Below are 288,358 nucleotides of genomic sequence, written 5' to 3' on the forward strand. Positions count from 1 at the left end.
CCTGTATGTAATTCTGAGTACAAAGTTGACATTTCTGATAATAATGAATAACAAAATGAAATAAAATTCTCAAACTATCATAAATACTGAAACAAAGTCTTTTAAAAATACAGATGGTAGGGGCAGTCCTCCGTTTGCATCATGTACACTTTTAATTCACCATAAATTGTAACACAAAATAATACACATGGCAAAAATGAATTTTCTATTCCAGTTGATATTAAGTAATTGAAAACATTTGGATGGTTAACATTTAACAAATTTCAAGAAAAGTCAGATATTTTATATGTACATCATATGAAAAGATTATATTCTTTTACAAATATGCAATGTTATAAAATTTTGGACTAAGATTTTAAATAATTTGTCGCAAGAAGTTTGTTATGAAATTTTGTTGGAAACTGTAACTACATATTAAACAAAGAAGAAATGTGATCAAATTTCTAATCTTTCAACAATCAACAGAGCTGTGATTGCACGTCTCAGTACTGGCTTGGCATCTCTCAGTCTATGGATTTTGGTTACATAGTCATTGCTATTACAGCTGCTGTGAATCATTTGACAAATCATAATAAAATTGTGAATTGGTCTGAAGCAGAATTATGTTTACATCTTTAGTCAGGCATGAGGATCCAACTCATCTCCCAGCCTGAGTTAAGCTAATTAACTTATTTTCAGAGTGGCACATTTACGAAAGCAAAAGCTAGAGCTCTACTTTAGTACTTCCATTAACATAGCTAGAAAGTGCCCAGCTTTGAAATTGGCACCCCACACTTTGGATCACACCACAGCCCTAAACACTTGTTTTAGAATGCTAAAGTCAGGTTGGCACCTCACAACGAAACCACACAAAGTACAGTCACTGCATGCCACACCGATGAATAAGCAGTGCTGGTGTAGCCTGTGTATTAAAATTTGTCTATATCAAGTGATACTTGAATCTTCTGAGTACTTACAACTGTCTCTGAATAGTACTGTGCAAATGGATTGCACCAAGTTTATTACCATATAGATATGAAGATTTACTTAAGTGAACCAAGCTCCACTCGATCTGCTCCTGGAGAAAACCAAGGATCCACCATTGCACCAGTGGATGTATTTCCATCTGGCACAACACAAGGCGATGACGATGCCGGTCATAAACTAAACTAGACTCGCCTCACGCCTGCACGGTTACTGTCTGCGCGTGTGTACACACTTTCACCACCTGTTGTTGCCAGCTGCTGTTCTTGAAATTTGTGTAACATATCCAGTGTTCCACCATAGCTGATGAACCACAGGGAACGTCTCTCACCATAATTTTTCAGTTTCAACCACAAGAGACCGAACACCTGCTGCACAACATTCGGCAACTGATGTCGCTAATCTCTCGCCGGTCAGCACTGCCGCAAATTGCTGTGCCTGAACGTAGTAAGCAAGGGAATGGTCAGAATATCGGGCACAATCTGCAGAAGTGAAGGATTTGCAGCAGTGTAGAAATCTTCCGTGGCAATATGCAGGCAGATGAACAAACTATTCGTTTAGTTATGAGTGGAACAACACACAATTAGACTAAAACTGGATACTGGTGCTTCCATTTCCCTAATTAAAGACACATGTGGCAGCATTTGTAGCCCACTGCACAACAGCCCACTTCTATTACGTCTGCCTATAATGGACAAGCAATTCCAGTCCTCGGCATCTGCAGTTTGCGAGCAGTTTTCGGTGGAGTTGAGGCGTAGCGCCGTATACCGATCCTGCCTTGGAGGCGGTTAAGTGGGAGATGTGCCTCAGAGCTGGATAGTGACAGATGGTGACGCGAAACTGGACGCGCACGTAGTTCATGTATCAGCCGATAGAGGACAATATTGGATAGGGGATTGATTTAGTTTCGATTGTACCCACTAGAGTGCACTAAAGTAATAGAATGTTTTTCATAAACTGTTCTGGTATTTTCATAAAGTGTTATAATGTCTTTTTGTGTATGTAAAATGTTATAAATGTGTTTTAGCAGTATGAATGATGCGTGAATGTGGTTTAAGGTTAATATGAAGATAATTGTTTAACGAGTTACGTAGTAGGATTTAGTGTGGGAACATTTCGAAGAAGTATGGATATGGACAAAGGGGTTTTTTGTAGAATAGATTTGTAAAGTAAGTTTATGGTAAAGGGAAAGTTAATTCAGGTATTTACTATTGTTATTTATAACTTTATATGCTGAAGTTTGCTTATGCATAGATAATAACGACTGCACTTTTTACCGACGTAATGTTTACTATTTTGCGATTGGTTATTGATGAAAAGCGCAGATTGACGCGGGAGAATGTTGTTTTGTTATTGGTTGTTGAGTAAAATGATCAATGGCAAAGCGATATTCTTCGCGCGCCTTTCTCTGCTGGTAGAGAAGCATTAGAGTATTCTAGAGAAGAGTCGGAGCCTAACCCTGAAACGGTTCGGACGTGTGTAGTAGTTCCGATGGAAACGATAAGTTGCCGGATCTAGCAGTTTCATACATCGAAAGTGTGGTAAAGTGACGGCAATATTATTCCGATTTGCGTGTAGAAATTTCGGAATTTTTAAGTGAATTTTGTGACGAGAAAAGATATATATTCCGCGTGGCGTATTGAGCAGGTCGGTGGCTAAAAACTGTGACTGCATTAGGTACCGACAGATTTAATATTTGGCGAGCATTCTCAATCAAAAACAATGAGTATTTCTGTAGCTATTACGTTTTCGGGAAATGCAACACCATAATTTAGCTAACGTGAGTGAGAGGGATTGTGAGTGACAGGTGAACAAGTATCACTGCTAAGCCAGTGACTGTGTTAAGACTAAGTTCCAGAATATATTAATTGAGGACAAAATTTCCAACCTTTCATTTCGTGTGAAAACTTTCTCCCGAAACGTAGATTAGTGACTTTAATTGCAGCCTGGTTCACGTCGAAGTACAGTAGGTTTCGCTCGGCTTTCCTACTGATGATATGCTGAGACAATGTTCACAGGTAGATGCAGGTCCGTCGCCAATAGACGGAAAGAACGTCGCCGCCGCAGAGTGACAAAGTGTGTTTTGTTTCGTGTACTCAATTCTAGAAACAGTGCTAACATATTTGGGTCAGATTTACAAGGGGCATTCAAAAAGCAATGCAACACATTTATTTTCTGAAAGCAGGTCAGTTTTATTCAGAATTCCATATTATTCCCCATTCATTTGGCTACAAAACCCTATTTTTCAGCATAATCTCCATACACTGTGTTGATGTCACCTTACCGAAAAGGCCCGTACGCCCGTGTGGAGTGACTGTTTTAGTGGCCCCTGGAGCCGACGCCTCGCCCCGTCAGTAACCTCCCCGACATCCACTCCTGTGGAGTGCATCCTTCATTGGGCCAAACTGATAGAAGTCGGAAGGTGCGAGGACTGGCCTTTAGGTCAGGTGAGGAAGAACAGTCCGGTGAAAATTTGCGAGCTGCTCTCGGCGGCGCAGAATTGACAGGCTTTGTGTCGTCATGGAGAAGAAGTTGTTTGCATCTGTATTGACAAACTACACCGAAATCATTTCTTTAGTCTCCTGAGCATAGCAGAGCTGACTGCAGCCAGCCGGCTGCTAGTTGGCTCAGTTTGACGTCGTTGCAGTGATGACAGATGCTTCGTCCGGTGGCTCGGTACGGTTTTGCTCACTGCCAGGTCTTCGTATACATTCTGCAAATGCCTATGAATATTTGTGTTGCTCTCGTTTTCTGCCAAAAGCAAACCAATTACAGCTCTCTGTTTGGAACCCACCTCCTTATGTACACCATTTTGAATGCTACGTATAGTGCTACCACGTATTGGAACTTCATGAAACTATATGGGCTGAAGCAGGTCCACAACGTCCCACAACAAATTTCACATTTTTGCAACCAAAATTTGTTGAGAAAGAAATTTGTTCCATTACTTACCGAACAGCCCTCGCATTTGATTTGTCCGACCTCTATGTTTTCCATATCAGTGTTTCGATGCCTCACACTAGTATTACTGACTTTTGCAGTAAGTATGAAAAACTGAACCGGGCTTAGTGTAATGTGTGCTTCAATCATAGTCTTTAGCTCTTCCTGAGGGACACGCAGCCACGATTTTCTCGTGCAGTACTTGAGTAAGTTGCTCAGTAACTGCAAAGATGGAAACACAGAAACCGTTTCTGCAAGTTAATGGGCATAATCATTCATCACTCTAAAGAAGCCATCGGATGGTTTATATCTGTGTAAAGCAACAGTAAATCCACAAACTGTCAAGGATTCTTTTCCTCTTTCTCATATGGAGGAAGTGATAGACAGGGACAGAGCAGATACTCATTTCCCGCTGGACGAGCAGTCCAGGCAATACTATGGAACTGGAACAAAGCTAAGTGAGTGTTCATATATATACTTACTTACTTATCGCGAATGGACCCAGAAGGATCACGCAAAGCTTTCTGACGTCGTTTCTTCCATACTTCTTTCATTCGTTCTCCATGTTTTCTTTTTCTTTCTTCTGTCCATTTTGTTCCTGGTCTCTTTAGTGCTTCCTTCTCCGACAATACAATCCACTTTTCCACCTTATTTCTAAAAGTTTTTCTATCTTTGACATCTTTAAGTTCAATATTTGCTTTTTGTAAATCTAATTTTACTTGGCTAATCCATGGTGTTGTTGATTTGACGTTTTCTATGTAAGTGAGAATTCTGTTGGTGAGTCGTGTGGGGGGAAGTCTAGTGACATGTCCATAAAATTTTAATCTTCGCCTTCTTATGTCTGCTGCCAGGTTTGATATAGTTTCTGTGGTTCTTCTTGATTGTATCCGGTATCCTTCTTCTGTTAATTTTGGACCTAAAATCTTTCTCATAATTTTGCGTTCTTCTTTTAGTATTTTTTCTAAATCACATTTTGTGTGGAGTGTGAGCGTTTCACTAGCATATAGCGCTGCTGGCTTAATTACTGCGCAGTAGTGTCTGATTTTTGTGTTCGAGGAGATGCATTTTTTATTGTATATTTCATGTGTCATACCATATGCTCTCTTCATTTTCTGTTGTCTGATCTTCTGTGCAACTTTCTCTCCTCCGGTTGGCTCCAAAATTTCACCTAGGTATTTAAAATGTTTTACTCTATTTATTTTTCCATATTTTGTGTTCAAACTGTGTATATGGAATTTCGTACAGAAAAATTCTGTCTTTTGAAACGAAATTTGTAAACCTACTTTATCCGCGCATTCCTTAAGGATCTCTATTTGTTTGGTGGTGATTTCTTCATCATCTGCAAGTATGGCCAAGTCGTCCGCGAATGCTAAACAAGATATCTCCACGTTGTCTTTGGTTCTACCAAGATGGATTGGTTTCCAGTAGGATTGATTTTTTAATTCTTTTTCCCATTCCTTAATGACTTTATCCAGGACTATATTAAACAGAAGTGGAGATAGCCCGTCACCTTGACGTACTCCAGTTTTTATGAGAAAAGGTTCAGAGATTTCTCCCCTGAATTTAACTTTAGATACAGTGTCTGTCAGTGATTCTTTGATAAGCCTTAGTGTTTTGGAGTCAAGTCCAAGTTCCTCTAAAATGTTAAACAAAGATTGCCGGTCAATTGAGTCATAGGCTTTCTTAAAATCTACAAATGTACAAATTATGGGGGCATTTCTAATTGCTTTGTGCTTTAATATTGTCTTTAAATTAAATATTTGTCTATGCATGAGCGACCGGGGCGGAAGCCTGCTTGATAATCACCAATTTGGCGTTCCAGCTGCTCTTGTGTTCTTTTCAGCAGGCATGTTGAGAGAATTTTGTAGGTGACTTGTAAAAGTGAGATTCCCCTGTAGTTATTGACATTTGTTCTGTCTCCTTTTTTATGTAACGGGTGAATAAGGGCACATTTCCAATCCTCTGGTAATTTTTCTGTTTCCCATATTTTTGTTATTATTTTTGTGAGCTCTTGCAACGTCTTTGGTCCTAGGTTTTTTAATAGCTCTGCAACAATGCCATCTTCGCCAGATGTTCTATTATTTTTTAAGTTTTTAAAGTGACATTTGATTTCTTCCTGTGTTGGTGGTAATGAATCCGGTTGAGCGTTGGCACTGATTTCTTTGGGAAACCTTAAACTAGGTTCTGGGCAATTTAGTAGGTTAGAAAAATATTGAGCCAATACTTGACAGTTTTCCTGGTTTGTTAGGGCTAATTTACCATCTGGTTTTCTGAAACATAAATTTTGAGGGATATATCCTCGTATTTTATCTGCGAAAGTTCTATAGAAGTCTCTTGTATTATAGTTGTGGAAATTTTCTTCTATGGCATCCAGTTGTGCCTTTGTGTACTTCCTTTTTGCTTGCCTAATAGATTTTGAAATCTGTTTTCTAACCTCGTTAAATAAATGTAGACTTTCTCGTGATTTTTTACTGTTATATTCTTGAAATGCCTTTTTTCTCCTTTCCAATGCATTTTCACAGTCTGAATCCCACCAAGGGTGTTTGAATATCTTTTTCAAGGGAATAGTTTCCTTAGCTATTCGCGTGATTTTAGAATAAAATTCTTCCCATGTGTTTGCCTTTTCCTTCTCCCATTCTTCTTTTACTTTAGATTCTTTAATCTTCTTGGTGTCATATTTCTGTATTTCTGTTTTCTTCTGATGACTTCTTCGTGCTGTAAACTTGATTTTAATTCTAGTTAGGTAATGGTCTGAATCAATGTTTGCTCCTCTGCGTACTCGGACGTCGTAAATTTCTTTTTGTACTGGGTATGAAATCGCCACATGATCTATTTGAAACTCGCCAATTTGTTGTATAGGAGATCTCCATGTCTTTTGTTTTCTTGGACATTTTCTTAGAGATGTTGACATTATCTTCAGGTTATTCTGCTTACATAGTTCGACGAGCCTTGTACCATTTTTGTTGGTAAATTTTATGTGCAGGATATTTGCCTACGGTTTTTTGGTGGATTTTCTCTCTACCAAGTTGGGCATTAAAATCGCCGAGTAGAACTTTTGTATCATCTTTTGGAATCTTGGCCATTATATTCTCCAAATTTTCCCAGAACTTTTCTGTTTCTATGGGGTTTTTCTTGTTGTCTCCGTTTGTGGGAGCATGAACATTAACCATTGTGTATGTTTTGTTGGCACATTGTAAGCGCATCGTCATTATCCTATTATTTACGGGAGTAACTTCCTTGATGGAGCTGAGCACGCTCTTGTTTATGATAAACGCCATCCCGAGATGGGGGGCTCCTCTTCCGATTCGTTTATCCGTCTTGCTCTTAAAGATGCGATAGTTGCCATAATCTGATGTTTCTTCATCTCTAAAACGTGTCTCCTGTAAAGCTAGTATTACTATCTTTTGCTTTTCAAGTTCTGTTGTAAGGTTTAGAAGTTTTCCTGGTTGGAAAATGTATTTATGTTAAAGGTTCCAATGTATGTAGGTGTTTTAAGTGGAAGTTTGCCAGAGAGCTCCGACTTTCTCTGATGTAATTGTGTAAGTCCAGGTTCCCCAGAATCCCAATTCCTGGTTGCCATCTGTTGATGGGTGGATTGGTTACCACCTGGGGTAATGTTGTTATTACTTGCACTTGCTTGTAATCAAGTTGGTCCAGTGTTTCCACTGGGTGTTTGGAACCAGGGATTGTTAGTTCCTGGCGCATTATGACCAGCCGCACATTGTGTGAACAGACGCTGACCAGGATGCCGACGGTTCCCACTTCAGACGCGTCCTGGATTTGGGTGTTGACAGTGCTTATTGTAATGGCGGCACTTACTCGCCATGACACAGCAACGTCTTCGGGTTCTGTGGTTTTTGAATGAGCGTGACCCTTGCCAAAAGTCACCCTCCCACACCCTCGTGATGCTGCCGCCTCGGTCCGGGACTGCTTATTTGGGTTTCCCCTTATTCGCAGCTGTCCACCATATCTGATGGATCGTTCGCTATCCGCCACCTGCGACCCGCCCTGTACCTGAGGCTCGGCTAGGGGTTCATATATATATATATATATATATATATATATATATATATATATATAACAAAGATGCTGTAACTTACCAAACGAGGAAGTGCTGGTATGTTGAATAAAATGTTCTCGGGTTTCCAACCGCGTCAATTGGTTAAAACTACCCGAGCTTTTGGCCAAGCACTCCTCGGCCATCGTCAAGTATTATGACTGCCAGTGGGCTGTTGGTGCGCCCTTATATACGCTAGCTGCCGGCTATGACGTCACTGGTGCCCGTGACATTGCCATATATGGGCATGTTTTGAGTCGGCGTTCGATGTGCCATCTTCAACCGCGCGATCGCTGTATCCTACGCAGTGCTGAGATGCAAGTCACCGTCTCTATTCAGGGTGTTTGTGGTAATTTTTATTTCAATAGCTTCCTGTATTAAACTGTCCCAGAAGCCGTTAGTGCGAGCCACGACAGAGGTATCGTCAAATTTTATGTGGTGACCGTTTTCTAACGCATGCTCAGCTAACGCAGATTCCTCTGGATAGCGTAGGCGATAATACCTCTCATGTTCTTTCCTGCGTTGTTCCACAGTGCGCACTGTTTGTCCGATGTACTTCTGGACACACTCACAAGGTATTTCGTAAACTTCAGGTGTTCTGAGACCTACAGCGTCTTTAACTGGTCTCAGTAACTGACGGATTTTCGTTGGAGGCCTGAAGATCGATTTGATCTTGTGTCTTTTCAACAAGCGGCTTATCTTGCCCGACACAGAGCCACAGAATGGCAGCAAAGCAAGTTTCTTTTCCTGCTCTTCGTCGCTGGTCTTATTCTGATATTTCCCAGAAATCACTTCTTTGACTTGACGGGCGCTGTAGCCGTTATTCCTGAAAACCTTGTGTAGGTGGCTCAGTTCGTGGGGCAGGTTGTCGTCGTCTGATATTACTCTTGCACGGTGCACCAATGTTTGCAATACTGTGCGCTTCTGTGCTGGATGATGATGACTGGTGGCGTGCAGGTAAAGGTCTGTGTGGGTGGGTTTTCTGTAGACGCTGTGGCCAAGGCACCCATTTCGTTTACGGTGGACAAGGACGTCGAGGAAGTTCAATGCATTATCTTTTTCCACCTCCATGGTGAACTGGATATTACTGTTGATGCCATTGAGGTGTTCCAAAAACTCGTCTAATTTCTCGCGTCCGTGTAGCCAAATGACGAACGTGTCGTCAACGTATCGAAAGAAACACTTAGGCATCAATGGCGCTGTATCTATGGCAATATCCTCAAAATTCTCCATGAAGAGGTTTGCAACAGCTGCAGCCAATGGGCTGCCCATTGCTACGCCGTCTGTCTGATCGTAGTACAGGCCATTGTATGGCCAAGGAGTGCTTGGCCGAAAGCTGGTATAATTTTAACCAATTGATGCGGTTGGAAACCCGAGAACATTTTATTCAATGTTATCGCCGCGAGACTCTGCTGGTATGTTGATAGACAAAATAAAACATACAATGTATGAATGCACACACACACACACACACACACACACACACACACACACACACACACAAATATTCAAGCTTTCGCAACCCAAGGTTGCTTCATCAGGAAAGAGGGAAGGAGAGGGAAAGAGGAAAGGATGTGGGTTTTAAGGGAGAGGCAGGCAGACATATGTAAATGCATATGTTCCCCTTAAGGTAAGTCTTTCTGCGCCCGGGATTGGAATGACTCCTTACCCTCTCCCTTAAAACGCACATCCTTTCGTCTTTCCCTCTCCTTCCCTCTTTCCTGATGAAGCAACCTTGGGTTGCGAAAGCTTGAATATTTGTGTGTGTTTGTGTGTTTTTTATTGTGTCTATCAACATACCAGCACTTTCTCATTTGGAAAGTTACAGCATCTTTGTTTTGTATAAATATTTTTCCCACGTTGAATGTTTCCCTCTATTATTTATACATATTGTTACTGCTAACATTGTCCGTGGCTCGTGGTCTTGCAGTAGCATTCTCGCTTCCCATGCACGGGGTCCCGGGTCCGATTCCCGGGCGGGTCAGGGGTTTTCTCTGCCTCGGGATGACTGAGGATGAAATGATGATGAGAGACACAACACCCATTCACTCGCAAGTCGCCGTAGTGGCGTTAAAGAATTTGTGCAGCGGCGGCCGAACCACCCCGTGAGAGGTCTTTCAGCCACCAATGCCATACGCTCATTATTACACTCCTGGAAATGGAAAAAAGAACACATTGACACCGGTGTGTCAGACCCACCATACTTGCTCCGGACACTGCGAGAGGGCTGTACAAGCAATGATCACACGCACGGCACAGCGGACACACCAGGAACCGCGGTGTTGGCCGTCGAATGGCGCTAGCTGCGCAGCATTTGTGCACCGCCGCCGTCAGTGTCAGCCAGTTTGCCGTGGCATACGGAGCTCCATCGCAGTCTTTAACACTGGTAGCATGCCGCGACAGCGTGGAAGTGAACCGTATGTGCAGTTGACGGACTTTGAGCGAGGGCGTATAGTGGGCATGCGGGAGGCCGGGTGGACGTACCGCCGAATTGCTCAACACGTGGGGCGTGAGGTCTCCACAGTACATCGATGTTGTCGCCAGTGGTCGGCGGAAGGTGCACGTGCCCGTCGACCTGGGACCGGACCGCAGCGACGCACGGATGCACGCCAAGACCGTAGGATCCTACGCAGTGCCGTAGGGGACCGCACCGCCACTTCCCAGCAAATTAGGGACACTGTTGCTCCTGGGGTATCGGCGAGGACCATTCGCAACCGTCTCCATGAAGCTGGGCTACGGTCCCGCACACCGTTAGGCCGTCTTCCGCTCACGCCCCAACATCGTGCAGCCCGCCTCCAGTGGTGTCGCGACAGGCGTGAATGGAGGGACGAATGGAGACGTGTCGTCTTCAGCGATGAGAGTCGCTTCTGCCTTGGTGCCAATGATGGTCGTATGCGTGTTTGGCGCCGTGCAGGTGAGCGCCACAATCAGGACTGCATACGACCGAGGCACACAGGGCCAACACCTGGCATCATGGTGTGGGGAGCGATCTCCTACACTGGCCGTACACCACTGGTGATCGTCGAGGGGACACTGAATAGTGCACGGTACATCCAAACCGTCATCGAACCCATCGTTCTACCATTCCTAGACCGGCAAGGGAACTTGCTGTTCCAACAGGACAATGCACGTCCGCATGTATCCAGTGCCACCCAACGTGCTCTAGAAGGTGTAAGTCAACTACCCTGGCCAGCAAGATCTCCGGATCTGTCCCCCATTGAGCATGTTTGGGACTGGATGAAGCGTCGTCTCACGCGGTCTGCACGTCCAGCACGAACGCTGGTCCAACTGAGGCGCCAGGTGGAAATGGCATGGCAAGCCGTTCCACAGGACTACATCCAGCATCTCTACGATCGTCTCCATGGGAGAATAGCAGCCTGCATTGCTGCGAAAGGTGGATATACACTGTACTAGTGCCGACATTGTGCATGCTCTGTTGCCTGTGTCTATGTGCCTGTGGTTCTGTCAGTGTGATCATGTGATGTATCTGACCCCAGGAATGTGTCAATAAAGTTTCCCCTTCCTGGGACAATGAATTCACGGTGTTCTTATTTCAATTTCCAGGAGTGTATTATTGCTAACACTGAAAATTGCTGCACCACACAATGGTAGGCTGCAAAAATGTTCTTCTGTGTGCTGCAAAGAATGTCAGATGGATTTTCAGCAATTAAAGGATGCATCGTTAAGTTGTCAATGTTTGATTCATTTTGATCCAGCAAAGTCCATTGTGTTAGCTGTTGATGCATCTTCTTACGGACTGGAGTTCTGCTCTCCCGTAAAATTGGTTCTTCTGGTAGACCTATTGATTTTGCCTCGAAAACTGTTAACAGAGTGCAGTGTAACTACAGTCGGCTGGAAAAAGAGGCACTTGCCATTATCTACGGTGTTATAAAATACCACCGATATTTGTACAATCAGAAGTTCTATTTGCTGACAGATCGTCATTGTTCGATGGCCTCGTTCGACAGTGCCACGCTCGTCCCACCCCGGACAGCGCAGAAACTGCTGAGTTGGGCTCTGAGATTGTGTAATTATCAGTATGAGTTGTTGTACAGGCCGACTGTTCGATAAATGAGACAAGAAGTCAGCATTTGAGTGTCGGTCAGCTCTTCAGGTTGTTTCGCAATATGTGCACCATTTGTGGTCATGTAGCTTGAAAGAAATTCCCCACCCAGTGGCGTATCCTACTTTTCAAGTCGTCACATAGTATCCGTGCTACTGGATGTTCTGCTGTCACTTACATAGAATGACAAAGTGTGTGCGACGATTCCTCACTCCCTTCGGCAGGAAATTTTGTCTGTATAGCATCGAGGTCATTGGGGTGTAGTTCACAGAAATAAACTATCCAGACTTCATTGTACTCAGCAGAGAACAGGTGAAAAGGTTGCGCAAATGACAGCTCGTTGCGAGTCTTATGCAGAGCATCAGTCAGCTCCACCACGACACCTTTCAGGCAGTGCATTTGTATTGATCTCGTGGGCCTGTTCTGGAGCAAGCAGTGGTTATTAGTGGTAGATACTTAGAGTAAGTTTCCTTTTGTTATCATAGTACATCCACCACTACTGAAAGCATTGTATCGGTTTTGTCTTCCAGTTTTTGTCTTAAAGGTCTTCCAGAGATTACCTCGGAAAAGGACCACAATTCGCATCAGCTGATTTCTGAAAATTTTCTGCTGCCAATACGACTACTACTACTACTACTACTACTACTACTACTACTACTACTACTACGTGATCAGGCCCAGTGGACCACATGCATCTACAAGTTTCCTCCTCCACTGTATTCTGTCCATTGCTGCTATTCGCAATCCGTTCACATCTATTGACACTTGGTTTAAATCTTCATGGAGGCCATCTCTCCAGCGCTTCTCGGGTCTCCCTGGCGGTGTCTTTCCTGTAGGTGTGAAATCCAGGAGCTTCCGAGGCCATCTGTGATCCTCCATCTGGGACACATGGCCGGCGCACTGCATTCGTTTGGCTTTGACAGTTCCTGCTATGTTGGGCTGCCGGTATAGTTCCTCGAGCTCTCGGTTGCATGTGATCCTCCATTCCACTGTATCTGCATCCAGAACTGGACCGAAGATCTTCCGAAGCACTTTTCTCTCAAAAACGAGGAGCTCATGGAAGTCCTGTTTTCGGATAGTCCATATCTCACAGCCATATAGAACAACAGGCTGGATCAGGATTTTATACAGTCGAATCTTGAACTATCTGGAGAGATATTTGGACCGAAGCAGTTGTGCTAGGCTGTGGTACGATCGGTTTCCTGCTTGTATTCTGGCATTGATCTCTGCTTCCCATGACGAGTTCTCAGTGAAAAGTGCGACTAGGTATTTGAATTCTTGCACTCTCTTGTAGGAGTGGTCCCCAACCTGCAGTGATTGTAGATGATGAGCAGTCTGACAATGACCACACGTCATAACGAGGTACTCTGTCTTGGCTTCCTTTATGTTTTGCCCAAATTTGCTGGCAGCCTCCTTTAGTGCTTTGGCCATTTGCTCCAATTCCTCTTCCGACCTAGAGAGTAAACAGATGTCATCTGCAGAGGCTAAGTATGCCAGTCTCTTTCCTTCGATTTCAATCCCTTCGTTCTCTCGGAAAGTCCTGCGTACAATCTCCTCGAGGGCAAAGTTGAACAGGATAGGTGACATATGCTATGTGACAACTGCACCTTTTAACCCTCAGTCTAACAGTGATCAGAGCGGTTTGTTTAAACATTTAAAAGCTACACAAAGAAGCTGCATTCCTCTCGCACATGGGAGCAAGCTTCACGGGTTTTTTTGTCTTTCTAGCATTCCTTGCCACAAGATGGGACTTCACTGACAGAATTGTTATACGGTCATAGACCACTATTGCATCTAGCGTGGCGAATTTGTTTCACCAACAACAACAATTTCTTCCACCAAGCAAGACAAAGTTTCAGCCACAAGATGAACTCTTCTACAGAGTTTCTGTAAGGAAACAGCTCCGGGAGCATGGAGCCATTACAAAAGCTGTCAACATTTTTCTTAAATCGTCCGAGGTTCTGACGGCCTGTAGCAGCAAAGCCAACAAAATAAGCTGTGTTGTGCATACGAGTGAGTCAGTGATTCTGCTGCAGAATGCTTGAAGGTCTCTCGGGCATGCAGCCGGGTTGACTGGTCGTTGTAGAACGAATTTTCGACGGCGTAACGTGCCATCATCATCAGGTTACTCCTGTTGACAAACGTCCTAGGCCGGTGGGTGGTGTGGTATACAGGGTGTTACAAAAAGGTACATGGAAAGTAAGCGTTTCCGGACACATGTCCACATAACATATTTTTTTCTTTGTGTGTGAGGAATGTTTCCTGAAAGTTTGGCCGTACCCTTTTGTAACACCCTGTATATACCTGTCGTCTCTCCCCTCCACTGACTCCTCGTACGGACCGAGTGATGTGCAGGCCGTGGTGGTGGGGGTAGCTCGCATTGACGAGATGACTGATGGGCGTCAGTACGCATGCCGCCTTCGGCGGGTGTGGTGCCCCGTTTCCGCTGCTCCTGCAGAACTTTTATTGCTGGATTCCACGCTTGGCTGAGTTGAAACCTGTTGTCCTTGTTAATAAGGTTCTCGTGCAGCCGGATTTCAATTGCTTTCTTCTATACACAGTCCCAAAAGCGGGATGTGTTGTACTTTTGTGTTCTCGTATTTCGTACAATGATTTGTCTCGGCGCAATGTTCTGCGATTCCAGATTTTGTAGGCTGTCGGAGATCGGTGTGCCGTTTGTGTTCAGTACACCTTTCCTCGATGGTTTGCTCCACATATGCTTTCCCACACTCGCATGGTATGAAGTAAACTCCAGATTTCTGTAGTCCTAAATCGTCCTTCACTGTCCCTACAAGGGACTCGATCTTTGGCGGTGGGCGGTAGACGCTTTTGATGTTATGACTTCCTAGAATCCTGCCTATTTTTCCAGATACGTTGCCCGCGTACACTATGTAGGCTGTCGCTTTCAGTGGATCATCATCAGGTGTCGGCTGTGGTGTGGTCTTCTGCTTGAAGGCGCGTCGAATTTGGCAGTCACTGTAGCCGTTCTTGTGGAACACATCCTCGAGGTGGTCTAGTTCCGGTTTTAAGCTTTCTTCGTCGGAGATCACACGAGCTCTGTGAATCAATGTGTTTAGTACTCCTTCCCTTTGTGACGGGTGATGACAGGTGGAGGTGTAAAGGTACAGATCCGTTTGGGTTGTCTTCCGGTAGATGCTGTATCCCAGTGTTCCATCGGGCTTTTTCAGTATCAGAACATCTGAGAACGGTAGCTGCCCGTTTTTCTCCACCTCCGCGGTGTACTGAATTTGGGGGTGGATAGAGTACAGATGTTGTAAGAACAGCTGGAGCTTCTCTTCCCCGTGAGGCCAAATGACGAATGCTCAACCCATTCCCAAGTGACGGGAGAGAGCAGGGGCGCCAATCCTAGATGTAGGGTAAAAAATTGCGCCCTTCTGGTAATTCGGTTCGCCGCAGGTGTTTGGATATGACGTACGAATGTTCATTCACTGACGCAGCGTACTGCTTCAGTCCACACAGCCGTCTCTCTCTGCCCATTGCAGCCAACGCCACACACTGTGGTACACACGGAGGTCGACGCCCCACCACTGCCGCCATCACCACCTCCGATGTCATCTCTGTCGGCGCCTTTCCGGTATCCCGAACCGATGTCCGTAGATGTCCTGCACCCGGAAGGTCGTCACACCACTCCAGAAGATCACTTTGCCGCTCAACTGACCACAGTGTTTTCAACTCCGGACGCAGTTGTGCACGGTGTGACTGTGGGTGACTGCGAACACTGGCCGAAAAACCAAAGTGGATACGGGGGTGCAGGCAGGGATCTGTCATCGGCCGCCGTTCCACTCCCCGTCTCCACATTCGGTCCTCGCGAGCCCTCACCTGCCCCCCAGTTGTCACGTCCCACCGCCCTACATGGCGACGGTGTGGATGTTTGGGGGGGGGGGGGGGGGGGGGGGGAAGGAATGTGATCTCACCTGAAGCACGGGGTGTCGGAACGCGTTTGGCACCTCACTACGAAACCACAGAAAGCGACAGTCACTGCGTGCCAGACTAACGAGCAGGACGCGCCGGTGCAGCCACGTGTTGCACAGCTCCGCTACGCCACTGCGTTCACTGGTCTACTTCTGTCCGAGCAGAGAAACACTCGGCTGTGTCCGCAGTCACCACTCAGAGGGACAGCATTATCTGAGTTAGGATGCCAGCGTATGAAATGTCTTACAAGGGGAGGCCACGACGTTTGACACGCGGATTTACCGCAAACTTCGTACACTCGTAGGACAACAAAATGTGTAAGCAGTACCGCGTACTTCTCAAGCGTTACTCAGAAAATCGCAACATAATTTCGGTCGTCGAATAATATATTATATCTGTGCGTGGCCATTTTATCCATGAAGAGGCTGCAGCCAAGTGGTGGTGGCACGGTAGCTCAGCGTGTTCGGTCACAGCGTGAGCTCCCTCTGTAATAAAAAAACTGAGTTAATCGATCAACGACCAACTTAAACGGATGTCTTACGACGTCTGCCCCGAGCAGATGCAACGAACCAAATCGAACAAAATGAGTACGAAAAAAAAAAGAAAAAAAATTGTGTTCGGTCAGAGCGTTAGCTACCCTTTAGAATAAAAAAAAAAAAGAAAAACTGAGCGAACGGATCATCGACAAACTGAATAGGTGACATCGGACGTCCGCCCTGAACAAATTCAACGAACAAATTGTAAAAAAAAGAAAGTGTTTGGCTTTCAAGCCTCTGGATCGAGTTCCGTTCGTCAGTTTTTTTTAATTTTTAACACAGTCATTTTCTTTATTATTTATATTACAATTGATATAATGGGGAAAATACGTGTAATCGGATGAACTTTTATTAAATTTACAATGTTATTTGGCAGTCTACTAATTTTTATTATCACAAATAATGTAATATTCATGACTATCGACTAGTAGACGACCAAACCTATAAAGTGATACTAACAATGTACGCTTGTCCGTGATTTGAGAAATCCCTTATACCTAGAAGAAGCCGGAAATGACTTTGTTGCCTCTGAGTTTTGACCGGCACAGACGGCTTTCGAAAGATGTACAGCTAATCGTCGCTTTCGACATTACGAGCACAAGTTGCAGGATGGTATTTTTCGTAAAAACATGGAAAACATAAAGTTAAACTGCACCAGCTCCATTGAATAAATGCTGTGTTTCCGCATACGCAAGGTCTTTTAACGTTTTCCGTGGAAAAACAAACCTCGTCAGCATTTTCAAAGACCTCTCTTTCAGACGATAGTTTGGAAGTAAACCACGCATAACGCAGTATTTCCTTAAAAATCGGCGCTGATAATCGGTTATGCAGTATCGAGTGTATTTTAATAGCGTCTTCCGAGAAGCAATTTCTCGCTCTCTTTCGATTAAATACGAACAGTTTTGAAGACACGGACAAGCATACATTTTCAGTATCACTTTATGCGTTTGGTCGTTTACTAGTCGATAGCTATGAATATTATATTATTTGTGACAATAAAAATTAGTAGACTGCCAAATAACATTGTAAATTTAATAAAACTTCATCCGATTACACGTATTTTTCCGATGAACGGAACTCGATCCAGCGGCTTGAACGCCAACCACTCTTTTTTTTTTTTTTTTTTAAAAAAAAACAGTTTGTTCTATATTGTTCGCTGAATTAGTTCAGGGTGGACGTCCGATGATACCCGTTCAGTTTGTTAATTCGCCCGTTCGCTCTGTTTTTTTTTTTTTTTTTTTTTTTTTTTTTTTAATATAAAGTGAAGCTCAGGCTCTGACCGAACACGCTGAGCTACCATGCCGTCACCACTCGGCTGGAGCCTCTTCATGGATAAAATGGCCACGCACAGATATAATATATTATTCGACGACCGAAATTATGTTGCGATTTTCTGAGTAACGCTTGAGAAGTACGCGCTACTGCTTACACATGTTGTTGTCCTCATGGAGTACTACGAGTGTACGAAGTCTGCAGTAGATCCGCGTTCCAAAGGTCGCGGCCTCCCCTTGTTAGTTTGAATGAAGTCTCGTTACATTGAATATTTAAGTATCACTCGATACAGGCAGAGACAGTTGTAAATACTCACAACATTCCTCTCCAAATGGACTGTACACAGCTAAGTAAATCTTCATATCCGTATTGTAATACAGTGAACTAATGTTTTACGTGTTATAGTGTCACTCGATATCCTTCTGGAGAAAACCACAGAACCGACCGTTGCACGTGCATTTTCACCAAGCACACACAACAGCAACTCTGATACTTAATTACACACTGATTCTACAGTTGTGTTATGGTCATAAAGAATACTGTAATCTAGTTTGTAATTACGTTTCATAGTATCTGTTTTAGTATCATAGTTAAATATTAATAGTGTATTCATTTTATTGTGGCAATATTATTATAATCTTGACACCGACTGCGTCTGGCTAGGGAATGACATAAAACTGGTAATAAATGAATTGGTAATAATAAATGGAAAGTTTCCGAGCATGCTCTAAATTCTGCAGCATGGCACGAGGGACACGAGTGCCTGCTACCTTTACACCTACAGGCTGCTTCAGTTCTCCCACCCAATACCGATTTCTGCGCCCTCCAGAGATGAGAACTTGTCCTACACTTCCTCACAGCCTGATCCGCTCTGGGATGTGTCTCCAGTAACACATCTCCAACGTATCTTCCCCTCTCTTTTTTCAACAAAGTTTTTATTTGGCAGAGCGCTTATTAATGTTCCACCGCTAATGGTTCTGATCCTTTCCTCCTTCACCTCTGTCTCCCCTCACAGTCACTACGGATAGGTCTCTCTCGTCTCGGGGGTCGGAGTAACCTACCCTTCCCTTTGGACCTACCCCCTAACTATTCCTCTTCCCTCCCAGACGAAGGACCTGAAAGCTAGGTGATGTGTCCCATTTAGTTCGATAACTGTCTATTGGCAGAACCACACATTCGGCCTCCTGAAGTTAAGCACTGCCCAGCAATGGTGTGTCTGCTATTTTCTGCTTGCTCGTGTCCACAGTCTTGCAATATTTTATGAAGGACCACAATTTCTGCTAAGATGTTCTTAAATTTTATTCACCACAATCACAATTTCATCTTACTGTACCACCTCAAATGGACAGCTCACTATAAAACGCTTGATAGCATTGCTCCCTTTAAGAGAATACTGTCCTTGGGTCAAATATGTTTACATATACTGCCTGTACAGTAAGACCAGAATTTTTATAATTTATGTGGAAGAATTTAGCTGCCAAGTGTCACATCTCAAGGATGTAGGGTAATATGTTACCCCAGCCAAAATGCAACCCCACTGTGAATGCTATTCTTGGACATGCGACAAGTCAGTTGGCATTAGTAAGGAGTTGGAAATACCACTCACTACTGTCAAATGATTGGCAGCTGCAGCAAGTTGGTGTGCCGGGAGACCTCCCGAGAGTCGTGTACCTGTGACACCGGTACCAGAGGTACATCTAGTACCATCCTGTCTCTCCTGCACAAAGTACAGGATCTGCCACTACTCGTCCACTTGTGAGTGGTGTGTCAGTGGTAGATCTCGGTGCCACGCACGGAGTGGACTCGAGGCGTCGTACAGATCCCCCTGACCGACGAGTTCGAGGTGTTGCCTTTCACTGAAACTGAGCCAGTGGGAGTCACTAGATTTGTCGTGGGGAAACATCATTTGTCCAGTGTCAGGAGTTTAATGTACGGCGGGTGGTGGTACCCCTTACGGAAATGGCAGCAAGGGACAGGACGGGACACCAGGTGCTCTCAGTGTGAATGACTGGGGACCTCATTCGGCACATCGAAGAGGCTGTTCTGGCAGGGCAGCCACTGAGGGAACACGGTGCAATCAACTGCAGAGGGGTGTGGCACACATTGGAACAAATGACGCCCGACGTCTCAGCTCCGAGGCCATACTTGTGTCACTCCAGCAACTGGCAGAGCAGGTTGAGAAGACTAGCCTTGCGCATGGAGTTTCAGTGAAACCCAGAATTAGCAGCATTGGTTCAGTCCTTCCACTTGAATTCTGGGGACAGAGACTTGTGAAAGTTCTGTGATAAGCTAGGCTGTAACTTCCTGGACTTGTGTAATAGGAATGAGAACTGTAGGATTCCACTAAATTGGTCATGTGTGCACTACACAACAGAGACTGCTACTCAGGTAGCTGACTGTGTGTGGGATGCACACAAGGTTTTTTTTAAGTTTAGGTGACTCTTCATCCAGTCCAGATAACAATAGCTGCAGGAAACCCAGAAGTATCAGTGCAAGATCGAAACAAATTCCTCCCACACGCAAGGGTATTAAAATCCTAATGGTAAAATTTCATAGCATTCGCAGCCGATTCCCAGTTTCCCAACTGGAAGTGCTCGTGAAAAGCAGCGAAGCTCACACAATATTAGGTACATAAAGCTGGTTGAAACCTGAAATCTATAGCAGTGAGATTTTTGAGATAAAATTTAGTGTACCGGGTGATCAAAAAGTCAATATAAATTTGAAAACTTAATAAACCACGGAATAATGTAGATAGAGAGTTAAAAATTGACACACATGCTTGCAATGACATGGGGTTTTATTAGAACCAAAAAAATACAAAAGTTCAAAAAATGTCCGACAGATGGCGCTGGATAGCAAAACGTCAGTGACTCCGCATGACAATCGTGCATAAAAGGAGCTGTAATGAGAGAGAGAATCAGATGCGCCAGCAGTCGCAGCATGTTGACGTTACCTGAAAAGGCGCTTTTAGTGAAGCTGTATTATCAGAATGGGGAATGTGCTAGTTCAGCGTTACGATCTTATCGCCATAGGAAGGGGATTCGAACGGGTAAAGGTCCGTTGACAAATGCAGCTGTGGCGAGAATGATTTCGAAGTTCGAAGCCACGGATTGTTTAGACGATAGACCCCATATTGGCCGACCGAGCACAAGGCGTAATGCTGCTGAGACAGTTCAGTCTATGCACGGGGAAGTCAGCACTCGTGCAGTCGCACGTCGCACCGGCATTCCATACATTACTGTTTGGTTGGCACTTAGGCATACCCTCCGATGCTATCCGTACAAAATCCATCGGCATTATGAACTGTTACCTGGCGATTTAGTGAAACGGAGGGCATTTGCGGTGTGGGCGTTTCAAAAGATGGCGGAAGATGACGATTGGTTGAGTAACGTGTTGCGGACCGACGAAGCTCATTGCACGCTCCGAGGGTCTGTCAACGCCCACAACTGCAGAATTTGGGCTACCGAAAATTCTAGAACTGTCATGGAAACGCCATTGCACGACGAGAAAGTCACGGTATGGGTTGGATTTACCACATCTGCCGTTATCGGGCCGTTTTTCTTCGAGGAAATGCGTGACTCTGGTTTTGTAACTGCTACCGTGACGGGTGGGAGGTACGCCTATATGTTACAGAATCGCATCATCCCCAGCCTGGCTGATAAACACCTGCTGGAACGTACGATGTTTATGCAGGATGACGCTCAACCCCATACTGCTAGACGCATGAAAGATCTCTTGCGCGCGTCGTTTTGTGGTGATCGTGTGCTCAGCCGCCACTTTCGTCATACTTGGCCTCCCAGGTCCCCAAACCTCAGTCCGTGCGATTATTTGCTTTGGGGTTACCTGAAGTCGCAAGTGTATCGTGATCGACCGACATCTCTAGGGATGCTGAAAGACAACATCCAATGCCAAAGCCTCACCATAACTCCGGACATGCTTTACAGTGCTGTTCACAACATCATTCCTCAACAATAACTGTAGTCGAGGAATAATGGTGGACATATTGAGCATTTCCTGTAAAGATCATCTTTGCTTTGTCTTACTGTGTTATGCTAATTATTGCTATTCTGATCAGATGAAGCGCCATATGTCGGGCATTTTTCGAACTTCTGTATTTTTTTGGTTCTAATAAAACCTCATGTCATTCCAAGCATGTGTGTCAATTTGTACCTCTCTATCTAAATTTGAAACTGAATAAATCACGGAATAATGTATACCGAGTTTTTCATCAGCCAGTATATCGAAAGGATAAGCAAATAGCAAATGGAGGTGGTGTATTTGTTGCAGTAGACAAGAAACTCAAATCCACCAAGACAGAAGTCGAAGCTGCATGTGAGACTATTCTGGCGAGACTCGGTATCAGGGGTGGGCGTAAAAAGATAACTGTATCCTTCTGTCGGCCACCACACTCATCTCTTGACGTAACCAAAAATTTTAGAGAAAACCTCAGTTCACTTGTATGTAAGCTCCCAAATCTTACTAAAATCGTCAGCGGAGACTTTAATTGTCTGACAGATAATTGGAAAAATTACAGTTTTCTTAGTGGTGGGCATGATAACACATCCTCTGAAACATTACTACATGCCTTCTCTGAATATGGCCTAAAACAGATATTTAGGAACGCCATTGATTATGGAAATATATTTGATCTAATGGCAACAAATAGACCTGACCTCTTTGAGGACGTCCACATTGAAACTGGTAACCAGTGACTATGACATGCCTGTGGCAACAATGATTACCAAAGTACAACTACAACTACAGCCTCAGTGAGGAACTTGAAACTTTCAGCACAGGTCACGAGCGTGTAGAGGAACTATGGCTCAATTTAAAAGAATAATTGACCATGCACTGGATAGATATGTTCCCAGTAGAACAGTTCATAATGGGAGGAAACTTCAATGGTATACAGTCATTGTGAAGGAAATGGAGATCACTGCACTACAGGTGTAAAACAAATTATAGGGCTACAGATAAAGAGATTCTGAATGAAAAGCATTTGGCTGCCGAGAGAGCAATGACTACCGCAGCAGAACATAGTCAAGCGATCTTTCACAGAATCCAAAGAAACTCTGGTCATATGTAAAGACTGGACACTAACTTTGGTGCCACTAACAGTCACTAGCGAAGGAGACAGGACCTGAAATCGAGGGTAGCAATGCAAAAGTTGAAAAGCTTAACTCCATTTTCAAATGTTCCTTTACAAAGGAAAACTTGAGAGCATTGCCCCAGTATAATCCTTGTACCACTGGAAATTCAGCATTAGTGTCAGTATGGTTGACCAACAGCTGAAGTCATTAAAACTGAACAAAGCTGCGGGGCCCAATAGTGTCTCCGTCAGATTCTATATTGAATTTGAGGCTAAGTCAGTCCCTCTTCTAACTATAATCTATCGTAGATCCCTCAAACACAAAACTGTGTGCAGTTCTTGGGAAAAAGCACAGGTTACACCCGTGTACCAAAGGGTAATCCAATAGCCTCGAAAACGGTTTGTTGTAGAATTGTAGAACATATTCTGATCTCGAACATAATGAGGTATCTCGAATAGAATGACCACCACAATACCAACAGGCACAATTCCAGAAACATTGATCATGTGAAACCCAACTCGTACTTTTCTCTTGTGACATACTGAAAGCTTTGGATCAAGGCAAGCAGCTAGATGCAGTATGTCTTGATTTCTGAAAAAAACATTTAACTCACTACCAATCTTGCACTTATTCACAAAAGTATGATCATATGGTGTATCAAGTGAAATTTTTGACTGGATTGAAGACATTTTGGTAGGGAAGACACAGCATCTTATCGTGGTGGAGAACCGTTGACTGATGTAGAAGTAACTTCCAGTGTACCGCAGGGACGTATGTTGGGACCTGTGCTGTTTGTGTTGTATATTAATGGCCTTGCAGATAATATTAATAGTGAAATCAGGCTTCTTGTATATGATGCAGTTGTCTATACCATCTGAGAGAAGCTGCATAAATATTCAGTCACATCTTGAAAAGATTTTAAAGTGGTGTAAATATTGGTAACTTGCTTTAAATGTTCAGAAATGTGAAACTGTATATTCAAAAAACAAAAACATGTATCCTATGACTATAATATCAATGAGTCATTGTTGGAATCCGCCAACTCTTACAAATACCTGGGTGTAACGCTTTTTAGGGATATGAAATGGAATGATCATACGGGTTCAGTCTTGGGTAAAGCAGGTGGTAGCTTTTGGTTTATTGGTAGAACACTGGAGAAATGCAATCTATCTACAAAGGGGATCGCTTACAAATCACTCGTGTGACTGGTTCTAGAATATTTCACAAGTGTGTGGGAACTGAACCAAATAGGACAAATAGGGTATGTGAAGGTATACAGAGAAGGGCAGCACAAATGGTTAGAGCTTTGTTTGGTCGATGGGAGAGTGTCACAGAGATACTGAAGAAACTGAACTGGCTCTTGAAGACAGTAGTAAACAATCCTGAGGAAGTCTGCTGACACAGTTTCAAGAACCAGATTCAGATGGTGATTCTAGGAACATAATGAGACACCCTACGTATCATTCACATGGAGATCAGGAGTCTAAGATAGAATAGTTACTGCACACACAGAGGCATTCAAGCAGTCATTCTTCCTGTGCTCCAGACGTGAACAGAATGGGAAGAAACCACAGTAACTGGTACAGTGGGACATACCCTCTGTCACGCACCTGACGGTGGTTTGCCGAGTACACGTGTAGATGTAGAATTAAGATAACAAATCCACTACAATTATGGACAATCTGTAGTAGTCGGCGGTTCTGCTTCTATAACAAAACCTTTTTTACAAACCACAGGAAATTATCTATGAGCATTGTGGTTTGCCAATGACAGCCAACTCACGATTTGTCGTATTCATTTCCCATCGTTCAACGTGTGAGTTGTTACTGATATCGACATGTAACACGACAGCCACTGACGTCATACGTGTACTTTTTCCAAGTGTCACATTACGGACTCATTACTGTCAATATGCAAATGGTCGACGTACGCCTAATGTTGTTTGTCACAAATAAACTCGTGACTACAAGTTGTAAATAGTTAGGTAATTTGTTTGATAATGGAGTTACAATTTCTGTCATTAAAAAGAGTGCACTACTTTTGGGACACCCTATATAAACACGGTTTACACGAGGACAATATCCTCTCAAAAGAAACAATGCAGTTACTCAGGGTGGGGTGTTACCACATACAGCAGCAGTACAGGTCTGACAATGGCGGGGCACGTTGTGAATGATGTCACGAATCTCTTGCTGAGGGAATAACTGCCATTTTTCCCATGCTTCCTGCAGAGCTGCTAGCATGTCTTCGAGAGTGGTTGGTGGATGCTGACTCGATGCGAGTCGCCTTTCTAGTGCAGCCCAGACATGCTCTATGGGATTCAAATTAGAAGAGTGTGCAGGCCACACCATCTGTGCAGTATCTTCTGTCCCAAGAAAACTTCAAGCACCTGTACTCTATGAGATTGAGCATTATCATCCGTCAGCACAAAGTCTTGCCCCGCAATACCTAGCAGCAACTGCACGTGAAGTCCCGAGATCTTGTCACAATAACTGACAGCTGTTAAACCTTGCCAATTCACCAGTACAATTTCAAGAAGAAATGTTTGAGTGGTCAACATAATGCCTGCCAAAACAATTAGGAATCCTCTTCAACACTGATTTCTTTCCACAATGTTTGGATCCCGCTATCGTGTTCCACGTTTCCTCCAGATGATAATCTGTCGAAAGTAACTCTCCAGACAAAATCGGGTCTTGTCTGCGAAAATAACATTGGACCACTGTTCCACCATCTGAGTGGCACATTAAGGACTCCACTCTAACGCGTCTTCACGGAAGGAGACATTTAGAGTTACACATACAGTAGGTCTTCGACAATAAAGGCCCTTCTGCCGAAGCCTTCTGTACACCGTTTGCCACAATACCACACGTCCAGTGAATGTTACGAGGTCAGATGCCAGTAGTCGTGCAGTACTAAGGGGGTACTGTTGTGTCCTTACAGCCAAATAACGGAACCGTCTTTCTGACGTCACATGTGGTTGGCCCTGCACTGCTCTTTGGGATACAGTTTTGGTCTCTCTGAACTGTTGCCACACCTGAGAAACAACAGAATGATTCACATAAGCCAGCAAGCCACATTAGTTTGTGAATGTCCCGCTTTCATTCTTCCTAGGTCCTCGTCTAATGCAGAGAGTCGTGTGGGTGTCTTCTCCGTGCCACGCTGCACCATCTGTGGCTGTGTATACAGCGACTGTGGATTTGGGACTACCCGGTGAATGCTACTCCATTTGATAGGTCCTCTAATGTCATCACTGGAATGGTTGTCCATTCCCCCATAATGCCATGTTCCATGCAGAACATGATTGTACAGATGTCTTTGACAGTTTGTATGAGTCTATCACGAATGAGGACAGGGAAATAAAATCTTGTTGCTTTAATTTTGGATACCAGTGTATTAATGTATACATGTATCCTCCTCTGTTTTTCTTCTTACTTACATTTGATAATAGTAATAACTAAAGACTTCACCTAAATTTAAAGAAAAGAATTTTACGCCACTCGTAAGGTGATGTGAAATAAACTATTTACCTTGTACTCCAATTAAAGTAAGAGGGAGCACTTTAAAGAACATTAGGCAGGTGGACGACTGAACATTATGTACAGAAGGTAGCGAGTTGCATAGAGCAGGAAAACAGAAACTTTCTCGATTATTCTAGAAGGACATTCAAGTAGGTAGACATTTCTGCCAGCTTAAAAATGCACAGAACAGCTCTGCCAGAGGGGAATCCCTGTACTGCTCTGCTATGCGACAGATCGAGATATCGCACAAAGACATAAAATAGTCCCAGGAGCTATTAACCCTCGAGGTTAAGAACTATTTATTTTAACTGTTATCAGAAGAAGGTAATTTGGGAGATACGTAATGGATGACAATCCTCTCTTTCAGTTCAAATGTTTTCACTCGTTTTTAAAAGTGAATACATCTACTGTGTGTGGTATCGATAGCTACGATGCCGTGGTGTAGGTTGGCACTACGACACCAACACCGACGACAGCGCCCTCTAGCAGGTGCTGTGCAGATCTACGAGTTCCGCTCCAGATTCTCCCCATTTGATCAGGAGCAGACGGCTGGGACACTTCGCACTTCATTGCAAAGTTATGTATTCTTCTTGCTAGAGTAAAGGTGCTTTAACTGTATTTGCAGTACCGACGTGTTTACCTTTTCCTGCTCCTACTCACTTCCTACATTTGGCCAACCTTTCAGTTTCCAGGAGCAGACCCACGCGCCGTCTTCCAGGCAGGATACAAAACTGTGATTGACGAGTGCGTTTAGTGGAGCAGGGCACCAGCTAATCCACTGGCACAATCAGGAGATGAAGTCACTAGTGGGCTGCCAGAGAGGCATGTCACACAGATGAATGGTCGGGAAAAATTTTCATTTTATGATGTAATATGTTACTTTTTGGTACTATTGCTTTTTGGAGACTGCTCCGAGTGTCTGAAACGGCATCTGAATAGTAACAGATTATTCTGCAAAAAGTATATGCAGTAATATGCAGGAGAAGGAAGTAGCTTTGAATGTGTCTACAAGTATCATTTCCAACTATGATGATTATTACAACAATGGTAGGATCACACTCTCAAGTCATTGTCCTGTTTCAACATTACAAGTAAAAGATTTTAGCGCACGGTTCAGTGTTTGCGAGATTTCTGATGGTCGTGAATTTAACCACACGTATGGCAAGTTGGTTGTGTAATGGAAGTATTAAACAATCACTCTTTTATTCTCTTTATTATGTGCAAATGTGCAAGAATATAGTTTAGAATCATTATTGAAAGGTCTGCATGACTGTGTAAAGCTGATTAATGCAAATGAAAGTTCCTTTACATATTATTTTTCCATGTTGTAACTGTGTAAGTACAGAGAGTGTGACATAAATTTATGAGGTCCTAGAAATGACTAATGTGAGATAAATTCTCTCTGTAGCGAGTTCTCGCCGACCACTGTGGCCGAGCGGTTCTAGGCGCATCAGTCCAGAACTGCGATGCTGCTACGGTCACAGGTTCGAATCCTGCCTCTGGCACGGATGTGTGTGATTTCCTTAGGTTAGTTAGGTTTACGTAGTTATGTAGTTCTAAGTCTAGGGGACTGATGACCTCAGATGTTAAGTCCCATAGTGCTTAGAGTCATTTAAACCATTTTGTAGCTCAAAAATGGCTCTGAGCACTATGGGACACAACATCTTAGATCATAAGTCCCCTAGAACTTAGAACTACTTAAACCTAACTAACCTAAGGACATCACACACACCCATGCCTGAGGCAGGATTCGAACCTGCGACTGTAGCAGTCCCGCGGTTCCGGACTGCAGCGCCAGAACCGCACGGCCACCTCGGCCAGCCCATTTTGTAGCGAGTTCTCGATTAGCAAGAAGAATCGTGTTCAACACTACTGATGGAAGTATCGTATAAGGCACGTAAAGGAAGACGTTTGCCCGATACTGCTGTCTCTCGTGTGCTCTCATCTTGAACGACAGTTACAATAGCGAGGGATCGATAATTACAGTCGAGTTTGGCGACTGTCGTTTACTAGAGGACGAAGTGCTTCTCAATTACATTTGAATGTTATTGCAGTTCTGTTACTTTTATTTGTGGCTAACCAACCTTACTTCCCAGGCTACCTCACATAAGTACAATTTGGGTAATGACAGTGCGTATCTACGAGAGTCGGATTAGCACGGATCTCTTACTGGCGAGACGGTGAAATATCGGGGTTCGTGGCGCTCGCACCATTTCAGAAAAAGTGAGATGGCTCTCGTCATGCTGCCCACCATGGTAAATGAAGTGGATGACATGTGTGCACTCGACTAAGTTTTGACTGACATCCAACCGATATGTTTATGTTCTACCAGTTACCGAGATAGGAGGCACAATGGAGGATTATAAAATATATTATTCATTCCCCCCTGACTAAGTTCCAACTGGGATGAGAAATATCCCTTCCCCCATCTGGGACTGAACCCAGGACTTTCAGGGCTGGAGCCATGTGCTCCGCCAGCCAGATCAGCATGGCAACTAGACTGTGACGTATCTCAGTAAATGATGCAACAGTGTACAGGTGAGGGAGAAGTGGTGTGTCTGCTGCCACTGAAGCAGAGAGAATTACACTGAAGAGGTCATGCGTGCTAATGTCAAAACAAATTACGGTTTAATTACAAAGATCTCAGTGCTAGAAATCAATCCCTTTCAGAGATGAAAGGGAAAGCTGGAAAGCTGAAGGCACTGTCATCTAACTTCAGGTGTGTCTCAGGGAAGGGTGATATTCATGTTGAATATTCAATGGTTTGGCCGACAGCATTCATAGTAACCTCAGACCTTTTGCAGATGACGCATTTATCTATTATGAAGCACTGCCTCAACAAAGCTGCACAGAGTCACATATTTGTACAATTTTGATTTCTAAGTGGCACAGAGACTGGCAACTTGCTTTAAATGTACAGAAATGTGAAATACAGCACTTCACAAAACAAAATAAAGTACTAGTCCTATGACCACAATACCAATAACTCACAATTAGAATCAAATCACTTCGCACAGATACCTGGGTGTAACAATATGCAGGGTCATAAAATAGAATGATCACAAAGGCTCGGTCATCTAAAGTGGCTGGCAGGCTTTGGTTCGTCGGAAGAATGGTATGGAAATGTAATCTCATACCAAATAGGACTAACAGGGGATACTGAATGTATGCAAAGAAAAAAAAAAGAGTACAATGAAAAGTCACAAGTTTGTTTGACCCACAGGATAGCATCACAGAAATACTAAAAAGACAGAAGTGGCAGACACCTGTAGATAACGGAAGCTATCCCGAGAGAGCCTACTAGCATTAAGTGAGGGGAGTAGAAATATACTACAAACCTCCTATACATCTTTCTTATAGGAATTTGCACAAGATTAAACTTATTAAACTGTGTACAGGAACCGTACTTTCTGCACTCCACATTTGAATGGAATAGGAAAAGTGGTACAGTGGGTCTGTGGTAAGTACCCTGTGTCATGCAGTTCATTGTGGTTTGTGGAGTAAGGATGTAAGTGTAGGCTCATTGTTTTGGATAGTTAGACAGACGATAAAATGCTGAAGTACAAAATATATGATTGCCTGGACAAACACAATGTCCTCAACTCTTTAACTACAAAAATTTAGATGCTCTATGATACTTGTGTGTTGAGATTACAAAAGAAAAATGGAAATTAAAGTCGTTTAGAATAAAGAAAGGTGCACAACAGGCAAGTTCCCTTTCCCACTTACTCTTCACCACAGTCAGGTTCTGTACTGAAGGAAGAAATCTAAATGCTTTCATATTTGCAGGTGTGTCGCCATTTGGGGTTAAGCCAACACAGAGGTACAAGGAAACTGAATGTGTCAAATACTAAATTCGAGAAGTTGGGCTAAGTGGTAAATGGAAACAGAAACGAGACAGTGGCAATTCAGTAGTCTGCCGTGACAAGAGTGCCATTTCCATGTTCTGAACAGGCTACGCAAGGACTCCAATCCTTCAGTAATGTAAAAAGACTTACCTCCTCTAAGATCTAAACCTACTGTGTTCACGACTTTCCTTCTGCCCTTCGTATCCTACAGTTTTGAGAGCTGTGTCCTAATCGAAAGCTATAAAAATTAATCACAAGTTTATGAAATGAAATACCATAGGCCTGCTCCACAAAAGGCAAGGACACAGATCAGCAATGGGCGCAATATGCAGGACCTGCAGGTCAGAGCACCCACAGAAGATAGGCCGAGTGCAGCGAGACTGAAATGTCGGTGTCGTGTGAATGGGATGCGGGCTAACCCGACTGTCAGTTATTACACAGAAAGGGATGTGCCAGGATGAAGAGTACCAACTGTATTTGTTTAATCACAACTGCTGTGAAAGATTGTGCCTAGTGCTTCAAAAACATAAATGCCTGACTTCAATTACGAATCTTCCTGGCTTTGTGTGCTAGACTGGGACTCAAACCTGGAGCGAGTGCCTTTCACTGGCAAGTTCTCTACTGACTGAGCAATAGAATGACAAGATATGCAGAACAACTACTGTGAAGTTCGGGAGGTAGTGGCAGAAGTAAAGCTACAAGGGAAGGTCACGAGTTGTGTTCAGACAACTCAGTTAGCAGAGCACTGCTGTGAAAGGCAAGGTGTATGTGCTGGTCAGGCACACAGAGTTTTAGTCTGCCAGAAACTTTCAAACTAGCACACACACTGCTTCTGATTGATCCGTGTGCAAACGCAGAATGAACTTTCAAATAGTTTGAGAGACAGAGAGGGAGGGAGGGACTGGGGGAAAGAGGGAGGGAGGGAGAGAGAGGGGGGTTGGAGGGGGAGAGAGAGAGAGAGAGAGAGAGAGAGAGAGAGAGAGAGAGAGAGAGAGAGAGAGAGAGAGAGTGGGGTGGGTGGGGGAGGGTGGGAGGAGACAGGAATAATAACTAACCAACAAGCTCACAGTGAGCTTCAGTAACATTTCACCTTAGTGTGCCCTGACATAACATTACAAAAGGGTCACCACGTGGGTGTCAACTAGGTACTGCAGGACAACAGTGGCTAATATAATAATTTTACATGGCTCAACAGTTTGGTGCAACTCTTTCAATTGGATACCACTTTAGCGGCATGCGAGTCCCTAATCTACTCCAGTTGTCCAATCGGGGAAAGGGAACCTACAATTTAACGGGGAATCTGAACCGTGTCTCACGCCTTCTCGTCAGGGTGAGGTTAGGGCTGGGGTAAAGGCAGACTGAAATACCTCTGTGTTTCAACCAGGATTTGATACCGAGAACTCTCAGTTTCTGAGCACGTGCTTTAGCATTATACGAGGACTATTCAAAATGTATCCAATCTTATTTTTTATGTCGAAACCAATAGTGGCTTTGGGACACACATCTCCTCTATGTTGGTAAGCGTACATAGTGCAAACGTGTGATTTTTTTTCACAATAGCAGAAACAACCAGTCACTGCCTAGTTGTTGCCAGGTGAACACTTATAAGAGATAGTTATCGGATTTGGCCGTGAGGGCAAAATGACAGAAAAAGTGGGACAACATTATTGCATCAAATTTGTTTTAAGCTAGGCAATTCTCAGGTCGATAGAATCGACAAGATTTGAGAAGTGTTTGGGGACGAAGTGACGGGTACCACATATATAAAGGAGTGGCACGACCACTTCAAAGATGGCCACGCATCAGTGAAGAGTGAAGCACATTCAGGTAGGTCTTCACCATCCAGAGAGCTGATAACGTAAGGACACTGGTGATGCAGGGTAGATTAAACACGAGCAGAGAACTTGCACACAAGGTTAAAATTAGTGTTGAACCCATTCATGCCATCTCAGGAGAATTTATGCCAAAGTTTCTAACAACTGAGCATAAGCAACTTCATTTGGAGATCAGACAGGACGTGCTGGATACTGTCCGTAGTAATCCGAACTTTTGTAACGCAGTAATCACTGGTGATGAGTCCTGAGTTTACATGTACAACGGAGAAACAAAGTTCCTCTCATTGCAATGGAAGTATCTGTCATCCCTGAGACCCAAAAGAGTGAGGCAGGTCCGCATCAATGTGTAAGTCATGCTGACCATCTTTCCTGACTCCAATGGTGCAGTCTGTCACAAGTACGCCCCAGAAGGTACTAATGTCAACGAGGAGTACGACCGAAAGGTTACCTGCATGAATCGGTGAGATACAAACAGCTGGACTCGCAGGCAGTGGGCACCCTTCACCGTGACAATATGCGTCCTCTCATCGTTCTCCATTAATTCGGAGTTTTTTTTTAAAACAAAAAAAGACTGTGGTTTGTCAGCTTCCTGTTCCCCTGACCTAGCACTGAGTGACTTCTGGCTTTTCCGTACACAGGAAAAGGCTCTGAAAGGGATCAGATTTCAGAACAGGGAAGACAATGTGCAGAATTCGACGGAGCAGTTGAACGCCCTACCGAAAGAGGCTTTCTGGTGATGCTTCCAGCAGTGGCAGCAGTGTTGGGAGAGGTGTGTAGAAGCTGATGGGCACTGCTTTGAAGCTGAAACTATTGTATCTGAATAAAGATTGATTTTGTAGCTAAAAGTCAGATACTTTTTGAATGGACCAAGCCTGAAAATGAGGACTACACATTTTAGAATATCTGTATAGTAGATATCTGTATAGTAGACAAAACACTAGGCTTGTTCCAAGTGTGCCAGGTGTTTACTTTGGAAGATAAAAGTACTAGATTAGTTACATCAGGAGTTATACCAAAAATGGAGCCTTTTGTGATTTGATTAATTACTACAACTGTGAAATGCACAGTTAAATATGACTATTGAAAGACATTCTTTGTTTATTTACATGGTACTTGTATAATGTATGTAACCTTGATGAAAAATTATTTATAAGACACTGTGTACAATTACTGTATGCACTTGATACATATTTGTCCTCCTTTGGTACAGATGGTCTGAGCACCACCAGAGTGTGACCAAAGAGGGTGCACGATGACCACCCCTGCCCCCTCCACTCCCCTATGATGGATTAACTACGAGGGCAGTTCAATAAGTAATGCAACACATTTTTTTTCTCGGCCAATTTTGGTTGAAAAAACCGGAAATTTCTTGTGTAATATTTTCAAACATTCCCGCTTCGTCTCGTATAGTTTCATTGACTTCCAACAGGTGGCAGCGCTGTACGGAGCTGTTAAAATGGCGTCTGTAACGGATGTGCGTTGCAAACAACGGGCAGTGATCGAGTTTCTTTTGGCGGAAAACCAGGGCATCTCAGATATTCATAGGCGCTTGCAGAATGTCTACGGTGATCTGGCAGTGGACAAAAGCATGGTGAGTCGTTGGGCAAAGCGTGTGTCATCATCGCCGCAAGGTCAAGCGAGACTGTCTGATCTCCCGCGTGCGGGCCGGCCGTGCACAGCTGTGACTCCTGCAATGGCGGAGCGTGCGAACACACTCGTTCGAGATGATCGACGGATCACCGTCGAACAACTCAGTGCTCAACTTGACATCTCTGTTGGTAGTGCTGTCACAATTGTTCACCAGTTGGGATATTCAAAGGTTTGTTCCCGCTGGGTCCCTCGTTGTCTAACCGAACACCATAAAGAGCAAAGGAGAACCATCTGTGCGGAATTGCTTGCTCGTCATGTGGCTGAGGGTGACAACTTCTTGTCAAAGATTGTTACAGGCGATGAAACATGGGTTCATCACTTCGAACCTGAAACAAAACGGCAATCAATGGAGTGGCGCCACACCCACTCCCCTACCGAGAAAAAGTTTAAAGCCATACCCTCAGCCGGTAAAGTCATGCTTACAGTCTTCTGGGACGCTGAAGAGGTTATTCTGTTCGATGTCCTTCCCCATGGTCAAACGATCAACTCTGAAGTGTATTGTGCTACTCTTCAGAAATTGAAGAAACGACTTCAGTGTGTTTGTAGGCACAAAAATCTGAACGAACTTCTCCTTCTTCATGACAACGCGAGACCTCACACAAGTCTTCGCACCCGAGAGGAGCTCACAAAACTTCAGTGGACTGTTCTTCCTCATGCACCCTACAGCCCCGATCTCGCACCGTCGGATTTCCATATGTTTGGCCCAATGAAGGACGCAATCCGTGGGAGGCACTATGCGGATGATGAAGAAGTTATTGATGCAGTACGACATTGGCCCCGACATCGACCAGTGGAATGGTACCGTGCAGGCATACAGGCCCTCATTTCAAGGTGGTGTAAGGCCGTAGCATTGAATGGAGATTACGTTGAAAAATAGTGTTGTGTAGCTAAAAGATTGGGGAATAACCTGGTGTATTTCAATACTGAATAAAACAACCCCTGTTTCAGAAAAAAAATGTGTTGCATTACTTATTGAACTGCCCTCGTACTGTGCTGGATCTCAGGTGCAGACGTAAATCCACTCTAATAGTAGGTGCAGGAGATCATAGCACATGGTGGATAGGTTACACAACATGTAAGGTGTCCTTACCCAGAAAACCCATACTTCTTTGAAATTTAGAAAAGTGTACAACAAACCCTAAGAAGATCCATGTATAATTAAGCAAAAAGGTTGATGGAAAGGTCGTCTCAATAACAGTTGATTCACCAACGTAAAACCTTTGCTAGGTATAAAACACCTTTTATTTGCCTTTTACAACAGAAAATGAGTTACTGCAGATTTATTCTAGCCCCCAACATCATAGGCATTCTGGCAGATGACTAAGTTAAATTTCAAAATAACTGAAAAAGTTATTTCTAGCCAGCTCTGAACCCAATGTGTATTGCTCCTAGGACTTGCCTGTGTCATGGGCATATTCCGTAAGATACACTACAAGCTTACAACAACATTTCATTGCCAATAACCTTCAATTATTACTAGTCACAAGTTTACACAGTCATTTAACATTCTTATTTAAAGATTTCTTATACAATTGGTTAAATATACATATAATGCATAATATAAACAAACACAGGCACAAAAGTTTTATAGCTGAGTAACTCTCTTAACCAGTTCATAGGTCTTGATATTACCAAATGCAATTCACTGAGATCACCAGGAAAGTTTATAATAAATGTTCTTCGATCATATGTTGACAAGTCACTTTCACACAGTACGTGGACTACACCACAGGATTAACAAATTAGAATAATAATTCTAAAGTTTGTACTGCTCAAAATGGAGATACCTTTAAATTTTCATATCTTCACGGCTGCTGATATGTCGGACACTTCCATTTTATGTAACTCACATTTTATTAGTGCTAAATGCCTAGCTGCAGTAAATGACAGTTCTGGGGTCAGATGAGGAACTCGAGTAACCAATGAAGTGGTCCACACTCCAGAGAATGGCATGTACTGTTCATAGAACTGTTCCTCTAATGATGGAAGTCTGCAGGCACCTACAGCGTACAGTCAGCCTCTACATTAACAAATCCCCACGACACTTGCCTGAGTAAGCGCACACCGTGAGGGGCCTGCGATCGCAGTGCCGCCGACAGTGGCTCGTCAGACAAGTCGGTCAGACTCGGACTGTAGAGCTGAGAGCTTTTTCGTGTAGCTTCTGAAAATAAAAACATTTAGTTTAGAGAGTGTACAGTGCCTTCAAACATGCAATTTGGTATAGTAGGAAAGGGAAGAGAAGGAAAAATAGTAGAAAAACATGGACAGGGAAAGATATGAAAAAGAAATGTGCCTGATAAACCAGATGTTAGCAGTGATTTTATGTCCTGTGCAAAATTTTAAGATTTACTAAGAGGGTATCAGTTCTTTCGGACATGTCCGAAAGAACAGATACCATCGGTGACCGTGCAGCTCATTAGAATGAAATTACAATGAAATGAACACCCTTAGCTGCTTACAGGCGTTGACATACATCAACGGGAACAGATGAAAATGTGTGCCCCGACGAATGTAGTGCGGGACAATACGTTGAGAATGTGGGTTTCGCGGGAGACGTGCCAGAGATAAATCCCTGCAGTCGCGCTATCCTCTGTGTCCTCGGTGACTCAGATGGATAGAGCATCTGCCATGTAAGCAGGAGATCCCGGGTTCAGGTCCCGGTCGGGGCACACATTTTCATCTGTCCAAGTTGACGTATGTCAATGCCTGTAAGCAGCTAAGGGTGTTCATTTCATTGTAATCTGGTTTAAGAATCGTCTAAGAAGGTTGTATATGTGCAAGAGACCTGGAGACAATGGCAAGTTTCAGATTGATTGTACAGGGTGATCCGTCTAAGATGTCATAAGAGTATTGCATTATATTTATTAAGTTAGTGAATAAATCTCCAAGCGATTTTCTGCAATGTACATGAAAATGGGGCGAGTTAACAGTGAAAGACCATGCTTTGTGAGGCAAGCTGTCAGCACCTAGTTCACAGTGCAAACAGCAGATGTCAGAAGCACAGTGTACAACCTACAGAGGTGACAACAGTCAACACACGCTGAGTGTGCTACCTTGTAAGTGAAAATGGTTGTTACACCGCAACAATGAAGTCAATGTGGCATGTGGCCTAAAAAATTTTCGAGTGTTGTAGAGACCCAGGGAGTTTTCAGGTGTCAGTGCAGTGTTATCAGCCCATTCTTTCTTGTGGAGGAGACTGTTTGTGCTCTCAATTACCTGGAAATAATTGACCAGTATGTCATTTATCAATTACAGAAAGATGGGATACTGGACATCGATGTCTATCAACAGGATGGTGTTCCAGCACACTTGGATGTCATTGTGTGAGGACAATTAAACCAGATATTCAGATATTCAACGATCGCCAGTGCGGGTTTGGTAGACCCCTCCCACAGCCTTTAATATTCCGGCCTAACATCAACATTATTTCCATAAAAACCGCAGAATCTGACTGACCTACAGAGTCATGTTACAGTAGCCTTTTATCAAATGACTCCAGGAATGCTGCACACCCCCGAGGCACAATATGTGCCCCATTTGCAGTGACCGACATGTTGAGAGCTAATGTGCTGTGTGACAAATTTCAGACACAAAGTCCAGCCTCCCCTCCACATGTATGTGCTGCTAATAAGCAACAAGTTTGCACACTTTCTTGTATATAGTGCTTTATTTTTCCAACATCTCAAATGTGTCACCTAACATAATGGTAAGACACAAGATTTTGGAACCACATTTATACTGTAAGACATTTCCAGGGACAGATGTGGGCTCTGACCACAATTTATTTTTTATGAACTGTAGATTAAAACTCAATAAATCACAAAATGATAGGAAACTATGGAGATGGAACCTGGATAAGTTGAAAGAACCGAAGATTACTGAGAGTTTCAAAGGGAGAATTAGGCAACCTTTGACTGAAACAGCAGAAAATGAATGGGTAGCTTTGACAGATGAAATAGTCAAGGCAGCAGGGGATCAAATAGGCAAACAATGAAGGGCTAATAGGATCCTTGGATAACACAGCAGACACTGAATTTAAATGATGAAAGGAGAAAACATAAAATGCAGCAAATGAACTGGGTGCAATGGAATACAGATGTCTAAAGAATGAGATTGACAGAAAGTGCTAAATGACTAAGCAGGAATGGCTAGAGGACAATGCAAGCCGTTATAAGCCTGCATAACTGAGGGAAAGATAGATGCCACCTACAGGAAAATTAAAGAGACCTTTGGCAAAAAGAGAAGCAGCTCTCTGAATATTGAGAGGTCAGAAGGAAAAGCAGTACTAAACAAAGAAAGGAAAGCTGAAAGGTGGAGCCAATATATAGATGAGTTCTACAAAGGAAATGAACTTGAATACAGTATTGTACAAAGGGAAGGGGATGCTGATGAAGATGGGGTGGGAGACATTATACTGCGGGAAGACTGACAGAGCACTGAAAGAACTAAGGCGAAACACGGCCCCTGGAGTAGACAACATTCTGTCAGAACCGCTGATAGCTTTGGGAGACCCAGCCACAACAAAACTATTCCATCTGGCATGCATGATGTGTGAGACAGGCGAAATACCCTCAGACTTCATGAAGAATGTAATAATTCCAATTGCGAATAAAGCAGGTGCTGACAGGTGTGGATGTTACCAAACTATCAGGCTACTAAGTCATAGTTGCAAAATACTAACAAAAATTATTTACAGAAGAATGGAAAACTGGTAGATGCCTACCTTGGGGAAAATCAATTTGATTTCCAGAAAAATGTAGGGACAGGCAAGGCAATACTGACCCTGTGACTTATCTTAAAAGACTGCATAAGGAAAGGCGAACTTACACTTATATGATTTGTGAACCTACAGAAAGTTTTTGACATTGCTGACTGGAATACACTCTTTTAAATTCTGAAAGAAGCAAGGGTAAAATACAGGAAGTGAAATGCTATTCAGAATTTCTACAGGAACCAAATGGCAGTTATAAGAGTCATGGAGCACAAAAGGGAACCACTGGTTGGGAAGGGAGTGAGACAGGGTTGTGGCCTATACCCTATCATTTGGACTGTATGATGAACATGCAGTACAGGAAACCAAAGAAAAATTTTCTGAACAAATTAAAGTTTCGGGAAAAGAAATAAAAATTTTGAGGTTTGGTGATAAGAACTTAAAAAAATAAAAATAAAATAAGGTGATTTACTGTTTAATTGTGATCTAGAAAAAACTGTAAGGATCTGAAATTCGGAGCTAAACAAATCACAAAATTGAACCAACGAATCTGAGAAGGAAAACAAATGGAATTAAGGTAAACTGCTTGGCTTTTGTGGATGATTTTTCAATACTTTCAGAAAACCTGACAAAAGCTGTTCTTCAGATAAACCTTCTGGAATAAATAGCAAACAGAACTGGTTTCAAAATTTCAGCTGGAAAAAAACAAAATTCATGACAAGTATAAAAAATGTGCCAAAATTCACAGCAAAACAAATAGGTAAAATAGAGCGAGTAAATAAATATACATATCTTGGGAGACTATTCAACAGAATGGACTACAAAAATCTGCAATAGATGTAAGGATTAACAAAATGGAAAGAGCATAGGGTTTGACCAAAAATATTTACAACAAGAAATGTATATCTAGAAAAACAAAACTAAAACCCCACACCACACTGGTTCGACCAGAATGTTTATATGGATCTTAATGCCTAAAAATGAACTATAAGATGGACAGATTAGAGGTTCTCAAAAGAAGGATTATTAGAAAAATAACAACTGCAGTAAAAACTGCAGATGGTTGGAATATAAGAAGTAATGAGGAGATCTACAAAAATATAAAGAAAATATATGAAGTAATGGCCACACAAAGATTAACCTTTTTTGGACACCTCTACCGAATGGATGGAAATAAACTAACAAAGCAAATACTGCTATATTTCTGAAAGAAGAAATCGACAATAGCATGGATTACAGTAGTAAGGAAAGATCTAGAAAGAAACAACATTAAAGAACCAGAAATAGCAGAAAGAAACTGTTTTAAAAATAAAATACTAAATTTGGGAGGCATTCAAAGCAGAAGAAATAAAATACGGGGAACAACATGGACAGAAGAAATGAAGAGACTTTATGGAGAGAAAATGAGGGAATACTGGAAAAATAGAAAATAACAAAGGAAGATGAGGAACTGAAGTTGTTAACATGATCCTAGTTGGTCAATACGATTAAAAAAAGTTTCAGGGGACAAAATAGCTATGGTCATAAGCGCCCATTTGTGACTTAGTGAAGGATAAAACAGGAATTGAAATCAGCATCAATGAGAGCGAAACTTAATGAGGAGGAAAACTAAAAAAAACAAGGAAATCTTAGAAAAGTGCTATTGAAGAGGGGGTTATTTTCCCCAAAAAGAGTTTCAAATGACCAATGCCATCTCACTCACACTTATAAAGTCAAGGACACGATCAGCAGAGCACGAGTCATCTGCTAAAATGGAAGATATATCGGGAAACAGCTGTAAACGGGCACAAAGCGGTTTAAAATAGGGGCACTGAAGTAACAGGTGTCTCACCATCCACGACTGAGAGCAGTGGGGACAAAGCAGAGGAGGAGCGCCACTTAAAAGATCTCAATGGCTAAAAAGACAATGCCCAATCCAGAGTCAAGTTAAAGTTACCTCCTCCCAACAACAGGGCCAGACGGAAGAGGTCAAAGCACAGGGAAGAGGTTTTATGACCCACAATTTATTATCCTGAAGTGCAGACCAATGAGTGTGCCATAAAAGAGTAACACAACAATATAAAATGCTCTGTAGACCAGCAAACGGAACCGTGCAAACGGCGGGCTGAGGAATACAGAGAGCAACCTTCGCCACTATATGGGCTGCCTCTTTCCACATATACCAACATGCCCTCGGATCCAGAGGAATGCCACAGAGATGCCCCCCAAGTGGAGCATATGGAGGCAGGCCTGAATCTGGTGGACCATAGGGTGGACAGGATAAAGAGCTTGGAGATTGAGAAGAGAGCTCAGCGAATACTAGCATATAATATACTGTATCCGCTGACGGCAACAGATGTATTGGACAGCACGGAGAACAGCAGTAAAAACTGAACACTGGTCAGGAAACTGAAATTTAATAGGGGTGTCGTCAATAATATAGGCTTTCCTGACGCCAAAGGTGGTCTTGGAGCCGTCAGTTAAATAAATGTGGCATCCTCAATTTGTGTGCATAGAGCAGCTAATGCCCAACGATAAACTAGGGGGAGGGGTACTATCCTTGGGAAGCTGACAGAGGTCACAGAGAAGGCATGTCCAGGGGTGGGGCCAAGGTGGCAGCGTACTCCTATTTGTCAGGAAGGCTTTAGGAAATTGGAAGGAAAGTGAATGTAGCAGTTGACGGAAGTGGACTCCTGGTGGCAGCAGAGAGGAAGGGTTGCCTGCATACCCTAAATTCAAGGAGGCATCGGGGGGGGGGGGGGGGGGGGGGGGGGGGGGAACACGGGTCAGATTAGCAGGCATGGAAGACAGATGACTATCAAAATGACTCAGACAGCTCACTGATCGGACAGCGGAGGTTCAGCAGTTTCAGCGTAAAGGCTCTCCATGGGGCTGGTGTAAAAAGCTCCAGATGCTAAATGCAATCCACGGTGGTGGACAGAGTCGAGACACTGAAGAATAGACGGCTGTGCAGAGGAGTAAACTATGCTTCCACGGTCCAATTTTGAGCACAGTAAGGCGCAGCATAGGCGGAGGAGGATCACTCTGTCCGTTGCCCAGGAGCAGAGCACAGAGGGTGTTGAGGGATTGCAGACAGCGAGCCGAAAGATATGAAATGTGGGAAGACCAGCACAGTTTTCTGTCAAACATAAGTCCCAAAAAATTGGCGACATCTGTGAATGGAAGGTCAACAGGGCCTAGATGTAAAGATGGCAGATAAAACTCCATACCACGCCAAAAATTTACACAGACAGTCTTACTGGGAGAAAATTGGAAACTGGTTTTGATGCTCTACGAATGGAGGCAATCGAGGCGTCCTTGATGATGTCATTCAAGAAGGCTGGTCTGTTGAGAGGTGTAGTAGACTGCAAAGTCATCGAGAAAGAGGAAGCCCGAGACATCGGAAAGTAGACAATCCATAATTGGATTTATGGTGATGGCAAACAGTACAACGCTTAACACGGAGCCCTGGGGCACCCCTTTTTCTTGAGAGAAAGTACGGGATAGAGTAGTGTTCACCTGCACCTCAAATGTGTGCTCTGTCATAAATTCACGGATGAAACGGAGTAGCCGACCTTGAAAGCCCCAAGAGAACAGCGTGCAGAGGATGCCTGTCCTCCAACAGGTGTCGTATGCCCTCTCCGTATCAAAAAATATAGCTATCGTTTGGTGTTTGCTGAGAAAATTGTTCATGATATAAGTGGACAGAGCAACAAGATGGTCAACTGTCGAACGATGCTTTCAGAAACCGCATCGGGCTGTTGTTAAAAGGTTTTGGGACCACAGCCACCAGCCTAAATGGCTATTTACCATATGCTCCAAAACCTTACAAACACTACTCGTGAAAGAGATTGGGCGATAGTTGGAGGGGAGATGTTTGTCCTTTCCAGGTTTCGGAACAGGTATGACAATAGCTTCCCGCTATTTTCTGGGAAAGGTACTGTCAACACAAAAGTTGATTATGAAGGCGAAGGAGGTTGCACAGACAAGGGTATAGTAGATGCAGCAACATGTGGACGTGGATACCATCTGCTCCCAGAGCAGAAGAGCGAGAGGAGGAGAATGCATGTCTGAGTTCCCGCATAGAAAGAACGGCATTATACCTTTCACGATATTGAGAGGAAAAAGCAAGAGGTCGCTGGTCGCTCTTCCGCAACCCATTTCTTCAGGAGAAAGGCTGGTGGGTAATTCAAAGAGCTCAAAATTTCAGCAAAGTGTTGACCCAATGACTTAGAGATTGCGACTGGGTACACTAAGGTATCCTGCATGACAATTAGCCCAGAAGTTGGGGGAAAACTGGAAGTGACGGATATCTGTCGGATTGACTCCAAACAATTGATGAGGGAGTGAAGGTATTAAATGAGCTGCTAAAGAAATTCCAGCTTGCCTTCTCGCAGTCGTATATGATGTGAAGGCATCGCGCACGTAACTGCTTATAGCAGATACAGTTGGCCAACGTAGGATGATGGCGGCAAACACGAAGAGCACGTCTCCACTCGCGTATCGCGTCATGGCACACCTCGTTCCACCGAAGAACTGGGGGGCACTGGGGCAAAGGGGAACTGCAAGGTATCGAACATTCTGTGGCTGTAAGAAAAACTTCTGTAACACGAGTGACCTGATAATCGATGATAGGAAATTGACGGTCATCAAATGTTGCTAGATAGGAGAAAAGCATCCAATCGGCTTAAGAAAACTTCCAGTGTCTTGGGCGCATAGATGGCAGTTGTGGCTGTAATCGAAGGACACATGGAAAATGGTCACTCGAGTATTTATTGGCAAGAGGGAACCATTCAAAGTGCCGAGCTAGCTGAACAGTACTGACCGAAAGGTCCAAATGAGTAGGTTGACATGGAGGCACACAAAAATGTAGGTTCCCCAGCGTTGAGGCAAACAACATCCACTTGGTGGAAGAGGTCAATCAACAGGGAGACTCTCGGACAAGGACGCAGAGGTCCACAAAGTAGGTGGTGGGGATTGAAGTCCCCAACCAGCAAATAGGGGGGCGGAAGCTGACGAAGAAGATGAGGGAGATCAGCTCTTGCCATTGGTGTGGACGATGGAATGTATACAGCACAAAGAGAGAAGGTGTATCCAGAAAGGGAAAGATGGACAGCAACAGTTTGGAAGAAACATGGAGAAGAGTCACGAGTCCTCCATATGCTGGAGTGCCATCAACAGAGGGGAGATCAAATCAGATTCACTTAAAATGAGGAAAAACAATGTGATCGCAGGGACGCAGCTTTGTTTCCTGATGACAGAAGATGACTGGCGAGTAGGATCGTAAGAGGATCGACAATTCATCCCAACTGGCTCGAATGCCACGGATATTCCAATGGATAATGGACATCGGGTGGACAGAAAAGGGAAGAATGTGACCAAGGTTGCCGTCAACTCAACGACTGCTCAGAGCCAGTGGCCGACAGCGTGGAACAGCATTCAGCCGAAGGCAGAAGATCCCGATCAACAGGTTGTTCGGCAGCAGCTGCTGCCACCAGCAATCGGCCGGTTGATCGGCCGCCAGCAGTGCGCCTGGGCCACACAGAAGACGGCCAATCGCGGTGGCCACCAGGTGGTGCTGTAGATGAGACACGCCGTGGCGGAGAAGGAGAGGAACTGGGTTTCTAATTAGCCTTCTTGGAAACAGGACGTTGAGATGAGGGAGGGATCGACGGTTGTGAAGTCGGGGTACGTAAAAAATCTTCACGAGTAGGCTCTTTTTTGGAAGTCTGGGTGTCTGATTTTGGGGCTTGTGATTTAGCAGAGCCCGATGAAGGGTGAGCCATAGAGTGGGGAGGTTGAAGGGGTGATCTTTGCACTGGCCGATCTGACGACCGTGGCACTAAAGGTGAGATCACAAGTCTGCGTGGCCGCCTCCTTTATTGGCCGAGGAGAGGCAAGGACAGTGCTGTATTTACCTGCGTGAGGCACAGTGGGCTTTCGACTGGCGAATAACTTTCGAGCAGCAAAGATCGACACCTTTTCCTTTACTCTGATTTCCTGAAATAACCGTTTGTCTTTGAAAATGGGGCAATCTATAGAGGAAGCAGCATGGTCGCCCATACAGTTGATGCAACAAGGGGATGGAGGTGGACAAGCACCCTCATGGGCATCCCTGCCACAGGTTACACGTTTGGCCATATTGGAACATGACTGGCTGGTGTGATTAAACCTCTGACACCGATAGCAATGCATAGGGTCGGGGATGGTAAACATGAACTGAAAATATCCTGCTTTAATGTTCAATGGAAGTTGAACTCTGTCAAACATCAAAAAGAGAGTGCGGATCGGCACCAATTCCTTCTCAACCCTTTTCGTGACTCATTGTACGGCCATTACTCCCTGATCAGACAGGTAATTTTTAATGTTCTCATTTGATAATCCGTTGTGTGATCTTGTATAAACCACACCACGTGATGAGCTTAAAGTACGGTGCGCTCCCGCCTGGATAGGGGAGGTGTGTAGCAGCGTAGTTTGAAGCAATTTATGTGCCTGGAGGGCACTATCTGCTTCTAGCAACAAAGTGCCATTTCGTATCCAGGAACATGACTTTACAGGACCTGCAATTGCATTGACACCTTTCTGAATAATGAAAGGGTCGACTGTCGAGAAGTCTCGACCTTCGTCAGACTGAGAAATGACTAGGAACTTTTGCACTGACAGAAGAATTGTCCGTGGCTGAGACTCGTCTAGCTTTCTCTTGTGGGCAGAAGTTTTAGAATTAGAAGAAACCATTGCAAAAGTATCCACCACGATTACTGGCGTCTCTGATGGCGTGCTCCTTCCTAGTGGGAGCCCTCTCTGAGGGCACTCCCGCCTTAGGTGATTGTGTACACCTCAGGCCACACCTCCCGAGAAACGGACGGAAGGACCGATCGGCACATTCGGAAAGTACCAACTCGGGTAACCGCCCCTCCTCGGGCCTGGCCTTTACCAGGGGGTACGTACGTGTCCTACTTGTCTATCTGGGGTGGGGAATTACCCGTTACCCCGTCACCGGCTACGCGTGGGTTGGTCTTCAGACAGGCACAGGGAGGAAAGAAAGAAAAGGAAAGTAGAGAAGAATTCTCAAGCGCTGCAGCTGAGAAGAAGGGAAAGAGAAGAATTGAGAAAAGAGAAGGGCAAAGTAAGGGCAGATATGTTACATTGTAGAGATAAAAGAAGAGAAATCACTTCATTCATTCACAAGTGTCCATCTCTGGATGTAGGCGCAAAACAGACTCCCAAAGAGAAGGAGAAGGGGAAGGGGAAGGGGAAGGGGAAGGGGAAGGGAAAAGGGGGGAGGGGGGGGAGGAGGAGGATCGGGGACAGGAAGGGATGTGGAAAGGGAAAGCACGCAGCCCAGAAAGGAAAGAGAGTTGCACGAGCTCGGGGTCACGTGCCCACCACGCACAAAAGAGTTGTGGACGACAAGAAATTTGTGGCACAGTGTAACGAAAGGAATGGATCAGTTGATAGGACACATCCAGAGGCATTGTGGCAAATACAATTTGTTAATGGAGGGAAGTGGGGGGGGGGGGGGGGGAGTAAAAATTGTACAGGTAGTGCATGTCACGAACACAGTAAGCAGGTTCAAATTGATGTAGCTGCAGTATTTATACATAGATTAAGAGGTCTGCACATGATTGGCTAGTATCAAACCAGCTACATCAAACCATCCTTTGGACTGAAGGCCACAAAGTATGCCTACATTTAAAATACAACATAATAAAGAGTCACAAAAAAAGAAATGAATGTAAGTCTCATGAAAGGGCACCAGGTAACAGATTTTTCATTACAGATTCAAGTGCATACAGTGGTTAAATAGCAAAAGAGGCAACCTACAACTTCAATGTTCTGCATCGTTTGGTAAAAGCAACCACCCAATTCTGAAGTTTTCCTCTGGCAAATGAAGAATGTAAATTTTAAGTGTGCATTGTATCTGACTTCTTTTACTCTTGGTCTTTAGAAGTGTGTTGCCTTGACAACACATTTATGTACAATTCTCCAATACTGTTATTTTCGCAGTTAAGAATGTCAACGGAGAGTGCGTGGAATAAAAATTAACATTCACTGGTAGCAAATATATCTCCCTTATAATGCAACAGGACTTTAATGTTAAAGGTTCAAGCAACTAACTGTGGCTCCTCGTTTGTGCATTTCAAACAAAACCGATAAGATAAAAACACAAATTACTTTTTGATACTGAGTAGCACATTAGCCATCTATTAAGAAACTACACCTCAATATAAATAGCTACACAATGTGGACAATCTGTATACAGTAGGCCTATATGGTTCTTTAATGTGTTGTTAGCACAGTTAAGTGCTCCTTAACAGCTCCATTGCTAAACAGAGATATACAATCTGCCAACAGCAGCATGCAACTCAAGAGCCTGAAGTATACTGTAAGTGCACTTTAGGCCAACAGTTCAAATGTAGGTAGCATTACACATTATATGAACTACTCACCATCATCCTCAATTTATGACTTCAACTTCAGTCACTGCACAAGCATCCATTTTCATTTTCACTCTTTTCCAACTTAACCTTTTTTGCGGTAACTTTCATCTGACATCTGTGATCCTGCCTCTTCAGCCTTTATTTCTTTCTGTTATTTGAAGATGTCTCCATTTTCCACAATTTTGTCTTGGAATCCACCAGTTTCTTACATTTCAGGGGAGGTAATGCTGACAGGCTCGGGTTTCTTTTCCGTCCTCTCAAAAGGTTCTTCTGCCATTCTGTTTACAGCTGTCGCTAAATGCCTTATCGTGCAAAAATACAAACAACGGTAACACCAAAAATTCTGAAAACCAGTTTACTTACATACACATCTCAACACTACCTTTGATGATGAAGCCCTTCACTATCTGTGTCAGTTCCAAACACTAACATTTAGTCCAGTCAATGAAGGAAAATTAGGGGAAAAGTCACGTAGTCACAAAGTTTTACACAGTTCTAGGATATATTGTCACAAACATTGTACTAAAAACCCTGACCTGTGGAGTGTGAGCATTGGTGTGGGGGTAGGTTTAAAGGTAATTTTTTATTTTTGTTCTTGAATGACTCAAAAACAACGGATCCTGGGGAAATTCTTCCCCAATACAAAATTAACCTGCATTCACTTCCCTGCCAAAAAAGGTTCTAGTCACTTTTTCTCTAGGACTAATAGTTTGCAGAGGATGAAAAAAATTGCAAATTACGGCACTAAAAATATTGTTCAAATGGTAAAAAATTAATGTACTTCCCTCCTTCCTAGGTAAGCAAACTGAAGGTTAAGCAGTTGATCCCCCTCGCTACGTCACAAGAAGCGACTACAGGGTACATCACAAAGTTCTCCGTCCACAATACGCCACACGAATCGCTGGTGACACAGCACGCAGATGTCCGCGGGGAGGGTTTATTTTGCACAAAATGAGTTAACACTACACAGAATGCAGATACAAGTTACTAACAACACTAATGCAGGGAATGTACATGAACTGGACGTATGTAAATCTCTGCACAATGTTCTACACTGCAAGAGGAGAAACTGATTCTTAGTGATCCGTTACGGGAAAGGCAGCTTCCCCCACCACAGGTGCTGCTCCCCAGCATTTCCTGTCCATTTGTATTATGCAAATGGACAGAATAGCTTCACTGAGCTCATGTTTACACAGTGGAGTTATTTTCAGTTTACTGGGTACTTATTTGCAGTTGTTGAGTGCACTACTCATATCATGTAAAAAAGTTCAACAGCTGGAACTGTCAATTGTCTACCACACTGAAGAGACTCTTCCAAATAGGACACACTGTCAATATGTACAGGACATCATAGATTTCATTGTCACAAGCTGGAATACTTTTCACAGCACGAGGGTTATCAAATGCATCACCCTGCCTCAGTTCTCCAAAAATACGATGAGGCTCAGAGGCTTAATCCACTGCAACAAAAGTAGATCACCAAGACTATAACAGTTGTTCAGATATTTCAACATAAGTCAGGCAATGCGTTACAGCAGATAACTGTTATAGACTTCAATATTAACAGTCACATTCCATCAGACATAGCCACACCTATCTCGGAAGATGTACTGTGGATGTGCGTTAAGTGGTTCCACTCGGTGCAGCCCACTCTGCAAATGCAGCAATTCATGAATTACGAATGGAAAATATTTATGCAGTCTACCTGTAACACAATGAATGGGAGAGAAGTGCAGTAACATTTTTAGTCATCCATTAATTCACCACCAAGTGCCTAAAACACAATTACACGGTTTTACAATACACAGCAGCAGGGTGCCACTTTTTACAGTCCAGTCCCTTTCCCACCAACACCACATAAGTAACTGACAACATAATAGCTCACTTAACACCTTCAAATAAATAGGCCTACTCCCTTTCCAAACAGGAAATAACTTCACTATATAAACACAAGTTCTGGTTATCACTGTTAGCATTCAACCGCGATTCTTATACATATATTTTAACAATGCGTTTCAAGAGACAATGCTCTCATCATCATATCTTGAAACGCGTTGTTAAAATATATGTATAAGAATCGCGGTTGAATGTTAACAGTGATAACCAGTATAACGAAAACTGCTACCTCGACTCCATAATGGATTATATTAAACACAAGTTCATCAAAGCTATTTTGTCTAGCAGCAAAAGATAAGTGGACACGAAACACAAGGCAGTTACAGCCTGTCTGTAAACAGAGAAGTGAGCAGTACTCACAATGGTGGAAGTGATCTTTCTTAGAAGAACACTACGTCTTCTGAACAGAACCATAAAGAACCAATTTCTCCTGTAGCAGTGTAGCACAGTATGCAGAGATTAAAGTAGATTCTGTTCACATTCATTACCTGTATTAGTGTTATTAGTACATTATATTCGCATTCCATGTAGTGTTAATGCACGTTGTGCAAACTAAACCCTCCTCGAGCGTGTCTGTGCACTGTGTCGGCAGTGATTCATATAATGCACTACAGAGGGGCCATATAAGTTTGTGATATACTCTGTAGTTGCTTCTTGTGACGCAGTGGACGAGATAGAGTGGAGAATCACCAGCTCCACCTTCAGATTTGCAGACCTATGGAGGTGGGAAGTGCACAAACACAGTGCAGTGAGCTACCTTCACTCACACTCTACTCCACACATCTCCCACAGCCCAGCCTGTTTCACCCCTGGAACACAATTTATCCATTAGTATGCCTCTACTGCACTTAGATATGGTACACAATTTAATAGTTGTTTTTAACCCGTTCCAAATTATTGGTCCAAGAGGAAGAAAAGTACAGACCCTTTTTGTAGGAAATTGAATGTAGTGTAATTTTGCACTGGAGAACAATTTTGCCAGAAGCCGAGGTTTTCGATTCGTTGGAGAAAAAATAACACACAGGTAATGAATATGAAGGAAGGTGATCCGGAAATCTAAAAGTATGTATCTAAAAAAAGGAAATTGACAAATCAAATAACAAAATGAAAACCATATGGAAATATGTTAAAAGCGAGACAGGGAAAAGCCTGTCTGCCAAAGAAGTGATTAGCTTAAGAACTGGGAGCCTTTCGGTGGATGCTCCCGAAATGGTGGCTAATATCTTTAACAATCATTTCCTAACAGTCACCAACCAAATGGGATGCCAGGGTTCTGTAAAGAATGCTACAGAATACTTGCATAACACCTTAACTAATAAAATAGATGAGAAGCATCTTCGAAAAACTACAGTGATAGAATTAGAAAAAATGATTGTCTTTAAAATGTAAAAATTCTGCTGGAGTTGACAACACTTCCAGCAAGTTACTGAAATATTGTTGTAAAGAAATAAGTACAGTCCTCTGCCATATTAGTAATACATCATTGGAAGAAGGTGTTTTTCCCGACAGGCTAAAATATGGGCTTATAAGACCAATTTATAAAAAGGGAGAAAAGACTGAGGCTACAAACTATCAACCAATTTCATTACTCTCAGTTTTCTCCAAGGTACTAGAGAAATTGATGCATAGCAGAATGGTTGAGCATCTTAGTAAATATAATATCCTCAGCAGTAGCCAGTTTGGCTTTTGGAAAGGGGTATCAACCGTGGATGCAATACATGCCTTTGTTGACAATGTTATGGAAGCCATAAATAATAATATGACGACGGTTGGAATATTTTGTGACCTGTCAAAAGCTTTTGACAGTTTAAGTCACCATATTCTCTTGAGTAAAGCCAAGACCCTAGGAATGGGTGGAACCGTAGGCACGTGGCTTGAATCCTATCTGTGTGGTAGAAAGCAGAAAGTAATCGTGGAAGGACTGCATGGTGGCCAGGTATCTTCAGAATGGGGCTCCATTACTGCAGGCTCAGCAAAAGCTGATGCAGTGCCTATAACGAACTGTAATGAATCGGCCTTCTCCTTTAATGTACGTATACGCCGATGGGCAGAGCGTACGCAGTACATTGATTATACCGACCCTTTTTTGGTAATCAATTGGTCCCGTGTACGATTTATTGAAAAATATTTTGAATCTTTCCAGGCGAAGAAGTGCGTTGCAAGGTCCTTAACCGAGTGCCACCTTATGTATAATGGCTGGGCGGGCCGCGTGGTCCGCTATGACACTATGATATAACAGACGAATTTAAGTTTTTTGCTAACAAGTATGATGCTGTCATTATTAACAAAATTGTAACCTATGTGTATCGAGTTAATGTAAGGGTGGAACGACTGACATTAGATGATAGAGCTAACAAAAAAATATTTGAAGATCAAGGGGCATTGGAGAAAGTTAGAATAGCCTGTACGAATAAATTGGGACCGTTTAGTTTGAAACCGGATAGGTCATCTGGAGTACCATGGAGGAAGTATGGTAGGCGTAATGCCTTTAAGTTTGTTACCTATTCCAAACCTGAATGTAGTGCTGAAATTGGAAAAGTGAAGTCATGGGTAGATTTAGAGAATCAGTGTAAGTGTAAGAATAAGTTATTTCAAGGCATTAATCCATTCTATATTGGTGTAGAAATTGCAGGAGACGAACCTGCGAAAAACGATGTGGTTCAATCTGAAGTCAAATATGTAACATATATTGTACGTAATAGAGTGTATATGACGTTTTGTAAACGGAAGGGAACGGTCACGTTCTAAATAAAGATTATTGTTACAGCTCATGTCTGCGTTGGAGTTTTTTTATTCAAATTGGGAGCACATCCGTAATTATCCTGACGACCTGCGCTTGGCCTTCCTGGTACCTACCAATCAACAGCGTATCGACGATCTTGCCTTAACATTTTATGGCAATAAGATTAACTATTCAGCGGCTGTAATTGTTCTTGAAGAACTTTGGTATTACAAACCAAATTTGCAAGAATTAATAGAACAGTTTAGAGAAGCCTATAGAGAATTTGCATTTATGCCAAATGGTATAAGGTGTGCTCAGCGTTATTTTGACTTCCGACAGGGCAGATACAGACCTCTGTGGTACACATATTAGAGCCTCATTAGAATTCACACAGTCCTTCTCAGACACACAGCCGTAGGCCATCCTGGGCCCACTGCTCGTTCTAATATTTATAAATAACTTAGCACTATGTACAGAATATGGGAAAATACTCATGTTTGCTGACGACACCATGTTATCAGTTAATAATCTCTCAGGGAATATGTCAAATGAGGCTGCAAATAAAGCTTTTGCAGATTTGACAAACTGGTTTGAAACCAGTGGCCTTACAGTCAACCTAAAAATGACAAATTACATTCACTTCTCTTCTAACACAAATGTTACTAATGAAATGAACCTAAAAATGGGTGAGCACGAGATTTTGAAGGTTGAGTCCTCCAAATTCTTGGGTCTGCATATAGATAGCAAAGTGGCACCACCATATTCAAGATCTGTGCAAAAGGCTAAGCTCAGCAACATTTGCCTTAAAAATAATTTCAGACACTAGGGAAATGAGCACAATAAAAACTGCATATTTTAGCTATTTTCACCAACTTATGGCCTATGGTATAATATTTTGGGAAAATCAACCAATAGCAAAAAAAATGTTCCATGCACAGAAGCGACCAATCAGAATTATGTGTGGAGTACACCCTAGGCATTCGTGCAGGGATCTGTTTAGAGCTCTACAAATCCTTACAACACCTGCCCAATATATTTTTTCCCTGATGTGCTTTGTTTCAAAAAATAGCATCTTATTCAAAATCATACCACAGTTATAACACCCAAAGAAAACTGGATATCCATTATGAGCTAAAAACGAAAAGCATGGTCCAGAAGGGGGTTTTATACAGTGGCACCAAGATTTTTAATGCCCTCCCACCGCTCATTAAAGAACTGGTTGGAAACATGCCAACGTTTAAAGAAAATCTGAAGCAGTTCCTTTTAGATGAGTCTTGTTACAGTATTGATGAATTTCTTAGCAAAATCTCTTGTTTGTGCTTAAAACTTACTGTGTGACCTTTACAATTGATTAATCATACTCCGTAAGTACAGTGTAACTTAATACAATACCCAAATTTATGTATGTCTGTATATGATGCCTGTATAACTTAAGAACAATACCCAAATTTATGTATGACTGTATATTCTTTCAGATGTCTTGTATCTTAACTAATATTAAGGGTATATGGTAAACTTCACAGTTTCTTTAATCTAATGATAAGATCAATGTATATGTGCACAAAACAATAATCTGTAAAAACCTTGACTCGTTCTATATCCAGGGATATGTTCCCATATGGATCTATGGAACACGAAATAAATAAATAAATCCACATCCACCCCAATGCTCACACCGCACCGGCCACGATTTTTTGTGTTCAACACACTCCCTCCTAGCACTGTGCAACAATATGTGAATGCAAGATTTTTTGCCTTCACTTTGCTTGTGGATGGCTTAACGACGGGCGACAGGTAAAGGAACGCGATGTCATCACTAGCCCTGTGCAGGAGGGGGAATAACTGCCAGTAAGCGGAAATAAAAATGAGTAGATTGGCTGATTCACTCTGCAGTACATGATTGATAGCTTTTCAGGTGAGAATACTTCCGAACATATTACTTCTTGTTACGCATGGTTAAGGTCAATATATGGTCTGTAACTAAATTTAAGAATTACTAATATATTTTATGTAAAGGGTATGTAACATGATAATGCTCACAATGGCAGTTATCCGCTGATATCAGATGTTACAAACTTCAGTGATAAGGCCTCATTTGTAATAATCGGCAAAGTCCGAAACTACCTTCTGCTAGAGTGAAAATTCATAAATTTCAAATGCTTTCAGCGTTATTGTCCTGACAACGGAGTGTGAGAAAACATTTGAATACTAGCATTGCCAACACGATAAATGAACACACATGATGTATGTACTATACGATAGTTCTACATAAATTGCTTAACAACTCATGTTTGAATACCGATTAATTGAATTATTGTGTGCGTAGTTGACATGCTTTACAGAACTTTTTTCAAAAAGAAAGGTTTGCAAAGCGGTGTTTCACTTTCTAAAGCCCAGTCCACACGTAACAATCTGTCTGCGCAAACATCGGTGCAGATGTCTGTACATGCAAAAGATCGCTGCAAATGTGGCGTGTTCACACGACACAAACCCCAATCTACTACTCGCCCGCCATCTGTCGGTGTAGAAAAGAAATATCAGTGGCAAGCGACTACGCTCCCCATAAACGTCAAAAATTTAATTCAGTTATTTTGAAATACAGAAATGGAGGAAGTTCTTTTGTGGTCTGTGTTCGCAACTTGTGTCGCAAAAAACATTCAGACCAACCGCAGGAAACAGAGAAAGCGGTAAAAATGGTGTAGACAGTGGCTGCTAAAGCGAAAGCAGTTTTCTCACGTAAATTTACTGCGAGAGCTGTAGGGCGAACCTAACGACTGGCGAAATTATTTGCGGATGGATGTCGAAACTTATAATTATCTCTTAAAGCTTGTAATGCCTCACATTATGAGAAAAAATACTTGTATGAGAAGGGCAATTTCTCCTCATGAACGGCTGGCGGTAACATTAAGATTCCTAGCAACAGGAAGGAGCTACAAGGATTTGGAATTTTCAACTGCAATATCGAAACAAGTGTTGAGTGAAATAATACCCAACACATGTGAAGCTATTTACGCTGTCCTGAAGAATGAGTTCATGAAGGCAAGTCAAGTAAATTAAGTCTGCCAAGTTAAAGATGATATTTTTGGTGTTGTAGACGTGTTTGAAACACAGTAGGCCTATATTATTAGAGATTATGTACCTACATGGCCAATGAACTATGGTTTACTTTGTTTCTGAGTAGGCATTTTCAGTTCGATACTGTGTAGAAGCAACCTGTTACAAACTTTTGTTACACGATACAAAGCTCCACTCTGAATTCTAGACAGAGTTCGCAACGATTTTTTTTTTTATTATTGTTACTGTTTCTCTGTTTGCCGAGGCGTCAACTGCCCGCAATTTTTCAATTAGAGCATTGTATGCTGCTGTCTTTTTGTGTCGGTCACTATATTCTTTACTTTTAATCTCACACAAACATGGGTGGTTTCTATATATTTCAATGAATTCGCTTACAAACTCTCGAGAACACTGACGAGTATCAGCCATTTTAATGCCCTGTGCGTACAAATACTGAGCAAACAGCTGTTTCGCGCCAGATTTGCGGCGATCTCCTGTCCACACGCTCCAACTTGTCTGCGCAGATGTGGTTTGAACCCACAGATTTGAGAGGTTTCGCTCAAACCTCCAACTCCAACTTCCAGGTTTGCACACACCTCAGGTTGGTGCAAATCTTCTGTACACACGCAACGATCTGTCTGCGCAGATGTGATGTGCGCAGACATTTGCGCAGACAGATCGTTGCGTGTGGACGGGCCTTAACTCTCGCTCTGTTTCTCCGATAATATTGTATATACTATTCGTTACTGTCAAGGTGTGTTTACTAACTACTAAGGCAACTCACAGTTGCGGGATGTGGTGTGCATAACAAATTATCTTGTACGTTATTTGTTGAACCTCGCTATTTCTGCAACTATAACAAATATAGTACTCGCTCAAATTGCGGTGCTGCTGATGTACTGAAAATGGTCAACAACATGTTCCTGTAACATGCATAACTTTGTAACTGTAATAACGAAAACGATTCTCGTAGCAGGAGATTATTTCTTCCTTACAAACAAAAATATTTGGGAAGTTTTAAATTTTTGAGTTTTTAAAGCGTGTTGCCAATCCTTGCACCACTTCGAAATCTTATTAAGATGTGACAGAACATGGGATTATTTTTCAGATAGTAGACCTATTTCATAATTATTTATTCACCCATGGATTATTTAGTACAATAGTATAGAACCTGTCGAAAACATAACAGAAACAATATACTCTACATAAGGCATTAACAAAATACGATACTGCATAAAGTCGGCCAGGACCTGATCAAAGGAAGCATCACAGCATTCATGTTAGCAACAAGGGGAAAGATGAAAAAACAAGTCAGTATGGCCCGATGAGAAACAAATCCCAATGTTTTGAATGTCAGTCCGGTACAATAAGGGTAATCATAAAATACATCGCGTATATTGTGACTGCAACAGCTACAAAAAGTGAATCAATGAACACGAAATGTTGAAAATAAAAACACCGTCGAAAAATTGAAAATAAATGACCAAATTATATGAAAGAATGACGTATTGTGTATTTTGCATTTTTCTGCAATCAATGATGTAGGTAAATCATTAAACTTCTATTCAAAACAATGCTCAAAAAATTGAGCACATTATGTAACACTGCTAAAAGATGTAATGCATGAACACTCGAAAACCTGCCATTATAATCATCACAATTAGGTTAGTACCATATCTCTCCTCAGCAGAGGTGTATTACACAGCATCTGAAACAGAAAACCAACAGCAGAAACATCCTTGCAAAGAAAAACACAATATAGATGGTATATCATTAACACGATCAAAAGAACCCAACAATGAATGAGGGCCTAGGAATCCTATACACTAACATATTCATTTACAATGTAGAAACACTTCTCAGCAAGAAATAATTTTAACTCTGATCTAAAAGCAGTTTCTGTCTCCAATCTCTTTATGTATGTTGGTAGGGCATTATGAAGAGTAGCACCCAAGTGGTTCACATATCTTTGAGTGTTCAGCCATGTGTATTGTGCAAGACTCTAACATTTTCAGGCTTGGGTGTGAAAAACAATATGGCATTTCATTGTCATGCCAGGTATGGCCCTTGCTCAGATATGAAGATGGTAAGAGCTATGTTTCAATGTTTCCAATTAGATGTTACTTGCACAAATAATTTCAATCCCTTCGATGTGAATATTTTCAAAGGGTCTATCTTAGGGCAAGTATTTCTGAAAGACAGAGATACCAAATAACGACAGACACAGTTGTAACAATCACTAGGAAAAGAACTGCAGCTTGGACAGCAGAAATGGTGGCTACCATAATAAATTTGGAATTTTACATTAAAATATAAGACACATGTTAGATATAAAAGATGTACTGCTCCTACCAGTACAGTAAAGATATTTCTACAGATGTGCTATGCATAACGAACACCATGTGAAACTCGCAGAGCATGAACAGAGGTCTCTAAATTGATAGTTTAGTTTGTTATCAACCTTTGCAGAACTTACATGATAAAGGAATTACCATAATATGATGTATTGTATATGCACAGCCCAATTTTACAAACTAATATAATAAATATAAAATTAACATTTTACAATCCATTAAAAAATGTGATACAGTGAACTAATGCATTGGTCTTCTAGATGCTTTCTGAATAAGTAAATAATGCTTCCAGAATGACATTTTCACTCTGCAGCGGAGTGTGCGCTGATATGAAACTCCCTCGCAGATTAAAACTGTGTGCCAGACCAAGACTCAAACCCGGGACCTTTGCCTTTCCGAGGCAAGTGCTCTACCCAATGAGCTACCCAAGCTTGTGGGTAGAACACTTGCCTCGGAAAGGCAAAGGTCCCGGGTTTGAGTCTTGGTCTGGCACACAGTTTTAATCTGCGAGGGAGTTTCAAGTAAATAATGGTTTGAAATGCATGCAGTACACTTTGAGAAACACATTTATCACACCATTTGAAATTAAAAGAGTATAAAAACAAAGTATAAAATTTACAATGAGAACAGAATGATTCATATGACAATGAAGAAGATACAAGTATTTGCCAGTAATTTAGGGTTAAACACATTTATTTAAAAGGCAATTTTTGAATTCACTTTTAAATTTTCTGTCATCTTCCATTCCCTTGATGCAAACTGGAGGAGCATTGTCTTTCTACAAGCAGATTCTTACTGATATGTGTATTGTAATTATGAAAATCAGAATTTGTATGTGAACTACTCATATGTGTTCTTGTAAACAGTACACTTTTGAATATGTAAAAACATGGTACTGTAGGTATTTTTAACTACTGGTTTCTCAATTTGGACCAGCAGTGTTTGTGGAGAGCTGCATGTAATAATTCAAATGGCTCTTTTCTGTAATTTAAAAATGTTTTACAGATGAGATTTTGTTACACCCCAGAACATTATTCCACAAGATACAATAGAATGGAAATGAGCAAAATATACCGATCTTACACACTCCGTGCTACAGACTGCACAAATTATTCTCAATGCAAAACTTCCAGAATGGAATTTTTGAGCTGTGTATATGACATGGTCTTTCCAGCTCAAGTAATTATCAATGCACATGCCCAAAAATTTTGTAGACATTACTTTCTCTGTCTCTTGGTCGCTCAATAATAAACAGAGGTCATCCTTCTCTTTTATTTCACTGTACTGTATGCAGATTGTTTTATTTAAATGAAATGTTAACTTGTTAGCATGAAACCACTGCTGCACACACTTCAGAACATTTTCAGCTGTAGTGGATAAGGATTGCCTATCATTACTTATAATTATGCTTGTATCATTATCAAATAGTATAATTTTGGTCGAAGTGTTGGGGCTTTTAATGTTATTTATATAGATCGAGAATAATAGGGGGCCAAGTGAACTGTTGGGGCTTTCAATGTCATCTGTATGGATCAAGAATGATAGGAGGCCAAGAACGCTACCCTGGACTCCTGCTTCCACTTTCTTAGCATGTGAGATGCACTTTATTTTGTGCCTGTTTTGAGATGAGAGGAGTTCCACAACCTGACTTCTGCCTGGAGACGGGATTAAATCAATTTCCTCCCAGTTCATCTGATGTGTGTTGTCTCCAGTTTGTCAAGGATAATTTGGTGGTTTACTTTATCAAAGGCCTTAGAAAGATGTAGGGTAATTCCTGCCACCCTTTTGTTATTGCCCAAATTTCTAACAAGTTAGTATCACTTTACTGTAGGTGTAATATGAGGAAAGGAGGAATGGCCATATACACGAAAAGTGGAATATACTCCCAGGCCAGTGAACTCACTAAGTAATGCACTGAACAGCTGTTTGAAAGCTGTGCTTAACCTTGGAAACATACAAGATACCAGTCCTGGCTGTATATGTAGTGGCTCCCCAACAGCAAATGTTTTAAACTTCATTAAACAATTAGAGGGGCTGCTAAAGATAGTATTAATAACAGGGAAATGATTGTATGTGGGGACTTCAATATCAGTTTCATCACATATATTTTGTACTGAGGACACACAGAATTAATGATGTCCAGCTTTGCTTTGACACCCTCAGTAATATTCCCAACAAGAACAGACGGACATAGTGTGATAGCATTGATAATTTATTTCTTAAGGCAACTGTATTTTGTGAAATATATATAAGCCTCATTATTTACTTATTCCCCCGTCAACCACTTAGTGCAATAGTATCAGACATGTCAGAAACATTACAGAAATAATATACAGAGTGATTCTTATTAACATTTGAAAACTTCTGAAGCGACGTAGATGACACTGAGACAATTCATTTGATATAAGACGCACAGAGTTGCAAATGTCGGGAGACACCCCAAAAGTGGATGGCAGCCATGTGATGTGTCCAGATAACATAACTAACCACTTGTGCAGTCATTGGGCTTGTTGGTTCTACACTTGTTGGTCCAAGGGCTCTGTTACACACTACTCCGCTAGTGTACTCTGTATCATTCTCACATTACCAATGTGACACAGTAGTACTTGCAGTAGTGGTAATCCAATACGATGATTAATCATTTTACATTTACAAAAACAGAGTAGTCTGGCGGAGTGATGTATAGCAATGCCCCCTATGGGCGAGGGTGTGTCGTCTGGTGATGTCACATGTTCAACATTTGCCATTCCAATTTTGGAGTATTTCTCAACATTTGCGAGGACACACGTGTTGTATCAAATTACTTGTCTCTGTGTCATCTACGTCACTTTGAGGGTTTTAAAATGTTAATAATAATCACCCTGTATACAGATAAAATATTAACAAAATAGGATAATATAAAATGAGAATAGGGCAGGAAGTGGTTTATCTGGTAACCTTAATCAAATAGCAGCAATAAAGCATTAGTCCAGTTTGAAAAAAAAGGGGAAAGAAAAATTTCATAGATATGTATGTAAATGTCAACTCACAGTACTAATAGAGAATTCGTGTGATGAGAAATGGGGAGAAGTTTACTATGAACACACATTATATGAGAAATTTGTTTTCTAGAAATATGCCTACATCTTTATGAATCCAATAATCGTGTACACTGAGTTGGGGAAACATACGTTTGAAGCCCAGAGAAAGGCGGGCCTACATTTGGGATCAAAATATCCTCCAGTATGAAGATATAGCTTTATTTAATGGAAAGGACTAGCTCTAATAAAGACTTTAAAATGTATTACAAGAAGTATTGAAAAATTCTTCACTTTATCATGTTGTTGTTGTTGTTGTGGTCTTGAGCCCTGAGACTGGTTTGATGCAGCTCTCCATGCTACTCTATCCTGTGCAAGCTTGTTCATCTCCCAGTACCTACTGCAGCCTACATCCTTCTGAATCTGCTTAGTGTATTCATCTCTTGGTCTCTCTCTACGATTTTTACCCTCCACTCTGCCCTCCAATGCTAAATTTGTGATCCCTTGATGCCTCAGAACATGTCCTACCAACTGGTCCCATCTTCTTGTCAAGTTGTGCCACAAACTCCTCTTCTCCCCAATTCTATTCAATTCCTCATCATTAGTTATGTGATCTACCCATCTAATCTTCAGCATTCTTCTGTAGCACCACATTTTGAAAGCTTCTATTCTCTTCCTGTGCAAACTATTTATCGTCCATGTTTCACTTCCATACATGACTACACTCCATACAAATATTTTCAGAAACGACTTCCTGACACTTAAATCTATACTCGATGTTAACAAATTTCACTTCTTCAGAAACGCATTTCTTGCCATTGCCAGTCTACATTTTAAATCCTCTCTACTTCGACCATCATCAGTTATTTTGCTCCCCAAATAGCAAAACTGCTTTACTACTTTAAGTGTCTCATTTCCTAATCTAATTCCCTCAGCATCACCCGACTTCATTTGACTACATTCCATTATCCTCGTTTTGCTTTTGTTGATGTTCATCTTATACCCTCCTTTCAAGACACTGTCCATTCCGTTCAACTGCTCTTCCAAGTCCTTTGCTGTCTCTGACAGAATTACAATGTATTCAGCAAAACCTCCAAGTTTTTATTTCTTCTCCATGGATTTTAATACCTACTCCGAACTTCTCTTTTGTTTCCTTTATTGCTTGCTCAACATACAGATTGAATAACATCAGAGATAGGCTACAACCCTGTCTCACTCCCTTCCCAACCACTGCTTCCCTTTCATACCCCTCGACTCTTATAACTACCATCTGCTTTCTGTACAAATTGTAAATAGCCATTCGCTCCCTGTATTTTACCCCTGCCACCCTCAGAATTTGAAAGAGAGTATTCCAGTCAACATTGTCAAAAGCTTTCTCTAAATCTACAAATGCTAGAAACATAGGTTTGCCTTTCCTTAATCTTTCTTCTGAGATAAGTCTTAGGGTCACTCACATGTTCCAACATTTCTACAGAATCCAAACTGATCTTCCCCAAGGTTGGCTTCTATCAGTTTTTCCATTCGTCTGTAAAGAATTCGCATTAGTATTTTGCAGCTGTGACTTATTAAACTGATAGTTCAGTAATTTTCACATCTGTCAACACCTGCTTTCTGTGGGATTGGAATTATTATATTCTTCTTGAAGTCTGAGGGTATATCGCCTGTCTCACACATCTTGCTCACCAGATGGTCAGGACTGGCTCTCCCAAGGCTCTAATGGAATGTTGTCTACTCCGGGGGCCTTGCTTCGGTTTATGTCTTTCAGTGCTCTGTCAATCTCTTCACTCAGTGTCATATCTCCCATTTCATCTTCATCTACATCCTCTTCCACTTTCATAATATTGTCCTCAAGTACATTGCCCCTGTACAGACCCTCTATATACTACTTCCACCTTTCTGCTTTCCCTTCTTTGCTTAAAACTGGGTTTCCATCAAAGCTCTTGATATTCCTGCAAGTGGTTCTCCTTTCTTCAAAGGTTTCTTTAATTTTCCTGTAGGCTGTATCTATCTTACCCCTAGTGAGATAAGTCTCTACACCCTTACATTTGTCCCGTAGCCATTCCTGCTTAGCCATTTTGCACTTTCTGTCGATATCATTTTTGAGATGTTTGTATTCCTTTTTGCCTGCATCATTCACTGCATTTTTATATTTTCTCCTTTCATCAATTAAATTCAATATTTCTTCTGTTACCCAAGGGTTTCTACTGGTCCTCGTCTTTTTACCTATTTGATCCTCTGCTGCCTTCACTATTTCGTCCCTCAAAGCTACCCATTCCTCTTCTACTGTATTTCTTTCCCCCATTCCTGTCAATTGTTCTCACTTTATCATAAAAAATGCAAAACCCACATACTGTGCAGAAAAAAGAAGTTCAAAACTGTAGAAACAGGGTAAGGCCAAGCAAATGATATAAAACTTGAATCATTGGCTACTGAATTCAGTGAATTCCTCCTAACAGCAGCTGAAAACACAAGAGTGAGAAAATGATCCCTCAATTGCACACCCTCAGATTTACTTAGCCAGGCATTTGTAAATCACCTGTTAGAAGGACCACAGAAATCATTAAGTCACTAAAAGTAGTAACTCTTCTGGCTATTTCAATTGCTCAGGAAAATTATTAAAAACTTGGCAGTGCCGTCCTTGATTTATCTTTGTAACCAGTCAATGATTGAAAATGAATCACCTGAAATCCCTGGAGTATTCAGTAGTAATACCCATTTACAATCATGGAGATAAGTATCTAACCTTTAATTGTTGATCCCTCTTCCTCATTTCTGTGTTCTTACAATTTTTTTGAGAAAATGGCTAACAAGAGAATGTTTAACCTTCTTTGTAAGATTAACCTCTTAATAACAGCTGAGTTTGGCTTTCATAATGGGTTGTCTACTGAGAAAGCATTATATGATACCCAAAACTCAATTCTGGTCTAAGTAAACAACAAAAATTACACTTTTGAAATTTTCTGTGATCTTGTGGCAATTTTTGCTTGTGTTTTATCAGAAAACTCTACTAGGAAAACTAAAATGGTATGGTGTTAAAGGCCTTCCTGTTGCATACAAGGAGTCTTACCCTAACAATAGAAAACAGAAGGTTACATTTCCAAATGATACAACTAGAATAAGGAATCATGGAATGAATAATTCAGGGAAACATTAAATATAGTGTGCCACAAGGATCAGTGCTCGAACCCTTTCTATTCTCGATCCACGCAAATGATTTATGCGGGATACTGTAGGACTCTTCAAAAACTTTAGTGTCTCGTGATGACACAAGCATATTGATAAAGTACCAGACACAGCAAGAGAATAACTGTTTCACAGCCAACAGTACAAAAACTGATATTACACTGTTCCATTATAAAACTGACTTACAGGGACTGTGAGTATAGATCAGTGGCTGTACACTGGTTGAAGGTGGAAGTGTGAGGTGTGAAATTCCAAGGAACCGAGATGGATAACAACAGAGGTGGATTTGCTAACTGAAAAGCCCGCTGCTACCTGGATTATTCTGAGAATGACTTACATATCTACATCTATAATCCGCAAATCACCATGAGGTGCATAGCAGGGGTACGTCCCATTCTACCAGTTCTTAGGGTTTCTTCCTGTTCCATTCACGTACGGAGCACGGGAAGAGTGCCTCTGTGTGTGTGCAGTAATTGTTCTTATCATACCCTCAGGCCACCTCTGTGAGCAATACATAGGGTGTTGTAGTATATTCCTATAATAATTATCTAAAGCTAGCTCTTGAAACATTGTTAATAGACTTTCTCGGGATAGTTTACATCTATCTTAAAGAGTCTTCCGGTTCAGTTACTTCAGTATCTCTGTGACACTCTCCCCCGGATTAAACACACCTGTGATTGTTCATGCTGCCCTTCTCTGTATATGATCAATATCCCCTGTTAGTCCTATTTGATATGAGTCCCGCGCACTTGTGCAATATTCTAGAAGTGGTCGCACAAGCAATTTGTAAGGTATCTTCTTCAGAGACTAATGGCGCTTCCCCAGTATCCTAGCAATAAACCAAAGTTTACCCTCTGCTATACCCACAGCTGAACCTATGTGATCATTCCCAGGTATTTGTATGAGTTGTCTGATTCCAACAGTGACTCATTGATGTTATAGTCATAGGATACTATACCTTTTTGTTTAGTGAAGTGCACAATTTTACATTTCTGAACATTTAGAACAAGTTCCCAGTCTGTGCACTACATTGAAATCTTATCAAGATCTGACTCAGTATTTATGCAACTTTTCTCAGATAGTGCTTTGTTATAGATAACTGCATCAACTGTGAAAAGACTGATTTTACTGTTAATATTATCTGCAAGGTCACTAATATACACTGTGAACAGCAAGTGTCCCAACACACTTCCCTGGGTCACACCCAAAGTTGAAGTTACTTCTACATCTGACAATGACTCTCCATCCAAGATAACATGCTGCATTCTCCCTACCAAAATGCCCTCTGTCCAGATAAAAATTTCACTCGATATCCTATTTGACCGTACTTTTGACAATAAGCCTGGGTGTGGTACTGATCAAATGTTTTTGAGAAATCAAGAATAATGCATCTACCTGATTGCTTGATACAAAGCTTTTACTACATCATTTGAGAAAAGTGTGAGTTTGGTTTCACATGATTGATGTTTTCATGCTTTTTAGCATTGAGGAGGTCATAATGTTTGAGCTCAGAATATGTTGTACGTTTCTACAAAAATCGATGTCATGGATATTGGACAGTAGTTTCGTGGATCACTTCTACTACCCTTCTTGTTACATGGGTGTGACCTATGCCTTTTTCCAAGAACTGGGCATGGTTTTTTGGTCAAGGGATCTACAATAGATTGCGGTTAGAAGAGGGGCTAACTCAGCTGCAAATTCAGTATAGAATCTACAGGGACTCCATTGGGCCCTGGAGCTGTGTTCAGTTTTAACAATTTCAGCTGTGTGTCAACACCACTGTCACTAATACTTATTTCACTGACTCTTCTCAATGGCTTGAGGATTAAATTGGAGCAATTCTCCTTGGTTTTCCTTTGTAAAGGAACGTTTGGAAATGGAGTTAGTCTTTTCAACTTTCGCTTTGCTACCCTCAATTTCAGTCCCTGTCTCATTTGCATAACACCGGAATTTCTTTGGGTTGTGTAAAAGATCATTTGAAAGTATTCTGTGACAGGAGTCATTGAAGGCGTCACACATTGCTGTCTCGAGAGCCAAATGCGTCTCTCTAGCTATAGCACTATGTTTCACTTTACATCTGTTTTGCAGTGGTCTTGTACTTCCAATATGGTTTTATGATATGATCTTCTGGGACAAGGCACCTAATGTCTAATGTGAAAAAGTACTTATTCTGCAAAAGCATGCATTGATAAACATTGTTTGCACAGGAAGTAAGTCAGCAGTCAGCCACAATTCAGTCTGTACATTCTTGCAGATCTAGACTTCAGCTGCAGTGTAGCTTTCATCAGTGTATATGATATGAGTCAAGTAGACAAACTTTGAAATTTTGTTATTGTAGTTTGAGTGCATTCTCTATGAAAATATATTTGCAATCTATGTTTTCTCTGTTTTCCATTAGTATTGCTTTCTTTATACACAGTCTACTGACGTTAATCTGACCACTACCCACATTCGACATTGACACGCAATAAGCACTCGAGGACGGCACGTTGTGGTGTGCGTACTGTAAGACCTTCAGTACACACACCATCAAATTATTTGGCTTGTCGCTCTAACGAAGTAGGCGAGTGTCAGCAATATGTCTCGTGGTCTTATCGTGGTGTGTTTATCTTCTGCCGTTAGGTCAGACGATAGAAATGCCACTTGCACGCTTAGAGTAGCAGATTGACGGTGACCAACTTTAAACAGAACTTGATTAATTTTCACACACATTTATTAAAATGAGAACAAACATAAACATTATGTAACTTGATTCTGGATGCTATTTACAATTGACAATCTGAAGTTCCTTTGGTCTGAGTACGTTAATCTTATTCTCACATATCTCTGATACTTGACAAAGTGTCTATACATTTATATTCATGGCTATGTACAGGAATATGGTAATCTTATTAGGCGCAGACTGAAACTTGACTATAGACTGGTACAGACTAATGTAGACTGGTACAGACAGATGCAGATAAATGCAGACTGACTAATCAGAGGTCTGTACACTCGTTATAATACCTCACGCGTTCATGTAATCACTGTGCGAGTATGATCCGCGAGGAGAAAAGGTTCTACGTTAGCAGCAATCTCACTGGCTGCGTTACATATTAATACGCAGATCGGCGGAAGCAGAATTTGGTCCGTCTCTAAGGCAGCGCCATCTTGTAGTGCGGAGACGGACGAGCGCTGCGCCTGCGCTGTTGTGCTTAGCGGGGAGCGCTCTAGTGGGAAAGCTGTGTACGCGCTGACTACGCGGAACTATGTACACACACATAAAATGTTGGGGTGATACGAAAAATTGTGTATTCATTGTCGTAATGCAGAAATGGAGTGATCTATCTGGCATCCAGAAGTGCACGATCATAGGCTTTTGAGCCGAGGGTGGAAGCATTTTTGAAACAGATAAGTGTGTAAACTGTTTGTATGCTACCGCGATTAAAGTATACCATGTGCGGCAAAATGGCACTAACCAGAACTGGCGCCAAGGCAACTGTGTTGCACCACAGGTTGCCATAGGTGACAGGGGTGAAAAATAGCTGCAGAGATGTGTACATGTGAATAAACGTGTAAGTGTCGAGCAAATGACCACCCGGATGAACCCACGGGCTACCACCGGTGTCTCCTCGGCGATCGTTCAGCAAAAGTTGGTGTGTATGGGGCTCCACAGCAGGTGCCTGGTTCGTGCATCTATGCTGACTGCTGTTCATTGGATGAAGGCTGGAATTTGCACACCAATACCGCAACTGGATGTTCACCGGGTGACGTCAGGTGGCCTTCGTGTACAGTTTTGTAAGTGTGAAAGCAAACGAGGAGAAAGCATTACGGTCTTGTGGAATGTTTTTGCGTCATTCCCAGGGCGGTATTGTCGTGGAAGCCACAGTGAATCGATAGAATTGTGCACCTATCCTCGGGCCCGTGTTTAACTGTATATACAGCTCATTTACTCTGGGAGATATGATACTGCATGAAGAGTTTGACAGAGCACTGAAGGACCTGAGTCGAAACAAGGCCACCGAAGTAGACAACATTCCATTAGAACTACTGACGGCCTTGGGAGAGCCAGTCCTGACAAAACTCAACCATCTGGTGAGCAAGATGTATGAGACAGGCAAAATACCCTCAGACTTCAAGCAGAATATAATAATTCCAATCACAAAGAAAGCAGGTGTTGACAGATGTGAAAATTACCGAACTATCAGTGTAATAAACCACAGCTGCAAAATACTAACACGAACTCTTTACAGACGAATGGAAAAACTGGCAGAAGCCGACCTCAGGGAAGATCAGTTTGGATTCCATAGAAATGTTGGAACATGTGAGGCAATGCTGACCCTATGACTTGTCTTAGAAGCTAGATTAAGGAAAGGCAAACTTACATTTCTAGCATTTGTAGACTTAGAGAAAGCTTTTGACAATGTTGATTGGAATACTCTGTTTCAAATTCTAAAGGTGGCAGGGGTAAAATACAGGGAGCGAAAGGGTATTTACAATTTGTACAGAAACCAGATGGCAATTATAACAGTCGAGGGGCATGAGAGGGAAGCAGCGGTTGGGAAGGGAGGGAGACAGGGTTATAGCCTCTCCCCAATGTTATTCAATCTGCATATTGAGCAAGTAGTGAAGGAAACAAAAGAAAAATTTGGAGTAGGAATTAAAATCCATGGAGAAGAAATAAAAACTTTGAGGTTTTGCGATGACATTGTAATTCTGTCAGACAGCAAAGGACCTGGAAGAGCAGCTGAACGGAATGGACAGTGTCTTGAAAGGAGGGTATAAGATGAACATCAACAAAAGCAAAACGAGGATAATGGAATGTAGTCGAATTAAGTCGGGTGATGCTGAGGGAATTAGATTAGGAAATGAGACACTTAAAGTAGTAAAGCAGTTTTGCTATTTGGGGAGCAAGATAACTGATGATGGTCGAAGTAGAGAGGATATAAAATGTAGACTGGCAATGGCAAGGAAAGCGTTTCTGAAGAAGAGAAATTTATTAACATCGAGTATAGATTTAAGTGTCAGGAAGTTGTTTCTGAAGGTATTTGTAGGGAGTGTAGTCATGTATGGAAGTGAAACATGGACGATAAATAGTTTAGACAAGAAGAGAATAGAAGCTTTCAAAATGTGGTGCTACAGAAGAATGCTGAAGATTAGGTGCGTAGATCACATAACTAATGAGGAGGTATTGAATAGGATTGGGGAGAAGAGAAGTTTGTGGCACAACTTGACTAGAAGAAGGGATCGGTTGGTAGGACATGTTCTGAGGCATCAAGGGATCACCAATTTAGTATTGGAGGGCAGCGTGGAGGGTAAAAATCGTAGAGGGAGACCAAGAGATGAATACACTAAGCAGATTCAGAAGGATGTAGGTTGCAGTAGGTACTGGGAGATGAAGAAGCTTGCACAGGATAGAGAAGCATGGAGAGCTGCATCAAACCAGTCTCAGGACTGAAGACCACAACAACAATATTCTGGGCACAATGACATCTACCAGCAGGACAATGCGACATCTCACTGTGGTTCGAAGAGCCCCAGGATGAATTTGCCGTACTCGGTTGACCGCCGTACTACCTGAATTTAAACCCGATCGAGAATCTGTGGGACCACGTCAGTCGGGTTATTCCTGCTGAGAAACCCAGCGTAGCTGACCACAGCACGTGAATTGGCACAGTTCCACACCCCCATCGGTACCGTCAGAAACCTTACTGACTCTCTTTCTGCACATCTCACAGTGATTTGTGTCATAAAAGATGGTTACTCAGGTGTCAGACAGGTGGTCACATTAATGTATCTCTAACATAGTGTATAATAATGTCCTGTGTTTGATCATACAGTTAACAGAATAACTACTAGTCTCTGCACAACTGGATAGTGCTGCTGCTCTCAAAATGTGGACTGAATTGACAAGTAACTGCTACAGTTGCTAAAAAGTACTTACGTTTACTTCACGACCAACTTTGGCTCTTAGCCACACGGGATTAGCCGAGCGGTCTAGGGCGCTGCAGTCATGGACAGTGCGGCTGGTATCGGCGGAGGTTCGAGTCCTCCCTCGGGCGCGTGTGTGTGTGTGTGTGTGTGTGTGTGTGTGTGTGTGTGTGTGTGTGTGTCCCCATAAGATTTCACACACATTTGAACATTTTTTTTTTTTTTTTGGCTCTTACATTGAAACAATTTTCTAGTAGAATCTGAAAACTGTATTGTGGTGAAGTAAAATCAAGTTTGGAAATTGCGCTACATTGAAGCAAACTCAAAATCGTATGACTTCCCTTCAACGTAGCACAATTTTCTGGTTCCATTACAAAATGAGTTCAGTATAAACCCAAAACCAGTCCTCGAGTAAAATGTAGAACTTTTATCAACTGGAGTGATTACTCGTCAGTCAGAAATAATTGCTGCTAATGAGAAATTTGTGATCAGGCAGAGTAGAACATTTTTGTTTCAGCAGCCGGAAGCAGTCGCCGCTGACGGGTGGCGACGCACCATTGCGGCTGCAGAGGCGGAGCAGAGGTTCGCACCGGCCACGCGGCACGGCGAGGCTGCAGACCGACCGCATTACCGGAGGCTGCCGCGGCGAGGCGGAGAGAGACTGCCGGTCCGATACGCGCCGCTGTGCCGGAGCTCACCTTCGACAGTAGTAGGACAGCTCTGAGAATGGTTGCAGGAGATGGTCAGGGGAAGAATATTGATGAGCTCCCAGATGAAATAATACTAGATGTATTTTCATTCTTCAGTTTTAATGAGCTTATAGACATCTTGCAAAATGTGTGTGTGCGATGGAAGAGATTGGCACACGACCCGGTGCTCTGGCGTGACAAAGAGTATATCGTCAGGGGAAGGTAAGCAGTTATTGTTAATGTTCTGTTGTTGCTGATAGAGTCATCAGTCCAAAGAGTGGCTTCAGGTAGCTCGATTGCTAACCTATCCTGTGCTTAACTCCGTTTTCAAATGTTCCTTTACAAAGGAAAACAGAGGAGGATTGCCACAGTTTAATCCTCATACCGCTGAAAATGTGAATGAAATATTATTGGTGTCAGTGATGTTGAGAAACAGCTGCAATTGCCAAAATTAAACAAAGCTCCAGGGTCCGATGAAATCGCTGTCAGATTCTATACTGATTTTGCAGCTGAGTTAGCCCCTCTTTTAACTGTAATCTATCGTAGATCCCTCGAAACTGAGGTATCTTGAACGGAATGACATCCTCGATGCCAGCTAGCACAGATTTCAACACATTGATCGTGAGAAACGCAACTCGCACTTTTCTCACGTGACATACTGAAAACTTTGGATCGAGGCAACCAGGTAGGTGCAGTATTTCTCAGTTTCCACAATGCATTTGACTCGTACCACACCTACACTTATTGCCAAAAGGATGATCGTATGGGGTATCGAGTGAAATTTGTGAATGGATTGAGGACTTTTTGGTAGGTAGCACACAACGTGTTATTTTAGACGGAGAGGCTTCATCAGATGTAGAAGTAACTTCGGGTCTGCCCAGGGAAGTGTGTTGGGACCCTTGCTCTTGATGCTCTACATTAATGTCCTTGCAGATAATATTAATAGTAAAAATCAGGCTTTTTGAAGATGATGCAGTTATCTGTAATGAAGTACTATCCGATAAAAGCTACATAAATATTCAATCAGATCTCGATAAGATTTCAGTGTGGTGCAGAGACTGGGAACTTGCTCTAAATATTCAGATATGTAAAATTGTGCACTTCACAAAACGAAAAATGTAGTATGCTATGACTATAATATCAGTAAGTCACTGTCAGAATTGGCCAACTCGTAAAAATACCTGAATGTAACACTTTGTAGGGATATGAAATGGAATGCTGACATAGCTTCAGTGATAGGTAAAGCAGTTGATAGAATTGTGGTTTATTGGTTTCATAACATACATAACCATTTGATCCAGGTACAGGAGAGACATCAAAAGTTGGGTAAAATTTACTGTAAACATAGAAAGCTGATCTTTACATACAGAATCATAATAATAATACAATTTTGTTTTATATGCACAAAAGGCAGAGATAATAATGACAACAGTAATAAAAATAGTATCTAAAAATGTAACACTAAATTGCCCAAACTCAAATTATCATGTCATCCTCTAAAAATCCTTCTATCGAGTCACAGTAGCATTTCTCTCCCAGAATCTGATGTAGCATTATTTTTAGGATCTCTGGCTTAACATTAAATATATTTTTGCCCATTAATTTATTATATATTGTCATCCTCATATACTGTGGAGCATGTTCATATTATTTCAATTTGTGTTTAGGGAGCATAAAATTATTTTTATTTGTTGTGTTGTATGTGTGGTTAAAATGATTTTCCTCAAATAATTTTTGCCTGCTGTGTAGAAAGATAATAATTTCATAAATGTATATGGAGGGTAGAGTTAGGATTTGCAGTTGTCGAAATAATGGGTGACAAGATTCTGTTTTCTGTGTGGTACACATGTATCTGATATTCTTTTTCTGAAGTTTCAGTATATGAGAAATATTAAAAATAAATTATACCATACCTAACGACAGATTCAAAATAACTACTGTATGCTATTTTTCGTGTAGACGTGTCAGTAGAATTTGCAAGTATCTGCACTGCAAATGCAAAACTGCTTAGTTTATTTGATAAGGAGTCAATATGTGTGTTCCAGTTCAAGTTCTTGTCCACATTTAGTCCTTGGAATTTGACAGTGTCAACTTCTTCGTAAGTTGATTATTGTGTGTTATTTTAAGCTCTGTGCATTTTAAGTGTTTGGTTTGGAAATGTACCATATGGGTTTTTGCAATGTTCAGTTTCAACCCATTTAACTGGAACCAGTTTTCTAGAGTATCCAGTGTGCTCACAATGAGGCTTGGAATTTTTTCTGCATCGCCATGTTCAATTAAAACAGAAGTATTGTCTGCAAACAGAAGTGATGGGGAATTGATATTTGTGGAGAAGTCATTTACATAGAATAGGAACAAGATTGGCCCCTAAAATGGAGCCTTGAGGCACACCTTGTGATACAGTATTCCACTTCGGAAAATAACTCACCACATTTGAAGTGACAGTTACCCTTTGTTTTCTGTTCTGCAGGTAAAATGTAAGCCATTTGAGAATATTGCCCGTAATTCCATATTTATCTAATTTATAGATGTGCAAGGGATGTTTTACAGAGTCGAAAGTTTTAGTAAGATCACAGAAAATACTAGCAACTTTACTCCTCTGGTCCAGTGCTTTGCATATCTTTTCAGTAAAGTTATTTATTGCATCCAGGGTGTTTTTTCCTGGTTGGAATCCAAATTGATTATTTATAATAATATCATTTTTTACAATAAAATTTTGCATCTGATTTGCAACTACTTTCTCAAACACTTTCAATAAGATTGGAAGAATAGAAATAGGACAATAGTTTCCCATTTCTTCCCTCAACCCTTTCTCGAACAGAGGTGTGACTTCAGCATACTTCAACACATCAGGAAAGCATCCCTGTTCAAAATATTGCTTAATTATTTTAGTTAGTGGAGATGCTATTATGTGATACACTGCTTTTATCACTTTAGTCGGTATCCCATCCCACCCAACTGAATATTTTTAATGATAGTATAATATTTTCCACATGCTTTATTGAGACTTTTTTAAAATCTGTGAGATACTCAGCTCTTTGCTGGAGTCCAAAGGGGTTTACTTTGCTCTGATACTCTACTGTATCAACATCTGACTTTGTCATACTTATGAAGAATTCATTTAAACACTCCGATATTTGAGCTGGGTTTACAATAAGGCTATCATTTACTTTAATCCTAGATATTCCATTTCTATTAATTCTAACACGTAACTCTGATTTGACAACAGGCTACACTACCTTTGTTTCACTTTAATGTTGTGAAATGAACTTATTGTTTGCAATTTGTTTGGCTGCTTTCACAATTTTTTCGAACGTAGCTTTATAATGTCATACAGATTCAGTAAAATACCTGTTTTTATTATATCTCATTTCATTGCCTCTTCCTAACACTAGAAATTTTTATACCCAGAGTTATCCATTTAACTTTACCAGTGATTTTGTTACATGTGGTTCTAAGTGCGAACCATGGATGAAGGGTATCAGACGGATGCCATATTCCTTGACTTCTGGAAAGTGTTTGACTCGCTGCCCCACTGCAGACTCCTAACTAAAGGACGAGCGTATTGGATTGGTTCCCAAATATGTGAGTGGCTCGAAGACTTCTTAAGTAATAAAACCCAGTACGTTGTCCTCGATGGTGAGTGTTCATCGGAGGTGAGGGTATCATCTGGAGTGCCCCAGGGAAGTGTGGTAGGTCCGCTGGTTGTTTTCTATCTACATAAATGATCTTTTGGATACGGTGCATAGCAATGCTGTGGTGTACGGGAAGGTGTCGTCGTTGAGTGACTGTAGGAGGATACAAGATGACTTGGACAGGATTTGTGATTGGTGTAAAGAATGGCAGCTAACTCTAAATATAGATACATGTAAATTAATGAAGATGAATAGGAAAAAGAATTCTGTAATGTTTGAATACTCCATTCGTAGTGTAGTGCTTGACACAGTCACATCGATTAAATATTTGGGCGTAACGTTGCAGAGCGATATGAAGTGGGACAAGCATGTAATGGCAGTTGTGGGGAAGGCGTATAGTCATCTTCGGTTCATTGGTAGAATTTTTTGAAGATATGGTTCATCTGTAAAGGAGACCGCTTATAAAACACTAATACAACCTATTCTTGAGTACTGCTCGAGCGTTTTGGATCCCTATCAGGTCAGATTGAGGGAGGACATAGAAGCAATTCAGAGGCGGGCTGCTAGATTTGTTACTGGTAGGTTTGATCATCACACGAGTGTTACGAAAATGCTCCAGGAACTAGGGTGGGAGTCTCTGGAGGAAAGGAGGCATTCTTTTCGTGAATCGCTACTGAGGAAATTTAGAGAACCAGCATTTGAGGCTGACTGCAGTACAATTTTACTGCCGCCAACTTACATTTCGCGGAAAGACCACAAAGTTAAGATAAGAGAGATTAGGGCTCGTACAGAGGCATATCGACAGTCATTTTTCCCTCGTTTTGTTTGGGACTGGAACAGTGAGAGAAGATGATAGTTGTGGTGCGAGGTATCCTCCACCACGCACCATATGGTGCATTGCAGAGTATGTATGTAGATGTAGATGTGGAAAAGTTTCATTAAACACCACAAGAAAACTGCTTAAATATTTGTCAAAGTTACTACTACTTGAAATACAGTTGTCATAAAGTCATTCAACCTCTCTTAACTTATTTCTAAATACAATTAATTTTTTTCATTGGAGTTACTTTTCATAGAGCTTCTGTTGCATGGAATTTCTTTGTTAATTTTTGGTAATTCAATGAATAATGCAGAGTGGTCAGAGTTCCTTAGATCTAAGCAAAATTTATGGACATCTTCAAATACACAGTTGGTTAGGATATTATCAATACAAATGGCTGACTGTGCATTTACCCTAGTGGCTTGCTTAAAGTTTACTTTGAAGCCAAAAGTTTTTACTGTCAGTGAATTTGGACACATCATTGCTTTCACCTAGGATATTATTGTTGAAGTCAGCAGCTGTTACAACCTTTTTTCTTTTTATTTTTTTAGATTTTCAAGGAGGCACTGAAACTTGGACAGAAAAGTTTCAATTGCAGCTTTCTCTGATACTCTGTAAATAGAAACTACTATGATATTTAGGTCCCTTAACTCGATACAGCAGCTCTCAAATATACTGTCTTCATTCAAATGATTAAAATTATTTCTTATTGCATATTTTATTTCAGAATGTGTAAGTATGCAAGAGCTTCCACATGATTTCTCACATCTACAAAAGCTGTTTGCTACTTCAAAATTTTCGATTTTGTTAAGAATTTTGATATTGTCACATGTAAGCCAATGTTCATTGAGGCAAATAACTTTGATATTTTTATACTGCAAAAGAATAATTTGTAATTCGCCCATTTAATGACTTTTGTTTTGAAAGTCAGCACTTGGACCATTTATATTCAAGTGCATTATGTAGGAACATTCTTTCTTATTTATGGTTTCAAGCAGTATTTTCTTTCTTGGGTATCATTTCGGTTTTGTCATTTTTGTTACCAAACACTGTTTCTCATCCCCATCATTCCTTATAAGTTTCCCCCTTTATTCAGAATTTTACAAGTATTAGTGAACAATTTGCTGTGAATTTTTGATCCTAATCTGTTAAAATGAAGACCATCTTTACCCAAGCATTTATTGCTTAAGAACTTATTAGGATTTACATACACGGCTCCCATATCATTACAGCTTTCATTTATATCACTATTTATTCTCGCTATTTAACTATCACTCACAGATCTTCTGTAGACAATACCACTCACTACCATTCTAAACGTCTTGTAGACGTATCTGTCAGATCAAATTAAATTTTTTGTTTTGTTTACAATTTCCTCTTCAGTGTTGCTTGTAAGGGAATTTGTACCTACGTGGATGAATATCCCCTTGTAATTCTTCCGAGATGCCTCTGCTGAACCATCCTTCGAGTTATATATGTTGTTAAAACGTTTCTTCAGTTGATGGGTCTTGAAACCTGGGCGAATGTCTATTGTGGAATTTGGCACTGCCACATTTTTGAGCAGAGAATTGCCCATAACAAGGAAATCACTGTTTTCATTCTGTTTTACATTACTGAGGTGCTTTGAGTTCTTTTTTCTGCATGTTACACTTGCCCATTTACATTAAATTGGAGTTTTTGTGATTTCTGTGCTAGTTTCTTCTGTAGGTGTTGCAGGTGCATTGTTTTGAACAGATGTAATAGTCCGCGTATTTTTGATGTTATTTTCGTCAATTGCCACAGCTATTTCACAAAAACATTTTCTTCCCCTTTCAGGTCCCAATTTTTTTTGCTTCTGCACTGATAGTTCTGCTTTTAAAGTGTGAATGTTGCTCCGTAGGATTTTGATAATTTCTTCCTGTGAGCTCATGGGTTATTGGTAGAATAGTGGGGGAAGTGCAATCAGTTTAAAAAGGAGATCGCTTACAAGTCACTTGTGTGACTGATTCTAGAATATTCCTCAAGGGTGTGGGACCCATACCAAATAGGACTAACAGAGGATATTGAATGAATAGAGAGAAGAACAGCATGACTGGTCACAGGTTTGTTTGGTCAGTGGCAGAGTGTCACAGAGATACTGAAAAAACTTAACGGACTCTCTAAGACAGGCGTAAATTATCCCGAGAAAGTCTACTAACAAAGTTCAAGAACTGGCTTTAAATGATTACTCTAGCAAGAGACTACAACCCCTTATGTATCGCTCACATAGGGATGGTGAAGATAAAATTAGACTAATTACTGCATGCACAGAGGCCCTGAAACAATCATTCTTCCCGCATTCCATATGTGAATGGAACAGGAAGAAACCCTAATAACTGGTACACTGGAATGTACCCTCTGCCATGAACCTCACGGTGTTTTGTGGAGTGTAGATGTAGAGGTAGAAGTCTCTTCACATTTATATAAACACAAAAACCTACATACGAGGGTAATCCCAAAAGTAAGGTCTCCTATTTTTTTTATAAGTACATAGACCTGTTTATTTCTACAATGGTTTACACCAGTTTACAGCTTGAACATTTAGCTATTTTTCAACATAATCACCATTTCTGATGATGCATTTTTGTAGATGCTGTGGCAGTTTTTGTATGCCCACATCATACCAGCTCACTGCCATGCTTTTCAGAAAATTATGAACCTCTTCTTACACCTCACCATTGGAGCTGAATCACTTTTCGGCCAAATGTTCTTTTAACCTAGGGAACAGTTGATAGTCACTGGCCGCCAAGTCAGGACCACAGGGTGGGTGGGTGATTATGTTCCACTGAAACTGTTGCAGGAGAGCAAAGGTTTGCCGAGCAACGTGTGGGCGAGCATTGTCACGGAGAATGTGTACGCCCTTGCTTGACATTCCTCTTCTCCGGTTCTGAATTGCCCATTCAAGTTTTTTCAGAGTCTCACAGTACCTGTCAGTGCTAACTGTGGTCCCAGCTCTGACCACAAGGTGAAAGGAGTGGTTCATAACTTTCTGAACAGCACGGTGGTGAGCTGGTATGATGTGGGCATACAAAAACTGCCACAGCGTCTACAAAAATGCATTGACAGAAATGATGATTATGTCGAAAAATAGCTAAATGTTCAAGCTGTAAACTGATGTAAACGATTGTAGAAATAAACAGGTCTATGTACTTACAAAAAAAATAGGAGACCTTACTTTTGGGATTACCCTTGTACATTTGAATTTGCTCATTGTATTCGAGTTTGGTCTTCTGTATGACTTTTACCCATTCACCACACTTTCCTCCATTCCTTGATGCCTCAGAATGTCTTAACAACCTGTCCCTTCTTTTTGTCAGTTTGTCCCAATTAAATACAGTTAACTACTCTGACAAGGCTTTGACTTCCCTAAATTGTGCCCTGAAATGGGGTTCATTCTGTCTGACATTTTGCCTGCCACCCTCGCAATCTCTGCAATATCCTTTCAGACCTCATTCTCCTTCTGCACCTCTCTCCCTATGCTATTTCTCCTACCCCTGTGGTTGTCTTCACTGTAAGACTTGCACCCTCCTACCACCACCTGTACTAGCCCTGTAACTGACAGAACATGTACAGTCGAAGAGAGAGCCACCTGTGAAATGACACACATCATGCACCAGCTGTTATTTAAACACTGTTCCGCCTTTTACATTGGCACAACTACCACCAAGTTATCAGTTAAGGTGAATACGCATAGGCAGAGGGTGCACACCGGCAACATGCACTATCCTGTTCCAGAGAGTGCTCTACAGCGTCGAAGTGGTGACCTCGGTGTGGTTATCAGAGTGTATTTTTTTGTTATATTTTCAAAAACTGATTATTTTTGTTTATTAGTTTAAGTGTATTATCTGATGTACCCATTCCATTTTCATCATTCACCTGTAGAACCAGATTTCAAAAACTATTATCTTTGCCTCATCTATACTATTTATTATCCATGGAAGACTACTCTCCAAATGAATGCATAACAAAATGCTAGCTAACACATATACTTAGATTAGATGATAACATACTCACTTTTTCAGAGACACATTTCCTTCTTTTGGCAGTACTAATTTTATACCCTCTTTATTTCTGATGACTTAAATTACTTTCCAGTCCAGATAGTAAATGTATCTACAACATATAGAAACTAATTTTTTTAATCCAATTCCCTCCAGCATCACCTGACTTGATCAGATTGCACTTCATTACCTTTGTTTTATGTTGTAAGGATCAGTCCATATGAAAAGATCTAATGAGAGTTGCTTGACCATTTTTAAATATTTTGTTGTTTTTTTTCATGTGATTAACCTTAATTTAAAAGTTCAAAACAGTTTTTTAAAAAGATTTACCTTGCACCCTTACTGAATGGCACCCATTTTTATTTGTGAGTGCACAACGGTTTTTCAATGTGGAGACACTAGCATTAATTTTAATATCTCTGCACTAGACTAAGTTACAACATCGCAACTGACATGACTGTTTTTAGAAAAATGTCCTCTGCAACATCGTTTATTACCCAAAACACCCTAAATTAAAAAATAACCAGTCAAAATTACTTCCAAAGTTTGGTATTGAAAACTCAGAAAATCCACTTTTTAGACCCAAAAATAACAACCAAGGATTGATTATCAGAGTGTATTTTTTTTCTCTAGTTAGATATCATAAACTCCTAGCCTTAAATAGAGCAAGAACACTGACAAAAGTTTCCTTAAATTTTTATAAATTTTTGAAATTTGAAAATCATTATTTTTTTGTAAGGTTTGGAGCTATTTATCTCTGGTGAGACTGAATATAAAAATTTGTTTTGTTCACTTATTGTACACTTATATGATAGCAAAGTACTGTAAAAATTTCAACATTGATATTTGACTGTGAACAAAGATGTGAATTTTTGAATACGATGAAATAGTTGATATTGTGCCCGTTTAAATGGTTTATTGTTCCATTGTAATAAAATTTAGTTGCCACAGTGGTAACACCAGTTCCCATCAGATCACCGAAGTTAAGTGCTGTCGGACCGAGCTAGCACTCGGACGAGTGACCTTTCGGTCTGCCGAATGCTGTCGGACCGAGCTAGCACTCGTCCGAGTGCTGTCGGCAAGTGGGGTGCACTCGGCCCTCGCGAAGCAAACTGAGGAGCTACTCGATTGAGAAGTAGTGGCTCCGGTCTCGGAAACTGACATTCGGCCAGGAGAGCGGTGTGCCGACCGCGTGCCCCTCCGTATCCGCATCTGATGACGTTGCCTGTGAGCTGAGGATGACACGGCTCGCGGTCAGTACCCTCGGGCCTCCGTGGCCTGTTCGGGGTGGAGTTTAGTTTAATATATTAAGTTAACACCGTCATCCTATATTTAGTTATTATTATTTATTTTAATAACAAAATATTCAACAATAGGAGCTTTTGCTTTGGTTCTATGTTAAAAAAAAATTGCCCATTTACACCTAGGTAATCAGGCACATTATTACAAGTTCAAAATGATAAAAGTAAAATAATGAACATGAAAAATTTCCCTATTGTTGGTAAGTCTACTATTTTGTGCATGACAAGTGTGTACAGGGGCTTGGTAGCCAGAGTTACAAGTCTGTACTGCAGCCCAGTAGTCGGTGACATAAACTGTGTTCCCCCACTACATTTGCTGGGTATGGTATTGTTTTAGCCGGTCTGTCCAGAAACCTCTGTTAGTATGGATCTACATACTTCATTGAGAGCATAGAATATTTTACGTACTTTTGTTTTTAGTGTAATTTGAAATCAACTAAAATAATTTTAAAATTTAATAATAAATAAATTTGAAAGCCTAATTGGAATGCAATAAAATGGATGAACAGTGCTCTAAGTTAAGTGTGTCACAAAACAGTGTATGGTTCAGTTTCAAAAAATGTAAAATATGTTAGTGACTTTGACGAAGATAGACAAACTTTGTCTAAAATAACAAGTAGGGTCTTCTGTATCACCAGTTTCTGAGTATCTTAAGGGAAAATATGTTCTGACATACAATCACATTTCTGGAAAAAAAAATGCTCTGATCCATTCAAAGTTTATAAAAAGCCAGTTACTAAAGGTTCGAGGGAAATAAAATTTGAACATTTGTCCTTGCTAAGTGAGAGTAAAACAGCTACCCAAATGAAACTTAATGTAAATCCTGGAAATTCCCCATGCCCAAATTGTTATTCAAAAATATTTGTGATGAATCCAGGACCAAAACTGTGTAATCTTGTAAATGACATTTTGGTTCCTAATGAAAAAGCTATTAGCAAATTGGATTTTGTTTTTCCTGATGTAGAAATATCTTGTGCCTCAAAAATAAGAAAACTGAGTTGCAGAAAAATAAAAGCAGCTATTGAAAGCAAGGTACAATGAATTTCAGACAATATTAGAAAAGACTTAGAGCCATGTTTATGTCATCAAAACGTCAGACTGGTGAGTATGGGTGCAAAACCTAATGATGTTATCTACAAAAAGTTACTAGATTTAACAGGCTGTGACACTAACAATGATGACTGCATGATGATTTTGTATGATAAATGCTACAATAATGAAACTGCTCTCGAATTGTTTAGCGAATCTGAGGAGGAAATGCCCGACAGTGCTACCTTGAGACAGTGGGTCACAACTGCAGTGCTGAAATGCTTAAGTGATTAAATCTCAGGAAGAGTACTTTGAATCTTTAATCGATAACTTAGAGAATCACAAAGTCACCACTATGTTTCTAAATACCAAACTAAGTTTTTACTTTACGTTTGTGGTTCATGATGCAATACAAGGGTACCACTGGGTCAATGACCAGGTGACAGTGCATCCATTTGTTCTGTACTTTAAAAATGAGGACGAAATTTGCAGTTCATCAATTTGCATTCTAAGTAACTGCTTGGAGCACAGCACTTTGGTTTTCCATGTGTATGTAACAAATTACATAAAAGAAAAGTTGTCCAAGGCTGAGAAGCTCATACACTTTTGAGATAGAAGTGGTAGTCAATACAAGAACAAAAAGAATTTTCAAATCTTTGCAACTGCAAAGTAGATTTTGGGTTGGAGACCGAACATTGAAGTAGGAGGTACAACAAAATGTCAAGTGAGTAAATCCAGCATACAAAGAAAGACCACAGACAAATTTCTTACAGAAGAGGATATGTATGCCTTTTGCAAGCATAATATTAAAGATATCACCTATTTTCCCATCAAGAAAGAAGAGATAGTGCTTCATATAGAAACAACACTTCAAATCAGATCTGAAAACTGTATAGCAATTAAAGGAAGAATGCAATTCCACTGTCACTAATGAAATATTAAATGGCTGGGTAACTGGAAGTCACCCGTTAGGATTTTTTGTGACCTATCAAAGGCTTTTGATTGTGTAAATCACGGAATACTTCTAGATAAGCTCAAGTACTGTGGTATGAATGGGACAGTGCTCAAATGGTTTAAATCATACCCAACTGGAAGAGTGCAGAAAGTTGAAATAAACAGTTCACATAATATGCAAAAAACTGGCGATTCCTCAAACTGGGGAACAATCAAGAATGGGGTGCCGCAAGGTTCGGTCTTGGGTCCTCTGCTGTTCCTAATATATATTAATGACTTGCCATTCTATATTCACGAAGATGCAAAGCTGGTACGTTTTGCCGGTGATACAAGTATAGCTATCACACCCAACAGACAAGAATTAACTGGTGAAATTGTAAATGATGTTTTTTAGAAAATCATTAAGTGGTTCTCTGCAAATGGGCTCTCATTAAACTTTGACAAAACACAGTATGTACAGTTCCACACAGTAAATGGAATGACACCATTAATAAATATAGACTTCAATCAAAAATCGGTAGCTAAGGTGGAATATTCAAAATTTCTAGGTATATGCATTGATGAGGGGTTGAACTGGAAAAAACACACTGAGGATCTGCTGAAACGTTTGAGTTCAGCTACTTATGCTATTAGGGTCATTGCAAATTTTGGTGATATACATCTCAGTAAATTAGCTTAACGCACCTGTTTTCATTCTCTGCTTTTGTATGACATCATATTCTGGGGTAACTCATCATTGAGTAAAAGAGCGTTCATTGCACAAAAGCGTGTAATCAGAATAATTGCTGGAGCTGATCCAAGATCATCCTGCAGACACTTATTTAAAGAGCTAGGGATCTTCACTATAGCCTCACAATACATATATTCACTTATGAAATTTGTTATTAATAATCCGAATGAATTCAAATGGCCACAACACTAGGAGGAAGGATGATCTTCACTACTCAAGGTTAAATCTAACTTTGGCTCAGAAGGGGGCAAATTATGCTGCCACAAAAGTCTTTGGTCACTTACCTAATAGCATCAAAAGTCTGACAGATAGCCATATAGCATTTGAAAGGAAATTAAAAGAATTTCTTAATGGCAACTCCTTCTACTCATTAGATGAATTTTTGGATATAGTAAGTGGGTCATTCTCCCCCCGCCCCCTCCCCCCCCCCTAAAAAAAATTAAAAATATTGAGTGTCATGTAATATTTTATGTAATGTCATATCTATGACACATTCCACATTATTACGAAGTGTCATATTCACAATCTATGGAACAAGTACTAATCTAATTTAGATTCCTTGGAATTGCAGAATACTAAGTTCGATGTTACATAACATCAGATACCGAAATTTACCAGGATCATTGTGTCAGTAAAAGTACTTCTCTGTCTTTAACACTGAATGACACAGGAGCATGTGATAGACAATGGTGGCATGCAGAGGTTGAAAGTCATAAGTTTGGAAAATAATTATGTTTCTGTGCATTTTTACCACCCTGCTGGCCCAATAACACCATTCAAGAAATCGAATAGTGACAAAGTTTTTAAGGACTTCAGGAAGGCAGGAAGGCTGTGAGCGACACACGTGTATTCAGGGGATTCCTTGACGACACTGATCATTATTTAATCTGCAGTGAAATTGGGATTGCGAGGCCGAAAGTGCAGGAGTTCAGGTCCATATGTAGGAGGATAAGAGTGGAGAAACTTCAGGATAAGGAAATCAGGCACAAGTACATAACAGACATCTCAGAAAGGTATCAGTTAGTTGAATGTAGTCAATTACAGTCATTGGAAAAGGAATGGACAAGGTACAGGGACACAGTACTAGAAGCGGCTAAAGAATGTCTTGGAACAGTAGTGTGTAAAGGTAGGATGAAGCAAACAGCTTGGTGGAACGACACAGTCAAGGCAGCCTGTAAAAGGAAAAAGAAGGTGTATCAAAAATGGCTACATACTAGAACTCAGGTAGACAGAGAAAGTTATGTTGAAGAAAGAAACAAAGGCAAACAGATAATTGCAGAATCCAAGAAGAAATCTTGGGAAGACTTTGGAAACAGGTTGGAGACTTTGGGTCAAGCTACTGGAAAACCATTCTGGAGTGTAATTAGCAGTCTTCGAAAGGGAGGTAAGAAGGAAATGACAAGTATTTTGGACAGGTCAGGAAAACTGCTTGTGAATCCTGTGGATTCCTTGGGCAGATGGAGGAAATATTTTGGAGAGTTGCTCAATGTAGGTGAAAATACAATCAGTAATGTTTCAGATTTCGATGTACAATGGGATAGGAATGATGATGGAAATAGGATCACATTTCAGGAAGTGGTGAAAATGGTCAATAGATTGCAGTGCAATAAAGCAGCTGGGGTGGATGAATTTAAGTCGGAACTCGTCAAATTCAGTGGAATGTCAGGTCTTAAATGGCTACACAGGATAATTGAAATGGCCTGGGAGTCGGGACAGGTTCCATCAGACTGGACAAAAGCAGTAATCACACCAATCTTTAAACATGGAAACAGAAAAGATTGTAACAACTACAGAGGTATCTCTTTAATCAGCATTGTGGGTAAAATCTTCTCAGGTATTGTTGAAAGGAAAGTGCGACTAATAGTTGAGGACCAATTGGATGGAAATCAGTGTGGGTTTAGGCCTCTTAGAGGTTGTCAGGACCAGATCTTTAGCTTACGGCAAATAATGGAGAAGTGTTATGAGTGGAACAGGGAATTGTATCTATGCTTTATAGATCTAGAAAAGGCATATGACCAGGTTCCTAGGAGGAAGTTATTGTCTGTTCTACGAGATTATGGAATAGGAGGCAAACTTTTGCAAGCAATTAAAGGTCTTTACATGGATAGTCAGGCAGCAGTTAGAGTTGACGGTAAATTGAGTTCACGGTTCAGAGTAGTTTCAGGGGTAAGACAAGGCTGCAACCTGTCTCCACTGTTGTTCGTATTATATATGGATCATATGTTGAAAACAATAGACTGGCTGGGTGAGATTAAGATGTGTGAACACAAAATAAGCAGTCTTGCATATGCGGATGACTTAGTTGTGATGGCAGATTCGATTGAAAGTTTGCAAAGTAATATTTCAGAGCTAGATCAGAAATGTAAGGACTATGGTATGAAGATTAGCATCTCCGAAATGAAAGTAATGTCAGTGGGAAAGAGATATAAACGGATTGAGTGCCAAATAGGAGGAACAAAGCTAGAACAGGTGGACAGTTTCAAGTACTTGGGATGCATATTCTCACAGGATGGCAACACAGTGAAAGAACTGGAAGTGAGGTGTAGCAAAGCTAATGCAGTGAGCGCTCAGCTTCGATCTACTCTCTTCTGCAAGAAGGAAGTCAGTACCGAGACTAAGTTATCTGTGCACCGTTCAATCTTTCGACCGATTTTGTTGTATGGGAGCGAAAGCTGGGTGGATTCAGGTTACCTTATCACAAGGTTGAGGTTACAAACAGGCTTAGATGGTGGGGTCATGTTACACGCATGGGAGAAGCGAGGTTACCCAAGAGACTCGTGGATTCAGCCGTAGAGGGTAGGAGGAGTCGGGGCAGACCGAGGAGAAGGTACCTGGATTCGGTTACGAATGATTTTGAAGTAATAGGCTTAACATCAGAAGAGGCACCAATGTTAGCACGGAATAGGGGATCATGGAGGAATTTTATAAAGGGGGCTATGCTCCAGACTGAACGCTGAAAGGCATAATCAGTCTTAAATGATGATGATGATCATGATGATTTCAGTTCTTGAACTTGCCACAACAACTGGGAGGTCTTATTCTATATCCCTCAAGCTGTCTGAAGAAATAAGTGGTCTTAACAGAAACTACTAGGATTCAGAAGCACCACATCTTGAAAAATTACTGAACTCAACATTTGTATTATGTTGAAAAATTTTAAATAAATATTTTCAGTTAATGTACTTTAGAGTTTATGCATATAATTCAGTACCTTAACTTCAATTTGATTACGTCTAGCCAATATCACACATGAATTAGGCAACAGCCATAAGATCAATTGTAATGTGATGGGAATTATTTCCTCATTTTCAAAAATTCGTATCTATGTTCACAGTCAAATGTCAATGTTGAGTTTTTTACAGTACTTTGCTATCATATAGGTGCACAAAATGTGCAAAAATCAATCAGTCCCACCAAGGATAACTAGTCCCACACTTTACAAAAAATTAAGATTTTCAAATTTCAAATATTTATAAAAATTAAGGAAACATTTGTCAGTGTTCTTGTTCTGTATAAGGCTCTATATAAGGCTAGTAGTTTATGATGTCTAACTAGAAAAAAAATTGTTTCTTGGTTGTCATTTATGGGCCTAAAAAGTGGCTTTTCTAAATTTTCAATACCAAACTTTGGAGGTTATTTTGACTGGTTATTTTTGAATTTAGGATATTTTGGGTAATAAACAATGTTGTAGAGGAGACTTTTCTAAAAACAATCATGTCAGTTGCAGTGTTGTAACTTAACACAGTGCAGTGATATTAAAATTAACCTAATGTCTCCAAATTGAAAAACCACCATGTGCTTACAAACAAAAATGGCTGCCATTCGGTAATGGTGCAAGGTAAAATTTGTTTTAAAAACTATTTTGAACTTTTCAATTACAGGGTAATCACCCATAAAAAATCAAAATATTTAAAAATGGTCAAGCAACTGACTTAATTTTTATTGAATCACTTCATTAGGACTGGCCCTAAAGTAAGCTGCCAATTTGTGCAACAATTTGAAATCGTATATAGGTATCTGACTGGATATGTTTTTGGATAGCACTCAATTCGATGACTGCGTAATCTGCAAAAAGTCTGAGATTCTTGATGTAGCTGTTACTTCCTGGTCTCCAAATTGAAAAACCACCATGTGATTACAAATGAAAATGGCCACCATTCAGTATCAGTGCAAGGTAAAATTTTTTAAAAAACTATTATGAACTTCTCAATTACACCTGCATAGCATTAGTTCGTCCTTGTACTTCCCATGTTAATCTCCCAGACTTCATCAGTGATATTGTAATAATTACTTTAATTGTAAAATGTGATGTAGAACAGATAACATTTTTTAAATTTTAAACTTTTCACAAAATTTGCAACTGAAGATGCGATATATATTCCTATACTTTATGTACATTGATAACTTGTACTATTCAAATGTTTTTATCGTTGCTCATAAAAGATTGATATCAAATTCAGAAACGTATCTCCCTTCCAGTTCACCATTTTTATTATCGATATAACAGTTCTTGAGAACATTGCACATCTCCAGGGCAGGATGGCGACCCACGAAATGCTTACTGCCATGTCCGAGCAGCTGTTTCCTCTCACTAAGTTGCTGCAACTGCAGTCCCATGCCGAAGATGCATGTCATCTCTCAGTATCCACTACACAATTTGCACCACACAAGGAAACAGCTACTAAGGTAGCAGAGTAATTCTGGAGTGCACATGGGATTTTTTTGGCTAGGCAGTAGTTTGAGGTGCTCTGACGGACACTCACCATTCAATAAGCATCGAGGGGAGTCAAACGGCATTCAGAATAAAGACACTTTGCCTGTCAATTTTATGAGTAAACTGTCGAAGTCTTCGTAATAACGTACCTGAATGTACTGCCCTCCAGGAAAGTTCTCATGCTCAAATTATTCTTGGGCTGAGAGGTAGCTGAAACGTGAAGAGTAAAGTTAAGAGATATTTAGCTAACTGTGGAGTGTATATTGGAAAGACAGATTAGAGGCCATAGGAGGGGAAGTATTCGTTGCAGTTGACAAAAATGTTGTCTCTGAAGTCGAAGTGGGTGTGACAAAGAAGTCACATATAACAGGTGTAGGTGAAACCAAGTTAATTGTTGGATGTTTTTACTGTCCACCCAATTCTGCTGTGACACTTCTAAGAGTTATTAGAAGAAAATGTACCTTCATGCATAAATACTCAGATCGTGTAGTACTAACTGAAGGTGATTTTAACCTACCGAGAATAGACTGGGATGTCTGTCGATTCATTGTGGGAATATACAGACATCCAGTCATGCGAAACACTTGTGAACATGTTTTCTGAAAATTGTCTCGAGCAGCTAGCTCGGCAGCCCGCATGCAGTGGAAATATCTTAGACCTTGTAGCAATAAACAGTCTTGACCTTATTGACAGAGACAGTACAGAAACAAGGATTAGCGATCGTGATGTCATTGTAGCAATTATGAGTACGAAAGTTATTAATTCAGTCAAGAAGGCTAGGAGAGAGTTTCTGCTCGATAGAGCATATGGGCAGTTATTAACATCTCACTTAGACTGTTTATTGGCATCATTTACTTCCAGTACCATGGATGTTGAGGGATTATGGCCAAAGTATAAGCCTATTGTAAATCGTGGTCTGGAGAGTTACATGCCTAGTGAGCAGAAAACAATGGAAAAGACCCACCACGGTTTAATAACAAAATTCGTCGGATGCTGTGGAAGTAGAGGCTGTTGCACTCTTGGTTCAAAAGCGAGTGCATAATTGACGACAAGTGAAGGTCAGTAGAGATTCGTGTGTCTGTGAGATCTACACGCGAAGCATACAACAACTACCGACGTGATACTTTAGCGAGAGATCTGGCAGAGAACAGAGTAGAAAGATCGAACCCGTAGTGTTCGGATACAGTATTACTAGTGTCCTGGTCGACACAGTCGAGTCATTTAAATATCTGGGCGTGACATCGCATACCGGTACGAGCTGGAACGAGCGTGTGAGAACTGTGGTAAGGAAGGTGAACGGCTAACTTTGATTCATTGGGAGAATTTTAGGAAAGAGTGGTTCGAATGTAAAGGAGACTGCATATAGGACACCGGTGCGACCTCATCTCGAGTGCTGCTCTAGTGGTCGAGATCCGTACCGGGTCGGACCGAAGGAAGACGTCGGAGCAATTCAGAGGTGGGCCGCTAGATTTGTTGCCAGTAGGTTCAGACAATGTGCGAGTGTTATGGAGGTGCTTTTGGAACTCAAATGGGAATTCCTGGAGGAAAGCCAATGTCATTTTTGAGAAACACTATTGAGGAAATTTAGAGAACCTGCATTTGAAACTGACTGCCAAACGATTGTACTGCCGCCAACATACATTGTGCATAAGGGCCACGAAGATAAGATATCAGAAATTAGAGCTCATGAGGAGGGATATCGACAGTCGTTTTTCCCTCGCCCTATTTGTGAGTGGAGCAGGAAAGGAAATGACAAGTAGTGGTACACAGTGCCCTCCACCACATACTGTACAGTGGCTTGTGGAATATCTGTGTAGACATAGATGTAGATATGGCCCACCAAATGTGCAATAAAAATAAAACCAGCACACAATATGTGCCTGTTTATATTAGACTTACACTGGAATAGCAATATGCATGTATACAGGTGGGGTATAAAAGGGCAGTGCATCGGTGAGCTGTCATTAATACTCAGCCGATTCCTGCCGAAAGGTTTCCGACGTGATTATGGCCGTACGACAGAAGTTAACGGACTTTTAATGTGGAACAGTAGTCGGAGCTAGACGCGTCGAACATTCCGTTTCAGAAATCGTTAGGGAATTCAAAATTCTGAGATCGGTAGTGTCTGGAGTGTGGCGAGAATACCGGATTTAGGGCATTAACTCTCACCGTGGACAACACAGTGTCCGATAGCCTTCACTTAATGACTGAGAGCAGTGGCATTTGCTCAGAGTTGTCATTGCTTACTCATGATCGACACTTCGTGAAATAACTGGAGAAACGAATCGGGGACATACGACAGACGTGTCCGTTAGGGAAATTTGGCGTTAAGAGGCCATGGCAGCAGACGACCGATGCGGGTGCCTTTGCTAACAGTACGAGACTGTCTGCAGTGCCTCTCCTGGGCTCGTGAGCGTATCGGTCGAATGTTAGATTATTTGAAAACTGTGACCCGGCCAGACGAGTCCCGATTTAAGTCGGTAAGAGCTGACGGTAGGGTCTGAGTGTGGCACGTAGCCCATGTAGTCGCAGACCCGAGTTGTCAACAGTGTGTTGTGCGAGCTGGTGGTGGCTCCACAATGGTGTGGGCTGTCTTCACACGGAACCAAACTGGTCCATTGGAGCAGTTCTCTTTGGCTACTAGGAGACAATTTACAGCCATTCATTGACTTCTTTTTTGCAAACAGTGATGGAATTTTTATGGATGGCAATGTACCATATCACTGGACCGCATTCCGGACAACTCGAGTGAACAATTCGGCCACCCGGAATGCCTGAAATGCAAATCTCGTTGAACATTTGTGGGACGTAATCGAGAGGTCGGGCTGTGCATAGTACTGTGCTGTGGCAACGCTTTTGCAACTACTGTGTAAACAGCTACAGAGGCAGCGCGGCTCAGTACTTCCGCAGAGGAAATGTACGTAAAGACCTTGTGGGTGACATCGGAAGTCCACTGAGGCTTTTTGTGGATGATGCTGTGGTGTATCGAGAGGTTGTAACAATGGAAAATTGTACTGAAATGCAGGAGGATCTGCAGCGAATTGATGCACGGTGCAGGGAATTGCAATTGAATCTCAATGTAGACAAGTGTAATGTGCTGCGAATACATAGAAAGATAGATCCCTTATCATTTAGCTACAAAATAGCAGGTCAGCAACTGGAAGCAGTTAATTCCATAAATTATCTGGGAGTACGCATTAGGAGTGATTTAAAATGGAATGATCATATAAAGTTGATCGTCGGTAAAGCAGATGCCAGACTGAGATTCATTGGAAGAATCCTAAGGAAATGCAATCCGAAAGCAAAGGAAGTAGGTTACAGTATGCTTGTTCGCCCATTGCTTGAATACTGCTCAGCAGTGTGGGATCCGTATCAGTTAGGGTTGATAGAAGAGATAGAGAAGATCCAACGGAGAGCAGCGCGCTTCGTTACAGGATCATTTAGTAATCGCGAAAGCATTACGGAAATGATAGATAAACTCGAGTGGAAGACTCTGCAGGTGAGACGCTTAGTAGCTCGGTAGGGGCTGTTGTTGAAGTTTCGAGTACATACCTTAACTGAGGAGTCAAGCAGTATATTGCTCCCTCCTACGTTTATCATGCAAAGAGCCCCTGAGAATAAAATTAGAGCCCACACAAAGGCATACTGACACTCCTTCTTTCCACGAACAATACGAGACTGGAATAGAAGGGAGAACCGATAGAGGTACTCAGGGTACCCTCCACCACACACCGTCAGGTGGCTTGCGGAGTATGGATGTAGATGTAGATGTAGATGTAGAGGACTCCAGTGACTTGTCGAGTGCATGTCAACTTGCTGCACTGTGCCGGGTAAAAGAAGGTCCGTCAGCAATTTAAAGGGTATCCTATGACTTTCGTGGCCTCAGTGTATTATTGTATGTTCTGTTATTATAAATTACTTTTATTTAGAGTATCATTTGTTGGTAAGAAGACGTAGGGATATGTCTCACTTCTGTGTAGTGTTAAGCCCATTACAGGCTACTGTTACTGTTGTGTGCCAGTTCATTAACGCACTTCCCTCAGTCACACTTGAAGTTACTTCTACACCTGCCGACGGCACTCCATCTGAGATAAAATGCTGCATTCTCCTCACTGAGAAGTCCTCAGTGTGGTCACAAATTGTAGTTGCTCAGCAATCGAGCCTGCACTAAAGTTTGGGCCACAATTCTGATAGTATACAGTTATGAACTTCTGAATGTACAGCTTTTATACTTTGCATGCTTTGGTTGTTTCTCTCTCACACCGCCTATTGCCCGAGTGCAAAATACTGTGTAGCGAAGTAAGTAAGAAGTTCCTCTTCGTCATGCTTCTGAACCGACAAGTGATAGTCGTGTCGAGATGTCCTTCCCTAATATTGTTAACTCTGAAAGCATACTCTGGTTGGGATTTGTGGGGAAGATGCAGATGACAAGATGCCCAAATGAATAATGAAAGACAGGTTGTGTTCCACCAGATGGAAGGGCTGACCGAGAGCTAGATGGCGGGATACTGTATCCACTGACCTTACTGAGATAGAGATCTGATGGAGGAGAAAAACAGAGAACAGATACGTATGGAGGAAGAGTATTGAGGAGCTCGAGGTCCACCGAGACCTGTAGTGCCAAAACGAAGAGGAAATATGTTTCATTTTATCAGCCTCAGTCCTTCTTCTCACTGCACACAATACACTCCCTTGCACAAGAGCCCAATTTGACTGTGTTTACATCCCAGTCCACCTTGCCTCTCAACTCCAGCATATTTGACAGATATTTTTATGAAAAATTTCAACACCAGTATTTATGAGTGGTATAACGCCATACTCGTCTTTTTGAGATATTTTGATTGCCATTAAAAAAAAAAGAGGTTTTGATTGCCATTAAAATGTATGCTGTTCCATTAAAACAAATTATGATTGGGACAAGGGTTAACTGTGTTCACTCCATAACAAAATGAGATGCCCCTGTGCTTACTACCAATTGCTGAAAACCTCGTGTCAGTATCTTGAAGCTGAAGGGGGTGTGCCTTGCATGAATCAAGCTGTTTATAATATTCTAGCAAAGTTTTGATAGAATTTAAACTCTTTTTAGATTAAAGGAGACTAGTCACTGAAAGTGTATGTCTGTGTGTGTGTGTGTGTGTGTGTGTGTGTGTGTGTGTGTGTGTTTTATTGTCTCATGACATACATAATTGATTTAAAGTAGAGGATGCTTGTAATTGTAAATAATGTACCAGAGGTACATACAATGTAGAAAGAAACCTAATCTATAAAAATCATTACAAATTTGTTTCATTATTCTACAAAAGGAATCTTCCCCGTCATTCAGAAATTCCATGCATGAACAATAACATTTTTGCACTAGGATGGTGCATAATTTTATCTTCAGTGAATCTAGTTCCATACTGAGAAAGTTTTTCATTTTTAATTTATCATAAATATTTATAGCTGTTTATTGAGGAGCCTGGGAGTAGAGTTTTAGCCTATGATATAGCAACAGAAAATTATCTTCATTTCCTGTGCCATATATAAATTGAAAATGGTTTCCCATAAATAATTCTGGATTGATATGGGCAAAGACAAACAGTTCATAAATGTAAATACATGAAGTAGTTAAAATTTTTAGACCTTTGAATAAAGGTCGGCATGACACTGTAGGATCAATAGTTCATATATTTATACTAATACTTTTTCAAACTAATGATATTCTATTTACACTACTTCTTCCTCCCTCCCCCCCCCCCCCCCCCTCCCAAAAGATTATACTATATCTTATAATAGATTCAAAAGAGTTTTGGTAAACAACATTCCTAGTGAAACTTCCTAGCAGATTAAAACTGTGTGCCAGACCGAGACTCAAACTTCACAGAAGCTTTTCTGTGAAGTTTAGAAGAGAGGAAATGAGGTACTGGCAGAATTGAAGCTGTGGGGATGGGACGTGAGTCGTGCTTGGGTAGCTCAGTTGGTAGAGCACTTGCCCGCAAAAGGCAAAGGTCCCGAGTTCGAGTCTCGGTTCAGCACACAGTTTTAATCTTCCAGGAAGTTTCATATCAGCGCACACTCCGCTGCATAGTGAAAATGTCATTCGGAGAACTTTCCTAGTGTCCGTGTCACTTGCATAGAACAGTATTGTCATTGAGATAGGCTTATATGAGAAGACCGGGATAATTTTTTTTTCTAAAAATACCCCAAGGAATTTGACAGATTCTGCTTCTCCAAGTTCCTCGTTTTTATGGATAATTTGGAAGTCCGTTGATTTTGGTTTTTTAAACTGTAGTATTTAGTTCTTTTCCTGTTCAGTTGTAATCCACTTGCACCAAACCAGTGTTATAAACTATTTAGGGTGACATTCACACAGTATCTAATAACAGAATTAAGTAATTTCAGTTCACATCTTATTTTTGAGATAAGAAAAAACCTTCAGTGTTGTACCGACCGAAAGCAAGTAAAAAGTGTGCAATATTCTAGCATTATCCTACATCCACATCTGCATCTACAGAGTGTCCCAGGATTTGGGAACGTGACAGAAACGATCATTGTAAACAAAAAACGTCACATAAGCATGGGCTCTAAAGTACATACCATAAGAGCTATGAATACACCCTGTATATTGTGTAACAAGTCCCTTGTACTGCAAGCTCTCTGCTTTCCGCATTTTGAGAGGTGGTGGTATGGATCAAAACAAAGAAAAAATTTCCAGTAAGCAGGGGCTCTTAAGTGCATAGCTTAAGAGCTACAAACATTTATTCAGTAGAAGAGATGTTTTTCAAAATAGCTAAGATGAACCAGTGGTCATAGCTTTTAAGGTATGACCACAGGCACATTTTACAGCCCATTCCTACAAAATTTTTTGCTTCAATCGATCATTCCTGTCGTACCTCCGAATATTGACTGTTCCTGTTGGGATATGCTGTACGAAGGAAGGATCGATATACTGGTGGACTTCTGGGAGGTTGACTTCTGGGAACGTACGCACTCGTAATTTTAAAAGTAAGCTATTCTGTGGTACACGACACTCCTCTCGCAGTGTTTACCATTTGAGTTGACTGGACATCTCCTCGATGCTTTCGCACTTACTAAATGAACCTTTACAAAGAAGAACCTACAAGATGTGAAACGTAGAGAAAATGTACATTGTTGCAACACAAAAAGCATCAAACACATATACACGCCTTACCACAGACTATCAAAATCAATAAATAGCTATGAAGTCACAGGGCACAAACTATTTAATAAGCTCCCACATGCTATACAGGATCTTCCTGAACATACATTCAAAGAAAGACTGCATGAATGGTTTATTGCCCACCCGTTCTATGATATCAATGAATTCTTCAACTGTAAAATGCAGTAATCCAACAGATGACCCACTGTACATTTATTGTAATATAAGCTAAAATATTTCAGTAGTCAATACCTTATCACACTGTATTATAAATTGTAACTTCATTTGACGTTGTCAATTGCTGTAATGGCCTAAAGACAATAAAATCTTTATTATTATATGACAAAATGTTCTGCTCTACTTTTGGGTATTGTCTGTTTCTTCTATCAGTCCTATTTGTTACAGATCCCAGACTCACGAGCAGTATTCAAATACAGTGAAACCTCGCACAGTGAGCACAGTTCGTTCCGGAATCTTACTCGTAGTGCAAAACACTCTTTAAGGGAAATAATTTATCCTGTATAAAGTGATGTAAAATACGATAATGCGTTCCGTGCAGAAAAAGTACTAAAAGTTTTATCTTCCTTGTGCCATTTGTTCAAAGAAAATTATGCATACAGTATTACGTACGTGATAGGGACAGGGAATGTGAAGTAGGTGGTGACCTGGTAAAGATAGCTACCCAAACATAACACTATGTGCATTTCGTGCAGCGTTTCAGCATCACAATTGGCCTCATCTGAATGCGGCTGTTAGGCACCTTAACATGGTGCTGGAGAAGGCACTGGTGGCAGAGGGGATGGGTCACATTGCAATTGTGCTAGTACAGTCTTATCAGTAGATCAGGTTTCACTAGGCATGGCCTGCACCTCAAAAGATATAGGGAGGGGAGGCTGGCAAAGCTTATAGGTGACAGTGTAGTGGGAGGGGGTGGTGGGATCACTCGTGGAAAAATTCCTGTAGTAGTTGGTGTTAGAGCTGCACCTTTCTTAGATTGAAGTCAGCTGATAGGTATACCTGCTTAAAGGAAGCCCCTCTAACTAAGGAATCACCGTCAGAGGACGTCATGTTCCCGAGTAGAGAAGGAATTAGCGTATTTCATCAAAATGTAAGAGGTATTAGAGATAAAGTTAGTGAACTGCTTATAGATGTTGACTCAGAAATTATTGGTATATGAGAGCACCACATAAATAATTTGACAATTCAGAGGCTTCTTTTACCAGGATACAGATTAGCTGGCTGTTTTTCAAGCAGTTCCTTGCAGGATGGGGGAGTGGCTATGTACGTAAAAAATAGTATTCCATTCGAGTCCATAGACGTATCACGGCACTGCACTGAACAGATATTTGAATGTTGTGCAGGGGCAGTTGAATTTAATGAAACTAAACTTGTATTTTTTCTTGCTTATAGGTCCCCCAACTCCGACTTCAGAGCATTTCTGCTCAAGCTAGTGAGGTTTCTCGATTCACTTTATAATAAGTACCAGAAATTAGTTATACATGGTGACTTCAGTGTTAATTTTGTATATGATTGTGCAAGAAAAATGGTGTTGGTAGATCTCCTAAATTCGTGTGATCTGATACAGACTGTGTTTTTTCCTACTAGGGTGCAGGGGAACAGTAGCACAGCCATAGACAATATTTTTATTCATTCTTCATTACCAGATGGGCATTCTGTTAGTAAAAGGGTGAATGTCCTTTCAGACCATGATGCACAAATTTTAGCTCTAAAAGGCTTGTGTACTCAAACGAATGTCACATATAATTACAAACTGTGTAGAAAAGTTAATACAAGGGCAATTGAGAGTTTTTTAAAACTCGTCAAGGAACGAGAGTGTCAGGATGTTCATAGTGCCGATAACATAGATGATGAATATAACGCTTTCCTTAACACATTGCTCCTGCTCTTTCAGAGCTGCTTTCCATTAGAACGTTCTACATGGAGTACTAGCAGTAAAAGGCAGCCTGGGTGGCTGACTACTGGGGTAAGGATATCATGTAGAACAAAGTGGGAATTATATCAAAATGTTAGAAGTAGTCACAAACAAGCTACAGTTGCCCATTGCAAGCTGTATTGTATGGTGCTTAAAAATATTACTAGGAACGCAAGAGTATGTGGTGCGCAAATAGAATAGCTACTTCACAGGATAAAATTAAGACCATATGGTCAGTTGTGAAGGAAGTGTCTGAAGGTTGACAATATAAAGTCAGTTCGTAGTAAAAATATTTCTGTTACTATTAAATCAGATATATGTACAGTATTTAACAATCATTGTCTGAGCATTGCTGGTGAATTAAATAAAAATTTAATTTCTACAGGGAATCATATAATTCTCTTAGAAAATGCCTTTCCAAGGCTGATGTCTGAAATACTCCTCTGTGATACTGACAAGGGGGAGATTTAGTCAATAATTAAATCACTGAAGACTAAGGATTCTCATGGATATGATGGAGTTCCTTGCAGAGTATTAAAGTACAGTGATGCACATGTAAGCCCTGTACTTAGCCATATTTGTAATTTTTCCTTTAGGTATGGTCAGTTTCCTGAACAATTAAAATACTCACAAGGGAACCTCCACATCGCACTCCCCTGAGATTTAGTTATAAGTTGGCGCAGTGGATAGGCCTTGAAAAACTGAACACAAAACAATTGAGAAAACAGGAAGAAGTTGTGTGGAACTATCAAAAAAATAAGCAAAATTTACAAACTGGGTAGTCCATGTGGAAGATATGCAACATCAAGGCTAGTGTGAGCTCAGGAGCGCCGTGGTCCCGTGGTTAGCGTGAGCAGCTGTGGAACGAGAGGTCCTTGGTTCAGTTCTTCCCTCGAGTGAAAAGTTTTTTTTCTTTATTTTCGCAAAGTTATGATCTGCCCATTCGTTCATTGACGTCTCTGTTCACTGTAATAAGTTTAGTGTCTGTGTTTTGCGACCGCACTGCAAAACCGTGCGATTAGTAGACGAAAGGATGTGTCTCTCCAATGGGAACCGAAAACATTTGATCGCAAGGTCATAGGTCAACCAATTCCTCCACAGGAAAACACGTCCGATATATTCTATATGACACTGGTGACGCCATGTGCATCACATGACAAGAGTATGTTGTCGATCCACCTAACTTGTGCACTTGGCGAATGGGTAAAAAGATTCTACCTTGCCCGATTTAGGTTTTCTTGTGGATGTGATAATCACTCCCAAAAAAGTGATGAAAACATAGTTTGTCTCATAAACTGCAACAAATGAATGCAACGGTTTCACAGTCACACTGTTTTCCTGTGCTCTGTCAAAACATATGTTTTTAACATTTTCAAATTTTTCCGTGTGCAGACTGTCAAATCCTGCATATGTCCAAGCAAATCTGAACATGTTCTGGAATTTTGGAGAGCGAAGTTGGTTATGTGTAAGTGCCTGAACTTTGATAATTGTCTGAAAATAAAAAATTAAACTTTACACTGGAGGGAAGACTTGCACCAAGGACCTCTCGTTCCGCAGCTGCTCACGCTAACCACGGGACCACGGCGCTCCTGAGGTCACACTATCCTTGATGTTGCCTACCTTGCACATGGACTACTCAGTTTGTATATTTTGCTTATTTTTTTCATAGTTTCACACAACTTCTTCCTCTTTTCTCGATTGATCTGTGTTCAGCTTTTCAAGGCCTATCCACTGTGCCAACTTTTAACTAAATCTGAGGGGGGTGCGATGGGGAGGTTCCCTTGTCAGAAGTAAAGCTGCTTTATAGAAAGGGATAATGTAGACAGTTTTAGACCTATTTCTATGCCATCAGTGTTTGCTAAAGTTATTGAAAAGGCTACTTACGTAAGGATAATTGATCATTTTATGTCACACGATTTGCTATCAAATGTACAGTTCGGCTTTAGAAATCATTTAACAGCTGAAAATGCTATATTCTCTTTTCTCTGTGAGGTACTGGATGGGTTAAACAAAAGGGTTTGAATGCTAGGCATATTTTTTGATTTAACTAAGATGTTTGATTGTTTTGATCACCGACTATAGCTCCATAAGTTGGTCCATTACAGAATAGGGAGAGTAGCTCAATTGGTTCATCTCTTACTTTAGAAACAGATAGCAAAAGGTCATTACTCACAATGTTGAGAATGTCTGTGATGTGGGATCTGAGTGGGGTACTGTCAAATGGGGGGTTGCCCCAGGGATCAGTGTTGGGGCCGCTCCTGTTCCTTATTTATGTAAATGATATGCCCTCTAGTATTATGGGTAATTCTAAAATATTTCTGTTTGCTGACGACACTAGCTTGGTAATAAGGGATGTTGTGTGCAACAATGGCTTAGTTTCAAATAGTGCAGTTCATGACCCAAGTTCATGGCTTCTGGGAAATAAACTAACACTAAATCACAGTAAGACTCATTTTTAGAGTTTCTACACGTAATTCAACAAAACCTGACATTTTAATTTCACAGAATGGGCTTATGATTAGTGAAACTGAACAGTTCAAATTTCTGGGTGTTCAGATAGATAGTAAACTGACGTGGAAAAGCCCACGTTCAGGATCTCGTTCAAAGACTTAATGCTGCCATTTGTACTATTCGAATGGTATCTGAAGTAACTGATGGTTCGACATGAAAATTAGTCTACTTTGCTTATTTCAATTCACTTATGTCATACGGTATTATATTTTGGGGTAACTCTTCTCATTCTAAAAGAATATTTTTGGCTCAGAAATGGGTGGTTTGGGCAATAAGTGGTGTAAGTTCGCGAACCTCTTGTCGGCCCCTGTTCACTAGTCTGGGTATTTTGACATTGGCCTCTCAATTTATATATTCTTTACTGCCGTTTCTTGTTAGCAATATCAGCTTATTCGCAATATCAGCTTATTCGCAAGAATAAGCAGCTTTCACTCAGTTAATCCTCGGCATAAATCCAACCTGCCTTTGTATCGTACTTCCTTGACTCGTAGGCAAAAAGGTGTGCAGTATACTGCTGCATCCATTTTCAATAAGCTACCACAAGAATTCAAAAATCTTAGCAGTAATCCATGCACTTTCAAATCGAAACTGAAGAGTTTCCTCACGGGTCACTTCTTGTATTCTGTTGTGGAGTTCATTGAAAAATTAAGCTGATTCTTATGTTGTATTGTTGACTGCGTTTACTTAAACTTATGGACTGACTTTTTTTGGGGTGACGATTTTCAGTGGACGATGCAACCAATTCCCACACTTTCAGCATTTCTCGTATTGGACCAGAAGATTGCTGCTTTGCTGTTACTGCCGCCTCCTCTTTCTCCTCTTCCTCCTCCTTTGAAGAACTCCTCTCCACAACTCCCTGCCGTGAAACACACTGCAACTCTATAAGCTCTTCGGTGCTCATTTCTTGGCTGTAATCTTCCACAAGCTGATTGATATCACTGTTGTCCACTTTTAGTCCAGTGCTCTTAACAAAGACACAATCTCATTGACTACAGGCTCCACAGGTACTGACTCTATTGCCTCCGAGTCACATTCGACAGTGCACTCTGGCCAAAGTTTCTTCTGAGTAGAAGTGAGAGTTCTCTCGGTAATCCCATCCCACACCTTTTTGGTGATCTTGACACAGGTAATCGTGTGTAAGTGATATTTCCAAAACTCTCCAAGAGTGAGATTGGTAACTTCAGTCGACTCAAAGAAATGCCTGAAGAGTGCCTTAGTGTAGGGCTTCTTAAAATTAGAAATAATTTACTGGTCCATAGGCTGGAGTAACGGATTTTGATGAATTGAAATTCTTCAAGGAAGTGGTCTTGTAGGCCTGGAGGATTGGAGAATAGGCAGGAGCGTTGTCCATAATGAGCAAGATACATCTACATCTACATCTACATCCATACTCCGCGAGCCACCTTACGGTGTGTGGCGGAGGGTACTTATTGTACCACTATCTGATCCCCCCTTCCCTGTTCCATTCACGAATTGTGCGTGGGAAGAACGACTGCTTGTAAGTCTCCGTATTTGCTCTAATTTCTCGGATCTTTTCGTTGTGATCATTACGCGAGATATATGTGGGCGGTAGTAATATGTTGCCCATCTCTTCCCGGAATGTGCTCTCTCGTAATTTCGATAATAAACCTCTCCGTATTGCGTAACGCCTTTCTTGAAGTGTCCGCCACTGGAGCTTGTTCAGCATCTCCGTAATGCTCTCGCGCTGACTAAATGTCCCCATGACGAATCGCGCTGCTTTTCGCTGGATCATGTCTATCTCTTCTATTAATCCAACCTGGTAAGGGTCCCATACTGATGAGCAATACTCAAGAATCGGACGAACAAGCGTTTTGTAAGCTACTTCTTTCGTCGATGAGTCACATTTTCTTAGAATTCTTCCTATGAATCTCAACCTGGCGCCTGCTTTTCCCACTATTTGTTTTATGTGATCATTCCACTTCAGATCGCTCCGGATAGTAACTCCTAAGTATTTTACGGTCGTTACCGCTTCCAATGATTTACCACCTATGGCATAATCGTACTGGAATGGATTTCTGCCCCTATGTATGTGCATTACATTACATTTATCTACGTTTAGGGAAAGCTGCCAGCTGTCGCACCATGCATTAATCCTCTGCAGGTTCTCCTGGAGTACCTACGAGTCTTCTGATGTTGCTACTTTCTTGTAGACAACCGTGTCATCTGCAAATAGCCTCACTGAGCTACCGATGTTGTCAACTAAGTCATTTACGTATATTGTAAACAATAAAGGTCCTATCACGCTTCCCTGCGGTACTCCCGAAATTACCTCTACATCTGCAGATTTTGAACCGTTAAGAATGACATGTTGTGTTCTTTCTTCTAGGAAATCCTGAATCCAATCACAAACCTGGTCCGATATTCCGTAAGCTCGTATTTTTTTCACTAAACGTAAGTGCGGAACCGTATCAAATGCCTTCCTGAAGTCCAGGAATACGGCATCAATCTGCTCGCCAGTGTCTACGGCACTGTGAATTTCTTGGGCAAATAGGGTGAGCTGAGTTTCACATGATCTCTGTTTGCGGAATCCATGTTGGTTATGATGATGGAGATTTGTATTATCTAAGAACATCATAATACGAGAACACAAAACATGTTCCATTATTCTACAACAGATTGACGTAAGCAAAATAGGCCTATAATTATTCGCATCTGATTTATGACCCTTCTTGAAAATGGGAACGACCTGCGCTTTCTTCCAGTCGCTAGGTACTTTACGTTCTTCCAGCGATCTACGATAAATTGCTGATAGAAAGGGGGTAAGTTCTTTAGCATAATCACTGTAGAATCTTAAGGGTATCTCGTCTGGTCCGGATGCTTTTCTGCTACTAAGTGATAGCAGTTGTTTTTCAATTCCGATATCGTTTATTTCAATATTTTCCATTTTGGCGTCCGTGCGACGGCTGAAGTCAGGGACCGTGTTACGATTTTCCGCAGTGAAACAGTTTCGGAACACTGAATTCAGTATTTCTGCCTTTCTTCGGTCGTCCTCTGTTTCGGTGCCATCGTGGTCAACGAGTGACTGAATAGGGGATTTAGATCCGCTTACCGATTTTACATATGACCAAAACTTTTTAGGGTTCTTGTTTAGATTGTTTGCCAATGTTTTATGTTCGGATTCGTTGAATGCTTCTCTCATTGCTCTCTTTACGCTTTTTTTCGCTTCGTTCAGCTTTTCCTTATCAGCTATGATTCGACTACTCTTAAACCTATGATGAAGCTTTCTTTGTTTCCGTAGTACCCTTCGTACATGATTGTTATACCACGCTGGATCTTTCCCCTCGCTTTGGACCTTAGTCGGTACGAACTTATCTAAGGCGTACTGGACGATGTTTCTGAATTTTTTCCATTTTTGTTCCACATCCTCTTCCTCAGAAATGAACGTTTGATGGTGGTCACTCAGATATTCTGCGATTTGTGCCCTATCACTCTTGTTAAGCAAATATATTTTCCTTCCTTTCTTGGTATTTCTTATTACACTTGTAGTCATTGATGCAACCACTGACTTATGATCACTGATACCCTCTTCTACATTCACGGAGTCGAAAAGTTCCGGTCTATTTGTTGCTATGAGGTCTAAAACGTTAGCTTCACGAGTTGGTTCTCTAACTATCTGCTCGAAGTAATTCTCGGACAAGGCAGTCAGGATAATGTCACAAGAGTCTCTGTCCCTGGCTCCAGTTCTGATTGTGTGACTATCCCATTCTATACCTGGTAGATTGAAGTCTCCCCCTATTACAATAGTATGATCACGAAACTTCTTCACGACGTTCTGCAGGTTCTCTCTGAGGCGCTCAACTACTACGGTTGCTGATGCAGGTGGTCTATAGAAGCATCCGATTATCATATCTGACCCACCTTTGATACTTAACTTAACCCAGATTATTTCACATTCGCATTCGCTAATAACTTCACTGGATATTATTGAATTCTTTACTGCTATAAATACTCCTCCACCATTGGCGTTTATCCTAACCTTGCGGTATATATTCCATTCTGTGTCTAGGATTTCGTTACTGTTCACTTCCGGTTTTAACCAACTTTCCGTTCCTAATACTATATGAGCACTATTTCCTTCAATAAGAGATACTAATTCAGGAACCTTGCCCTGGATACTCCTGCAGTTTACCAATATTACGTTGACTTTTCCTGTTTTTGGTCTCTGAGAACGGACGTTCTTTATCAATGATGATAATGTCCTCTCTGGTAAGCCGTCAGGTATTTTATCGTTTCGCCCAAGGGGGGGTCCCTCTAACCTAAAAAACCCCCGTGTGCACGCCACACGTACTCTGCTACCCTAGTAGCTGCTTCCGGTGTGTAGTGCACGCCTGACCTGTCTAGGGGGGCCCTACAGTTCTCCACCCAATAACGGAGGTCGATGAATTTGCAACCATTATAGTCGCAGAGTCGTCTGAGCCTCTGGTTTAGACCCTCCACACGGCTCCAAACCAGAGGACCGCGATCGACTCTGGGCACTATGCTGCAGATATTAAGCTCAGCTTGCACTCCGCGTGCGATGCTGGTTGTCTTCACCAAATCAGCCAGCCGCCGGAAGGAACCAAGGATGGCCTCAGAACCCAAGCGGCAGGCGTCATTCGTTCCGACATGTGCTACTATCTGCAGCCGGTCACACCCAGTGCATTCAATAGCTGCCGGAAGGGCCTCCTCCACATTACGGACGAGACCCCCCGGCAAGCACACCGAGTGCACACTGGCATTCTTCCCCGACCTACCCGCTATTTTCCTGAGGGGCTCCATAACCCGCCTAACGTTGGAGCTCCCTATAACTAATAGGCCCACCCTCTGTGACTGTCGGGACCTTGCCGGAGAATCGGCCACTGGCCCAAAAGGCGAGGCATCCTGTGGTGGCTCGGAAACGATGTCATCACCACTAGGAAGCACCCCGTACCTGTTGGAAAGGGGTAAGGCAGCTGCCACGCGGCCAGATCCCACCTTCGCCTTTCGGCCAGGCACGCGCGAGCCCACCACTGTCCGCCATTCACCCTGGAGTGATGGCTGACCGGTAAGATGCTCACTGCCGGAAGACGCAGCGACATCAGGGGTTCCATGCGATTCCAAGGCCACCGAAGTAGGCATAGGTCTCACCACAGTTGCCCCAACACCACTACGAGCCGACGCCTGCGCCTCGAGCTCGATGAGCCTAACAGACAAAGCCTCCACCTGCCCCCGAAGAGTGGCCAATTCTCCTTGCGTCCGCTCACAACAACCACAGTCCCTACACATGACTATGTTTACCCTACAAGCGAACGATGTACTCGCCTTATTAGCAGCAGGAAATCGAAGTGCTCTCTCACTGACGGTCTAACCGACACTGAGCTGTTCTAACCAAACAAACAAAAGCCTGTATGATACGAGGGTCAGTAGCAACGGCGATACTGTACACTACACTGTTATTAAAATAAAAGGTTGTGTCTAGTAGGCACTCAAACACGCAAGAAATTACAAAAATAAAATAGTAACTACCCAGATAACTGAAAATAAGTTGTACCTGTTTGAAGCTCGCAAAAATGTGTAACAAGCGAACGGTGTACTCACCTTATTAGCAGCAGGAAATCGAAGTGCTCTCTCACTGACGGTCTAACCGACACTGAGCTGTTCTAACCAAACAAACAAAAGCCTGTATGATACGAGGGTCAGTAGAAACGGTGATACTGTACACTACACTGTTATTAAAATAAAAGGTTGTGTCTAGTAGGCACTCAAACACGCAAGAAATTACAAAAATAAAATAGTAACTACCCAGATAACTGAAAATAAGTTGTACCTGTTTGAAGCTCGCAAAAATGTGTAACAAGCGAACGGTGTACTTGCCTTATTAGCAGCAGGAAATCGAAGTGCTCTCTCACTGACGGTCTAACCGACACTGAGCTGTTCTAACCAAACAAACAAAAGCCTGTATGATACGAGGGTCAGTAGCAACGGCGATACTGTACACTACACTGTTATTAAAATAAAAGGTTGTGTCTAGTAGGCACTCAAACACGCAAGAAATTACAAAAATAAAATAGTAACTACCCAGATAACTGAAAATAAGTTGTACCTGTTTGAAGCTCGCAAAAATGTGTAACAAGCGAACGGTGTACTCGCCTTATTAGCAGCAGGAAATCGAAGTGCTCTCTCACTGACGGTCTAACCGACACTGAGCTGATCTAACCAAACAAACAAAAGCCTGTATGATACGAGGGTCAGTAGAAACGGCGATACTGTACACTACACTGTTATTAAAATAAAAGGTTGTGTCTAGTAGGCACTCAAACACGCAAGAAATTACAAAAATAAAATAGTAACTACCCAGATAACTGAAAATAAGTTGTACCTGTTTGAAGCTCGCAAAAATGTGTAACAAGCGAACGGTGTACTCGCCTTATTAGCAGCAGGAAATCGAAGTGCTCTCTCACTGACGGTCTAACCGACACTGAGCTGTTCTAACCAAACAAACAAAAGCCTGTACGATACGAGGGTCAGTAGCAACGGCGATACTGTACACTACACTGTTATTAAAATAAAAGGTTGTGTCTAGTAGGCACTCAAACACGCAAGAAATTACAAAAATAACAGATTGGTAGATTAATCTCGAGAGAATATTTTTTCATCGAAGGACCGAACACTTCGTCGATCTGATCACAAAAAAGATCGTGTGTCACCCGAGCCTTGTTGTCGGATCTCCACATCACATTTAACCTGCTCTTGTGCCCTTTACACTTTTTGAAGGCTTGAAGAGTTTCTGAATGGTAAACAGGGAGAGGTTTAATTTTCAAATAATCTCTCGCATTGGCACAGAATAGCAGTGTGAGATCGGCTTTGGTTGTCTCACACCTGGGTAATGCATTCTCCTCTGCTCTTACAAAGGTATGCTTCAGTATATTTTTCCAGAACAGACCTGTCTCATCACAATTAAAAACCTGCTGTGGCAGATAACACTCAGAATCTACGAGCATTTTGAAGTTTCTGATGAAAGCTCTCTGCTGCCTCTGTGTCCGCCATGCAGTGGACGCTAGTTCTTCTCTTAAACTTCTCGGACCACCCACCGCTTCCCTTAAACACTTCAGTGAATCATTCTCACCTTTTCACAAATTATGTTCTCATTAATAGTGTTTTGCAATTGCTTTTCATTTATCCATTTTATCCGTATAAGGAACAACCTGTCAGTATCGTCCAGAATACAAAACCATTGTTTGGATGTTCATGTCACTCGCTTTGCAGCCTCTATCTCTTTAATCTTGTCCCGGTTCTTGAGGATAGTGCAAATAGGTGATGCTAAATCAGCAATGCTCACACCACGTCTGCATTTTTCAATTATTTTACGTTTCATTTCTAAGGTCATTTTCTTACTCTTACGGTCATATTCTTGCAGCTTTAGCTTCTGGGACATTTTTAAGAAGCTTATTAAAATTTGTGCATAAAAAACACTGTGGGAACACTATTTTAGAAAAAATGTGTGATTGCAAGCTGCAGTAAGGTGGGTAGCAGAAAGAGCGCTAAGCCCGGACTGTGGTATGTACTAAAGACATTATTGATATGCTGCTGCTGACAATGAAAGTTGCTCATATTGGCAACTGTTTCCCCCACCGCGTGCATACGGCTGGTGATGTTGCACTAAATCGTCGTGACTCGTGCTTGTTAAGCGTGTCTGTTTTTAATAATTTGTTTAGCTCATTATGTGAATTGCACATTGTGGGAGCTGCTTATTAAGTGAGGTTCCACTGTATTGGCGAACGAGGACTTTTGGACTAGCTCCTTTGTGGGTGGTCAGCTAATCTCAGTGTGGCATCAACGTTTTCCTACACTTAGTTTTACAAGGATATTCTATTTTAAAATGCTCTGTGCACATATTCCAACATAATAAATATGGCTGCTTCCAGGGATTGTTTGGCAATTGTGTAATTGTCCAGTAATGGGTCTTTCTGTTTATTTATGCGCAATATGTTAATTTGTTTACTTTGGGGGTCAACTAACAGTCACTGCACCAAGTGTCAGTCCTCTGCAGTCATCATCTGCAAACTGACTGACGGGCCTCTTGATGTTCTCCACAAGGTCATTTATACACTCTGTGGATAGTTACGGTCCTACAGCACTCCTTTGGGGTATCAACTTCCTTTGTTATAATGCTATTGCAATTTTGGCTTACATGCCTTTGTCACACTTAAGATTCAGTGCCGTATTGTTGTTATTGTTCTGATTTTCATTCCAAAGATTCGTGTGATGCACTTCCCCCTGCCACTCTTTCCTGTGCAAGCCCCTACGTCTCCAAATAGCTGCTGCAACCAATGTGATCAATGTGATGTGCATTCCAGCCCAAGATGCTGGATTGGTGGTCATGTGTGCATGGTGTGTGTGTGTGTGTGTGTGTGTGTGTGTGTGTGTGTGTGTGTGTGTGTGTGTGTGTGTCTTTACTGACACAGGCTGTGGCCAAAAGCTATATGTGTGAGTGCCTTTTAATCTCATCTGACTGCAACCTGATGTGTCTTCTTTATGGTAACTAGCAGTCCGTCTCTTCCTACATTGTTGGTGTTCGTACCTCGAGTTTTGATTGTTTGATATATGAAAAATAACAAGTCTTCGCTTCAGCTTACGACCTTAGTGCACATCGACAGCAGGAATTAGTACCCTGTCACAACTAAATTTTTCTGTACCTTAACTATGTGTCTGAACAATTTCTTTTATTTCATCATCTGTGGAGCTAGTTGGTATATAAACCTGTACTACTGTGGTGAATGTTGGCTTCATATCCGTTTTTGGCCTGCATGGACTCCTATTTTGTATGCATTATTAAACCTACTCTTGCACTACCCTATTTGGTTTGTATTTATGGTCCTGTACTCACCTGACAAACTCCTTTTCCACTTGCCACAGAACTTCACTAATTCCCACAATATCCAACTTCAAATCATCCAGTTCCCTTTTTAAATTTTCTAACCTACCTGCCCAATTAAGGGATCTAGCAGTCTATGACCTCACCTGTAGATTGTATGTTTGGTTTTTCACGATGACGACATCCTCCTTATCGGACCCACGTGGAGACCCGAATGGGGAACTATTTTACCTCCAGAATATTTTACCCAAGAGAATGCCATCATCGTTTAACTACACAGTAGAGGCAGCACGCCCCCAGGAAAACTAACAGCTGTATTTTCCTGCCGCATTTAACTGTTTGCAGTACTGGCACATTGAGGTCGTGTCGGTTCTTGTTACAAGACAGTGGCTTATAATCCAAAATTGCAATAGCACAATAAAAACAGTTACAGCTAAAAGTGAAAATGACATCTTTTAAGAACTCCCTTGGGATATTTCAGAGGTTACTAATATGTCTGAAGGTTTCTCTTTACTAAGAATGGCATACTATGTTCCATTTGTTAGGAGCTCTTCTGTTCAGTCACAAAACTGGTCTTTTGTTTATTAGGCTACAGTGTGGAACCCTGTCAGACATCTTCCAAAAGTCGAGGAACGTCAACCTGGGCACCAGTATTTGCTGCCTTCAAGATCTTGTGGATTAATTCACTATAAATGGACTACACAGTTAACGAGAGTAGTTTTACGCACGTAACTTACGTCAAAGTATAAGAATTCGATCATTATGTGTTTCTCATTGTGCGCCTCTCACACTGCAGGGCACAGAATGGGAGGAGCTGCTGCGGTGTCACCTGCTCCGAGTGCGCCCACTGCAGGTGTGTGAAGACGGACAGAGAGGTCTTACGGACAGCCGGTATGATGCCACAACTCCGGACACTTACGATGATGCACGGTACCAGAGCTCGCATCTTACGTAAGATCTGCAGGAACTGTCTGAATCTCACAACTTTGCAGCTTCACGGCTGTCAGAAGATGAACTACTCGGTAAGTTGAACCTTCAGCTATAGTGTGAGATATAAATGAGGGCCCACTTGTGCGAGTACTGTTTTTAACCAGATGGACAATTCCTGGTTTCTGTACTTTATAGTGAGGGATTGGACTGGTTAAAAGATACGTGTGCTTCTGAGAAACAGAACGTGCACGTGATTCAAAATGTAGCAATGTGGGACCTCTCATCTTGCTTTGAGATCACTCTTAGAGTTCATACATGGTATGTTTCTTTTTTTTCATTTTTTAATTTATTTTTGGACTACAGTTACCTGTTAAAATTATATTGTAGGTTACATTTCTCGTACTATCGTTAACTAGCCTTTTCCCTGTGGCTTCGGTCACATACACTTTTGACACATATGTTACACACACGTCCTCCTCTCGCTCGCTGTGTCCACTTCTTCCTCTCCCTGTCTCCCTCATCCTCCCACCTCTTCCCTACTCCCACCTCTTCCCTACTCTCTCTCTCTGCCCATCTCTTCCTCCCCTTTTCTCTCTCAGCTTCCTCCTCCTCCCTTTCTCACCGTCAGTCTCTCCTGCGCCCCCACCCCACCTTGCTCAGCTGTGCCACTGCAAGTCGTGCAGATACTACTCACATGACATGCCAGTCATGCAGGGCAGCCTACATGTCAGTGGTAGGAAACCCTTTTGTGCCCATATAACCACTCCTGTGGAAGCTAGGAAGTTCTAACTGCCATAGTGCTGAATGTGATACAGCAAGCAGCATGTCTTCCAAATTTGGGTGAAATTGATTAAGATGCAATTGACAATTTGCTTATTTCTGTAGTGTGAGAATTTTTGATGCAATGACCAAACTCGGCAATCACGGTTAATAGAATAATAAAAAGTAGCAACCGGGATCACAAATTTGTTTTATATCTGGTGTCAGTAATTGGTTTCAGTCATTAAACCGACTTCAGACTGAGACCCCAGATGATGGAGGAGCCTGTGCCAAGCTCTGTTGTGTGATGCCTGTTGCTGTCTGGGACAGATACTACTTGATACTGGCTTCTCTCCTCATCTGGAGTCTCACTCTGAAGACAGATGTCATGTTCTCAGCTGTAATTTTTTATCATTACGGTAGAGTGTAATTAGTCTTGTCGAGGAAGCAGCTTCTCGTACAGCTTAGCTGCAGCGTGCTACCTCGGATGACAGTGAGGGAAACCAGACACGGATCAGCTCTGTGCAGCAGATTAACGACCAGGTCTTCTGTTTTTGTTTTAGGGTGCAGGGTCGTACGCACCCGTGTCAGAAATGTAGAATGTCGGTGCCAATGACGTAGGCACCCCTGACATCACGGTCAGTTCGAGAGCTGTCAGTATATGCAAAGGTACTATTGTGAATTTCCGTGTGAAGGTCGTGAAACTGAAGGCGATAGGGCGAGGCTGGAGGTAGTGACTTTAGGAAGCGAATGGAGGCTGAGGCGAACACGGGCCACTGCGTGAAGTCGAGCTGGTGAAGGATTCACACGCGTCAGGAAAGTGGCAGGTATTGTGAAGTTAAGCTGTCGGAGGAAGAGCCGAAAGTGAACTCCGGGAGGTAACAGAGAAAAGGGACGTGCCCCATGCTGGCGATCAAAGGAGTCATTGAAGAAGGAGGCATAGGGTGGGTGGCCTGCACGGCAGACAAACGGTGTGCTTACCTGCTGAGGAGAAAGTAGGATAGCGGTAGTTTGGCAGCTTCAGCATACAGACTCTCAGCCGGTCCAGTGAATAGGTGCCAGTGACCAAACAGATACTACAGTGGTGAATAGTATTGAAACAGGATAAGAGGGACAGATGTGCAGATGCAAAAACGAAACACCCCTAGTCTAGTTTTGAATGGAAAAGGGACCGGTACAAACAGTGGAGGGTGGTTCGATCTGCTCCCCAGGAAGTACCACTGAGGACACGTACAACATTGAGGGAGTGCATACAGTGGGCTGTTAGGTAAGACACGTGAGAGGACCGAGAAAGTTTCCTATCGAGCGTGAGACCCAAGAATTTCATAGTTTCAACAAACTGAAGAGGTACAGGCCTGAGGTGCAAAGATGGCGGAAGAAACCCGTTGCGCCACAAGAAATATGTACAAACAGTTTTGTCAACAGAAGAACAAAAGCCACTGTCCGTGCTCTACAAGTAGAGACGATCGAGACATCGCTGAAGATGCTGCTCGATGAGCCGAGTCAGTGGAGAACTGGAATAGATGCAAAATCGTCAACAAAAAGGGAGCCAAAGAAGTCCGGTGGGAGTCAGGCCATTATGGGACTAATGGCGATAGCGAAGAGGACGACACTCGGGATGGAACCTCGAGGCACACTGTTTTCCCGGATAAAGGTGTCCGACAAGGCAGAACCCACACGTACTTTGAAAACTCGGTCTTTTAAAAATTCCTGAAGGAAACGGGATATGCGGCTACCGAAGCCCCACCTGTAGAGAGGACAGAGGATACCGGTCCTCCAGCAGTTGTCGTAGGCTTTCTCCAAATCGAAAAACATGGCCACAATCTGGGAGTTCCGCAGCAAACCGTTCGTGACACGGGTGGACGAAATGAAGAGATGGTCGACTGCAACTAAATCCACAGTGTGCAATGCTTAGTAAATTGCGAGAATCATATGTTCCGTCACCTTGCAAACACAGCTGGTGAGAGAAATGGGGCAGTAGCTAGAAGGAAGGTCCTTACCGGCCTTAGATATGGGTATGACAGTGGCTTCATGCCAGAATCTGGGATGTGATGTCATCAGTCATACGACCACACCACCGCCTGAGACACCGATCCGCCGGATGTGATTCTCTCAATAAATGGAACAGAAGAATGGCTGTGTTAGCCAAAGAGTACACAGCCAGTCACAGTACTTACGCTTGCCACGAGGCACTGCTGGGCCATTTCGTGTGCAGCAGGAGAGTAATGCAGTTGTGCCAGTCTACAGTTCGTAGCCGCGCTCAGTGGTCAGCCAGTGCCGACGTTAGTCATCATCTGCAGCTCAGTATTGCTGCCATTGAGTCTTTGTTGCTTCATTCCAAGTTAGTCTTTCAAATTCACCGGATTCGACATTTGAGATTACAAGACATTAAGTCATCACTGCACGATTTTTGACATGTATATTATGTCATTCTACAGACGCTTAGTCTAGTCGCGCCTTCTATAATTGAAGACCAACTGATCGTGGACTGCAGCAAAGTTAAGTAATAACTTCTTTCTTATTTTGTACTCCTGCTAATTAATTGTGTTTTCCTGTTGTAGCTACTGAGCAGTCTTGGCATAGTTGAACCCACGTTTCCACCTCCTCGGCTACCTCATCTTCGCCACCTCGTGTTGACGGACTCGATTATGGTGGAAGATCGAGAGCCGTTGTGGGAAATGTGCCCTCTGCCCAGATGTGGTCGTACATGTTAAGCAGAAAGTGCTTGCCCTGCCCGAGCCTCTTCCACTCATTTCCGACGGATGAGAAGGCAGCAAAATGGCAGCCCAAGGTGTCGGAGATAGCAGTAGGGTCCACTGTGACATTGTCTGCTACTGTCAGGCCCGAAAATCCCAGAGATCTGTCAGAGATTGGCCCACATGGTGGGCGAGGGAGTGGAATGTTAAAAGAGCTAATGAATGAAACCGAACTAGATTGTTTGCTGTCCTGAAGAAGGTGATGACACTGTGCACACAACTGTTTACAATGAATGCAGTTTGCCATTGTAGGATTACGGTTAAAAATGCAGAGAGCACGTGTCCACACACAAATTGCGTCGCGGCACGCCTCGGTCCACCGAGGGACCGGGGGGCGCAGCGTGGTGAAGAGAAAGTGTGAGGAATGGAATGTTGTGTCACAGTAATGATAACATCTGCAAGATACTCTACCTGGTCAGCACAATGTTTGTCGAAGGTCACCAGAGAGGAGTAGAGCCTCCAGTCAGACTTAGTAAGCTGCCATTTGGGTGTGCACGTAGATGGGATAGGAGTCAGCAAACGGATATTACACGGGAAAAACGGTCACTCGATTACGTGTCAGAGAACGTACGCCTCAGACAGTGGGCGAGCTGGTCAGTGCAGAAGGATAGCTCCAAATGGGAATAGGTGTGCGTGAAGTCTGAAAGGAACATGGGTGCTCCTACATTAAGGCAGAGGAGGTTAATTTGATTGAGAAGGTCAGCCGAGAGGTCACCTCTCCGACACATTCTGGTAGAACCCCAAAGGGGCCGATGCACATTAAAGTCACTGAGCAGCAGAATGGGGTGAGGTAGCTGCCCAATAAACTCTAGAAAGTCTGCCCCGGCGATATCAAATGACGGAGGGACATAAATGGTACAGAAGGAAAAGATCAAGTGAGGAAAGAAAAGGCAAACTGCAACAGCTCGGAGATGGGTAATCGGAGAGGTGGATCGACTGTAAACATCATCCCGTACGAGCTACAAGGCTCCTCCACGAGGGGGAGGAGGTCAAAACAGACTGGAAAGAAATGCGAGAGCTCAAAGTGGTCGTGAGGATGCAATATTGTTTTCCCGGAGGCAGAGGACGAGTGGACACTGTGATTCTAAGAGCACCCATAAATTGTCGTCGTCGGATCGAAGAACGCAAACGTTCCACCGGAGGAGAGTCACGACGAGGAAAACACGGAGGGGTGTCACCTCGGCGGCTGCCGAATGCCGGCCTACGTATACCTGTCACTACGGGACACGGAAGCGGGAACATCCCACTCCGTGAAGTCTACAGGAGTGTCGGCATTCTCTGTCTGTCGGCCTGCGTATTCCAGGGCAGAAAAACAGCCGAGAGTGCACACCGGCGACACAGAGTTCTGCCAGGTGAGGGTATCACGTGGCGACAGCGTCACAGGGGAGACCGGCCGCCTCCGTTCCACTTCTCGGAGCCTTTCCGGTTGGCAGAGGAAGACTCTGATGTCGGCTGGCTGGAGGGATGTACAAAGTCTTTGTAGGAGTGTTCCTTCTGTCCTTTATGCCTGCCGGTTGTGTAGCAGGTGGCTTAACCCTGGGAGGCGAAAGTTTGTCGCACAGCTGGAGGAGGAGACGGGGACGCTACCGGGACACCGAGCAATTTCACAATCGCGGTGCTAAATATTAGGTCGGACGTCTGCACGGCCGGGTCCTCCGTAGAGCGAGAACGATACTGTAGGTGCCAGGCGGTAGGACGTGGGGTTTACGAGTAGCCGACAACTTACGAGCAGCTGGGTAATGCAGTTTTTCCTTCACTCATATCTCCCGGACAGCCGACTCGTCGAGATACGCGGGATAATCGCAGGAGGATTTGGCACGGTCGTCAGCGCTGTCGCTGCAGCGGGGAGAAGGAGGTGGGCACTCGCCCTCGTGAGCGTCACTACCGCAGGTTACACATCTGGCCGGGAGTCGACAGGACTCTCAGGTGTGGTCGTAACGGTGACACCGGTAGCAGTGCGTCGGGTTTGGAATATACAGTCTGACTGTGATAACTTCATCACCTGCTTTGATCTTTGACAGAAGAACCACTCTGTCAAAAGTGAGAAACAGAGTGCGTGCGGGCACTGAGGAGGCATCTACCTTTTTCATCACACAATAGACTGCGATGGCACTCCGATCGGAGAGGTATGTTCGGATTTCTGCCTCAGTCAGACCGTCGAGCGGTGTAGTGTAAATAACACCGCAGGAAGAATTCTGCATTTGGCGGGCCTCGACACCGACGGGATAGCCGCGGAGGAGCGGAGCTGCGAACAGTGTCGTGCCTGAGAGTCAGAAGTAGCCTTCGAAAGCAAAGTGACATTGTGTAAATGAGAGCAGGAGTTCACAGGGCCAGCAGTTGCATCGACACCTTTCCAGGTAATATACGGATTTAGCGTAGTGACTGACCGTCTTCAATATGTGAAACCACGTGGAACCGTGGTGCAGCTGGGAGGGTCTTTTGAATCATTGGCCTCATTCCGTTTATGTTTTGTAGACGTTGAAGGTGAAGACGATTGGCTCGTTGCGAGAAAATCCCCCACGATTTTCGGCATCTCCGATGGCGTGCTCCTTACTACTGGGGGGCACACGTCAGAAGGGGGCACACTTGCCTCAGACGATTGTTCACACTTCAGATTGCACCTCACGAACACCTAACAGACGTTCCAATTGGCAATTTGAGAAGGTAGCAGCTCAGGCAATCATCTCTCCTCAGGCCCGGCCTCTACGAGGGGGTACGTGCGAACTCTACCTGTCGACTTGGGGCTGGGTTTTACACATTACCCGTTCACGTGTTACGTGTCAGAGGCATAGGCGGTGCACGGGGAGGAAGAAGAAAAAAGGAGGACATCAAACGCCGAAACGGAGGAAGCATAGGAGAAGGGGAACAAGGAAAGAAAAAAGAAATGAAAAACAGTGCAGAGACTGTTCTGATATTGGCCACTGAAAATGCAAAACACCTTTCCAGAAACATTCCGGACACGTTCCCCGAGGGAGAAGAAATAGAACAGTGTTAGGATATACGTGCAGCACCGAAGGGAAACTGTGCTGCAAAGGCAGAGGCCTCACGGTAGCCGAGCACGGACCCGACGAAGAGTGGCGAGTCCCATGAGGGGTTGGGAACCGGTGGTCTGGTACTTCGGTCAGCCCGAGTGTGGCTTTTAGGTGGTTTCCTGCACTCGTGTAGGGAAATGCTGGGCTGGTCCCCAATCTCCACTCGGTACAAATATCTGTAATATACGGTTACACAAAGAACAAAGTTTACACGATCCATAGTCGTGTGGCAGCCACAGCTCTCCTCCCTGACGTTAACTGGTGACTGTGGCACCAGGAAGGGTATCTGGCCTCAAATTTAAAATAAAAACAAAATCTGCCAAATCGTGTTAAATAGTAGTGCCTTATGATGGGGTAAATGCTAGGATAGACAGTCAGTGTTTGTGACGAAATTTTATTTTGCAGAACAACCTGATTTTTGATATTTCATAGTACCGTGCAGTCAATAAATTTCAGCATCAATAATAATACTTCCTAGGACAATGACCTGTACTGCTCTACAGTACTAAGTTCCTTAATTTAAAAAATTCTTTAATTTTTATCTAATTTTCAATAATTTAGAATGTACTTGTATTTAATTATTTAATTTTGCATGTGAACATGTAATCAGGAGTATACTGCATAAATTACACATAAAAAATAGGACATGTTTAATCAATTTACAAATGTATGTGAATTACTGAGAGACATAAGGAAATTTGTGTTAATTATATTACACTGCTTGATAAAATTATACAACCATAAATTATATGAGCCACTGAGAACCATAAGAGGCCAAAGCGTATCATCATTGATTGAGACTGTAGCATTTATTTATGCTTCTGACATCCATCAATCTTAGGCTGTGTCACGTTGTATGTATGAACAGTCACGAAAAGCTATCTCACTGGCGTCTCTGATATTCGGTTTGATGATGGTTTGCTTGAGGCCCTTGTGGTTCTTAGTGTGTGTGTGTGTGTGTGTGTGTGTGTGTGTGTGTGTGTGTGTGTGTGTGTCAGTTGTACAGAAAGTGCAAAATTGCTAAGCAGGAATGGCTAATGGATGAATGCAAAGCTACAGGAGCACACATTACTGTGGGGAAAGATAGATGCCATGTAGAGGAGCATTAAAATGACTTTCGGAGAAAAGAGAAACAGCTGTACAAATATAAAGAGCTCAAGTGGCTCGCCAGTACTACACAAAGAATAGAAAGCTGAATGGTGGAAGGAGTGTGTAGAAGGACTTTACAATGGAAATCAACTTGAAAGCAAAGGGATGATGAAGTAAATGAAAATGAGACGGGGGATCTTATTGTGCGAGAAGCATTTGTTGGAGCACTGAAGGTTGAAATAAGGCCCCTGGAGAAAATGACATTCCCTCAGAATTATTGAGATCCTTGGGAGAGTCAGCCATGACAGAACTATTCCATTGTGTGTGTACAAGGTCTGTTCAAAATATTCCAGAACATTTGTAATTTAGAGTGAAATGTGGTTGGCATCCGCGTATGCTTGTGTTTAATGTGTTTCATTGTTGTATTTCTGTTAGTTATTGTTGAGTGCTGCATTTAGTAGAATGTTGTGTTGCACAGTTTGTGAATTTCGAGATGGAAGAGCTAGAGGAGCAATGCATCTGCATTAAATTGTGCAGGAAACTCAAGAAAATCTGCAGAGACACTCCAAACGATGCAGGAAGCCTACAGTGATGAGTGATTAAGTCGTACTCTGTGTTACAAATGGCTGACACAGTTTAAAAATGGCTGGACAGAAGTTAGAGATGACCCTCATTCGGGACACCCTCCGACGTCTACCACCGACACTCGTGTCGGTAACATCGACAAAATTGTGCGATCCAGTCACAGACTGACTGTCCGAGAGATTTCGGAAGAATGTAACATTTCAATTGGACCGTGTCATGAAATCTTGACACAGCATATTGGAGTGCTATGTGTTGCCAGCAAATTCGTCCCACAGCTCGTGAGTTGAGACCAGAAAGATCTTCGCCGTGCAACCTGTGAAGGGCTCTCGCATCGCACAAATGAGAATGAGATGGTCCTTAAGAGTATCATAACGGGTGATGAGATGTTGGTCTACAGTTATGATGTTGAGACTCAGGTTCAATCTTCACAATGGATCGGGAAGGATTCTCCGACACCAAAACTAGCTCATCAGGTCAGATCAAATGTCAAAGCGATGCGGACAGTTTTCTTTGACTTTGAATGATTAGTTCATCTTCATCACGAATTTGTTCCACAGGGACAAACTGTTAACCGATGGTAGGATTGGGACGTGTTACGAAGCCCAATAAAATGTGAGAAGGAAACAGCCTGAAAAGTGGCGAGACAGTTCACGGCTCTCGCTTCGCGATAACGCGTCCACACATCTCTCCCTGTTGCTGCACGACTGTAGCACAAAAAATGAAATCACTGTGCTGCCTGATGCTCCGTACTCTCCAGACCTGGCCTCTGTGGACTTTTTTATTTTCAAAGTTGAAATCCCTTTTGAAAGGACAAAGATCTGCAATGATAGACGACGTAAAAGAAGATTTTAAAACAGCGTTTTGCGTAATCCGTCTAGAGGCGTACCAGGACTGCTTCCACATGTAGAAACGACATTGCGAGCGGTGTTATCAATTGTGGTGGAGAGTATTTCGAAAGAGAGCGTGTAGAAATAGAAGGTAAGCATAGACAAATTTTTTGGACAAAGTTCTAGAATTATTTGAACAGACCTCGTAAGGTGTATGAAACAGGCAAAATACTCTCCGAGTTCAAGGAGGGTGTCACGGTTCCAATTCCAGAGAAGGCAGTTGCTGTACTTACAGTTGTGTATTCTACTGGACCAACGGTTTACTAAACCATTGTTGCAAAATACTGACACCGTGAGGACAAGTCAACGAATAAGTCACAAATATCAGTTTACCTTATACTGTGTTTAAATCGTGCATACATACTTTGCCAGCAGATAGTGGCACGTGTACACATTTAGATGCTGCAGGGAAGTGTACACGAGTAGAATAGTATGTGGTCGTGCATTTCTTGTGGGTGGAAGGGCTGTTCACAGGGGAAGTGTATCGTGAAATGGGTCCCGTGTATGTTGACAACTGTTTATCACAGAAATCTGCGTTCACTCAGATCAGGAGTTTATAAAGGGAAGGCAAAGCGTCAGAGATTGGGAGCATGCTTGCTGTCCTGCAGTGGCTGCAACTGAAACCGAGAAGCAGTGTGTGGAGCAGATACTTTGTAACGAGTGGTATGTGGCGATCAGTGACGTAGCACGTGCTGTAGGATGTTCGTGTCAAACAGCTTACACTATAATGGGTGAGCAGCTGAAGTTTCATAAAGTTTGTGCACAGTGGTTGCCTAGCATGGTGACTGAGGAGCACAAAATGAATATAATGGGCTTTTCTCAACAGCACCTCATTCGATACTCTGGGGAAGGAAGGAGGGAAGGAGAGGATTTAGTGGCACAAATTGTTGCGGGGGTCAAGTTTTGGGTTCACCACTTTCAACCAGAGACCAAACGACCATCCACGGAACGGAAGTATTCTACCTCCTCGACAATAAAAACACTGAAGGCCATTCCGTCAGCCTGCAAGATTCTGCTCACCACGTTTTGGGACACGTGAGGGCTGTACTGGTGAAATTCCGGCCTCATGGTGAGGCACCGAATGCCGTGTCATACTGCACCAGTGTGTGGGAACTCTTGACACACCATTCACCACAAATGTAGTGATTCCTCTAGATGACAGTGCCTGCCCTCGTACAGAAAGACAAATACGGGACCTGTTACCGATATTTAATTGGGAATGCTTTGAACAGTTGCCCTACGGTCCCAACTTACCCTCGGAAGACTTCTTTGCTGCCAGTTATTGAAGGCTTGTAAAAAGGTGGGATAAGTGTCTGAATGTACAGTGTGAATATGTAGCAAAGTGAAACAAATTTCAGGAAGTTACTTCGATTTTTATTGCCTCTAGCCTGTTTTGCAACTTATTTATTGACATGCCATCACGCTTACAGAGGTACGGGAAAACTAGTAGAAGCTGGCCTCGAGGAAGGTCAGTTTGGGTTCCAGAGAAATGTAGAAACACACAGGGCCATACTGCCCCTGAAGTTAGCTGGCATAAAATACGGGGAGTGAAAGGATATTTATGGCACGTACAGAAAGTAGACTGCAGATGTAAGAGTTTAAGGGCACGAAAGTTGCAGTGCCGTACAGTATCGATACCGTGCCAGGCAGAACGCATCCGCTGCCGTCTTGAAGCCACATCTCTGGTCGTACACGTATGTAGCACCACTGCTGAACTGGATAAGAAGACACTGCAATGAGCCAACTAGTAGTCTACGAGTGAAGGTTATAGTAGCATTTCTGTATTTTGATCATTTATAATGATTAGGCTCTGTCTAATGGAATCTCTTGGACATACTGTACGAATTTACATAAACAGCAGTGCCACTGTGATTGTGCGTACTTCTAATCGTATCTGCTCTCTGTCTAAGCACCCGCTATTCCATGACACCCTCCACGTGCGGATCCGACGAAAGGGAAGCAGTGCTGCAAAGCGAGGAAGATGGGGTTGTAGCCTAAACCAGGTGTCGTTCAGTCTGTTCACTGAGCGAGCAGTAAAGGAAACTGGGAATAAATTTGAAAATGGAATTAAAGTTCAGGAAGAAGAAATTAAAAGCTTGAGGTTTCCTGATGACTCTGTAATTTCTGTTAGTGTCGGGAGAGGGCTCGGAAGAGTAGGTGAACAGAACGGATAATGTCTCGAAAAGAGGATATTAGACGAACGTCGACAAAAGCGAGACAGGGTAGCAGAATATAGTCGAATTAAAACGGGCTGTGGCGAGAGAATTAGATTGGGAAATTGGACACTAAAAGTAGTGGAGGAGTTATGTTATCTGAGTAGCAAAATAACATAATTGCTGAATTAGAGAGGATGTAAAATGCAGGTTATCAATAACAAGAAAAGCATTTCTGAAAAAGAGGACTCTGTTAACATCAAATTCAAACTTAAGTGTCAGAAAGTCCACCTCTGCAACCAAACGATTAATGTTGCTGCCTTCAGTGTGGAGGTCGCAGGTTCAATTCCTGGTACCTCTTCAGATATCTTTTGAGATAGGGAGATATGGTACGGTATTCACTCAGCCCTTGTGAGGTCAAATTAAGAAGCAACAGCATCATCAGGATTCATCTGGTGGCTACAACGGCTGGAGCAATTGTCAGCATGCCGATCACACGTTCCACCGTCGTAGACCGCTCCTCGTAGTGCCTTTTAGGCAGCAGTTGGCCAGCCAGAACAGGCCTAAGGCCTAATCCGTGAGCGGTGTTTACGTTTATGTTAGGAGACCTTTCCTGAAGGTACTTGTGTGGAGTCTACACTTGTATGTAATTGGGACGTGATTGATAAGCAATTCAGACAACAGTAAAACAGATCCTTTTGAAATATGGTGCTACAGAAGAAAGCTGAAGGTTAGATGAGTAACTGACAAAGAGGTACTCTGTGAAATAGAGGTAACATAGATTTAGGATTGTCTGACGACAATGCTCTCACCATTGAAATCCCTTTAAGGTCAAACGACGATAAAGGTATAAATAATATTTACAAAAGAAACTTCTCTGTGGACAGCTGTCATCTGTTCATAAGTATCTTAGAAAAGAAAAACTGGTTAGATGTTATGAAACAAACAAGTACAGATGAGGCATATAGTGTATTTTCATCGAATTATCTGATGAACTTTGATATGTGTTTCCCAAAGAAACTGACCAGAATCAAGTCTAATGGACACATAAAGTCAGGTTCTCGGATGACTCTTGGCATTAATAAATCGTGTGAAAAAATGAAAAAACTCAATTCAGAGTTGAGGGAGTGTGCAGATACTGATTTTATAGAATATGTCAAAACGTATAGGAAAATATACTGCAGAGTAATTGCAAATGCAAAGTTAATAAGTAATGACATGGAAATAAAACAGTCCAGAAATAAAACTAAAATAGCATGGGAAATTGTGAGAAAAGAAACTGGGGTACCTATCAAAGATAAGGAAATTATTCTAAAAGATGGGGAGAATAAAATGTTAGATAAATATGCCATGCCCAGTTATATAAATAATTACTTTTTAAATATACCCCAGACATTAAGCAGGAATTTTGGGGAGCAGATGAGGAGAGCAGCACCCAAGGCACCCAGCAGTATGATGGCAGTCCCAACATACGAAAAGGAAGTTTTAAAAATGATTAAAAATCTCAAGTCCAACATTTCAGCTGGAGTAGTTGAGGTGTCAATAATAATAGCAAAGAAAACAGCTAATCAAATAGCGAAACCATTGGTGCTCGTAGCAAACATGTCAATGGCTGAGGGAGTGTTTCCAAAGAAACTGAAAATTTCTAAAGTCGTCCCCCTGTTGAAAAAGAGAATTAAGCTTAAAATAGAAAACTACAGACCTGTCTCACTTCTCCCAACTTTCTCAATGTGTGACTCTATATTTCATTTGTATCTGTAAAACCTTAATCTTAATATCCACAATCTGGTAAACAGTAATCAGCACAGTTTTCAAGCTGGGAGAAGTACCGAAACAGCTGTACTGGAATACACAAAAGAAATAATCAGTAAATTGAGAGAGGGAAAAAGTGTAGTTGGATTAAATCTAGATCTGTCAAAAACCTTTGACACTGTTGACCACAGCATACTTTTGGAAAAACCTGAAGCTATAGGTATTAGAGGACCGGTAAAAAGTGGTTTGAGTCGTATCTGGAAAAGAGGATGCAGGTAGTTGAAATTACAGCACCAAATATTAACCAAAAAATTAAACTAAGGTCAGGTCCAAGGGAGGTCACTGTAGGAGTACCCCAAGGAAGTGTATTAGGCCCTTTGCTATTCCTCATTTACATTAGTGATATCCGGGTGTCAGAGAGAAAAGCTAGAATCGTGTTATTTGCTGATTATACTAGTTTAATAGTTAGTGATATGAAGCAGTCATTGCACAGTGCTGTGGACCATGTCCTACAAGATATACAAAAATGGTTTAGTGCAAACAAGCTAACAGTGAATGAAAAAAAAAAAAACTAATTATGTGCAATATGGAAAAATAAGTGAACATGATGACCTAAATGCCACCATGGAGGACAAACAACTTGAGTACAGTGTGCAAAATTCCTGGGTATGCACAGTGATGAGAAGATAAACTGGGAGGACCATTTGGTGAGCTTAGCACTAAAACTAAATTCAGCATGTTTTGTACTTAGAATAATTTCAAGAGTTTGTAGTAATGACTGTACCAGATTAGTATATTTTGGCTATTTTCAGTCCATTGTGTCCTATGGGATAGTATTCTGGGAAAAAATAAATTGTCGTCTAAATGAGACTTTCAAATTGCAAAAATGCGCTATTCGGATAATGAGCCAGAGCGCACCTCAAACACATTGTAGGCCCCTTTTTAAAGCATTGAAAATTTTAACAATTCCATAATTATACATTCTGAAATTTCTGTTGATGATCAAAAGAAATCAGGACAAAATTAAAACCAATACAGACTATCATAATTACGATACACGGCAATGTAAAGATCTCCCCTTACAAGCTGTAACAAGGACCTGAAGTCAGAAACATGTTTGTAATCAAGGCATTAAACTTTTTTAATGCACTACCAAAACAAATCAAAAAGCTGGAAAATGAGGATAAATTTAAAACTGTTATAAAGAGTCACATGCTTGACAAATGTTGATACAGTGTAAGTGAATTTCTAGGCTCAACTGTATTAGAATATAAAGAACCACATGCTTGACAAATGTCACTACAGGATAAGTGAATAGCTCTGCTCAACTGTATAAGAATATATGATATCATAAATGTGACAAATGAAATCACAACATCAAGGAACAGGTCTGTTAAGCACATAAGAAATTATTGTTGTTGTTGTGGTCTTCAGTCCTGAGACTGGTTTGATGCAGCTCTCCATGCTACTCTATTCTGTGCAAGCTTTTTCATCTCCCAGTACCTACTGCAACCTACATCCTTTTGAATCTGCTTAGTGTATTCATCTCTTGGTCTCCCTCTACGATTTTTACCCTCCACGCTGCCCTCCAATACTAAATTGGTGATCCCTTGATGCCTCAGAACATGTCCTACCAACCGATCCCTTCTTCTGGTTAAGTTGTGCCACAAACTTCTCTTCTCCCCAATCCTATTCAATACTTCCTCATTAGTTATGTGATCTACCCATCTAATCTTCAGCATTCTTCTGTAGCACCACATTTCGAAAGCTTCTATTCTCTTCTTGTCCAAACTATTTATCGTCCATGTTTCACTTCCATACATGGCTACACTCCATACGAATACTTTCAGAAATGACTTCCTGACACTTAAATCAATACTGGATGTTAACAAATTTCTCTTCTTCAGAAACGCTTTCCTTGCCATTGCCAGCCTACATTTTATATCCTCTCTACTTCTACCATCATCAGTTATTTTGCTCCCCAAATAGCAAAACTCCTTTACTACTTTAAGTGCCTCATTTCCTAATCTAATTCCCTCAGCATCACCCGACTTAATTAGACTACATTCCATTATCCTTGTTTTGCTTTTGTTGATGTTCATCTTATATCCTCCTTTCAAGACACTGTCCATTCCATTCAACTGCTCTTCCAAGTCCTTTGCTGTCTCTGACAGAATTACAATGTCATCGGCGAACCTCAAAGTTTTTATTTCTTCTACATGAATTTCAATACCTACTCCAAATTTTTCTTTTGTTTCCTTTACTGCTTGCTCAATATACAGATTGAACAACATCGGGGAGAGGCTACAACCCTGTCTTACTCCCTTCCCAACCACTGCTTCCCTTTCATGTCCCTCGACTCTTATAACTGCCATCTGGTTTCTGTACAAATTGTAAATAGCCTTTCGCTCCCTGTATTTTACCCCTGCCACCTTTAGAATTAGAAAGAGAGTATTCCAGTCAACATTGTCAAAAGCTTTCTCTAAGTCTACAAATGCTAGAAACGTAGGTTTGCCTTTCCTTAATCTTTCTCCTAAGATAAGTCGTAAGGTCAGTATTGCCTCACGTGTTCCAGTGTTTCCACGGAATCCAAACTGATCTTCCCCGAGGTTGGCTTCTACTAGTTTTTCCATTCGTCTGTAAAGAATTCGTGTTAGTATTTTGCAGCTGTGACTTATTAAGCTGATAGTTCGGTAATTTTGACATCTTTCAGCACCTGCTTTCTTTGGGATTGGAATTATTATATTCTTCTTGAAGTCTGAGGGTATTTCGCCTGTTTCATACATCTTGCTCACCAGATGGTAGAGTTTTGTCAGGAATGGCTCTCCCACGGCCGTCAGTAGTTCCAATGGAATATTGTCTACTCCGGGGGCCTTGTTTCGACTCAGGTCTTTCAGTGCTCTGTCAAACTCTTCACGCAGTATCATATCTCCCATTTCATCTTCATCTACATCCACTTCCATTTCCATAATATTGTCCTCAAGTACATCACCCTTGTATAGACCCTCTATATACTCCTTCCACCTTTCTGCTTTCCCTTCTTTGCTTAGAACTGGGTTTCCATCTGAACTCTTGATATTCATACCAATCGTTCTCTTATCTCCAAAGGTCTCTTTAATTTTCCTGTAGGTGGTATCTATCTTACCCCTAGTGAGATAGGCCTCTACATCCTTACATTTGTCCTCTAGCCATCCCTGCTTAGCCATTTTGCACTTCCTGTCGATCTCATTTTTGAGACGTTTGTATTCCTTTTTGCCTGTTTCACTTACTGCATTTTTATATTTTCTCCTTTCATCAATTAAATTCAGTATTTCTTCTGTTACCCAAGGAGTTCTACTAGCCCTCGTCTTTTTACCTACTTGATCCTCTGCTGCCTTCACTACTTCATCCCTCAAAGCTACCCATTCTTCTTCTACTGTATTTCTTTCCCCCATTCCTGTCAATTGCTCCCTTATGCTCTCCCTGAATCTCTGTACAACCTCTGGTTCTTTTAGTTTATCCAGGTCCCATCTCCTTAAATTCCCACCTTTTTGCAGTTTCTTCAGTTTTAATCTACAGGTCATAACCAATAGATTGTGGTCAGAGTCCACATCTGCCCCTGGAAATGTCTTACAATTTAAAACCTGGTTCCTAAATCTCTGTCTTACCATTATATAATCTATCTGATACCTTCTAGTATCTCCAGGGTTCTACCATGTATACAACCTTCTTTCATGATTCTTGAACCAAGTGTTAGCTATGATTATGTTGTGCTCTGTGCAAAATTCTACCAGGCGGCTTCCTCTTTCATTTCTGTCCCCCAATCCATATTCACCTACTATGTTTCCTTTTCCCCCTTTTCCTACACTCGAATTCCAGTCACCCATGACTATTAAATTTTCGTCTCCCTTCACAATCTGAATAATTTCTTTTATTTCATCATACATTTCTTCAATTTCTTCGTCATCTGCAGAGCTAGTTGGCATATAAACTTGTACTACTGTAGTAGGTGTGGGCTTCGTGTCTATCTTGGCCACAATAATGCGTTCACTATGCTGTTTGTAGTAGCTTACCCGCATTCCTATTTTCCTATTCATTATTAAACCTACTCCTGCATTACCCCTATTTGATTTTGTGTTTATAACCCTGTAGTCACCTGACCAGAAGTCTTGTTCCTCCTGCCACCGAACTTCACTAATTCCCACTATATCTAACTTCAACCTATCCATTTCCCTTTTTAAATTTTCTAACCTACCTGCCCGATTAAGGGATCTGACATTCCACGTTCCGATCCGTAGAACACCAGTTTTCTTTCTCCTGATAACGACATCCTCTTGAGTAGTCCCCGCCCGGAGATCCGAATGGGGGACTATTTTACCTCCGGAATATTTTACCCAAGAGGACGCCATCATCATGTAATCATACAGTAAAGCTGCATGCCCTCGGGAAAAATTACGGCTGTAGTTTCCCCTTGCTTTCAGCCGTTCGCAGTACCAGCACAGCAAGGCCGTTTTGGTTAGTGTTACAAGGCCAGATCAGTCAATCATCCAGACTGTTGCCCCTGCAACTACAGAAAAGGCTGCTGCCCCTCTTCAGGAACCACACGTTTGTCTGGCCTCTCAACAGATACCCCTCCGTTGTGGTTGCACCTATGGTACGGCTATCTGTATCGCTGAGGCACGCAAGCCTCCCCACCAATGGCAAGGTCCATGGTTCATGGGGGGTATAAGAAATTATGTTATAAAAACACTTATTAGTTGTATATTGTATTAAACATAAGATAGATTCATATGAATTCAGCATAGAAAAACATTTTGTTAAGATATTATATAGTTGTTGAAATGTATCCTGACAAATCCTATATCACAAGTGTGATCATTGGGATGATAATAAATAAATAAATAAATTGGGGGGAAAATAACTCCCTGGCACAATATGGCTAAAGGAAGGAGTAGCTCGATACAGCACAATCTGCGGCATTGAGGAGTAATTAATTTGGTGGTGAAGGGAAGTATTTTTGATTATAATGCTTTACTTGGACTGAGGTTCAAAATACTTTTCAGTTACTGGTGCCTGCTATATGAAGCGGACTTTGAAGGAATATGAGGAAACTCTGTACACCATAATAAATCTCCATTTCATCGCAATAATATAATAGTTTTGTTGTAATACTTCCTTCTTTTGTTTACCCACCTCAGTGTAGAAAACTATTAGTAGATCAGTTTTCTTGGATTTAGTAAAATAAATTGTTCTTATTTTTAAGTCAAAGACAACTACCACTCATTGCTGTAATAAAAGGCTTATTACATTATCTGAGTTTCTAATTGCAATCTTCCATTTGGGCTAAATGGGTCTTTAATGCTTCTTTTCCATATAACTTCCCAAACTCTGTGCAAAATAAATAAAAATACCCAGTTGCAAATTTTTTTAAATTGTGAATAATTCCTCTCACTACAGATAATGTGATATTGTGAATTGTGATAATTGTGATAATTCCTCTCACTACTCACTATGAATCTACATTATACATTCACAAATCATTTCCTATGATGAACAGGTGGAAAATAATTCTACTGGCAATAGGCAATAACTGAACATTTTCTTAATATAAATTACACGGTACAGTTACAGAGCCGTCACCTTTTTTTTATTGACTATACAGCTGCCATGTTCTCACCTTTGCTGACTGTCAGCTAAAAAATCGTGGTGCCTGGTGTTGCATCAGATGAGAAAGATGATACCACACTGTCAGTATTGTAAACTCCACACGAAATGGAGAATGAGAAAACATTTGAGTAAATGTATCGAAAAGAAACTAAACTAAACTACGCCCGAACAGGCCGTGAAGGCACAACGGTACCAACCGGCTGCTGTGCCGTCCTCAGCCCACAGGTGTCACCGGATACAGAGGGGGATGTGGTCAGCACACTGCTCTCCCGGCCGTACGTACGTTTAAGAGACCGGAGCTGCCACTTCTCGATCGAGTAGCTCCTCAGTTTGCCTCGCGAGGGCCGAGTGCACCCCGTTTGCCGACAGCGGTCGGCAGATCGGATGGTGACCTGTCCGAGTGCTAGCCCGGCCTGACAGTGCTTAGCTTCGGTAATCTGGTGGGAACAGATGTTACCACTATGGCAAGGCCACTGCCAAATGTATTGAGATGAAGCTAACGTAAATGCTGTGAAGTATAAAATTATGAATGTTTGCCTGATGTCATTTGGGCAGGGAATGTTAGTAAGACTACATATTTTAGAGGCAGACCAGAACTTAATTACAGGAAAGAAGGAAAGACATTCAAACAAGTGTAGGCTGAGTGGTCATTCAGAGATAAAGAGGCAGACAGCTGCATCAAACTAGGCAACTCATACAAATCTCTGGATGTAAGAATTTGTAGGGAAATTGAACTGAACTGTTTTGTAGCCTCTGCCATAGGTAAACAGGTGGCAGACTTTGGTTCATTGGTAGAACACTAAGAAAATAGAATGAGTGCACAAAAGAGATTGCTTGCAAAACACTTCTGCAATCCATTCTAGAATAATGCTCAGGTGTGTGAGACCCATACCAGACAAGACTGATAGGGAATATTCAGAGGATAGAAAGAAAGGCAGCCCGAATGATCACAGGCTTGTCTGACCTGTGAGAGAGTGTCACAGAGATACTGCGGATACTGAATTGACAGACTCATCTACATCTACATCTGCATCTATACTCTGCAAACCACGGTGAGCTACACGGCGGAGAGTACGTCCCGTTTTACCAGTTACTGGGGTTTCTTCCTGTGACATTCGTGTATGGAGCATGGGAAGAATGATTGTTTAAATGCCTCTGTGTGTGCAGTAATTATTCTAATCGTACCATCACGCCACCTCTGTGAGCAATACGTAGGGAGTTGTAGTACATTCCTAGAGTAATTATCTAAAGCCAGCTCTTGAGGGATCATTAACAGAGTTTGTTGGGATAGTTTACATTTATCTCCAAGAGTCTTCTGGTTCAGTTCCTTCAGTATCTTTGTGACAGTCTCCCACAGATTAAAAAACCTGTGACCATTAGTGTTCCCCTTCTCTGTATACATCAATATCCCCTGTCAGTCCTATGTGGTACGGCTCCTACCCACTGGAGCAATATTTTAGGATAGGTCACACGAGTGATTTGTAAACAATCTCTGTTGTAAACTGATAGCACTTCCCTAGTATTCTACCAATAAACTGAAGTCTACTACGTGCTTTATCCATGACTGAACCGATGTGATTATTCCATTTCGTGTCCCTACAAAGCATACACAAGGACCTGGTTGTAGAGATGGCTGATTCCAGCAGTGACTCATTGGTATTTTGGTCATAGGTTACTACATTTTTTTCATTTTGTGAAGCGCAAAATTTTACATTTCTGAACATTTAGAGCCAGTTGCCATACTCTGCATCATGTTGAAATCTTATCAAGATCTGACTGAATATTTATGCGGTTTCTCTCAATTAGTACTTCATTATAGATAGCTGAATCATCTGCAAAAAGACTGGTTTTACTATTCATATTGCCTACAAGTCATTAATATACAACATGAACAGCAATGGTCCCTGATGCACAGCCAAAGTTACTTCTACATCTGATGATGGCTCTCCATCCGAGATAAAAGGCTGCACTCTCCCTACCAAAAAGTCCTCAACCCAGTCACAAATTTCATTTGATACCCATATGATCATACTTTTGACATTGCAGTACTAAGACAATTGCTTTTTGGAAATCGAGAAACACTGCGTCTCCCTGGTTGCCTTGATCCAAAGCTTTCAGTATGACATGTGAGAAAAGTGCAAATTGGGATTTTCACATGATCAATTTTTTAAAAAACCGTGCATCACTTCTACAATGCTTCTTGTAGATGAGTGTGACCTGTGCCATTTTTTCAAAAATTCGGCACGGCTTTTTGTTCGAGGATCTACGATAGATTGTAGTGAGGAGAGGGGTTAACTTGGCTGCAAATTCAGCAGAGAATCTGACAGGAACTCCATTGGGCCCTGGAGCTTTGTTTAGTTTTAACAATTTCAGCTGTTTCTCAGCGCCATTGACACTAACACTTATTTAATTCATCTTTCCAGTGGTTTGAGGATTAAATTGGAGCAATTCTCCTGGGTTTTCCTTTGTAAAGGAACATTTGAAAATTGAGTTAAGCATTTCACCCTTTCATCTACATCTACATCATACTCTGCAAGCCACCTAATGATGTGTGGTGGAGGGTACTTTCACTACCACTTTTTGACCCTGCAACCCTGTTCCACTCCTGAATAGTGTGTGGGAAGATTGATTGTCGGTAAGTCTCTGTATTGGCTCTAATTTCTTGAATTTTCTCCTTGTGGTTAATACACGGGATGTATGTCGGGGCGAAGTAATATGTTGTCGGACTCCTCCTGAAAAGTGCTGTCCTGAAATTTCAATAGGAAATCTCTCTGTGATGCACAATGCCTCTCTTGTAACATCTACCAGTGGAGTTTGTATAACATCTCTGTAATGCTCTCTCGCCAGCTAAAAGATCCCGTGATGAAATGTGCTGCTCTTTGTTGGATCTTCTTTATCTTCTCTACCAGTTCTACCTGATAGGGATCCCAGATAGATGAACAATACTCAAGAATCAGATGAACAAGTGCCTTATAAGCCACTTCTTTTGTGAATGAGTTATATTTCCTTAAGATTCTTCCGATGAATCTGAGTCTTGTGTCTGCTTTTCCCAGTATCTGTTTTATATGGTCATTCCACTTAAGGTCACTGTGGATAGTTACACTTGGATATTTTATGGCAGACACTGTCTCAAGGTGTTTGTCATCAATAGTGTAGCTGTACAGTAATGGATTTCTTTTTCTATGTATGCGCAATATGTTACATTTATTTATGTTCAGGGTCAACTGCCAGAGTCTGTTCCATTCATCAATTCTCTACAGGTTGTTCTGCAAATTCTTATTATCTTCTGATGTTGCTACTTTGGTATAGACAACTGTGTCATCTGCGAATAGCCTTAAAGAGCATCCGATGCTTTCTTCTAAATCATTTATGTATATTGTTAACAGCAACGGTCCTATCACACTTCCCTGTGGTACTCCGAATATTACCTTTACACCTGTCGATTTAGTTCCATTAAGAGCAACATGTTGAGTTCTGTCTGCAAGAATGTCTTGAATCCAATTGCAGGTCTGCTCTGATACTCCGTAAGCTCGTATTTTTTTCATTAAATGGCAATGAGGGATGGTGTCAAATGCCTCACTGAACTCAAATAACACGGCATCAACCTGAGCGCCATTGTCCACTGTGCTGTGGATCTCATGGAGTAATAGAGTGGGCTGAGTTTCACAGGATTCCTATTTGTGGAATCCATGTTGATTTTTATAAAGGAGATGTTCATTTTCCAAAAATGTCATAATTCTTGAGCATAAAACATGTTCCATAATTCTACAACAGATTGACATCAATGATATACGTCTGTAACTGTGTGGATCTGTCTTACGGCCTTTCTTAAAAACGGGAATGACCTGCCTTTTTTCCAGTTGTTAGGTATTTTTCATTGCTCAAGCGATCTGCAATAAATTACTGCTAGAAGGGGAGCAAGTTCTTTTGCATAATCTTTATAGAATCTTATAGGTATCTCATCTGGGTCTCAAACCTTTCCACTATTAAGCTATTGTAGCTGCTTTTCAGTTCCGTGATCAGTTATCTCAATATCTGCCACTTCGATGTTCGTACGATGATTGAAAGTCCACGGTGAAGCAACTTCAGAAGACCGAATTCAGTATTTTGGCCCTCTCTTTGTTATCTTCCATTTTGGTGCCAGTGTGGTCACCAAGAGAATGAATAAATGATTTTGACCCACTTACTGATTTTACATACAACCAAAATCTCGTAGTCTTCGTTGATCCATTATGGACGCTGGCATGAACTTCCTGATGCGATAATTTACCAACAGCCGTATGTATTGTAGAAATTTATTTTATTTTATGAAATTCTATGTGCTATCAGTTTCGGCATTACATTGATGCCATCTTCAGGCCCCACACGTCATAGTCGTAAAATTGCTATACACGGAGGGAGCCATATAACTGGATCCGTGATTCAAATCATTGTGCAACAGCTCTTGGTGGCCAGGCGACACAGCCTCTCTTAGGGTTTTTTCTCAGATTTGTTGACAATGTCTTACTTTCAAAATCATTGAACGCTTCTCTCATTGCTCTCCTTACACTCATTTTCGCTTTGTTCAGCTTTTGTTTGTCACCTAGGTTTTTACTTCTCTTGAATCTGAGTTGAAGTGCTCTTTGTGCTTTTCTAACATGACTATTACACCATGGTGGATCTTTTCCATCTCTTAAAACATTACTCATAACATACTTGTGTAGGGCATATTGAATGATGCCTTTGAATTTTTTCCATTTGTTCTCCACATCTTTGTCCTCATCACCGAATATTTGATACTAACTGCTGAGATATTCTGAAATTTATATCCTGTCACCCTTGCTGAGCAAATATGTCTTCCTACCTTTCTTAACATTCCTTGTAGGACCCGTCAACATAGATTCGGTCACAGCCTTGTGATTACTGATACCTTTCTCTGCGTTAACTGATTTTATAAGTTCAGGTATGTTTGTTGCCAGGAGGTCTAAAACGTTATCCTCTTCAGTTGGTTCTCTAACTATCTACTCAAAGTAATTTTAGGGCAACACATCCAGGACAATGGCTCATGATTCTCTGTCTCTGGCACCACTTTTGATGGCATAACACTTCCAATCTATACCTGGCAAGTTGAAGTCACCCCCTATTACAGCGGCACAATCAGAAAAATTACTAATGATATTGTGCAAGTTCTGTCCGAAGCATTCTACAACTACAGATCCTGACCCAGGTGGTCTATGAAAGCATTGGATAACCATTGTTGACCGTTATTTGATACTCAATTTCACCCAGATTAATTCACATTCAGAGTCCGTGGTAACCTCACTAGATATTATCGAATTTTTTACTGCAATATGCACGCTGCCACCATTGGCGACTAACCTATCCCTAGGATAAACATTCCAGTCTGAACTTAGGATTTCATTGTCACTGATGTCTGGTTTCAACCAGCTTTCTGTTCCCAATACTAACTGTGCAATGCCACCTTCAGTAAGCGATACTAATTCTTGGACCTTTCCTGGGATGCTCCTGCAGTTTACTAAAATCATATTAATCTTTCTATCTCTGATCTGCGAGGACCAAGAATCTCCGTGGTTGCTGTGGTTGATTTGACATGCAAATCATCTTTGCTCCCAAGGGAGGAGTTCTCTAACCTGAAACAGCTCCGTGTGCACACCACATGTACTCCACTACTCTAGTAGCCGCATCCTGCATTTATAGTTCAATTCTTTTATCTTGGCGGCTTGCGCATGCCTGCCCAGATGTGGGAGATTGCTGCGTTGCCAGTTGCAAACGACGTACACGCCAAGAGAAGCAGCGCCAACTTACTTTTAGGTGGGAGCGCGCAGTTTATGAAGTAAAGCCACCACGGCCGCACTAACCCTTTCGCTGCTAAGAGACGTGCTCCCCGCATTCCGTTTAGCAAAAGTCCTGGAGTACTCTAAAATATCAAGCAAAATACCGACAAACACTGTTGGTATGACTACGAATTGCTCACGTTTCTTCGAAGTACAATAGGAAATAAACAATTACCGCTTTTCTTTATTGCAAAAAAGCGGTTCGTGAGAATGATACAAACACCTTTCCTTGCTATCACCTGAAATAGGAGGCTTATTGCTTGTTTGGCTTAATTAATTAATAGAATATGAAGCAGTTGGTATAAAGAAAGCTTTTTCCAAACTTTCTATAAAAAAAAGTCTGCTATCAATACTTTGCTTTTGTTCGATTACTTTATATATGACTGAACATTTCTAAAACTTAAGACACTCGTCCGTGCTCTGCACTGCAGTCGAGTTCTGGCAACGTTGTTCTCTGTTCATCGGCTGACTGTGTTTTGTGACATCAGATGCGCAGAAAGAACCTAAACTTGCCCGCCATCGTAAATGACGCGCAGTTTAGTGCACGCCTGACCTATTAATGGGAACCTTAAAATTCTGCACCCGATAGCGGAGGTCGTGAAATTTGCATCCGATACTGCCACAGAGTCGTCTGAGCCTCTGGTTTAGATCTTCCACTCTGCTCCAAACCGGAGGACCATGATCGACCCTGGGTATGATGCTACAAATAGACAGCTCAGCCTGCAACCTGCGTGCAAATTCTGAGGCAGTGGCTACCTTCACCTTACATGCTTAATTACGGTTATATCTGTTATTGGTTGCTGATTTTTAAGTACTTTGTCACACACAATGATGATGGTTAACATTCACAGCAATCCTCACTGCAATCGACGGTCGTTACTGGCAGACGCGGTTCATGCGAAACACAAAATGCGGCACTTGTCACTTTCGGTTTTATATCACTCACAAATCGGTATTGATGAGGGTCAACCCCACAACGATAATGGGGACGCGCTCATTTGTTACACTTCCGTGAATTTACAATTTACTCCTCATTCGGCACATCCGCCATTGACACCATACTCAGCTCGACCACCCTTCTTGCCCATCTTCTCAGTACTGCCGCTCACTCGACACTCCTCTCACTGCCTCCTGCAGCGCTCGACAATCGACTCCTGTCTACTATTGACCTGGGCGTCGGATACTAGTATCTGTGTTCGTGGGATCACAGATCCCTTACAACATTAATCTCATTTCCTTCTTTCAAGACATTGTCCATTCTGTTCAGCTGCTCTTCCAGGTCCTTTGCTGTCTTTGAGAGAATTACAATGTCATCTGCAAACCTCAAAGGTTTTATTTCTTCTCCATAAATTTTAATTCTTTCTCCAAATTTTCTTTTGTTTCCTTTACTGCTTGCTCAATATGTTGTTGTTGTTGTGGTCTTCAGTCCTGAGACTGGTTTGATGCAGCTCTCCATGCTACTCTATCCTGTGCAAGCTGTTTCATCTCCCAGTACCTACTGCAACCTACATCCTTCTGAATCTGCTTAGTGTATTCATCTCTTGGTCTACCCCTACGATTTTTACCCTCCACGCTGCCCTCCAATACTAAATTGGTGATCCCTTGATGCCTCAGAACATGTCCTACCAACCGATCCCTTCTTCTGGTCAAGTTGTGCCACAAACTTCTCTTCTCCCCAATCCTATTCAATACTTCCTCATTAGTTATGTGATCTACCCATCTAATCTTCAGCATTCTTCTGTAGCACCACATTTCGAAAGCTTCTATTCTCTTCTTGTCCAAACTATTTATCGTCCATGTTTCACTTCCATACATGGCTACACTCCATACGAATACTTTCAGAAATGACTTCCTGACACTTAAATCAATACTGGATGTTAACAAATTTCTCTTCTTCAGAAACGCTTTCCTTGCCATTGCCAGCCTACATTTTATATCCTCTCTACTTCTACCATCATCAGTTATTTTGCTCCCCAAATAGCAAAACTCCTTTACTACTTTAAGTGCCTCATTTCCTAATCTAATTCCCTCAGCATCACCCGACTTAATTAGACTACATTCCATTATCCTTGTTTTGCTTTTGTTGATGTTCATCTTATATCCTCCTTTCAAGACACTGTCCATTCCATTCAACTGCTCTTCCAAGTCCTTTGCTGTCTCTGACAGAATTACAATGTCATCGGCAAACCTCAAAGTTTTTATTTCTTCTCCATGAATTTTAATACCTACTCCGAATTTTTCTTTTGTTTCCTTTACTGCTTGCTCAATATACAGATTGAACAACATCGGGGACAGGCTACAACCCTGTCTTACTCCCTTCCCAACCACTGCTTCCCTTTCATGTCCCTCGACTCTTATAACTGCCATTTGGTTTCTGTACAAATTGTAAATAGCCTTTCGCTCCCTGTATTTTACCCCTGCCACCTTTAGAATTTGAAAGAGAGTATTCCAGTCAACATTGTCAAAAGCTTTCTCTAAGTCTACAAATGCTAGAAACGTAGGTTTGCCTTTCCTTAATCTTTCTTCTAAGATAAGTCGTAAGGTCAGTATTGCCTCACGTGTTCCAGTGTTTCTATGGAATCCAAACTGATCTTCCCCGAGGTTGGCTTCTACTAGTTTTTCCATTCGTCTGTAAAGAATTCGTGTTAGTATTTTGCAGCTGTGACTTATTAAGCTGATAGTTCGGTAATTTTCACATCTGTCAACACCTGCTTTCTTCGGGATTGGAATTATTATATTCTTCTTGAAGTCTGAGGGTATTTCACCTGTTTCATACACCTTGCTCACCAGATGGTAGAGTTTTGTCAGGACTGGCTCTCCCAAGGCCGTCAGTAGTTCCAATGGAATATTGTCTACTCCGGGGGCCTTGTTTCGACTCAGGTCCTTCAGTGCTCTGTCAAACTCTTCACGCAGTATCGTATCTCCCATTTCATCTTCATCTACATCCTCTTCCATTTCCATAATATTGTCCTCAAGTACATCACCCTTGTATAGACCCTCTATATACTCCTTCCACCTTTCTGCTTTCCCTTCTTTGCTTAGAACTGGGTTTCCATCTGAGCTCTTAATATTCATACAAGTCGTTCTCTTATCTCCAAAGGTCTCTTTAATTTTCCTGTAGGCAGTATCTATCTTACCCCTAGTGAGATAGGCCTCTACATCCTTACATTTGTCCTCTAGCCATCCCTGCTTAGCCATTTTGCACTTCCTGTCGATCTCATTTTTGAGACGTTTGTATTCCTTTTTGCCTGTTTCACTTACTGCATTTTTATATTTTCTCCTTTCATCAATTAAATTCAATATTTCTTCTGTTACCCAAGGATTTCTACTAGCCCTCGTCTTTTTACCTACTTGATCCTCTGCTGCCTTCACTACTTCATCCCTCAAAGCTACCCATTCTTCTTCTACTGTATTTCTTTCCCCCATTCCTGTCAATTGCTCCCTTATGCTCTCCCTGAATCTCTGTACAACCTCTGGTTCTTTTAGTTTATCCAGGTCCCATCTCCTTAAATTCCCACCTTTTTGCAGTTTCTTCAGTTTTAATCTACAGGTCATAACCAATAGATTGTGGTCAGAGTCCACATCTGCCCCTGGAAATGTCTTACAATTTAAAACCTGGTTCCTAAATCTCTGTCTTACCATTATATAATCTATCTGATACCTTTTAGTATCTCCAGGGTTCTTCCATGTATACAATCTTCTTTCATGATTCTTAAACCAAGTGTTAGTTATGATTATGTTGTGCTCTGTGCAAAATTCTACCAGGCGGCTTCCTCTTTCATTTCTGTCCCCCAATCCATATTCACCTACTATGTTTCCTTCTCTCCCTTTTCCTACACTCGAATTCCAGTCACCCATGACTATTAAATTTTCGTCTCCCTTCACAATCTGAATAATTTCTTTTATTTCATCATACATTTCTTCAATTTCTTCGTCATCTGCAGAGCTAGTTGGCATATAAACTTGAACTACTGTAGTAGGTGTGGGCTTCGTATCTATCTTGGCCACAATAATGCGTTCACTGTGCTGTTTGTAGTAGCTTACCCGCATTCCTATTTTCCTATTCATTATTAAACCTACTCCTGCATTACCCCTATTTGATTTTGTGTTTATAACCCTGTAGTCACCTGACCAGAAGTCTTGTTCCTCCTGCCACCGAACTTCACTAATTCCCACTATATCTAACTTCAACCTATCCATTTCCCTTTTTAAATTTTCTAACCTACCTGCCCGATTAAGGGATCTGACATTCCACGCTCCGATCCGTAGAATGCCAGTTTTCTTTCTCCTGATAACGACATCCTCTTGAGTAGTCCCCGCCCGGAGATCCGAATGGGGGACTATTTTACCTCCGAAATATTTTACCCAAGAGGACGCCATCATCATGTAATCATACAGTAAAGCTGCATGCCCTCGGGAAAAATTACGGCTGTAGTTTCCCCTTGCTTTCAGCCGTTCGCAGTACCAGCACAGCAAGGCCGTTTTGGTTATTGTTACAAGGCCAGATCAGTCAATCATCCAGACTGTTGCCCTTGCAACTACTGAAAAGGCTGCTGCCCCTCTTCAGGAACCACACGTTTGTCTGGCCTCTCAACAGATACCCCTCCGTTGTGGTTGCACCTACGGTACGGCTATCTGTATTGCTGAGGCACGCAAGCCTCCCCACCAACGGCAAGGTCCATGGTTCATATACAGATTGAATAATATCAGGGATAGGCTACAACCCTGTCTCACTCCCTTCTCAACTGCTGCTTCCCTTTCATGCCCTTTGACTCTTATAATTGCAATCTGGTTTCTGTACAAGTTGTAAATAGTTTTTCGCTCCCTGTAAATAACACCTGCTACCTTCAGTATTTGAACAAGATTATTCCAGTCAACATTGTCAAAAGCTTTTTCTGAGTTTACAAATGCTAGAAACATAGGTTTGCCTTTCCTTAACCCATCTTCCAAGTTGTAGGGCCAGTATTGCCTCACATTTTTCAACATTTCTACAGAATCCAAATTGATCTTCGGTGACTCGGCTTCTACCAGTTCTTCCATTCGTCTGCAAAAAATTCGTGTTAGTATTTTGCAACCGTGACGTATTAAACCGATAGTTTGGTAATTTTCACATCTATTAACACCTGCTTTCTTTGGGATTGAAATTATTGTATTCTTCTTGAAGTCTAAGGGTATTTCACCTGTCTCGTACATCTTTCTCACCAGATGGAAGAGTTTTGCCATGACAGGCTCTCACATGGCTGAGTGTTGTGGAGTGTTGTCTACTTCCCGGGCCTTGTTTTGACTTAGGTCTTTCAATGCTCTGTCAAATTCTTCAGCAGTATCATATCTCCCATTTCATCTTCATCTACGTCATCTTGCATTTCCATAATATTACCCTCAAGTACATTACCCTTGTATAGACCCTCAATATACTCCTTCCACCTTTCTGCATTTCCTTCTTTGCTTAGGGCTGGTTTTCCATCTGCGCTCATCTTTACAGTTGACCTCTAGCCATCCCTGCATAAGCATTTTGCCCTCCCTGTCGATCTCATTTTTGAGATGTTCGTATTTCTTTTTGCCTGCTTCATTTATGGCATTTTTATATTTTCGTCTTTCATCAGTTAAATTCAATAACTGCTGAGTTACCCAAGGATTTCTGCTAGCCCTCATATTTTTACCTACTTGATCCTCTGCTGCCTCCACTATTTCATCTTTCAAAGCTGCCCATTCTTCTTGTATTGTACAGTTAACCATTAGGATTTCAATACTCTCACCTGTGGGAGACATTTCTTTCGATCTTACATTGATACTTCTGGGTTTCCTACATCTATTGTTATCTGGATTGGATGGAGAGTCGCCTAACCTGAGAAACCCTTGTGTGAATCCCACACACAGTGAGTTACCTCTGATGTGTAGTGCATGCCTGACCTACTTAGGGAGTCCCTACAGTTCTCAACCCTATGGTGCAAGTCCAGGAAGCTGTAGCCTAGTTTGTCACACAACTTTTGAATTCTCTGGTTCAGTCCTTCCACTCTACTCATAACCAAAGGGCCACCATCACTTCCGGGGACAATGCTGCAAATTGTGAGCTTCATTGAAACTCCACGCACAATGCTGGTCCTCTCAACCTTCTCTGCCAGTTGTCGGAATGACACAAGAATGATTTCAGAGCCCAGACGACAGACATCATTTGTTCCAATGTGTGCCACAGTCTGTAGTTGGCTGCAACTTATTCTTTCAATGACTCCTGGAACAGCCTGTTCAACATGTTGAATGAGCCCCCCCCCCCCAGGCACTGAGTGCACCTGATGTTCTTTCCCGTCCCTTGCTTTCATTTCCCTGAGGGGTACCACCATTCACCGTACATTCAAAGTGCTGACGATTAATTGACCCCTACCCTTTTGCGTTTGCTTCCTCTCAACACTGGACAAAACAGGTTTCCCCACAGCAGGTGTAGTGGGTCCCACTGGCTCAGTTTCAGTGAAAGACGGCACTTCGAACTTGTCGGTTAGGGGGATCGGTACGACAGTCTGAGTCCTCCTCGGTCACCGTCCGCCCTGTACAAGCCACGCAAAGTCAGTTGGACAGGTAATGACAGATCCTGTACTTTCTGCAGAGGAGGCAGGATCCACAGGAGAAGAGGTACCTCTGGTAGAGGTATCACAGGTACACGACTCTCGGGAGTTCTTCCGACACACCAATTCGCAGCAGCTGTCAATCGTTTGTCAGTAGTCGTGGTAATTTCCGACTGCTTCTGAACGTCGACCAACTCGTATAGTTTACATATATCTTGAGAAAGCCTGTTAAAAGCTTCAAGAACATGCTTGTAATGATAATTCTATAAATATACTACATCCCCTTATATATATTGCTCACATAAGGATTGTGAGAACAAGAGTAGGTTATTTACAGCATGCAGAGGGGCATTCAAACAATCATTCTTCCTGTGCTCCGTACATGAATGGAATGGAAAGAAACCCTAATAGATGACACAGTGGGTCATCCCCTCTTCCACTCACTTTGTAATGAAGCAGGGTTGCCCACTGATATCCTGTTTTGGTTTTACACTGCTTTAGTAACTTAGTTAAGCAATGAACTTGTATTTTTTTTCATTTTCACTACTCAGATTCCGACTACAGATTCTGTGACGTTCAGCCTCATCGTACAGAATTCAGAAATAGTTTAAATAAAATTCCCCTTGTAAAATCTATTATTTCAGTACATTCTAATGTCCATTCTGAAAGTAATGAGCTAATTAGTTTTATTGGAAATGCATCATATTAACAGTTATGAACAATGACATATATTGTGCAATACATATTAAATAAAATTCGAGTGAGCTAATAGATCGAATTCAGCTAGAAGACTGCATCCAAAAGAAAGCCTAAATTTTACTGATTCCAGCAAAGTGTCTAAATTAACCTAAAGTCTATTAATTAAATAGATATTAAGACTTGAAATCTGCAGCCTGTATGACTTTAAGTGCCAATTGGGACCAAACTACTGTATAATTCTGAGATCTGTTTTGATACTTTTGCTACCTATATTTTCTTCGTAAAATGACTCCAGTCTCAACTTTGTAAGTGCATTAATTAAGAATTAAGTAAATTTGAATATGTAAAAATTATTGTTCAAGAGGTGCCATGGTTGTAAGTCGGGAATTCCCATGGCGGATGCATAAGTTAGTTCCCTGTATTTAAATTGATACAGCTCACTCATGTTATTTAAGTAATAAAAGCCTATAGTTAACTTCAAAACCAATTAGAAAGGATCATTTTAACCCTGGGAAATTATAAAGTATGATATATTAACTTGACGATTAAGTGTAAGAGGCCTGGTCACATGAATATTGTGTGTGCGAGTGATAACAAATAAATCACACTGTGGTTGACATAAATGTTCAACAGTGAATACGATCTTGACTTTTGATTTTGGAAAACTTAACCTAGGATCCTGGCTTCTTAATTTCAGTGTGATTTAGGTGAGACAGACGCAGCTACCGGGAAGACAATATTGAATAAGCAAAGCAAGGTAGGTCGAGAACACTGCGCACTATCTACTGGGTGAGGAAATGTTTCAAAACCGGTTCATCCAGTTGTGACATGAACTTTAAGTGGCACTAATACATGATACATGTCCCGGCGCACTCCAACTTCACTGCGGTTTGCTGAGTGTGGATGTAGGTGGTGTTCTTACACTCATTTTCACATTAACGAGAATGCAGCATATTCGTAGAGAATATTAATAGCAATACTGGTATTGAGAAGGTTGGTTTCAGTGTATGAAATATGACAATAGTAAATGAATAGTTACATCCCATAATGAGATGTAATCTATGGAAAATACTGATGTACTAACAAATACACTGCAATTTGTTCTCCCTGCAGCTCCTGAAGTACATATTTGAGAAGTGTCCGAAGATAGAGAAGCTGATAATCGCCAACAACTTACTGGCCGACCGACAGTACGCGGAGTTGGTGTCACGCCTGGAACACTTGCAGAGCCTGGAAGTGTTCGAGAATCGGAGAGGTGCGGGGCCCGTGCTGCTGCGCTTCCTGGCAGACACCTGCTCGAAGTTGCGGGAGATAAACCTCAGCTGTGACTACCACCCACTGGAGGACGTCGAGTACTTCGTGAAGGCCAAGAGGGACACACTCACTTCTGCCACCGTGCGCTGGACCATGGCGGGGAGGAGGTGAGTCTGTCGGCATCTTTCTCTGCGTTCTGGTACGTCACCTAAATTCACACAGACGTAAAGTACTCCACGAGCCAGTGTACGGTGCGTGGCGGAGGATACCTTTTACCACCTCTAGTCACTATCTTTCCTGCTACACTTGTAAATGGAGCAAGCTGAAAAGTGGCTATCTGTTCTCCTCTATACCAGTGCCGATTTCTCTTACCTTACCTTTGTGGTCATTATGTGATACGTATGTCGCTTGCTGTAGAATCGTTCTGCAGTCTGTCACAAATGCCAGTTATCTAAATATTCTCAATAGTGCTTCACAAAAATGATATTTTCTTCCCTACAGGCATTCGGATTTCAGTTCTCAGAGTATTTCTGCAATACGCGTTGATCAAACCTGTAACAGATTTCAAATCTGAAATAATTGCATGTATTCCTTTAATCCAATCTGGTATGGATTCCAAACACTTGAGCAGCATTCAAAACACAAGTATTCTATTTGCAGACTTCTTTTTAGCTAAGCTACATTTCCATAAAATTCTCCCAAAAAACTAAAGTCAACCACTTGCCTTCTCTTTACACACTCATTCCATTTCCTATCACTTTGCTACATTATGCCTAGATGTTCTGTCAGGCCACACACCACTAATACTGTATTCAGACATTACAGAATCGTTTTTCATAGTCATTTTTATTAACTTACATTTTCCCACATTTAGAGCAAGCTGCCATCCATCTCATAAAATAGAAACTCTGTCTAAGACGTCCTGAATCTTCCTACAATCACTTAAAGATGACACTTTCCATAAACTACAGCATCAGAAAATTTTCAGTGTCAATGAACTTATTGTATGAAACTTCCTGGCAGATTAAAACTGTGTGCCAGACAGAGGCACGAACTCGGGCAAGTGCTCTACCGTCTGAGCTACCCGAGCACGACTCATGAGCCATCCTCACAGCCTCAGTTCTGCCATTACCTCGTCTCCTACCTTCCAGACTTCACAGAAACTCTTCTGTGAACCGTGCAGAACTTATTGTATAGCGTACGGGGCCTGAAGATGGCAACACGAACACGAATTGCCGAAACTGGTTGCTTTCAAAATAAAATAAAATATCTTAAAGTGTACAGCTGTCGGTAAGGTTTATTGACATTGAAAAGTACATACTAGCCGATGTCCCCTAATTGCAACGGACCGACTGAGATTGTCAGAAAATTGTTGCTGTTCACCCTATCTGTCTGGTCATTTGTGTATATAGATGTACAGAGGACAAGAGTGGTCCTAGCACACTTCCCTGGGGAAATCCTGATGGTTACTTTCTCTGTGAGGAACATTCACTGTCCTCATTGATGAGGATTTAAATTGGAAAAAACAAATTTTGGAATTCCTGAAACAACTTAGTTCACCCACATTTGCGCTTAGAAACATTGAAAATCCCACGGAAAGACAAAACAGTAAGCTGACATTTTGTATATTTTAATTCTATAACGTCATATGAAATAATTTTCTGCGATAACTCATCTTTAAAAAAGAAAGTCTTCATAACTCAAAAAGGGCTGTAAGAATAATATGTGTTGCTCACCTGTGATCAACTTGTAGACATCTGTTTAAGGAGTTCTGACTACTGCTTCCCAGTGTATTTATCCCCTCATGAAGTTTGTTGTAAATAATCCACTACAGTTCGAAAGGAGCAATGATGTACAATATTACAATAGGAGAAGGAGAAATGACATTCATCACTCCACATTAAGGTTGTCTTTTGCACAAAAAGGGGCGCACAGTGCTGCAACTAACATTTTTGATCACTTACACAAGGACATAAAATGTCTGACAGGCAGCCAAGTAAAATTTGAAAACAAATTAAAAAACTTTCTACTTGACAACTCCTGTTCTGTACAAGAATTTCCATTATTGTAACATGTAAAATGTTGTGGGTAAGAATTACTAACTCACATCTGTATATTTAATACATAATAAAAAAAACTTATAAATGTTCAGCATATAGCCATATTTACAAATTAATTTGCACTGCGAACATCAAATAAGACTCGTTTGACGATTACGATTTATCATGCAAAAATGATCCGTGGAACACGAAATGAACTAACTAACTTTTCTATTACGTAAACACTCTTAGAGACGCTTACTTATCTGAGAACCTATTCTACGAGCTCGAACCTTCATTAACGGTCTGCTGTTTGGCACCGTGTCGAATGCTTCCTGCAGATCTAGGAATTTGCAGTCTGCCTGTTGCCCTCGATTTACAGTTTGCAGGACATCGTGTGAGAAGAGGACGAGCCAAGTTTCACCGGAATGGTGATATCTAGATCCCTATCGATTTTTGGATACGAGCTTTTCTCTCTCGAGAAGATTTGTTGTAATGGAAACTCCGGGTAGGAATATCGACAATGTAGGAAAAGACAGATTGCTACTTACCGTAAAGAAGACATATTTAGTTACAGACGAGCACAATTTAAAGACATTTATATAAAGCTTTCAGCCACAGCCATCATCAGTAAAAGAGAGACACGTGCCATTCGTACGTACAAGAAAGCATACCTCACGCAGACACGACCACCGACTTCAGTTTCTCGGGCCGGAATGCGACTGCGATGTGGGATACGAGCGACAATCTGGAGGGGCAAGGAAGGGGAAGGGGCGGTAGTGTACGAGTGCAGAGAGAGACAAACGCTGCCTAGCGGAGTGAGTGGGGACTCGAATGCTGACGAGTGCGGCGTTAGGAGGTCGTGGGACAGGTAGGTAGGGAAAACAAGGAGCAAACGAGGAGAGGAGCGAGGAAACGTGGGCAGGTGTAATGGCAGAGAATAGCAAACAAGGAAGGTGGGAAATGGGAATGGAGAGGAGATAACAGAATGTAGGGGAGTGGAAACTGTCGGATACAGAGTGCAGGAACAGTATGTTACTGTAGGTTGAGTTTGGGATAGTTACAGGAGCACAGTTCGGAAAGGCTGGTAGTGAATGGGAGGACCCAGATGCCCCGGGTAACGATGCAGGCGTCAAAATCGAGCAAATTATGTTCAGCTGCACGCCATGCCCCAGGGCGGTCCACTTCGCTCTCGGCCACAGTTTGGCAGTCGCCGTTCCTCCCGGTGGACAGCTGGCTGGTAGTCGTACTGATATGAAAAGCTGTGGAGCGGTTGCAACAGAGCTGGTAAATGGCATGGCTGCTTTCACAGAAGGCCTGGCCCCTGATAGGGTGACAGCACTGGAATAGGGAGTGTTGGGTGACTGACTGAGCCAATTTTTCACCTCCGTCTTACTCAGAGATGTCTCGTCAATGTGCTAACACGAGGATCAGTAGTGTGTCACACAATTACGAGGCTAAGTAAGCAACATCGTTAAGCTTCAGAATCACCACTCTACCATTCCAGCCTACCCCCATACTAAGGTATTTGGAATAAAACTGGTTGGACTGCATTGATTTGTACTATTTTTAGGTCGGGTCCTGCCTTCTATTGCACGATTCCTCCCACGTCGACTTACGAGGGTTGCCCAGAAAGTAATGCACCACATTTTTTTTTCTTCAACAACTCTTTCTTGAACGTAATGAGAATTACACACACAAAATAATGGTGTTTCATCTGTTGCTGTTGTTGTGGTCTTCAGTCCTGAGACTGGTTTGATGCAGCTCTCCATGCTACTCTATCCTGTGCGAGCTTCTTCATCTCCCAGTACCTACTGCAGCCTACATCCTTCTGAATCTGCTTAGTGTATTCATCTCTTGGTCTCCCTCTACGATTTTTACCCTCCACGCTTCCCTCCAATACTAAATTGGTGATCCCTTGATGCCTCAGAAATGTCCTACCAACCGATCCCTTCTTCTGGTCAAGTTGTGCCACAAATTTCTCTTCTCCCCAATCCTATTCAATACCTCCTCATCAGTTATGTGATCTACCCATCTAATCTTCAGCATTCTTCTGTAGCACCACATTTCAAAAGCTTCTATTCTCTTCTTGTCCAAACTAGTTATCGTCCATGTTTCACTTCTATACATGGCTACACTCCATACGAATACTTTCAGAAACGACTTCCTGACACTTAAATCTATACTCGATGTTAACAAATTTCTCTTCTTGAGAAATGCTTTCCTTACCATTGCCAGTCTACAGTTTATATCCCCTGTACTTCGACCATCATCAGTTATTTTGCTCCCCAAATACTAAAACTCCTTTACTACTTTAAGTGTCTCAGTTCCTAATCTAATTCCCTCAGCATCACACAACTTAATTCAACTACATTCCATTATCCTCGTTTTACTTTTGTTGATGTTCATCTTATATCCTCCTTTCAAGACACTGTCCATTCCGTTCAACTGCTCTTCCAAGTCCTTTGCTGTCTCTCACAGAATTACAATGTCATCGGCGAACCTCAAACGTTTTATTTCTTCTCCATGGATTTTAATACCTACTCCGAATTTTTCTTTTGTTTCCTTCACTGCTTGCTCAATATACAGATTGAATAACATCGGGGAGAGGCTACAACCCTGTCTCACTCCCTTCCCAACCACTGCTTCCCTTTCATGCCCCTCAACTCTTATAACTGCCATTTGGTTTCTATACAAATTGTAAATAGCCTTTCACTCCCTATATTTTACCCCTGCCACCTTCAGAATTTGAAAGAGAGTATTCCAGTCAACATTGTCAAAAGTTTTCTGTAAGTCTACAAATGCTAGAAACGTAGGTTTGCCTTTCCTTAATCTACACACCCTATTTTTCTATGTAATCTCCATCCTGTTCTACAGCCTTCCTCCGGCACGAGACGAGGGTGTGTGTGCCCTGTCGGTACCGATCCTTGTTCTGGGGGCAGAGCCAGTGCTTCACTGTCTGAATCGTCTCCTCATTGCCCTCAAAATGTCTTCCACGAATTGCATCCTTTAATGGCCCAAACAAGTGGAAGTGCGAGGGGGCTAGGTCAGGTGCGAGAGCTGTCAACGGTCTCCCCGACCGCTGAAAATTGTGGAGCTCTGCCGAACTGCCTTCGTGTCACTTCACCCTCAGTGCCCAACAACTGACTGTACTTCTGTCAACAGCAGGTGCTCCTTAAGCTCTGGACAATCGTTTTTGAGTATTCCCCATAATTTCTTTTCCTGCAGCGAGTCATTCAATGACGGCACATCACTCGTAACGTCTGTCACCTACAGACGCCATTCTGAAACTGTCCCGAAGCTACGCTATCCGTCGGAAGTGACTGAAACTTGGCACACTCTCTCGGGAGACTTCAAATAATACGTATGTAATGTTTTGCATTTGTAGCATTGTTTCTGGCTGAAAAAATAAAATGCTTTGCATTATTTTCTAGGCAACCCTTGTATTAATGAGAGCATGTAGTTGTCTCAGAGATGAGGCAACAGAGCTTACCTCATCAGCTGTGTCATACCTACTAAGAAAGGTAAAGCTGTGCCAATAGACATTTTTGCTGGATCTGAGCTTTGCAGGTTTGTGTAGTCTGTACTTGAAGCAGCCCATTAGTTATCTGGCTGGCACATACATTCCAGTGTCGACTACAAGCTCGACGAGAGGTGCTTGATAAGTTATGGATGGTGTTGCATAAAGTGTGAAACCTTTTATCTCTTCTATATCTGTCCCTCTCCTCTCTGTGGCAGTGTGGAAGCTAATTTCATCTCTGCAATCTAGCCATTGTCCAGACTCGAAATCAATGTAAGGCGGTCTTGCAGTAGTTTGCGCACGCACACTCAACTGTTTTGAATTTAAATTCTCAGTTCAGAGGCAGTCAGAATCCAGATAGTGCCCAGCACTTTTAGCATCACTAACGTACATCTACATCTAATCAAGATTTCACTAATCACTGTGAGGTGCTTGGCAGAGGGTACCTCCCACTGTACCTGTTATTAGGGTTTCTTCCTGTTCCACTCTTGTACAGAGTGCAGAAAGAATGATTGTTAATGCCTCTGTGCATGCTGTAATTATTCTGATCTTGCAACTTCCTGGCAGGTTAAAATGGTGTGCCAGACCGAGACTCAAACTCGGGAACTTTGCCTTTCGCAGGCAAATGCTCTACCAACTGAGCTACCCAAGCACGACTCACGCCCCATCCTCACAGCTTTACTTCTGCCAGTACCTCATCTCCTACCTTCCAAACTTTACAGAAGCTCTCCTGCGAACCATGCAGAACTAGCACTCCTGAAAGAAAGGATATTACGGAGACATGGCTTAGCCACAGCCTGGGAGATGTTTCCAGAATGAGATTTTCACTCTGCAGCGGAGAGCTTCTGTAAAGGTTGGAAGGTAGGAGACGAGGTATTGGCAGAAGTAAAGCTGTGAGGACAGGGCGTGAGTCGTGCTTGGGTAGCTCAGTTGGTAGAGCATTTGCCTGCGAAAGGCAAAGGTCCCGAGTTCGAGTCTCGGTCCAGCACACCATTGTAATCTGCCAGGAAGTCTCATATCAGCACACACTCCATGCTAGTTCTGCATGGTTTGCAGGAGAGCTTCTGTAAAGTTTGGAAGGTAGGAGACAAGGTACTGGCAGAAGTAAAGCTGTGAGGACGGGGTGTGAGTCGTGCTTGGGTAGCTCAGTTGGTAGAGCATTTGCCCGCAAAAGGCAAAGGTCCCGAGTTTGAGTCTCGGTCCGGCACACCGTTTTAATCTGCCAGGAAGCTTCATATCAGCGCACACTCCGCTGTACAGTGAAAATCTTCTTGTGTGAATGATATGTAAGGCATTGTAGTATATTCTTAGAGTCAGCATTTAAAGCCAGTTCTTAGAACTTCAGTAGACTTTCCTGGTATGGTTTATGTCTCACTTCAAGAGCTTGCCAGTTCACTTCTTTCAACATATCTGTGACAGTCTCTTGCTACGGCTCAAACAAACCTGTGACCATTCATTCTGCCCTTCTCCGTATACGTTCAGCGTCTCGTGTTAATCCTACGTAGTACAGGTCCCACACACTTGAGCGATATTCTAGAATAGGTCGCACGAATGATTTGTAAGCAATCTCCTTTATAGACTGATTGCACTTCCCCAGTAATCTACCAATAAACTGAACTCTACTGCCTGCTTTCTTTACTCATTACTGAGCCTATGTGATCATTCAATTTCGTATCCCTATAAAGTGTTACACCCAGGTATTTGTATGATTTGGCCAATTCCAACAGTGACTCATTGATATTTTCGTCATAGGATACTACATTTTTTTCTATTTTTCGAAGTCCACTATTTTACATTTCTGAACATTTAGAGCAAGTTGCCAATCTTTGTACCACTTTGAAATTTTGTCAAGAGCTTACTGATTATTTATGCAGCTTCTTTCAGATAGTATTTCATTATAGATAACTGCATCACTTGAAAAAAGTCTGAGATTACAGTTAATATTGTCTTCAAGGTCATTAATATACAACACGAACAGAAGTGTCTGGACACACTTCTGTGGGGCACACCCTGAGTTACTGCAACACCTGACAGTGACTCTCCATCAAGATAGCACACTGTGTCCTCCCTCCCGAGAATTCCTCAGCCTGCTCACAACTTTCACTTCACAGCCCATACTATGATCCTTTCAGTAATAAGGATAGCTACGGTACTGAGTCAGACGCTTTTCGGAAATTGAGAAATGTTGCATCTCCGTGACTGCCTCGATCTGTGGCTTTTAAGATTTCCTGTGAGAAAAGTATGAGTTGGGATCCACACGATCAATGATTTCAAAATCCGTGCTGGTTGGGATGGAGGAGGTCATTCTGTTCAACATACAGCATTACATTTGTACTCAGAATATATTCTAAGATTCTACAGCAGATGGATGCTAAATATATTGGATGGTAGTTTTGTAGATCACTTCTGCTATCCTTCTTGTGGAAGTGTGTGTCCTGTGCTTTCTCCCAACTACAGGGCACAGGTTTTTGTTTGAGTGATCTGCGATAGATTATTGTAAATTAGCCACAGGTCTGATATGGAATTTGATGGAGATTCCGTCAGGCCCTGTAGATTTGTTCAGTTCTAGTGATTTCAGTTATTTTTCAACACCACTGACACTAAAATCTATATTGCTTATCTTTGCAGTGGTGCAAGAATTAAATTGAGTCAGCACCCGTAGATTTTCCTTTGTAAAAGAACATTTGAAAATCAAGTTAAGCATTTCTGCTTTTGCTTTGCTACTCTCAGTCTCAGTCCCTGTCGTGCCCACGAGTGTCTGGAGACATACCAGCAACAGCCTTTACTCGCGATCTGAATTTCTTTTGGTTTCTCGACAGGCCTTCGATAAATTTCTGTGACAGTAGTCATTACTCTCTTGACAGCCAAATTTGTAGCACCTCTCTGTCCGTAGCCCAATGTTTTAAGAAAATTAACTGCTCTACTAGGTACATATCTGTCAAATTTATGGGAAATTATTTTTTTAAACCTAAGCCACAGTTTGTCTGCAGTATTCTCACTAGAGCTCAATGTTTTGAGTTCCTTACTGAGATATGGCACTACGTCATCTCTATCTAGTTTACTGAATTTGTGAATGTTTCTACTCATTTTGGTGCTTTTTGTATTTTGCTAATCATTGTTACTACAGCTGCCTCAGTCACTGATACCGGCCTATGTGTAAATCCTCAAAGAGCTCAGGTTTATTTATTATTGTTATACCCAATATATTTCTATCGTGACTGGTCTTCCAGACAGTATGAAGTAGGTGGTTTAATAATGTTTTGCAGGGTACCCTGCCATGCCCACCACTTACAAAACTGTATTCTTCTCATCTACTATGAGAAATACACCACATCCATTTACCATTAGCCTACTCTTTCAATACGCATTTAAAGTTTTCGCAAAAATCTCACTGCCATCAGTTTCCGGTTTTAACCGGATTTCTGCACCTAGCATTATGTGAGTCACTCTCATCTGAATCATGCTGCAATTAGTCAGTAGGATTTTAAGACTCTCACCTGTACGAGGCATTTCTTTGAATCTTATACGGACACTTCTGCGTCCCCTACATCTGTCATTGTCTGGAGTGAATATTGGGTTACCTAATCTTAAAAGCCCTTGGGTGCACTCAATACACATTCAGCTACCTGGGTAGCAGCCTCTGATATGTAGTGCATTTCTTACCCATTTAGGGGGACCGTACAGTTCTCGGCGTTATCTTGCTATTCCAGAAAGTTTCAGAACCTTTGAAGCCTGTCATTCGACCCTTCCACTCCATTCAGAACTGTGGTGCCACAGTAAGTTCTGGGGTCAGTGCTGTAAACCGTGACCTTTGAACAAGGATGGTCTCCTCAGCCTTTCCTGCCATCTGCTTGGGATAATTTGAGTATGACCTCGGAGCCAAGATGACAGGCATCATTTGTTCCAACACCCACCACAACCGGTTCTCGGTTGTACCTCATTTTGTCAATGGCTGCCAGACTAGCCTCTTCGGTATGCTGAATGAGACCCCCCAGGCAGGTGAATCTTATCTTCCTTTACATCCCTAGCTGACATTTCCCTAACAGGTACCATTATTTGCCATACATTTGAACTACAAATTAGTGATAGACTGTACACTTTCACATTTCCCTTCTCTTGACCTGAGACAGAACAGGTTTCCGACAGTGAAAGTGAGTCTCACTGGTTGAGTGTAGTTTCAGGGGAAGTCAGCATTTTGAACTTGTCTGTTATTGAGATGGGTCTAACACACGGAGTTCTCCCTGGTTCCTGTCTCCCCTGGAAATGTTGCCTAGCCCTCCCACTGACACATCACCCACAGCCGAGTGGATGAATAGTCTTCTGTAGAGGAGACAGGAGAGGATAGTGCTGGAGGTAACTTTGTTACCTCTGGTACAAAACTCTGGGGAGCTCTCCCAACACACATATTCAAAGCAGTTTCCAATTGTTTGACAATAGTTAGGCAATTTCCATCTATCTCATCCCATGTTTGAGAACAGCCTTGACAGTGAGGCTCCGTTGTGGCGGGTGCAATGTTTTACTAAACAGCAACAAATAACTTTAAAATAAGTCTGCTGATTCTCTTTTAATTTCTGGATTTGTTAAGCTAAAAGTATTACTAATTCCCTTTAAGTGCTGAAGCAATAAGCATACAAAACAGTATTTCCATAAAGCAACCTGGGACAAAAATTACTAATTTCATGAAACTTACTTTCAGAGTTATAGTCGTTAAAATTTACGATAAATGTGGACAGTGGAAATGTCGAGACATTACTGGCTGTCACCTTTGATCCAAGAAGTCACGAATATAGCATACTTAGCCATATTACCTCTGTCCACCACATTGACAAACTCAGTAAATTAACAAAACAAAAACAAATACAAAATTTGATTATAGTAATTTAAAGAATAACATGAAAGTAACAGGAAACACATAGGAATTAGGGGATTTTGGGTAGTGATAAACAAAACAAATGACTTTCTGTGTTAACTCACATACCCAAGCAAAATAATACACAGGAATCAATAACATCTACATTGCATGAAGGCCACAAAAACCCACACAATTTGGTATTGTCATTTTTTATTAACCTGTTTAGGTAAACCGAGCTTTATAATACCAATTAATGAGTAAATCTGTAAGAAAATGTATCAAAAAAGTCTAACCAAAAATCCAAACCTCACTACAAATTCTCGTATTGGAAACTTCAATTGACCACATAGCTAGAAAGAAGTCCACGATACTAAGAAAGCAAAACTTGCAACAAAAATTGGCACTGAAACCTCCACTTGACCTATATAACTAGAATTCTGTCCTCAGTACCAAGAAAGCAAAACATGCTGCAAAAACTGTTACTGAAAACATCACTTGATGTACATGCATAACTGACACATTGCCAACCTATGAGCATCAGACACACAGCATTCACTGGCCCTGACACTCATATATTTAGGTATACAACTGAATCACATTCTGCTATATCAAATAAATCCACGACATTCTTCTTAAAATGCAAAAAATTAAAAATGTACTTACCAAGCAAAATCCCCCTTCACACGCGCACGCACGCGCACGCATGTGCACACACACACACACACACACACACACACACACACACACACACACACACACACACACACATGAACTTCATTAGCAGGGAAAGATGTGTGTGTGTGTGTGTGTGTGTGTGTGTGTGTGTGTGTGTGTGTGTCTATTTTTACAAAGGCCTTATTTTGTGACAGTCTTTTTGTTGTGCCTATCTGCGACTCAGCATCTCTGCTATATTGTAAGAAGTACGTCATTTTATATAAATCACCAAAATTGCTAAGCAGTGCACTGAAAAGTATCTTTTAAGAGAAATAGATCAAATATGGGAACCAGTGAGACAAAAGCGTATGATAAATGTAATCACGGTGAGTAACTGAAAATACAGGGCGGTATAATGAAATATAGGTGTGCAGAATGCTGACATATGAAATTTAATGCTGTGTAATATTTAAGCTGTTCTTTTAGGCTCCTGCGAAATCACGACCTTGGAAAATGGAGCATTCCAAAACAAAACAAAAACCACACTACGTTTTTGAGATGATTATTTAAACTCCCACATTCAGATGTGACTTAGACTTTGGGCTACACTACAGATCAGTCTGCCGCGGCAGCCAGTTTTCTTCCATTCACATTTGATGGCTTCCCCAACCGACAATTAATTAAACATTCCACATTAACATAGACTTCAGGCTATGCTACATATATGTTTGTCATCACAGTGAGTTTTCTTTGATTCACATTTGTTGGCTTCACCATCTTGCAACCAAACTGTGACATTCCAAAGTAGCCTAGGCTTATAGCTACACTACAGATCCTTGTGTACTGTGATCATTTTCTTCCATTCACATTCATTGACTTCACCAGTGCCCAACCACACTAACATTTCAACTGTACATTGATCATTCCATAATGCTTTGCTCAAGAATGTGTTTATTTTAGGAATATCTTTTAATTTTGTTTCTCCCTGCCCAAAACTCTATAATTCTCAAGCGTCATGTTAGTTTCATGTTCTGAAGTGAAATAAAATGGTCTCCGGTTGTCGGTAGTAACCGAGTCCTTGTTTATAGTTCTGTCTGTCATTCTGATGCTTCACGCGATCACCTTTGTCTCATTTGAGCCCGACGCTTGCCTTCTCGTAGCTCTCTCGACGCTGTGGAAATACTGCACAGTGCCACTACTTCTGGCCGTGTGACTTCGACTCCTCCTGCAGAAGGTCGAGGTTGTAATACCTCTTTATATTCGATGAATTATTCTGATACAATTCTACCCTTGAATGATGTTTACTAACTTTCTATCTTCATACTTGCAGAATCCATGCGCAAAGTAGTTTCATACAATAGCTATGCCATGAGCACATAACTATTCTTTGTAGTACTCTCTCTGGTGGTTGTCAGAAAAAGCTTCCGAGATTGTCTTTGTGCCGATTAGCCTGAGCTTTGTTTGAAGAATTGTAATCTGAATATTGAAATTTATGACAAAAGATAACTGATACGAAATTGTACGATTAAAAGGGAAATAAATAAATAAATAAATATATATATATATATCCCTTCTGATTAACAACTACGCAATATATTGATGGATATCATTAATTCTCAAATGTCAAATACACACCTTTTGTATAAAGGAGCAAAAAAAAAAAAAAAAAAAAAAAAATAATTATTTTATATATATATATATATATATATATATATATATATATATATATATATATATATATATATATATATATATATAATTTTTTTTTTTTGCTCCTTTATACAAAAGGTGTGTATTTGACATTTGAGAATTAATGATATCCATCAATATATTGCGTAGTTGTTAATCAGAAGGGACCTTCCGAAAGACTGGATACGAACCTGCATTTAATAATCCAAGAGCTCCATTACTTCTTCAGAAGGTTAAACTTCATCAAAGCCAAATATCCGCATAATCTGAGGTTTCCCGACTGATTATACAACGCTCCCAAAATTACGAGGCATTTTATTTGTACAGATTAGCAGACTGCCACAAAGCACGAGCCTGCAGAGAAGAAGAATCATCACCTGATTTCATTCTAACAAGTAAAATTTCTGAATCATTTGAGTGACTGAGATATGATTGCGTTTCCTATTATGAATGACTGATTGCTTGAACAAATTGAGAACTACATAATTACATAGATAGGAGGAAAAATTACTCAGTCTGTAAGAGAGTGCAGATGTACGTCAACTATTTACGCAAAGATGTAAACAGTGTATCGTTAAATCTTCTGTATTATATGTTCACTACTTCTCTGTGTACAACTTCAGTGACACTCTAGGTGAACAGATCTCAGGAAGTCTCAACATACATAAGTCTTGCTTTGATATTAGCCAATGACTGAGTGACAGTTCTAACAACTTTCATCATTTGGTTTCTCTGTTGACTTTCTTGCACACTTCTTTTCACTCCTCGTCCTTCAAGCCACCACTGAGCTGCGACGTCCCAAAGAAAAAGCACTCTGCCACGGCAGGTGGAGTGTTTTATTCACCGTCGTGCCTTGCTGATGTCTGGAGCTGACATTATTTACAGTTCATCTGCACAGACGTAAAATTAGGGCACACACAGTGTAAGGTTGTCCACTTAATAAATACCTAAAATATGTTTTCCACTCTAATACAGCCGGTATTGGAAATTTTGGTATTTCTGTACATCCCGTATAATAAAAATTTTTAAAAAGCTTAAAGTGTGTCACTTGCTGACAGATGTGTGGTTCCCGTGCTGAAAGAGGCCGCCAGCTCTCTCGAGAAACTGCAGCTGCGCCTCTTTGACGTGGCACCCGAGGAGGAGGCCGCGACGTTTGCAGATCTCGGAGAGCTGCACAACCTGCGTGAACTGCACTGCAACCAGCTCTGCCCGCACCGGCCTCGCCTCATCTCTCTCGCCTTCCAGTAAGTCATTCCTCACTATTTATAGGTACGAGGCTGAGTCGATATAAATCAGATTTTATTTTTTAAAAATTCATTTATTGAAAAAAAGGCAGTTACAATTTATTTTTCCACATAATTCCCTGCTTTAGAAGTACATTTTTCCCAGGGAGAAGGAAGGTTTCTTTATTGCAGCATTATAGAATGCAGCTGGTCACGTCAGAAGCCAACTGCGCACGGATTCCTCCACACCCCCGTCATCTTCAAATTGGTGCTCTCCTAGAGCTTTTTTCAAGCTGTCCAAATAAATTGAAATCACATTGTGATAGGTGCGGGCTGTAAGGAGGACGACTAAGTTAAGTCCAGTGCATTTTCTGTAATTTGGAGATCACCAGAGCTGCAGTGTCGGGTCTAGCACTGTCACGGAGGACGACGACCTGTCAAAGCGGTCGACCTCGTCTTTTGAGGCGATACGCAGCCCTCACCTTCTTCGGCAGCTCACAGTAGTGTGCAGCACCGATTGTGCATTGCTCGTGTAAAAATGCAGTGAGCAAAATGGCTTACCGGTAAAAATGAAAAATGGTGGAAAGAACCACGCCAGCTGACAGCTGAGCCCTGTCTTTCCCTGGGGCTTCCTCCCCCTTCCTCCAACACTCCTTACTGGCCCGTCTGGATGTGCGAGTGCAGTGGTGGACCGACACACAGGTCACAGCTGACGATCTGACTCAAAAGTGCATCACTTTATTTCTCAAACCTTGCTGTAAGACTTTGACAGACCTCCGAATGTGTCAGCTTCTGATTTTTGATCAAAAGGCGAGGTACCCATGTGGAACAAACTTTCTGGAGCTGTAGGTAATTTGTGACGATCGCTCGAAAGCTCCCGTAACTTATTTCTGATACTCTCACCTATCGATCGCCTTCGAGAATGTATCGAACTGCACAAATGTCTCAGTTTGTAATACTGGTCCGAGGATGATGATCGTATTGCTGATTTTCCACACGTTCCCGTTCTTCCTCGAAATCTTTATGCCAGCAAACACACGCATCCTCGACAGTATTTGATCACCGAACTGTGCAATCAGTCTCTGGAAGATTTCTATCACTCTAACTCTTTCACGAGCAAGAATTTTTGTAATAATTATGCATCGCGCAGTGGAGAGGTTGACCTGTCACTCAGATATCTTGCGCATTACGGACGGAGCTGTCGGAGGTATGTGATAGCCGGCTCTCCCTGCTCCTCACGGAACCACCCGACAATACTAGCAGCACAGGTCCAGTCCTACCAACTGTTGGTGCTCAGGAACAAAAATCCCATTTGTATTTGATTCACCCTCGTACCAACTCTGTTAAGTGTCAGGATGGTTTGAAGAAGACTGTAAAAAGAAAATGACAGAGGGAAATGAGGCAAGAAAGAAAATGATAAACAGGGCAACAAAATCTAATTCGGAAGATTTCACAAAGGAAAGGGAGGAAGTAAACAGAATCAACAGAAGAAAGAAATGAAAATCAGAGAAGACACGAATTATGGAGCTAGAATAAAAATGTAACGGCCAAGAAGTAAGAAAATTCTATGAAAGGGTTCGTGAACTAAATAAAGGCTTTTATTCGTGTACTGTATTCTGCAGTGCTAAAGAAGGAAATTTTATAGGAGGAGAAGAACAGATTCTGGAATGGTGGGCTGAATATTTTAGTAAACTGCTGATCAGAGATATACGGAAACCTCTTTATAACTTTCCCTCAGATAATGTTTCCCCCGTGTTCTGTCTTTCTTTTCCAGTCCCAACGAATAGCCCGTTTGCCCACTGCTCAAGTTTCCTCTTTAGTATGTTTACTCTGTACAACACTTTCCTCCATGTAACATTCATATTTTTGGAACCCTAACCAATTATTTCTCTCCTCATAGCATTTAAGGCTTTGGTGGAGGTGCTTCATTTCCCGTCCTATGTATTTGCACAAGCTCTGAAAGGTCACACTGGGCGTGAGTCACACGTCAGCGTCAGTGCCCACGTGATGTGAGATGTGACACACATTGTGCTTGTCGTTTGTCTCGTCGGCACTGTTTTTTTGTTTTTCGTGTGAGCAAACGGTGAACAGCTGTACGGTGTGTTTAACACTCCACCTCAATTACACTATACACCTGAGGTGCACTGCAGGCATACGTGTTTGGAACTGCAGATTGGTTCACGTCAACCTATTACACAGTACACACAGGGTATCCCTGGCACGAATCTGCGTGTTTACACTAGATGGAATAAAATGTGAAAATGGAAGGAGAATTAGTGATTTTTCGTAACATAATTCATTTGAATTAAAAATTTCGGACAGGTGTGACCTTGAGGTTCCTATTTTTTAAAGTAATTGTTGTTCTGTTACGTAGCTAGCACAAAATTATTTTATTACTGTTCTGAATTATGACCCAACTGTTTTGTATTATAATGGTTGTTTGCTCAAGGACACTTTATCTAAATTTATAATAATAATGGAAATTCCAGGATGGAGCAATACGTAAAATAAGGGAAAGGCAATTACCTACGGTCTAACAGATTGGTATGTGGAACATAGAAACACTTAAAAGCAACAACATTCATCCTAGCTTTTGAGCATTTACTCTTCTTCCAGCAGTAGTACACACAACCACACAGGCCATAAATTTACACACGGTAGACGTAGCCGTTTTTCGAATATTTCCCTGGCAGTGCCTGTAACCATTAGGATGAGGGCAGGATGATGATGTCAATGACTGTGATGAAAAAAACAAACGTTTTTGGGTTCACCCTGGATGGGAAGAAGGAATCTGGGGCCTGAAGATCCATTTATACAAAGGTGGCTGAAGGATTTGAAACATTCAAAACATTCAGAAGATTTATGATGACCCCTCGGGTACAACAATAGCACAACTTTCTCATTTGGAGCAAGAAATGGTTCTAATACAGCCCAGAGGAAATAGGAAGCAAACATGTTTGCTTGATTACTTCAAAGAACCCTGGGTACAGGATGTTCAATTTGTGTCAGTTCATAGATTTTTGCGAAAGTCTGACTGAAGTTGTATTTTACAAGTTCATTATTAAAGTAATTATTTGTAGCTAATTCTTTTTTAATTTTTACTATTTACTGTCTTCTTATGTAGTATAACCTCAGTAAAATTTGACTCAACTTTTATAATCATCAATTAGAAGTCTTCACCTTTACAGTGTTTACCTCGATGCAGTGTTGAGAATTCGTGGTCCCTTGAAAAAAAATATCATAGAGAGATTTCACTGTAGTAATACTGGAAGAAAATGAAACAGGGCACAGTCAGCCATGCACAGTGGTAGCTAGGATGAAATATTTGCACCCACAACAATAGTAGAGAAAATTAGGTTGCCAGTTAAAAGCCTGAAGAATAATGGGGTCCCGGAGAACAATAACATTTCAGCAGAGATGACTGAAGGTGGTGGTGAACATCTGACACACCCTGTCCACCAGCTGATCTTTGAAATATGAGAAAAAGAAGTGGTGTCAGACCAGTGGAACTTGGCCATTATTTGCCCGATTTATAAGAAGAAGGAGAAAGCAGATTGTGAAAATTACTGTGGTATCGCCTTATTTGATGTTGTGTACAAAGTCTTAGCCAAAGTCATTCCTGTGAGACTCATTCCATTTGCAGAAGAGATACTTGGAGACCATCAGTGTGATTTCTGACAGGGCAGATCAGTGACTGACTGTATATTTACTATAAGGCAAATAATGGAGAAGCACTATGAACATAATGTGGATGTACATCAGCTCATTGTAGGTTTCAAAAAGGCTTACAATAGCTTTAAAAGGAAGAAGCTATATCAGATTGTAATGGGTATGAAATTTCATTATAAACTAATGAGATTGGTACAATTGGTCCTCACCAGCATGAAATGCCAAGTGCAAATAGAAAGAAATTCTTCTAAAAATTGGAAGTTAACCAAGAGTTATGACAGGGGGATCTACTATCTGCACTACCTTTCAACATAGTGTTGGAGAAAGTGATGAGAAGGGGAACGATCAATAACCCATGTGGTACTCTGTTTAACCATGTGAACCAAAACCGAGCATATCCCTATGATGATTGCATGTTGTCCAGAAAATTGAAAGAACTGGAACAAGTATTTGGCAGACTAGAAAAGAAAGCAGAAGAGTTGAGCATTTGAGTAGACGACATCAAAACTCAGTACTTCTTTGCTTCCAGGAGAAATGCTGCTGTTAAAGAGAAATACATCGAGTTGAACGGGACCAACTGTGAGAGATGAGAGAAAGTCTAGTGCTCAGAAGTGCCGATAATTGATAATAACAGCATAAGCGAAGAAATAAAAGGTGTGGATTGCTGTGTGAGATAGAGCTTACTGGCCCCCGATTAAGATTATTTAGTCACATAGACCGAGCAGAAAATAGAGGTGACTTTCTGTCAAGCAGTTATGAGGCAGGTTGTAAGATAGACTATGTGATCAAATGTATCTGGACACCTGACTAAAAATGACTTACAAGTTTGTGGAACCCTCCATCGGTAATTCTGGCATTCACTTTGTTGTTGGCCCACCCTTAGTCTTGATGACACCATCCACTCTTGCAGGCAAACGTCCAATCAGGTGCTGGAAGGTTTCTTGGGGAATGACAGCCCATTCTTCACCACAGAGCACTGCACTGAGAAGAGGTATCGATGGCAGTAATAAGGCCTGGCATGAAGTCAGTGCTCCAAAACATCCCATAGGTGTTCTATAGGATTCAGGTCAGGACTCTGTGCAGGCCAGTCCATTACAGGGATGTTATTGTCATGTAACCACTCCGCCATAGGCGGTGCATTATGAACAGGTGCTCGATCATGTCGAAAGATACAATCGCCATCCTTGAATTGCTCTTCAACAGTGGGAAGCAAGAAGGTGCTTAAAACGTCAATGTAGGCCTGTACTGTGATAGTGCCACTCAAAACAACAAGGGGTGCAAGTCCATTCCATGAAAAACACGTCCACACTATAACACCACGAGCTATAAATTTTACTGTTGCCACTACACACGCTGGTAGATGACGTTCACTGGGCATTCGCCATACCCACACCCTGCCATCGGATCGCCACATTGCATACCGTAATTTGTCACTCCACACAATGTTTTTCCACTGTTCAATCGTCCATTGTATGTTTATGCTCCTTACACCGAGCAAGGCGTTGTTTGCCATTTACCAGTGTGATGTGCGGCTTATCACCATGAATTCCAAGTTTTCTCACCTCCTGCCTAACTGTCATAGTACTTGCAGTGGATCATAATGCAGTTGGGAATTCCTGTGTGATGGTTTGGATAGATATCTGCCTATTACACATTACGACCCTCTTCAACTGTCAGCAGTCTTTGTCAGTCAACAGACGAGGTCAGCCTGTACGCTTTTGTGCTGTATGTGTCCCTTCACTTTTCCACTTTACTGTTGTTGTTGTGCTTTTCAGTCCAGAGACTGGTTTTATGCAGCTCTCCATGCTACTCTATCCTGTGCAACCTTCTTCATCTCCCAGTACTTACTGCAACCTACATCCTTCTGAATCTGCTTAGTATATTCATCTCTTGGTCTCCCTCTACAATTTTTACCCTCCACGCTGCCCTCCAGTACTAAATTGGTGATCCCTTGATGTCTCAGAATATGCCCTACCAACCGATCCCTTCTTCTAGTCAAGTTGTGCCACAGACTCCTCTTATCTCCAATTCTATTCAACACCTCCTCATTAGTTATGCGATCTACCCATCTAATCTTCAGCATACTTCTGTAGCACCACATTTCGAAAGCCTCTATTCTCTTCTTGTCAAAACTATTTATCGTCCACATTTCACTTCCATACAAGGCTACACTCCGTACAAATACTTGCAGAAACTACTTCCTGACGCTTAAATCTATACTCGATGTTAACAAATTCCTCTTCTTCAGAAACACTTTCCTTGCCATTGCCAGTCTACATTTTATATCCTCTCTACTTCAACCATCATCAGTAAATCATTTGCTACTTTAAGTGTCTCACTTCCTAATCTCATTCCCACAGCATCACCCGATTTAATTCGACTACATTCCATTATCCTCATTTTGCTTTTGTTGGTGTTCATCTTATATCCTGCTTTCAAGACACTGTCCATTCCGTTCAACTGCTCTTCCAGGTCCTTTGCTGTCTCTGGCAGAATTACAGTGTTATTGGCGAACCTCAAAGTTTTTATTTCTTCTCCATGGATTTTAATACCTACTCCGAATTTTTCTTTTGTTTCCTTCACTGCTTGCTCAATATACAGATTGAATAACATTGGGGAGAGGCTACAATCCTGTCTCACTCCCTTCCCAACCACTGCTCCCCTTTCATGCCCCTCAACTCTTATAACTGCCATTTGGTTTCTATACAAATTGTAAATAACCTTTCGTTCCCTATATTTTACCCCTGCCACCTTCAGAACTTGAAAGAGAGTATTCCAGTCAACATTGTCAAAAGCTCTATCTTAGTCTACAAATGCTAGAAACGTAGGTTTGCCTTTTGTTAATCTGTTTTCTAAGATAAGTCACAGGGTCAGTATTGCCTCACGTGTTCCAACATTTCTATGGAATCCAAACTGATCTTCCCCAAGGTTGGCTTCTACCAGTTTTTCCATTCGTCTGTAAAGAATTCGTGTTAGTATTTTGCAGCTGGGGCTCATTAAGCGTATAGTTCAGTAATTTTCACATCTGTCAACACCTGCTTTCTATGGGATTGGAATTATTATATTCTTCTTGAAGTCTGAGGGTATTTCGCCTGTCTCATAGATCATGCTCACTAGATGGTAGAGTTTTATGTGGCCTGGCTCTCCCAAGGCTGTCAGTATTTCTAATGGAATGTTGTCTATTCCCGGGACCTTATTTCGACTGAGGTCTTTCAGTGCTCTGTCAAACTCTTCACGCATTATCATATCTCCTATTTCACCTTCATCTACATTCTCTTCCATTTCTATAATATAGTCCTCAAGAACATTGCCCTTGTATATATCCTCTATATACTCTTTCCACCTTTATGCTTTCCCTTCTTTGCTTAGAACTGCGTTTCCATCTGAGCTCTTGATATTCATGCAAGTGCTTCCCTTTTCTCGAAAGGTGTCTTTAATTTTCGTGTAGACAGTATCTATCTTACCGCTAGTGATATGCGCCTCTACATCCTTACATTTGTCCACTTGCCATCCCTGCTTAGCCATTTTGCACTTCCTGTCGATCTCATTTTTGAGACGTTTCTATTCCTTTTTGCGTGCATCATTTACTGCATATTTATATTTTCTCCTTTCATCAATTAAATTTAATATCTCTTCTGTTACCCAAGGATTTCTACTAGCCCTCGTCTTTTTACCTACTTGATCCTCTGCTACCTTCACTATTTCATCTCTCAAACCTACCCATTCTTATTCTACTGTATTTCTTTCCCCCATTCTTGTCAATTGTTCCCTTATACTTTCCCTGAGGCTCTCTACATCCTCTGGTTCTTTCAGTTTATCCAGGGAAATAGAAGGTCTTTCAAAAAAAAAGTAAAGAATGTTTTGATCTGAGAGCTGCACAATTCTACCCCCAATCCCGCCACTGTGTCTTACACTTTCATTGTCTTCAGTGCCAGTATGACACAAACAGCATGTGTCATTTACTGTTTATTTGTATGATTTTTAAACGTGTGACAAAATTAATGATCCCACCAAGTGAGAGTGTAGAGTGTTTTTCTGTATGGCTGTGAAAGCTGGGAATTGAAGGCGAAAGAGACAGAATATAATAAATTTAAGAAGAATATAATTGACTTTCTTGATAATGAGAAGCTTATGTACACGGATCAGCACAGTTTCGCTTGCCCTTTTCCCACGTGACATACTGAGAATTATGGATGGTGGGCAACATGCAGATTTCCAGAAAGAATTTGACACGCTACCCCCTTGCAGGCTGTTAACGAAAGTACGAGCATATGGAATGAGTTCACAGATATGTGAGTGGCTCGAAGACTTCTTAAATAATAGAACCTAGTATGTTGTCCTCGACGGTGAGTGTTTGTCAGAGACAAGTGTTTCTCCAGGAGTGCCCCAGTGAAGTGTGACAGTAGCGCTCTTGTTCTCTGTATACGTAAATGATTTCGTGGACAGGGTGGGTGGCAATCTGCAGTTGTTTGCAGGTGTCAAAGTTCAGTGACTTTATGAAGATGCAAGATGACTTAGACAAAATTTAGTTGGTGTGATGAATAGCAGCTAGCCCAAAATGTGGAAAAATGTAAGTTAATGTGGATGAGTAGGAAGATCAAACCTGTAATGTTCAGATACAGTATTACTAGTGTCGTGTTTGACACAGTCAAGTCATTTAAATATCTGGGATTAACGTTGCAAAGTGATACGAGGTGGAACGAGTGTGTGATCACTGTGGCAGGGAAGCTGAATGGTCGACTTCAGTTTATTGGGAGAATTTTAGGAAAGAGTGGTTCACCTGTAAAGGAGACTGCATATAGGAAGCTAGTACTACTCGAGTGTTTGGGATCTGTATCAGGCCGGATTGAAGGAAGACGTCGAAGCAGTTTAGAGGTGGGCTGCTAGGTTCGTTACCAGTAGGTTCGAACTGTACGTGAATGTTATGGAGATGTTTCAGGAACTCAAAGGGGAATCTCTGGAGGAAAGGTGAAGTTATTTTCGAGAAACACTATTGAGAAGATGTAGAGAACCCACATTTGAAGCAGGGTGCCAAACGATTCTACTGTCAGTAATATACTCTGTGTGAAGGGCCGTGAAGATAAGATAGAGAAATTAGGGCTCATATGGAGGCACGTAGATAATCATTTTTCCCTTGCTCTATTTGCGAATAGAGCAGAAACAGAAATGACAAGTATTGGTACAGAACACCCCCTGCCACACACCATATGACGACTTGCAGAATATCTATGTGGATGTAGATCTAGATGTAGATAGAGAGAGAGAGAGAGAGAGTGTGTGTGTGTGTGTGTGTGTGTGTGTGTGTGTGTGTGTGTGTGTGTGTGTGTGTGAGTGAGATTTAAAGAATTTGAGATGTGAGGTTGAAAGAAGAATGGAGAAAACAACATGAGTGGGTAAAGTGAGGAGTAATGGGGTAGTGAAAAGCATAAAGAAGCAAAGAAATCTCCTAAACTTCATTAAGAAAAGGGGAACAGATTTAGCGGAACACGTAAAATGAGTAAAAGGATTTCTGACAACAGCTCTTGAAGGTTCAGTGAGAGCACAGAAGAAAGTGGGAAGGAGTAGAATAAAAATGTAGGATGAAGTCAAAAGAGGAAGATTCCAGCGCAGGAAGCAGTTGACCTATGGAAAATGGTGTCAGCAAGTAGGCAATAGTCACAGCACCTTGTAATGATCATGAAGTGTGAGGTTCTTAGCATAATGTGGTTTCTGAATGCCAAAAAGTCTGCTGTATTGAAATTTAGAAACACATAACAAAACATTATGGAAGTGTGTTGAATGAAGTTTTAGTTCAAAAATTGTGCATCACATTTAGTGGCAGACAGAGGAAAATTTATGATGAGGAACGATCAGCCAGACTGGCAGTTGCTACTGACAAACCCAGGAAAAAAATTCGATGCCATAAACGTTCCACTTTTGATGGACTGAACTTGTACTTTCCTGAAATTTCATGATCAGTTTTTTCAAATTGATTCTGGTGATTTGGGCTATAGAAAGTGTGTACCACATGGATTTTATCAAACTGATTCTGGTGATTTCGGCTATAGAAAGTGTGTACCAGGTGGTATTCTTGACATTTGGCAGCAACATTTCTCACACAGCACAACAAGTATGGTGGGGATTTTTGTAACCGCATTGTCACTGGTTGCAAGACGTGGGTTCCATGTAAAAGTACAGAAACAAAATGCGTGTCATTCAAATGGCGCCATTCGTGATTTACATCAAAACAAAAAAAAATCAACAAATTCTGACCACCAGAAAGGCTACAGCCACAGTGTTTAGGGATTGAATGGGCATCCCGCTCGTTGGCTGTAGGGTTAAAGGAGAGACCAAAAATGCTGCAGCCTGCCGTCAGACCCTTCGGAGACTGTGCCAGGCAAATCAAAACTGATGCATGGGTTGTTTTCCGGCAGCAATGTGGTTCTTCACGATAATGTTCAGCCGCATTCTGCTGCGTCGCCATGGCAGTTTATGTGGAAAGCTTTTGAACAGCGACGTCATAGCCCAGATCTGGTCATGAAATGATTATGATATTTTTCATAAAATGAAGAACTTTTTGAGCTGAGAGCACAATGGTAATGACAACAAACTGAAAGAGGTCAGTAGTGACTGGCTCAACAACTTGATGGCAAATGAGTCTGTGACAGGTATTTAAATTTGAGTGGCAGTTACATAGAAAAGTAGCTCAGCTACCAAAATATGTTGTAAAATAAGTTTTCTTCAATTATCTTCAATGAAAAGTGCTGGAGAACCAAAAACCAAATATTTTTTTCCTCGACTCTCGTATTTGGTACTATTCGAGAGTGTACTTGTTCAAATGTCTTATTAGAACACAGCTGGTGACGTGTTTGACAACCGCCAATATTTCGATAGGCACACACCCCACCGTTTGAGAGCCACATATGCAATGAGAGATGAGAGTGTGCTGTGCAAGGAAGTTTAAAACCTCGGTATGCTGGTCAAAAAGGACACACACACACACACACACACACACACACACACACACACACACACACACACACAGAGAGAGAGAGAGAGAGAGAGAGAGAGAGAGAGAGAGAGAGAGAGAGAGAGAGTAAATACTAGCTCCACTGCACAACCAAAGATGATGAACACCGGAAGTTATTGATTGTGAATATTAATTATCAGCAGGAGAGGAAGCAACATTAACTCTGTCTCTCTGTTGTTTCAGGAGAGAGAGAGAGAGAGAGAGAGAGAGAGAGAGAGAGAGAGAGAGAGAGAGAGAGCTGGATTTTAAATGGAATTTAAGCAAAAACTTCCATTTCTAGAGACGTCACCATTTAGTATTTGCTATTGATAACTTTTGACATCTATCATCACAGTGTATGTCTGAATGTGACCTGCATATTGAGGTTTTAAACTTCCTCACACAATGCTGCCCTATTGCATTTGTGCTGCGAAAATGAAGGGCTGTTCACCTGGCTACGTGTCATTGGTTGCCTAAAACATCTCCTGACTGTGCTCCCTCAAGTTGTTTGAATATCTTATACATCAGCAGGAATTCAAGTTTCACAAGTTTGTGATTGGCTTTGATACGACCTAAGTGAACATTTGCGTGTGCCAGCAGAGAGTGCCATTCTAAGTGCACCGTACACAAAGTTACTCACCCCATAAAGACATCACATTAACACCTTCACAGTGGCTGAGAGTCCAGACGCTGTTTCAGGTATGCCAAACCCAGCCGGAGCCACTCGTCAATGCTCAGATCATCTAGAGCTACGCCGGCACGGTAGCTCAGCGTGTTCGGCCAGAGGGTTAGCTGCCCTCTGTAATAAAAAACTGAGTTAATCGATCAACAACGAACTTCAATGGACGTCTTACGACGTCCGCCCCGAGCAAATGCAACGAACAAAATGAGATTAAAAAAAAAAAAGAAAGAAAAGAAAAAAAAAACAAAGAGCTACAAAAAATGTGGGGATATCGATTGCTACTTCCCACCACTATTTGAGGTAGTCCTACATATTTTTCAGTTGAAACTTCTGGGCTGAGAGGCCGTGGTCGATGTATAAAATTTCCACCTGACGTTTCGTCTCCATCTGCGGGAGACATCTTCTGAGGTCGACCGGCTACTGCCACTGAGGCACCATGTACTCTCGCATTTATAGAGGGCACCACCATTCGTCACGTGATGCCGACGGTATGCCTATCTTTGGGAGGCGTCATCATTCTCGATTAAGAGTAATTGATTGTCATTCTGCTGGCGCAACGTCGACATCCATATTTTGTCCAACTTTAAAACTTCCTCTTTTCTATTAAAGTTGTGATGGTGTTTGTGAATTTCTATTGCTTCTCTACACATGCGAGTATGATAATGGGATGTTCGTGCTAGAACGCTTGTCTCATTAAATTTAATTTCGTGATTCCCATCTCGAAAACATGCTCAGCTACGGCCGATTTTTCGATGTGTCCTAAGCGACAGTTACTTCTATGTTCGGTTAAGCGGGTGTTTACACTTCTTTTCGTTGTTCCAATATATACTTGTCCACAACTGCATGGAATTTTGTATACCCCAGGTGTTGCTAGGGGATGTCGGGCGTCTTTTGCAGTTCTTAAATATTCCTTAAACTTCATGGTGGGTCACGGACCGTATCGAGAAAGTTCTGGCCAAGTATGGGTTCGAAACAATCTTCAGACCCACCAAGAAGATTAAGGAATATTTAAGAACTGCAAAAGACGCCCGACATCCCCTATCAACACCTGGGGTATACAAAATTCCATGCAGTTGTGGACAAGTATATATTGGAACAACGAAAAGAAGTGTAAACACCCGCTTAACCGAACATAGAAGTAACTGTCGCTTAGGACACATCGAAAAATCGGCCGTAGCTGAGCATGTTTTTCGAGATGGGAATCACGAAATTAAATTTAATGAGACAAGCGTTCTAGCACGAACATCCCATTATCATACTCGCATGTGTAGAGAAGCAATAGAAATTCACAAACACCATAACAACTTTAATAGAAAAGAGGAAGTTTTAAAGTTGGACAAAATATGGATGTCGACGTTGCGCCAGCAGAATGACAATCAATTACTCTTAATCGAGAATGATGATGCCTTCCAAAGATAGGCATACTGTCGGCATCACGCCCTCTATAAATGCGAGAGTACATGGTGCCTCAGTGTAGAGATGGATCGAGCTCGTTCATTCTCGTGAACTACTTCACTCATTTCACTCTTTGCCGTGAAGCGTTCAAATGAAGTAGTTCATTCATGAAGTACGGAAGGCTGGCGAAGTTGCCCACTTCGCCGCTCAGCCGCGGCTACGCTCGCTTCGCCTCGCTCGTACAATGAAGCTTCGTAATACTTCATAATTTTACCAACAGATGGCCGACCTACTTTGCCGTGAAGCGTTCAAATGAAGTAGTTCATTCACGAAGTACGGATGGCTGGCGAAGTTGCCCAGTTCGCCGCTCAGCCGCGGCTACGCTGGCTTCGCCTCGCTCGTACAATGAAGTTTCGTAATACTTCATAATTTTACCAACAGATGGCCGAACTATGCAGTAACGTGAACGCAACGTTTTACACTCTTACAGTGTCTGGGAGTTAAATAGAGCATGGTCGAAGGGGACAAAGGAAAGATAAACAGAGAAACGTGTCACATATAAAGAAGGGATTACATTTAATCTTTCTCAACATTTTCTCGTGAAGCGCCCAAAAAAGTCTTTATCCGCCAAGTGAAACCTTATTTGTTGTATTCATGGACTGAAAACTAGGGCTACCAACGAAATGCAGTCCAATTTTGTTCCTTTTAAAATTTAAACCAAAATAGAATGAGTATGTTTACCACTGTTACAAAGTCTATATACCTACGTTAAGTAATTATTCAGAAGTTGTCCTGTAGATTTTATTTTTGTTGAGAATAATAACCCACCAAATTCAAAACGTAAACTGTCACCTGTAGTCATTGGTACGATTTAAGGTAAAATCCCTCTTTATTTTCTTTGGAAAGCAGTTTTTGTGTCTATTCACTCTTATACAATGGCTAGCAACTCGCGATCGCGTAAAAGTAGTGAAATTTGGGGTTTCTTCGCCGATTTAGGTGATGGGAAAGCAAAGTGCAATTACTGTTCTAAGTGTATTTCATATAAAGGAGGAAATACATTTAATCTAGCGCGTCATGTTCGAGTGCTGCATCCAACAGTGTCATTGTCAGTCAGACGCTTAGCGCCCCCTGCTCCTGCATCTTCCGATATTTCTTGGATAAGAAACCCGCACAATCCGGAACTAACATCAGCTAATGCCAGAAGCGAACAGCAGTTGGTGCCAGAAAATAACAGTACCACTTCAGTATCAGAAAGCAGACCTCCATATCACGGTACATTACCCATGTATTTTCCGAAACCTCTTTCTAACAAAAGAAATCAGGAGATAGATTTCGCATTTCTGCAGACTGTTGTAAAGGATTATTTGCCCTTCAACATAGTGGAAAGCAAACATTTCCAAAGTTTTGTAGGCAAACTGAATGGTGCTTACAGAATGCCATCTCGGAAGACCATTTCCAATACGCTGCTACAGCAACAGTACGCCATGATGAAAGAAATTGTGAGAGCCAAAATTAATTCTGCGGAAGCGGTTGTGCTGACAATGGATGGGTGGACCTCAACTACAAATGAGAGTTATTTGTCGGTGACAGCACACTACGTTAAAGACCTGGAGCTGGCGTCTTCCCTCCTAGAGTGCTTTAAATACGACGAAAGGCACACGTCAGAAAAACTCTCGGAAGAACTGCTACGTGTCACAAGGGAATGGGGCATTCAAGAAAAAGTCGTCTGTGTTGTCAGCGACAATGCTGCTAACATTGTGGCAGCTATAAGACTCACAGCCTGGAAACACATCCCCTGCTTTGCGCACACACTCAATTTAATTGTTCAGAATGGGCTTCCGCACATTCAACCCATTCTGAATAAAGTAAAAAAAATTGTTGAATTTTTTAAAAGAAGTTCGCAGGCCTGCACGAAACTGAAAAAGATGCAGGAACAGTTAAAAGAGCCAGTTCTGACACTAAAACAGGACACTGTTACAAGATGGAATTCAACCTACGATATGCTGCGAAGAATAATCGAGGTTAAGAATTCCCTAATGACAGTTATCACTCTGAATTATCCGGATCTTCCAAATTTGACTGCAGAGGACATTGCAAGTGTAACACAAGCCTGTGACCTGTTGAAAGTTTTCAAAGACTGCACTGAGGAAATGTCAAGTGAAAATGTTGTCACTGCTTCTAAAGTTATACTACTTAGTCGGTCGTTGAAAAAATGGTGTTGCAGGTTTGTTAATAACACTGAAATTCATGTAGACGTGCAACAGATGGCCGGAAAGTTAGCTGAAGACCTAAAACGACGATTTAGAAATGTTGTTGTTGTTGTGGTCTTCAGTCCTGAGACTGGTTTGAAGCAGCTCTCCATGCTACTCTATCCTGTGCAAGCTTTTTCATCTACCAGTACCTACTGCAACCTACATCCTTCTGAATCTGCTTAGTGTATTCATCTCGTGGTCTCCCACTACGATTTTTACCCTCCACGCTGCCCTCCAATACTAAATTGGTGATCCCTTGATGCCTCAGAACATGCCCTACCAACCGATCCCTTCTTCTGGTCAAGTTGTGCCACAAACTTCTCTTCTCCCCAATCCTATTCAATACTTCCTCATTAGTTACATGATCTACCCATCTAATCTTCATCATTCTTCTGTAGCACCACATTTCGAAAGCATCTATTCTCTTCTTGTCTAAACTATTTATCGTCCATGTTTCACTTCCATACATGGCTACACTCCATACGAATACTTTCAGAAATGACTTCCTGACACTTAAATCAATACTGGATGTTAACAAATTTCTCTTCTTCAGAAACGCTTTCCTTGCCATTGCCAGTCTACATTTTATATCCTCTCTACTTCGACCATCATCAGTTATTTTGCTCCCCAAATAGCAAAACTCCTTTACTACTTTAAGTGCCTCATTTCCTAATCTAATTCCCTCAGCATCACCCGACTTAATTAGACTACATTCCATTATCCTTGTTTTGCTTTTGTTGATGTTCATCTTATATCCTCCTTTCAAGACACTGTCCATTCCATTCAACTGCTCTTCCAAGTCCTTTGCTGTCTCTGACAGAATTACAATGTGATCGGCGAACCTCAAAGTTTTTATTTCTTCTCCATGAATTTTTATACCTACTCCGAATTTTTCTTTTGTTTCCTTTACTGCTTGCTCAATATACAGATTGAACAACATCGGGGAGAGGCTACAACCCTGTCTTACTCCCTTCCCAACCACTGCTTCCCTTTCATGTCCCTCGACTCTTATAACTGCCATCTGGTTTCTGTACAAATTGTAAATAGCCTTTCGCTCCCTGTATTTTACCCCTGCCACCTTTAGAATTTGAAAGAGAGTATTCCAGTCAACATTGTCAAAAGCTTTCTCTAAGTCTACAAATGCTAGAAACGTAGGTTTGCCTTTCTTTAATCTTTCCTCTAAGATAAGTCGTAAGGTCAGTATTGCCTCACGTGTTCCAGTGTTTCTACGGAATCCAAACTGATCTTCCCCGAGGTTGGCTTCTACTAGTTTTTCCATTCGTCTGTAAAGAATTCGTGTTAGTATTTTGCAGCTGTGACTTATTAAGCTGATAGTTCGGTAATTTTCACATCTGTCAACACCTGCTTTCTTTGGGATTGGAATAATTATATTCTTCTTGAAGTCTGAGGGTATTTCGCCTGTTTCATACATCTTGCTCACCAGATGGTAGAGTTTTGTCAGGACTGGCTCTCCCACGGCCGTCAGTAGTTCCAATGGAATATTGTCTACTACTCCGGGGGCCTTGTTTCGACTCAGGTCTTTCTGTGCTCTGTCAAACTCTTCACGCAGTAACGTATCTCCCATTTCATCTTCATCTACATCCTCTTCCATTTCCATTATATTGTCCTCAAGTACATCGCCCTTGTATAGACCCTCTATATACTCCTTCCACCTTTCTGCTTTCCTTTCTTTGCTTAGCACTGGGTTTCCATCTGAGCTCTTGATATTCATACAAGTCGTTCTCTTATCTCCAAAGGTCTCTTTAATTTTCCTGTAGGCGGTATCTATCTTACCCCTAGTGAGATTGGCCTCTACGTTCTTACATTTGTCCTCTAGCCATCCCTGCTTAGCCATTTTGCACTTCCTGTCGATCTCATTTTTGAGACGTTTGTATTCCTTTTTGCCTGTTTCACTTACTGCATTTTTATATTTTCTCCTTTCATCAATTAAATTCAATATTTCTTCTGTTACCCAAGGATTTCTACTAGCCCTCGTCTTTTTACCTACTTGATCCTCTGCTGCCTTCACTACTTCATCCCTCAAAGCTACCCATTCTTCTTCTACTGTATTTCTTTCCCCCATTCCTGTCAATTGCTCCCTTATGCTCTCCCTGAATCTCTGTACAACCTCTGGTTCTTTTAGTTTATCCAGGTCCCATCTCCTTAAATTCCCACCTTTTTGCAGTTTCTTCAGTTTTAATCTACAGGTCATAACCAATAGATTGTGGTCATAGTCCACATCTGCCCCTGGAAATGTCTTACAATTTAAAACCTGGTTCCTAAATCTCTGTCTTACCATTATATAATCTATCTGATACCTTTTAGTATCTCCAGGGTTCTTCCATGAACCATGGACCTTGCCATTGGTGGGGAGGCTTGCGTGCCTCAGCGATACAGATAGCCGTACCGTAGGTGCAACCACAACGGAGGGGTATCTGTTGAGAGGCCAGACAAACGTGTGGTTCCTGAAGAGGGGCAGCAGCCTTTTCAGTAGTTGCAAGGGCAACAGTCTGGATGATTGACTGATCTGGCCTTGTAACAATAACCAAAACGGCCTTGCTGTGCTGGTACTGCGAACGGCTGAAAGCAAGGGGAAACTACAGCCGTAATTTTTCCCGAGGGCATGCAGCTTTACTGTATGATTACATGATGATGGCGTCCTCTTGGGTAAAATATTTCGGAGGTAAAATAGTCCCCCATTCGGATCTCCGGGCGGGGACTACTCAAGAGGATGTCGTTATCAGGAGAAAGAAAACTGGCATTCTATGGATCGGAGCGTGGAATGTCAGATCCCTTAATCGGGCAGGTAGGTTAGAAAATTTAAAAAGGGAAATGGATAGGTTGAAGTTAGATATAGTGGGAATTAGTGAAGTTCGGTGGCAGGAGGAACAAGACTTCTGGTCAGGTGACTACAGGGTTATAAACACAAAATCAAATAGGGGTAATGCAGGAGTAGGTTTAATAATGAATAGGAAAATAGGAATGCGGGTAAGCTACTACAAACAGCACAGTGAACGCATTATTGTGGCCAAGATAGATACGAAGCCCACACCTACTACAGTAGTTCAAGTTTATATGCCAACTAGCTCTGCAGATGACGAAGAAATTGAAGAAATGTATGATGAAATAAAAGAAATTATTCAGATTGTGAAGGGAGACGAAAATTTAATAGTCATGGGTGACTGGAATTCGAGTGTAGGAAAAGGGAGAGAAGGAAACATAGTAGGTGAATATGGATTGGGGGACAGAAATGAAAGAGGAAGCCGCCTGGTAGAATTTTGCACAGAGCACAACATAATCATAACTAACACTTGGTTTAAGAATCATGAAAGAAGGTTGTATACATGGATTTAGAAATGTAGAGGAAAATTCCATTTTCGCGGAAGCAACTGCATTGGATCCCCGGTTCAAATTACATGGTTTTTCTGATAAAAATTCTGCTGAGAAGGTGAAATTAAACCTGATCAGGCACTGTGAGAAATTTGTGACGAACACATCCACTGCTACTGCAACAATCTCAGTTCCAACCACTGAATCAACTTCCAGTCTCTGGCTCGAATTTGATGAAGTGTTTTCCAGGCTGCAGAGTAATCCACACGCGAGAGCTGCTGCAATAGTGGAAGTGGACAAATATTTACAAGAGCCCCTGCTACAGAGACAAGGCAGTCCACTTCAGTGGTGGTCTGAACGGCTGTCAGTATACCCCTCGCTCTTTGAACTTGCAAAAATACGACTGTGTATTGTCGCAACCTCCACGCCGTGTGAAAGAGTGTTCTCGAAGGCAGGACACCTTATAACTGACAGAAGAAATCGCCTGACAGGGAAAAAAGTGGAACAAATTATGTTTTTAAACGGAAATCTCTGAAGATTCACCAATTCCGTTGGTGTTTATTCATAAATATATATGTGTATTTTTTTAAAAATTTAATTAGAACAATCCTCAAATTGACATTTAGTGTAATTATTTCAATAATGTGTACGAGATAAACATTCCTACATGAACGATTATCTTTCAAGCGTGAATTCCACGCATGCTTCAGTTCCAGACTCACAAGGTAAGCATTTTATTTTCATGTTGGCCGTGCGTGCTCACACAGCCAGCCTCTTCTTTTGTATTTTAATATTCATTTGTCTGCAAGCGCTGCCAACGGTAGCTTACCCGTAGATGCGAAGTATAACTCCACAAATAGTCGCTGGTAATGATGTCAGCACTGCAGGAAGCAGCTGACGCTACCTTCCCCTCGCCCCTCACCGCCTGTACCCCACCTAACCCTATCGTTCCCCAGAAACACCGCGCGATTCGTCGACAGTCAGTAGAGGGGGGACAGAAGTGAAGGGAGAATGAGTGACGTAGCGCGGATGTACTGGGGGAGGGAGAGGGGAAGAGAGTGAGTGAACTGGAAAAAAGTGTGGAGTGTGCTATCTGTGAAGAGTTTGAAGTATCAGTTCATTGAAATTGAGTGGTTAGTTCACACTTCACTGGAGTGAAGCGTTCATTTGAACGACTCATTCACGAGCTCCCCATCACTACCTCAGTGGCAGTAGCCGGTCGACCTCAGAAGATGTCTCCCGCAGATGGAGACGAAACGTCAGGTGGAAATTTTATACATCGACCACGGCCTCTCAGCCAGGAAGTTTCAACTGAAGACAACACCGGCTGTGAAAGCCTACATTGTATGAGTCCCACATATTCTCCAATGGGATTTATACTGGCTGATATAGAGGAGAAGTCAAGGTGTGGCAGGGCTATTGAATGTTCATGAAACTGGGTATGTATGCTTACAGCCCTGTGAACATGGCTGTTGTCATCTCAAATGACAGGAGTGTCCACAGCATACTGATCAGGAACATACACAGAAGGAAAACGTTTGGTTACTGAGAATGTGGAAATAAACACTGTTAATGTTCACAGTAACCTCAACAAAAGTGCTCAAGTCACGGTACATACTGCAGATTAAACACCTCATTGGGTCACCAGTACACTCGATACCTCGTGTCGTACAAAAATGAGCAGTATCACGACCCACTGGACCAAACCGTACAACTCCAACTGGGTACTGTCCAGTCCGTGTCATTTGGCTCGTCGAATGTGTGCAGCTCGTGGTTGCTCCACCTCTTCCTCACGGTCAGATGGAAGGTGTCAGTGTAAAACTATTGCTTAGGTGGTTGGGCTGCAGAGAATTTTCCACTGTGTTCGTGCCGGTTTCACGAGTGTACAGAGTCGGAGCGAGACAAGCTAGCACAGGTCACCGGGGTGCGATAGCGGTCAGGTGTCGCCACCTGTAGTGTAGGCGTCACTCGCGCTTTGGCGTCCTGGCTCGGCTGTGTCTCAGAAGGCAGAGAATGAGACGGGCCACCCAGAATGACGACGTCCAGACGGACGGTTGAAAGGAGCTGAAGAAAGGTGTCATTCTCTTCTGATCTGTTCTGAGATTCCTTTTGGATATGTTTTTCTGATTAACAAGAGATGCAATTATAAGCTCCCGTCTCCTTGGAGATTATATGGCTTAACTAATGATTATTATGTTACATTCCTCTTGTTTTAGTTGACCGTGTATATCGAGATTTCGTTCATTGTTACATGCAGTGGTGTGGTACTAACTGATGGATACGCATTAAGAACTGGTAAAATTTAATTTTTTTCCCTTATCACACTGCACAAACATAAACACACTATTAATCAAACTGTGCCACTACTATTAAACACAGAGGTAAATCCTCCGCTACGCAACCGCCTTCGGCTCACGCAGCCTACACCGTCCACAGCCTCTCGACAACTGCCTCTACTTAGCGACTCTCTGCGCCACTGGGCATTGTCGCCCACCCAAAGAACAACCAGTTACAGATACTACACACCACTACCCTCACACTGTGTTGTAATTGTTAGAAAGAACAACCGAAAACATAATGGTTCTTCAAAGAGTTGTTACATCATTTAGTAGTGTAAATACTACAAAGCTCTCTTCCCGCCCTCGGTATTTTGTAGACGGAGAAGAAGTCAGACTGCAATATTTGGCATTGTGTAGCAGGTCCTGTGCACCGAGAAAATTTGAGAAAGGCAACTGTGTGAGAAGACAATCGAGGTAAAAGCATCGAGAATAATACTCGGATGCAGACCGCTCGTGAAGTTGTCGACTCAATTACAGTGCGTAACTCGAGCTGCAACTTTGAGCTTTACGTGCAGCTCTGAATGACAGCCTTCTGTGAGGCACCAAACACCGTACGTTCGTTACGTGCAGTTCTCTTTACAATGTTCATCTCGAAAATGCAGCAGTTCTTGTCAGGTACGAAATTATCGTCGAAAAGGCGCGACACTCGTCTCCCTGTCAGTTAGAATCTCGTTAGGACCTCTGTTCTATTATGCCGTGAGTTGTGCAGTAGCCCCTGTAGGCACAGCAGACGCTCTGTGTCGATACCCCAATAAATGCGGCAACTTCGCTGACGGTGTGGTCACGGGCACCTGCAGACGAGACACCACCTCTGCGCCACTCTGCCACGTCTCCTGCTCAGCACACCTTACTGCACCGCCTCGTGACCGCTCACTACCAGTTCCACACGTGTGCAGCGCTCCAGAGCCATCTGTGTACCGTTGTTGTTGTTCTTGTTGTTGTGGTCTTCACTCCTGAGACTGGTTTGATGCAGCTCTCCATGCTACTCTATCCCGTACAAGCTGCTCCATCTCCCAGTACCTACTGCAGCCTACATCCTTCTGAATCTGCTTAGTGTATTCTTCTCTTGGTCTCCCTCTACGATTTTTACCCTCCACGCTGCCCTACAATACTAAATTGGTGATCCCTTGATGCCTCAGAACATGTCCTACCAACCGATCCCTTCTTCTAGTCGAGTTGTGCCACAAATTTCTCTTCTCCCCAATCCTATTCAATACCTCCTCATTAGTTATGTGATCTACCCACCTAATCTTCACCATTCTTCTGTAGCACCACATTTCGAAAGCTTCTATTCTCTTCTTGGCCAAACTATTTATCGTCCATGTTTCACTTCCATACATGGCTACACTCCATACAAATACTTTCAGAAACGACTTCCTGACACTCAAATCTATACTCGATGTTAACAAATTTCTCTGCTTCAGACACGCTTTCCTTGCCATTGCCAGTTTACATTTTATATCTTCTCTACTGCGACCATCATCTAACATTTTGCTTCCCAAATAGCAAAACTGCTTTACTACTTTAAGTGTCTCATTTCCTAATCTAAGTCCCTCAGCATCACCCGACTTAATTCGACTACATTCCACTATCCTCGTTTTGCTTTTGTTGATGTTCATCTTATATCCTCCTTTCAAGACACTATCCATTCCGTTCAACTGCTCTTCCAAGTCCTTTGCTGTCTCTGACAGAGTTACAATGTCATCGGCGAACCTCAAAGTTTTTATTTCTTCTCCATGGATTGTAATACCTACTCCGTATTTATCTTTTTTTTCCTTTACTGCTTGCTCAATATACAGATTGAACAACATTGGGGAGAGGCTACAACCCTGTCTTACTCCCTTCCCAACCACTGCTTCCCTTTCATGTCCCTCGACTCTTATAACTGCCATCTGGTTTCTGTACAAATTGTAAATAGCCTTTCGCTCCCTGTATTTTACCCCTGCCACCTTTAGAATTTGAAAGAGAGTATTCCAGTCAACATTGTCAAAAGCTTTCTCTAAGTCTACAAATGCTAGAAACGTAGGTTTGACGTTCCTTAATCTAGCTTCTAAGATAAGTCGTAGGGTCAGTATTGCCTCACATGTGCCAGTATTTCTACGGAATCCAAACTGATCCTCCCCGAGGTCGGCTTCTACTAGTTTTTCCATTCGTCTGAAAAGAATTCGTGTTAGTATTTTGCAGCTGTGACTTATTAAGCTGATAGTTCGGTAATTTTCACATATGTCAACACCTGCTTTCTTTGGGATTGGAATTATTATATTCTTCTTGAAGTCTGAGGGTATTTCGCCTGTTTCATACATCTTGCTCACCAGATGGTAGAGTTTTGTCAGGAATGGCTCTCCCACGACCGTCAGTAGTTCCAATGGAATATTGTCTACTCCGGGGGCCTTGTTTCGACTTAGGTCTTTCAGTGCTCTGTCAAACTCTTCACGCAGTATCATATCTCCCATTTCATCTTCATCTACATCCTCTTCCATTTCCATAATATTGTCCTCAAGTACATCACCCTTGTATAGACCCTCTATATACTCCTTCCACCTTTCTGCTTTCCCTTCTTTGCTTAGAACTGGGTTTCCATCTGAGCTCTTGATATTCATACAAGTGGTTCTCTTTTCTCCAAAGGTCTCTTTAATTTTCCTGTAGGCAGTATCTATCTTACCCCTGGTGAGATAAGCCTCTACCTCCTTACATTTGTCCTCTAGCCATCCCTGTGTACCGTGTTTACTCGAATCTAAGCCACACTTTTTTTCCGGTTTTTGTAATCCAAAAATCCGCCTGCGGCTTAGAATCGAGTGCAAAGTAAGCGGAAGTTCTGAAAAATGTTCATAGGTGCCGCCACAACTAACTTCTGCCGTCGAATATATGTAGTGCTACACAGGCTTGCTTTGCAGGCACAAAGATAAATACTGGTGCAAAACCTCTGCGTCAGTAAATAAATTAAAAAAAAAATGGAAGATGAGCTTTTTCCTCCGCCCCGAGTTTCGACCACTGCATTTTCATACATTATCCAACGAAGTAAATACAAATACCGTATTGTTCATCTTCGAATGTAGCAGCATTTCAATGTACTATGAAAATCCGACTGGCAAGACTGTTTGGGGTTTTTGTCAATATGGCCAACTCTACATTCTGAATTTTTACCTAACTGTGAGAAGAGATGGTTGCTAATAGGAAATTTTATGAATTGTGAATCACATGCGGTATTCTCTTCACCACAATATAATAATACGAATATAAACATTTTGCCATGTATTCTTTCGTGTTTGCTGCTATCTCATTTAAATCCTGTCTGCGTAATAAGCTACGAAACTAGAGTGAGACAACAGCAAACGCGGAAGAATGTACATATCATGTCATGTTTATATTCGTATTAAATGGTTCAAATGGCTGTGAGCACTATGGGACTTAACATCTGTGGTCATCAGTCCCCTAGAACTTAGAACTACTTAAACCTAACTAACCTAAGGACATCACACACATCCATGCCCGAGGCATGGCGACTGTAGCAGTTGCGCGGTTCCGGACTGAGCGCCTAGAACCGCTAGACCTATTCGTATTATTCTTATGCCTATTAGTGATACAGTCAGAAATGAAGCACGGCAATTGACTAGATTTTTAAATCTAAGATAACTCTAATTTCTGTGCAGAATGTAATGTACTAAAGAGGCGTCTGCAAAGATTTTCAAACGGAGAAAAATTTTCGCTAAACTCTCGTTCAGAACATCTTCCCCCGCCCCCCGCTGCCATTGTAAGCGGCGGTAGCGCGCACATAAGCAAGCCATGCCGCGAGCGGCGACAGGTCGTAAACACTCACTATCATAATGCTACAAACAATGCGTGACACAGTACAGTAATGCATTTTCCGCTCAGAGTGACGTAAACACCTATAACAAAGAGAACGGCACTTGCGAGATCAAAGAAATATAAGCAATCAATTCAAACCAGACGAAGCACGTGAAAAAGGAAGGGTACCCGTATAAATACCGACGGAGCGCCTGACGCATAGCAATGGCTACCTGGTAAAGCTTAATTGCTAAGCTTACGACTCGAACCAAACTACTGTAGCTGTATCGTCATTCATTCGACCTAAATTGTGTCTCGTATTAAAATGAACCAACTTTGTTTCGATTTGGAGGTGCGGCCTAAAACTTTTCTCTCCCCTTGAATTTCGAGTCTCAAATTTCAGGTGCGGCTTAGATTCGGGAAAAATTTTTTTTCTTGCTTTCGAGTCTCATTTTTCAGGTGCGGCTTCGATTCAAGTGCGGCTTACAAGGGGAAGGCCTCAGGCACGGCCAACCGATTCGGCTCAAATTTGGCAGGTCGCTTGTGTACAACCTAAAACGAAGGAATCTAAGTTATTTTGGGTCAACACCCCCGCGTTTTTGAGAAAATCGCCCCTAAAAGTTGTGAAGAGCAATCGACTCGAAATTGGAGGGATCGATAGATAATTGTAAATAGAACATTTTTCATCATCGGGTATGGGGTCCGTAAACGCAAACTTTTCCAGAAATCGAGGAAAGAAACTTTTATAACTGCCGCTTCTGTGCCCACGTGGTAAACGCTATTCGGCGACAGCGCTGATAGCACACCGGCCAAGGTAACTGGCTGGGTCTCGAAGAACCCGGGTTCGAATCTCGAAAAAATATGACACAACAAACAATAACTAGTTACTACAGCATAAACAGACGAGCTAATTACCACAAACTACAGACAATACTCGTCATATGTTACTTACGGAAGGACTGTATTCATTCACAAATCGTATTTCATTCGGCGCATTAACGATGGAAAAATCACTACATGTATCGGCGAGGTTCGCGGCAGCCTATGACGGAAAACAACTCTTTCCGATTGACTTCTATAAGGCTCGTGCTGCACACCTTCACTCTTCCAGGTTCTCAACTATGATACGACGAAGAGGCAACCGGGACAACAAAACTCTCCACGCGTACATTCTGTCCCGTGCCTCGCTGTAAACAAGCGTCGCACGGTTGGCTGTCTGTGATCCCTCGTGAGGAATTCGCAGCACTCTTGCTCGGAGTTGTTTTCATGTGACGAGGATTAAAAGTTTAATACTTTATTAACTCACGGCGTTTGGGAAATTAGTTTGCTTACCTTATTATTATCATTCGTTATTGATTTACTTACCTTATTAACCGTCCTATCCTTATCAATTGAGATATGGAAAAATACAAATGAAAATAATAACATCCGCTAGGTTTCTTCGAGATTCGAACCCGGGTTCTCCCATTCCGAGCCAGTTACCTTTGTGCTATCGGCGCTGCCGGCGGAAAGCGTTTTGCATGTCGGTACAGAAGCGGCAGTTGTAAAAGTTTCTTACCCCCGTTTCTGGAAAAGTATGCGTTTTCGGACCTCATACCTGATGATGAAAAATGTAATTATAATTATCTATCGATCCCGCCAATTTTGAGTTGATTGCTCGCCATAACCTTTAGGGGTGATTTTCTCAAAAACGAGGGGGTGTTGACCCAAAATATCTTAGATTCCTTCGTTTTGGGTTGTACACAAGCGACCTGCCAAATTTGAGCCGAATCGGTTGGCCGTGTCTGAGGCCTTCCCCTTGTTAGATTCGAGTAAATACGGTACTCTTTTGAGGGTCTGACTAATATTTCACCTGTGCGGCTTAGATTTACATTCACAACAGGTGTTGTTTTGAACAACTGCAGGCCCGGCTGCCTACCACTGCTGCAGAAGTTGGACCTGCCGCACGCCACCGACCTCCCGGATGACGCGGTGGTCACCATTTCTCGGGGGTGCCCGTCACTGCGCCACCTGAGCCTGACTTTTGCGACGAGTCTCACAGACGGAGCACTTGCCGAGATCCACCGTCTTAAACACTTACAGATGTAAGTACCTGACGTCGCTGTTGCGCAGTTTTTGAACATGTTTTATGCTCACGTACAAAGGAAATTCAAATATTAATTTGAATTTTTTGTTTATAAGTTCACTTCAGAAAAGTTCACTTCAGAAAAACTCATACACACAAGTTATTTAATCTGTGTATAGTCTTCTGAATGGGAAATACATTTTTCCCAGGGGATAGGTAGTTTTCTCAACCCCGTTTTCACAAAATGAATGTGGCTGTAACAGCAGGGTTCACACAAACACTTTGACAGCGCAATTGTTGTTAGATCTGTGTCGTCCGACTGCTTCTTTTAGTGGTCCAAACAAATGAAAATCACAGGACAATAAGTGCGGAGTGTAGGGAGGATGTCCTAGTGTGGCACACGACAGCTCCCGAACTTTTTGTCGAGTCCGGGCTGCCGTGTGGGGCCGAGCACTGTCACGCGGCCTAGTCACGCCCCAGATTTGGTATTTTCTGACGATATTCGCTTTCCGATCTATGCAAAAAATGGCAGTAGTATACGGCGCTCACAGTACAGCATTCTTGGACAAAACTGATGAGAACTTCCTTAATATAAAAAAAGACTGTCGCAATAACCTTCCCCACACAGAGACAATTTTAGGCACTCCGTGGGTGTAGAGTCGTCAGTGGGTGTAGATTGGTCTTTTTTTGTGCCATTTTGGGCTGCTTTTTTCGATTCCCGTGCGTAACAGTGTACCCACGTTTCATCACAGATCAAAATCCGGTGCACAAAATGTTCCCCTTCAATTTGGTAGCGTACCAGTAGCTGTTTGTACGCCTCAAGGTGATGAAATTTGTCGTCTGTGGTGAGAAGATGGGGTACCCACTTTGTGGACTCTGTTTGAAATCCGACGTTGTCACTAACGATCACCTGAGCACTACCGTATGTAATGTCTCTTGCGGCGGTCTCTCCGCGATATTTTCAGAAATATTATAAAAATATATAACTCAGTACATATCTCGAAATATCTCTTCTTATCTTTTATCAATGCAAAGTAGTTTCAAGCCCTATTATTCCTTGGAGCGTGCATTTACTCCATGGAATACCTTCTCTGCTATCTATGTTTTCTCTTATGAAAAGAATGAAGGAGATCTTGCCGATTAGCCGTGAAAGAACGAAGATGTATATGTATGTATTGTTGAGCTAGTCGCCATCTTGATGAGATTCTGTATGAGAATTAATTTAATACATGAACTAAACTAAAGTAAGTGTGTTCGCGTATTATTTAACTGATTATTATTGACAGTGTCTGCTTACTACGCTGTGTTGCACGGGATCAGTGGGGAACGTCTGATTTACACTGGACGAACCTGCCGTTTTGTACGCTCGAGATATCCAGTTTATTACTTTCAATAAATGGGCTAACACGGTCTTACCAGCACATCTCCGGTCTTCCCCGTGTGGTCACCGGAAGTTAATAATTATTACAAATGTTTTCAGAAGATCGACTGACAATTTTCGTCGCACCGAGACTTCGAAACTGATTCACTGCCTTATGGAATTTAAGTTAAGCTCAATTTAATCAGGATAGGACAGCATTGAACTGTGTGAATGTGATAAGCCTGCTTTGTGAATGAAAATTCTCTAAATATTCGCGTGTTTTTTACTATCCTGATCTGTGAAGCTCAATCGGGCCGGTGTGAGAGATGTTTTTAAATTTCAGATCCCACAAAAAATATTAAACGTAGCTTATGCCAAACTTGTGGCAGGCACCCGACAGAATCACGTGGGTAGCAGCACGTCAGTGTTTACCTGTGAGAGGAGATTTAATGGCCGGACCAACCTGTGACGACGGTGGAGCACCCAGCGAAGCAAAAGCCAGTGTGAGCTAGACCTCCACGCCTCGTGGACAGTTACGCCTATTTCCGATTCCGTCAGCCACGGACCACGCGGATCGATTACAATGCGTGGCCCCCCACTGACACCTTGACGGATTTGAACGAGTGCCGACTGTTTGCTTCGTCCTGTCGTGTCCACGAATCAAACGGTGCCAGTGAGATGAGCCGGCCGCGGTGGTCTAGCGGTTCTAGGCACTACAGTTTGGAACCGCGCGGCTGCTACGGTCGCAGGTTCCAATCCTGCCTCGGGCATGGATGTGTGTGATGTCCTTAGGTTAGTTAGGTTTAACTAGTTCTAAGTTCTAGGGGACTGATGACCACAGTAGTTAAGTCCCATAGTGCTCAGAGCCATTTGAGCCAGTGAGATGAGACGTAGTTTGCACATTCGGCGGCACGCGACGGCAGTCCGACACAGTTCCGGACTCGTCGTCGTGCACTTGACGTCTGCGTAGCCACCCGGAACAGCTCCACTGTATACCGGAAGCATCCGTGACGTGTCACGGCATCACCCGGACGGACGCACTTCGGCTCGTACTTCTCGGCCTGCGAGTAATCCGAAGGACGACATCGGTATTCCACCTGTACACCTCGCCTGTGCTCACTCGCTCGCCATTCGCGGTGAATTAGTGGAGGAGGTACTACCGTCACACGCTGCCTCGGTGCCCGACACCGGCAGAACATCTGCGCAGTCGTACAGCCGACCTCCGACTGCACGCGCCGACACGGCACAGTACCGGTGGGTATTTGCTCGAGCCGATTTACACTGTTCCACATTATACAGGGTGAAAAGTATTTATACCGACAAACTCTGGGAGGTTGTGGGGGACATCAAAACAAATATTTTTCCCTAATGTCATTTTTACCTATGAGGAGTATTTAAACCGGTAGAGGAAGATTTCTCTGGCGGCAAATTGATTAAACCAAGAAACACTTTTCCATTTTTTTATGACCAAGAGACAATACATTAACACAACCCAATTTCAATTACAGTAGATTTTCAGAAATGCCTCCATTGACACACGTAAACAAAGGTTACACCGTCGGATCATGTTATGTCTGACACGGGCAAAACCCCAGGAGTATCCTTAACTGTTCCTGCTGCTGCTACTATCAGGGCAACCAGATCCTCTTCTGATGCAACAGGAGGTGCGTAAACAAGGTTGCGCATCTCTCCCCACACAAAAAAGTCCAGACGGGACATATCTGGGGATCGAGCAGGCCACGGTACAGGACCACCTCTGCCAATCCACGTTTCTGGGAACCGTCGGTCCAGGAATCGACGCACGCGACGGCTGAAATGTTCCGGCGCCACATGCGTTGTCTTGTAGGGAGCGGGACGTCTTCCAGCAATTCTGGCAATGCTCTGGCGAGAAAACTGTAATAGTGCCTGCCATTTAATGGCCTAGGTAGCAGATACGGCCCAATTAAACAGTCCCCAACAACACCGACCCACACATTAACGAAGAACCGCACTGTGGCAGTAGGTTATCCTCACTCCAAACATGCGAATTGTGCATGTTGAAGACTCCATCGCGCCCGAACGTTGCTTCATCGCTAAACAACACAGAGGATGGAAATGTAGGATGCATTTCACACTGTTCCAGGTACCACTGCGAAAACTGTGCTCTGGGTGGATAATCAACTGGTTCCAGGTTGTGGACACGCTATAAGTGAAATGGACGTAACAATTGCTCTCGAAGGACTGTTCTTACATTCGTCTGATTAGTCCCAATGTCACGTGCAATTGCACGAGTGCTGACTGAAGCACCCGGCTCCACATGCTGCAAGACAGCTTCCTCAAATTGCAGCGTTCTTACCGTGCGACGGCGTCCCTGTCCAGGTAATCTGCTAAATGACCCGGTCTCACGCAGACGTTGGTACACAGCAGCAAAGGTCGTGTGATGCGGGATACGGCGATTAGGATATTGTTGTTGATAAACCCGCTGTGCAGCTCGTCCGTTGTGGTGCGCTACGTAGTACGCACCAGCCATATCAGTGTACTCACTCCAGGTGTGTCGCTCCATTAGTAAACAGAGACAATGCACTACTACACTGGTGGACAGCAGTTGCCCACAACTGAAGAACGTAATAAACCCTCTAACATCTCAAGATGGCAATACGGCGTCTAACAACTGACGAGCATAATACAGCCTCCACCAGTTTAAATAATCCTCATAGGTAAAAATGACATTAGGGAAAATATTTGTTTTGACGTCCCCTACAACCTCCAGCAGTTTGTCGCATTAAATACTTTTGACCCGGTATTGTGCGTAGACGTGGCACGGCCACCACTTACGCTGCCATAGAGTGCACCGCACGATCACCGTGACGAGAACATTTTGCAGATCAAATGTAATGGCGAGCCGACTAAAGTCTCCGTGGACAGAATTGAGACAGCTTTCACCTCAACTACTCCGATTCTCGTTCAGTTCTTCAAACCAGTGGAGGACTTGAATGCGATTTTCACTCTGCAGCGGAGTGTGCGCTGATATGAAACTTCCTAGCAGATTAAAACTGTGTGCCGCACCGAGATTCGAACTCGGGACCTTTGCCTTTCGTTGGCAAGTGCTCTACCCCTGAGCTACCCAAGCACGACTCACGCCCCGTCCTCACAGCTTTACTTCTGCCAGTATCTCGTCTCCTACCTTCCAAACTTTACAGAAGCTCTCCTGCGAAACTTGTAGAACTAGCACTCCTGAAAGAAAGGATATTGCGGAGACATGGCTTAGCCACAGCCAGGAGGATGTTCCCAGAATGAGATTTTCACTCTGCAGCGGAGTGTGCGCTGATATGAAACTTCCTAGCACTTCGAGTCTCGGTCCGGCACACAGTTTTAATCTGCTAGGAAGTTTCAGTGGAGGACTTGTCCACGGACGACACTCCCCGTGTGACCTGTAGGGCAGAGCCCACTCCCCTAGCCATCAGCGGTGCACGGGTACCGCCAGCTGCCAGTGCGCAGCCACACCCACCTCGTCCCGTCCCCGACCTGGCCGGGCAGCCCCCGAGACCGTGCTCCAAACGGGCACTCCGGCAGCCGGCAGACTGCGTCACGCGAGCTGGCCGCCGCGTCCATTTCGAATGCCCGTGCCGCACCGTAATGACGTCACACCACACGACACGGCCAGCTTGCACCCTGCCTGCCATCTGCTATTAACACACTGTCCCCGGCAGGCCACTTCACTGGCTGTGATCTCGTCTTCAGTTCTCCAGACGTCTCCTCCCGTCTCGTCGGCCGACTGCCCGTCACAGCTCCCGGGCCCACTGTCGTCGCATCGGGCACTGGGGCCACTGTCGGTGTGCGTGTCACGTTCCCGCTGAGCTCCAGATACTACCCCGACAGCGTCCGGGCTCGTCCGTCGCAGTTCCCGGACCCGTGTTCCGGCCCCAACGACACAGCGAGCCTGTGCTCTCCGTAGTCATGTAGTGATGTAAAATTATGATGTAAAATGTGCCCATATAAATCAATAAATATATGAAAATGCACCACTCATTAATGAAGACCCTGTACTTTTTCCCCTTAGCTGCAAAGGCCCAGAAGATTGTGCCACGGGACAGAGCTGAGTGAAAGTCTGTTCCCGTGCATGTACTTGCAACAGCTGCTGCACTTAGTGTGCACAGGAAATTACTCACGTGTAAATGCCGCTCTAAGTCAAGAAAACGTCACACCACGAAGGAATTGTCCAGAAGGATGGAAACTGGCAGATGTGATGTACGTGCACAGACAAACAAATCATTAAAATTTCAGAAAAGTTGGATGATTTATTCGAGAGAAAGAGCTTCATAAATTGAGCAAATCGACTACACATCGGTCTACCTCTGGCGTGTATACGAGCAGTTATTCGGCTCGGCTTCGATCGACAGAGTTGTCGGATGTCGTCCTGACGGATATTGGGTGCCCAATTCTGTCATCGAAATCCTGAGATCATTAAAGCCCTGCCCGTAATGCTCCAAATGTTCTCAGTTGGGGAGAGATCCGGCAACCTCGCTGGCCGAGGTAGAGTTTGGCGAGCGTGAAGACGAGCAATAGCAACTCTCGCAGTGTGCGGGCGGGCATTATCTTGCTGAAATGTAAGAGCAGGAAGGGCAATCAAAAGGGGCGTAGAATATCGTTGACGTATCACTGTGCTGTAAGGGTGCTGTAGATGGCAACCAAATAGTGTCGACTTACTGCTATGCCACAAGTTTTCCGAAAGTGACCTGCCACGAAAACAAGTGGCACTCCAGACTATCAGTTCCGGTTGTTTTGCTGTCGGTTGGTATCCCACTACACTCCGGGGTGTCCCCAGGCAGGTCTTTGCTGGTCACTGTGGCTCAATTTCAAGCAGAGCTCATCACTGAAGACAATTTTATTCCAGACTGAAGACGCGTCTGGAGTTACCCCGGATAGCAGAGGGATATCAACGTGTCTGTCACCCGCCATACGGTGCGACAACCGGAAGTGACGGTTTGAGGTGCCATTTGTTTTCAGCACTCCTTCGGTTGTCATCCTCGGAACACTTGCGGCACGACAGTTAGTCGATGCTACTCTATGCCCCGTTTTGTCGCCGTTCGTGGCGAGCTGTCCTTGGCTTATGTTGCGGCAAGATAATGCCTGCCTCCACAGGGCGAGAGTTTCTACTGCTTTTCTTGGTTCTTGCCAAACCCTACCTCGGTCACTAAGTTTGCCGGATGTCTTCCCAATTGAGAGCATTTGGAGCGTTATGGGTAGGGTCCTCCAACAGTCTCAGAATTATGACGATCTGATGGATCGATAGGACAGAATTTGGCCCGATATTCCTCAGGAGGACACTCGACAACTCTGTCATCAGTGCCAAGCTTGCACAGGTGCCAGAGATGGACCAATGTGCTATTGATTTGCTCAATTTTTGGAGCTCTCTCTCCTGAATGAATCATCCAGTTTTTTCTGAAATTGTAATGTGGTGTGCGTACTGTAAGACATTCGGTACACACACCATCAGATTATTTGACTTGTCGATCTAACGAAGTAGGTGAGTGTCAGCAATATGTCTCGTGGTCTTATTGTGGGGTGTTTATCTTCTGCCGTTAGGTCGGACAGTAGATATGCCACTTGCACGCTTAGAGTAGCAGGTTGACGGTGACCGACTTCAAACAGAACTTGACTAATTTTCTCACACATTTATTAAAATGATAACAAGCATAAACATTACGTAACTTGATTCTGGATGCTATTTACAATTGACAATCTGAAGTTCCTTTGGTCTTGGTACGTTAATCTTATTCTCACATATCTCTGATACTTGACAAAGTGTCTATACATTTATCTTCGTGGCCATGTACAGGAATATGATAATCTTATTAGGCGCACACTGAAACTTGACTATAGACTGGTACAGACTAATGCAGACTGACTAATTGGAGGTCTGTACACTCGTTATAATACCTCGCGCGTTCAGGTATCACTGCGCGAGTGTGATCCGCGAGGAGAAAAGGTTCTACGTTAGCAGCAATCTCATTGGCTGCGTGACATATTAATACGCAGATCGGCGGAAGCAGAATTTGGTCCGTCTCTAAGGCAGCGCCATCTCGTAGTACGGAGACGGACGAGCGCTGCGCCTGCGCTGCTGTTCTTAGCGGGGCGCGCTCTAGTGGGAAAGTTGTGTACGCGCTGACTACACGGAACTATGTATACAACATGTAACCATTTGTTTGTCTGTACATGTACTGATTTCTGTCCCATTTGGAAAATTCATTGCCTTTCTTTTTTGTCGTACTGTGTATTACACAGCAAATTTCATTTTGTCAGCAACATCTTAAAGTGTTACATTATTTTTCTGTTTGTTCTTCTAGACTGGATCTTTCCGGATGCAGTGGGCTGGGCGGATCTGCCGTGGCGCACGTGGCGCAGCTGCCGGCCCTCCGCACCCTGCTCCTCCAGTACATTGACGACCTGACAGATCTGCAGCCGAGCCTACGGCACGTCCTGGACTTGAAGCAACTGCGCTGCCTCGATATCCTGTACAGCGGCCACATCAGAGCTGTGCCATTTGAAGAATTTTCTGTGAGGCTCGTGAGCCTCAGGTAGGTTGCTCCTGCTGCTTCTGTTCACCGTCCGAGCCCGGTTCTGATGAATCTTTCGTTTCTACCGCGTGGCCTCGATGACTTCCACGAGACTGGGAACGGAGTGCTAGTATTAGAGAGAGTGTAAGGCAGGGATATGAACTTTCAATCCCAACTTTCCAGTTTATATATCAAAGAAGCAGTGAAAGAAATAAAAGAAAGATGGAAGAGTGGATTAAAATTCAGGGAGAATGGATATTAATAATATCATTCACTGATGATATTCCTATTGGCTTGTGAAAGGGAGGAAGAATTTCAGAACCTGTTGAATGGAAAGAACAGTCTAATGAGAACACACTACAGATTGAGAAAGAAACCAGGAAAGATGAAATTAATGAGCATTAGCTATATCAGATTAGTTATGGATTTAACATCAAAACTGGTGTCCATGAAGAAGTGATGCAGTTCTGATACATTGGAAATAAAGTAACACACGATGCATGAAGCAATGATGACATACCAAATGGCTGTAATTAAAGTGCAGATACTCGCAGAGGTCGAGTGTGGGCTGTAATTATCATACGGAAGCGAAACTCGATTTGTATTCTAATGCGTTAACAAAGAACAGTTTTACGCTGGAGAAAAATTAGTTTCAATTTTGGCGACCAGGTGCGAATCTGGTGCTGCGAATGCAAATAGTTCCTACTTATTTGTTTTCTCTGTAAGTTCAGTGGTAATCCGTGTTCCCACTTCTAACTTATGCTACCATCTCTGTTAGAGTGTGCTAACTATGTATAGATTGTCAACAGTTAGGCTAAAGCTGTTGTTTTTCTACCTTGTGAGTCAATCATTGCAGAAGCGCAGTTCCCGTGTGAAAACGAGCCACTGTTTCGACCGCTACAGCGTTTTTTGGATAGTGTGCTTTCCTTTTGCGTGTGAAGTGACTTGTGTTGTATTTATCTATTTTTGTATTTATGAGGGAGATAGTATTCGTGGATATTTGCTGCATTTGACTGAAAATTACATAAATATTACAAGGTAAGTTAGTGGAAGCAGAACTGAAGTATTCTGCCCATTGGCTGTGGCAGAGTATAATAAAATAATGGGAGGAGTCGATAGATTTGATCAGCTGCGTCAACGGTATGCTGTAGGCCGTCGTTTGTGGAAGTGGTGGCACAAACTGTTTTCCTTTCTTGTGCATTTGGCAGTTGTCAGTTCCTACGTTATGTGGAAGCTACAGAAGACAAAAGCAGACCAGCTAACATTTAGATTGCACTTGGCAAGGCAGCTTATCTCTGGCTTCTCAAGTCGTAAGAGAAGAGGAAGGTCAAACACCAATAAGAGGTGTGTCTGGAGTACCAGATGAAGTTCGTCTGGAGAAAGTTGGAACTCATTTCCCTACAAAAGGTACAACAAACAGAAGATGCCGCCAATGCAGCACCAAGAACAAAGAAAAGCGAACAAAAGTAATGAGTAGCAACTGTCGTGTACCTTTGTATGTAGCACCATGCTTCTCTAAGTTCCATAGTACATCACCTTAGTGAACTCAAAGGACAGTATGAACTAATACAAATATAAATGTAATGTTTAACATGTTTTTGTACTAAAAAATAAAGGAAATACATTTGTTTTAAATTAGCAAGTGAAGTTACTCCACAGTTCCAATAGTTCCCACTAATTTTTTTACACTCATAGGCTAAACTCTCATTTCAAGATTTAAACTATGATTTTATGAACGGTTTCTTAGCCCAATAAAGTGTTCATAAAAAGTCTACAACTTCCAGAAATAATTTGGTCACTAAAGGGTTAATTCATTCTGTATGAGCACTGGACATGTCGATGAGATGCTACTTCTGTAAAACGATGTGATCAACACTTGCTCACAGTAGTTCCGGTGGAATTTAAGCGATGTGTTCCTGCGTACTGGCCTTCAGATCAGGTAGAGACCTAATGTGCCTCTGGTAAAGGTATTCTTTTAGGTATTCCCAGAGTCGAGAGTCCTATGGATTCAGATCAGGTCATCTTGCAGGCAATGCATCTGAAAACCTCTCGATATAATATGTTTTAAGGAAGGTTGCACTAAGCAGATCTTTCACTGGGTGAGTGACGTGCAATGTTGGCCCATCTTACATGAAAAGAATGGTTTCCACACAGTTGTGCTCTTCCAAAGCAGGAATGACGTGCTGTACAAGGAGGTCTCCATAACGTAAAGGCATCACAGAGGCCCCGCCCCCTCCCCCCGACAGGCCCTACAGATGTATCCTCTTCAGAGAACGGACCAAGAATGAAGATGCCTGTGACTCCACACCAAACAGTCATATACAGCAACTGCAGTGGTTCTTGGTGCACAACATGCAGTTTAACAGTACCCTTAAATTTGGCAGTTCTGTGTATTTACTGTACCCTGTAGTGTAGAATGTGCCTCTTCACTCCATAGAAAATTGCCTGGTCGCATGTCATCGACTTCTATCTGTCCGAAAACTGAAGAGCTAATTCAGTACGTTGCTGCAGATATGATGATTTGGTTGCTGCACCGTCCGGATCTTGTAGGGGCACCAGTCTAAATGCACACGTTTTAGCTCACGCAGGCTGGGCTGGCGTGAGGAGGGAAGGACTATGCTGACGTGAGGTCTGGAACATGACAGGGAATGAGAATTCAGAAAGCGGACGTAATTACTTTCGTACTTAACTTTAATCCATTGATGATGAACGTCGCTCTTGACGGTACATGATTCACAATATTATTTGTTCAGAATACAGTCTTGAAGTAATTAGTTACAGTAACTGAATATGGCGCCTTGCTAGGTCGTAGCAAATGACGTAGCTGAAGGCTATGCTAAACTGTCGTCTCTGCAGATGAGAGTGTCTTTAGTCAGTGAATCATCGCTAGCAGAGTCGGCTGTACAACTGGGGCGAGTGCTAGGGAGTCTCTCTAGACTAGACCTGCCGTGTGGCGGCGCTCGGTCTGCAATCACTGACAGTGGCGACACGCGGGTCCGACGTATACTAACGGACCGTGGCCGATTTAAAGGCTACCACCTAGCAAGTGTGGTGTCTGGCGGTGACACCACACAAAAACTGTCCACACCATTGACCACAGGATGGACAATTCTCGTGGAAGGGCACAAACACTAGCATTAGCCGGGACACGTGCTGCATACTGAGTTGCAGCAACAATAACTGTGTCAATAACTTCCACTGCGGTAGGATGCATTCCTCTTCCAGGTGCCACACCAAGCCCACCCACGTTTTTGAATTTCATCGTCATTTTCTTTAAAGCATTTAATGACATCTGGCCCCTCTGTCAGTGCAGCACTGGAATTGCTGCCGTTCACATGAAACTGTTTCACTAACAGCACACAGTCTTTCTCCTCAATTATCACTACTGTTCACTCACGTTACAGCTTGTCAAACGATAGTGTGGATGTCGTACAAACGGTGTACTGTGCCAGATTTGCTCGTAGTGGCCGTAGTTGGAAGTAATTGTTTTTCCAGCATAAATTGGTCCTGCATTAACACATTAGCATACCTACCAAGATTCACTGCCATATGATAATTCAGCCCACACTGGACCTGTGTAAGTGGCTGAACTTTAATTATAACCAAACAATACGTATAAAGCAAATTAGCACAGGCATAGAGGGCATTTCTGGCCAGGAGAAGTCTGCTGGTATCAAACATCAACCTTAATTAGAAGAAGAAATTTCTGATAATGTACGTTTGGAGTACAGCATTGTATGAAAGCGAGGCACAGACTATGAGAAAACTGGAAGAGAAGAGAAGAAAATTGATAGAAGAGTGTTGAAAGTTAGGTGGGCTGTTATAAGAAATGAGAGATGGGTTATGTGCAGAATCAGTGTGGAGAACACTGACAAGAAGAGGGATAGGATGATAGGAGAGAAACAGGATGATAGGATATGTGTTAGGACATTGAGCAATGACTTCCATGGTACTAGGAGGAGTTGTGAGGAGTAAAAAGTGTAGAAGGAGAGTGTAATACATCCAACAAATAATTGAGGACACAAGATGCAACTGAAATCAAGAGATTGGCTCACGGGAGGACTTTGTGGTGGGTTGTATTGAACCAGTCAGAAGACTGACTGGAAAAAAGGAAAAATTTTGAAAATATCTTGTAGGATGGTCCTCAGGTATTTAAGGCACAGAGGAAAAAAACACTTTCTTTAAAATCATCAGTCGCAAAATAGTGCATTATTCCAAATTTCATTGGATTTGATGTATTCGAGAAATAATTAGAATGAAAAACACAATAGAAATCATTTAGTACTTACCTCAGCTGCATGTTGAGACCAGTTTTCACTGTTTTTGTAGGTTCTTCATTTCTCCAAGTCCTTTATTGAGATATCAGTCAAAACACCATATGCTACCCACATATTTCCACAGTTAAAACCTGTTTAATATGAAGATAGGTATTAACTAGAATTTGTATCTCCTAAGTTTAAAAATTCTGATAAATTTCCTTTGCACTTCATTTATGACACAGTTCATCAATGTTTATGGTTTGTAGTATTACAAGAAATAGGGTGTAATAAAATACAGAAATACAAATGTTGCAGTTACTTTTTCTCTTTCTTTTTCCAGAGAACTACATGTGACGTATGAGGAAGAGGATGAGGTTTTCTACAAAAATGTTTTTGCTGAGATGCAGAGTCAAATGCCTCGGCTCAGGATAATTAATACTTTCCGATGGACAGAGAATGAGTTCCTAACAGATTACGAAACGGATGATGATGATGACACTGACATAGGGTACTGAGAAATAATTTTGGTTTTCAGACTGCAGAATGTAACATTGGAGCCCCTGGATGAGTGAACTGTTTGAAAAGCAAGTAAAAGACAAAATATGGATTTATGAAATTATTGTATAAGAGCCAAGAAAGTGTTGGCCGAAATAAAAATGCAATTTTTCGTGTTTAAAAAAATTTTATTTCACAAAAGAATTCATTATGTCAGCCACTGAAACTGATTTTATTTCCCTCCATATTGAAGCTCATTGTCACAATTATCATTACACAAATGGGAATTTTTGGCACCATAGTGAATGTCATATTCATACCTTTTATTGCCATATCCTTGTGTTGATGAAATTGTCCTTTAAATCTGAATGGGCAGGCAATCCTACCTCCATGTGTCCTGAATGTCTTTCAGATGCCTGTTTCACACTTTTCAGTTATTTCATATGTGCACTATTTTGATGTCACCTGCAGATAGTAATACACTAACGAAAGGACACAACGATTTTTATTTGGGACGAAATGGAAATAAATTAATAAAGTGTCAAACAATGGAAAATCCAGGACGGACTCGGCATTTCCGCTATATGTTGAGTAGCAACTTTCCTTCTCATAATGTTGTTAATAAAGTGTCAGTCATACATACATTACATGCTTTCCATGTTGCACTGATCCAGAGCTCAACTGTCAGATCTGACCAGTTTTCATATTGTAGAGGTTCTGAAACACATTGCTGCACAGTCAGTGTCACCAGAAGTCACACTTCACTGCCATTCCATTGTTCAGTATTTCTAATCTATATTTCACGATTTACATATAATTAGAAGTTATAAAACATAAACATTAACAACATCACAATTGGAGGGCTCATTAGGAAAACAATTTTTGTCATTTTATTTCATTTGTCGTGGTTTCAGCACACATTGTGGATTGGCACAAGTGTGGGTTTGGTGATCCACTCCATGAATGATCTGTCACCCTGCTGATGTGTGTGCCAACTTACACATTATAAATATCTTGTGGTCACCATTCTCGATTTTGCTTGCTGACAGACCTGCAAAGCTGTGAGTCTAAAGCATAAGCGACCCTCCACAGCAGGTGGAAACACGCACTCACCGTCGCGCCTTGTCGTCATTCTTATTTGTCTCGTAATACACAATTTGTGGGAGACGTGTCAGGATTTAAAATAAGAAACATTTTTAAAGAGAAATGCAATAGTTTACATTATTTTATGTATACTACTGAGATACTGCTAGACAAATGCATACTGCAGTTTCCAGTATACAAAAATAAAATGCATAATTACCATCTTAAAACTCTGAAACTGTCCCCATTGAATTCGTCAATAGACTAATAACACTTTTCCACTAGAATGGTAAAAACTAATCTTTTAAATGAACCAAACTCCATGTTAAATATATTACTGCCTTTTATTTTATTGTAAATTTTAAGTCCCTTCTACCCTGGTGTTTGGGTAAAAAGTTTTCAGTAGTGTTTCAAGAGTTTAAAATTCTCTCTGTGGTGAGTATTTTAGTTGTGGACGAAACAGAGTTTACTGTATGCTGACTTTTATATAAGAATAACATCGCCTCATATATGTAAAGGGAGGGTATAGATAGTGTATTGAAATCTTTTAACAATAGTTGACAGGACACCTGTTGTTTGGTAACACTTATGTTCCTAAGTATTTTCTTCTGTAATACTAGGAGTCTCATTTGTTGAATTTCCCCATAAGATTATGCCATAATGAATAACTGACTCAAAGTAGAAGTTATAGACTACCTTTCTAGTCTGTGTTTCTCGCACCTCCCAAAATACAAATTGAAAATACTAAGCTGTTAAGTAGTCAATGTGTGCCTTCCAGTTTAGATATTTTTGGAGATTTAAGGTGTAAAAACGTTATACGTTTTGCTTCTATGACATCCTAATCATCGTATGTTACCTTTTAACGATTTAGCTTCAAATAGCATCATTTCGGTTTCTCCATTCCCGTCAACCTACAGTCCCCACACCCTCCGTCCGACAGTTTTCGCACCCTCTGTCCCGTCACCTCCTTCCCGTTCTCGCCCGCTCACCCTCTTTGTGTGCCACACTCTGCCAATGCGTCCCCCCGTCTTTCCCCTTCCCCATCCCTGTCCTTTTCCCCTCACCTCCCAGCCCCACAACCTGCTGACACTGCGCCTTTCGGCAGTCTGGTCCTACACAGTCCGCCAGTCAGCTTTCCTCTCTCTCTCCCCCCCCCCCCCCCCCCCCACCCATTTGCTGCTGTCCCCCCTCCCATCCTCTAGAGATTGCTGTTTCCATCCCACATTACAGCCACATCCCAGTCCCACCTGTCAGAGATGGTGGTCGTGTGTGTGTGTGTGTGTGTGTGTGGTGTGGTTGCTCGTGTGAGTGAATGTGTGTGTGTTTCACTTTCTGAAGGCTTTGACTGGAAGCTAAATGTGTAAGCATCTTTTCATTGTGCCTGTCAGCAAGCCAATGTGTCATCTTTACAGTTAGTAGATCTATCTTTTCCTTATACTGTTGAAATTCAAACCTGGAGTTTCCATTGTTTGATTTTTGCCTAACGGGTTTTCTACAATCGCACAACTCTGCAATGTTTTCCTTTGTTACTATTCTCTATAGTATTATTCTTCTCTCTGTACATTTCCTCTCTTCTTTCCAGTGTTTATTCACCGCCTTTCAAACTGCACACACTTCCGAGCAACTCTGTACGAACGATTTCTTCCACTAAAAATGTGGCTTCGTGACTGCACGGGGTGTCGGTGCAGCATCTGATGCTCCAAGTTCTTCCCACTGCAAATGATAATTATTCCTATTGATCCCATTTTATCCATCATCCTCACTTATTTTTACATTTTATTCTCCACACCTACCTGTGCCACACGAACTTTGATCCTCAGTCTAACCGATCCCCCGTCCCCCACTTTTCCCTTACGCACGCATATCCCGTTCCTCGTCGGTTCCTTTTTTCGCGTGTTTCTGTACATTTTTAACGTATCTGTGCATGTTTTCGCGTGTCGTATTTTTTTACTCCTCTTTTCTGTTATTGAGCTCCCCTCACGACAATCTAACTCCTTCATTTGCCCATTTCCGTGTCCTTCCCGTTTTACCTACAGTGTGCCTACCACAATGTACCCGCTCCATCTTTCTGCACCAGTTGAGAAGAGTATCCCTTTCCCTGGCTAAAACCCAGTCCCACATCCTGTTTCTTAAACGCTGCCTAAACCACAGTACACCCCCCACCCGTACAATGGTCTAACTGCAAAAATTCCTTTCTCTGGATCCCACTCCTGCTTTCATAATGAGCATCTTCTCAGGTTCCGCTGGTCCCTGGTCCTCACTAAACTGGTACTGCAAATACACATCTGTACGGCACAGGCATGCCAGAACTACCTCAGCAACCCTCGAAGACAAGCTGTATACGTCGTGTCTCTGAAACTGAATCCCACACTGTCCAGCACCTGGAACGGCATTGCGAGCACCGCTTTCATAAGTCATCCAACCTGCTGACATGCTACTGCCACCTCAGTGAACCAGTATCCAGTCCCTATCCTCCCCACAGCGCTCCAAACCCTGCCTAGCTGATCTTTTCAACTTGCCACATCCCAAAAACTCCCTGGTAACACTGCACCAAATCCAGAGCCAGAACATTCCCCTAACACTGTTGTTAACCTTTCCTCCAAAACCCTCAGCCCCACAGAAGTTTCGGTCGTAGGTAGAGGCCTCACCTTCCGCCCGACACCTGAGCTTGGCCTTGATGATGTGTCAAAGACCTACTCTCCTTCTCCTGATTCATGAAATGGAAACACGTCTTTTGCCACCAGTCTCTCCAACCAGAGCCAACGTAATCCCAATACTGATCCCTGTCTCTCCTAGTTCATAGCACTGTCCAACCATGATCCTCACCCCCCCTCCACCCTCCACCTAACCAGCCACTGGTCACGATCCAGGAATTCCTTACCTCCAGCTTGACCTGTCCCTTCCTCAGAACACCAGCCTTTCAGCAGAAGCAATGTAATACACCACGGGCCATTAAAATTGCTACACCAAGAAGAAATGCAGATGATAAACGGGTACTGATTGGACAAATACTACAACTGACATGTGATTACATTTTCACGCAAGTTGGGTGCATAGATCCTGAGAAATCAGTACCCAGAACAACCACATCTAGCCTTAGTAACGGCCTCGATACGCCTTGGCATTGAGTCAAACAGAGCTTGGATGGCGTGTACAGGTACAGCTACCTATGCAGCTTCAACACAATACCACAGTTCATCGAGAGTAGTGACTAGCTTATTGTGACGAGCCAGTTGCTCGGCCACCATTGACCAGACGTTTTCAATTGGTGAGAGATCTGGAGAATGTGCTGGCCAGGGCAGAAGTCGAACATTTTCTGTATCCAGAAAGTCTCGTACAGGTCCTGCAACATGCGGTAGTGCATTATCCTGCTGAAATGTAGGGTTTCGCAGGGATCGAATGAAGGGTAGAGCCACGGGTCGTAACACATCTGAAATGTAACGTTCACTGTTCAAAGTGCCGTCAATGCGAACAAGAGGTGACCGAACGTGTAACCAATGGCACCCCGTACCATCACGCCGGGTGATACGCCGGTATGGCGATGACGAATACACGTTTCCAATGTGCTTTCTCCGCTATGTCGCCAAACACGAATGCGACCATCATGATGCTGTAAACAGAACCCGGATTCATCCGAAAAAATGACGTTTCGCCATTTGTGCACCCACGTTCGTCGTTGAGTACAGCATCGCAGGCGCTTCTATATTGAGCTAACAGTCATTAGATCTGGACCAACGCGAGCAGCAATGTCGCGATACGATAAACCGCAATCGCGATAGGCTACAATCCGACGTTTATCAAAGTCGGAAACGTGATGGTACGCATTCCTCCTCCTTACACGAGGCATCACAACAACGTTTCACCAGGCAACGCCGGCCAACTGCTGTTTGTGTATGAGAAATCGGTCGGAAACTTTCCTCATGTCAGCACGTTGTAGGTGTCGCCACCGGCGCCAACCTTGTGTGAATGCTCTGAAAAGCTAATCATTTGCATATAACAGCATCTTCTTCCTGTCGGTTAAATTTCGCGTCTGTAGCACGTCATCTTCGTGGTGCAGCAATTTTAATGGCCAGTAGTGTATATAGATTTTTCCTTGCTACTGCAGTGTTATCTTGAAGCTGTGAGAAAGGAGGACAGGCCCACCAAGGTGCGGAAGCAGAGACGATGCTGGGGGCAGACAAAACTGAGAGAGATGCTGTTACTACAGGAAGTAAACCGTAAGGGGAAAGCCTTGCGAAAATGCAGACGCGGCCCCAGGGCGCTAGTTACTCTTCGGGGAATTCACACGTAACTTCATATGTCGTCTAAACGCTGTGCTAGGTTGCCACCGTAGAACTTTGTAACCTACGGGCATGTAGTAGTGTATAAAGCCAGATTGATACCAGCCCTGAGGCCAGCAGCGTCAGTAGGCTCACAAGGCTTAGGAAGAGAGCGACAACGCCAAAAAGCTGTTGACCCAGCAGTCCCCACTCCGGGGAGCCCGAAGGGTGGGGCTACATGACGTGTGTGACGATAATGTTGCGAGCCTTGTTAGGGAGAGCAGTTACGTTTAGCTTTCAGCTGAACAATGCAGATACCAAATACGGACTTAGTTAGTGCAACTGCATTATCATCCCTGCCCGAGGAGCAGTAGAGGGGACCTAACTAAACCGCGATTGGCAGGCGCCTGCAAGAGACCTGCGGGATTGGCTGGGTGGCTTTAAGTGGGAAAAACAGTGCCCCCACGCGACTCTTTAAAACTCCTAGATTCCGCGTCTTGGCGGAGTTCTCAGTCAGACGATCTGGGCGCCGAATCCGCTTCCGTCGACTCCAGCCTCGGTCCAGCTCCGCGTAAGTCTGCTCTCTCTCACTTGGAGTGCCTCAGTGAACAGTGTCACATTCAGTATGTTTTGTTTCGCAAGTAAGTTGTTGCCTTAAGATGGTGCTAGTGTTTGCTACTGTGGTTAGCATCCACTCCTGGGACTTGTGCACTGGCTTCTGTTGTAACAGTGTTATTCTTGCTTTTTCTAACCCTAGCCTCCAGTGTATTAGTTAGTCCTCTCTGGAATAAACAACTATTTCAAACACCTGTTTGTCCGAGAGTCTCCACAACGAGTTCCCTACCGAGTCTCACCACCTGCATTCTAGTAAACGCGTGCACCAGTGTTGGCTCAGATAGACGGAAGCATTCAAATGCCTTCCCTGTGAATTGTCCTTCTGTGTACTGCTGTGTACTGCTCGGGAGCGCAGACTGACCAGCAACCCCTTTCCTCCCTCTGCCAACTGTGTCAGGACACGACAGCAAGTACAGCCGTACACAGCCTCAAAACCAATCATGACCTAATCGTCGTGCCGAGTAAAACAGTGAGGAACGGGAAAAACCCACCGTGGTTCAACAACAAAGTTAGGAAACTACTGCGAAAGCAAAGAGAGCTTCACTGTAAGTTTAAATGCAGCCAAAACCTCTCACACAAACAGAAGCTAAACGATGTCAAAGTTAGCGAAAGGAGTGCTATGCGTGAAGCGTTCAGTGAATTCGAAAGTAAAATTCTATGTACCAACTTGACAGAAAATCCTAGGAAGTTCTGGTCTTACGTTAAATCAGTAAGTGGATCGAAACAGCATATCCAGACCCTCTGGGACGATAATGGCATTGAAACAGAGGAAGACACGCGTAAAGCTGAAATACTAAACACCTTTTTCCAAAGCTGTTTCACAGAGGAAGACCGCACTGCAGTTCCTTCTCTAAATCCTCGCACAAACGAAAAAATGGCTGACATCGAAATAAGTGTCCAAGGAATAGAAAAGCAACTGAAATCACTCAAGAGAGGAAAGTCCATTGGACCTGACGGGATACCAATTCGATTCTACACAGAGTACGCGAAAGAACTTGCCCCCCCCCCCCCTTCTAACAGCCGTGTAACGCAAGTCTGTAGAGGACCGGAAGGTTCCAAATGATTGGAAAAGAGCACAGGTAGTCCCAGTCTTCAAGAAAGGTCGTCGGCAGATGCGCAAAACTATAGACCTATATCTCTGACAACGATCTGTTGTAGAATTTTAGAACATGTTTTTTGCTCGCATATCATGTCATTTCTGGAACCCCAGAATCTACTCTGTAGGAATCAACATGGATTCCGGAAACAGCGATAGTGTGAGACCCAACTCGCTTTATTTGTTCATGAGACCCAGAAATATTAGATACAGGCTCCCAGGTAGATGCCATTTTCCTTGACTTCCGGAAGGCGTTCGATACAGTTCCGCACTGTCGCCTGATAAACAAAGTAAGAGCCTACGGAATATCAGACCAGCTGTGTGGCTGGATTGAAGAGTTTTTAGCAAACAGAACACAGGATGTTGTTCTCAATGGACAGACGTCTACAGACGTTAAAGTAACCTCTGGCGTGCCAGAGGGGAGTGTTTTGGGACCATTGCTTTCACAACACACACACATATATATATATATATATATATATATATATATATATATATATATATATATATATATATATATATATATATGACCTAGTAGATAGTGTCGGAAGTTCCATGCGGCTTTTCGCGGATGATGCTGTAGTATACAGAGAAGTTGCAGCATTAGAAAATTCCTGCGAAATGCAGGAAGATTTGCAGCGGATAGGCACTTGGTGCAGGGAGTGGCAAGTGACCCTTAACATAGACAAATGTAATGTATTGCGAATACATAGAAAGAAGGATCCTTTATTGTATGATTATGTGATAGCGGAACAAACACTGGTAGCAGTTACTTCTGTAAAATATCTGGGAGTATGCGTGCGGAACGATTTGAAGTGGAATGATCATATGAAATTAATTGTTGGAAGCCGGGTGCCAGGTTGAGATTCATTGGGAGAGTCCTTAGAAAATGTAGTCTATCAACAAAGGAGGTGGCTTACAAAACACTCGTTCGACCTATGCGTGAGTATTGCTCATCAGTGTGGGATCCGTACCAGGTCGGGTTGACAGAGGAGATAGAGAAGATCCGAAGAAGAGCGGCGCGTTTCGTCACGGGGTTATTTGGTAAGCGTGATAGCGTTACGGAGACGTTTAGCAAACTCGAGTGGCAGACACTGCAAGAGAGGCGCTCTGCATCGCGGTGTAGCTTGCTGTCCAGGTTTCGAGAGGGTGCGTTTCTGAATGAGGTATCGAATATATTGCTTCCCCCTACTTATACCTCCCGAGGAGATCACGAATGTAAAATTAGAGAGATTCGAGCGTGCACGGAGGCTTTCCGGCAGTCGTTCTTCCCGCGAACCATACGCGACGGGAACAGGAAAGGGAGGTAATGACAGTGGCACGTAAAGTGCCCTCCGCCACACACCGTTGGGTGGCTTGCGGTGTATAAATGTAGATGTAGATGTAGACCTGCAGACAAAGGTTCTTCCACCACTGTTGTTATGAATCACAGTTAATAGAAGGCGGAAGGTCTCTGCCAGTTACCTGACTCCTCCACCTGTAAACTCTGCCAGAATGATCCCATCCCTGAAGTCCAACGTAACCTTCAATCTGCTTAAAGTGGTAGGCCCTTCCGGCAACCACTGCCCTAAATCCGTATCACGGTCCTGGGAGGACCGCCTGGGCGTCAGCAGGCGCCTCCAGCGGCTCCAGCGGCTGCGGGCTACACGACACCACGCCCGGCCCGAGATAGCGCAGCTCTGGACAGGTGGTAGCAACTCGGCTCCAAGGGCAGCATCTGCACGTGCCACAATGGAGCAGCGCCAGCTTGCCTCTACTCAGCACTTCGCATCACAAACACAGCGAGTCATGACGACCCCTAACTCTTCCGATACTGAGAGCAGTATTTCAATAAGCGATGCGTTACGGTTGATTCCTCAGGCCTTTGATGGCACTAAGTCAACATTAAATGAATTTATAAATAATATACCTACCACCTTTGGACTATGATGTGAAGGAGATCATCCTATCCTTTTAAAATTTGTCAAAACAAGAATCCAGGGTCCTGCACAAAGCAAATTTCTCGTGCGCGAACTACACTACTGGCCATTAAAATTGCTACACCACGAAGATGACGTGCTACAGACGCGAAATTTAAGCGACAGGAAGAAGATGCTGTGATATGCAAATGATTAGCTTTTCAGAGCATTCACACAAGTTGGCGCCGGTGGCGACACCTACAATGTGCTGACATGAGGAAAGTTTCCAACCGATTTCTCATACACAAACAGCAGCTGGCCGGCGTTGCCTGGTGAAACGTTGTTGTGATGCCTCGTGTAAGGAGAAGAATCGCGTTTCATTACTACAGGAACAATGTTGACTTCTCTCCAAGCAACTAAGGCAGCTACGTTCACCGCTTGAAACCTCTCTTCGGAGTCCAGTAGCTTGTTTCCGACAGACCACAGATCATGCACATTAACCCTTCACACCGGCACACTGACGATGCGTCACAGAAATTGCGTCTCGTTTGAATACTACGGGCTCCATGTCGACTGCTCTCCAAGCTACTAACGTGGATACCTTCAGCACATGGAATCTCTCATGGGAGGCCAGCAGCCTTTTTCCGATGCTCAACTTCCCATTTGTTGTTACCCTCGCACCTTCACATCGATGATGCAACACAGAATTTCTGTCACAAATGAATGCTACAGGCTCCATGCCGACTTCTGTCCAAGTGACTAATACGGCTACGGTCACCGCATGGAATCTCCCTTCCGAGGCAGTAGCTTGTCTCCGGTGCACCACTGCCCATTTACTGTTACCCTCGCACCCTCATATTGATGATGCGACGCAGAAACTGCAATGCGATTGAGTACTGCAGGTTCCATCCTGACTTCTCTTCAAGTGAAGCGAGTAGTCTGTTTCTGATGCACCACTGCCCGTTTATTGTAACCCTCGCACCCTCATATTGACAATGTGACGCAGATATGCCATCACGATTGAATACTACAGACTCCACGCTGACTTCTCTCCGAGCGTCTGACACGGCCACAGTCACTGCATGGGACCTTTCCTGGGAGACCAGTAGGTTGTTTCAAATGCCCTACTGTCTGTTTACTGTGACCCTCACATTGACGATGCGACACAGAAATTGCGTCGCGTTGAATACTACAGGCTTGATGACGACTTATCTTCATGTGACTTACGTTACTACGGTCACCAAATGGAACCTCTCCTGGGAGGCCAGCGGTTTGTTTCTGGTGCACCACTGTCCATTTACTGTAACCCTCGGAGTATCACATTGACGATGCAACACAGAAATAGCGTCGCGATTGAATACTACAGGCTCCATGCCGGCTTCTCTCTGAGCGACTAATGCCACCACGGTCACCACAAGGAACTTATCCTGGGAGGCCAGTAGCTTGTTTCCGATGCACCACTGCCCATTTACTGTAAAACCTCTCACCATCACATTGACAATGCGACACCGAATTTCTGTCTCGATTGAAAACTACAGGCACCATGCCGACTTCTCTCCGAGCGACTAACGCGGCTACAGTCACCGCATGGAACCTCTCCTGGGGTGCCAGTGGCTTGTTTCTGTTTTGCCACTCCCGTTTACTGTATCCTTCACACCCTCACATTGACGGACGACACAGAAATTGTATCGATTTTCAAAACTGCAGGCTTCATCCCGAATTCTTATCAAATGACTTACGTGGCTACATTCATCAAATGGAACCTCTCCTGGGAGGTTAGTAGCTTGTTTCCGGTGCACCAATGCCCATTAACTGTAACCCTCACACCATCACATTGACAATGCGACACAGAATTTCTGTCGTGATTGATACTACAGGCTCCATGCTGATTTCACTCCAAGCGACTAACGCGGCTGCAGTCATTACATGGAACTTCTACTGGGAGTCCAGTTTCTTGTTTCCGATGAACCACTGCCCATTTTCTTTAACCTTCGCACACGTACGTTAATGATACTACACAGAAATTACGTTGAGCTTGAATGCTACAGTTTCTATGGTGATTTCTCTCCAAGCGAGTGACGGTGCTACGGTGACCGCACGAATGCTCTCCTGGGAAAGCGGTAGGTTGTTTCTAATGAACCACTGCCCGCTTACTGTAACCCTCGCTCCACCACAGTGACAATGTAACACAGAGATTCCGTCGCAATTGACTACTACATGCTCCATGCCGACTTCTATACGGATTAGCCGCGACAGCAGCTAAAACACCTACTCGGGCATCATTATTTGTTGCAGGTCGTGGTTGACGTTTCACATGTGGCTGAACACTTCCTGTTTCCTTAAATAACGCAACTATCCGGCGAACGGTCCGAACACTTGGATGATGTCGTCCAGGATACCGAGCAGCATACATAGCAGACGCACGTTGGGAATTTTGATCACAATAGCCATACATCAACACGATATCGACCTTTTCCGCAATTGGTAAACGGTCCATTTTAACAAGGGTAATGTATCACGAAGCAAATACCGTACGCACTGGCGGAATGTTACGTGATACCACGTACTTATACGTTTGTGACTATTACAGCGCCATCTATCACAAAGCGAAAAAAAGTGGTCTAACTACAACATTCATATTTCTTTACGTACTACACGAATATGTAATAAAAAATGAGGGTTCCTATTTAAAAAAAAAACGCAGTTGATATCCATTTGACCTATCTAGCGGGCCAACCATAGCGCCATCTGGTTTCCCCCTTCAAGCTAGACGAGTTTCGTTCTTTAGTTTTTTCGTTTGATGCTTATTTCGTGAGATATTTGGCCCGGTCACTGTCAGTGGACCACCCTGTATCCTAAGTGCTGTTCGGAAAGTATGTGGCAACTCAGTGACGGACTGGAGCTGCATTAACCTACTCTTTTCACTGGATATAATTGTAATTTTCTGAACAATTCATGTTTAATAAGTGACAGCGGTTTTGGAAAACTTTCGTTTGCGGGTCGGTTACTTTATGCGATAATTAGGGTGTCTCTCATCGTTTACTTTGTGGGAAAGCTGCTTCTTTCCGCCTCGGCCTATACTACAGCAATGAGTGAATGCTCACATTCATGATACCTCACTGGATGTACTACTGCAACTGCAGCTAAAGATTCAAATCCCGCTGGAAAAGTATATTTCAAGTCAGATGGTTTTGTTCCTCCTCTACTGTCATTGAAAACGATCACAACGAAATAAAGTGTAGTAATCCTACGAAACTCTTAAGTTCATACTGCGGTGCTGAGCAGATGAAAAAAGTAGTTTTTCACAGTTACCAGTTCGCCACATTCCACTAATTATGACTGCTTTATTAATTGTTGGTTCACAGGCGCTTTTCTGCCGCTTATTGTAACTGTCTTTTGAAAGTTAGAAGAATAGAAACATCAGATTTTCGCCGTATGGGATGTTCGAATTCAACTTAAAGTCTTCACTTTTCGAGCAACGGCAGAATATCCGTCAGAAAAGCTAACAACAAGAAGCTAGGTCACGTCTGTGTTCTGGAGGGTGTGCCAATGTCAGTTATCTCAATAACAATAATGTATAGCAAAGATACGTTGTCAAGTCAACCACTGGAGAAGATCCGAAATTGTGAATCGCTTCTGGAGAAAACGCTTCCAAGGTTTTGTTCCCATTAAGACAGTAAAACATAAATAATTTCGGAGCTATTAATTTATGACGTATCGTTTGCACTTAGTGCATCGTTGTGTTACAAGTAATTACACTCTAGCCCCTAAACCTAGACAGAGAAGTGCGAATAAGACTCACTGACTTATAATGAGGGTACTCCGGCCCTTGCCACCCACAGCTTTGACACGATCCTGTGGTCACTTTCGAGGTCACCCACAGAACACATCAGGTGGTATCCTTCCTGGAAGTATAACTGAATATGTACGGCAACTCTGTGACCGACGAGTTACCTCCTTGATGGTACAGAACTACCCTGCTACATTCACTTGATATTATGCTTTTTAGTCCACGTCGTTCCACTCGAGAAATACAGCTACTCTCGTCTCTTGTGTTGCGGTTTATCTGTTTTAGGGACTGTTGTTGTTGTTGTTGTTGTCTTCAGTCCTGAGACTGGTTTGATGCAGCTCTCCATGCTACTCTATCCTGTGCAAGTCTCCCAGTACCTACTGCAACCTACATCCTTCTGAATCAGCTTAGTGTATTCATCTCTTGGTCTCCCTCTACGATTTTTACCCTCCACGCTGCCCTCCAATGCTAAATTTGTGATCCCTTGATGCCTCATAACATGTCCTACCAACCGATCCCTTCTTCTTCTCCATGGATTTTAATACCTACTTCGAATTTTTCATTTGTTTCCTTTACTGCTTGCTCAATATACAGATTGAATAGCTTCGGGGAGAGACTACAACCCTGTCTCACTCCCTTCCCAACCACTGCTTCCCTTTCATGCCCATCAACTCTTATAACTGCCATCTGGTTTCTGTACAAATTGTAAATAGCCTTTCGCTCCCTGTATTTTACCCCTGCCACCTTCAGAATTTGAAAGAGAGTATTCCAGTCAACTACAGTTCACAACCAATAGTTGTGGTCAGAGTCAACATCTGCCCCTGGAAATGTCTTACAATTTAAAACCTGGTTCCTAAATCTCTGTCTTACCATTATGTAATATATCTGATGCTTTCTATTATCTCCAGGATTCTTCGATGTATGCAACTTTCTTTCATGGTTCTTGAACCAAGTGTTAGCTATGATTAAATTATGCTGTGTGCAAAATTCTACGAGACGGCTTCCTCTTTCATTTCTTACCCCCAATCCATATTCACCTACTACGTTTCCTTCTCTCCCTTTTCCTACTGTCGAATTCCAGTCACCCATGACTATTAAATTTTCGTCTCCCTTCACTACCTGAATAATTTCTTTTATCTCATCATACATTTCTTCAATTTCTTCATCATCTGCAGAGCTAGTTGGCATATAAACTTGTACTACTGTAGTAGGCGTGGGCTTCGTGTCTATCTTGGCCACAATATTGCGTTCACTATGCTGTTTGTAGTAGCTTACCCGCACTCCTACTTTTTGTTCATTATTAAACCTACTCCTGCATTACCCATATTTGTTTTTGTATTTTTAGCCCTGTTCTCATCTGACTAAAATTCTTGTTCCTCCTGCCACCGAACGTCACTAATTCCCGCTATATCTAACTTTAACCTATCCATTTCCCTTTTTAAATTTTCTAACCTACCTGCCCGATTAAGGGATCTGACATTGCACGCTCCAATCCGTAGAACGCCAGTTTTCTTTCTCCTGATAACGACGTCCTCTTGAGTAGCCCCCGCCCGGAGGTCCGAATGGGGGACTGTTTTACCTCCGGAATATTTTACCCAAGAGGACGCCATCATCATTTAATCATACAGTAAAGCTGCATGCCCTCGGGAAAAATTACGGCTGTAGTTTCCCCTTGCTTTCAGCCGTTTGCAGTACCAGAACAGCAATGACGTTTTGGTTATTGTTACAAGGCCAGATCAGTCAATCATCCAGACTGTTGCCCCTGCAACTACTGAAAAGGCTGCTGCCTCTCTTCAGGAACCACACGTTTGTCTGGCCTCTCAACAGATACCCCTCCGTTGTGGTTGCACCTACGGTACGGCCATCTGTATTGCTGAGGCACGCAAGCCTCCCCACCAACGGCAAGGTCCACGGATCATGAGGGGGAGGGGGGGGGGGGCTACTGGGCCTATAAGTAAGGCACATCTGCCGCACATTTTCGCTAGCTGCGAGGTAATGTTCTTGCCTACCAGGTGCAAGTTGCTTTCGTTCGCCTTTCGAGATTCGCTGAAAGCCATGTTTTCAATTCCGTTCGTAGCAGAGCTAGAAGCAGGCAGGTAGAAACTCAATAAGGCAATCGTAAGACAACTCTCGAGCAAAAGTCGTCTTCCTACATTCAGTACCCCCTTAGCGTCAGAGCGAAAACCTTATGGTACTACGAATATTCATAATTCCACTTTTGACTTCTGCCGACATATATTCTGTTGTTGTGGATACGTAATTTGAATTATGAACTGCCACATTTTCATAAGACTTGAGTATGATACAGGACATGAAGTAAATACATACCTTTTCGGAGTCAAAAGTCGGTAATATCCTACTAATTCGTATTAAAATAGGCACAATCGTGTTACAAGTGCTTAATGCTTTGTTAAGGTAGACTGGCGTCGAGATGTTTCTGTAGTAAGTTGAATTCAATTTGCTTTTAGTAAAGTGAATATTTAATTGCGTTTTACGTTAGTTTATTGAACATAACAGTAATCATCAAAGAGAAATTAATCAGCAACAGTATATTCGTCCACAATATGTAAAACAATCTGACAATGCTAAAGTAGTTTACCAATTCTACTCCTGTAGAAACCTACTGGATCTAACGATGTCATTAAGCCAGTGTAGTTTGAAGAGCATTTTCGTCTAGAAATGAATTGCCTTCACGGTTGATCGATCAAAAGCGGGAAAGGTAAAAGGTTATGAGTAAACGATCAGAGGGACAAGTGCCTAAAAGATGACTTCCCTATCAAGCTTATGGCTAGTTTTGTTTCTCAAATCAACAGAGTGCATTATCATGTAGTATCAGACGTGATGTAGTTTTGTCGGCCGATTTTCTTACACTGCGAACAAAAGTTGTCTCAATTCTTAACACCAAATTCCAGCTGTGATGGACAAACCCTTGATGAAGAATTCGTTGTTCAAAACACACATTTGGAGCTAGCAGATGCAAAACATTCTGTGCACACTACTCTTTGCTCGAGTTTACGTCTTTTGGTGGGGCTCAGCCTGTCATTTCTTCTTAGGCAGTTAACGATGAAGGCACCATAACTCGTCACCAGTAACAGTACTGCGTAGGAATGCTCAATGAGCGACCTGACGACGGTCAAGCAGAACTGCAATAAAAGGCACTTCGTTGATTTTTGTTGTTTCGAATTAGTGCATGCAGTACACCTACATCAGACTTCTGGACTTTGTCTGCTGAACGTAAATGTCGCATGATGGTTAAATGGTAATTCATCACTTATATCAGTAGTCGAGACTTCCTTAATGTGGAAAATCATTCAAGCCACAACGATCTTTGTTGAAGCAAGAGCTTCTTTATCTGGCATATTTTTTTCCAAAAGCAGTCACTCCACACACAGTTCAAATCTTACGAGCTGCCTCCTCTGCATTCACCCCTTTATTATACCAAAAGTAAATATTGTGTGGCAGATGTTACACCTTTTTCCACTTGCGACCCAATTTTACAACGCTTAACAGTAGTTCATGATTTTCAAGTATGCAAAATCCAATGCTTAACTGCAAGATGATAACTAAAACTTCAGATTCGAAAATGGCAGTTGATACATACACTGGCACCCAACTTCAGGCGGCGGGTGGCGTCTGGCCGGAGGCCGGTAGCCGCTGCAGCGCGGGGAAACGCTCGAGCGTAAGCTGTTGTGATCGCGACGCAGCCACGAGCTGTACTGCGGAATTATTTCTGGAAGTATTAGTTATTGCTTGTGGGTAGAATGTGAAGCCAATTATCTCCGATGCTCAATCAGCCTAAAAACTTAAGACGACGGCCGAAAAGAGACAAAAAGAAAATTATAGAACTGGACGCGAACACGCGACTGTAAGATTAGAATTCGTGACGGTTACCACTAGACCACGGGCTCACCCAACACAACCATCTCTCGCAAGTAGACAACAGTTTCTGCTGACACTTCCGCATGTAACAGTGTTGCCACATTGTGTGGATGGCCGGACTTAGCGTTGTCAGGGGCGGTCGGTTTTATTCTCCACCTTAAGTGAACGACTCGGACTCAGTCTCTGTGACGGCCGGCCTGCGGTCACTTTTTATGTCTGAGACTGTACATTCAAAAAATATTGTGACTTGAATGACTAGTGGCAGTTGAAAAATCTAAAAGCTATTCTATTCACGACACGCACATGCTGAGTAAATATACCGGGTGATCAAAAAGTCAGTATAAATTTGAAAACTTCATAAATCACGGAATAATGTAGATAGAGAGGTACAAATTGACACACATGCTTGGAATGACGTGGGGTTTTATTAGAACCAAAAAAAATACAAAGTTCAAAAAATGTCCCACAGATGGCGCTTCATCTGATCAGAATAGCAATAATTAGCATAACAAAGTAAGACAAAGCAAAGATGATGTTCTTTACAGAAAATGCTCAATATGTCCGCCATCATTCCTCAACAATAGCTGTAGTCGAGGAATAATGTTGTGAACAGCAATGCAAAGCATGTCCGGAGTTATGGTGAGGCATTGGCGTCGGATGTTGTCTTTCAGCATCCCTAGGGATGTCGGTCGATCACGATACACTTGCGACTTCAGGTAACCCCAAAGCCAATAATCGCACGGACTGAGGTCTGGGGACCTGGCAGGCCAAGAGTGACGAAAGTGACGGCTGAGCACACGATCACCACCAAACGACGCGCGCAAGAGATCTTCCACGCGTCTAGCAATACTTCGTTTTTTTTTGTTGCTTTTTTGTTGTTGTTGTAATAAAACCCCATGTCATTCTAAGCATGTGTGTCAATTTTTACCTCTCTATCTACATTATGCCGTGGTTTATTAAGTTTTCAAATTTGTACTGACTTTTTGATCACCCGGTATATTTTGAGGCTAGACATAACATTGCGTATGAACAACTATATAAATATATTTTTCTACTTTTTTTGCTTTTTTAATATTTTTTCTGTTTATGGTTATTCTTTCTTTCGCACACATGGTGCGCATATATATAAATTTTTCACTTTTTCTTATTTTACCCTTTATTTTCCCACACACACACACACACACACACACACACACACACACACACACAAAAAAAATAACTTACAATATGATAAAAGTGTCATACTACTACTCTGCGGACTCTCTCTCTCTCTCTCTCTCTCTCTCTCTCTCTCTCTCTCTCTCTCTCTCTGTCGCTCGCTCCCTCTCACTCCCCTCTGCCCTTTTCTCGTTACAAGTGAGTAGTGTAAGTATGGGAGACTTTAAATCCCGTCATCACAAACATCCCTATTATCGTCATGAGGCAAGAGGCCGATTTTAGGCTGCGGTACAAAGTACCTCGTGTCCTCTCGATCGAATACTGGTCTGCCATACCATATGCGGTGCTTGGAAACAAGTCAGGATGGAGCCTATAGTATTCAATCTCGACGCAATTTCTTTGTCGCATCGTCAATCACAGGGTGCGAAGGTTACATTAATTGGCAGTGGTGCATCGGAAACGGGCTAATAGCTTCCCAAGAGAGGTTCCATTCAAGAGACCGTAGCCCCGTTAATCGATTGGAGAGAAGTCGGCATGGAGCCTGTAGTATTCAATCGCAAATGAATTTCTGTGTCGCATCATCAACGTGAGCGTCCGAAGGTTGCAGTAAATGGGCAGTGGTGCATCGGAAACAAGCTACTGGCAATCCAGGAGAGATTGCATGCGGTAACGGTAGCCGCATTAGTTGCTTGGAGAAAACATCGGCATGGAAACCGTAGCATTCAACCTCGACGCAATTTCTGTGTAGCATCGTTAACGTGAGAGTGCGAGGGTTAAAGCAAAGGGCAGTGGTCCACCGGAAACAAGCAACTGGACACCCAGAAGAGTTTCCATGCAGTGACTGTAGCCGCATTAGTCACTTGCAGGGAAGTCGGCGTGGAGCCTGAGTACTCAACCGCGTCGCAATTTGTGTGGCACATCGTCAATGTGAGGGACCAAGGCTTGCAGTAAACGGGCAGTGGTGCATCGGAAACAAGCTACTGAACTCTGAGGAGAGGTTCCATGTGGTGACTGTAGCCGCATTAGTCGCTGGGAGAGAAGCCTGCATGTCGCGTCGTCAATGTGAGTGTGTAAATGGGCAGTAGTGCATTGGAAACAAGCTACTGGCCTCCCAGGAAAGGTTCCATTTGGTGAATGTAGCCACGTAAGTCACTTGATAATAAATCGGCTTGAAGCATGTAGTATTCAAAAGCAACACAATTTCTGTATTGTCCGTCAATGTGAGAGTAACCGCGCGACTGCTACGGTCGCAGGTTCGAATCCTGCCTCGGGCATGGATATGTGTGATGTCCTTAGGTTAGTTAGGTTTAAATAGTTCTAAGTTCTAGGGGACTGATGACCACAGCTGTTAAGTCCCATAGTGCTCAGAGCCATTTGAACCATTTTTCAACCAATGTGAGAGTGCGAAGGATACAGTAAACAGGCCTGGCAAATCACAAACAAGCCATCACAGGAGAGGTTCCATGCAGTGATTATAGAAGTCTGGAGTTCTGGATGACACTCGGTCGGAAGTAAGGAAGACTTTGAACCAGGCAAAGAAAAGGGCACGAAAGGGAGAGACTTCTATTTCCAAAATATATTGAGAGGAGCTGGGTTGCCTGCATAATCGAGGATATGAGCAGCAACCAACTAAGAGAACTTTATATTAGCAGGGGCAAAATCGCAGGAAAATCAGAGAGATGCACTATAGATGGGCAAACTCGTTCATTCTTGGGAACTAGTTCACTGCTGATCGTTCTTTTTTGGGAACCGTTCATTTTTACTCGTTCACCGTTCATTTGTGCTTGGTATACGGTCCTTATGAAAAGCTGAAAACTAGGAGTGTAGGTGACTGAAGGATGGAGGGCACCAAGAGGGGGCACTTGGCTCCCCCTGGGGGTATAGAGTTTTTATTCATTACAGAATTCTTACACACTTTTAGAAGTAATTTCTATGATTGTGCAGAACCTCTCGTTCAGCCAACTGTAGCGTTGTGTGGCTGATCGCAGGGAAATAATATAGGGTGGCGTACGGAAAACCGGCCCCGAGTACAGACTGCTCGCCAATTACGGACGATGTGTTACCCGTTACGAGCAGATATAACAGATACAACAAACAGACAAACATATAATAATTAGGCAGTGAAGAAATAACAAGCTAATGCAAGCAACAACTGCAAAACAACCGATGTCGATGTGTAGAGAGCTGGAGAAGAGAACATGAAAATCTCACGCGACGCGCATGGGCTATATAGCACATGTAGTCTTGTAAACCTGTTTGTGGCTGTTTCCCAACTTAATAGACCACAAGTGTCTTGTATAAAATTCTTCGTTTCGGCTTCCGCTACATAGCTATGCTACGTTCTAAACAATAATCGTTTACACGCTGTGTATACTTCACGTTGTCTCTGAGTTCGTAGGCGAAGGACAGACTCTTTGGAAGCATAAAATAAAATGTGGTTTTCTCATCATACTTGCGTCACACGCTTAGTAAAAATTAGGTTTCTATGTCGCATTATTAAAGTTAATGCAGCAATAATAATAATAATAATAATAATAATAATAATAATAATAATAAAGTTCGCAGTAATAAAGTTTTTGGTTTGAAAGCTCCTTCTGAACAATTGTTTTTGAGATAATAAGTAAATACGATTTTATGGTAATCTGAGTCTTTTCAAATGGAGAGGCACCGCTTTTCCTACTGAGCCAGAATGACCCACAACCCACTTTTTTTTTTCACAGAAACCAAACTAGCAGGTAATGCAAATTGGAAACAACTAAACTTAAAAATAATTAGAGCCTTCCTAAATGTAATGTTTTGTATATGAAAGATACACGAAAATCGTTTTATATAAATTTCTTACACTACAAATTAAGCAAATTATTGAAAGTTAGTTGCCAAATCAAGTCGATGAAACCAAAAAATATATGAATAACAAAAAAAACTTGCCTTGTTATAAGTATGTCTTCTGCTGTTCATCGATATAATGAAGTGAGCTGAAATGCCCTTTTGTTACCTGAAAAGACGTACCTATTACATACAACGTAACTTTTATGTAATTTACGTAACTATAAAATACTCTCTGATTACCGGTCGTGGACGCTGAATAGCCAGAGCCAAGTGCAAGAAAAGTTTGGAACACATGTAAAATAGGCGAGCGCAGTGAACGAAACGAACAACTGGATACTGAACTAACTAGGAGCAGTCGGCAGTGGAACTGAGACAGGTGGCCATGCGAAGAACGACGAGTGCGGCCGAGGGAGACCGAGACTGAGACGAGCACGCGACCGAGGCTGGAACGAGAACTGCCGAAGTGATCACCGCGACCGAAGTGAACTAGTGAACTATGAACCGATCGTTCCTCGTTCCCGGGAACTGTAAGTAGACCGCCGCGACCGAAGTGAACTATGAACCGATCGTTCCTTGGAATTCGTTCCTCGGTCCTTTCGTTCATCTTGGTGAACCGTTCCTTTGCACCCGTTCGTTCGCGAACTACCCATCTCTAAGATGCACAGACAAGAGAAAATCTTTGGAAATTTGTTTTAAGCTTCTATGGGACCAAACTGCAGAGATCATCGGTCCCTAGACTTATACACTACTTAAACTGACTTCGCTAAGGACAACAGACACACTCATGGCCGAGGGAGGACTCGAACCTCCGACGGGGGCAGCCGCGCGGATCGTGAAAGGTGCCTCAGACCGCGCGGCTACCCCGGAAGAGCAGGGAGAGAGGCTGTAAGAAGTAAATAAGACTTGTCAACAGATGAAACGTCCAAGTGTTGTAGCAAACAGTTTTCGCAAGTATACACCATTCTCTCAGACTTTGGGCTTTCAAATAACGAGACAAACATCTATAAAGCTGCCTTGGCATTATTGCCCAACGACAGAAGAGAGACATTTGGTGAAAAATATTCCAGAATGAAATGAGCGCAGATTTCTGCGATTCAAGTTGTACTACCGAAAGTGGAAGTGCATGGAGTCTTTGTATGTCCATCATTCCAAACATTTTATTTGGCTACCAGTTTCAGCGATTTACTACGCTATCTTCGGGCTCCTGACGTGTAGGGCGATTCCACCTCGGTTCTGGTCAAACCAGGTGCCAGCACTGAATTTCTGGTATCTGTAGATTTCTGCTTGCTACAGCGATCACTTCAAGCACCATCTTATACATCTACATGGATACTCTGCAAATCACAATTAAGTGCCTGGCAGAGGGTTCATGGAACCACCTTCACAATTCTCTATTATTCCAATCCTGTACAGCGCGCAGAAAGAATGAACACCTATATCTTTCCGTACGAGCTCTGATTTCCCTTATTTTATCGTGGTGATCGTTCCTCCGTATGTAAGTCGGTGTCAATAACATATTTTCACATTCGGCGGAGAAAGTTGGTGATTGGAATTTCGTGAGAAGATTCCGCCGCAACGAAAAACGCCTTTCTTTTAATGATGTCCATCCCAAATCCTGTATCATTTCTGTGACACACTCTCCCATATTTCGCGATCATACAAAACGTGCTGACTTTCTCTGAACTTTTTCTATGTTTTCCATCAGTCCCATCTGGTAAGGATCCCACACCGCACAGCAGTATTCTAAAAGAGTACGGACAAGCATAGTGTAGGCAGTCTCCATAGTAGGTCTGTTACATTTTCTAAGTTTACTGCCAATAAAACACAGTCTTTGGTTAGCCTTCCCCACAACATTTTCTATGTGTTCCTTCCAATTTAAGTTGTTAATAATTGTAATACCTAGGTATTTAGTTGAATTTACGGCTTTTAGATTAGACTGATGTATCGTGTAACCGAACTTTAACGACTTTCTTTTAGAACTCATGTGGATGACCTCACACTTTTCCTTATTTAGGGTCCACTGCCACTTTTCGCACCACTCCGTTATTTCTTCTAAATCATTTTTCAGTTTGTTCTGATCTTCTGATGACTTTATTAGTCGATAAACGACAGCGTCTGCAAACAATCGAAGATGGCTGCTCAGATTGTCTCCAAAATCGTTTATAAAGATAAGGAACAGCAAAGGGCCTATAACACTACTCGATGACTTTCCGTCAATTACTATGAACTGTGACCTCTCTGACAGGAAATCACAAATCCAATCACATAACTGAGACGATATTCCATAAGCACACAATTTCACAACCAGCCGCTTGTGTGGTACAGTGTTAAAAGATTTCCGGAAATCCAGGAATACGGAATCGATATGAAATCCCTCCCCCCCCCTCCCCCATGAACCATGGACCTTGCCGTTGGTGGGGAGGCTTGCGTGCCTCAGCGATACAGATAGCCGTACCGTAGGTGCAACCACAATGGAAGGGTATCTGTTGAGAGGCCAGACAAACGTGTGGTTCCTGAAGAGGGGCAGCAGCCTTTTCAGTAGTTGCAGGGGCAACAGCCCAGATGATTGACTGATCTGGCCTTGCAACCAAAATGGCCTTGCTGTGCTGGTACTGCAAGGGGAAACTACAGCCGTAATTTTTCCCGAGGGCATGCAGCTTTACTGTATGATTAAATGATGATGGCGTCCTCTTGGGTAAAATATTCCGGAGGTAAAACAGTCCCCCATTCGGACCTCCGGGCGGGGGCTACTCAAGAGGACGTCGTTATCAGGAGAAAGAAAACTGGCGTTCTACGGATTGGAGCGTGCAATGTCAGATCCCTTAATCGGGCAGGTAGGTTAGAAAAATTTAAAAATGGAAATGGATAGGATAAAGTTAGATATAGTGAGAATTAGTGAAGTTCGGTGGCAGGAGGAACAAGACTTCTGGTAAGGTGACTACAGGGTTATAAACACAAAATCAAATAGGGGTAATGGAGGAGTAGGTTTAATAATGAATAGGAAAATAGGAATGCGGGTAAGCTACTACAAACAGCATAGTGAACGCATTATTGTGGCCAAGATAGATACAAAGCCCACACCTACTACAGTAGTACAAGTTCATATGCCAACTAGCTCTGCAGATGACGAAGAAACAGGACAGTGCATGACACCGAAGAAAATCGCAGGAAAATAGGTCACTTGGACCACCTCCACTAAACTAAGTCAAAAAATGGTTCAAATGGGTCTGAGCATTGTGGGACTTAACTTCTGAGGTCTTCAGTCCCCTAGAACTTAGAACTACTTAAACCTAACTAACGTAATGACATCACACACATCCATGCCTGAGGCAGGATTCGAATCTGCGACCGTAGCGGTCGCGCGGTTCCAAACTGTAGCGCCTAGAACCGCTCGGCCACTCCCGACTGTCAATTCTTCCTATGAAATGCCGCCAAGTTTGAATTTTGGCGGTAAACAAAGGTCAATTCGTGTCTCTACTAAGCTAAGGAAATGACGCGACAGAAAGGACACTTGTACTAACCTCAGTCACCCGATTGCCACCTCCTCTTAAAGATACTTGGGAAAATGACATGGTCATAAGTCTTTATTTAATCATTTTCATACAGTACGGCCATCCAGTGCGTTTACCAAGAGCTCCGGACTTAGTACACAGCGCCACCACCAGAGGGCGCCCTCATCTGTGACATAATCCAAGATGGCGGCAAATAGTGTGTTCGCCAAGAGATCTGGACTCAAACTGACATAGTACACAGCACCAGCACCAGAGGGCGCTACTGTGACTTCAGGTGATGATGCAAGTACTATTATCCAAGATGGCCGCATACAATGTGTTCACCAAGAGCTCCAGACTCCAACTGACTTAGTACACAGCGCCCCCACCAGAGGGCTCTGTCAGCTGTGACATAATCCAAGATGGCGCCATACATTGTGTTCACCAAGAGCTGCAGACCCTAACTGACTTAGTACACAGTATTTGCACCAGAGGTTGCTGTCGTCCATGACGTCATCTTATGATGCGACTACCGTTATGAAAGATGGCGGCATAGATTGTGAGGCCTAGTACATATTGACACCACCAGAAAGAACTACCGTGCACTTGGAATGAACATTCGTGAGTGGCTTGCCCACCTTGACTTGGAAGGAAATAGTTAAACTCTCCACCAGGATCCTCAACCGACTGACATCTCAGTGCAACATACACTAACGTGTGATAATGTGCACAGCACATGGCGCCATCCAAGATGGTGGGGGAATTGGCAGGAAAACGCCTCTGCCTATGATGGACATAAGTTTTTATTTTGCAAGCAATGTCTCCACCACTAGATCTAGACTCCAACTGACCTAGTACACATTACTGCCACCAGAGGGCACTGTCATCCCTCCTGCGACCTTATCTCAGTTTGTGATCTGTAGGGGGAAAATGGCACAAAAATGATTCAGGCTGTGCTGGGCTGCGGGGGAGAGTAAGCAAGGAGTGCGCTCTGTTTATTTTGGAACATTTTATTTATGGATGGAGTATATTTATCACACTGACACAAAACACTCCCCCTGATGTGCTTGGGGTCACAATACACAGTCTGCAGACACACAAACAACTCCTAATTTACCGAAATAATTTCAGTACAGACCTGAAAACTGCAGCACAGTGATGTGTAGACATGCTCAGTACTCATAAACTGTCCAAATAACGCATAGCACAGCCTACAGCCCTACGCGCAAAATAATGCAATCAACACTTAGAAGCACCACCGTCACCCCCTATGCACTAGAGCCCACGGGAGGTTAGCGACAACCCCTGCCAAGTGACGCAGCTATCAGCTGTGAAACCACACACAGACGCCCGATAAGGCCCCGCACACATGAGGTGGTGGTGCCCCTTTCATACTTGACAGCAGGGAAATTGCTATCCAAATACGTGTTCACCTAGACACTGGTGCTGGTGCGACCAGCCAGGGACCCACGATCTGTAACACACGCGAGCCACCGCCGAATGCAGTTGGAAGTTGCATCTATTTTCAGGTATACAGCCGCTGTTATACTGAAGTCACAGAACTCCAAGGCGCAGCCCCTGTTTGCGGGGCACTTCACGGCAGCGCCTGTCTTCACTGTTGATGGCAGAGTAGCCACAAACCTTCGCAAACGCATCTAATAATGTTCTCAGTCTTATAGTCATATCACGTGACTGTGTAAAAAACAATAACTGGGTTGACCTCACAGAAATTGTATACTGCCCCAGAAATAGTTAACGCTCGCTTTCTTGATGTCTCAGCCTGTATGCACAAAAATTCCTGCCCTAACGGAACCTGTTTACGAAAATAACGCAGAATAATGTCGAATGCAGTCTTCCTCGTGGATGTAACGTGCTACCCACTCCATCACATGTTACGCTCCCTGCTCTCAACATACGCAAATGTTCTCACTGCTATGTAGAGGCTCCTATATCCCAGCACAAAGGACGTGAATGAATCGAGCACTATGATTGCCTCTAACCGAATTTACCCACCAAATTACTGTTGTCGGTATCGAAGCACCATCCACCTTTTCTTTCTGCAGGCGAGACTTTCAGTGGTAAAATTATTTTGCACAGATCGCTAAAGTGCATTCACAGTTAAACCCCTAAAGTTGTCTATAGATCATCAAATACATACTAGACTCACAAGGATAATGGAAGCCAGGAACTAAATTATTACCAGTGTAACTACAATTAAATATTACCATTGCTGCTACAGTCTGACACAGATCCATGCATAGGTAATGTCTGCAATTCACAGCTGTGCTTCTGGAACCAATCTCAGCATCTATAGCGCACATAATTTTCCATGTAAAAAAATCTCTCACGTTTATCGATGTGCTGAATCCATACGTACCTCACAATAGGACACACAGTCATCCTCTCTAGTCATGCCACAACATTGACCACAGGAACTTTACAATGCAATATATAAGTAGTAGGGCAACCTATGCGTCAATACACGCTGCTTTGTTGCCAAATTTATTCAAGGTGGCGGCGATGACGTAATCCAAGATGGCGGCAGCCTCTGGTTACCCATCCTTTTTAAGTGTCCATAAAATGTAATCTTCCTTTTTCTCGTTGTATCTGCTATACAAGGTGACTCAGGAGGAAAGGTACACGCTTTGACTGGTGTCAGTACTGGTGATGTGAACAAAAAAACTTCAAATGAACATTTGCCCTTTACCTTAACCATATCTGATACAGCTGTTTGAAAATCACGGGTGTAAGTACCACGCGCATCATCGCAAGCACTCACACGCGAAACAACCAAAGTGACATTAGGCTACGTAGTGTCGTGGTGCGTGACAATTTCAAGGCGTAGCTCACTTGCGTGTGCTCAGGCGAGGAACACAGCCGCTGCCTGCAACAGACGCTACAGACGCTATGTGCGTTGCAGTCGACGGCGAGCGTTTTGAACATCATTTGTGAGGAAATGTACGCAATTAAACAAAACGTTTGTCCTGTTCCCCATCGTCTTCATTAGTTTCGCAGAAACAGTCAAGAACAGTATAATTATCTGTTCCTGACTAAGTTTTGGAGCTTTCAGAGCTATGGTCTGTGTGGATAGAAGTAAGAAAATATGCTGCTGCTCAGCCCGTGTGCACAGAGCGGACACCCCTGTGCTGCAGGGCCGTTGCTAGACAAGTCGTGCATAAGCGGCAAGGCGCCAAACACAGGATGTACCAAAGAGAATCATCCGATTTCGCACGTCTATATTTCTGAAACTAATAAACATATACAATGAATTTGGTTTCTGATGAACGGGAAACTCGAAAAGTTTTTCGCATACCTTTTCATAGGTGTCCAATATGACCCCCTAGAGATGTGGTGTTCAAACTGTTCCCACACTGCAGCGAGCATGCCTCGAGTTACAGCTTCCAAAGCTGCTGTTACGTGATGTCTCGGTTCATTCCTTGTTGTCGGTAACGGAGGCACATAAACAGTTTTTTATAAGCCCCCACAAGAAATAATCAGATAGGGTCGGGTCCCGTGACATTTGAGGCCACTAATGTAAGGCTGAATCATTTGGTCCAGTGTGGCCGATCCATCGTTCAGTAATCCTTTGATCTAAAGACTCCCGCACTTCCGCGCAACAGCGTCGTGGTGCCCCATCCTGTTGCTAGATGAAGTTGTTCGAATCGGACTCCAACTGTGGGAAAAGAAAGTTCTTAAGCATATCGAGATATGTGCTTCGAGTAACAGTGTTGTCAGCGGTGAAAGATGGACCGTACGTCTTTTCCCGTGAAACTGCTCAACATACATTACATTTTGCAGAGTCCCTCTTGTGTTGTACAACTTCATAGGGTTGTTCTGTACCTCATATTCTCACATTATGACGGTTCACCTTTCCATTTAAATGTAATGCTGCGTCGTCACTAAACACTAAGCGTGGAAGAAAACTGTCATCCTGCATCTCGCCAAGAACGAAATTACAGAACTCCACACGTTGTTGTTTGTCACCTTCACCAAGAGCTTGCAGTAGCTGGATTCTGTGCGGTTCCACGTGTAAACATAGACGCAACACGCGCCAGACGGACATCGGGGACATGCTGAGCTGCCGAGCTGCACGCGAAAGGGTTTCTGAGGACTCCTTGTGAAACTGTGGCGGACGCGTTCGACGTCGTGTCAGACACTCGGGGACGGCCCGGCGATTTGCTTTATCATCCTGTTTCTCGGAACTGTTTGTGCCATCGCCTAATGCTCTGTGCTGTACGAGGATCCACACCATACCTAGTACCAAAGACACGCTGAACAGTTATTACTGACCCATACTGCGCAAAACGTGGAACACAAAACGCTTTCTGTTGCCCCGACGCCATTTTAGTATCTGTTTCGATAGCTTAAATAAACTAACATTCGATAATCTAACCATGCAGGTTCATAAAACGCATCTGTGTAAAGGTTTCTTAGATCGTCGCTGAGCAGCGACCACCTGATACTTCAAAGAATACCTTACGCGCCACGGCGCAGAATACGAATTGTTCATAATTTGTATCGATAGAGATATTTTGTGTTTCTTATTTTTCGACAGCTGAAGAATTGTAATCCTCTTCTTTTAACACAGTCGTGATATTATTTAAAGACGGCGGACGGTGGTCCGCAATCACTAACTAGTTATAATAAAATATTACTATTGTGCTGTGCTATGTAAGAATTTATGTGTGCAGCTAAGATGAAATGTCGTAAATATTAAAGGACTTTATTTAAAGAAACAGCCAGCAAGATATAAAATTGAAATGTACGGAGCCTATTGTTAGAAATACTGACTAAGGTAGTTAAATTGGTTTATTGTGCTCTCAAATGCTGTAGTGCCTGCTTATTACTTAAAGTACTTCTATACTATCCATCTCCTATTAATGGCAACAGAAATAACGGTGGGTTTATAGTTTTCATACAACTACCAGGGACCCACTGCATCTCGGCAAACGTCATAGTTACGGCAGAATGCGCACTTCTATTTACCTTGTTTCTGATTTAAATCCAACTTCTTTTAACGTGTGGTGTAGTATAGCAAAGAAAATTAGCAGCTCTGTCTGGTCCCTTAGGTTTCTCTGTTCGTAGTTGCTATGTCTCATATCCGAACATGATCACGAACACAAATAAATTAAGTGGCAATGCGAACTGTGTTCTTAATCTTGAGAACGCTACGCCTTCTGCAAACGATGTCAGGTGATATATAGATAAACTATAACTAACGGTACTTAAGTTTTTTCAAAAGTCTTTGCTCTTCCCGCCAATAAGTGGTGCAAAACTCACAACACATTTCTGAATCTTCACAAGAGAATAATAATTTGATCAAAATATAATATTTTTAAAAGAAAAAAATACCACCACACTTGGCGCCCGAACAGGGACTTGACTGAAATCACGAAAATCAGTCCTCTTTGCTGTTAATAAAGATGTATCTAACAATACATTTATTTTTCATGCGGACGCTACGTGCTTAAAAAATTGTGGACGAAAAATTCAAGGAGGAAAGGCGAGCCGACGGCGGTAAAAGGAGAAATTTTATACCCAGTTGCCGACTTCCAAGAATTCAAACGTAAATTAAGAAAAAATTTCATATGCAGTTGTGACGCTTCAGTAGTACAGTTGTCTTTCGAGCTACATTACCATTCTTCCTTTTATTTCCATCAGCACATTTATAAAATCAGCTTAAACTTATTTTTTTAGTCAGAATTTAGTAGGTTTTGCAACGTAGTGTCGGAATTCCATTGTTGAGCTTGATGTCAATGTTTAAATATGGCGTCGTGTTACATGTAAAATGCTAGCGCTGTGTGCTAATTCAGTTGTTTAGTGTACCCGTCTTCCATCTTGTCTTGTCCGCTTCAGTTCACAGTCGCTTGTTAGGTGAGTGCAACTCCCATACTTGACAGACAGCACGTGACCTGACGTCACAAGCAAAGGACAGACGACCCGCGTAGCAGACCGCGTGTAGCTGACGTAATACTGTTGACGAACAGACACCGCGAGATGGAGGAGGGTAAACAGAAATCAATCCCGACAGCAGGTGACAATGACAATATGAACAGCACTCAATATTCGTTGCGCTCACGTGCAATTAGCATGCGAGTGGAGGCGGGGGCTAACGCCGGTGATACGATTAACAAAGACCAAACAATTCAAACGATTCCTGCGGGTAGCAACCCAACTGTAGATACGAATGCTACGCGTCTTCAAATCCAAAATTGGATGGATAATAATGATAGGTAAAAGGGACAATTGCGGTTAGAAAAAGAACGAAAAGCAAGAGAGAGAGCTGAACGAGAGGAGGAAAACAAAAAGAACTAATGCGAGCTTTTACCGATTTAAATAAACAATTTGAAGTGGTAAAAACTGAAATAACTACCGACTTGAAAACTGATCTGAATACCCGATTGGGCAAGGTCATGTCGGAAATAAGTGGGCAAATCGAAGCAGTAAAAACTGAGATCTGTAAACAGGTTGAGGCTGAGATCTCTAATAAATAATCTGTCTCTAATAAATTTGATGCAGCACTAGGAGCTGCCAAGGGTGAAATTAACCCTTTCGTGATCCGTGGGAAACATGCTTCCCACTACAATGAACTAGCTCCTAGTCCCGTGGGATTCACAGTTCCCACTGTTTTTTTGCTGTACCTTCGCGCAGAGGCTTAGTATAGCTGAGTGTTGCTCTGTAGAGGATCCTTTCAGTGCTGTTTGCGTGACATTTTGTGATACTTTTGATTTTTGCTATGGTGTCTTATTATCTGCTGTTCCCTGTTTGTTGTAAAATGTGTTTTACTTACATTACTTGTGGACTTTACTTGTAATATTTGATTTTGTTGGTGGGAAGTGTCCGTCCCACCGCCTCTTTGGTAGCCCATTGTTTTACGTCTCGAGAACGAATATTTCTATATTTAGCCACATTTATTTGACACTTTTGACTTAGTGGGTTTCAGAAATAATGCACTGATCATTATGTTACTAAAGAATGTCAAGTTTAACATACCAAACCAAGTGCTTGCTTCCGTTGAATCTGTCATAGTATTTTTTACACTCTCCAGTTCTCTATTTATTTGCATTGCCTTCCTTTCAGATGTCTCATTCCCTAGACCTCAGCAATCCTAAACATGTTAACGAAATTTACAATATATTATTTTCATTACCTGATGACAGAACCTGAAGGAGATGAAGGTGCAGCAGATGAACTGAATGTTCTAGGTAACACAGTCACCAGTGATTCAAGGCATGTTTCTGTGGAACAAGACATTTATGGTGATAAACATGACAGTGAATCATTCGTGCTTCCGACTGTTGCCAGTAGTGATACGTTGGACAGTGAAAGTGAAGAAGAATGCAACGGCGACTGTTATTACTTCAACAATGGAAAGAACAACTTTGAAACAAGAATGGAAGGAAAACCCAAATTTCTCTGTAGTGCCAATGATCGGGAGCTCACTTATTTTTCTAAGTTCTTTGATGACGATGCTTTCACTCTTATTGTAAATGAAACAAACTTGTATGCAAAAACAAAATCGTGGTAGTATATGTCAATCAAACACCTGGGTGGACACAACTACTCAAGCAATGAGCGCTTGGATGTCTTATTCTAATGGGAATTCACCAACTTCTTGCTCTCTAACTTCTGGAGTTCAGACCCTATACTAAAAGCAGAGCCAATTGCTAATGAAATGACAAGTAAAAGATTTAAAAAGATTGTAGAGAATGTCCACTGTAATAACAACGAAACTGCAAAGCCAAGAAATCGTCCAGAATATGATAAATGCATAAATTGCCATTGATTGAAAAGCTTTTGCAGAGCTGTAAGAATAATTATGAGCCCTCATCATTTATGTGAGTGGATGAATCGATGATTCCTTTCAAAGGACGATCATCTGTGAAACAGTATATGCCAATGAAGCCGGTGAAACGAGGCTACAAAGTGTGGTGCTTGTCAGATTCACTCACTGGATATATAATGAACTTTGATGTTTACACAGGGAAGTATAGGCAGATAGTGACTTTTCATTGGGCGAAAGGGCTGTAGTAGATCTAACAAAGGAAATAAATAATAAAAATAATGTAGTTGCATTTGACAGATTCTTCACCACCGTGAAATTGATGTCAACACTTTTGAAGAAGGGTGTGTATGGATGAGCGACAGTGAAGACCAAAAGGAAACATTTACCCAAATTTATGAAGGAAAACGTAAAATTGGAACGAGGAGAATTCCAGTTTGAAACAAAAGGAGCCATTTCTGCAGTAAAATGGATGGATAGCCGCCCAGTTACTTTTTTGTCCTCAATTCATGACCCAAGATCAACAGCCACAGTGAAAAGGGAAAACAAGGATGGTACTAGTACAGAGATTTCTTGTCCTGAAGTTGTGGCTGTAAACAACAAAATAATGGGTGGTGTCGATAAGTTTTATCGATTACGAGAAAGGTATGCTACTGGCAAACGTTCTGTAAAATGGTGGCACAGAATATTTTGTTTCCTGGTGGACGTTGCCGTAGTGAACAGTTTTATCCTGTAGAAAATAAGTAACAGAGAAAGTCGACAGCATGATCAGCTCACATACAGGATCCATGTAGCCAGACAATTGATCGCTGGCTTCTCATCCCGAAAAAGGCGTGGACAAAAATCTTTCTGGCAGAAAGGGGTAAAGTACCTGAAAATGTTCGTCATGTGGCTGTAGGGGAGCATCAAGCCATTTTAGGAGAAACCTACAGGAGGTGGCATGATTGTAGTACCAAAGCTGCGGAAAAGCGCACTTGCTGTGTTTGTACATATTGTCAAATACTACTTTGTATAGACCCAAGTTTCAGAAAATTTCATGGCATGTAATTGTGAATAAGCATTGTAACAAGAGAAGTAAATTTATCAAATAAATATGACATATATTGAAAAAGTTGTTTTTGTCATTTAACTCCAAGGAAGGGCAGTGGGAAGAATACTTCCCACCTTGTTGTGTGACCTCACTTTCACAGTTGGAGCAAATTTGATATTCTGTATGATAAATATACCTATCTGTTAACTACTATCTGCTCTCCATTCATTAAAAACAATTGCTCAATAATTTTGCCCACGAAAGGGTTAATGCCACGGTAGAAGCATACCATAACGAAACTGTAGCATTAAAGGGTAATTGTGATACCATGTCAAAGAAGGTCAGCGCCGTGAAACTGGTTGTCATTAATATGGGAAAGGAGACAGATGATTTGACGAAACAAGTAGAATCCCTTGGCATAGAGGAGCAGGTAAAAATTACGGTACAAGCTCACGCCGAAGCGTTATCCGACCACTACACAGAGTGGATAAAAACCAAAGACCATCTTATAGAAAAAAAGATAAAGACAGAACTGTAGGAAGTAGTGAGGGAAGTTACTTACGATCTTTTGGCGGAACCAGGAAAATTGTGAAACACCGTGTTATCTGAGCTAGGACAGATAAGGCGAACTTTGGCACAAGACCTTCCTCAATGGAAGCAGCAGGTCACTGAAGAGGTGCAGACACTAAAGAACAAAGTGGGAAGTCCCTCACATCCGATGGGTAGCGCATGGAATCACTCCCCATACCGAAATGACAATAGGCAAATCATTACCGCACTCCACTTGACGACACGTCATACCACAGTCCGACAGACGCAGTGCAGAACCACACTGAAGTGAACAGCCCACCAACACTCATAACCCAAATGCAGGAAGAAAGTGTATTGAAACAAAACATTTCCAACCTTTCACCCGCAAAAACGTGTCATACACCCGATCTGGAGTATTTCCGAACAGTTGGACAGACAAGCAAAGAATACAGTTCGTAACGAGGTATGTAACAGGAGATGCCGCCTTATGGGGAACAGAAATGACAGACAAGTGCAGAGCCTATAATGAATTCCAGAGGATGTTTCTGAACAAATTTTGGAGTGATGGTGTTCAGCAGCGCTTAAGAAAAGAAGTGTTCAATGCCGAAATGTTCGGTCCGAAACACGGCAGCCTCAGAAGATATTTAGAAAAATATTTAGCAAAAATTAAATTCTGGGACTCGCCAATTACAAATAAAGACGCGATCATGATTTTGAAAACTAAATTGCCCATCTCTATAAGGGAGAGGACGATACTGAAGCATTTCTTTCCATATTGGACTCATTGCATTTGATTCGCAAAGACGCGGTAGCAAATGTTGGTAGCGCTCCGAATGAAGTGAGCAGCCGAAACAGTGGAGTTTAATAGACCGGTATTACACTGTCAAATTTCTTTGTCAAAGATTTGATCAAAGATGTGATCAAATATTCCGTCAAATATATTTGACAAAGATCTTTGACGTAGCGCTAGAAGGGGTATTACACAGTCATCAAATTTTGCGGCAAAGTTTAAGATGGCCGACAACAACTTGTTATTAACTGCAGCAGTTGCACGTACCGCAATTGCATTGTGTGCACATGCGGAAAAGAAGTGGGGGGGGGGGGGGGGGGAAAGGGACCATACATACGAGGTTGACAGTTTTAAATTCCTGGGATTACAACTTGATAATAAATTCAATTGGGAGGAGCACACCACAGAACTGCAGAAACGCCTTAACAAATCTGTATTTGCAATTCGAGTGTTAGCACACAAAGGCAACATAAAAATGAAAAAGCTTGCATACTTTGCCTACTTTCATACCATTATGCCATATGGTATAATATTTTGGGGTAACTCTCCAAGTCAAACAAAAGTTTTCAGAGTCCAAAAGCGTGTAACACGTATTATTTGTGGAGTAAATTCACGGACGTCCTGCTGAAACCTCTTCAAAGAACTGGGTATTCTAACTACTGCCTCTCAGTATATTTACTCCTTAATGAAATTTGTCCTAAATAATATATCTCTTTTTCCAACAAACAACTCAGTTCATACATACAAAACCAGGAACAAAAATGATCGGCACAAGGACTTAAAAGCACTTACTTCAGTTCAAAAAGGGTTCCACTGCTCAGGAACACTAATCTTCAATAGTTTGCCAGCAAACACAAAAAATTTAGTTACAAATAAAGATCAGTTTAAAAGGAGCCTGAAAGACTTACTAGTGGCCAACTCCTTCTACTCCATTGACGAAATTTTTAACAGAAACAAATGATGTATTGTATTTATTCATACTATTAGTATTGTTATTTCAGCTTAAAAAATTGACATGTTCCACATCCACGAGGATCTCCTCAGCACGGATCTATGGAACGAAAATCTGGGTGAAGCCGTGGGTTTTACGACGACACGATAAAAGCATTCAACAAAACTTGTTACGTGAGCTTACAGTGGAAGACGTCAAGTCGTACATCAATTACTTAAGAATGGATGAGCATACATTTCTGTATGTGCTCAATGAAGTGTATCCTCATATCACAAAACACAATACTCACTTAAGAACTGCTACATCTGCAGAAGACAGGCTCACTGTAACACTCCGATTCCTTGCTACAGGAGAGGGTTATGTTATGTTATGTTATGTTATGTTATGTTAGGTCAGGTCAGGTCAGGTCTCCAATCTTCTTAATCTATTTTTGTATTCAGGGTGCCTCACGTTGTAAAGCGCCTCATCAGCTTCATACATTTCTATTAATTTTGCAGTTGTCGGCACACACCAACTGTATTTACCGGCAATGTTTATGAAAACACTACAGACGGCAGAACGCTGCAGCGATGCTAGCGCTCCATTTGGTAACATGTCACACTGCAGTGAACAGAAGACAAGCGACTTCTTTGATCAAATCTACAGCGAGATCCTAGATTTGATCAAATATTGGACGACATTTGACAAAGTTCCTATTACACCATCAAATATCTTTGACAAAGTTTTTTGACAAAGATATTTGACAAAGAAATTTGATAGTGTAATACCGGCCTTACGCGGCCAACAATGGCAATGAGGGAAGAGCGCGCGGAAGCGACGCTTACTGCCAACCGTCCGGCGGCTGCAGAAATTAACAAGTGTCGCACGCAAGTGGACAGTTTCGACCGAAGGGTAATAAACAACGGTACAATCCACAGAATCAGTACGGAAACAAACCACCAAAGGAAATTATCAGTGCGGACCAGTCTTTAACAGGACGCGTGAGTGGAAATCACATAAATGGCATGGGACAAGTGGAAGACAACAACATTTTGCTAATAATAACAACACAATACACTACATGGCCCAGAATACATTTCGACCTCCGACAAACATGAATTTTTCCGGTCCCTCAAATGATTATGCAGGAAATCCGAAGCCTAAACGGCAAAGGACTACAGAAATCTATTATGCGCAAAGTGGATCGAACACGGGACAAGATGCTTGTCCAGCACCCTTCGTGCCACAGTCACAACACCAACACGAAAGCGAGGAGACGTTAAGGGCGATATCCGCTAGGGATAACCACTACAATTAAGAAAACTAGAAACAGCATTTTTTAGCCTCCACAAGAAGCTGACACCAAAATCAGGCAGGCGTTGATTTCACCGACAACGTATACAAACCTCCGTAAGAAAGCATTTGACAAAAAGGTAAATAAGGTTATTGAATATGGAGAAGGTGAGAGAATCTTACTAAGGACTCATTTTAAACCATCGAAGCTACGAAATAAAAATCGTAAGTGGCAGCGCGTTTATGAAGGCCCATCTGTTATTGTCGGGAAGCCGCACACAGGAAGTTACTTGCTAGCCGAGCCCACCACTGGAAGGATTAAAGGTCTGTTCCACCATAGTGACTTCAGAAAATTCCACAATGGTAACACAAGAAAATTTACAAGTATTAGTAGTACGAGGCGATTACAAAGCATCATCAGAGAACAAGGTAAGTCGTCGACGTCGAATGATAACTCAAGAAAAATGACAAGCCAGCAGTTAATAAAGAGAGAACTTAGTACATAAGTATATGATGCATGCTCGTGTTTTTTTTTTTTTTTTTTTTTTTTTTTGAGAAACTAAAGTCTCTCGGAGGACAAGTTGTAGTCCTGTGTAAAATAAAGGGTCATAACTTTTCGTGACTAGAATCAAAGAATAACAGAGGGTATCGTAATGAGAGCGACACATTACGTAAAAGAGAAAGGGAGTAAATTATAATATGCTAAAGAACATGTGTCAGATCGGATGCTTAGAAGAAGTAATGTATGTGGGAAAACTTAATTAGGAACAGAGTTTTAAATTCTATGGCAGATAAGTTATGCTGACGCAAATTCGAAGGTGTAGCAAGTAAAAGAAGGGGTAGAGATAACACTATAAGTTCCACGGAAATGTTATACTTGAGAAATGCCAGCCGCAAGACTAAATGTAGCGATTAATAACAGCAGTCCGCAATGCTTTAAAAAGTGATGCCTCAAAAAAAAAATAAAAAAATAAATGAAAAATAAAATGAATGGATGACAGCTTCTTGTAGAAGACTACAGAGTCAAGTAACCAAGTAAACAATTGGTCAAACAAGCACATCCATAGAGGCATGTAAATGAATCAGTTATATTTTCTAAGTGAATGACACGCAAAAAGCAACTGCAGCAGCATAAGCGATCGCATACAAATGTTTCTTGTTTAGTATGATAATTTTTATAATGTCCAGATTATTTAAAGGCTGAATTTTGTGTTCCTTTATAAAATCTTATCCAAAATACCGACCCCTGATAATCCTTCAAACATCCTATTCCAAGGATCAGCTCGTAGAGGTTTACTTGTACTAGGCGAAGCAAACTCGTATGAAAAGCGTGTAGGTTCGCGACGAGATCAGTTAAATTTTGCTTGTTGAAGCAAATTAGAGTGAAGCCACTGGTTTGGCATGCAGTTGAGTTTGTTGTCTTTGTAACAAGCGATTAGTCCGTCATCGCCGGTATATTTTGAAGCGAATAGTATTCAGCATGGAAAAGGAGGCAGTCTCTCTGTATGGAGGCTGCCCTCAATTTAAACAACACAGTAAACACAAATTAATGGACACATAAATGAAAAGAGTAATAAAAAGAGGCGTGTTCTCAAAGAGAAAGTCTATTACTTTGTCTTTGAGACAATTAAAAATTTTTATAAGAATTGCACGGTAAAGAATAAATGAAACTGGTAGCTGAGTTAATTTTAACTGGTAGACGAGAGAGAGAGCCATAAAGAGAATTATCGACAGCAGTTCTGTACCGGACGTGACAATTAGATTAAGAATATATATGTATATATAAACAAAGTATGTAAATATTGTTAGGCAAGGTATCTTGTTATCCTTCTGTGAAAGTGTTATTTTTGCAAAGAGAAAGTGAGATGAAGGACGACGTTTAGTTCACGAACGCCTGTCAAAGTGAAAGTGAAAATTTGTGCGCCCAAAAGCGAGTCTGTGTCACGACTCTTTAAACCACACCTTGTGTGCATCAGTTTATTTTTAACGTGTGCAACGGTCAGTGAATAAGTATCGTTCGCCATGCAGCCCACGCAAGCCAGCAAAATAACTTGTATTCACTTACCTGTGAGTCCTTAACAGACAGTTGGCGAGTGGTACGACGAGATGACTTCGTGCAGGCTCCCTCGGTGACGCAACAGCAGCAGCCCTCAACGTGCTTTAAACGCAGCACGTTGCCGGCGGACAACACGACACACACCCAGTCTACGATAGCGCGCGCCATACTGGCCGGTGTTGGTCTGTCAACATCGCCGCGCAGCGGCGTATGACGAAATAATGGATATTTGAAACTTTAATGGCCAGGTCCGCGTGGCTCGCTCCGGCAATAATCATACTACTTTGAAGGACACTGTTCTATATGTACATAGAAAACATCATATTTTAGAGACTGATAGAGAACGATTTGTACTAAGCAAATAATAATACGGTCACTACTAGAAGAAATTTCGGTCACGGTCAGAACGAGATTTATATTTGCCTTAACCGCTGTCGTAAACAAGAGCAGAAATCAGTGCGAAATGAAAGAAAGGAAGAAATGATCCTTAGCCATCCTGAACCTATTGTAATTAAACCCATAATTTTAAGTAATACTAATGCAGAGTATTCTCTATTTATGTTCCATATTCCATGAGTTGACGGAGAATGGAAAACTCCATTCAGTGAAGTGGTGGAAAAGGGACTCTCATCGTGAGAGATTCTTGACAAATAACTCGACGGCACAGTGTGATCCACGAACCAATGTACAATGTGTATAAAATAAGAAAGAATATTACGATGGAATAAACACGAGCCTATCGAGCTTGTAGAGACATTGAAAATTTGGAAACCGTGTGAAAGAATAATGAAAATGTCATGCCAAATTCATAGTTTGTTGCATTTTAGGATTATATAGGTACTTCTATGTGTATGTATTTTTTTTATGCGACAATGCCTGTCATGTCCACTTAATGTATATAGCTCTGTATTGTGAATAGTAATACTTCCCATGTTGTTGTAGATGTTAAGAAACCATGTGACCAAAACACAGATGCAGAATAAGTGCACAAAGACAATTTTTACTGATGATCTTAATAATGACTGTTTTCTCTAGTATGGTAACTTTATGAAACGTCAAGTGTATAGTACTATATGACCACTCAATTTCAGCAATAGACATGTATTAAAAGCCACTAATATTACGAGTGACATGAGGACGATATTCCTCCCCTCCTCATGGGAGGCACTGTAATATTAGTATCTGTTTCGATAACTTAAATAAATTTACATTCGATAATCTAACCATGCAGGTTCATAAAACGCATCTGTGTAAAGGTTTCTTAGATCGTCGCTGAGCAGCGACCACCTGATACTTCAAAGAATACCTTACGCGCCACGGCGCGGAATACGAATTGTTCATAATTTGTATCGCTAGAGATATTTTGTGTTTCTTATTTTTCGACAGCTGAAGAATTGTAATCCTCTTCTTTTAACACAGTCGTGATATTATTTAAAGACGGCGGACGGTGGTCCGCAATCACTAACTAGTTATAATAAAATATTACTATTGTGCTGTGCTATGTAAGAATTTATGTGTGCAGCTAAGATGAAATGTCGTAAATATTAAAGGACTTTATTTAAAGAAACAGCCAGCAAGATATAAAATTGAAATGTACGGAGCCTATTGTTAGAAATACTGACTAAGGTAGTTAAATTGGTTTATTGTGCTCTCAAATGCTGTAGTGCCTGCTTATTACTTAAAGTACTTCTATACTATCCATCTCCTATTAATGGCAACAGAAATAACGGTGGGTTTATAGTTTTCATACAGCTACCAGGGACCCACTGCATCTCGGCAAACGTCATAGTTAAGGCCGAAGGCGCACTGCTATTTACCTTGTTTGTGATTTAAATCCAACTTCTTTTAATGTGTGGTGTAGTATAGCAAGGAAAATTAGCAGCTCTGTCTGGTCCCTTAGGTTTCTCTGTTCGTAGTTGCTGTGTCTCATATCCGGTCGTGATCGAACATGATAAATTAAGTGGCAATGCGAACTGTGTTCTTAATCTTGAGAACGCTACGCCTTCTGCAAACGATTTCAGGTGAAATATAAACTATCACTTACAGTACTTACGTTTTTTAAAAAGTCTTTGCTCTTCCCGCCAATAAGTGGTGCAAAACTCACAACATATTTCTGAATCTTCACAAGAGAATAATAATTTGAGCAGAATATAATTTAAAAAAAAACACCACATCTTCCGGACGACAGCGTCGCGGTGCCACATCCTGTTGCTAGATGAAGTTGTTCGAATCGGACTCCAACTGTGGGAAAAGAAAGTTCTTAAGCATATCGAGATATGTGCTTCGAGTAACAGTGTTGTCAGCGGTGAAAGATGGACCGTACGTCTTTTCCCGTGAAACTGCTCAACATACATCACATTTTGCAGAGTCCCTCTTGTGTTGTACAACTTCATAGGGTTGTTCTGTACCTCACATTCTCACATTATGACGGTTCACCTTTCCATTTAAATGTAATGCTGCGTCGTCACTAAACACTAAGCGTGGAAGAAAACTGTCATCCTCCATCTCCCCAAGAACGAAATTACACAACTCCACACGTTGTTGTTGTTGTGTCACCTTCACGAAGAGCTTGCAGTAGCTGGATTTTGTGCGGTTCCACGTCTAAACGTAGACGCAACACGCGCCAGACGGACATCGGGGACATGCTGAGCTGCCGAGCTGCACGCGAAAGGGTTTCTGAGGACTCCTTGTGAAACTGTGGCGGACGCGTTCGACGTCGTGTCAGACACTCGGGGACGGCCCGGCGATTTGCCCTAACATCCTGTTTCTCGGAATTGTTCGTGCCATCGCCTAATGCTCTGTGCTGTACGAGGATCCACATCATACCTAGTACCAAAGACACGCTGAACAGTTATTACTGACCCATACTGCGCAAAACGTGGAACACAAAACGCTTTCTGTTGCCCCGACGCCATATGTACTACCGGCCGAAGTGGCCGAGCGATTCTACGCGCTGCAGTCTGGAGCCGCGCGACCGCTACGGTCGCAGGTTCGAATCCTGCCTCGGACACGGATGTGTGTGATGTCCTTAGGTTAGTTAGGTTTAAATAGTTCTGAGTTCTAGGGGACTCATGACCTCAGAAGTTAAGTCCCATAGTGCTCAGAGCCATTTGAACCATTTTTACTAGAACTGGAGTGGGCGCACACTGCTGCTACCTAGCGGGAAGTTAGCTCTTTCCAACAGTACGTTGTTCACGAACATATCTCAAATGACGTAATTATTATTGTCGTTAATTCCCCATTTAGGAGAGCATTAAAACAGAATCAATTTTCATGGCACTTTTTTTTGTATCTTTATTTTCTCTTTCCAAAAACCTCTCATACATTCACTGCGTATGTTCTTTCTCTCTTCTCTCCACTTCTTTCCTGGTTTCTTTTTTTTTTTTTTTGGTGTTTCCTCGAATTTCTGTTTCCTGATTTTTTTCTCTGCATTTTTCTCTGATCGTTATTTCTCCTGTGGACATATTTATTTTCTTTAGGTCTTCCATGGTTTCCTATGCCCAGTTAGTTTTCATCGTATTACTCATCACTATTTTAAAAATCTTCTTTGTCAGCCTGTTTTCCTTCATCCTATAAATGTGCCCATAGAATATAGCCCTTCTTTTTCTGATATCTGTTAACTGTCTGTGTCTGGTTGTATAGTTATTTCATCTGTCATTTTATCCAGATCCCCTGTCTCTGAAATGACCCATTGATCTTTCTCAGAATTTTCCTCTCTAGCTTTTCCATTCCCTTGATTTTCGTTCGTCCCCCTGATTACTGTCGTTTCTGAGGCATACAAGGCTTCTGGTAAGACTACTGTTTTGTAATGTCTTAATTTGGCATTAACGGAAATAGTTCTTTTGTTGTAATGGTTCCGTGTATGTCTGTATGCTTTTTTTAGCTTTGCAACTCTTTCTTCTTTGGCTGTCCAGTTTAGTCCTGTTTTCTGTATGATCTCTCCTAGGTGTTTGAAACTCTCTACTTGTGCTTTCTTTCCGTACTATGCTACCAATGGGTTTCTGTCTGTGGATTTTGTGTCCATGTGCTGCGTTTTTTCATACGAAATTTTTAATCCTGGTCTGGCCGCGAATTCATGTAGTGTCTCTAGGGCTTCTTTGGCTATTTTCTGTTATTTATTATGATGACTATATCATCGGCAAAGGCCAGACATTTTATGTTGATGGTTCTATTTTTGTGTCTACCCATCTTTACCCCATTGACTCCTTTGTCCCATGTCCTGATTATTTTCTCTACAACTGCGTTAAATAAAATGGGTGACAAGCCATCTCCCTATCTCAGTGCTGTCTTGATTTCGAAACGGTTCTGAGATCTCTCCCATGAACTTCACTTCGGATTTTCTATTTGTTAATGTTTCCTGGTCTTATTGTCTACCTTCATTTCTTCCCGTGTACTGAAAAGTGTTTCTCTGTCTATGGAATCTTAGGCCTTTTTGAAATCAAAAGATGTTAATGTGGTGTTTCTGGACTTTCTCGTTGTTAATATCGTTCTCAGGCACCAGATCTGTTCACTGCACGATCTTCCCATCCTGAACCCTGCTTGGGACTCTCCGATATTAGGATCTGTCTGCAATTTAACAGAGCTCTGGATAGAATTTTGTATGTCACAGACAGTAACGAAATTCCTCTACAGTTAATAGGGTCTGTTTTCAAATGGCTCTGAGCACTATGGGACTCAACACCTTAGGTCATAAGTCCCCTAGAACTTAGAACTACTTAAACCTAACTAACCTAAGGACATCACACACACACCCATGCCCGAGGCAGGATTCGAACCTGCGACCGTAGCAGTCCCGCGGTTCCGGACTGCAGCGCCAGAACCGCACGGCCACCGCGGCCGGCTAGGGTCTGTTTTGTCTCCTTTCTTGTGGAGGGGGTGTATTTGGGCTGACTTCCATTCTTCTGGCACCTTTTCTGTTTTCCAGATGTTTTTGATTATTCTGTGTTTTGGGTGTAATGTTTTCATGGTTCAATTTCCATATTTCTGCAATCAGTCCATCTCCTCCTGGTGCTCTGTTATTTTTCAATGATTTTACTATTTTCACTATTTCTTCGTATGTTGGGGGTTTGGAGTCCTGGTTAGGTTCTGGTTTTGTAAACTGTAATCTCTGTTTTGGTTCATCGCAGTTGAGTGATGTGTCAAAGTATCTGGCTAATATTTCACAGTTTTTCTTCGGATTTGTCTCCAGTGTTCCATCTTGTCTTTTGAAGCATAAGCTTGGAGGTTGATATCCTGTCATATTTTCTCGGAATATTCTGTAAAAAATCCGTGTGTTGTTTTTGGTTAAGTCCTCTTCTATCTCCTTCAACCTGCTGTTTTCGTAACCTCTTTTATCTCTGCGGATTGTTTTTGAAGTGTTTTCCTGTATCCTGTTGAACTGTTCCCATTTCTCTTGTGTTCTATGGCTGTTAATTTTTTCTCTGTCTTCTATGACTCTGTTGCATGTCATGTTCTATCATCGATGTTTCCTTTTTCTCAGTAGTTGCCCCAATTTTATCAGTTCTCTCATTTTTTCCGACAATTCTGTCCGGTTGTTGCTGTTGATTTTCGTAATTTCTTCTATTATTTCTTTCTTGTTTAGTTGCAGGTACTCTGGATCCGTTGTGAAAGGTCTGTTGGTTCTCTTCATTTGTCTGTTGGGTGTAAGTTTTGCTTTGATTTGGAGATGATGATGATCAGATTCAAAAACTCCTTTCCTAGTTCATAAGTTCATTATTTCTCTAGTGTTTTTCACGGATATTGCTACGTGGTCTATCTGAAATTCTCCTAGAGGGATTTCTCCTAGGGGGATTTCCAAGTTACAAGTTTTCTGTGTGGTTTTTGGAATTGCATTGACGTGATTTTCAGCTCAAATTTCCTGCAGAAATTTATCAAGTTCTCTCCATTTTTGTTTGTTCTCCTGTGGGACGAGTTTCCCTGTCGTGTCTCGGTATTTTCTTTCTGTGCCTAACTGGGCATTGAAATACCCTAGTAACACTTTTATGTGATTCCTGTGGATTTTGCTGGTAGCTTCCTCCAGATCTTCCCAGAATTCCTCTATCATCTCTGGGTTCTTCTTGTTATAATTATTTGTGGGGGCATGTGCACTACTTAGTGTATAGGCTTTGTTTCCAGATCGTATAGTGAGTGTTGAAATTTTTTCTGATTTTGAGGTGAAATCTATTACAGAGTCCAGTATCAATTTATGTACTACAAATCCTGTTCCGAAGAGCTTAAGATTAATTCCTGGAATGGTTATGGCTGGTTTCCCCTTATATATTCTGTAATTTTCCGAATCAAAGTGGTTCTCATCTGCGCATGGTGTTTTTTAATTGTTTTAATTTACCTACCTGCAGTAGTGTGTCTGTGTTGAGTGTTCCCACGTAAAATATTCTCTTCGTCTTGAGGATTTTTTGGAAGCTCCGATTCTTCTCTTCATGACGTGTCTGATCCTATGGAATCCGATGACACGGTCTGTTACCTAGTCTTACCGACTGGGGCCCAGGGTAGTGGATTCTTTGTCATTGTTCTTTCACGATTATTGCTTTGTGTTGATGTTTTTTTTTTGTGAAATCACAAAGGATCTCACATAATTTTGAGTTTTGAGTTCCAGAAGATTCAAACACAGCCGAGCTCACAGAGCCAACAGACGCTGGCCGGAGAACCGGTGGCTGGGTTTTAGATGGACGCAGGTTTTTTTACGAGGTGTTACTCCTTCCCCTCCTCCCCCTCCTCCTTCCTCATCACTTGAGAGATGAGGCCCCGGGCTTGGGACCGTCAGTGGCGCAGTTCGGATAACGTAACATTTTTTAAAATCGGATGATTCTTTTTTATACATCATGTATATTTAATCCAGACAGGAATCATCCAGAAGCAAATAAAAGAGGTAAGATAGTATACGTACTGACAAATCGCGATGCAATAGTGAGTCTGTTTAATGTAAGGTCCATTGTTGAAATGCAGGAAGGCAGATTATAAATCTCTCAGTTACCAGTGGTACAGACTGCACCAGGGTCGATCGACAGAACAACTATCGGTTGTTGTTGTTGTGGTGGTGGTCTTCAGTCCTGAGACTGGTTTGATGCAGCTCTCCATGCCACCCTATCCTGCGCAAGCTTCTTCATCTCCCAGTACCTACTGCAGCCTACATCCTTCTGAATCTGCTTAGTGTATTCATCTCTTGGTCTCCCTCTACGATTTTTACCCTCCACGCTGCCCTACAATACTAAATTGGTTATCCCTTGAAGCCTCAGAACATGTCCTACCAACCGATCCCTTCTTCTAGTCAAGTTGTGCCACAAACTCCTCCCCAATCCTATTCAATACCTCCTCATTAGTTATGTGATCTACCCATCTAATCTTTAGCATCCTTCTGTAGCACCACATTTCGAAAGCTTCTATTCTCTTCTTGTCCAAACTATTAATCGTCCATGTTTCACTTCCATACATGGCTACTCTCCGTGCAAATACTTTCAGAAACGACTTCCTGTCACTTAAATCTATACTCAATCTTAACAAATTTCACTTCTTCAGAAACGCTTTCCTTGCCATTGCCACTCTACATTTTGTATCTTCTCTACTTCGACCATCATCATTTGTTTTGCTCCCCAAATAGCAAAACTCCTTTACTACATTAAGCGTCTCATTTCCTAATATAATTCCTTCAGCATCACCTGATTTAATTCGACTACATTCCATTATCCTTGTTTTCCTTTTGTTGATGTTGATCTTATATCCTCCTTTCAAGACACTGTCCATTCTGTTCAACTGCTCTTCCAAGTCCTTTGCTGTCTCTGACAGAATTACAATGTCATCAGCGAACCTTAAAGTTTTTATGTCTTCCCCATGGATTTTAATACCTACTCCGAATTTTTCTTTTGTTTCCTTTACTGCTTGGTCAATATACAGATTAAACAACATCAGGGAGAGGCTACAATCCTGTCTCACTCCGTTCCCAACCATTGCTTCCCTTTCATGTCCCTCGACTCTTATAACTGCCATCTGGTTTCTGTACAAATTGTAAATAGCCTTTCGCTCCCTGTATTTTACCCCTGCCACCTTTAGAATTTGAAAGAGAGTATTCCAGTCAACATTGTCAAAAGCTTTCTCTAAGTCTACAAATGCTAGAAACGTAGATTTGCCTTTTCTTAATCTAGCTTCTAAAATAAGTCGTAGGGTCAGTATTGCCTCATGTGTTCCGATATTTCTACGGAATCCAACTGATCTTCCCCGAGATCGGCTTCTACCAGTGTTCCCATTCGTCTGTAAAGAATTCGCGTTAGTATTTTGCAGCCGTGACTTATTAAACTGATAGTTCGGTAATTTTCACATCTGCCAACACCTGCTTTCTTTGGGATTGGAATTATTATATTCTTATTGAAGTCTGAGGGTATTTCGCCTGTCTCATGCATCTTGCTCACCAGATGGTAGAGTTTTGTCAGGACTGTCTGTCCCAAGGCCGTCAGTAATTTTAATGGAATGTTGTCTACTCCCGGGGCCTTGTTTCGACTCAGGTCTTTCAGTGCTCTGTCAAACTCTTCACGCAGTATCGTATCTCCCATTTCATCTTCATCTACATCCTCTTCCATTTCCATAATATTGTCCTCAAGTACATCGCCCTTGTATAGACCCTCTATATACTCCTTCCACCTTTCTGCTTTCTCTTCCTTGCTTAGAACTGGGTTTCCATCTGAGCTCTTGATGTTCATGCAAGTGGCTCTATTTTCTCCAAAGGTCTCTTTAATTTTCCTGTAGGCAGTATCTATCTTATCCCTAGTGAGATAAGCCTCTACATCCTTACATTTGTCATCTAGCCATGCGTGCTCAGCCTATGTATTATAAATTTGAGGCATTCTGAATCAGAATATGATATGCGTTATTTCTTCTTTAGTAAAGTGTTTACGTATCCTGACTATACACATCAATCACTCAGGTTTCACCAGAAAATTTCCCTTTGGTAAAATTTTCGACGCCGCCTGAAGACATGAAGCAAATGTACGAAATGCTGTGGAGGGATTTGAGAGCACTGCAGTTTTCCCCTTCAGCCCCAAGAAAATACCGTCACGCTGACTGCTTCCTTCGCCTACATTCCTGAATGACGAGACCCGTTCCGTACCCCGGAATCAGAAGTAAGCCGACGCCCTGGAACTCCTCCTTAACCTCCAAGCCAGAGCTCAGCAACACCGTCACCGCGTTATGATCACTTTCTTCTGGTTTGCCAACCCCAACGGTAACAGCCGGCACCACACATACGGGGAGAGAGAAAAATTCAACTTGCCATCTGATTTCAGGAGTTCATCCCAGTCTTAAAAGAGGGAAGACGAAGTTGCATTTTTAAAACCGTCAAAGAAAGAAAGTCAGTAGCTGCAGAAATGCGCAGAATGTTCGAGAGAAACCTTCAAATCGAGAAGAAGATTCATCTTCATCATCAGCTGAAGCTGAGTCGGAGACATAAAACATACCTTGTGTTTTCCGCAGCATCAAATATTGCGCCCCTAGGTCTGTATAGGAAGCGGAATGGATCAGGTGTGATAGGTGCAATATGTGGTTTCACGAAATTTGTGTGGAGCCTGCTGGTCGTAACCAATTCTGCTGTGGACAAATGCGTGTAGCTACAACTGAAACAGTTAAAAAGCGTAATTTTACGTACTGTGTATAAATGTATGACACTTCGCAATGATTGACGATTCAAACAGCCCTACAAATTTTTGAATATTCAGTTGTTTCAACTTTTCAAAATTATCTGTTTACAATGAAGAACAAAAGATCTTGAAATAATGCATCTATATCACACAAAACTTATAATTATCAACTTCCCACCATTAAAATTTGACATACTTAATACAACACACTGACGGAAAAAAAATCACAGCACCGAGAGGGAGTTGTGCGACATAAGTTGGTAGACGTGATTCTAGAACTGAGAGATGACGTCTCTTCAGTGTTCACGCCACTTGCATAACAGTGGCGCTACCAGCCCCACTATGTGGATGCAAACACAAGCTACTGTATAACTGTAGTGAGCGTCAGTTACCTTTGAGACAATTTGATGTTTGTCAAGAATGCCCACTAGGCGACAGAGGCGCCATTTTCGGCGTCTTACTAAGTTTGAAAGAGGTCGTGGAGATGCTGGATGTCCATCTGGGATACTGCACAAAGATTTGGCAGCAACATACGTTTAGTGTCCGGAGCTTTTTACACCAGCCCTGTGGAAAGCCTTTATGCTGAGACTGCTGAACCTCCGCTGTCCAATCGGCGAGCAGTCCTTCTGAGTCGTTATGCTAGCCATCTGTCTTCCATGCCCGCTAATCCGGCCCATGACATTTTTTTCGACGCCTCCTTGGATTTAGGGTTTGCAGGCCGCCCTTCCTCCCTGCTACCACCGGGAGTCCGCTTCCGTCAACTGCTCCATTCTCTTTCCTTCCGCTTTCCTAAAACCTTCCTGACAACTTGGGGTACAGCACCGCCTTGGCTCCTTCCCCTGATCTGCCTGCCCCGTGACCTTCGTCAGTTTCCCAAGGATGGTACGCCTTCACTTGCTTATCGTCGGGCATTTGCTGCTCTATGTGCACAAATGAAGCATGCCACATTTATTTACACTGATGGCTAAGAAACATCTTTTGGTGTAGGGAGCGCCTATATTGTTGGCGACACCCCAAATCGATTTCTGCTTGCCGACCAGTGTTTGGTTTATACTACGGAGCTTTACGCTGGTCTCCCGGCTGTCCAACACATCCGTCGCCATCAGCGGATACAGCATGTTATCTGCTCAGATTCGCTCAGCTTGTAAGTAGGCTGTTTAGGTTTTTATGTTGGTAACGCCATGTGGCGCTCTATATGAAAATCACTGACTGTGCTGTGTGCAGTCTGTGGCTGGTTGCCATTGTTGGAATATTCGCTATTGTAGTGTTGGATGTGAACAGCGTGTAGCGTTGCGCAGTTGGAGGTGAGCCACCAGCAGTGGTGGATGTGGGGAGAGAGGCGGCGGAGGTTTGAGAGCGGACGATCTGGACGTGTGTCCATCAGAGACAGTAAATTTGTAAGACTCGATGTCATGAACCGATATATATATTATGACTTTTGAACACTGTTAAGGTAAATACATTGTTTGTTCTCTACCAAAATCTTTCATTTGGTAACTATGCCTATCAGTAGTTAGTGCCTTCAGTCGTTTGAATCTTTTATTTAGCTGGCAGTATTGGCGCTCGCTGTATTGCAGTAGTTCGAGTAACGAAGATTTTTGTGAGGTAAGTGATTCACGAAAGGTATAGGTTATTGTTAGTCAGGGCCATTCTTTTGTAGGGATTTTTGAAACATTGCGTTGCGCTAAAAATATTGTGTGTCAGCTTAAGCACAGTCATTTATAATTTTTCTAAGGGGTCGTTTCAAGCTCTCTCCTCAGTCTCCATGCTCTTTACCCTGAGCACCCTCTGGTCCACCGGATTCAGGACTGTCTGCGCTTGCTCCACCTGGGGGCGTCTCGGTGGCGTTCCTCTGGCGCCCGGGACACGTTGGTATCTGTGGAAATAAGGCGGCCGATATTGCGGCCAAGGCTGCAGTCTCTCTTCTTCGGCCAGCTATTCAATAGATTCCCTTCGCCGATCTACGGAGCGTTTTATGTCACGTGTTGTTCTTTTATGGCACGCACATTGGTCGACGCTTCCCCATAATAAATTGCGGGATGTGAAAGCTCTTCCTTGTGCTTGGAGCTCTTCCTCCCGAACTCGTCGTCGGGAGGAGGTAATTTTAACTAGACTCCGGATAGGGCACTGTCTTTTTAGCCATCGACATCTTTTAAGTGGCGATCCGCCCCCCATCTGTCCCCACTGCTCTCAACTGTGGACGGTCAGACACCTTTTACTCGAGTGCCCCTATTTTACTCCGTTACGCGCCCGTCTACAGCTGTCGCCTGATATATCTTCCATTTTAGCAGATGACACGCGCTCAGTCGATCGCGTTCTCGAGTTTATTAGTGCCAGTGAGATGAAGTCAGTCATTTGAAGCTCTTTTTGGGGACAAACAATCCCCCTTCTACAGTGGTTTTTTAAATTTTCCTTCTGTTTTTAGTTTCCCACTTTATTGAGTTTCGCTCCCATTGCTGATGGTTTCCAGTTTCGTTTTTTTTACCTTTTCCTAAGTCACAGAGCGGGCGCTAATGACCGTAGCAGTTTTGCGCCCTAAAAAAAAAAGTCATTGTACGTGATTGCTGGCAACGGTGATGACGTGAATGTAAGGTCCCAAGAAGACCGGACTGCGGGCGGCCACGTGGCACTACAGAGAAGGAAGTCCATCGTGTTCGGCGTACGGCTCTGGCGCACCGTATGCATCTGCAGCAGCATTTTGGGAGTATTTGGCTCCTCAGTGATGCAACGAACGGTTACAAATCGATAACGTGTAGGGTGCATTCCAGTGACCACAAACCACAGCCATACAGTGGTGTCAAGCGAGAGCTCAGTGGAGGGCTGGGTGGGGGTCTGGTGGAGGCTGGACTTGCTCGATGCCAGTGATGGCCGACTGTTGGTTGGGAGGGGCTACAGCGAACCTGTCTGCGTGCTACACACACTCGAGCGCGATTCCGTAGGAGCACTTCTGTGGTTATCCCACGCAAACTGACTGCAAAACTGTCCTCGGTCTGGTGATTCGACCCGGTGCAATGCCATGCGTGGACAGCATTCCAGGAGATGTTTTCTAACAGGATAACGCTCGCCCACGTACCGCTATTGTAACCCAACATCCTCTACCGAGTGTCGACACTTTGCCTCAGCATGCTCGGTCACCAGATCTCTCTCCAGTCGAGCGCAGAGGGGCATCGATCCTTCACAATATACCGGGAGACCAAAAAGTCAGTATAAATATGACAACTGAATAAATCACGGAATAATGTAGATAGAGAGGTACAAATTGACACACATCCTTTGAATGACATGGGGTTTTATTAGAACCAAAAAATACAAACGTTCAAAAAATGTCCGACAGATGGCGCTTCACCTGATCAGAATAGCAATAATTAGCATAACAAAGTAAGACGAAACAAAGATGATGTTCTTTACAGGAAATGCTCAATATGTCCACCATCATTCCTCAACAATAGCTACAGTCGAGGAATAATGTTGTGAACAGCACTGTAAAGCATGACCAGAGTTATGGTGAGGCATTGGCGTCGGATGTTGTCTTTCAGCATCCCTAGAGATATCGGTTGATCACCATACACTTGCGACTTCAGGTAACCCCAAAGCCAATAATCGCACGGACTGAGGTCTGGGGACCTGGGAGACGAAGCATGACGAAAGTGGCAGCTGAGCACCCGATCGTCACCAAACGACGCACACAAGAGACCTTTCACGCGTCTAGCAATACTTTTTTTTCTAATAAAACCCCATGTCATTCCAAGCATGTGTGTCAATTTTTACCTCTTTATCTACATTATTCCGTGGTTTATTAAGTTTTCAAATTTATACTGACTTTTTGATCACCTGGTATATAAATGACCAAGTAGATAGTGTCGGAAGTTCCATGCGGTTTTCCGTGGATGATGCTGCAATATACAGAGAAGTTGCAGCATTAGAAAATTGCAGTGAAATGCAGCAAGATCTGCAGCGGATAGGCACTTGGTGCAGGGATTGGCAACTGACCCTTAACATAGACAAAAGTAATGTATTGCGAATACATAGAAAGAAGGTTCCTTTACTGTATGATTATATGATAGTGGAACAAACACTCGTAGCAGTTACTTCTGTAAAATATCTGGGAGTATGCGTGCAGAACGATTTGAAGTGGAATGACCATACAAAACTAATTGTTGGTAAGGCGGGTGCCAGGTTGAGATTCATTGGGAGTGTCCTTAGAAAATGTAGTCCATCAACAAGGGAGATGGCTTACAAGACACTCGTTCGACCTATACTTGAGTATTGCTCATCAGTGTGGGATCCATACCAGGTCGGGTTGACAGAGGAGATAGAGAAGATCCAAAGAAGAGGGGCGCGTTTCGTCACAGGGTTATTTGGTAAGCGTGATAGCGTTACAGAGACGTTTAGCAAACTCGAGTGGCAGACTCTGCAAGACAGGCGCTCTGCATCGCGGTGTAGCTTGCTGTCCAGGTTTCGAGACGGGAGTTTCTGGATGAAGTATCGAATATATTGCTTCCCCCTACATATACTCCCCGAGGACATCACGAATGTAAAATTAGAGAGATTCGAGCGCGCACGAAGGCTTTCTGGCAATCGTTCTTCCCGCGAACGATACACAGCTGGAACAGGAAAGGGAGGTAATGACAGTGGCACGTAAAGTGCCCTCCGTCACACACCGTTGGGTGGCTTGCGGAGTATGAATGTAGGTGTAGATGTCGATAACTCCAGCGTCATCCACAGCCAGCTTTAACCGACACTGTATTGACCGACCAAGTACAGCAGGCGTGGAACTCCATCCCACAAACTGACATCTGGCATCTATTTAACAGAATGCACATGCGTTTGCATGATTGCATTCAACATTCTGAGAGCTACATCACTTATTATTGTTCCAGCATTTTTCACTTGCAATGGCTTATCTTGCACTTACATTAACCTGTGATCTTGCAAGGTTAATGACTGAAATATGTTACCTAAACATTAGTATTCACAAAATTTCATTACTCTACATTAACATTTTTGGTGTTGCGATTTCGGGCCCAAGAAATTGAAATCATTTGTTTAGCCCCATCTTATCCTATCACCCCTCAAAGCATGTAAACAGTTCAGCTGGAACATTATGACAACCGACAAAGTGTCAATAAAAACCCGTCCAGGTGATAACAGCTTTACAAGGCGAGGAATGACTGCGTGTAGTATCAGTGAGCACTCTGTCCGTGTGTAGAGAAGGGAAGGCAGACGACCAGTTTGAGTCTGACAGAGAGCACAGTGTGATGGCCCAGAGGCTCGGCAAGAGCATTTCGGAAACTGCACGACCTGCCGGGTGTTCGAGGAATGCCGTGGTGAGTGTTTTCAATAGGTGGCAAAGCCGAGGTGAAACCACGTCCAGACGTTGTGGTGTTGGGCCGCCACCCTTCATTACACATATCGGATGTCATAGGGTGGTCAGACTGGTGCGACAGGACAGGCGGCGAAATGTGGCGGAAATAATATCAGACTTTAATGCTGGGCAGAGTACAATGGTGTCTAGAACACACTGTGCACCGAACGCTCCTAACGATGGGCCTCCGCAGTCGACGGCGTGCGCATGTGCCAGGGTCAACAGCGCGACATCGCCAGCTACGACTGAAATGGGCGCTTGACTACGGGCATTGGACTGCTGTGGCCTTCTCCACCAGACATCACGGCGCCTAGAGTATCAGCAACCAATCTGACAGCCTGCAGCCGCGGGTTGCCCGCTTCGCAGGCGCACCGAAGCACTACACAACCGACAGGTACTATTGATGAACGGCCACATCAACAACAACAACAACACAGCAAAGACACCAGCGGCCACCAGGGGCCACTACCACATAAACATAAGGAAGAGGTCGCTGCAGATCCCGGAACTCTTTTCACACGTCAAACTACGTGATGGAAAATAGTTCCGAGGTACTCATCCGCCGAAGGGCTACAAAGGCCGGCGCTCGGCCGCACATCGGCAGTTCATCGACCGCCAGCAAACGTGGATAGCTGCCGCCCCAGCAGCCCGGCTTGAATCTTCTCGCTGATCTCTGGATTAGGCTCGGTATATCGGAGAAGTCTCTGGTGGAGACTAGTAGGAAATTATTTCAGTTGTTTTCTATATTATTCTTGTATGTAGTTGTATTTCGAAGACGGATCACTGTTTTGTGTTGGTGTTATACTTGGAGAATTTGTTTTGGTTAATTGAACAGTCCAATAAATTGTTTTCGGACTTTGATCGTTAGTTTCTTCTGCTTACGCAGACTTCACCATGTTCTAATGTGTCGTCTGCAGGATGGAGACAGGCTGGCTGCGGCTCCATTTGCTCTGGGGAACATTCACATGTGGGCACTCAGGGTCCAGTGGAGCTCTTGCAAGGCACTGTGACGGGCAAGGAGTATGGAACAGTGATTGCAGACCGCGCGCATCCCTTCATGATGACCACGTTTCCAGACGGAAGTGGCATTTTTCAACAAGAGGCCAGGACTGTGATGGAGTGCTTCGAGGAACACAGTGGCGAATTCCATTTCGTGTGCTTGCCCCCAACTTGCCAGGTCTGAACCCAATCGCACACATCTGGGATGTGACTGAAAGTACAAAGGAGCAGACGCGTTTCGTGCAAACATGTCCTAGTGTACTGGAGCCATAGTAGCATCGTCAAATGTTAAACACAAAATATATGTAAATAACAGCACATGCAAGAATCACCTTGTCAGCAGCACTACTGTTTCACACAAACTGCCGCACAGTAGCCACAACATGTTTGTCAGGCAAGTTCACCAACTGTTTATATACACTACTGGCCATTAAAATTGCTACACCACGAAGATGACGTGCTACAGACGCGAAATTTAACCGACAGGAAGAAGATGCTGTGATATGCAAGTGATTAGCTTTTCAGAGCATTCAGACAAGGTTGGTGCCGGTGGCGACACCTACAACGTGCTGACATGAGGAAAGTTTCCAACCGATTTCTCATACACAAACAGCAGTTGACCGGCATTGCCTGGTTTAAATGGCTCTGAGCACTATGGGACAAATTCTGAGGTCATCAGTCCCCTAGAACTTAGTTAGGTTTAAGTAGTTGTAACCTACAGAAATCACACACATCCATGCCCGAGGTAGGATTCGAACCTGCGACCATAGCGGTCTCGCGGATCCAGATTGTAGCCCCTAGAACCGCACGGCCACACCGGCCGGCGTTGCCTGGTGAAACTTTGTTGAGATGCCTCGTGCAAGGAGAAGAAATGCGTACCATCACGTTTCCGACTTTGATAAAGGTCGGATTGTAGCCTCTCGCGATTGCGGTTTATCGTATAGCGGCATTGCTGCTCGCGTTGGTCGAGATCCAATGAGTGTTAGCAGAATATGGAATCGGTGGGTTCAGGAGGGTAATACGGAACGCCGTGCTGGATCCCAACGGCCTCGTATCATTAGCAGTCGAGATGACAGGCATCTTACACGCATGACTGCAACGGATCGTGCAACCACGTCTCGATCCTGGAGTCAACAGATGGGAACGTTTTCGAGACAACAAACATCTGCAGGAACAGTTCGACGATGTTTGCAGCAGCATGGGCTATCAGCTCGGAGACCCTGGCTGCGGTTACCCTTGACGCTGCATCACAGACAGCAGCGCCTGTGATGGTGTACTCAACGATGAACCTGGGTGCACGAATGGCAAAACGTCATTTCTTCGGATGAATCCAGTTTCTGTTTTCAGCATCATGATGGTCGCATCCGTGTTTGGCGACATTGCGGTGAACCCACATTGCAAGTGTGTATTCGTTATCGCCATACTGGCGTATCACCCGGCGTGATGGTATGGGGCGCCATTGGTTACACGTCTCGGTCACCTCTTGTTCGCATTGACGGCACTTTCAACAGTGGACGTTACATTTCAGATGTGTTACAACCCGTGACCCTACCCTTCATTCGATCCCTACGAAACCCTACAGTTCAGCAGGATAATGCACGACCGTATGTTGCAGGTTCTGTACGGGCCTTTCTGGATACAGAAAATGTTCGACTGCTGGCCTGGTCAGCACATTCTCTAGACCTTTCACGAGTGAAGACGTCTGGTCAATTGTGGCCGGGCAACTGGCTCGGCACAATACGCCAGTCACTACTCTTGATGACCTGTGGTATCATGTTGAAGCTGCATGGGCAGCTGTACCTGTACACGCCATCCAAGCTCTGTTTGACTCATTGCCCAGGCGTATCAAGGCCGTTATTACGGCCAGACGTGGTTGTTCTGGGTACTGATCTCTCAGGGTCTATGCACCCAAATTGCGTGAAAATGTAATCACATGCCAGTTCTAGTATAATATATTTGTCCAATGAATACCCGTTTATAATCTGCATTTCTTCTTGCAATGGCGTGCCGCAGGGTAGGAGGGGCCCCCGTCTGGTGGTCACGTTGGTCTGACCAGTTCTCGCCTCTGCGGCGTTCTGGCGTCAGTGTTCACAGAGGGCGCTAATTATGTGCGGCAGCCTGTTTTCTTTGATTGAGGCTTCTTTAGCTATTTGTTTTATAATTTTTATATTATTCTGTGCACTCGGAAAGTTATTTATTGTTTATGTCATATCTATAATATTGGCAGTTCTGTCTCTTAACTCTTCCCCTTTTTAACAATCTAACGTTTTTCCTGTTTTACTTCATCGCTTTTTATTACTGTAATGCCTCTTACACCTTATAAGCCCATTACAGACTTAACTGATTGTATCCCCTTTATTTTAAGTTGTACAATTAATCACTGAAGAATATGTGTAAGCCTACAGCAGCGACGTATGGTGAACTTGCCACGCAAACATCTCGTGCCAGTTCGATTTGAACACCAGTGCAGCCGACAAGATGACTCTTGCATACGCCGTTATTTATACACAGGGTTTCTCACCTAACTCCGCCACTTCAAATATCTCTGGGACAACAGTAGGTATTTAAAACCGGTTTCCACCAGCATGAGCGCACGGCAGGGGCTTAGGAAACCAAATACTATGAGAAATTTTAAAATGTAAACAAATACTATTTTCAACACGAATTTGTGTATTTTTAAATAGAAACCCCCTATTATTTCGTATGCAATCAATAGCATGAAAAATCAAAAAAATAATGGCGTTGGTTGCATAGCAATACGCCAATTATATCACGAGAAATTTCGAAGCGAAGTTGACGCTTGAAATAAATGAAGCACACAGCTAGCGCACTTCCTGAAACTTAAGTGTGCACCTCACGCTGCCTGTGTCAGGGGCTCACGCAATGGGAAGGTATGCACATTTCACAAAAATAAACAAGTAACACGTCCAACGCAGAGTTATGTTTTTCAAATTGTAAATATGGTGATTCTAGCAATATGACAACTAGAGCTACAATTAGAGATAACACACTTCAATTCACTTTGCTAAACACATTTACTAGTGCTCTGTTGCCCACAGAAACTGAATTGTTGTGGATTAGATTCAGCATAGACAATACACCCACATCTTGACCGATGAAACTGTGTCACGTCAACGTATGTTCGAAGTTCCCTCCGTTTGCATCGATACACGCTTGCAGACGGGTAAACGAGAGAGTCTTGCACAGATTGTATAGTTTCTACAAATGTTGCCGCACACGCCGCAGTTATACGATGTTGCATATCCTACACAGTCGTTGGGGGTTCTTGATACACTCTGTCTTTCACTGCTACCCAGTGAAAGACGTCTAATAGCGTCAAGTCGGGGGACCGTGCTGGCTGTCGCACAGAAACGTCGCATCTAGAACGTCTCTGGCAACTTCTGCATTGCGTGCGGGGCATCCATCATGTTGGGACCACATTGATAGACGAGTTTCCAGTCCTAGATCCTCCACGAGGAGCGCTAGTGTGTTTTGAAGAAATGATGGATATCACTGTCCATTCAATGTTCCGCGGTAAAAATAGGGGCCTACAATACAGTTAGCAATGATACCGCACCAAACATTGACACTCTACTGCCGTTGACGAGCAACTTGGCGAATCCAGTGGGGATTTTGCACGGATCGGAAGTGCATGTTCCGCAGATTCGAATTACCATGATTTGTGTGTGACTGGATTACCTTGCAACTGCTGAAGTGCAAAACGACAGAATGCAATGCGGGATTCAAAGTCATTCCCGGTGTACCGTAGGTCTCTAGAAGAGCGTAGCGGCCGGCCGCGGTGGTCTAGCGGTTCTAGGCGCGCAGACCGGAACCGCGCGACTGCTACGGTCGCAGGTCCGAATCCTGCCTCGGGCATGGATGTGTGTGAGGTCCTTAGGTTAGTTAGGTTTAAGTAGTTGTAAGTTCTAGGGGACTGATGACCACAGATGTTAAGTCCAATAGTGCTCAGAACCATTTGAACCATTTAGAGCGTAGCGTTCCAAAGGATTGGAAAAGAGCACAGGTCATCCCCGTTTTCAAGAAGGGACGTCGAACAGATGTGCAGAACTATAGACCTATATCTCTAACGTCGATCAGTTGTAGAACTTTGGAACAAGTATTATGTTCGAGTATAATGACTTTTCTGGAAACTAGAAATCTACCCTGTAGGAATCAGCATGGGTTTCTAAATAGACGGTCGTGTGAAACCCAGCTCGCGCTATTCGTCCACGAGACTCAGAGAGGGCCATAGACACGGGTTCACAGGTAGATGCCGTGTTTCTTGACTTCTGCAGGGCGTTCGATACGGTTCCCCACAGTCATTTAATGAACAAAGTAAGAGCATATGGACTATCAGACCAATTGTGTGATTGGATTGAAGAGTTCCTAGATAACAGAACGTAGCATGTCATTCTCAATGGAGAGAAGTCTACCGAAGTAAGAGTGATTTCAGGTGTGCCGCAGGGGACTGTCTTAGGACCGTTGCTATTCACAATATACATAAATGACCTCGTGGATGACATCGGAAGTTCACTGAGGCTTTTTGCAGATGATGCTGTGGTGTATCGAGAGGTTGTAACAATGGAAAATTGTACTGAAATGCAGGAGGATCTGCAGCGAATTGACGCACGGTGCAGGGAATGGCAATTGAATCTCAATGTAGACAAGTGTAATGTGCGGTGAATAGATAGAAATATATATTCCTTATCATTTAGCTACAAAATAGCAGGTCAGCAAACTGGAAGCAGTTAATTCCATAAATTATCTGGGAGTACGCATTAGGAGTCATTTAAAATGGAATGATCATATAAAGTTGATCGTCGGTAAAGCAGATGCCAGACTGAGATTCATTGGAAGAATCCTAAGGAAATGCAATCCGAAAACAAAGGAAGTAGGTTACAGTACGCTTGTTCGCCCACTGCTTGAATACTGCTCAGCAGTGTGGGATCTGTACCAGATAGGGCCGATAGATGAGATAGAGAAGATCCAACGGATAGCAGCGCGCTTCGTTACAGGATCATTTAGTAATCGCGAAAGCGTTACGGAGATGATAGATAAAGTCCAGTGGAAGACTCTGCAGGAGAGACGCTCAGTAGCTCGGTACGGGCTTTTGTTGGAGTTTCGAGAACATACCTTTAGCGAGAAGTCAAGCAGTATATTTGCTTCCCCCTACGTATGTCTCGCGAAGAGACCGTGAGGATAAAATCAGAGAGATTAGAGCCCACACAGAGGCATACAGACAATCCTTCTTTCCACGAACAATACGAGACTGGAACAGAAGGGAGAATCGATAGAAGTACTCAAGGTACCCTCCGCCACACACCGTCAGGTGGGTTGTGGAGTATGGATGTAGATGTAGATGGTTCTTGGTGCAGTAAGATATGGAACGGATGAAACCGATGCCGATGCAAGATTCTGCACACACTACTGCGGCTTATTCCTGCACCTCGTGCAATTTCTCGTACACCCACCTGGGGACTGTGCGCCACGGCAGCCAGGACAGGAGTTTCGTTTCCATTGCCAGTCGCTGGCGTTGTACGTCGACGTTTTGTGGGAGCCCAGCTTCCTGTTTCCCAGTGTCTTCCTGATGCTGTCACGTGACGGACACTGCCGGTCTGGTTAACCTTCAGCTACAGTGTCACAGCTGCGGTTGTATTTCTGTGACATTCGCCATAAATTAAAATAATATCTAGCTTTTCTTCATTACTGAAGGCCAGCGTATCGACTAGATGACGGCAAATGTAACAAGCCACAAGAAATCAGGTTTTAATGTGGCAACGTATGTGAATTACGTTACAGTGTGAGAGCAGTCCCTCCCCCTCCCCTGAATGAACCATGGACCTTGCCGTTGGTGGGGAGGCTTGCGTGCCTCAGCGATACAGATGGCCGTACCGTAGGTGAAACCACAACGGAGGGGTATCTGTTGAGAGGCCAGACAAACGTGTGGTTCCTGAAGAGGGGCAGCAGCCTTTTCAGTAGTTGCAGGGGCAACAGTCTGGATGATTGACTGATCTGGCCTTGTAACACTAACCAAAATGGCCTTGCTGTGCTGGTACTGCGAACGGCTGAAAGCAAGGGGAAACAACGGCTGTAATTTTTCCCGAGGGCATGCAGCTTTACTGTATGATTAAATGATGATGGCGTCCTCTTGGGTAAAATATTCCGGAGGTAAAATTGTCCCCCATTCGGATCTCCGGGCGGGGACTACTCAAGAGGATGTCGTTATCAGGAGAAAGAAAACTGGCGTTCTACGGATTGGAGCGTGGAATGTCAGATCACTTAATCGGGCAGGTAGGTTAGAAAATTTAAAAAGGGAAATGGATAGGTTAAAGTTAGATATAGTGGGAATTAGTGAAGTTAGGTGGCAAGAGGGACAAGAGTTTTGGTAAAGTGAATACAGGGTTATAAATACAAAGTCAAATAGGGGTAATGCAGGAGTAGGTTTAATAATGAATAAAAAATAGGAGTGCGGGTAAGCTACTACAAACAGCATAGTGAACGCATTATTGTGGCCAAGATAGACACGAAGCCCACGCCTACTACAGTAGTACAAGTTTATATGCCAACTAGCTCTGCAGATGACGAAGAAATTGATGAAATGTATGATGAGATAAAAGAAATTAATCAGATGAGATAAAAGAAATTATTCAGGCAGTGAAGGGAGACGAAAATTTAATAGTCATGGGTGACTGGAATTCGAGAGTAGGAAAAGGGAGAGAAGGAAACATAGTGGGTGAATATGGAACGGGGGAGAGAAATGAAAGAGGAAGCCGTCTTGTAGAATTTTGCACAGAGCATAACTTAATCATAGATATCACTTGGTTCAAGAATCATAAAAGGAGGTTGTATACATGGAAGAAGCCTGGCGATACTGGAAGGTCTCAAATAGATTATATAATGGTAAGACAGAGATTTAGGAACCAGGTTTTAAATTGTAAGACATTTCCATGGGCAGATGTGGACTCTGACCACAATCTATTGGTTATGAACTGTAGATTTGAAGAAACTGCAAAAAGGTCGGAATTTTAAGGAGATGGGACCTGGATAAACTGACAGAATCAGAGGTTGTGGAGAGCTACAGGGAGAGCATTAGGGAACGATTGACAAGAATGGGGGAAAGAAATACAGTGGAAGAAGAATGCGTAGCTTTGAGAGATGAAATAGTGAAGGCAGCAGAGGATCAAGTAGGTAAAAAGACAAGGGCTAGTAGAAATCCTAGGGTAACAGAAGAAATATTGAATTTAATTGATGAAAGGAGAAAATATAAAAATGTAGTAAATGAAGCAGGCAAAATGAGATCGACAGGAAGTGCAAAATGGCTAAGCAGGAATGGATAGAGGACAAATGTAGGGATGTAGAGGCTTATCTCACTAGGGGTAAGATAGATACTGCCTACAGGAAAATTAAAGAGACCTTTGGAGAAAAGAGAGCCACTTGCATGAACATCAAGAGCTCAGATGGAAACCCAGTTCTAAGCAAAGAAGGGAAAGCAGAAAGGTGGAAGGAGTATATAGAGGGCGATGTTCTTGAGGACAATATTATGGAAATGGAAGAGGAGGCAGATGAAGATGAAATGGGAGATATGATACTGCGTGAAGAGTTTGACAGAGCACTGAAAGACCTAAGTCGAAACAAGGCCCCGGGAGTAGACAACATTTCATTAGAACTACTGACAGCCTTGGGAGAGCGAGGCCTAAGAAAACTCTACTATCTGCGGAGCAAGATGTATGAGACAAGCGAAATACCCCTAGACTTCAAGAAGAATATAATAATTCCAATCCCAAAGAAAGCAGGAGTTGAAAGATGCTAAAATTACCGAACTATCAGTTTAACAAACCACAGCTGCAAAATACTAATACGAATTCTTTACAGACGAATGGAAAACTGGTAGAAGCCGACCTCACAGAAGATCAGTTTGGATTCCGTTGAAATGTTGGAAGACGTGAGGCAATACTGACTTATCTTAGAAAATAGATTAAGGAATGGGAAACCTACGTTTCTCGCATTTGTCGACTTAGAGAAAGCTTTTGACAATATTGACTGGAATACTCTCTTTCACATTGTGAAGGTGGCAGGGGTAATATACAGGGAGCGAAAGGCTATTTACAATTTGTACAGAAACCAGACGGCAGTTGTAAGACTCGAGGGGTATGAAAGGGAAGCAGTGGTTGGGAAAGAAGTGAGACAGGTTTGTAGCCTATCCCCAATGTTATTCAGTCTGTATATTGAGCAAGCTGTAAAGGAAACAAAAGAAAAATTCGGAGTAGGAATTAAAAAATCCATGGAGAAGAAATAAAAACTTTAAGGTCTGCCGATGACATTGTAATTCTGTCAGAGACAGCAAAGGACTTGGAAGAGCAGTTGAACGGAATGGACAGTGGATATGAGATGAACATCGACAAAAGCAAAACGAGAATAATGGACTGTAGTCGAATTAAATCGGGTGATGCTGAGGTAATTAGATTAGGAAATAACTTAAAGTAGTAAAGAAGTTTTGCTGTTACGGGAGCAAAATAACTGATGATGGTCGAAGTAGAGAGGATATAAAATGTAGACTGGCAATGGCAAGGAAAGCGTTTCTGAAGAAGAGAAATTTGTTAACATCGAGTATAGATTTAAGTGTCAGGAAGTCATTTCTGAAAGTATTTGTATGAAGTGTAGCCATGTATGGAAGTGAAACGTGGACGATAAATAGTTTAGACAAGAAGAGAATAGAAGCTTTCGAAATATGGTGCTACAAAAAAATGCTGAAAATTAAATGGGTAGATCACATAACTAATGAGGAGATGTTGAATAGGATTGGGGAGAAGAGGAGTTTTTGGCACAACTTGACTAGAAGACGGGATTGGTTGGTAGGACACGTTCTGACGTATCAAGGGATCACCAATTTAGTATTGGAGGGCAGCGTGGAGGGTAAAAATCGTAGAGGGAGACCAAGAGATGAATACACCAAACAGATTTAGAAGGATGTAGGTTGCAGTAAGTACTGGGAGATGAAGAAGGTTGCACAGGATAGAGTAGCATGGAGATCTGCATCAAACCAGTCTCAGGACTGAAGACCACAACAACACGAGAGCAGTTCAGCAGGCCAGATTAGGAGACACTTGTACATTGAAGGTTGAGCGTGCCGTGGCGATACCGCTATGTTTACGACAGGATACTGGCGGCAGTGCAGGCAACCCCTGCTCTGAGCACGGTACCACATGCGATACATTACGTCAGAAACTGTGGCGCCGTTGGTATCCTTTACAAGCCACGTATCTCAGAACTTATGAGGTTTCGAAACGTGAAATCAAGTGTGTTACCACTAATTGTACGTCTAGTTGTCATTTCGCAACAATAATCATTATGCACAGGACATCCATGTTTCTGATACCACATTATTTGACACGTTATGAGGTGCACCGGTTCAAGTAAGGTACAGCTCAAGAAGGGGCTAAACTATTCCCCTTTACGAGTGCCATCAATAAAATATGGACCAATGGTGTGTTGTCACACAATACCGCACCATACAGTAACACTCCACTGGCGTCGTACGTCCATCACATCACGATTACCGGCAGCGTGAGGCGCACACTTGAGTCTCAGGACGTGCGCTAGCTGTGCGTTTCATTTATTTCAAGCGTCAACTTCGCTTCGCACTTTCTCGGAATGTAATTGTATCGCAATGCAACCAACGCCATTATTTTTGTGATTTTTCATGCTACTGATTACATACTAAATAATAGGTGTCCATTTAAAAATACACAAGTTTTTGTTGAAAATAGTATTTGTCTACGTTTTAAAATTTCGCATTGTATTTGGTTTCCTAAACCCATGCCGTACGTTCATAGTGGTGAAAACCGTTTTTGAATACCTGTTGTTGTTCCAGAGATATTTGAGGTGGCAGACACCCTGTACATTCGACGATGCGGGCGCTGATTTTGTGTTTAACATTTGACGACGCCACTATGGCTCCAGTATACACGGTAATTGACGAATATATGCAAATATTTTAATATGTTATTCTACAAGTAAAACTAAAGAAAAAAGTTCATATAAACATAGGTCCGCAAATGTTTAGTTACGGCTGATAAAAGGTTTTGCCTGAAATTTAGCAACTTCACTAATATGAAGCCATCGCAAAACTGTACGAGAGTAAAGTAAAGCACCATTTCCATTTATTTTGTCGTTATTGACCTGGTGAATCTAATAAAACATGTCCCAGACGTGTATCTGCAGTAGTTTTCCAGAACATCCAGAGAAGCGAAGAAGTAATTTCGTTATGTAAATTGTTTATACTATCTCAAGTATGCTGTGCCTCATCAGTAAATAAAATGTATTTGTGTAACTGCCGATTAGTATTTAACCAGTTGCACAACTTCAAGCGAAGGGCAGTACCTCCCGGACGTAAATGATGCACTTTTTGTTTATGGTAAGGATACAGATTACTGTACTTCAGTGTGCGCCATACCTTGGGTTGCGAAATGCCTAATCGTTGAGAGATACGTCGTGTTGTGGTACCCGGGCTACGTGGAAAAGCACCCATAACATCCTCATCATCGTCTTCACGTATCGAGCGCTCGTACTGATTACGAACGCTAGGTAGAGAACCTGTCTCCCCCAACATTCCAAATACTCCGCTAACGGTTCGTGCGTTCGGAATCCTCCGAGTTGGACAACGTACGCGATATTTGTTAATTGCAGCCGTAGCTTTACCATCACATTTGTCCTAAATAAACACCATATCGGCGTACTCGTCAGTCGTAAATTTGAAAGACATCCCTACTTCATAAATAATCTACAAACTGCAACAATTACTATGTGGTTTCACTTAAACACACAGCTGTCATTATGTTATTTCACTTAACAATACAGGAAAGTAACTCGTTTCCACGTTAGGAAACGACTGAAACAACTCAGTAACGGCTGCCAACAATGAGAAACGCTTCTACGTTCTTAATGGAAAGTAAACAAATCCCATGCCCGAGGCAGGATTCGAACCTGCGACCGTAGCGGTGGCTCGGATCCAAACTGTAGCGCCTAGAACCGCACGACCACGCCGGCCGGCCTGTGAAATGCATCCTACATTTCCATCCTCTGTGTTGTTTACCGATGAAGCAACGTTCGGGCGTGATGGAGTCTTCAACATGCACAATTCGCATGTTTGCAGTGAGGATAACCTACATGCCACAGTTACTAGCGCTCTTCAAGTGCGGTTCTTCGTTAATGTGTGGGTCGGTGTTGTTGGGGACTGTTTAACTGGGCCGTGTCTGCTACCTAGGCCATTAAATGGCAGGCACTATTACAATTTTCTCGCCAGAGCATTGCCAGAATTGCTGGAAGACGTCCCGCTCCCTACAAGACAACGCATGTGGCGCCGGCACATTTCAGTGGTCGCGTGCGTCGATTCCTGGACCGACGGTTGCCAGAGACGTGGATTGGCAAAGATGGTCCTGTACCGTGGCCTGCTCGATCCCCAGATATGTCCCCTCTGGACTTTTTTGTGTGGGGAGAGATGCGCAACTTTGTTTACGCAACTCCTGTTGCATCAGAAGAGGATCTGGTTGCCCGGATAGTAGCAGCAGCAGGAACAATTCAAGATAATCCTGGGGTTTTTGCCCGTGTCGGACAGAACATGATCCGACTGTGTAACCTTTGTTTACGTGTCAATGGAGGAATTTTTGAAAATCTAGTGTAACTGAAATTGGGTTTTGTTAATGTGTTGTCTCTTGGTCATAAAAAAATGGAAAAGCATTTGTTGGTTTAATTAACTTGCCGCCAGAGAAATATTCCTCTACCGGTTTAAATACTCCTCAGAGGAAAAAATGACATTAGGGAAAAATATTTGTTTTGATGTCCCCTACAACCTCCCAGAGTTTGTCGGTTTAAATACTTTTCACCCTGTATACAATAGTACTGTTTATTTTTGCTACAGCTTTTCTGTAATCTATTTTAAGACCGGGTGTAATAGTATAGTTTGTAACTTTGCTGTTCCTACCCTTGCAAGGCAAAGAAATTCTGAAGATGGCTAGTGGTTGTCGTTGTTGTTGTGGTCTTCAGTCCTGAGACTGGTTTGATGCAGCTCTCCATGCTACCCTATCCTGTGCAAGCTGCTTCATCTCCCAGTACCTACTGCAACCTACATCCTTCTGAATCTGCTCAGTGTATTCATCTCTTGGTCTTCCTCTACGATTTTTACCGTCCACGCTGCCCTACAATACTACATTGGTGATCCGTTGATGCCTCAGACCACGTCCTACCAACCGAACCCTTCTTATAGTCAAGTTGTGCCACAACTCCTCTTCTCCCCAATTCTATTCAATACCTCCTCATTAGTTGTGTGATCTACCCATCTAATCTTCAGCATTTTCTGTAGCACCACATTTCGAAAGCTTCTATTCCCTTCTCGTGTAAACTATTTATCGTCCATGTTTTACTTCCATACATGGCTACACTCCATACAAATACTTTCAGAAACGACTTCCTGATATTTAAATCTGTACTTGATGTTAACAAATTTGTCTTCTTCAGAAACGCTTTCCTTGCCATTGCCAGTCTACATTTTATATTCTCTCTACTTCGACCATCATCAGTTATTTTGCTCTCGAAACAGCAAAGCTTCTTTACTACTTTCAGTTTCTCATTTCCTAATCTAATTCCCTCAGCATCATCCGACTTAATTCGACTACATTGCACAGTCCTTGTTTTCCTTTTGTTGATGTTGATCTTATATCCTCCTTTCAAGACAGTGTCCATTCCGTTCAACTGATCTTCCAAAACCTTTGCTGTCTCTGACAGAATTACAATGTCATCAGCGAACCTCAAAATTTTTATTTCATCTCCATGGATTTTAATACCTACTACGAATTTTTCTTTTGTTTCCTTTACTGCTTGCTCAATATACAGATTGAATAACATTGGGGAGAGGCTACAACCCTGTCTCACTCCCTTCCCAACCACTGCTTCCCTTTCATGTCCCTCGACTCTTATAACTGCCATCTGGTTTCTGTACAAATTGTAAATAGCCTTCGCTCCCTGTATTTTACCCCTGACGCCTTTAGAATTTGAAAGAGAGTATTCCAATCAACATTGTCAAAAGCTTTCTCTAAGTCTACAAATGCTAGAAACGTAGGTTTGCCTTTCCTTAATCTTTGTTCTAAGATAAGTCGTAAGGTTAGTATTGCCTCACGTGTTCCAACACAGTTCGGTAATTTTCACATCTGCCAACACCTGCTTTCTTTGGGATTGGAATTATTATATTCTTCTTGAAGTCTGAGGGTATTTTGCCTGTCTCATACATCTTGCTCACCAGGTGGTTGAGTTTTGTTAGGCCTGGCTCTCCCAAGGCTGTCAGTAGTTGTGATGGAATGTTGTCTACTCCCGGGGCCTCAAAGAGATGGGTAGTATATAAGGCGAAACCAGTCAATAATGAAATGTTAATGCGATCTCGAGTGTTCACTTTAACGTAAATGTGACATCGGGTCGGTGCCCTCTGCAGACTATGTCGTTAGAATTGAAGAGTACAGTGCGCCCTGGAGGGGAGACGGACGTCCGCTCCAGCGAACCGACCGCTCGTGACGCGCTGGACACCCCGTCAGTTGCGACGACGAATCGGCGGGGCGACATCTGGTCTGCGGCCATTGTAGTGCGGCCAGTGTTCCGCGTAATCCAGTGCGGGAGGGTGCATGTACCGCCATTGTGTAGCTCAGGCCGGGCTAATCGGTTGTCACCGTGGGATCGGCAAACCAGTCGTCGCGTCCTCGAAGCATTCCGTGAGCGCCTTCCCTCTTATATCTCCAGCCGGGCGTGCTGGCCGCACCGCCGCGTGGCCGCCATAACTCTGGAGTGGTACAGGAAGAGCGGGTGTGGAGGGCTCGCAGTGTCACAGCTCAATGGCAGCGGAATTCCAGCGGAGCCCACTCTATGAGATGTCTGGCGACGGGACGCGACCTTCGCTGCACATCGCCGCGCCTTCCTCCGTACCGATACGCAGCTCGTCTCCTGTAAGGGCTCCCAGCTGCTGTACCGAAATCTGCGCCTATTGAAATTTCCTCCCATAAACGGTCGGGGAAGGGTCCCCCAGTCCCCTGCCCTGTCGGGTAGAAGAGCTGAGGGATGCTTCCTACAGGCTTCCGGGGTCGCATTTTCAAGCCGTACTAGACTGAAGCGCCAAAGCTAGAGGATTGGAGGAAGGCACTAGAAGAAAGAGACATGAAAATTAGCAGGACAAAGTCAGAATATTTAGCACTGAAGGATGGGCAGGTGAGGTCTTGCAAGATCCAGGACGATGAGCTGAAATCTGTCTGCAAATTTTAATACCTGGGGTCGTACATACAGAGGGATGGAGGACTGGAAAGCGAGGTACAACCATAGAGTAAATATCTCTGGAGTGAGCATTGTAGTCCTACTGAATAGAATGGATAAAGTTATGGGGAAAGAATATAATATGAGAATTAATAAAGCAAAAACAAAAGTAATGGCATACGACAAAAAAGATAAAGTGAAAGTCCATGTTCATGTAGGCAATGAACTGCTTGAACAATAAGTTGATAAATTTACTTATCTGGGCAGTAATATTACCAGGGATGGAAGGAGAAAGGCAGAAGTGAGAAGTAGAATTGCTCGAGCAAAGGCTGCTTTTAACAAGAAGAAAAGATCTTAACATCTAAGAGCATCAGCCTTGGAATCAGGAAAAGATTTTTGAAATCGTATGTGTGGAGTGTGGCATGCTATGGGTGTGAAACATGGACTCTCGGGGCAGAGGAAGACCAGAAGCTAAATTCTTTTGAAATGTGGTGCTATAGACGCATGCTCAAAATAAAATGGATCGACAAGGTCACAAGCGAAGTGGTTCTGGAAAGAGCAGGTGAGAAGAGAAGCTTCTGGAGTTTCATTGTTAAAAGAAGAGTGCGTGGTTCATGGTGTGGGTTCCTGTAGTCATGTCCTAGTTCATGAACCACGGGCAACGTATGAGTGGCCAAGTAAGTGGTCCCGACAGTCGGGATACCAGTTACTTTGAAATAAGGCTGGGCATCTTGGACATATTCTGAGTCGTGGTCACCTTTGTGCTCGTACGGCAAAGACTACCAAATCCACCAGTTAGTCCCTCAGCCGTTAGGGGTAAAACCCAATGGGACTCGGGGCAAGTAAGGCTAGCAACCTGCTTCCCTGGTACTTTAAATATGATGCTGGCAACAATCGGAGCAAAATGCCTCGGACCTTTGGTGGTGACGGAGACCCACCTCTAACTGACAAACCAGGGACTCCAAAGATACGACTTGGCAAACAAATGGTAATGAGATGGGGAGCTATTAATATCAATGGGGGCTACTCTGGGAAGAAGGTAGAGCTGGCAGAGGCTGCAAGTAAGATGGGGCTGGACGTTTTAGCTGTTAGTGACATTCGGGTATGGGGTGAGAAAGAAGAGGAAGTGTGAGAATACAAGGTCTACCTGTCAGGAGTCAAAGCAGGAATAGCACAATGGGGTGTAGGGCTTTACATCAGGAAAGAAATGGAACCCAGCGTAGTTGTAATAAGGTATGTAAACGAACGACTGATGTGGATAGATTTGACAGTGTCTAGCAAGAAAATTAGGATTGTGTCAGTATATTCGCATTGTGAAGGGACTGATCAGGATAAGATGGATAGTTTTTATGAGGCACTCAGTGATGTAGTTAAGGACAAGGACAGTGTTCTGCTCATGGGTGATTTTAACGCCAGGATTGGAAATCGAACAGAAGAGTAATCGGTAAATTTGGAGAGGATATGGAGGCCAACAGGAACGGGAAACAACTCTTGGATTTCTGTGCCAGTATGGGCTTAGTAATCACAAACTCCTTTTTTAAACATAAGAACATTCACCGGTATACTTGGAAAGGCAGGGGAACCAGATCTGTCATTGACTATATGATAACAGATCAGGAATTCAGGAAGGCTGTGAGGGACACACGTGTATTCAGGGGATTCTTTGATGACACTGATCATTATTTAATCTGCAGTGGAATTGGGATTGTGAGGCCGAAAGTGCAGGAGGTCAGGTCCATATGTAGGAGGATAAGAGTGGAGAAACTTCAGGATAAGGAAATCAGGCACAAGTACATAACAGCGATCTCAGAAAGGTACCAGTTAGTTGAATGTAGTCAATTACAGTCATTGGAAAAGGAATGGACAAGGTACAGGGACACAGTACTAGGTGGCTAAAGAATGTCTTGGAACAGTAGTGTGTAAAAGTAGGAGGAAGCAAACAGCTTGGTGGAATGACACAGTCAAGGCAGCCTGTAAAAGGAAAAAGGCCTATCAAAAATGGCTACATACTAGAACTCAGACACAGAAAGTTATGTTGTAGAAAGAAACAAAGCCAAACAGATAATTGCAGCATCCAAGAAGAAATCGTGGGAAGACTTTGGAAACAGGTTGGAGACTATGGGTCAAGCTGCTAATTACACTCCAGAATGGTTTTCCAGCAGTCTTCGAAATGGAGGTAAGAAGGAAATGACACGTATTTTGGACAGGTCAGGAAAACTGCTAGTGAATCCTGTGGATGCCTTGGGCAGATGGAGGGAATATTTTGAAGAGTTGCTCAATGTAGGTGAAAATGCGATCAGTAATGTTTCAGATTTCGAGGTAGAATGGGATAGGAATGATGATGGAAATATGATCACATTTGAGGAAGTGGAAAAAATGGTCAATAGATTGCAGTGCAATAAAGCGGCTGGGGTGGATGAAATTAAGTCGGAACTCATCAAATACAGTGGAATGTCAGGTCTTAAATGGCTACACAGGATAATTGAAATGGCCTGGGAGTCGGGACAGGTTCCATCAGACTGGCCAAAAGCAGTAATCACACCAATCTTTAAACATGGAAACAGAAAAGATTGTAACAACTACAGCGGTATCTCTTTACCCACAACGCTGATTAAAATCTTCTCAGGTATTGTTGAAAGGAAAGTACGAGTATTAGTTGAGCAGCAATTGGATGAAAATCAGTGTGGGTTTAGGCCTCTTAGAGATTGTCAGGACCAGATCTTTAGCTTACGGCAAATAATGGAGAAGTGTTATGAGTGGAACAGGGAATTGTATGTATGCTTTATAGATCTAGAAAAGGCATATGACCGGGTTCCTAGGAGGAAGTTATTGTCTGTTCTACGAGATTATGGAATAGGAGGCAAACTTTTGCAAGCAATTACATGGATAGTCAGGCAGCAGTTGAGTTCATGGTTCAGAGTAGTTTCAGGGGTACTAGTAGATGGGAACAATGGCAGGAGGGTGTCCACAATGAGGAAATCAAAGAAAAACTGGGAATGAACTCTATAGATGTAGCAGTCAGGGCGAACAGGCTTAGATGGTGGGGTCATGTTACACGCATGAGAGAAGCGAGGTTACCCAAGAGACTCGTGGATTCAGCAGTAGAGGGTAGGAGGAGTCGGGGCAGACCGAGGAGAAGGTACCTGGATTCGGTTAAGAATGATTTTGAAGTAATCGGTTTAACATCAGAAGAGGCACCAATGTTAGCACTGAATAGGGGATCATGGAGGAATTTTATAAGGGGGGCTATGCTCCAGACTGAACGCTGAAAGGCATAATCAGTCTTAAATGATGATGATGATGATGAAGAAGAGTGCAATTTACAGGCCATCTATTAAGACATAAAGGACTCTTGAACACAATCATAGAGGGATATGGCGAGGGAAAAAGACCGAGAGGAAGACCACGACTGAGGTACATGGATCAAATCGTGAAAGGTGTGGGATGTATAACACCTATGAAGAAATGAAGAGAAAAGCTGAAAAACGCACAGACTGGAGACAAGCTGCAAACCAGTCCTTGGATTGGCCACTAAAGAAGAAGAATAAGAAGAATAAGAAGAAGAAGAAGAAGAAGAGCATTCACATGCGCAGAACAGATTTTGTGTTGTCAACATACAATGCCAGCCCGGTCACGTGATCTCGGGACGTCGTGTGTTTGTCCGTATAGCGTCCTGTATATCTAGAATGTCACTACATCCCCAGTACAGACGGATTCTTTTCGTACGTGTCGTGGATTATTTACATATGTTGTGCAGACATTTTAACAGCATCTATTTGATACCGGGAATAAACCAGCTACGTAACTTTTAAGGGCAACTGATATTGCATTTTGCTTCTTTGCGATATGTGTCACAGTTCAGATGCACTCGATTTTTAGTAGTTTTCGATATGACACGGCACTTTATAGTATTACAGAGCCTGACGTACAATTTTGCAGTGATAGTCTTGCAAAACGACTTGACAGTACGCTAGTACTTTTGCAAGTGTCTCACAAACACTGAATTTGCCACACATTAGCGATTAGGTCCCTGCTAATTTGTCCTTTTTTCTGCCATTTCTGCGTATTTATTTTCTCGTTTTTGCAACCTAAAGCACAATTTTTCTTACAGGTGACACTTTGAAGTGTTTATTTAACGCATTTTACGTACTTGCTCCCAGTTTATTAAATAAATAGTAGACTGAGTAAGAAGGGGGGAAAAAGGCGATCGGAGAATAAATGTACTGTAAAGCAAATACAGTTGGTCATGTAACAGTCAACCCATATAACACCATTAAGGGAAGTGGAAAGTGACACAAATGAAAGAGTTTGGGGACATGTTTACTAATATTTTACGCTTCTTAATCAAATGGTGAAGAAAATAAATTGAAGGCAAAATACACCAAAGAAGATGAATGTGTACTTTGATTAGCTACACATTTGTGTTTTTTATTTGATTTGTGCAGAAAATGAATTTAAGCTGAATGCAGAAATTGGTAGTAGCTGCTGCGGAAAATTAGAAATAGTTGGTATAGCATCTACCTTCAGCCACACACGTCCAAATTTTTCTCTGTCTAAACATTCCTCTTCAAAGTGTTGTGAACACACTTTGGAATATTTCGTAGAGACAAAATTACTCCTCCTTATTTTCTGGAGCCACATCTTTACTCGTTGTCCATCCTTCTGGAAATAAAATATAAATCAGACATAATCATTCTCCATGTCCTGGACACACTTAACATGGTCTCCTACTGTAACTTTATAGTAAACAAAAAGGTTTGGTCACACATATTATACGAAGACAATTACAGACTCCCACTCTATTGAATTTATCTGTCTCCCGTCTTTCAAATCTATATACATAATCGACAAGTCTCTGATAAATGCATGGAGGATAGTATTTGCTGAAACAAACAGGCAGAAAGCGGCGCCGCGGTCGGCAATGCCTGTATAAGCACAACATGTGTCTGGCGCAGTTGTCAGATCGGTTACTGCACCTATAGTGGCAGGTTGTCAAGATTTAAGTGATCTTCAACGTCGCGTTACAGTGGGCGTTCGAGCGATGGGACACAGCATCTCCGAGGTAGCGATGAACTGGGGATTCTCCCGTGCGACCATTTCACGATTGTATCGTGCATATCAGGAATGCGATAAAACATCAAATCTCCGGAATTGCTGAGGCTGGAAAAAGATCGTGCAACAACGGGACCAATGGCGACTGAAGAGAATCGTTCGACGTGACAGATGTGCAACCCTTCCGCAAATTGCTGCAGATTTCAATACTCGGCTATCACCAAGTGTCAGCGTGCGAACCATTCGAGGAAACATCATCGAAATGGGCTTTCGGAGCCGAAGGCCCACTCGTGTACCCTTGATGACTGCACACAGAAAGCTTTACGCCTCGCCTGGTCTCGTCAACACCGACATTGGACTGTTGATGACTGAAAACATGTTGCCCGGTCGGACGAGTCTCGGGTATGGAGACAACGTCAAGAATCCGTGGCCCTGCATGTCAGCAGGGGAGTGTTCAAGCTGGTGGTGGCTCTGTAATGGTGTGGGGCGTGTGCAGCTGGGTGGTACGGAACCCCTGATACTTGTACATACGACTGACAGGTGACAAGTGCTTAAGCATGATCGCCTGCCCCCATTCGTGTCCATTGCACATTCCGACGGACCTGGGCAATTCCAGCAAGACAATGCGACACACCACAAGTCCAGAATTGCTACAGAGTGGCTCCAGAAACATTCTTCTGAGTTTAAACACTTGCGCTGGCCACCAAACTCCTCAGACATGAACATTATTGAGCATGTCTGTAATGCCTTGCAACATGCTGTTCAGAAGAGATCTCCGCCCTAGTACTCTTACGGATTTATGGACAGCCCTGGAGGATTGGTTCAAATGGCTCTGAGCACTATGGGACTTAACTGCTGAGGTCATCAGTCCCCCAGAACTTAGAACTACTTAAACCTAACTAACCTAAGGACATCACACACACCCATGCCAGAGGCAGGATTTGAACCTGCGACTGTAGCAGTAGCGCGGTTCCAGACTGTAGCGCCTAGAACCGTTCGGCCACTCCGGCCGGCGAAACCTGCAGGATTCGTGGTGTCAGTTCCCTCCAGCACTACTGCAGACATTAGTCGAGTCCATGCCATGTCGTGTTGCCGCACTCCTGCGTGCTTGCGGGCCTCTATACGATATTACACAGGTGTACCAGTTTCCTTGGCTCTTCAGTATACGTAGAAAACTACAAACTGAGAAGTCCAATGTTAAGAGGGCACAAGAAAACGATACGCCTTGCAAAACCATGGAACGTGTATCAGATGATGTTTTAGACACTATAATTATTTTATTCAAATTTCTGAAACGGAAATTGCCACGATTATACAAAAACCAGTTGACAATTATTATGAGATTCCTTGTACAAAATTCACGACTAAGAAGATTTTTTATGATGCTCTTAGAAACTTTATTTTGGTGCTAAGATTTTCTTAACTTTGTGTGTTTCGATAGCTTTTTGTAAGAGAATCTTCTTTTTTTTTCAAAAGTTAAATTAATTAAGAATTACCTTGAGTCCCCTACGAGTAAGACTCGACTGTCTAATTTAGCAGTTACTCAATAAAAATGGGCTAGCTAAAGATATCGATATTGATGAGGTAATTTCAAAATTTGAAGCCAACAAAAAGTGAAGAAATTCTAAGCTACGTACTAGTCACCTGTCAGTACGGAAAACTGCGGTTACTTGATCGGCTTTTTTAATAATAAATTAACTGTTTTTAATTCACTTTACTTATTCGTTTTCATGCATAAATAGCTGTTTGCGAAGTAGTTAAAATTATGCTTTGATCACATAGTCACGCACATGAAAAAACTCCTACACACAAATGTTGCATTCTCTGCTTTTGTGAGGTTCGCAGTTGGGGGGGGGGGAGGGGGAGGGGGGACAAATCTGCACCGGACACCAAACTACCTAGCTACACCACTGCGTAACCGCCAGTCTGAACCAGAGTGAAACATTTGATGTGTAGGTAACCAAATAGAGAATTCCTTGTACAATTATGTAGAAATTCGAAATTCATCGCAGCAAATATCCCCAAGATATTCAGTAACATTTAAACACGAGCTCATGAGTTTATCTTTTGTCGTTAAAGTGTGTGTTATGTGTCTTAGAAGCATTATAAAGTGACTGGCAGTTCACTCACAGAAACAAAGTTTACATTTCACTGATGTGTTTAATTTCAGCTCAGTATATCTTCACTCAACGTCGTAACAACCTAGCGAAAAAAATTCTGCGTTTCGTGTTTTATGTCGCGCCGACTGTTGTTATCGTTAGAGATTTAGCTTTAGTAGACCTGCGAATTTGTTGTCTCACTTCTTGAATTTCTTTGTATTCATGAGTAATTCCTAGATCTTGCACTTGTCTCCAGAGAGACTTTTTCATGTGGAAATAACATCCATGCACTTCAGGATGTCAAATCAAGTTCCATCTCGGTTCTGGTCAAAACAGGCGCCAGCATTGAATCTCTGCTATCTGTAGATTTTTGCTTGCCATAGCAATCACTTCGACCATGATCTGCCAACTGTTAGATAAACATTCAAACCAAATGGTTCAAATGGCTCTGAGCACTATGGGACTTAACATCTGAGGGCATCACTCCCCTAGAACTTAGAACTACTTAAACCTAACTAACCTAAGGACATCACACACATCCATGCCCGAGGCAGGATTCGAACCTGCGACCGTAGTGGTCACGCGGTTCCAGACTGAAGCGCCTAGAACCACACGGATTCAAACCAAATCTGTCGAAGATTATTTCGAGCAGTTAGTTCATGAGCCCATGCGAATAGTAAACGGTTGTGAGAACACACTTGACCTCTTAGCAACAAATAATCCTGAGTTAATAACGAGCATCAAAACCGATTCAGGGATCAGTGAACACAGGATTGTCGTAGCGAGATTGAATATTGTAATCCCCAAATCCTCGAAAAATAAGCGAAAAATATACCTATTCAAAAAAAGCAGATAAAACTTCACTTGACGCCTTCCTGAGAGACAATCTCCACCCATTCCAAATTAATAATATAAGTGTAGACCAGATGTGGCTTAAATTCAAAGAAACAGTATCGGCAGCAATTGAGAGATTTATACCAAATAAATTAACAAACGACGGAGCTGATCCTCCTTGGTACACAAAACGGGTTAGAACACTGTTGCAGAAACAACGAAACAAACATGCCAAATTTAAACAGACGCAAAATCCCCTAGATTGGCCATCTTTTACAGAAGCTCGAAATTTAGCACGGACTTCAATGCGAGATGCCTATAACAGTTTCCACAACGAAACTTTGTATCGAAACCTGGCAGAAAATCCAAATTAATTCTGGTCGTATGTGAAGTATATTGGCGGCAAGAAACAATCAGTGCCTTCTCTGCACGATAGCAATGGAGATACTATCGAAGACAGTGCTGCCAAAGCAGAGTTACTAAACACTGCCTTCCGAAATGCCGTAACAAAAGAAGACGAAGTATATATTTCAAAATTCGAATCGACAACAGCTGCCGGCATGAGTAACGTAGAAGTAAATATCCTCGGAGTAGTGAAGCAACTTAAATCACTTAATAAAAGCAAGTCTTCTGGTCCAGACTGTATACCAATTAGGTTCCTTTCGGATTATGCTTATGCATTAGCTCCATACTTAACAATCATATACAACTGTTCGGTTGACGAAAGATAGATATCCGAAGACTGGAAAGTTGCACAGGTCACACCAATACTCAAGAAAGGTAGTAGGAGTAATCCACTAAATTACAGGCCCATATCGTTAACGTCGATATGCAGCAGGATTTTGGAACATATATTGTGTTCGAACATGATGAATTAACTCGAAGAAAACGGTCTATTGACACACAGTCAACATAGGTTTCGAAAACATCGTTCCTGTGAAACACAACAAGCTCTAGATTCACATGAAGTGTTGAGTGCTATTGTCAAGGGATTTCATGTTGTTGTTGTTGTGGTCTTCAGTCCTGAGACTGGTTTGATGCAGCTCTCCATGCTTCTCTAACCTGTGCAAGCTTCTTCGCCTCCCAGTACCTACTGCAACCTACATCCTTCTGAATCTGCTTAGTGTAATCGAATCTTGGTCTCCCTCTACGATTTTTACCCTCCACGCTGCAATTCAATACTAAATTGGTGATCCCTTGATACGTCAGAACGTGTCCTGCCAACCGATCCCTTCTTCTGGTCAAGTTGTGCCACAAACTTCTCTTCTCCCCAATCATATTCAATACTTCCTCATTAGTTATGTGATCTACCCATCTGATCTTCAGCATTCTTCTGTAACACCACATTTCGAAAGCTTCTATTCTCTTCTTGTCCAAACCATTTATCGTCCATGTTTCACTTCCACACATGGCTACACTCCATAGAAATACTTTCAGAAACGACTTCCTGACACTTAAATCAATACTCGATGTTAACAAATTTCTCTTCTTCAGAAACGATTTCCTCGCCATTGCCAGTCTACATTTTATATCCTCTCTACTTCGACCATCATCAGTTATTTTGCTCCCCAAATAGATTAGGAAATGAGACACTTAAAGTAGGAAAGGAGTTTTGCTAATTCCCTCAGCATCACCCGACTTAATTCGACTACATTCCATTATCCTCGTTTTGCTTTTGTCGATGTTCATCTTATATCCTCCTTTCAAGACACTATCCATTCCGTTCAACTGCTCTTTCAAGGCCTTTGCTGTCTCTGACAGAATTACGATGTCATCGGCGAACCTCAAAGTTTTTATTTCTTCTCCATGGATTTTAATACCTACTCCGAATTTTTCTTCTGTTTCCTTCACTGCTTGCTCAATATACAGATTGAATAACATCGGGGAGAGACTACAACCCTGTCTTAATCCCTTCCCAACCACTGCTTCCCTTTCATGCCCCTCGATTCTTATTACTGCCATCTGGTTTCTGTACAAATTGTAAATAGCCTTTCGCTCCCTGTATTTTACTCCTGCCACCTTCAGAATTTGAAAGAGAGTATTCCAGTCAACATTGTCAAAAGCTTTCTCTAAGTCTACAAATGCTAGAAACGTAGGTTTGCCCTTCCTTAATCTAGCTTCTACGATAAGTCGTAGGATCAGTATTGCCTCGCGTGTTCCAACATTTCTACGGAATCCAACTGATCTTCTCCGAGGTCGGCTTCTACCAGTTTTTCCATTCGTCTGTAAGAAATTCTCGTTAGTATTTTGCAGCTGTGACTTATTAAGCTGATAGTTCGGTAATTTTCACATCTGTCAACACCTGCTTTCTTTGGGATTGGAATTATTATATTCTTCTTGAAGTCTGAGGGTATTTCGCCTGTTTCATACATCTTGCTCACCAGATGGTAGAGTTTTGTCAGGACTGGCTCTCCCAAGGCCGTCAGTAGTTCTAATGGAATGTTGTCTACTCCCGGGGCCTTGTTTCGACTCAGGTCTTTCAGTGCTCTGTCAAACTCTTCACGCGGTATCGTATCTCCCATTTCATCTTCATCTACATCCTCTTCCATTTCCATAATATTGTCCTCAAGTACATCGCCCTTGTATAGACCCTCTATATACTCCTTCCACCTTTCTGCTTTCCCTTCTTTGCTTAGAACTGCGTTTCCATCTGAGCTCTTGATGTTCATGCAAGTGGCTCTCTTTTCTCCAAAGGTCTATTTAATTTTCCTGTAGGCAGTATCTATCTTACCCCTAGTGAGATAAGCCTCTACATCCTTACATTTGTCCTCTATCCATTCCTGCTTAGCCATTTTGCACTTCCTGTCGATCTCATTTTGCCTGCTTCATTTACTACATTTTTATATTTTCTCCTTTCATCAATTAAATTCAATATTTCTTCTGTTACCCTAGGATTTCTACTAGCCCTTGTCTTTTTACCTACTTGATCCTCTGCTGCCTTCACTACTTCATCCCTCACAGCTACCCATTCTTCTTCTACTGTATTTCTTTCCCCCATTCCTGTCAATTGTTCCCTTATGCTCTCCCTGAAACTCTGTACAACCTCTGGTTTAGTCAGTTTATCCAGGTCCCATCTGTAGCGTTGGCAGAAGAGCCAACACTGTGTTTCTAGAGGAGGCCGAAATGCACGCGTTTAATTACACGCTGACTAGCGTGAGGTCTGGAACAGGACAATATCTTGAGAATTGCAAACAAAGTACGTAGATGATGTAATACTTAACTTTAATCCACAATTGTAGAACATTTCTCGTTACGGTACATGCTTCATAATATTAGTAGCAAATGACGTAGCTGAAGGCTATGCTAACTATCGTCTCGGCAAATGAGAGCGTATTTGTCAGTGATCCCTCTCTGGCTAAGTCGGCTGTACAACTGTGGCGAGTGCTACTAAGTCTCTAGACCCACCGTGTGGTGGCGCTCGGTCTGCTATCACTGACAGTGGCGACACTCGGGTCCGACGTATACTAATGGACCGCGGCCGATTTAAAGGCTACCACCTAGCAAGTGTGGTGTCTGGCGGTGACACCACACCATCTTTTTAAATTCCCACATTTTTGCAGTTTCTTCAGTTTTAATCTACAGTTCATAACCAATAGATTGTGGTCAGAATCCACAACTGCCCCTGGAAATGTCTTACAATTTAAAACCTAGTTCCTAAATCTCTGTCTTACCATTATGTAATCTATGTGATACCTTCTAGTATCTCCAGGCTTCTTCCATGTATGATTCTTGAACCAAGCGTTAGTCATGATTAAGTTGTGCTCTGTGCAAAATTCTAGCAGGCGGCTTCCTCTTTCATTTCTTAGCCCCAATCCATATTCACCTACTACGTTTCCTTCTCTCGCTTTTCCTACTACCGAATTCCAGTCACCCATGATTATTAAATTTTCGTCACCCTTCACTATATGAATAATCTCTTTTATTTCATCATACATTTCTTCAATTTCTTCGTCATCTGCAGAGCTAGTTGGCATATGAACTTGTACTACCGTGGTAGGTGCGGCCTTTGTATCTATCTTGGCCACCCCCCGACATTTTTATGGGGGAGGGGGGGGGGTTAGGTTAATGGAGGTAGCCCAAGTGACCTATCTTCCCGCCAAAAATTCAGACTTCCCACCAAAATCCACTATCTCGAATGATATCATGGCAGCTATTTTTGATGACATCATGGGCTGTTTCCAAGTCTACACGCCACCATCTTGGATGACGTCATCGCCACCATCTTATATAAGGTAGTGTCACTTTGAGCCACTACTGAAGTTGTCATCAAGGCTAAGGGCAGGCCATCACCATATTGAATTCCAGAATTACCGATGGAGGGCGCCACGGACGTGTAAGTTATTTTGAGCCAGATATCCAGATTCTTTTGATCACAAAGTGTACGTGGAAATCTTGCTGAGGGGCGGATAATTGTTTTACTTCCGTTGCACATTTAATACAAAGTCAAGCTGCATTCAGATCAGTTCAGTTCACACTAAGTGTTATAAAGTTGGGGCTAAATTTCAGCTAGAGACAAACATAGTGGAGAGGTTACAACATGTTAGGGGAAAGCTGCCTAATTGTACCGCTTTTGATATTTGATTATTATTGCCTAGATATTAAGTTACATTATTTATACAGTGCCATCCTCTACCGCAGGATGTTGTTCTTGGTATCGATTTAAAAAATAGAAATCTGAGGAAAAGTAAACATGCTGCACTTAATTTGCCAAGCATCTGTAAATGGCATAAATTAGGAATCTGGTTTTCTTCGTTGTAGCAGTGGGTGGATTAATTGCAGCACCCTCATAAACGATGCCCCTGAAAATGGGTCAAAGTTTAAGAATATGTTCCACATTTTTGTTATTCCCTATGCGAGGCAGCCGAAGTGTTTGGTGTTTCGAGGTGCACCGTGTCGAAGATTTATGCTGCATACAGGGAAAGAGAAAAATACGTCATCTTCTAAGTCACAGCGCGGACGAATGTGTTGAGTGATCGTGACGGATGATCATCGAAGAGGATTGTGGCAAAACTGAATGTCGCGCTCACGTACCCTGTCAGCGCCAAAACAACACGAAGGGCGCTCCACGAATAAGGAATTGCAGCGCGAGCCAGGACTGTGGACTATGGACGAATGGAAGAATGTCATTTGGTCGGATGAATCTCGTTTAACGTTGTTTCTAGTTTCTGGCCGAATTTACGTCCCAAGAGCGGGGCTTCAGTGATGCCACATCGCGGCACTGCTCGGGCTTCGCGGTCGGCCCACAAGGCAGCGCTGCTGCCGAGCGTCACGAGGCCGTGCTGGCTGGGCTGGTCAGGTCGACGTCTGCAGGGCGACGGGGCTCCGGGGCTCCACACGGCTCGCATCGCCCAGCACTGGTGTTGTCAGCGCCAGGGCGGATTGTCGCATCACCCCTGGCCAGCAGTCAGCAGATCTCAACATTACTGACCGTTTTTTGGTTTCCTTGAAAAACGCTGCACCTGTGCTTGTACACTCCTGGAAACTGAAACACCTTGAATTCATTGTCCCAGGAAGGGGAAACTTTATTGACACATTCCTGGGGTCAGATACATCACATGATCACACTGACAGAACCACAGGCACATAGACACAGGCAACAGAGCATGCACAATGTCGACACTAGTACAGTGTATATCCACCTTTCGCAGCAATGCAGGCTGCTATTCTCCCATGGAGACGACCGTAGAGATGCTGGATGTAGTCCTGTGGAACGGCTTGTCATGTCATTTCCACCTGGCGCCTCAGTTGGACCAGCGTTCGTGCTGGACGTGCAGACCGCGTGAGACGACGCTTCATCCAGTCCCAAACATGCACAATGGGGGACAGATCCAGAGATCTTGCTGGCCAGGGTAGTTGACTTACACCTTCTAGAGCACGTTGGGTGGCACGGGATACAAGCGGACGTGCATTGTCCTGTTGGAACAGCAAGTTCCCTTGCCGGTCTAGGAATGGCAGAACGATGGGTTCGATGACGGTTTGGATGTACCGTGCACTATTCAGTGTCCCCTCGACGATCACCAGTGGTGTACGGCCAGTGTAGGAGATCGCTCCCCACACCATGATGCCGGGTGTTGGCCCTGTGTGCCTCGGTCGTATGCAGTCCTGATTGTGGCGCTCACCTGCACGGCGCCAAACACGCATACGACCATCATTGGCACCAAGGCAGAAGCGACTCTCATCGCTGAAGACGACACGTCTCCATTCGTCCCTCCATTCACGCCTGTCGCGACACCACTGGAGGTGGGCTGCACGATGTTGGGGCGTGAGCGGAAGACGGCCTAACGGTGTGCGGGACCGTAGCCCAGCTTCATGGAGACGGTTGCGAATGGTCCTCGCCGATACCCCAGGAGCAACAGTGTCCCTAATTTGCTGGGAAGTGGCGGTGCGGTCCCCTACGGCACTGCGTAGGATCCTACGGTCTTGGCGTGCATCCGTGCGTCGCTGCGGTCCGGTCCCAGGTCGACGGGCACGTGCACCTTCCGCCGACCACTGGCGACAACATCGATGTACTGTGGAGACCTCACGCCACACGTGTTGAGCAATTCGGCGGTACGTCCACCCGGCCTCCCGCATGCCCACTATACGCCCTCGCTCAAAGTCCGTCAACTGCACATACGGTTCACGTCCACGCTGTCGCGGCATGCTACCAGTGTTAAAGACTGCGATGGAGCTCCGTATGCCACGGCAAACTGGCTGACACTGACGGCGGCGGTGCACAAATGCTGCGCAGCTAGCGCCATTCGACGGCCAACACCGCGGTTCCTGGTGTGTCCGCTGTGCCGTGCGTGTGATCATTGCTTGTACAGCCCTCTCGCAGTGTCCGGAGCAAGTATGGTGGGTCTGACACACCGGTGTCAATGTGTTCTTTTTTCCATTTCCAGGAGTGTACATTCACTATTCTCATTACATGTTAATGTCGTCCCATCTGATCTCTCCCACTGTAAATACAACTTCTACGCTAATGATTTCCAGCTATATCTAAGTGCAAACCCCAGAAACTTGTGCAGAGCCGCCCAGTATGTAAATGCCTATTTACCTGCCTTTTCAGACTGGGCACACAAATTAGGTTGAATGTTAACCCATCTAAAACACAAGCAATCATAGTTGCTAATTAAAGGCTCATTACCCCTCAATACGGAGAATCTCTTCCACCGTTAATCCCTAAACGGCAAAAAAATAACCCTTTATTCTTCTGTAAGGAACTTGGGAATAGTTCTGGACCATCACCTACACTGGAATGAACACACAATTGCAGTCTGTAAGAAGGTATCAGCGTCACTTCACTCGCTGTTGTTGTTGTTGTTGTGGTCTTCAGTCCTGAGACTGGTTTGGTGCAGCTCTCCATGCTACTCTATCCTGTGCAATCTTCTTCATCTCCCAGTACCTACAGCAACCTACATCCTTCTGAATCTGCTTAGTGTATTCATCTCTTGGTCTCCCACTACGATTTTTACCCTCCACGGTTCCCTCCAGTACTAAATTGGTGATCCCTTGAAGCCTCAGAACATGTCCTACCAACCGAACCGTTCTTCTAGTCAAGTTGTGCCACAAACTCCACTTCTCCCCAATTCTATTCAATACCTCCTTATTAGTTATGTGATCTACGCATTTAATCTTCAGCATTCTTCTGTAGCACCACATTCTGAAAACTTCTATTCTCTTCTTGTCCAAACTATTTATCGTCCATATTTTACTTCCTCACATGGCTACACACCATATAAATACTTTCAAAAACATTTCCAGCCACTTAACTCTATACTCAATGTTAACAAATGTCTCTTCTTCAGAACCGTTTTTCTTGCGATTGATAATCTACATTTTATATCCTCTCTACTTCGTCCATCATGTTATTTTGCTCCCCAAACAGAAAAACTCCTTTACTACTTTGTCTCATTTCCCAATCTAATTCCCTCAGCATCACCTCATGTAATTCGACTACATTCCATTATCCTCTTTTTGCTTTTGTTGACGTTCATCTTATATCCTCGTTTCAAGACACTACCCATTCTGTTCAACTATTCTTCCAGGTCATTTGCTATCTCTGACAGAATTACAATCTCATCAGGAAACCTCAATGTTATTATTCCTTCACCATGGATTTTAATACCTACTCCAAATTTTTCTTTTGTTTTCTTTACTGCTTGCTCAAGATACAGATTGAATAACATCGCGGATTGGCTACAACTCTGTCTCACTCCCTTCCCAACCACTGCTTCCCTTTCGTGCCCCTCGACTCTTATAACTGCCATATGGTTTCTGTACAAATTGTAAATAGCCTTTCGCTCCCTGTATTTTACCCCTACCATCTACAGAATTTGAAAGGGAATATTCCAGTCAACACAGTCAAAAGCTTTAAGTCTACAAATGCTAGAAACGTAGGTTCGCCTTTCCTTAATCTATCTTCTAAGTTCAGTTGTAGAATCAGTATTACCTCGCGTATTCCGACATTTCTACAGAATCCAAATTGATCTTCGCTCACTACAGAAATATAACAAAATGTTTCCTTTGGGGCTTAAAAAGAAGCCTGTAGAGTCATTGACTCCCTGTACTCGCCTATGGTGATGCTGTTCTCCAAGGACTTTCATACGAAAGTTTTCACGTGTTGGAACTGGTGATGAATGCTTGTGAACGATACATTTGCGACATTCGCTTTTCCGGCCATATCACTCCTGCCTCAAACAATGCCAATAAGCGTAGAGACTATCATACGCCATGCTTGGTCTACGTCTTCTCAGTCACTGCAGTCCCTGTCATTATTATCAACTTTTACACTACAATCTGAACAGCACAGCACAAACGCCAGCTCTCAACACAGTAAAATCCTCTCTGCACAATCACATAACACTGCCTTATTCTCTGTATCATTCTCCGTGTCAGCAACTTGAGTCTCGAACAATCTGATACAAAATATCAGAGATACTAAATCCTTTCCAAGCTTCTGCAGAAACAGGTCCAGGATACAGAATTAGTGTGTAGTGGGAATGTTCGTGTTACTCATAAGTCGCATATATGTACAGTATTTAATAATCACTTTCTGAATATAGCAGGTGAACTAAATAGAAACCTAGTGCCAACAGGGAATCATATAGCGCTCGTAGAAAAAAGTGTTCCGAGACTGTTACCTGAAATGCTCCTCCATGATACTGACAAGAGGGAGATTGAGTTAATAATTAAATCACTAAATACCAAGAACTCTCATGGATATGACGGGGTATCTAGCAGAATGCTGAAGCATTGTTCTATGTATGCTAGCCCAGTACTTAGCCATACCTGTAACTTCTCCTTTAGGAGTGGTCGGTTTCCTGACCGATTGAAGTACTCGGTAGTGAAGCCACTTTATAAAAATGGAGACAGGGATAATGTTGACAGTTATAGACCTATTTCTATGCCATCGGTGTTTGCTAAAGTTATCGAGAAGGTTGTATATACAAGGTTACTGGAACATTTAAATTCACATAATTTGCGGTCAAATGTACAGTTCGGTTTTAGAAATGGTTTAACAACTGAAAATGCTATATTCTCTTTTCTCTCTGAGATTTTGGACGGGTGAAATAAAAGGTTGCGAACGCTAGGTGTTTTCTTTGCTTTAACGAAACTTTTGACTGTGTTGACCACAAGATATTACTGCAGAAGTTGGACCATTATGGAGTAAGGGGAGTAGCTTACAATTGGTTCGCCTCTTACTTTAAGAACAGAATGCAGAAGGTAATTCTCCGCAATATTGAGAGTGGCAGTGATGTTCAGTCCCAATGGGACACTGTTAAGTGGGGCGTTCCCCAAGGGTCGGTGCTGGGGCCACTGCTGTTTCTTATTTATATAAATGATATGCCTTCTAGTATTACAGGCGATTCAAAAATATTTCTGTTTGCTGATGACACCAGCTTGGTAGTGAAGGATCTTGTGTGTGATATTGAAACATTATCAAATAATGTAGTTCATGAAATAAGTTCGTGGCTTGTGCAAAACAATTTGATGCTAAATCACAGTAAGATTCAGTTTTTACAGTTTCTAACTCACAATTCAACAAGAACTGATATTTTGATCAGACAGAATGGGCATATTATAAGCGAGACGGAACAGTTCAAGTTCCTAGGCGTTCGGATAGATAGTAAGCTGTTGTGGAAAGCCCACGTTCAGGATCTTGTTCAGAAACTAAATGCTGCTTTATTTACCATTAGAACAGTATCTGAAATAGTTCAACACGAAAAGTAGTCTACTTCGCATATTTTCATACGCTTATGTCAAATGGTATTATTTTTTGGGGTAATTCTTCTGATTCAAAAAGGGTATTTTTGGCTCAAAAACGGGCTGTTCGAGCTATATGTGGTGTAAGTTCGAGAACCTCTTGTCGACCCCTATTCAATAGTGTGGGAATTCTGACATTGCCCTCGCAGTATATACTTTTTTTAATGTCGTTTGTTGTTAGCAATATTAGCTTATTCCCAAGAGTTTGCAGCTTTCACTCAGTTAATACTAGGCAGAAATCAAATCTGCATGTGGGATGCACTTCCTTGACTCTTGTGGAGAAAGGAGTGCACTATTCTGCTGAACCCATTTTCAATAAGCTACCACAAGAACTCAAAAATCTTAGCAGTAGCCCAAACGCTTTTAAGTCAAAACTGAAGAGTTTCCTCGTGGCTCACTCCTTCTATTCTGTCAAGGAGCTCCTGGAAGAGCTGAAAAATTAAGCAAATTCCAGTGTTACATTGTTCATTTTCTTTATTTAAACTTACGAATTGTCGCCTGAATACGTTTCTTGTATGTCATTTAATCTGTTTCTACTATCGTGTTATAATTTCATGTATTGACTCGTTCCATGACCATGGAGACTTCTCCTTAATTTGGTCCCGCGGAACAATAACTAAATAAATAATAAATAAAATAAACAACTAATGGCCCACCTGCCACAATAGCTGTCGATCCCATACTCAGATCAGTAACTTTGTGCCGCAAGTTTCCTGTCCCTCACAATTCCCCCGCTGCTCCCATCAGCAGAGTTCTCTGTTTGTATTTTATTGTTTCCTGTCTTCCTCTGTCACTGTCATTTCAGTCTTCTCCTTTATCTATATTTTTTTCACTCCTAATAACTCTAATCATACACTCAAATGTACTAAAATAATTTATGTAATTTCTATCATAATCATTATTATTATTATTGGTGTCAACTATTACCATTATTATGATTATTATTACTTTTTTTGAAAAATATGTAAAAATCTGCCAACCGGTTGCATAGGGTTTCTATATACCTTGACCAGGTTTCGTCACCTCTAAGGGTGACTTCATCAGAAGGTAAGGTAATTCCCTAAAATGAATGTGTCAGATTAAATAGCTTATATAATAAAAGTTTACATTAATGTAAACGAGAGTAAAACAAATACATGAAGAACATATCGTCAAAGATATACAGTGATTTAAGAGCTTATTATTACTGTGGTCTTTGTTGTAAATCTTTGGTGTGTGTTGTTCCTGGTCACATGTAAGAGAGCGCCTTAAGGCGCTAATCTGGTCAGGCTAAATGAGCAATAAATGTATAAATTCCGGGATGACCGGAGGCTGCTTTGTTTTGCCGACGGTTTTCCTACTGCGTAACAGGCACGGTACCGTATTCTGCTTTTGGTCTTTCCATATTTTTGTCCATGCGTGTCATAAGAAAGAACGTTATCCATCTTTCAAGTCAGACAAACGTTACCGCAGTCTTACAGTCGATGATACATTTCCTCGGACACGTACAGGTACCCATAAATCGTTCCGGCGCAGACAGAGTGGAAGAAACCAGCGACAGATCGGAGTCGTCGCGATGTCATTAAGGACCTCATTACTCCCTAAAAGGGCCTATTCGGTTATTAGCTGTCGCCGCGGCCTCAGTGATACGCAGTGTCGTCGATGTTACCAAAGAGGGTGAGCCGTTACCGATGCGCAAGCTGGAGGCGTCGAGCTATTGACAGCGCAAAGAAAAAGAGCAACAGCGAAAGCGAGTGGCCGCACGGACGCACACAGACATACGTGTGTGGAGTTACGAGAGGCCGTTGGCCGCATCGCAAGCAGTCGCCGTCGCATTCCGGCCGCACTTACAAGCACCGTGTCGGCACGTCGCTAATGAGGGGGCGTGTCCCGCGCGAGGCCGAGTCACGCCCCCCTCACGGCCGATTGGTCAGCGGGCGGTAGCCGGGCCACCTGGCGGCCGGCCGCGCAGGTGGAGGAGTGGGAGTGGGAGGGGGTAGGGAGGTTGGTGACCCGCCAGATCTGCCCGTCTCTTGTCTGGACAAAGGATGAGCCAGCGCGCGAGCTCCGAATCGACAGCCATCGTTGCTCGGCAGATAGTACTGTGAGCTTTACGGCTGCGTTCGCAGGCAATGTCGCCAGACCTAGCCCGATGACATCGGCCGCAGCTTGGTCACAGTGCCTCCGATCATCTTCGTCTGTTTCTGGCGGGGCTTCATGGGTTAGGTTAGGTTAGGTTACAATAGAATGTGTATATGTGAAGCAAGCAAGCTTCGACCATAGATACTGGCAGACTGGCCTTGCTGTGCAGAAGCTATGGGGCTGGTGTGGCTCCAACATAAACCACGTGACTGTTGGCAAAACGTGGCGGCATTTCAAATCAGCGGTCTGCCATCCCATGTGTGTATCGTATTTTCCCCACATTTCTCAATTGACTACCGAACGCTTCCAACAAAAATTACTTTTTTATTTGTGAAAAATTATGCCAGAACTACACTTGACCTGGATCTGTTCACAGTACCATTTACAAAATCTAAGAAATACGTCGAACGCCACTCTGGTGGGCAGCGGGACGAAATTACTATAAAATATCAATTAAAGTAAAATGTCGTTAAAATTCTTTTAAACAGTAAGAGTGGGCTCGTGTCAAAACTTTAAACCTGGATTCGCCGCGTTTTGAGCTCTAGTCACTTATAAAAGAAAATGGGATATGGGAATTATGTCAACTATAGGTGCAGGTCCATTTTAGAGTATCAATTTTAGGTGCACTTCAAAGGTTCAGTTCCCACTATTTTTACAAAAGTTTAAACTATAAGTTTAAAAAAAAATGATATTTTAGATGAAAGGCGAGCCTTTGAAGTTTCAGAAAATACTTATGGAGCCTAGGTTTAAAAATGACAGACACTGTAAATATAAATTATACATATACAGTGTAAATAATAACTAACCTATCAAAACTCTTTCCCACGAAGTGCTTCGAGCAAAGGCGCGTATGTGCAGATGGCTTGAAGTTTTTCCGTTTCAGGGCCTGTATCCAAAGCTGCCTTCGGTTTTCATCCTTAGTGAACCTACGAGTAGGAACGAGAAACAGTCAAACTCACTTCTGTAACCGAATTATCACAGATACTTTCCCAAAATGTAATATGAGTCTGACTTTACACGCATCACTTGCAACACTTCAATTTACGTGATACTCTATTTCAAAATATAAAAGTCACTTCAGCAAATTTCAATAAACGCATCTGCACTATCATAGAAACACTTACACGTGAAATGTGATGCCATTTCCCCCGACAAAACGCTGAGTACAGCCATAAGCGCAACACGAAACAACCATGTTTTGCCAACATTCACGTGACTGCAGCCCAGAGATGTTGGAGCCACGAAAATGACGTCAGGGCCAGTCTATTATATTTATGGTCGAAGGAGGCAAGTTAGATTTTAACCTCCAAGGGTGGCGTGGGTATTAGGGCTACTGATTATATATCGATACACGCGTGTATCATTATGTATCGGCTATGCACCTGTCAGCGAAATATCGATATCAAGATGGCATTAACGAGTGCCGACATTTTTATATTATATTACTTTTTTTCACAATTTTCGGTGAATATTAGAAACTGTTCTTTTGCAATTGTAGCAGAACATAATTTTACTTTCACTGTGTGAAGGAGACTTACTGCTTTTTGAGCTTTCATGAAGTCCCAGTTTTCTCTTTGATGTGACGCAACAGAAGTAGTCCGATTGCAGTAGGCGGTTGCAGTGTGAACAGTATTATTTCCGACGTGAAGAAATAGCACACCAGTTCCGTTACAAAACATCGGATTTCTTCAAAAACAGTTGCTGAAAAGGAAGAACAAAGATATAAATTCCAAGACTGGTCTTTTCGGTGGGCGACGACGTGTGAGGGGGAAATGCTGACGTAATCGGCGCTCGGCGCCACCATCAGAAACTGCAACGTTCAGCTTCGACTAGAACTGCCAGGACGCTGACGTTGGCAGAATTGAAAAGCAAAAAAAAAAGTGAGAGACAGGGAAGTCGACATGAAGTGTTCCGGACAAATCCAATACATGACGAAACCGAGGGGTGGACGCGTATGTGCAGTTACCATTGTTAGCAACGCGGTTGTCACCAAGCTTGAACGTGCATCGTTTTCTTTTCACTTCTTGCTGTAAGGGGGACAGGCAGACTGCTAGCTTGCTGATGTACAGAATATCTGATAATAAAATCAATACTTGAATATACAGCTCTAAAACTGGCAATATAAATACAATGTACAGCCGATATTTTTATTGGCAGATATGTCAATACTTTTTCCGTTGATATATCGGACCCTTTTTTCGATATATCTAGAGCTGAATGATATTTTCACTCTGCAGCGGAGTGTGCGCTGATATGAAACTACCTGGCAGATTAAAAGTGTGTGCCGGACCGAGACTCGAACTCGGGACCTTTGCCTTTCGCGGGCAAGTGCTCTACCATCTGAGCTACCCAAGCACGACTCACGCCCCGTCCTCACAGCTTTACTTCTACCAGTACCTCGTCTCCTACCTTCCGAACTTTACAGAAGCTCTCCTGCGAACCTGGCAAAGGTCCCGAGTTCGAGTCTCGGTCCGGCACACAGTTTTAATCTGCCAGGAAGTTTCATATCTAGAGCTGATAATCATATTTTTCAAGTATCGATACATCGGACGCCAGGCATTTTGAAAAACATCAACAGCCCTAACGAATACCACGGCGCCTGTGTGCTTGGTGACGAGTGCTGCAGTGCGGTTTTGGTATTTAAGCACGCCGAATGCATGAAAGAAGAAAAAACAACGTGGCGTTTACTGTACGGTCTGCCCTCAGTTTCTGTAATTACCTGTCAAGTTTTAAGAATATATCAGATGCAGGGAGAAACGTTGTGTTACAAACTCGAGATGATTCGTGCTGACTTAGAAAAGTTAGATTATATGCACTCTGATTTGCTGAATTTATTTGAAGTCGGTGGACTCATCCGTGAATTAACCTTCAACGAATGTCATTCAGCATACCTGTGAAAGACAAACATAAAGTTTAAAATAAGACACTCTTAAATTCAAAGCCACATGAATTGAATGAAAGATGGAAAACCGAAAAACCGTTTGTCAAATTTTGCTTCAAAGACATGAAAGACAATCAATTTTGCATCGAATTATTACTGGCGATGAAAAATGGATTTATTTTAACAATCCTAAACGGGAAAAATCACGGGTTAATCCGGGACAACCATCAACATCGACAGCAAAACCAGATCGATTCGGCAAGAAGACAGTGCTCTGTGTTTGGTGGGATCAGAAAGGTGTGGTGCATCACGAGCTTCTAAAACCCGGTGAAACTGTGAATACTAAACGCTACAAACAACAAATGATCAACTATGCATTGATCGAAAAAAGACCAGAATGGGCCAGAAGACATGGCAAAGTAGTTTTTTTATACGACAATGCACCTGCACACAAAGCAAAACTGATTCAGAATACAATCAAAACACTTGGCTGGGAGCTGCTACGCCAAACGCCGTATTCACCAGACTTGGCCCCTTCTGACTACCATTTGTTTTCATCAATGGGACACACATTGGCTGAGGAACACTTCGATTCCTACGAAGAAGTCGAAAATTGGGTGTCTGATTGGTTTGCTTCAAAAGACGAACATTTCTGTTGGCGTGGTGTCCACAAATTGCCAGAAAGGTGGTCAAAATGTATAGAAAGCAATGGTAAGTACTTTGAATAAAATGTTTTTACTTTTCAATTCAAAATTAGTGTTTCATTTTCACACAAAAACGCTCATTTCATACCGGTACGCCTGGTATATCCTGACTACAATATCTTTCATCCTCGGGATGCCATAAACTCCTGCTTAGACTAAACTAATCGGTACCCCACAGTCCGTGTTTCGTATCATATCGGCTCATATGACCAACAAAAGAAACGGACTGGATTCCGCCGACCACGTCCACGGTCTGTACACCCGGGCAATGAGGTGCTGGGCGTACTGACTTGAAAAGATCGCCCGTGTTCGGCCGATGTCGGTCGTCGGCCGGATTCACCGCCGCCGGTGTGACTGCGACCGCAGCCATTTACTCCGCAGCCTGCTGGTGTGTGGCAGACAAACGTGAAGTTCTGCCGATGTCCGACGTCGGCCGTGGGCGGCCGATCTTTCCAAGTTAGCACTGCCTGTGACTTGCTCGGTCTTAGTGCAACCTGTCTCAGCAGCAGAACTTGCAGACTTCGGACGGCGGTCGGTGGAATTCAAATCAGTTTGTTTTCATATTGTCGATTTTGGCGACGTTGCTACACGCGAAACATGGACTGCAAGACATTTTTAAGTTTGGTATAAGGAAAGAGTTTCTGGCATCGTGAGGATGAGAAATACACCATGCGACCAAAAGTATCCGGACACCTGACTGAAAATGACTTACAAGTTCGTGGCGCCCTCCGTCGGTAATGCTGGAATTCAGTATCGTGTTGGTCCACCCTCAGCCTGGATGACAGCTTCCACTCTCGCAGGCTCAAAAAATTGTGACTTCAGGTAAGAAAAATGGCGTATGTCCATTTTGATATTTAGAGTTCCTGAAGTGGATTTCTTTTGTTGTAATAAGTGATAATTATTTGTCTATTTACTGTTGTCTTTTACGTCATCATTGTGCTGATTCTGTTACGTCATACCTTAAGGTGATGGTTCAAATGGCTCTGAGCACTATGGGACTTAACTGCTGAGGTCATCAGTCCCCTAGAACTTAGAACTACTTAAACCTAACTAACATAAGGACATCACACATATCCATGCCCGAGGCAGGATTCGAACCTGCGACGGCAGCGGTCGCGCGGTTCCAGACTGAAGCGCCTAGAACCGCTCGGCCACCCCGGCCGGCACCATAAGGTGACTTCCAGATGTCCCACGCAGGTGGTATCTGACAATTTCAGGTCACAGTCTGAGAAAATAAGTAGCCGGGCGGTTCTA

The 288,358-nt window shown here is 42.5% G+C and overlaps 1 protein-coding gene, 1 long non-coding RNA gene and 1 other non-coding gene across 5 annotated transcripts; 2 read left to right on the plus strand and 1 right to left on the minus strand.

Moving 5' to 3' along the window:
* Positions 1-34,924: 34,924 nt before the first annotated feature.
* LOC126428332 (uncharacterized) lies at positions 34,925-53,631 on the minus strand. Of its 2 annotated transcripts, none has more exons than XR_007576822.1 (3): positions 53,495-53,631; positions 46,846-47,138; positions 34,925-35,866 (listed from the first exon to the last, which is right to left on the minus strand). It is a non-coding gene; the product is annotated as an uncharacterized LOC126428332 (long non-coding RNA). The 2 variants fall into 2 exon arrangements; XR_007576821.1 differs by lacking the exon at positions 53,495-53,631 and adding an exon at positions 47,219-49,723.
* A 50-nt stretch (positions 53,632-53,681) lies between these two features.
* On the plus strand, positions 53,682-194,566 carry LOC126428412 (F-box/LRR-repeat protein fbxl-1-like). Of its 2 annotated transcripts, none has more exons than XM_050090335.1 (8): positions 53,682-53,698; positions 69,490-69,883; positions 108,117-108,342; positions 141,113-141,420; positions 155,066-155,251; positions 181,576-181,755; positions 189,423-189,653; positions 194,232-194,566. In XM_050090335.1, the coding sequence occupies exons 2-8, from the start codon at positions 69,699-69,701 to the stop codon at positions 194,404-194,406; spliced, it is 1,491 nt and encodes a 496-aa protein (XP_049946292.1). In that variant the 5' UTR covers positions 53,682-53,698; positions 69,490-69,698; the 3' UTR covers positions 194,407-194,566. The 2 variants fall into 2 exon arrangements, with proteins under 2 accessions (XP_049946292.1, XP_049946291.1); XM_050090334.1 differs by lacking the exon at positions 53,682-53,698 and adding an exon at positions 55,210-55,262.
* On the plus strand, positions 147,727-147,801 carry Trnar-gcg (transfer RNA arginine (anticodon GCG)). The gene has a single exon. It is a non-coding gene; the product is annotated as a tRNA-Arg (tRNA).
* Positions 194,567-288,358: the final 93,792 nt, after the last annotated feature.

This window comes from Schistocerca serialis, chromosome 12 (assembly GCF_023864345.2).
Source record: "Schistocerca serialis cubense isolate TAMUIC-IGC-003099 chromosome 12, iqSchSeri2.2, whole genome shotgun sequence".
In the NCBI taxonomy this organism is placed as follows: Eukaryota; Metazoa; Arthropoda; class Insecta; order Orthoptera; family Acrididae; genus Schistocerca; species Schistocerca serialis.

Excerpts from the sequence above, each read along its gene's own strand:
- LOC126428412 (XM_050090335.1), top strand. The coding sequence starts at position 69,699 with ATGGTTGCAGGAGATGGTCAGGGGAAGAATATTGATGAGCTCCCAGAT. Across the intron at positions 108,343-141,112 it reads GTCAGAAGATGAACTACTCG|CTCCTGAAGTACATATTTGA; the intron begins GTAAGTTGAACC and ends TTCTCCCTGCAG. Across the intron at positions 189,654-194,231 it reads GTGAGGCTCGTGAGCCTCAG|AGAACTACATGTGACGTATG; the intron begins GTAGGTTGCTCC and ends TTCTTTTTCCAG.